The sequence below is a fragment of the Chelmon rostratus genome, chromosome 1, assembly GCF_017976325.1.
Source record: "Chelmon rostratus isolate fCheRos1 chromosome 1, fCheRos1.pri, whole genome shotgun sequence".
Lineage (NCBI taxonomy): Eukaryota > Metazoa > Chordata > Actinopteri > Chaetodontiformes > Chaetodontidae > Chelmon > Chelmon rostratus.
Window position 1 is genome coordinate 17,831,865 of NC_055658.1, and position 259,826 is coordinate 18,091,690.

General features: G+C 41.7%; 14 protein-coding genes and 1 long non-coding RNA gene across 21 annotated transcripts; 12 read left to right on the forward strand and 3 right to left on the reverse strand.

Moving 5' to 3' along the window:
* Nucleotides 1-8,547: 8,547 nt before the first annotated feature.
* si:dkey-234i14.2 (heterogeneous nuclear ribonucleoprotein C) lies at nt 8,548-44,910 on the forward strand. The gene is made up of 7 exons (XM_041966833.1): nt 8,548-8,650; nt 14,030-14,105; nt 36,824-36,874; nt 40,798-40,970; nt 41,789-41,902; nt 43,023-43,180; nt 43,654-44,910. The coding sequence occupies exons 1-7, from the start codon at nt 8,629-8,631 to the stop codon at nt 43,690-43,692; spliced, it is 633 nt and encodes a 210-aa protein (XP_041822767.1). The 5' UTR covers nt 8,548-8,628; the 3' UTR covers nt 43,693-44,910.
* Nucleotides 44,911-46,731: 1,821 nt separating this feature from the next.
* Nucleotides 46,732-48,542, forward strand: LOC121627783 (5-hydroxyisourate hydrolase-like). The gene is made up of 4 exons (XM_041966845.1): nt 46,732-46,943; nt 47,090-47,229; nt 48,093-48,228; nt 48,374-48,542. Exons 1-4 carry the CDS (start codon nt 46,890-46,892, stop codon nt 48,461-48,463), a joined length of 420 nt encoding a protein of 139 aa, XP_041822779.1. The 5' UTR covers nt 46,732-46,889; the 3' UTR covers nt 48,464-48,542.
* A 358-nt stretch (nt 48,543-48,900) lies between these two features.
* Nucleotides 48,901-52,521, forward strand: pdcd5 (programmed cell death 5). The gene is made up of 6 exons (XM_041942730.1): nt 48,901-49,089; nt 50,244-50,284; nt 50,945-51,006; nt 51,317-51,408; nt 51,502-51,567; nt 51,652-52,521. Exons 1-6 carry the CDS (start codon nt 49,024-49,026, stop codon nt 51,694-51,696), a joined length of 372 nt encoding a protein of 123 aa, XP_041798664.1. The 5' UTR covers nt 48,901-49,023; the 3' UTR covers nt 51,697-52,521.
* A 1,711-nt stretch (nt 52,522-54,232) lies between these two features.
* mvda (mevalonate (diphospho) decarboxylase a) lies at nt 54,233-59,436 on the forward strand. Its single transcript, XM_041963425.1, has 10 exons — nt 54,233-54,407; nt 54,668-54,738; nt 55,484-55,598; nt 55,708-55,854; nt 56,109-56,308; nt 56,526-56,600; nt 56,818-57,036; nt 57,569-57,684; nt 57,926-58,034; nt 58,498-59,436. The coding sequence occupies exons 1-10, from the start codon at nt 54,347-54,349 to the stop codon at nt 58,576-58,578; spliced, it is 1,194 nt and encodes a 397-aa protein (XP_041819359.1). The 5' UTR covers nt 54,233-54,346; the 3' UTR covers nt 58,579-59,436.
* Nucleotides 59,437-59,519: 83 nt separating this feature from the next.
* On the forward strand, nt 59,520-62,149 carry LOC121625415 (cytochrome b-245 light chain). The gene is made up of 6 exons (XM_041963519.1): nt 59,520-59,665; nt 59,990-60,059; nt 60,487-60,561; nt 60,723-60,806; nt 60,938-61,019; nt 61,279-62,149. The coding sequence occupies exons 1-6, from the start codon at nt 59,608-59,610 to the stop codon at nt 61,465-61,467; spliced, it is 558 nt and encodes a 185-aa protein (XP_041819453.1). The 5' UTR covers nt 59,520-59,607; the 3' UTR covers nt 61,468-62,149.
* A 1,566-nt stretch (nt 62,150-63,715) lies between these two features.
* On the forward strand, nt 63,716-85,280 carry tcf25 (transcription factor 25 (basic helix-loop-helix)). Its single transcript, XM_041942561.1, has 18 exons — nt 63,716-64,026; nt 65,074-65,220; nt 65,344-65,415; nt 65,736-65,848; nt 66,513-66,578; nt 66,688-66,770; nt 68,911-69,041; nt 69,283-69,382; nt 71,658-71,751; nt 71,893-71,985; nt 73,409-73,514; nt 73,607-73,766; nt 73,947-74,034; nt 75,205-75,363; nt 75,450-75,540; nt 76,245-76,324; nt 76,445-76,520; nt 83,344-85,280. Exons 1-18 carry the CDS (start codon nt 63,814-63,816, stop codon nt 83,509-83,511), a joined length of 2,040 nt encoding a protein of 679 aa, XP_041798495.1. The 5' UTR covers nt 63,716-63,813; the 3' UTR covers nt 83,512-85,280.
* Nucleotides 85,281-87,408: 2,128 nt separating this feature from the next.
* mc1r (melanocortin 1 receptor) lies at nt 87,409-88,386 on the forward strand. The gene has a single exon (XM_041933848.1). It carries the CDS (start codon nt 87,409-87,411, stop codon nt 88,384-88,386), a length of 978 nt encoding a protein of 325 aa, XP_041789782.1.
* Nucleotides 88,387-95,610: 7,224 nt separating this feature from the next.
* Nucleotides 95,611-107,080, forward strand: def8 (differentially expressed in FDCP 8 homolog). Of its 4 annotated transcripts, none has more exons than XM_041962472.1 (12): nt 95,611-95,738; nt 96,776-96,898; nt 99,268-99,362; nt 99,525-99,674; nt 101,031-101,172; nt 101,716-101,880; nt 102,219-102,346; nt 103,427-103,540; nt 103,934-104,014; nt 104,602-104,742; nt 104,985-105,094; nt 105,495-107,080. In XM_041962472.1, the coding sequence occupies exons 2-12, from the start codon at nt 96,790-96,792 to the stop codon at nt 105,580-105,582; spliced, it is 1,323 nt and encodes a 440-aa protein (XP_041818406.1). In that variant the 5' UTR covers nt 95,611-95,738; nt 96,776-96,789; the 3' UTR covers nt 105,583-107,080. The 4 variants fall into 4 exon arrangements, with proteins under 4 accessions (XP_041818406.1, XP_041818490.1, XP_041818662.1 ...); XM_041962556.1 differs by having other exon boundaries at nt 99,271-99,362; XM_041962728.1 differs by lacking the exons at nt 95,611-95,738; nt 96,776-96,898 and adding an exon at nt 96,913-98,101 and having other exon boundaries at nt 99,271-99,362.
* A 2,490-nt stretch (nt 107,081-109,570) lies between these two features.
* On the forward strand, nt 109,571-110,659 carry mt2 (metallothionein 2). The gene is made up of 3 exons (XM_041954077.1): nt 109,571-109,661; nt 109,774-109,839; nt 110,219-110,659. The coding sequence occupies exons 1-3, from the start codon at nt 109,637-109,639 to the stop codon at nt 110,308-110,310; spliced, it is 183 nt and encodes a 60-aa protein (XP_041810011.1). The 5' UTR covers nt 109,571-109,636; the 3' UTR covers nt 110,311-110,659.
* Nucleotides 110,660-112,438: 1,779 nt separating this feature from the next.
* On the forward strand, nt 112,439-122,382 carry LOC121618383 (AFG3-like protein 1). 2 transcript variants are annotated; one of them, XM_041953904.1, is made up of 17 exons: nt 112,439-112,632; nt 113,604-113,694; nt 113,818-113,877; nt 113,953-114,071; nt 114,372-114,521; nt 114,626-114,700; nt 115,388-115,512; nt 115,594-115,867; nt 116,059-116,196; nt 116,386-116,539; nt 116,635-116,742; nt 118,374-118,499; nt 118,657-118,767; nt 119,132-119,247; nt 119,396-119,596; nt 119,713-119,907; nt 120,318-122,382. In XM_041953904.1, exons 1-17 carry the CDS (start codon nt 112,516-112,518, stop codon nt 120,543-120,545), a joined length of 2,388 nt encoding a protein of 795 aa, XP_041809838.1. In that variant the 5' UTR covers nt 112,439-112,515; the 3' UTR covers nt 120,546-122,382. The 2 variants fall into 2 exon arrangements, with proteins under 2 accessions (XP_041809838.1, XP_041809918.1); XM_041953984.1 differs by having other exon boundaries at nt 113,607-113,694.
* A 624-nt stretch (nt 122,383-123,006) lies between these two features.
* dbndd1 (dysbindin domain containing 1) lies at nt 123,007-140,373 on the reverse strand. The gene is made up of 4 exons (XM_041941856.1): nt 140,236-140,373; nt 137,005-137,154; nt 132,049-132,183; nt 123,007-124,419 (listed from the first exon to the last, which is right to left on the reverse strand). Exons 1-4 carry the CDS (start codon nt 140,264-140,266, stop codon nt 124,265-124,267), a joined length of 471 nt encoding a protein of 156 aa, XP_041797790.1. The 5' UTR covers nt 140,267-140,373; the 3' UTR covers nt 123,007-124,264.
* Nucleotides 140,374-145,446: 5,073 nt separating this feature from the next.
* Nucleotides 145,447-153,778, forward strand: mthfsd (methenyltetrahydrofolate synthetase domain containing). 2 transcript variants are annotated; one of them, XM_041933300.1, is made up of 8 exons: nt 145,447-145,581; nt 145,719-145,822; nt 146,709-146,822; nt 147,308-147,421; nt 147,546-147,636; nt 149,426-149,538; nt 150,009-150,134; nt 151,739-153,778. In XM_041933300.1, the coding sequence occupies exons 1-8, from the start codon at nt 145,554-145,556 to the stop codon at nt 152,474-152,476; spliced, it is 1,428 nt and encodes a 475-aa protein (XP_041789234.1). In that variant the 5' UTR covers nt 145,447-145,553; the 3' UTR covers nt 152,477-153,778. The 2 variants fall into 2 exon arrangements, with proteins under 2 accessions (XP_041789234.1, XP_041789225.1); XM_041933291.1 differs by lacking the exon at nt 146,709-146,822 and adding an exon at nt 146,876-146,989.
* foxf1 (forkhead box F1) lies at nt 153,566-159,710 on the reverse strand. The gene is made up of 2 exons (XM_041933312.1): nt 158,419-159,710; nt 153,566-157,139 (listed from the first exon to the last, which is right to left on the reverse strand). Exons 1-2 carry the CDS (start codon nt 159,395-159,397, stop codon nt 156,976-156,978), a joined length of 1,143 nt encoding a protein of 380 aa, XP_041789246.1. The 5' UTR covers nt 159,398-159,710; the 3' UTR covers nt 153,566-156,975.
* Nucleotides 159,711-160,407: 697 nt separating this feature from the next.
* LOC121606770 lies at nt 160,408-211,281 on the forward strand. The gene is made up of 3 exons (XR_006006848.1): nt 160,408-160,614; nt 210,775-210,849; nt 210,948-211,281. It is a non-coding gene; the product is annotated as an uncharacterized LOC121606770 (long non-coding RNA).
* Nucleotides 211,282-255,311: 44,030 nt separating this feature from the next.
* Nucleotides 255,312-259,447, reverse strand: irf8 (interferon regulatory factor 8). 2 transcript variants are annotated; one of them, XM_041953039.1, is made up of 9 exons: nt 259,303-259,447; nt 258,950-259,160; nt 258,477-258,660; nt 258,150-258,250; nt 257,851-257,908; nt 257,402-257,449; nt 256,865-257,257; nt 256,592-256,707; nt 255,312-256,418 (listed from the first exon to the last, which is right to left on the reverse strand). In XM_041953039.1, the coding sequence occupies exons 2-9, from the start codon at nt 259,118-259,120 to the stop codon at nt 256,230-256,232; spliced, it is 1,260 nt and encodes a 419-aa protein (XP_041808973.1). In that variant the 5' UTR covers nt 259,121-259,160; nt 259,303-259,447; the 3' UTR covers nt 255,312-256,229. The 2 variants fall into 2 exon arrangements, with proteins under 2 accessions (XP_041808973.1, XP_041809042.1); XM_041953108.1 differs by having other exon boundaries at nt 258,950-259,120; nt 259,303-259,437.
* Nucleotides 259,448-259,826: the final 379 nt, after the last annotated feature.

Here is a 259,826-nt window from a genome sequence, read left to right on the forward strand (position 1 = left end):
AACAAGGCATGACTGACCTTCATCTGCCCTAAAAAACATACAGTTTTAGAGACCGATGAGATAAAATAACTATAATATTCAGTAATTATCTAGTTAAGTGTCAGCTGTAGGCCAGAGAAAATCACCAGAAGCTGAATGCTAAAATAGCCACTGAGTCTCTCATCTATTTATTCCTCTCTCTACAACATAAGTAGAATGGAGCGTAATCTGCCCTGCAGCTAACATCAGACCCAGTTCGTGCTTTGCAGAGTACCTCGGAGGATGAAATCAAAGAATCGGAATCAGAATCTGAATCGGCTTTACTGGCCAAGTATGTGTGCACATACAAGGAATTTGACTCCGGTTTAAATATTGCACTCAATGCACTTGCATAGGAAAACAAGACATACAGCTCAAAGACTGAACAATGAGTTAAGTAGTGCAAAAATACAGAATGAACAACATACAAGGAATGATGGGGCATAGACAACATATACAATGAAATTTACAATTCAAATTAAAAGGTGGAGGCAGACTTACTTATATTGTTTCTGTATTAAAGCAGCTATAATCAGTATTTCTGTATTAGAGATGTCATGTCAAAGGAACTCATTTCTCCTAGTGATGAATCAACAGACCATCATCACCATACTCTGCAATTTACCTCAGCTCAATTTATAGTTTCTTTTAGCACGATTGTTTTGGTTCAGTCTCCTCTTTTCCAGTTGAAGCATGCAGCTTTTTTTTTTTTTTTTTTTTTGAAAAACCTTTAAACCCCACTGTACACTACCTGCTCAGCACCAACAGCAGACCTGCAAAGTTAGTGACTAGCTGGTGAACAAAGTGGAGCGTTCAGCCGTTAAACTCCCTCAGGAGTTGGTAGAGAGTCAAGCAGATCTAAAAGTAGAGTGAATATTGGACTTACCTTTTCCAGGTGGAGAGAAACATGAATGATAATGTTGCTTCATGTCTGCTGGACTTGAAAACAGGGAACTGTCTGCTAACAGGTTCACGATATCAAATTGAATGCAGGTTTCAGTGAGCGGAAATCAAATGTAAATGAAATAGTCTTGATTTAAATAGAGGATGCTCTATCTATACAAATACTGTCATTCTTCTCAGCTGAATATGGTTGAATTGTCCACAGCAGATTATACTTTCAGATCTTGCCTTATGCAGTAAACATCAGAATCATTTACTTTTGCAATATAATGTACACATCATGGTTTATTCAGCTCCGCTTAGATTCAGGAGATGATTTACTGGTATATGACCACGACCATCTACGTGCTGCAGAAAATAGTGCTGCTGAACAAAAATATTTATTGTTATTGTTGCATTTAGAGAGGAAGGACAATTAGCCAGTGAAAATAACAGCAAATTTAACATATATGAGGGCAAATATCATGCAAACATGCCACCTAATGTTTTTTATTCACCTCATTTTTATGTTTCCTCTGTCGTGTTTTGCTGTTGGGGGGTTTTGTGTGTTTCTCTCTGCTCTGATTTCTGTCAAGCTCTCTGGCTGACGCAGAGATGTCTGGTTAGGTAAGAGGGGGGATTTTTTTTTCCGTCACAGCTGGGCAGACCGAGTGAACAAGGCTATCCCTGACGCAGAAAGATAGGGCGGTGGAGGATGATGAATGGGGCTGTTTGAGAATGCTACTCAGTTCAGCCACACTCTCCATTGTGTCTGTCTCAATGAACGAGGAAAGGAAAGAGACGCTGAAGCAAAGTGGAGTTTTTACACACTCACTATCTCTGGGCATAATTGAATCCTCCTTCTAATTGCTCATCAGAGACTGGCCAATAAAAGTTGGATCATCCTCTGAAGAGCCTGCTCTGTTCCTCATCGAGAGAGTTTTCTTTGCTCAATACATCACAATATTGGAAACGGCGTACAGTCCTTGTGTGTGTTCTGTATCCGAGAGATGCTCCAGGGAGAGACGGCCTCTTCCAAAGCTGAGATCAAGCTGGACAGAGGAGACGCTGTTATCTCACATTCAAATCACCAGCATTAAAACCAAACCCAAACAGTAAATTCTGCTTTTTACGATCGGTCAAAACAGAGAAAAAAGATTTGACTGCGAGGTTGTAGATTCAACTCTATTACATCCAGATTTTGAAACCTTGACATCTTTTAAAATAAAAATGAACCATAAGTTCCCACAGCAACGTATATCTTTGCACATACTGGGTGAAAAAGGATGCAGTGGTGCTAAAGAATGGTTTTTATTGAACAAGAGAGTCTGTTAAGTGTAATAGCTGAGGGCCGGCAGCAAAGCAGAGTGAATGAGCTGCCAGTTAAAGCCTTGTGAAATGTGTAGCTGGCCGCAGGCCTCTTATCATCAGCCTGGCCAAATCGCACTGCTCCCACGGTTACCGAATGCTCGAAAAAAGGGGAAAATCTCCCCACCTGGCCGTTGTCACACTGATGCAGCCCTTCTTGATTTATTCACCACTGATCACACATACAGGTATGCGCACACACACAAACAGACGCTGGTCCACACTCGCACAAAAACACAGGCAAACTGACTGCGACCCAGACTGTAGCTCTCTGTCCAATTGAGTTTGCAGGTCCATGAGCAGAACATAATGAGGTTTTCACCCTGAGACACTCCAGCTAGAGGGAGTGGCGGGTGAGGACGGCGTGAGGGGGAGTCAGTGGGTGTGACACAGAAAAGGGAAAGGAAAGAGAAAAGGCACTCAATGATAATGTATGAGCTGTCTGCAGTGCTCTATGGTGGGGGAAAAGAGTGCGGCGGTGCATTTAAAAAGAAGATTATCATGTCAAGATACAGTAATACCTCGCTGAACACTGATTTTCACTGCGTGTTTGTGCCCTGCTCTGTCTGTCTGGGTGTGAACGCTCAGAGTGGATAATCAGGAGAGGAGGGTGTGTGTGGGACACACTGGCTCTGTCACCCTCCACGTGTTTAAATAGCCGGCGTCTCCCTTGTCTTGTGCCAGTATGTCTTTGTCCTTTGGTCGATTCACCCGTGCCTGCCTTTGATCATCACCATAGTCACATTGTTCTTGCCAACGAAATCCTTTGTTCCTCTTCGTGAGTGTTTTTTGTTGAAACTTCTGTCGTCTAGTTTTTGCTGTTTTGTTTGTTGTTTAGTCATAGCTGAATCTCAGTCCTCTTTAAGAGTGTATTTTTGTTTGTTATATAGAGTTAGTGATTGTCTTCCTCCATGTTTTAGGAGTGAATTTTTGTTTCGATAGTTTTGCTAGTGAGTTTCTTGGTCCTTTTCATAGCCGTTTGTTCAGTACGTTTCGTTTTTTTATAGCCATTGTTCTTTTCTTATCCTCCTTGCGGAGCATTTTTTTGGTTACTTTGCTTTTCTCCTGATTTATTTTGCTAGTCTCTTTATAGTGTAATTTCATAGCCATTCTGTTACACTCTGCAAAGAGGTCTCTGGGTTGTGTTCAATAAACCTGTGTGATTTGCAATCTCTGCACCTGAGTCCTCCTTTGAGTCTTGGCCTGACAGGCTTCAAGGTGTTTCATATACTAAGCTGAGTTAAAACAGAACTAACCACTGAGTTTCCTCTCTTTCATACAGCTATACTGTCTCCTAGAATTTACATTTACATGCCTTGGTCATAAATACACAGTAAAATGTGGCAAAAGGTGGGTGAGCATTCCTATTTAATCCTAGTATTCCTGTTAAATGGTGTTTTGACCTATCATTGCGCTGCAGTGTCTATCTGGCTGTGCCATCATGCCTCTGACACAACTCTGTTGCCCTAATGTTCCTTTAAGCTGCCTTTAAATCCTGCACTCACCCATGCAAAGAGCAGATACTCAGTAGCTTGACGCAGTGTTATATCTACGTTCTCTCTTTAGACTGCAACAGCTCGCCCTGCTCACTTAAAGAGAAGCTTAACCTGGATTATATCGCTAAACCAATTTTACCAAATGAACATGGTGACATCCATGTTTCTTATACGATGTTAAGTATAAGAGTGCCGAAAAGTCTACAGGGGTCATCAGCATTGCACCCTCTCACAGTGCATCCCAGAATATATATTTTACTTCTTATTGCTTGCTCTCAATGGCACTTAAGCACTCCAGATGTATCACCCTAATGAAAGGCTTGTTTTACTCCCGGACAGAATGTGCCAAGGTAAAGCTGAACCTGAACATAAAGGCCGTGTTTGGTCCTCGCCTTCCCATTTACTGAGATTTTGGAGCAATGGCAACACATCAGAGTTGCTCCCAGCATGGATCTAATCCTGCCTGCCTTCAAACTTCCCTCCAGCTAAGTTTCTTCTTTTCAACACTTTCCCAACTCATCCACTGACCCCGCTTTGCCTGAGACGAGACTCAGGCAAAGCGGGGTCAGACTCATCTGGCAGCCTCTTCCTGCTTCTGAATCGCCTCTGCAAGCAGTTTCCTCCTACCAACTGCTGTTGCTTTGCCTCATGAAGGCTGCTCTATGCCAAATGTGAGACTGGGTTTCATGGACGTAGGACAATAGAAAAAAACAGACAGGAAAAAATATAGACGTAAGCATGTGTCTCTGTAATATTGAGCTGTTATTGTGAAACTATTAAATTTTGCATTTTACATATTGCCGTAACGTTGCTATCATGCATTTTGATGTGAGACTGGGCTGGCTATGCTCAGCAGAAATTCCCCATGTCCATGTTGTACCTGCTCTACAACATTCCTATGTCTAAGTGCTGCCTGAGCCTGTGAAACTGGGTCCCTTGGGTTCCTTTCCCTAACCTGCAGTGCTCTAAGTGCCTAAACAAAACCATAAAAACATTAATCATGCTTCAACTGCTACATTGCTGTTATATTGTAGGAAAAACAACCAGTTTGCAGAGTCATTTTTGTACATATGTATAAAATGATGAAAACAAGTGCGGCTTCAGTTCAGATTCTAACCAAAATGGAAACACAGACGGTATGAAGCTCTGGTGAAAGTTCAGTCAGGAGGACTATTCTTATGCTTCGGTCTGTCTCTTATTTCTCAAACCATCCTGCGTTCACTCCTCTCACACATGCCAATTGAGATATCAGTTGTTCTCATCAGCTGGTCACATCTATCCAACAGCACAGCGACACCTTCTTCATCTCGCTGCAGTCTTTTTAAATACGATTCTCTCTCAGCACTTAGTCCTTTCATTGTTGTGTGCACTCATCATGAGACATGTCTGTCTTTTGTTGTGATCAATGCTGTTGCTTAAATGCTGTTGAGAAAAAGAGAGAAAAAGAAGGTAGTGAGCGCTGTTAAACTAACTGTGCAGGGATGCATGTTCACTGCAGCAACATTAATAACCCACAGTGTATCATGCTGTGCAAAAATGTCATTGGTTTGTGTTCAGGTTGTATTGTTGAGCCAATGCCAGGAGCGTTCCTGAGGTCAGGACAGCTGATTGCAAAGGTTAAAAAATAACCAGAAGATAATATTTTGGAGGAATAAAAGAGTATTTCATTTTCTCCTTGGGTGAAAATAAATATTCAGGAATAATGTGAGTCAAACCCTCACAATAATTAGCATTAAAAAGCGAGTATGGTTAATAAAAAACAAAGCACATCAGAAAGGAACACACGCTTTTCTTTTCAGTCCTCAGTTATGGCTAAAAGAGTGTGCTCAGTTACTGTTCTGACTCTTGCATTTTCTCATTTTGTCTTTTTGTTTTGACCACAATGGATGTAAACTAATCAGTGTGAAATCAAACATCTTTTTGGTGTTTGTCGTCATAAAATATCCCTGTTCTTTTTACTTGTAGGTGTCTGAGGCTCATACTGAGCTCCACATTTTGACATCTTGTCTTCACATTTTCTCTACCACTGCTTTACATTTCAGTCTTTATGTGAAGTCAGCTGTGACTTGACTTTTAATCGCTCTGCAGCAGCAGTTAGAGGCTCCACTGTGATTGAGAACAAAGATGTAAGGATCGTAGTTATCTACTAGTTATCTAGTACTGATTTTTCAGGATGCACAACCGACAAACATAGCAACCTGTTTTCTACCCTTAAGTTTCCACACAGGGAAAATGTTCACATGTTTCTGGAGAGCCTACACACCAACTCTTTCTTTGTTTGTTTCAGTCGTTACGCGCTGACTGCTGAACCTCAGTCTGCCTCCTCGTCAGAGTCCATCAACAGGATACAGCCCACAGCCTATATGCTTTGCTATGTGGTTGATGTGTCAGCTGGATAAGCACCGCTTGAGTGCATCAGCTAAAATGAACCTCTTTCTGCAGACCTAAAGCCTAGTTTCAACATAAATGCATACATATATAGCAGGAACCCTTTTCCATACATGAAATTCTGTTAATTTCCAAAACATCTATTAAACTCTGATGTAAATCTATTCCGCAACTTTCCTCCTGTGTATCAGCTCTTGTTTTTTTCTCCTGCAGTCAGAGCTCTTTTATTTTTCCTTGTTATTTCCCTCCGTTGTTCTGTGTCCATATATGTTCTTTTCCCTGTACTTTTAAACTCATTCCAACCATTTCCTCAGCCCGCAGGCTAATTTTCTCGCTCTGTGCTTGCACCCTCCCCCTCAGCCCTTTCTGTTTAGGTGAGTCAGTCAGCTGGGCTGCATCAAGCCGGGTTCTGCTCCGCTACCTCTGTCTCTTCCTACTGTACCTCTCTCGGCCCCCTCACTTCTCTGCTCTTTCTCTTTTTAAGTCCTCTGATAGCTGACAGTGAACCCAGATGCACCACAGTCTAGAAAGTTATAAATAGTGAGTACATTTACAGCATGTGTGATGTGTCTGCTTGCACATATGTAGAAAACTGCAGCGCACATGCTCAGCCAGAGATATGCAAACAGCGGAAAACTGGTTGTGGTATGGCAAAATGATCACATTCCATATGAAGGAACATTTCCAAGTTTGCACTGTTTTGACAGGATTTAGATATATAAGCACAAATTCTCACCTCCTCACTCAGTCACAGCTCAGAAGAAAAGCTTACTGTCATTTTATTCGCATCCCTTGTTCCAGGCATTACACATTGTATCAAAGAGCAACGCCGACCAAATACATTTCTCACCAAATACATCTCATCTGAGAAGGCTGCACCCACACATGACAGTGGGAGTGCTGAGCTATAACCTGTGTTTGAGCAATATATTGCAATGTATTATTAACTTTCTTATGCAAACATGTTCTCACTATGCCAGTTTGGCTTTATATTCATCTGGGTTCAGATATGTTGTCATGGACTCACATGGTAGCTTAGTTTACATATACAAACATATATAAACATACAAAAAAAGCAATTGCTGAATGTATTTGTATACCAGCATTAACACAATGTATAGTGTATAATAAAACACACTACTCTTCATATTATATATTTCTACCTCAGTGTTATTGCACATTATAGACTGACAGCCCAGGGCAAATTTAGCTCCTTGTCACACTGCTGAGGGCACAGTTATCCAAGGGTTAACAGTTTAATAATGCAATTGTGCCTGGGTTAAGTGTAGTGTGAAAAGAGGTAATAATCATTTCAGAGTTGACTAAGATTAAAGTTTGGCTTACAGCCAGTCTTACCCTGTGTTGGTTGTTAAAGAAGCTAATTAAACCCACATGAAAGACTCTCCTCAGGAGCCAGAAAGATTAAACACCCTCAGGTGAATTCTCTTCAACTACCGCACCACATAAATGGGACAGCGATTAGGCGGCATGCACAGTTTGCAATATGCAATAGGTGATTCTGCTAGGTCTGTTTTCAGACGCTGCATTAATTTTAATCAAGATCTCGGTGATGGAAATAATGTTGTGATCATGAAGGTACCACTTGAGCTTCATTAAAAGCCTCAGTTTCTGTTTGCATGTGGCTCACCTGTTCAATATGGTTCAGGTTTAGTGAGAGTAAGTCACTGTTTGTCTGAGCATTTCCGACTTGTAAATGCTCATTAGTTCATGAAATATAAAGTGATGAGGCACAAATGTTGCACTCGTCGTTAATCCCTTTGCCTTCTGTCTTAAATTATCTCACTAGACACTGTGTGTGCTTCATTCTTCAACGTGTGTGTGCATGTTATTCACAGAATGCCTCTCTTTTAGACAATCATCAATAAATACAAAAATTATTCTCAAGAAACATGTCAGGTCTCTTTTTTCCTCTGAATAAGTAAGTGTGCATGTATCATGTAGTTTGTTTGGTTCCAGTGCATAGTCTATGACATAGTCTCTGTACGTTGTCCGCGTGAAGTGGAGCATGTGCACAGCTGCTTCTTCAGGTTCCTGCATGTGTATTAAGACACACACACACTTGCACACACTCCGGCAGCGTCCTCTTCGCCTGGCTGGAATCTGTAAGCCCTGAGCTCCAGCCAGGCTCCTGTTGCTGAGGGGAAGGCAGCTGCACACTCATCCAATCCTCCTGCCAGTTCTCCTGCAAATGGAACAGCCCACTGCACCCCTGTCCACCCCTGCCAAAGGAAAACATTTGGTACATCCCATCGGTGCTTCTCTAGCTGGTTTGTTACTGACTCAGTAGTATCACAGCAGTCAGCCAAACGGCAGCGTGAATACACACACATACACACACATACACGCACACACAGCAAGAGTGAGGACCGAAAAAAGAGTGAGTTGCAAGACAGAAGCAAAGAATCCTCGGCTAGCCTCTCTTCTCTCAGTCTCCTGGTCATTTGGCATCCCTGATATGACCCTGTTCAGCCCAAGATGTGAGTATACCAGGGTTTATCCCTGTGTGTGTGTGTGTGTGTGTGTGTGTGTGTGTTCATGCATGTGTTAGTGGATGTTTGCATGCAGCACTGGGTTTCTGAAAGACAATATTTTCCACTGTGCCTCTCAGCTCTTGCTCCTCCTCCCATCCTCTGCCTGTCCCTCTACAAGCTGTTCTGTTACAGACTCAGCTTACGTTGGCTAGTCTGAACACTTCATCCTGAATCCCAGCGTCTTCCTCACTTTCACATCTTTTTTTTTTTTGGTCTTTCTCTGTACCCACACAGTGATCCAGAAGCTGTTTTTGGCAGGATCTCGGGGTTGTTTGAGGTTATGACTTAGACATTGTGATGCATTAAGAGGTGTTTCTGACAACTTCATGTGCAGTTTCATATGATCGAAGCTCAGCTTGTCTCTCGCACTGGCAAGGTCAGCACTGGCAAGGTTTGTGGGACAGAGATATAAGAAGTCTTACTTATGCTGTACTCCTGCTCTCTGGTGAGGGACAAAATCATACATTTTGTTTTCTTTTTCTTCATCTGTAGAATGAATCTCTCTTGTGAACAATTCCCAATCAGCGCACTTTTACAGACATGCAGGCAGACTGGCTTCACCTCCCCACAACTTCCACACTAGTTCAGAAACAGCACTCTACTCATAAAGCTACATATCTGTTGGGAAAGTGGAGTTCAATACAGGCTGAAAGACTATGGCACTACTGCATCTCCTCTCGTAATACAAGAGCTTTCACTCTCCTCCCTTTTCACTGATGTAGTGCGTAAATCCAATCTGTCTTTATGGCACACACCAGCATCTTTCTGAACATGGCATCTATTCATATTAACCTTTCCTATCTGCTTCACTTTTCTCTCTGTTCGTGTTGTAATCCATGTTTAATGTTGACAGTAATGCATGTGATTACACCGCATTTAGCCCTGAGAATGGAAACTAAAGCTTCGTGGTTGCCGCTTGGCTCCAAGTCTGACCTGAGGTCAGTTGCAGTGAGGGAAATGGAAAAGATGCATGACAGAGCGCAGAGCCTGTCAGTTAGAGGAATATACGCTGCGCTGCACGTTTGACAAACTACCCCCTCTTCATATGCAGAGTGCCAGACTGCGGTTTGACTAACTTTGTGGCAAGTGAGGGCTAAAAATCTGTACGTGTATTAAATTGGAAACAAGCAGAGAAAGGGCACTTTAAAATGTTTTTAACATCAGCAAAATGCACAACAGGATGTAAACAGAGGGAGCAAACAGATGATCAATTTAATTGGAGGGAAACAACCATATTTGAAGACTGGAACAAACTCAGGTGAAGAAATTGTATTTATTTACTAAAAAATATGTCACTTTGCACTTGTCTCTTTCTGCTGCTTACAAACAGTAGCAAACAGTATTTTATCTTGACAACAACTTTGTTCTGAGCTAAGATGATCAAAAAGTTGTAGCTTTCAGCCTTGTCATTACCAATTAGATTGAAACACGTGGCAGAGAGGGAAATGTACAATACAGAAAAAGAAAGAAAAAATGAAAAAAAGAAAAATAATCTTTTTCACCAAGATATGAAATCGCTTCTTAAATCTGCCAAAGCCAGTTAAAGTGAAATCAATTTTTCAATCCCGGTTGTCCTACTTAAAATGATTGTTCCAGCGGCGTTAAGTCATAATTGCTTCATATTTGTGTCTTTTTGGGTGGAAGGTTTGAGAAAAGAAAGATGTGAAAAGAGGATTACAAAACATTGTGTTTTCGGAGACACCACTGAAAATATGTGTGTCCGTCGTCGGCTCGAGTGTTTGTGTTCTGTTTTGAAATTAGCTCTTTGAAACGTTGATTGAAAAAAAAAATGTATGGATGCTCTTCAGCCCATTGCGTGAAAAATTGAAGAATCAGGAAGAAAGAAAATGATGATAGAAGACAGAAGATTTAGGGATGTTTTTATCGGATCTGATCATGTTACGATTGCATCTCCCACACATGAGCGACTTCAAAGTGCACAGATTAGTAAATTAACATAAAGTAGTAAATTATATTTTCTTATGCGCATTTCTGTGTGAGCTGTTTTCATGGCAAGTTCTGTTGGCCTCTTTCCAAACAGCAAAAATGAAATTCTGGGGAAAAGAAATCTGTGAACGTGAAATGCATGCTGTGCACGAACCCCTCTGCAGAGGCCACGACTGCCTTAATGTTTCATTCTTGAGTTTTTACGGTTGCATACGTGAATCACCAGAAGCCCAGTTGTAATGCAAAAGAGAATTAATGGAATAGTTAACTGACCCTGGTAGAGAAGTTGTCTTTTCAGTGTAGGCAGGGGGGGAAAGTGCGTGTTCTGACGGAGCAGCTTTCCTGGAGCTGGTGGAGATTTCAAGGACACTTCAGCAGGCTGGATGCTGCCTGGCCGAGGTCTTCACAGACTGGCCAGTCGCTTGAAGCACTCACCTCTCTCCTGCCTCCTGTGGAGAATAATTTAGAATAAGAAAGGCTTATCCACATTGTTACTGTGTTGTTTTCCAGGTAGTGTGATTATGTCGGCTCTCACTTTGGCTCATTATGAAGTGACAGTCTGGCACTCAGCCTGACATCCGTGGATACAAAGCACATTGACAGACTGCAGACTGTGGCAGAGGATGAGCGTTTATACTTCATCATGGCTCATTGTGTTTGACCTTGGTGTGTCCTCTGGTGCCCTTAGCTCCTATTTTACAAACATACTGTCAGTTCAATTATTCTGCCTTTTGATTTATGTATAATCTATCTGTGCTGGTTTTTAGCTGGAGTCTCTCGGACTTGTCCCGGATTCAGCTTTACTAAGAGAATCATGACTCACCGTACAATGTTATTATGACACACCACCCATGATAATGATACTATCAGCATACAGGCAATTTTACGTTACGCAGTATAATATAATATTGTCTTTGATGCATCCAAACATCCGTGTCAGTGATGAGGAAAACAACAAACAACAAAACAAACAAAAAAAGTCTTTCAGAAATCAGGAATCAGTCGTCCATTTACGATGCTCGTGCTGTCGTTTTGTAGACAACAAAAATGAAACAATGTCTGAGTCAAAGCCTGAGTCGTTTCATCACATGTTAGGTAGACATACTATCAATCTGTTAATGATTCATTTATGTTGGAGTCAAATGTTTTTCTCTCCCTCATTTCAAATTTTCAACAGTCTAATAAAGAAAGATCAAAATAAATGTCGGTGCCACTTCACTTTAGCGCACCCTGCTGTATTTAACATTTTATATGAGTATATGAAAATTACATACAGATGTGTTTATGAATGTATCTGTCAGCAACTAAGTGGATGTTGGTGTATAAACAGATAATGGATGGCAATGAAAAACAGTTGTAATAATATAAAATATTACTTCATAGCATTAAGAAATGCTGCACTTTAGTGAACACTTAAAATGCCCTTTTATTTACATACAAATAGTGTATCATAAACCATTTATTCATTGTTTATTTAGAAATGATAGAGGGTTAAAGTAAAGTTTTTGGATAGCGCTAAGGGAAAAATGCAAAATCCCATCACAACAACCATCAGTCACCATTATCATAGCACTCATCATCGCCACAGTCAGCTCAATTACTGGGCATAATGTGGGTTATCACTGAAGACTTGTGTGTGTGGTATTTATATAGGCCTCTGTGTTTAAGTAGCCAAGTGGGGGGTGAAAAAGCAGAACAGTCCTGAATTGCAGTGAAGGAGCGAAGTTCAGCACAAACAGCAAATTATCACGAAATGTAAAAGCTGTAATCCATACATTTAACAAAAACATGTGTGTGTATGTTTGTGTAAGTCTGTGTGTGTGTGTGTGTCGTCTGCACTGGAGAAGCTAATTGTAGCGTATAGGATTTTGTTTACCAAATAGCAGCCTGATTACCTCCTGAGGTTTTGCTCCTGTGGAGCGAGACAACTGTGCTCAGCAGCATCCTCCACTCTCTTCCTGTGTAATGGCTCCTTCATGCAGTCAATCATGTATCATCATGTTGCTCATCAAATACATCATAAAACTCACTTTTGCTTCCTTCTGCCATAAAATTACTTCAGTTGCAATCTGTGAAGATGAAGAGCTGTCCGGTATGCTTTTATAGTTGCACACACAGCGTTTCACTCATGAGGTGTCAGTCTTTTTTCATCTTAGTGGAGGAAGATGTAGTTACTGTCACATGAAAATACCACCCTGGCATGTGAAACATATGGCCTATCCAGTAGAGGTGTGAAAGAGTTTACAGTAATAATTGTAATAGTATGATATCTCGTAAAATAAATTAATACATTTTCTGCTCTTAGAGGCTGCAGTACCTCCTGAAATACTTTCGAGTGTTTTACCCGAGTAAAATGAACGATTAATGTCACTGCATGTTTTGGCGTTATATCCAAAACCCATATTTATTATATTTTTGGAGAAAATGTGTTTGCTTGTTGTTTTTGGTCTGTATTCTTGTGTGCATGCGTGCATGTCCTCAGGCAGGCAATAGTTAAGGTGTCAGCAGCAGGGGCCAGTGCCTCACCAGCAGAAACACTGCTGGCTGCAGAGAAGCCTTCCAGCAGGTCACTGTTTGACTATAAACTGTCAGAAATTATCTTTGCGGTGGGAGGTAAAGGCGCACACACGTGTCTAAATTTCTTTCCACACATTCAAACCCATACTTAATTAATTGTAGCTTCCAGCCATTTGACAGTCACGCTGTGTGAGTGTATGTGCAGCTGGCCCAGTCACACTCCATTCACCACCCATCTGTCCATGTCAGACCAGCCTCCTCTCCTCTCCTCTGCTCTCCCCCTCTTTTTACTCCTTCACTTTTTTCCTCTCTTTTACACTCACCTTTGGTAAAACACTGCTGAGCCACAACCAACATGAGCAGCGAGCTGTCGGCGTATCCTGTAATCAAGATGGCTTGTGGTTAATTGGCCCATTGGACCATGTGCGTAAGAGGTGTTTGCAGGAGCGATATACAAAGACGCAGAGAGGGGCTTGGCTTTTGAGACACTTTAAAGCATCACCAGGCCTCTGATGTTCGCCTGCAGACGGGAGACAAAAATGGAGGTGAACAGCTGGCTCAGCGTGACAGAAGCAATCAACGGAAAGTGATAGATGTGTGTGAAAAACAGCCACTGTCAGTCTTACCCAGCCCTTTAGTCATTATCATGTCAAATGATGACAACAACTCCAGCAGTTGAGGTTAATTTCGCTCAATTTAAGAGCAAACTTGGGTGTGAGATAAACATGAGCAGACATTGTTTAGGGTGTACAGGTTAGTTAATCATCTGAACACTCTGTACTGCTTTGTACCCCTGCTGTGTTGTGTTTTGATGCTCTTTACTGTATCAGTACAAAATTAATTGGTTGCTCTTCCGTGCAGACATGAGCATGAGTGGAGAGTTGAAGTCCAGCCGCTCCAGGGCAGCCAGTAAGAGGGCCAGCAACACCACTTACGGGTGAGTTTCCCCCCCGGTCCACACACACAGACAGCACACACACACACACACACACACACACACACACACACACACACACACACACATACACACACACACACACTCAGAGATAATCATGTGCTCTATTATTTGCTGTAACCCTTTATCTGCAACTCAATAGCTGCACCTCAGCATTGCAATCAATGCAACATTATTTGTTATTAGCTTCATACCAGCCGTGTATGTAAGCTGCTATTGATTTTGGCCAGAGGTGCTGTCTCCATCAGTCAATGTTTTAATCTATCTGTTGATGTAGTGCACATATGTGATTGGAGCTGATAACTGTTTATTGCTGGTGGTTCAATATAGCACTGTGGAACTACATTAACGTTAACTGTCTGCTTAGATAGCTGGTGAAGGGAATGGAGGGCAGTAGGAGAGACGACAGTGTGTGGGCTTGTATAAATTCATTCATGGCTTCATTACTCTTACCTCCAACTCTCTCCTTGAACGGCATCTCTCGCTCTGGCTTCAGCTCTGTGGGCTTGAGCTCTTTTAATGAGAATAAACCACAGAAAGTGTTGTGTGAAATTTGAGTAGATTCTCATTTCGTAGCTCCTACCCCGCTGACTGTGACAGTGCATTTCCTCCTACATGTCCTCTAGAAGTCCAAATATTGTCCTTCATACAGCAATGGACAGAAAAGCAATAAACAAGGTGCTTCGAAAACATCACTTAATCAGAGAAGAGAAAGGGGATGTTATTATTACACAACTGTCAAGTGTAGTTATTGGGTTCCTGACAGATGCACAAAAAATAATAATGAATGGTTGTGACTAGCTGCACCGGTACAGGGATGCAAGGCACTCACATTAAAGCAACCGGAGTAAATATAATAAATAATATTGAAATACTTTACATCCACAATAGGACAAAATGTAATGTATAGGTGAGGAATATGAACAACAATAGGAAAATAATGTTAATTATTTTTTAATGCCAACTTGCTTGTCCTGCACCTAATTAGCAAATCTCATTATCATTCTTTCTTCTGCATAACTGGGACTCCACATATGCTCCCAGCTCCAGGATAAATACTGATATTTTTCCATTCCTGGCAGCTCCAGTTTCCATCCCTCTGTCAGTGTCATCACATCACACAGTAGTATGTAAAGGTACACAGTAAATATTTCGATATGGGGCATTATACATTATGTCCCCAGCGTGTCCTTCAAAACAGTTAATCCAACTTTCAGCCTGTGCTCCCTCCACCACTGCCTCTGACAGTCTCTGCCTAAACCTTACACCCCCAGACGTTATTTGCCCATTCCACCATGTTGTTATTCAACAGCGTGCGGCCATGCATTAATGAGGTTAGTCACGTAACACACGCACGCACACACAATGACTAACCGCATAAAACACACCTGAGGTATCAACCCTGATATAGCCTGGGCCCGCCTGATTTTTTACAGACATGACATGGACTTAAACGCACCAAGTTTTCTGTAGCTGTTTATGGAATAAATGGAGCTGAGAATAAGATCTGCAGCCATACTAGCAGCTCTGTGAGACTTTAATCAGACAGGCTAAATGCTAACATCAGCATGCTAACATGCCCACAATGACAACACCAACATGCTGATGTTAGGTATGTGTAATGTTGACCATGATCACTATCTTAGTTTAGCATGTTATCATGCTAACCTTTGCTAATTAGCACAAAACACCAAGTACAGCAGACGCAAATCCATTATATGTTGTGATGTTTCACAAGTGAAAATTCAGTCAGGGGGTTACCAGAGTCATCAGGATTCATTCTCTGGGCACCATCAATGTCTGTGTTCATAACTCTTATTGGAAGGCAGCATCTAAATATGTTTGCATAGCACTAGATTTCTAGGGAAAGTGAGAGAAATGAATTATGAGACGGTGCCAAGCCACATGATAATTTTCCAGAAACAGAAACTATGATACTACTTAAGTCACAAATGCAAATTATTGCGAGACAGCCACCAAATCTCCCTGTCCATTCTCCAATCGTTGTGCTCTGTGCTGCTGGCAGCATTTTGCCCCGTCTCCTCCCTCCTCCCACTGTTCTCACTGAGCTGTCCAACAAACACTACTGCCTGTGGCCTAGATTACAAACTTTCCAACTCATGTCTAAGAAGCGAAAGCTATGTAATCTGCTCATGCAAAACCAAAACCATTTCTGAATTCTAAAAAGTTGGATTATCAAGCTCAGAAATGTCATTTTCACCTTCTATCTACGGTTATTTTTATTTTACAAGCCTTAATCTAAGTCATTTCTCGTCTCATGATAGCGGATTTTTCCTCCTCTTCCTCTCCTCCCACTGCTACTCTCTAATACGTCTCCCCCCAGGCCATTTGCTCTAGAGCGACCCTGGCAACATAAGGGTTTTGTCATCATTTATCGTTCATGCCTTCTGACTGTCACAGGTCCCCTCTAGCTCGGGGAGCCCCAGCTGTGGCTGCAGGGATGAGGTAGAGGGAGGGCGAGCGTCTCCCAGCTCAGATGCTGCTGTTGCAGCCGTGGCCTCTGTGTGCTCCAGTGCACCGCTACAAATGCTCGCTGTACTGTGTGGCCTGTATAAGGAGGCTCAGGTGCCAGAGGAAGAGCCCCGGAGGTGCATGTGTGCGAATGTGTCTTGTGTAAATTTATCGCAGGACAAATTGCTGTATGTTTGTATGTATGTAGTAGTTTCAGACGCAAAACTTCTGAGGGCTTCTCTACAATCCTCGAACACTGATCCTTAGCTTGTGGCAGCGTCCTCTGTATGTTCAGGTCATTACAGTGCTCACTTTAATATCTGCTCCATTCGACATCTCAGTGAAAAGGATACTGGCCTGAGCACAGAGTGACTGAGCATCTGGTCCCCGGTGTAATCGTCTGCTTTCTCTGTGCGCTTCGTTCTTTTCACATTCTCTCATCTGTTTTAATTATCAGAAGGGCCAGTCATAGAGGGGTTTGAGTGAGGATGGAAATGATGCAGGCCATCTGTCACATGGGCTCAAGGAGTCTAACAGGGGCAGGACAGGTGGAGGTATCAGGGTATGAACTCTGAAGTTGCCAGCTGAGCAGTGGGTGACGATCTCCGACCTGTATCTGCTCCAGTTAAAGGATAATCTGATGGCAGATATTACAAAGATGAATAAGAGGGTGACAAGAAATGGGTCACATAAGTGGGCTACAGTAGCTACAAAGATCACCTTGGTTTGTCACAAGTTGGGTCGTTTTTTAAACCATTTGTATCGTTATGGTAACACTGTTCTCAGCATTTTAATTGCTGAGACCTGGGAATGTTTTAACATTATTAAAAAGGTGTGCTGGGCAAGAGAAAGAAAGAGATGATCATACAATCATACAGTTTAAAAAAAAACACGAGTAAGTAAGCTAATTAGAAGAGACGACAAAGGTGACGGGTAAAATCCAAACTGTCCGGGGCATGAACATCCATCAGGCTTTGCAGACTTCCTGTTTCAAGTTTGACCTCCCATCTTCTCCTCAGCTGTACATGGCTTACACCAGGCAAGATGATTGTTTGACAGCTTGGTTCTTACGCTTTTGATAAAAACTATGAAAATAAAGACAGATGTTTTGATAAACCATAATTATCCTTTAAGTTTTTTCGGAGGTATTATGGCAGTATTGGGAATAGATCTGTTAAGCTTTTTTTCCTGTGAGCGTATTTTTAGTCACACCTTCCTTCATCTCATTTGTTCCCATGCAACACTTGTCACAGATTTTGTCAGATTGTATACGTATGTGTATCTAGCCTGAGGCTCAGCTGGCTGACATCTGTAAAACCACCACAAGCAGCAAAGAAGCAAAGGGCAAGAGGAGGCAATCTGCAGTCAAGAAAGCAGCGTCAGAGCTCACCCACGTTCATGAACGACCTCTGTCTGATGACATGTTTCTGTGACATCACTCTCATTGTCACAACACAGCTGACTGCCATCTGTTATGACACCCACCCAGAGCTAAATCTGTACACACGACATCCTGATCATCTCTTTTAAAAAATGACAGTTTTTAACATTACTTAGACAGAAGGGGTTGTGTAATGCACAGGGGCCGCGGACTGGCAGGTAATAACTCATATTTATTTAATGTTAGTGGGGAAAAATAGCATGCTGTTGTTTGTAAAAACACATAAACATAAAACAGATGCATCAGTGCTTGATCTGCCCCCACCCACTCGCCAGTGTGGATGTTGGGTTATGATGTGAACTGTGCAGTGCAGATTGCTCCATGCAGGAGTGCAGTGTGAGCTCATGACTGGGGCTATGTGAATGGTGTGATAACCATTCTGCAGGCCACCACATTCATTTCCTCACTGGATATATAAAGTAGTTGTCCTGTGCTTTGCTGACTTGGCTAGAAATCATTGCAGCAAGTATTTCATCATTTTTGATATATATTCATTATTATAGGAAAACAAGGCAAAATACAGATAGACAAAATGCATTTATTGTATATTGAAAAGCGCCTTAGAGAATACTTCACTTCACAGTGATGAATTTCTCAGCCTTCAGTTTCTCCTCACAGATTCTTTGTTCTGCTTATGTCTGCACCTCGGTAAAATAAAGCTAAATGAAGTGTGGAGAGAGTTCTGGGCCTGCATGGCATTGTTTTCATTTAGAGCATCAGTGTTGCTCTGACCATGTCAGACACTATGTGGCCAATCAGGTCCAAGCTGTTCATATTCACATGTAAGACCCGGCTCGCTCCCAGCTCAGTACAGCAAGATTCTGGGTGAGGTGTCAAATAAATAACTATAAGTCTTTCTCTTATTCTCAATGTAAGCAGGAACTGTGGTCAATCAGTGTCATGTTAAACCTAATGGTCTGTGCCACGGATACCTTTAGCTTTGCAGATTATATGTTGTGAACGTGTGCAGCTAAAGACATACAAGCTCCTGTTCAAAATTTATGTAATCTGGTCTATTGTTGGCCAACAGTTGGCACTAAGGTCACAGGCACATCTATTTATTTTGTGTTTTGCTACATATACGCTCACTTCATGATCTTAACTATATAGTCAGCAGCACTAATATGCCATTCAGTTTTAATTGTAACATCAGAAACAGATCCAATCAGCATGTGCACTTTATGCAGCAACTGATCAAATGTCCGTCTGTGAGAAAGTAGGCAGGATTTAATCTGCTTTGGTTAAACTGTCTTTTTTATTCTTCACACAACCTTTTCCGCCTCTTTTTGAGATGGGACTGTCCGTCAGTGTTTGCCCTTATCCTCATTTGTATGATCATCACATCTCACCCCATGACGGCAGTCTTCTCACCCTGCCTTTGACTGTGGCCATTTGGAACAGCTATGAACACTTGCATCTAATTGTGTTTGAACAACACTTCGTACACACTATTTAGTCCTCACACACCTTCTCTGAGTGAGCCGGAGAGAGACCACCATTGGCAAGACAGCGTGTAGCCAAAGTGCCACTTTTTCAACCCACTAACTCTTCATCAACGCCGACTGTGCCTTCCCCTTCCACTTCAGCATCAATTTTTACAATGTAGCTGCCATTTTCATTTTTCTATCCAGCTTTCCCCCTCTGTCCTTTGTCGGCTTTCTCGCTGTATGGATGCACAGATGACGTGCTGTCTGCAGTCCATACCTAGGAGAGACGAGGGGGGCTGTACTGTAGGTAAAGGTCAGTGCAGTCAGAGGTGGATGTACTGCTGGGGAAAAGGTCACACTGTGCAGAGGAGGGAGGTGAGTGCATCTGCTGGTTTCAGAGACACTGCCAAAGCCTTTGAGCCAGCAGAGACCAACTGAAGATAGAAGACTGGGTAGATAGAGAGAGAGAGGGGGCCAGTGAGAAAGGTGGGAGAGAGTGATATGGTTTCTGTAGACATGATGTTCTGGAGAAAGGTCATGAGTCGGTGGTGGTGACAGCAATAGCTCAGGGCATGATAGCAAGAATGACCACGATCACATAACAGAGAGAGTAAAAATATTTTTCTAGCCATTTCAGTCTGTGCGTGCGTGTGTGTGTGTGTTGGTTTATATCCATATATTTTGTGGCTGTGTGCATTACCAAGCCAGATGAGTTATCTCTCCAGTCCTGCAGGCTTATCACTCTGCAGGGATTGGTCGCTCTGCTAATGAAGTCATCTCTATACTTACTGCTTACTCGACGCTGGGAGGAGAAAAGTAAGGCAAGCAGGTGGAAGAGGGAGAAAAGGAGGCATGAATACAGGTTGATGCAAAAAGATGAAAGGAATGCAGGGTGTGATACCGAGTAACAACAGCAAAGAGGACAAGTGTGAAACAACTGAAAGAGAGAGGATAGGATAGAAAAGAAAAATGCAGAGGGAGAAAGAAATAACAACAGTCAGGGAGAGTGAGGGGTGAAGAAAGCAAAGGAGGGAAAGCAAGTGAGCACTGCACTGCGTGTCATTGGCCCCCTGGCGTGAACAATCCATCTCAAATTGATCTTCCAGCTCGGCCCAGCAGGGCATTCTGAATCAATCTCAAATTGATCTCTGTGCCAGAGGTCGGGAAAACTAGCAGTGGAGCTTATCAGAAATATAGTGGTGCTGGGAGGATCTGACAGGGAAACTTATCACACTGCACAACAGGAAATGGGCTCAGAGCCCCCGGGGCAGCAAGAGGACGAGCCTGCTCCCCGTACACACACACACACACTCACAAGCACACACAGATTCAATGTCTCTGCATCTACCCAACACAACCATTCACTGACACATGCTCCCCAGTGTTCAGCACAGTAGCGAGAGGGAGCACTGTGCATAGACACATTACCAAACACACTCGCACAAGCTCACACACAGACGCACTGTGCAGGCATCAGTACACACCCAGAGGCTACGTCAAAAAATAAAAAGTTTGTCAGAGCACAATATGTCAATATATTTTAAGTTAGACAGGTGAGATTTGAGGCCTGGAGGTCTTAATGACTTATAACACATTTAATGTGTCCTCAGCATGGCTGTGTGAAAAGCCAGAGGAAGGACGATCAATACCGGCTTGCATTTAGTCGCTCAGTCAGCTTAGGGGAGCAACCTGCCTCTCTGGGCCCAGTAAAAAATAAAACCATATAAACAATTGCTCAGAAGTGACTTTCACCGCGCAGTGTCTCAGGAAACACTTCGAAAATCCAATCCAGCGGTGTAGGAACTCTTCACACACATGCCACAGCTTCCTCAGCACAATGAACGTCTGTGCTCAAAGTTATGAGCCAATGAAACATCAACTGGCTGCTGATATTTGATAACTCTTGGAGACTCCAGTACGATGTTATTACTGTCTAGTGGCCAGTATTCCCATTTATGTGTCTAAGGGATTGCGGACTTCGCAGCTCTTTTTCTCACTTTTCATCGCTGCTCGGGTCACCAGATCGAAGCTGACAGCAACTTTACAGAGCGCCACCTGAGACCGGAACACACAGAAAAGTAACTCAAAGTTCACTTTGATGACAGAGAGAGCTGCACAATGACACAGAGATAGGGCGAGGGGAGCAATACGGGCAATGAGAGACTGAGGGAGTGCAGTGAGAAAAAAAAAGCGAGGAGGGGAGGGGTGTCTTTGAGCATGTCAGCGTTTGGGAGGCAGCAGGAGAGCCTTTTCTGTGGCCTGGACTGGAAAAGCTCTCTGTCAGCACAGAGGGGTAATGGGGGTTAGCAGGGTGAATAGAGGGGTGAAGATGAGTGTACGAGTATATATAAAAAAAGTGTGTAGGTACAAGTGGCTGCATGCCCCAAGGAGCATTACAATATATCAGTGACCCCGGTGACCCTCAGGACTACAGTGAAATAACCAAGCATACGTACATTTATGCATGCACTCACAAAACCAAAAAATGGAAGCCACTCTCTAGAAACCTACATGTAAGCATTTAGTCAATTTAATATAAAAGGTTTCTTCCGTGGTGTCTCACAGGAGGGGGAAACCGGCAGCTCCCCAGGCTGGGCTGCCATGATACATTGCTGATTTAAAGACAGATCATTAAGTGGACACCCTGATGTGGCTTGGTCTTCCTCCGCCACAGTGCCCAGTGCATGAGCACCAACTAATGCTAATTAATGCTGCAGCAAAAACAAGCCAGACCTCTTTTTGACCTCTGGCCTCCATCAGGGACACACACACATGCACACACACACCTCAGAGCACCTCCCTGCAGCTTTACACTCCATTAATTCTTTCAGTCTAACTTGTGGTACCGACTAATGAATGCCCTTCAAGTGCAACACTCACATACACTCATGCATAGACCTTTTTCACAGCAGACATTTTGACTTCTTGTAGCAGGAAAAGCACAGGTGAAACAAATTCATTTAAAAAAAAAAAGAAAAGCTGGATATAGCCTTAGTCTGACATTTATCAGCCTATAGTCTGATAAATGTCCTCGGCTGGGTCTCAAGAATACAAGTTTGAAAAGGTGTGGATTCAGAAAGCAGTTTTACCAGACATCCATAATCTCTGCTGGAGGCTACATTAGCCACAGCTAGCATCAACACACATGAATCTCAGACTGAACTGTCAAGTTGCATTGTGCGTCAGACTTTGAGAAGGAAGTAGAATGCATGGAATCAAAAAAGATTATATGTCTGGTTCTGCTGCATTGATTATATACTTAAAACTATAGTGAGTCCAATAACATTATACTGTAGGAGTGCAATGCTAAGTGGGTGGAGTAATGGATAAAATAACCATACAAGAATATCTGTTTTTGATTAGTCTAGCAAATTGAACACAAATAAATTAAAGTACATCATCACATTGATGCAAAAATTGTAAAAATTCAATATTGACATCAATCAGTCCAGCTTATTAATTGCCCATAATGAACTCGTACAACTAGAGATAATAAAGAGAGAGATAGCATGATTCAAATGGAATGAAAAAAGATCTGACATTTGTGCTGACTCACTGTACATATCCCTGTATCGCTCAGCGCCAGTTCAGACGAGCCTTATTTAAAATGTGCCCTTATGCTGAAACCACCACCGTGTACACATTATCAGTACCTGTGAAGATATGTATTAATCACCATTTTCTGTCATATCCTCCTATGTGAGCATTTAGTTCTGCTGCATTACTCTTGCATCTCCTTAAACTTAATAATAATGGCTCATTAGCTGCAGTAGCAGCAGCCCAGTGATGTTAGTCGTACAAACACAGTGGCTCGAAGTCGTACACGTGTCATCCTTCCTTTAGCACGTCTCTGTCTCCTCACTTTTGATTTGTCTGTGGAAACAGCAGTGAGGCAGATACCGGGAGGCTGTTGACTTAGCATAGCCAATGTTAGCCGAGGTTAAAGTTTTGTCCAGTGAGGATCGCAGACTGCAGTCGGAGGTTGACTCAGTAAATGTCAGTCCTGTCGATCACAGTTAAAACCACAGACAGCTCTCATGAGGGCCTTTCTGAATGGCAGCTTATTATTCGCCTTATATATTCCCTAAATGTTCAGATCCTCTCTCGTTGTCCGAGGAGAGAACTGGATTTGTTTGCTGTGTGGCTGGATGACATAGTCTAACTAGACACAGCTACACACACACACACACACACACACACACAGAGAGAGAGAGAGAGAGAGAGAGAGAGAGAGAGAGAGAGAGAGAGCTTTGCTATCTTTGTGACAGCCTCTTGTCTTTTTTACTTTCCTTTTTTTGTAGCAGGCAAAGAAGTTAATTTTAGCTCGTTGTACCCATGCTGCTTTGCCCTTCATGCAGTTGAGCTGAAATTACTTTTAGCTTTTAATTCTTCAATAATTTCAGGACAACAGCATAGTTCAGGACACGGAAACGATGCAGGGGCTTGACAGAGTTGAAAAGGCTGGAAGGATTAATTACTGTTGGCAGCCCCGGGTAACCTTTTAACTTTGCGCTCTAAGTCGGTTTTGACGGGGATAGTCGCCCCTGTTAGAGGAAGTGTCTTGATATCTTCTCCTCATGCTCTTTATGGGTAATGGGTGGAGGGAAGGGGTCTCTGTGAGCGCCCTGGATGTCACTTGTCACCTTACTGCTGTGTAATGCTGCTAATTAGCACTAAATAGCCTGAACTCTGAAATTTCCAATTACTGCTCCCAGCGAGACCCTGAGCTTTTGATGAATGGCACCGAGCTAAAGTAGCTGGCCCTCCTGGAGAGAAGCCACACATATACGAAGAAGTACTCGCACTGCATCACTAACCCTCATTTCCAGCTACCTCTCACGCCTTCATGAGCTGCAACAGCCAACTTCAACTGGAAAAACCTTTTCCAAGTCAGTTTAACAAAAAAAAAGTGAAGTACCATTGTTTGCTCATTTTGTTATGTGTTGTGTGCAGATGGTCTCAAGTCATGCAGAAGAATTGGACTCATCCCCCTCCACAAACACTCTGCCTCCAGGAGGATTAGGCCACATTGTCGACTGTTGTTTCTACAGTACATGCACACCGAGCTAAACCCACACCTATCTACATATGCACATATTTACAGTGTGCGGACATATCTACTCCTACATACTCCTACATACTTTTCAGGTTGTCTGTCCATCCCGTTCTCATGACCACGATGGTGGTCAAAAGCCAGAAACATGTTTTTGGCCATAATGTAAGGATTCATACGCTAATCATGACAACATTTCACACAAATGAAAATGTTTTATTCCAAAAGGTCAAAGGTTAACTTCATTGTGAAAACCATAATGTTGTGCAAAAGCACTTTTGTGGCCTTATTCAACATCATAACTCAGTACTAGAAGGGGAGATCTGACCAGATTCCACATTTGGCCAGATACTGAATTGGTGACATCTTCAAACTGTGCTTATTGTATAGATCTCCTGTGCTGCCGGGTTGAAGATGTGTGTGAAACATCCACGTTTTACAGTTTTTGCAGCTTTGTAGCATTGTGTACCACCACAGGCTCATTGGTTCTGCTGATACTTCCCAGCTTCAGGTGATCGTTGTTGCACCATGTGATGAAGCTCTCTATGAGTCCTCTGTACTCCTCTGCAAAAATAGTCTATAAGTGAAGGCAGCAGGTTTCTCTCTGGAAATTATTCGCTGGAATCATGCATGTCAATATAGAGGTAACTTCAATGTTGCCAAATAAATCCATCTTATACCTTTTAATTAATTCCCCCAATGTCTTCACTGCATATATTATAAGAGTCTGGACAGACATGAATGTAAACTGCAACCTGACTGATTGGTAGAGGCAAATAACCACAAGGCAGCAATTCTAGTTATTTTTAGCCTTGCTTCGTATTTCTGTATCAGAGGCCAGCCAAAATCCAGAACCTGATCAGACTGGATTACATGTTTTTACTGAGGCAACAAAATATGTACAGTATTATTCATTTAGTCACATCCTGTCCTGCTAAATGAGGAATTTATTTAAAAGCTCTTCGGGCTTTTAATCACAGTAAACACCTGTAACACCGGCGTCTGATTTGAAAGGCAGATTATGTTAATCTTTTATTTAGACAGTCCGGAGTGCCTGTCCTGTCCATTCGTCCTCCTCCATGTTTCCTCGCACTCACTTCCTCTCCTTTTATGTCTTTAGTGTTGTGTGGAGATTCTGTTCACACATTTGAACCCCTTCAGCTGCTGAGAGATCAAAGCCCTGCTGTAATGGTGACATTAAGGTTTAATGGCAACAGAGCGTAATGACACCGTCTTCTGTCCCCTGTGGGAAAACATTTAAAAACACCGTCTCTTATGACTTAGCTGTGTCAAACAGACATTTTTCACACACCGAGCAACAATGAAACTGTCAGTTTCCCACCACTGTTTGCTAATAATGACGCTAAAAGCTCCAGCTGATTCATGAGACCTGCTCATTATTTCCAACTGTGTCATTCTTTGGCTGATTGGGTAGTCGAACAGTAACTGTACCATGCAGCACGGCGCGTCCCTGCCATGGCTGATCCTACTGTATCAGTCAGGAATGTCCCCACCCTGACAGCTGTAGGGGAATCTGACTCATTCCTCTCTCTGTCCCTGTCCTCCTTGTCTCTTTAACAAACGCTCCACCCATCCTTCCTCACTCTCCATCGTTTCTGCACTGCCTCCTCCTGCCAGTCAAGTTTACCTCTGATGAGTACACCTATGAGGGGACAAGAGGGATGCTTTCTGTTGGATAAAAGAAAAAAAAAATCTGTCTCCTACAGGACACTCTTTCCTGAGTCTGCTCTTCCCTGATGTGTGCCTGTTGTCTGATATGTTCTGCCTGTTATGCTCCAGCTCCAGTCCTGGCTCCTGTTCAATGCCTTATTGATGCAGCAGCACTCCGAAGCTCCTCTCTATCAATGCACTGCTCTTAAGCTGCTCTTTCTGATGGTGTGGCTGCCATCAACCCTAAAGGGCTGTCAGCCAGTCAGGGCTACTTAAACTAAAGTAAGGAAGGATGAGTGCAATCTGATACATAACTCTTATCTATGTAGCTGTATTGCTCAGACTGAATAAATTGCTCTCAGGCTATAATTTCACCTTGATGCAAGTAGGATATAAATTTATGAGCTCCTTGAGTTACCATTACTCTAGTGCCTCTCATGCTCTGTAGCTGTATATCACCACCCTGCAGCACATACTGTACATCCAAATGATGCAGACCACCCAGCCAAGCAGTAATGGATGTCAAGGAGCAGATTACACGGTGATTTTATTGATCGGCCGCTATCCTGCACACGTCATTGATTAAATCAGGGGAGCGTGTGATCGCTGCATGTATAGGCAGGTTCTCTGGAAATAAGAAAGATGTTAATTCTCCCCCCAGGACAAGTTGTAAAAGCTGCCATGTGTGCGAGCATGTCTGTGGTTAAGGGATGGAAATATGAATGCATTTATTTTATACTGTGATATTAATTATCATATTATGACAATTCATTGGAAGAATCTTTTACAGATAAAATAGCCAGATGGGAATTCCAAATGTCAGATCAATCAAGGAACTTCATTACAACATCTACATGAAGCAGTCTTGCTAATTTGCAATGTTGCTGTCAATGTGTGCAGGAACCAGAGATAGTGAATGTATAGTGTAGTTACCACAGTGTAGAAAAGTCTCTGACAGCTGCCACATTTGATTGACAGCACATGTGTAAAACTCCGACCAGAGAATTGGTATAGCTAATACGAAATATTTGTAGATGATTCTTTTCTGTTGCATACAAACACATGTGAATGCATATAAATAATAAACAGTTTGACTGTTATCATTATCTGCATGCACACATGCATTGAACGCAGGTAGGTGTATCTGAAGCATCCCTCATGTACACTGTATATAAAAAAACAAAGACTTGGAAAAGGGAGCTGTGAATGTGTGTAAAATGGAGAGAATAGCGGCGACAGTGATTAAATGAAAGGGAAAGAGGGAGTAGATTAGCTTAGAGTTGGTCCTTAGAGAGCGTCTGAGGTAGAGAACAAGCTGCCAGCACTCCCTTCACCCCCCCCACCCCCTCCCCCATCAAAGCTTCTCTGCTCTCATCTTGATCATACCCATCCTGAACATCCCCTGCTCTCTCTTTCTTCTCCTTCTCTCTCTGCCTCTCCTCTAATTGTCAGTCCATGAGCACAAATGTAGTTTTCTCATGTTTTTGGCATGGAAAGACGAAAAAAAGCTGCAGTTTTTACACACAGTAATCTCATTTCTCCTTGGCTGAATGCTGCTGTCAGTCTCTCTGTGTAGGTGTGGGTTGTATTCCAATGTGTTCTCCCTTGATTATTCTGCTTTGTTATGTCTTTTTGTCATATTTTATGATGACTCTGGACAGGGAGCCATGTTGGCTGGTAAACGCACCCTTTGTTTGCAGCTGAGTTTTCAGGTTCTCGTGAAGATACCTTATGTTGTCTTGACCACAGTTCATGGAAAATAGCTATTTCAGATTCAAGGAGTCTTTCAAATTACATGATAAAGTCTGCCTTTTGTTTTTTGCCATGTCCTCCAGAACGACATGAGGATGATGAGGTTGTCTCTCTTAGTTATTTTGTTAATTATTAATTTAACTGCGTAAAATGTCTAAAATTGTGCAATAGACTCTGAAGTAAACAACTGTCTGGAAGATAATGAATGAAACACTTCAGCAATTAAGTATAAAAAAAACAGGATTACATCATCATCAGATCACAGTTACAAAAAGAAAACCGTTTTATGGTTCTGGTTAAGCTTTGGTCAGGTTTAGGCACTCAAACAGAGAGTGGTTTAAATTGATTATTCATAGTTTCAGCGCCAGACCTTGATCTGAGTATTATTTGATTACTTTGGATCTGTGATTCTGTGGATTCTATTTGAGTATAAGAAAATGCATTGTGGACTATTTGCTCTGAGCTTTGGTGAGTCTTATTCATAATAAGTAATAACAAAATACCACAAATGCATAAAAATAAAAGATTGCGCCACCTCTCAAACTTTTTCCAGGATAATGTCTCATCCGTTTCCATACACACACTCTTCACTCAGCATAACAGCATATTTGTTAAAACTCACATTTAAAATACGACTATGAGTGAAACTGTCATGGCAGCTGCCACACGCCCCTGCTACTACAATGGCGGCGCACACCTCACATTAGCAGCTAACTGGCTAAACTTACACGGTCAGTACAGTCGTCAATAAACAGAATTAGAGTGTAAAATATTGTCCTACCCCAGTATACCTAAATAATATCACCAGTTTACCAGCAAAATGCAAACATCACTTTAGGGCACACAGCATTTCCTGCTTCCTCTTGTAAATTATCTGACCAGCTCACGCTCCATTTCCATGTGAACTCACCTGCAAATACACAGCATCCAGAGGAACACTGACACCTGCTGGCCATTTCCTGCTGCTACTGCCCAACAATGGCTGGCAATACTGAGCCCAAAGTTCTGACTTCAGTGAACACTTTCTTCCCATTAACACTTATGAACACATCAGAAACATAGAAGAACTGTTTTAACTTCCGTTACATCCAAGAAATTATTCTGTTACATATTGTGTCATATGGTTCATTTTAAACTCCACTGCTAGGTAATGAAAAGAGGAGTAATAATAATAATATAATGTTCTCCATGTGCCCTCTCTTTGTTAGAAGATGAGCTGCAGTGTTTTGCTGCAGCTCCTGGGCTGAGGCAAGCATATAGAGAATTACAGTAATCTAAGCGTGAAGACACAAAAGCATGGATTAATCTCTCAGCACTTTATAGCAGGGAATATGTCTCATCCTAAAATTATTTCTTAATAGGAGAAAGCATGACTGAACAAGTTCGTTAAAATGTGTGAAAAAAAATTCTGGCAGGAATTAAGGGATGTGAGAGCAAAGGAAAGGGTGCAATCCGTAAGGTCTGATGTTGATTCTGACTCTTGGAACACAACAATAAGAAACACTGTACCTATCATTTTACTTACTCAGTCAGTGCATGAGGAGGTTTTTACTCAAGGTGTGCTGCAAAAATTCATTCTGAGGCTTGTGCTGTCAATTGATGTAAATTATTTTGTGCACAATTTACAAGCACATTTTTATGCTGACGACACCATTTAATCTTGTGATTTTATTCAATTAGCCCTGTGTTTAGACTATTTTGACTGTTTAGACTATGTGATGCTGTCAGCCCAGTGTCCCTGTGGAGGATTTGCTCTGTGTGAAATGGCAGCAGCAAGTTTTGTGACCATGATCTTTTTTTTATTTTACTGCATGCTGCTTATATTCAGATATCGTCTCTTTTCATTTCAAATGATAAATGCAATACTCATACCTGCATTTTATATGACCAGGAAGTCAACTAACTGCTGCTTCAGGAACCCTGCAGAACTGATTTAGGAAAGACTTGTGAGCACAGAGAAATAATGTGAAAAGCCACATGAAAATTACCCCCCTGTTATTTCAAGACTCAATAATTTTCCAGTATGTACTTCCATCATTTTAAACTAAAGATGCATTATGAACTGTCCTAAATCTGTATTCTCAAAGGAGCCAAGACAGTCATGAAAGAGTCTGTCCTTCATCTAATTCTGAATGCAAATGTAAATCAATGACCATCACATTTTTGAAGGAGAGAGAGTGCATAATAGGTGTTGAAATGAAGTATCTGGAACTAATTCCCTCCTTTCCTGCAACGAGCATGCATTGCGAATCTTTCTACTACGCGTGACGAATAATATCAAATTGTTATTCCATTTCATTAATTCCAGGAAATTTCAGTATATTTCACACATTACTTCCTGAATTGTGTGACTACACTATGTCAGAGTGTGTGTACATCTAATTTCATGCAGTCATGAATGTGCAGGAACATAACAGACAACGTACAGATTAATTTGTCATTAGATACTGCAAAGGCAACAAATCATTTACCGGTACCTTCAGAAACGTTTAGAGAAAATGAAAAGGTGCTTGAGATTAATGCAGGTGTGACTCTTCATTTGAACCACATTTGAGCTGTTTTTTTTAATCTACTCATTGACTTGTTCAGGTTGGGCCTGAACTAGCTGCTGCTTTCTAGATCTGTGTGCTATACTGCAGTCATTGTGTTGTGTTGAGACCACATGATCGTCAGTGGCAATAGCAATGTACTTCAACTAAACAGTTATAAAAGATGTTTATGGCACCATCACTATACAGTAGATGTGCTGACTTTAAGGAGATGCTGCCATTGTTTGTGCTCCATCCATCCATCCATCCATTCTCTTCCGCTTATCCGGGGCCGGGTCGCGGGGGCAGCAGTCTAAGCAGGGAGGCCCAGACTTCCCTCTCCCCAGACACTTCCTCCAGCTCTTCCGGGGGGACCCCGAGGCGTTCCCAGGCCAGCCGAGTGACATAGTCCCTCCAGCGTGTCCTGGGTCTTCCCCGGGGCCTCTTCCCGGTGGGGCATGCCCGGAACACCCTCCCAGGAAGGCGTCCAGGAGGCATCCGTTGAAGATGCCCGAGCCACCTCAGCTGGCTCCTCTCGATGTGGAGGAGCAGTGGCTCTACTCTGAGCTCCTCCCGAGTGACAGAGCTCCTCACCCTATCTCTAAGGGAGCGCCCCGCCACCCTGCGGAGGAAACTCATTTCAGCCGCTTGTATCCGAGATCTCGTTCTTTCGGTCATGACCCAAAGTTCATGACCATAGGTGAGGGTAGGAACGTAGATTGACCGGTAAATCGAGAGCTTTGCCTTTCGGCTCAGCTCCTTCTTCACCACGACGGACCGGTACAACGACCGCATTACTGCTGCCGCCGCACCGATCCGCCTGTCAATCTCACGCTCCATCCTTCCCTCACTCGTGAACAAGACCCCAAGATACTTGAACTCCTCCACTTGAGGCAGGAGCTCTCTTCCAACCCAGAGGGGACAAGCCACCCTTTTCCGGTCGAGAACCATGGCCTCGGACTTGGAGGTGCTGATTCTCATCCCAGCCGCTTCACACTTGGCTGCAAACTGCCCCAACACATGCTGGAGGTCCTGGTTCGAAGAAGCCAACAGGACAACATCATCCGCAAAAAGCAGAGATGAGATCCTGTGGTCCCCAAACCAGATTCCCTCCGGCCCTTGGCTGCGCCTAGAAATTCTGTCCATAAAAATAATGAACAGAACCGGTGACAAAGGGCAGCCCTGCCGGAGTCCAACATGCACTGGGAACAAGTCTGACTTACTGCCGGCAATGCGAACCAAGCTCCTGCTCCGGTCATACAGAGACCGGACGGCCCGTAGCAAAGGGCCCCGGACTCCATACTCCCGAAGCACCTCCCACAGAATGCCACGAGGGACACGGTCGAATGCCTTCTCCAAGTCCACAAAACACATGTGGACTGGTTGGGCAAACTCCCATGAACCCTCGAGCACCCTGCGGAGGGTGTAGAGCTGGTCCAGTGTTCCACGGCCAGGACGAAAACCCATTGTTCCTCCTGAATCCGAGGTTCGACTATCGGCCGAATTCTCCTCTCCAGTACCCTGGAATAGACTTTACCAGGGAGGCTGAGGAGTGTGATCCCCCTGTAGTTGGAGCACACCCTCCGGTCCCCCTTTTTGAATAGAGGGACCACCACCCCGGTCTGCCAGTCCAGGGGCACTGTCCCCAACTGCCACGCGATGTTGCAAAGGCGTGTCAACCAAGACAGCCCGACAACATCCAGAGACTTGAGGTACTCAGGGCGGATCTCATCCACCCCCGGGGCCTTGCCACCGAGGAGCTTCCGAACTACCTCGGTGACCTCAGCCTGAGTGATGGATGAGCCAGCCTCTGGGTCCCCAGCCCCTGCTTCCTCTACGGAAGGCGTGGCAATGGGATTGAGGAGATCCTCAAAGTACTCTTTCCACCGCCCGACAATATCCCCAGTCGAGGTCAACAGCTCCCCACCTCCACTGTAAACAGTGTTGGCAGGGTACTGCTTCCCCCTTCTGAGGTGCCGGACGGTTTGCCAGAATATCTTTGTGGCCGACCGATAATCCTCCTCCATGGCCTCCCCGAACTTTTCCCATACCCGAGTTTTTGCTTCAACAACTGCCCGTGCCGCAGCACGCTTGGCCTGCCGGTACCTGTCAGCTGCCTCAGGAGTCCCACAAACCAACCAGGCTCGATAGGACTCCTTCTTCAGCTTGACGGCATCCCTTACTTCTGGTGTCCACCACCGGGTTCGGGGATTGCCGCCACGGCAGGCACCAGAGACCTTACGGCCACAGCTCCGAACAGCTGCGTCAACAATGGAGGTGGAGAACATGGTCCATTCGGACTCAATGTCTCCAACCTCCCTCGGGATTTGGTCAAAGCTCTCCCGGAGGTGCGAGTTGAAAACTCCTCTGACAGAGGGTTCCGCCAGACGTTCCCAACAGACCCTCACTACCCGTTTGGGCCTGCCAAGTCTGTCCAGCTTTCTCCTCTGCCAGCGGATCCAGCTCAACACCAGGTGGTGATCAGTTGACAGCTCAGCCCCTCTCTTCACCCGAGTGTCCAAGACATACGGCCGAAGGTCAGATGACACGACCACAAAGTCGATCATTGGCCTTCGGCCTAGAGTGTCCTGGTGCCATGTGCACTGATGGACACTCTTATGCTTGAACATGGTGTTCGTTATGGACAAACTGTGACTAGCACAGAAGTCCAATAACAGAACACCGCTCGGGTTCAGATCGGGTAGGCCGTTCCTCCCAATCACTCCCCTCCAGGTTACACTGTCGCTGCCCACGTGAGCGTTGAAGTCCCCCAGTAGAACGACAGAGTCCCCAGTCGGAGCACTTTCCAGCACCCCTCCCACAGACTCCAAGAAGGGTGGGTACTCTACACTGTTGTTCGGCCCGTAGGCCGAAACAACAGTGAGGCACCTGTCCCCAACCCGAAGTCGTAGGGCAGCAACCCTCTCGTTCACCGGGGAAAACTCCAACACATGGCGGCTAAGGTGGGGAGCTATAAGCAAGCCCACACCGGCCCGCCGCCTCTCACCGCGGGCAACTCCAGAGTAGAAGAGAGTCCAGCCTCTCTCAAGGAGTTGGGTTCCAGAACCCAGGCTGTGTGTGGAGGTGAGCCCGACTATCTCTAGCCGGTACCGCTCAACCTCCCGCACTAGCTCGGGCTCCTTCCCCCCCAGCGAGGTGACATTCCATGTCCCCATTGCCAGATTCTGAGTCCAGGGATTGGGCCGCCGGGGCCCCCGCCCACGACTGCTACCCAATTCCCACCGCATCGGCCCCTTCTGATCCCTCCTGCGGGTGATGGGCCTACTGGAGGGCGGGCCCACGTCGCTCCTTCGGGCTTTGCCCGGCCGGGCCCCGGGCGCTCGCCTGCGAGCCCCAACCCCAGGCCTGGCTCCAGGGTGGGGCCCCGGTAACGCCAATCCGGGCGACGTAATGGTCCTTGTTTTATTTGTTTTCATAGGGGCTGTGGAACCGCTCTTCGTCTGACCCATCACCTAGGACCTGTTTGCCTTGGGAGACCCTACCAGGGGCAATAAGCCCCAGACAACATAGCTCCTAGGATCATTTGAGTACTCAAACCCCTCCACCACAATAAGGTGGCGGTTCAAGGAGGGGTGTTTGTGCTATAATTTGTATATATTGTACTAACTTCACTGTACATTAATTGTTCAGTCTGACAACCAGACAAAGAACAGCTGACAGTGTTGTGAACTGGTTGTAAAGAAGTGCAGCACAAAAGACTACAGCAGTGATTATTTATTACCGAAGGCGTTGCCACAATCAACGAAACAAGAATCTCACATAAAATGTCACTTTGATTCATTGTCAGTGAGATTTAAATTGCATCTGTCAAGGCTCTAAGCCAATTGAACTACATCTCTAATAATTCATCACACGCGGGCGCACGCACACACACACACACACACACACACACACACGTTCACACCTTTGAGGTTCTTCCATTGATTCAGCTGCCATGAAAACTGATGGTTTTCGGCTTTCAGTGGGTGTTCAGTGTGCATGTTGGAGGAAATCTTTGGGACGCCTTGTTCACAAATAGTAACTTCTCTTAGCCTAATGCACACGCACACACACAAACACACACACAAACACACACACAGACACACACACAGGCATGCTGAGGCTGAGATGATTTATAGCCAGCCGTGTCTAATGGATTACTTTGGCACTTGAGAAATTATGAAAAGAAATTAATTAGCCTTTAGTGACCCTGCTGTCCATCTCTCTCTCTCTCTCTCTCTCTCTCTCTCTCACACACACACACACACACACACACACACACACACACACACACACACAGGCACTTGGCTGCTTACTTTGGATGTAATTACAGCAGAGTTGTGCTTACCTGTCACAGATGTATCGTCACTAAATCAAATTTGTTTCGTATCATTACTGCACCATGGTGACATTTTTGATGACCTGACCAGCATTACAGAATGAATAAGCAAATATTTATTATTAACATTCAGTGGTTGAACAACAACTAATTGATGTAAATGACCTATACTGTTTGCATATCAACATTTTTAATCAATTAAATTCATTCAAATCCTTCAGAAACTGTACAGTGTTCCATTTGGCATTAATTAGTAAATAATAGAGGACATATTGAAGCATGTACTCATCATTATAAACTGATCTTGTTTAAGTGGTTATAGTTTAAATTTAATTACTGTGGTATCAAAGTAAGAAAGTTCTTACTATTAAAGAGAGATAAATGACCAACAATGAACAAAAGAGTAAATAGATTTTAAATATTAAAAGTATTAAAAAGATATGCAGCATAAAACAACAACTGACAAGCCAACAGCCATAACAATAATTAAAAAAAGCTGAAGATTACAGAAAATCTGTACAAAAGCAAGTGATTTATCACATGATAATTACTCCGACTGCCACAGAGCCCTTTAAACACTACAGTGACAAAGGTAAACGGGTGAAAACCAGGGAGACAGAAACAAACAGAGAACAGCAGCTTAGTTCCCCTTCAGTGAGGATTTCAGTGAATAGCTGTTATTTTCTGTCTCTCCTCTGGCTGAATTCACTTGGAGAACAGAAAGCTCAGCTCAGTTGAGGAGTTATTGTTTCTCTTGTCCTCTGTCCTTGTGCCTCTCGTGTCCTTAACCTCCACCTAAAAGGAGGATTCTCCAGAATCCCTCCTTGCGTCTGTGTCCGAGGTGTTTCCACTGGTTCGACAGAACGGGCTACAACATCATGCAGGCCTCCTCCATCCCAAACAGGATAGCAGGAGGCAGCCTTTAAATTGGGTTGAAATCATGCTTTCCATTTCTGGCAAGTGTCCAGCACAGACATGAGCACTTGTTATGAATTATTTTGTGCTTTCCTGTCTCCTGAGCTTTGAAAACCAGCTGGTATGAGACAGAGACGAGAAACGCTGGAGGAGACGTGATTACAGTCCACTCCAAAATAAGTCCACACTTCAGATCCAGTGACCCACACACAGGCACAGACAGAGGTTTAGAGCCCTGTGATGGTTGTCTATGTGTATTTTTACACATGTGTCATTCTGACAGAGAAGTGTTGGGTTTAGTCCCCTGCTGTTTATCCTGACATACAAAAAAAAAATCTCTTCTTTGAGATGCCTCCCTGAGCGACACATAAGCAGATGGCAGGGACTGTGGGTGTGTTAGTTTCCCAAAATATGTCCTGAAAAATCACTTTTTTTAACCAGCACGTCGGCTGAACATGGGCTGCTGCTTGCATATGAATATATGGTTATATTGTCAGTAAATCAAAACTGATTGAGATAGGAGCGCAGAAAGGGAGGTCAGTTGAAGAAAAAGGAAGCCTGACAGATAAATAAAAAAATGACAAAGACAGATAGAGGGAGTGAGTCAGCGTGAGAGACAAAGAGAGACAGACACAGGGTGAGCAACATGGAGGGATTATTAGTGACTCTGTGTGGGGGATTAGAGACCTGCCTCACCTGCCTCTGCGCCCCCCCCCCCCCCCCCCCCCCCCCCCACACACACACACACACACACACACACACACACACACACACACACACACACAGCTCACACATGGAGGCGTTCAGCGAGTGGTACAGCTGGAACACGAGACATTTCTATGGATTTTCCACCTTGGATGCTGCAGCAGAACAAATCCTATGTCTTTTTCTGGCTGGCTGGAGATCATGAACGCAGACATTCTTTCCAGATGAAGTGATTGTACCATGCAACTCTGTTGAGACTCGCATTTACACACCGAGTCACCAACCACACTTGTTGTTTAAGTGAAATATGTGATCGCGCCAGCACAAGTGCATCATATAGTCTTGACAAATCCTTTACTAACCACCTCCTCTGTTTCCGTCTCTACCTCTCCTGCAGATCTGAGTTCGACCTGGACTATGACAGCTACCACGAGGACTACTATGACAGGTACTGTCAGAAAGCTACGCATGGCAGCTCACACACCTTACTGCTTGTCTCTGTGTCACGGTAGGCTAAAGGAAAAGAGGCCCAAGCGGACTCTTCATCCTTGCCGTCCCCGCTAGTCTCTGCTCCCTGTCGCTGTCTGCCACACAGCTGCCAGTCATCAGAGCCAGGAGCTCACACACAGACTCAAACTAAATCTCATATGAATATGAGATGTATCTTTGAGATATCTGTACTGAGCTCAGACTTGGTGTATCATCAACTTGAGTTGCATCCATAGAAAAGTTAAAGATGTTGCCTTGAATTAAGCATTTATGGGAAGATATAGCTCTAAATGATCACAGTATTGTAATATGACATGGGTTGATAGTTTTGTGTATCAATACAAATGTTCCAGTGACCACTTTCCATAGACTGTTCATTTCATATCAGTGTTCCTCATTAGTGTGGCAGCTAATGATGAGCTATTGGTGCATACAGGTGTTCTATCAGTATGTTTGCACCGTGTGCATCAGTGTGTTGACTGAAGGAAAACCTGAGTTGTTGCGCACTCCGTCGACCCAGAAAAGTGGCTCTGACCAAAACCGATCTCTCTTAGTCTCTGTGTAACGACTATAAATCTGCTTTTATTTCCTGCCGTCTCCACTTTTAATAAATGCAGGGCAAAAGAAACAACTAGTCCTGGAACAAAATGAAAAACAAAACCTTCACTGAAAGACTAACAAAGCTAAAACTCTTTACTTTTCGAGGCAGACATTAAAAATGACATGCTAACATGGCTGTCTCTGTTGTGAGAGCGACACAGGTTACAGGCCATTGTTCTCGCTTCCTACCAGCTTCCAGATCAGGCTGAGGACAACCATACATCCCGCTTATGTAACACCGCTTGAAAACACCGAAATAGAGCGCATCGTTTGAGACTCATGCTGAACTCTTAGCTTGCAGTGGGTGTTTACCGCTTCCGTGTTACTGCAGAACACACTCTTGTGCAGTGTACACTTAAGTGCGGCGGTTAGGAAGAGGAGGTAGTTTGTTAGACCGAGATCCACTCAGAGTGGCTGTGTTATTAGACCTCCACTGAAATTGCGCAGGGACCTTCCTACATCCCCCAGGCCTCACTCATAAACACTCCACTCAGCACATCTGAATAGAAGAAGGCGGTCACATTGTACACACACAAACGCACACACTCACTTGCAGAATATACATTCTGCAAGTGTGTGTGCTTTTCTCGCACATGTCGATGCTCTGCTGCTCTGAGTATTAACTGTCATCTGTATTTTTTTTTTTTCATTTGGTTTTCCTAACTCTGCATTTTTCTGTCTTTGCTCAGGGGGGAACACTCACCACGGATTTTCAATTTGTTTTTAACACAGTGCATGATTATTCCCCATGCTGCTGGGTAGCACTACTGACAGCTGTGTGTGTCTGCGTGCGAGTGTGTGTGTGTGTGTGGGAATGGAAATGCATGTGTGCATATTTATATGTGTAAGCACATGTGTTGCCTCACATGCCTCTGGGTGTGAGTGTGTGGGGGACTGTGTGTGTGTTTGTTGTTTGTGCACATCAATATGTGGGAAAGAGAGAAATGACTGTTTTGGTCCGCTGTCCTCTTGTGCGAACACGAAAGAAAAGTGTCTTTCAGCACACAGATAACAGCTCAAGCTGACAAAGCTGCTTTCCGTGTGGGGTCTAATCCATAGAGACAAACACTCCCTCTCACACACACTCACACACTTTTCTGTAATCCTCACTCGTCTGCAGTCATTCATTGTCTGAGCTACCATTCTCAGAGATGACACTTCAAAGCCGGTGTAACAACACATTGTCTATATGCCCCTGCAAACTGCTCTAAAGGACTTTAAACTCCCGTAAGTCTTTGGTCTCTGTGTCTCCACACACGGACAATGCTCAAAGCCTCTAATCTTACACACTTATGGTGGCCTAATACACTTCATATGTGACATTGTGATGTGCGTGTGTGCGTGTGCGTGTGCGTGTGTGTGTGTGTGTGTGTGTGTGTGTGTGTGTGTGGGAGGGGACTGCATGTGCTAAGAGCACAGTTTTTGCAGAAATATCAAGCACAGAGGCTTCATACAATATAACAGAATGGAAAAACAATGGAGAAAAATTTGCAGGAAGCCAGGCTGCATCTGACTGACTCACTAACAGCTCAATCAGTAAATCTACATCACCGTCTGACTCCAAGTCCTTGCAGCTGACAGCTTGCTCCCCCGTTGTTGGCTTGTGATATACAGCAGAGGAGCTTTTCAAAGCTTTTGGCTTTGCAGAAACCATTTAGGCTGTGCTCAGACTGTCCTCGATCCGGGTATACCCAGATTGTGACTAGATCCAGCTGAGATGAGTTGCCGTTATCACAGATCATAGTGTGTCTGCTAAATCAGAATGATCAAGAATTTGTAGTCTGCAGGTCTTTAAAAGGAGGAATTAATTCTTGAGAAAAGGCCATAAAATGTGTTCAACAGTCTGGAATTGAATTTGCACAGGCCTTAGATATGTTCTCCTCCCTGCTGTAAACATTCACAGTAGTTTTATCTTTTTAGTGTGTATGGATGCACACTCTCCGGAGATGTTATATCTATAAAGTACCAATGAGACTGGTGCAGCAGGAGGCCATTCATTCCTTTTTTGTGGCACTTCAGTCAGCACGATCAGCCCTAAAGCAACCACTGTCACCACTGCTAGCTGCAGTAGCTAGGAAGCTCATTGTCTCATTGCTATTAAAAGATCCTAAAATTTTATTTTTCTCAACCAAATCACTCACAATCTGCATTTATAGCATTAAATTAAGTAGAGACAGCAGTTTTGCTCGTAGGCGATTGGTTGGTTTTGATCCTATCGCTGTGTTTTACCTGGTCATCGGATCAGTGGCTGTTGAGGTCAAATGTGAAGCTAAATCACTTTCCTCCTCCATCACATCACCTCTATTTCTATTGAAACCCCCACAAACGCACAGTGTCATTTCCGTAAGCACCATAGAGTTTAGCTGTGATACACCCCCTGTCACCAGCACTGCTAGCCTGGCGGAGAGCTATTGATTGGCCCTGACAGAACCAATTACATTCAGTGACAGATAGAGACATGGAGCTGTCCAGAGGGAGGAGGCAATGCCAGTTCAGCGAGAGAAAGAGAGATTGAAAGTAAAAGACAAAAGAACTTTGAATATAAATATCCATGTTTTTCTATGAGATGCTTGCACAGATGCTTTTTTTTCTCACTGTCACGTCTTTCCTTAGTATCTCTTTTTTTTCCGGCTTGTCTCACCCCCTTGTTTGAGTTATGGCTGGGTTTGAAATTCTCCGATATCAGTGCTAATACAATATCTGAGTTTCAAAGCTGACAGGAAAAACTAAGTTTTATATTTTAAGAAATATAAACTTGTTTTTTCTACAATACCCTTTTATTTAACTAAAGCCAAAGATCTCAAATGTTAAATGCTGTTGAAAAACAAGCAGCCATGCCTGAACAAATTAGTCTAAAATTGGCAAAATTTTGACTGAAATCAGAAACTGCTCTACCTAAGAGAAGTAAACGTGACTGGTTTTAATTGCTTGACAGTTCTTGATGCAGTTCATCTGTGCTACAGTTGCATTTTCGTTGGTACAAAAAAAAGGTATTGAGGTACGATACTGACCCTAGATTGAGTGTTGCACTGTGCCTTGCATCATCAAGGAACAGAGGCTGTGGACAACTCAAACTATCTGCTGTCCATCTATATGCTCACTTCAGTCAATATATGACAACATTACCCTGTTTCTAACTTCATCCTCATGTGAGCAGGCTCGCTTTTATCATGATTTCAAACACTTACAATAAAATCACAGAGCACCTTCCCACGCTTACAACAAACTGGGTGCACAAACTTGTGATGTTTTCAAATTTGTATTTACTGTTTTTTTTCTTAGGGTGTATGACTACCAGCGTGTGCCAGCATCCCTGTCTCCCCTGCCTCCCCTGGGACCCAGTCTGGCCAAGCGATCCCGTTCCTCCTCCTACTCCACCGGGCACAGACGCAGCCGAGACAGAACCCACTCCAAAAGCTCCAGAGCCCACTCCACTAGTTCATCCACAGCCAAGTGTGAGTAATATGAATGGACTAAGTCACCAGAAAGGGTTGATTTACACTGTTTGCCTCTCTGTAAAAACGCTAAATATAAAGCTGCGATCGTCATATCTTTTGCCTCTCATCATTTTCGTATAAGGTAGTCACAGACAAACACAGACTCTTTGTGGTTTACTGAAGTCACAGCAAGCACTTTTTAGGTGTTGAAGTTCAACAGTCAACAGTTTTAACCTCTTTTTCTCTGTTGCTCCTGCTTTGATGAGACAAGTAATGCAGTGGGAACATTAGCTATAGTCAAACAGCTGCAAGACACCTAAATCTGAGCCTGAGTGGCAAGTCAGAAACGCAAATAAATTCAGCACATGCTGCTCAGTTTCTTCATACACCAAAGACATCAAAGATAATACCAGATAGCATTTACTATAAAATGCTGGAAATAATTTACTTTGCATGCATTTTTTTTCTTTTATTCAAAAAGTAATAGGCAGACATTTTGAGAAATACTCCGGTTTGCTTGATACTGCTTTCATATCTAGACCAAATCATATATAATCATAATCATGTTTTAATTAGTGACCTTTAGCGGCGCTGGTAGGTGGATTTTGTCATCTTTAGACAGAGGCAGGCTGCTTCCCCTTGTTTCCAGACTTTGTGCTAAGCTAAGCTAACCACCTGCTGGGGGTGGTGGTGTCAACTGCCTCACCTAACTCTCTGCAAGAAAGAGTTTCCCTGTATTTCCAACTACTCCTTTAAAGCTCTCCCTAAAGAAATGTTCAGGTTGTGTAATTTCCGAATGTTCATTACGTTCAGTCTCTCTCTGTCTCTCCCTGCAGTGGGCATGGAGGAGTTGCAGGTGATTAAAAAGGAGCTGACTCTGATAAAGACACAGATCGATGGGCTGCTTGACAGTCTTGACAGGATGGACACACAGCGGAATGACCACAAAGGTGAGACACTCATTCACAAAGACAGTGGAGGCAGGTAGGTGTGAGATGGAAAGATAGATAATCTATTCGCCCATCAAGAACATTTTAAGGCGGACTCCGGCGATATGCCACTTTCTGATTTCTGCTTGATTAGCTCCACCAGTCACAACCCCAATCCAAATGATTTAGGATCTGTGCTGCAGGGAAACTGGGGGATGGGAATGCACTGCACCACCAGAGCCACTCCCATCTTACCTGACAAATCAATAATTTCCCTCCAGTTGGGATGTTTTTAAAAAGTTGAATCAGGGCCGATCGTAACTGGAGAGCGGATGTCCTGATTTATGGTTGTGGGCAAATTATGGAACATGCTGAACAAACAGTGTGGTTGAAGTAACTGACTGATGAAGCTTCAGAAAGCAGGCGAATATGAGGCACCGAGAACGAGGCAGGAAGAGCTGCTGCTGCCCTCATGTGGACATTCAAACACAACACAGTTTCTGCGCGTCCCAACAAGAGCAACAGCCCAGGCAATGAACAGGACAAAGCTTTACTTATTAGCCTTCCGAAGGAAATTGGTTTTACTGCAGTCTTAATTAAACTGATTGTAAACTGAAACACTTCACACCACTCATCACCCTCCTCTGAGCACTAAACTCTCAGCCGCTGTTACACTAGAATGTTCTTGTAAAAAAAAAACAAAGACTTTCACCTTAAACCTCGGAGCCATTATCAAAACATGAGGCTGAATATACAAATAGACAGTGTGCTTAAAGGAGAGTGTGTCCTGTGGCTACTGCAGTTTAGCTGTGCTACTTTCACCAAAGTGTGTGCGCATGCGTGTGTTCGATCTATTTAGAATGACCTTGGGCAATTGATAGCTCTCATCTTCAAATTAGTTCGTCTCCGTCTCCACTTGTCCCTCACTATCCAGCTCTGCTGTCTCTCGCCTTCCTCTCGCTATCGCCTGTCCGTCATCCTGTCTCTCCCACTCCTGTTTTCTGCCCGTCTTCCACAACAAAATGTGCAGACGTTTTTTTATCTTCGACCCACAGTAAACAGTTTTTTCTTCACACTCCTGTCCACAACAGTTTTCCCAGAACTCCATGTGTGTGTGCATGTGTTCGCTCCTGTGTTGTAGGATCCCCCCTGAGAGAGGACAGTCCAGCTGGCTCACCGTACGCTCTGTCTGCCAGCAGCCCCGAGCACTGCCTCTCCTCCCTCTCTCCTCCCAGCTCCCGCCATCGAATCCACAGGGAGAGCCCTGACCTGAGGGAGCCTGAGGATGACCACCACACGGTAAACGCACCTGAAGTCTGTGTGCACCTGTTCAGGAATGACTAAAATGAGCATCACTTGCTTTTCAATACAGCGTCATGCTAGTTTCTGGAGATACTGCTGGGACCCTTGACAAAGAATGATGCTGCACTTTTTGTTTATTTGTCTTAAGCAGCGGTTCTTCATCTGTCAGGGCCCCATTTTGTGGATCAAAACTCAAGTTGTCTCAAGTTAAAACAATAACACACAGGAAGGCAATGACAGAAACTGTATTTACAATAGCATTAAGAAAAAAATGTGTCTGCTTTAAAATGAGACAGACAAGATAACCAGATGTTTCAGTTTTGTGAGCCGACATAAAACTACTCCTGAGACTCCACTACTGTGAAATCAATTTATACTTGCGCAATAAAATTTCACTTAGTCATTCTGAGCTTGCGGTTTAATGAAATGTCTCTTTGTTTTGTCTGTCACTGTCTGTCCGTCTGTCACAGATGAGCAACCACAGCTCTGACCCTGAGGAGGAAATATGAGGGATGAAAATGAGAAGACGTAGACGACGTGAAGTGCCAAACATGGAGGAAGAGAACAACAACCACCAAGCCAACTCATATCAGAGGCTCAACTTCCCTCCAGCAGGATGTACATATCAGATAACACAATACATTTAATTGTATCACAGCAGCTCTGCTCGATTTCTGTGACCATTCCTTCAAGTAAAACAGAAACACGGACACAGGTGACGTGCACAAACCAAGTGCGTGCACATCTGATTGAGAAGAGTTTTATTATGTTGGACTGAGGGAGTGAGAGGGATCTTATCCACACAGTAATTACAAAGGACACCCGGAAGCACAGTGGTAAATTAAACTTATTATAATCCTGCCTACTCAGTGGGTTTGCATGAACACCAATGTTCCACTATTAATCCAAAAGAGACAATAGAGCTCTCTGATTAAAACATGATGGAAGCAGCTTGCCAGTTTATCTTTTTCAAATTAGAAGCCTTCCACAGAAACAGGCAGCATATGTCAGTGTCAGACTGTACAAATAGTAATAATTTATGTGTAGCTGGAGGTGCCCCAATGTTTCCACTGCTTCACCAGTTTCTCCCAAGAAAAAACATGAAATGATACAACAATTAAAGGAAATTTGGATTTTTGTTTATGAAGGACCTTTAATTAGATAATTTACAAACAGTATAGAACCAGGAACATTAATGAAGCCATAAACCCTGCAAAAGCCTACTTAATTATTAACATTTTCAAAATGAGGATATAACTAGAATGTTGTGCATGAACTGTGAAATGGAAAATCCCCTCTGCGGATCTCAAAGCATTTTCAAAGCTAAAGAAATCTGTACACTCTCTAATTTGCCCTCAAGAGGGCTATTTGTTGACGCTCATCTCACTTTTTTCTCTTTACTGTATACTTCTAAGATATCAGAAATTTGCTATTCAAAGTGAATCACAGTAGTCCTTCAGAGACCGAATAGTCGCAGTGATTCAGGAGAGAAACTGCTCCAAAGTATCAGTGCGCTGCTTCTCTGGGTGTGACTCTCTGAAAGACATGTTATAAGGGTGACCCTGTTATGTTCCATTGTGTTATCTCTACTTCAAATGTATGAGAGGAATGTTCAACTCTCTTCCACCATGCATTTGGCACTGTGAGGCGTGCAAAGGCCCAGGTCAGGGTGTAATATTGTGTATTACTGTAAACTTTACTGTAATTGTTGAACTGTCTGATTTTAATCTTGCTGTAGGACTTCTCATATGTTTTTTAAAGAAAACAACAATGTTATTATAATTCTTATGGTGTTACATGTTTTTGTTTGCATTCTTAAGATAAACCAAGTGGAAATGCTCATTGTCACAGTAGTAAAAGTATTTTCATATTGAGTATAAATACAGTACATGAGAGTGTGTTTTTATTCTGGAAGACGAAGATAGACGCATCATATGATCACACTGAATCTGCAGCATCTCTTTTCCTCAGTGCATTGGACCAAAGGTCAGTCTGACCCTCAGGCACATTTTGCACAGTATTATCCACACTGTGTGCCTGTTAAGAAGGAAACCACAAGCATAGGCCGGACAGACTGCAGCAGCTTCCACCCAACATGGCAGCCAGATCAAGAGACACATTTTCTGCAGTTATTTAAAGACAAAGATTTTAGAACAATCCTTCCAATCTGCTACTCTTGTCATCGGCACACAGCTTGACTCAATACACTGAAACCTGTGTCAAATCACATGGAAATGTAGTTTGGAATAATTAATGTTAATTTTTTAGTTTAGTTTATTAATTGATGAAAAACTGCTCTAACCTGAGCAAGTTCCGTTTTTACCACAGAAGTGTCCTGTAGATCATATTACAGACTTTTCTGACAGTTGTATCAGAACAGAAAAACCTGAAAATGAAGTTTAGTATTAAGCAGAGGAGGGGAACCTGCCATTCCAATTTTTATGACATCCTTTGAGGGTCGTACTGATTCTCTTCAGCAAGGCATCTAATGTCAGACAGTAATGGTGGTGATGATGATGATGATGTACTCGCAGCTGGTTTTCTAGGTTTTGGCCAGTTAGTCTGAGTCATTGTAAGAGTCAGTTAAACAAGAGCTGCTCTCAGTGGCGAGTCACTGCTTTGCAACTCAACATGTTACAGCAGGCTTTTGTTCTTACATGGAAGGAAAATGCAGTGTTTCCTCTTTCCAGTTGCACTTGCCACAGCTTTAATTCACTTCAAATGATTTCACATTTGAAAGCAGAGAGCTGAGAAGCTGCTGGAGCCTGAGGTTCAGCTCTGAGAGATACAAATCACACAGACACTTGCTATCACTGAGTTTCCACGACAGGTTTTCTCTTCATCTCTATTAATTATTCCAGAGAAATTGACACTTCGGAATTGGGCGTATGTGGCCAGCAAGCCCAGGTAATGTGTCATGGCCCAGATTTACTCTCATCAATTACAATGTGAGTGATTAATAAGCAAGGAGGACAACTATCTAAATTGAAGTAGTTCGGCTAGGACATTCTCAGCCAGTAAAGTATGATCAAAAACAGAAGATCCATTTCTGTTATGCTCAAAGATTTTAATGTTTTTCCTCATGATTTGATTGGTGCTGCACATTAAGCTACTTTGAATCAAAAGCCAGACTGTGCTTTATTCCACAGTTTGGTACATTGTAATTGCAGCAAATTACAGCAGTGAATTAAAGGAAGAAACGTGAAAGAGACTGTTGTAACCATCACCATGTTTAATTTGTTTACTGAGCTGTTCTTGTCGTCAACATTAAGTTCGGAAAGAGCCATTGAACATTACACTGAACACTTGAATTTCATTAAAATCAGAGTTTGTCAGGGTGAGAGGAAGCATCACAGCACCCGAGTGACAGTGGACTCATTTGTGGAATTCAAGCAGGAAGTTGTGGGTTGTGTATTTAGGATCCATTAACCCAGCTGTAGAACATACCAGTGCAAGAAAATAAGCAAGACTTCCTTTTAACATCCAGTTCCACTAAGTTCAAAGTTTGGCAAGAAGAGCTCTTGCACAACCAGTTTTCTGTTGACAAAAAGATAAGCGCATGTGTACTGACTGTCATACTGAATAAGCGAGCATGAAGAACTGCACAAAGACGATTTGACAAAGTCCTGATGCCTTTAAATAAACCATAAAATTGCATTTGCTGGGTAAACTGCTGACCCAGTGTGGATTTTGTTCATCAGTGCACATGAGTGCGTACAGGCTGCAGCAACTCAAGGCTCATATTTTGCCTGAAAATAAGGTAAGCACAAAACCTTTAAAACACATGTGCTAGAATTGAAGGTTTTTGATTAAACAGTTTTAATGTTAAGTGATGTAGCATTATATTCAATGTGACTGCTTCAGTATCACATTATCAGTTTATAGTTTTCCATCCTTATTTTGTAGATCACGGACATGGCAGGCTCACCTAGTCCTCTGACCACCCATGTGTTGAATACTGCAGCGGGCATCCCTGGCTCGAACATGGGCCTTGGTCTCTATCGACAAGACCCCTCCTCTAATGCCTGGAGTCTGATAACTACTGGGTAAAAACCTGGGGACAGATAGGAGTCTGCAGGCACATCCCTGTGACAGACTTAGGCAAAGTTGGAAAGATAATCACAGATTCCAAGATCGAAAGCGAAACATTGTTAAAACACAAAAGACGCCTCTTTCAAACCATAGTAAAACAGGCAGCTGATGACAAACAATCTAATTTTAACTTACGTTTTGTAAGATAAAGTGCAGTGGCACCAAATTCATGTCAAGCACCAGGAGACCCCTGAAACACGAAGCCACCTACTTTGTACTTTGTGCTTAATTTAGAATTAGTAATTTGATTAATTTATAATTAATTTAGAAAATAAGAGTTTAGTTTTACCAACAGGAGACTACTGATGTGACACTGGTCTGTATCACTTTTTGGTTTTGCTCTTTGCACACTCACAGTTGGCTGCACACAGGGGCCAGTGTGATTAGGGAGGGAGGAAGGCGGCTCGTTGTCATTAAAAAATACTTTGTATCTCTACCTTACTAAGGTTTGAAAGAGTTGTCATTTGTTTTTTAACAGCATTTTGCTCATGACTTATTTATTGATGTATTTTTATTGGAATCTGTGAGTATCTTTTCAAAGAGGGCAGGTGCTGAGCCGAAAGGGAACAAATCATGACAAAAACTAATAAAAAAATGAACAGGTCACACACTGCAGGCCTCCAATGGCCACTTACTTATTGCATCAAGGTGCTCAATTGCTCTTCACCAGACAAAAATACCTGAGGACAACAGCAATATGTAAAATACCACAAACACAGTCACAGAGCATGATCTCAGGAAAATCTCAAATACGAGCCCATTAATGTCTAATGTGCATATTTGGTTGTTGATGTTTAATTATATTTTGTCTCAATAGGACCACTAATGATGATGGACGTTGTCCAGGACTCATCACAAAACAAATGTTTACATCTGGTGTTTATAAACTTCGTTTTGAGACGGCTCAGTACTGGGAGAGTCTGGGAGAGGCCTGCTTTTACCCGCATGTCGAGGTGAGGAAGTGTTAGGAGTACTGCTGCTTTACTTGCTTGTGGCCTTAACATGTTCTTGAAACCACATCAGTGATTAACCTGTCATGCTGCTAACATTCAGTGTTAGTATCTGTTGATTTCTTTAATGTTTGTTCTTTTGTTGCAGATTGTCTTCACTATAATTGACCCTGGCCAGAAGTATCACATCCCTCTGCTCCTGAGTCGTTTCTCTTATAGCACCTACAGAGGGAGTTAGAGGATATTCATCTCGGTACCAGCTTCTTTTTTCTCCCTTTGGAAATAAATATTAAACAGAAATCAAAAGTTGTTTATTGTCGTTCTTTATCGTTTATTAAATATGCTTGTGTAGCACCACAGTAGCACTCACATTTTGTATAAATACTATTCAATAAATTCTATTACATGCACTCTGGTCTCAAAAAGAAGACCCCACAATATAGTTCCTGTGACATTTGTGGCCATCCCTATCCGCATTATGATTAATTGTAGAGTTATATGTGAGCTATAGAGCTGGGCAATATGAGAAATTATATAGCTGAAATATTATGAACATTTATTTTATATATTTCGACAAATTCACATATGTTCTGTCCAGTAAGAGTACGCTCTCAACATCTTCCTGTCATGTCGTTCTTGCCCTGTGCTCGATTGCTATACCCTTTCGGATCGTTTTTTTCGTTGTTGATTACTCTCCCCTGAGCTAGGTAGGGCCTTGTTTGATGGTAGTTTGGAGTGCGTTATATTCCGTTGCCTCATCCTTTTTTCATTAGTAGAATTGTATCACTTTCGTAAACCATGGCAGACGATGAATTGGAGGCAATTCGGCGGCGAAGAATGGCAGAACTACAGGCAAAGCAAGGGGTAAGAACAGAACATGATCCGGGAAGCGTGTTTGCGACCGCCTTATAAGGAGATGCTGAGTCCAGTATCCTGCTAGCTAGTGTAGCTAAACCAGCCACCACAGCTCAACTAAAGTGTCACTCAGGGGATACACATGGTTCAACTGTGAGAGTCACGCTTAATACAAATGCACAGCGATTCACTCAGTGGATAGTGAGATAAATCACAGTGCTGATCAAAATCATGTCACTAGCACTGTTAGCTTAGTGTCGACTAGACAGCGCACGCCCCTTTGATAATGGCATTTTAGCTGAGTAAAATTGAACATTGAGCTTTTGTAGTATGTAGATATATATATATATATACACACGTATGTAGTGTATATGTAAAACGTGTACACATTTTTGTGCTGCACACACACACACACACACACACACACACACACACACTATACATATATATGTATGCCTGTATGTATAAAATACATGGTGTTAGTGCAATCTGCCGACCTTTATCAAGATGGAGACAGACATTCAGTGTCTGACTTATGAAATATTAGAAAATGGGAACAAACCATGTGTTTTCAGGTAGCAGACAAGATAGAAGGTATCCTAGACACCCAGATAAATCGCACCATAAAAGGACAATACTTGTAAGGTGCAAATATAAATGTATTAAAAGGTTAAGGTCAAGATTAAGATATCACTTATACATCAGTATTGGCATTAAGATATAGACAATAACGAACTTTCAGATGTGAAGTGGGTGGATGTTGGTGACATTATTATTTTTTAACTGTCAGACCTGGTCCTGATGATGATTAAAGTCTCACATGAGCATCGTGACTTGGTGCCGAGATACTGGCGCACTGTAGATCCTGCTCCTTCATCAAATTTCAAGAGACCTGTAGCTGAACATTTTATTCTAGTTTGAAACATGATTGAAACTTTGCTAAAGAAAACTCAGATTTCATTAAATAATCAAACTGAACTTTTATCAACATAATCATAGAATCATTTTTGACAGTTATTAAGCTAGTCAGTGAGGCAATTACCAAAGTAATGGAATGGTGGCTGGTATGAAATTCTGTTCCTAATTAGGTTAAACATCTTCCACTTAATTGAATGCAGAAACACAGCCTATATGTGATGGTGCTGTCTCACATATTTTTTCAGGGTGCTTCAAATAATCAGCAAGCAGAGGAGGCCAAACAAAGGTAAGATGTGATCATTCATTTAAAAACATACAAGTATAGTGATTAGGTTTTACTGACATACAGCACAGCTCCTTTGTTAATAAAAAAAATGAACTTTAAATGATATAATGTCTGCACACTGAATTATCTACAAATGATTGTGAGATTATACTATTATTATGTGTTAGGCAACATCAGCCTTGGTTTAACAATTACTTTACATCGTAAATACATAGTCATTTATATAAATAAATAATCGTGCACCAGCAACTTGGTAGAAAATCTTCAGAATGAGCAGGAATTAAAATTCACCTTTTAAGCAACAATTTGGTCAGAAATTAAAATATCAGTGTAAAAAAATCAGCTGCAACAAATGAGAACAAAATGTAAATATTAAGTCATAAGTTTGTGCAAACAGCTTGATAAATTAATTGGCAATTCACATAAGTAGTATGAACATAGAACTGAATTGACTCGATCGGCCCCACTGCAAAGATACTCGATCCAGCTATTTGAGTCAGGATTGGACCAATATCAGTGTTAGATTGGTGCATCCCTTCTGATAGCTTGACAGTTTAATATATGTATTTTTCTGATTTCCTTCTGCTCCTCTCAGTCCTAGATCCTGCAGCAATGTAACAGTAGCAGGTAGTACTGACATGATAGTGTTTTTATTCACAGAGAAACGGAGATGAGAAACTCTATATTGGCTCAAGTTCTTGACCAGTCTGCCCGTGCCAGATGTAAGTGTGCTCTCAGATTCAGTGTTTAGCCTGTTGCATGAGATCCCTTTGGAAATTAATCATGCTCTTGTGGAATTGAAATATACTATTTAAAATACCTATTTGTTTGACATATATAAAATTCTGTTGAAACTCTGATGAAAGTTTCATACAGGACTGATCTAGAAAGTGTAAGGCTTCTCCCTCTGAGTTTTGAAAAAGTGTCCAGTGCTCCTTTGAACCACACCATGTGAAGAATAGGTTGTGATGTGTACATAGAAACACCCCTCACATGTGAATACAAGGTGGTAAAATAATTTCTTTCTTTCAGTGAGCAGTCTTGCTCTGGTGAAGCCAGAGAAGGCCAATGCAGTTCAAAACTATCTCATTCAAATGGCTCAATTTGGAAAGTTATCAGGAAAGGTAAGAAAAATTACCCCTGGTGCTCATAGCAGTAACAGTATTGATGTTCTTCCACATGGCAGCGGCGTAATGAATGGATTGTCTCTTTGTTAGATTTCTGAGTCGGGTTTGATCGAGATTCTAAAAAGTCAGCAAACAGAAAAGAAGACAACTGTCACAGTAAGTTCACCTGACGTGTCACCTATGTCGGATTATTATTGCTCACCTTTCCATCTTACATCATTTGTGCTCTGTACCTGTCAGTTCAACAGACAGAGGGTGATGGACTCAGATGATGAGGATGATTAGAAACTTTAAACCGGAGCCCTGGAATGAGCCAAGACGTCGGGAGAGGATATGCTTTACTGGGACTCTGATAGCATCTTTGACTAGCCAAATCCTGGGATGCCACACACTAGCTTCTGTGTGTCTCTGGAAACTACATACCAAGAGGGAAGAAGAACAAAGTAGAGTTGATTCTGTGGCATAAGTGGCAGGGAGTAAAATACACACAGTGTCAAATAAGGTGTTGTTCTGCTACGAATGTGCACTGCTTCTGTTGTACCCCTGACTGCTCATGGCACTGTTTGACTCCTCTCTTCTTTCTCAGTCATTATTCTGTTTTCTTTGTTTTCACCATTGGTTAACTTCAATTCTTCAAACACAAGAAGCTAGATGAAATGCTACTGGTACATTTTATCTAGACTGTTGTGTGAATACAGTACATTATTGTCTGTTCAGGGCCAGCATACCATTAGGCTTGGATGTTGCACTTGCATACTTTCTTTTTGCTGACATGTATCTGAAAGGTTTACATTAAAATAAAAAAAGCCTTAAATTCAAATATTCTAGTGAAATCTTTCTAAAAGTATCTTCTGAAAAGTTTTTCCTATTTCAAGTTTTTACACAAAGTATGTTCAGTTGGGTCAGGGCGCACAACTGCCGCAGTAGTGACTATGCTCAACGCCGGAACAGGAGGCTTTGCAGCGTCATCACACAGTATCCTCACCACCATACAAAGAGTTGACTGAAGAGTTTATGTTACTTAATTGATCATTCACATTTTTCTGAACAAGCAATCTCATATTTTGGATTGTATTTTAGAAACAAGTTAACAGATTCCCAAATGTATCTAACTACATGTGTAATAAAAAGCATGAAGGAGAAGCATCATTTTATTTTTTATGCCTCTGCACTGGCGACAGCCGTGACCAGAGGCGTGTTTTCACGTAATCCGTTCACATGTATGTATGTCTCATTAATGAGCTCAAGATTACAGGAATACCTTTAGGGAATTTTATTTATATTTGTCACAGTAACCTCTGAAAACATGTTTTGGGCCATAACTCAAGAATTCATATGCTAATTCCGACAACATTTCATACAAATGTCTCAACGCCATTACTCAGGAACAGAAGGGGAGGTTGTGAGCATAATTTCACATGTGTCACTGAATTGGATGACACTAATCTCGGGTGTCCACCTTGAAACTGTGGTGATTGTATGGATCTTCTGTTGAAGATGTGTGTGAAACAATGTGAAGCTTCTTTGCATCAACATCCATTCATTGAAGCACTGTAGTCCACCACAGGCTCATTGGTTCTGCTGGTATTGTGCTTCAGGTGATTGTTGTTGCACAATGTGATGAAGCTCTCTATCAGTCCTCTGTACTCCTCTGGAAAAATAGTCATTAAGTGTGGACAGCATGTTTCTCACTGGAATTATACATGTTAATATAGAGATAACCTCCACTGTACCAAAAAGTAGACTTAACGCCTTTTATTTGACTCCAAAGTCTTCCCTACATATATGAGTCAGGACAGACATGGATATAAACTGCGACTTGACTGGTTGGTGGAGGCATACAACTGTGAGATGGTAAATATTAGTTATTTACAAGAAATGCTCTGTGTCAAGTCAATAACATAGCTGGCTTTGCTTCCACAATCAACAAATATTAACAAACTACAGTCAAATAACCAAAGGAAATACTTTAACAGTTGTTGCCTCGAATCAGTTAGCTGCAATTAGCGGGGCTTTACAGTCTGCATTCATTTTTACAATCACAAGACTTTAGTCATACTTTTATTAACATTTATTATGTAAACCTTATCATTGCTTTTCACTTTTCTGTCACTGCATCACCAAGTGGAGGAATAGGAGTAGCTGGCTAAAACAGTTACTTAGTTACCTAAGTATTCACCACGACATGCACTTAAAGTATCAAAAACAGACTATTTATGCAGGCAGAGTGGCCCCTGTCATTGTTAAACTGTTGTATTATTACTACGAAGACATTAAGCAGCATTTTAATGTTAGAGGGTCATCAAATGTGGTTTGTATAATAAGTATAGCTGTCAAATAAATGCAGTAGAGTAAAAAGTGCAATGTGCCATTGGAATAGCAATAAGTAGTCTAAAATGGGCATACTCAAGTATAATTGCCTCAAAATTGTACTGATGTGCAGTACTTAAGCACCTGCTTTCGAACACTATCACAATGACCACGATTCTATTCGTACTTATCTTACTGCAGCTTTCGATACAAAGTTACATTATTTACAATCTTTATCTGCACTTTTTTTTCTAAATTTCACAATCATTTACACTCCCCGCGATATTGTACAGATTTCATAATCAATATGAATTTCGTTTACATTGATGTGGGATGGTCTCTGTCCTTGCCCCATTTTCGCACGACCGTGGTCAGATGATCTCTCATTGGCTATTCGGATTGCTTAACCAAAGCGTCTCGGCTCTGATTGGTGGCGGGGTTAGCCACATGTTCAATACAGCCAATCGAGAAAGAGCTCGAGGAAACGCTACCAAAGGCTGAGTAGTGCTAGCTAAACTGTGAGCATTGAACTCAAGAAGAGCCTAGCACATCATATTTCAGATCATCCCGGTAATTTCATCAATACAAACATTGGTTTCCGAGTACAGCAAAGTCTGAGGGTAGTATGGAGAAGCCAAACATAGTTACATGCACCGCTCCTGTGAACATAGCTGTCATTAAATACTGTAAGTATCACCTCGACTTATGTTTAGCCGTGTGGAAGTTAACGTGACTAAGTTGACGTTACGTTTGTAGTTTTGCACTGAAAGGAAGCTAAATCCTGTCTAATCGCCAGTCCATGTGTTTCTTGTATGGTGCCATGTATGTCGTGTCTGACTACCAGATATTAAATGGGTCTATTTGCTATCGAGCATATTCATACTGTTTCACTGTATCGACCTGCTAATACCTCAGTTATGCACTGTGTATTTAAACTTCCTTTCAGGGGGCAAGAGAAATGAAGAATTAATTCTACCCATTAACTCATCTTTGAGCGTCACGTTGCACCAAGACCAGGTATTTAAGTAAACTGCATTTTCATCAGTCTGACTGTGAATGTTGTGTCTGTAGGAAAACAGTCAGCTTTCTCAACGTGCTTTTCAAATTGTTGTTGCTCCTGTCCAGAGCTGCTGTAGTGGGCTACAGCTGTGTTTTCCTGCCATCATATAAAGAGTCCATAAATAAAAGTGTGGAAAGAAGCTAATTCAGCCTCGCTTGTCATGGCGTGTTTGTGTTGGTTGTTTCAGTTTGGACGGTCATGGCCTTGAAATGTTTTATTTTCCCTTGTGCTATTCCATGCATTGTGAACACAGTTAGCAAACCATGTACAAATGAGTTACATGTAGGCCAGAGTTGCACTTTGCGCAGGAAGTCTGTCAATTAAGTGAACTTGTGATCCTAGAACCATTTTGCATCTTAGAAATACAACGCAATACAATAGGTGTCTGCTTTTGCCTAGTGGCCCACCATTAAGTATCAGTTTTGGCCTTCCAAGGGAATAAGCCTCGGCACCCGTCATGAGAAGTGATTCTTTTAAAAATGCAATAGAAAAATTGCGAATACATCCATTACAAATACGTGATTGTAATTGTAGAAAATATTGATCTTGCCATTAAATTGTGCCTGGATAATGGGTAGCATAAATGGTGACATATATGATGTGCAGATATGTTGAGGCTGAAGTTTTCAAATCTGGCATTATATTCATGATAAGATAGCTTCAGTTTGATACAGATCTGTCTTCTCTTCCTCTCTTGTGAAGCTGAAAACAACCACAACAGTTTCAACCAGCAGATCATTTCAGGAAGATCGAATATGGCTCAATGGCAAAGAGGAGGACATAACTCATCCAAGACTGCAGTCCTGTCTGAGAGAGAGTGAGTCATGTGTGCTTTAGTTTTCCTCTTGCAAAGAACAGAAAGTGCAAAAAACTGGGAGAGAATGGAAGCAACTATGTCATTTATTTTTTCTGTGTTCTGTATTCAGTTCGACGATTAGCAAGGAAGAGACGAAATGACGGGGACCTCGCTTTGGATTCGACTAGTTTGTCTCACAAAGTCCACATCTGCTCTGTTAACAACTTCCCCACCGCTGCCGGTCTTGCCTCCTCAGCTGCTGGATTCGCTTGTCTAGGTGTGTGTGTGTGTGTGTGTGTTTGTGTGAGCGAGCTCTGTTTCAGAGCATGACTGAAATTACTCTAATGACAGTAGAGTTCTAATTTATTGAAAGCTCAACAGCTTCTTTTTAAGCATAGAATCCAAACTGCAGACAATGTTAAATTGCCTCACACATTCTTCAAAATGCCACTTCTGTCTCATATTTGATACATCTCCTTTGTATCCTTTGTTTCCTCTCGTCTTACTCCTTATTTCAACCCTGTGTTGCAGTTTACACTCTGGCCCGGGTGTTCGGTGTGGAGGGGGAGTTGTCCAGCATTGCTCGGCAGGGCTCAGGCAGTGCATGCCGGAGTATGTATGGAGGGTTCGTTCAGTGGATCATGGGACAGAACGACGATGGCAAGGACAGTCTGGCCCAGCAGGTGGAGCCAGAGACTCACTGGCCTGAGCTCAGAATCCTTGTGCTTGTGGTATGTCAGTTTGTCTTTGAGAGAGTGAAAGAATGGTGTGAGTGTGTCATGTCTTGCCACATTTGTGCTCTGTTGTAAAGGTCACATACTTAATTTCTTACCTCTGTAAATGACAATTTGTGTAACATGTAGAGGAAGCAGCGTGACACAAAATGCACACTAAACTGGCAATACTAAATAAACACCTATCAAGTTTGATTAATACATTTTGTCACAGGCCAGTGCAGAGAGGAAGCCAGTGGGCAGCACCTCTGGGATGCAAACCAGTGTACAAACAAGCCGTCTGTTAAAGGTACTTTGTTCAAACTTGCATTATTGAGTGCACTATCTGTGTACTATTGGATTACTCTCATTACCACTGGACATTATGTTATTTTAGACAGCATTTAAAGTTAATTTATTACTCACAAGCGGGTCTGTGCTTGTCTTTTGTGTGTGTGTGTGTGTGTGTGTGTGTGTGTGTGTGTGTGTGTATGTGTGCGTGTGCGTGCGTGTGCGTGTGTATGCAGCACAGGGCTGAGTCTGTCGTCCCAGGACGGATGATAGAGATGATTGAAGCAATCCGAAGAAAGGACTTTGCTGCATTTGCTGAACTAACCATGAAGGACAGCAACCAGTTCCATGCCACCTGCCTTGACACTTACCCTCCGATCTTCTACCTCAACAGTGTGTCTCAACAGGTTATCAATTTGGTGCATCGGTATAACAGACACTACAGGGAGACAAGGGTGAGCAACTTTACACTTCTGTTTCTGAGAAAGTGCAGAAAAACATCTGTGTAGCAGTAGGACTGAACAGTTAACCTGAAATATTATCCAGATTACAGGAGCTGCGATTGTTTTATAAAGGTAAAGTGTGTCATAACATACCATTGTAAATGAAGGACTGTGGTGCTACAGAGATGTCCCATGCTTGTTTGGTACAGACCCCTGCAAAAGTCACAGTAAAATGAATGGAAACATGGTGTCTTTGAAAATAAAGTAAAATGTCTTGGACAGTTGTTGGCAATAACATCAGTAATTCAGAACATTACTTGTATTTTATGGAGCTAAAACATGTAAACTGAAAACGTGCTTTAGAAGTTCTTCACATCAGTTGTGTCTCTCTTCTTGTGTGTTAGACATTTGCCTCAGTTCATGCATCTGAATTTCTGAGATAGCGTAATGAAGATGTGAAACTCGTGGGGTGGTTTTCCAATCGGGGAACCAAAAAACTTTCCCTCTTTTACATGACAGTCACAGTCTGTTTGTTTCTGTGTAGGTCACGTACACGTTTGATGCAGGACCCAACGCAGTGATCTTCACTCTACAGCAGCATGTTCCTGAGTTTGTTAGGGTGGTTCAACATTTCTTCCCCCCAGAGACCAACGGAGGACAGTGAGTGACAGTTATCAGACTTTTTAGCTTTAATGTGTAGTCTTCTGCAAAGTATTGCCTATATACAAGCTAAATAATTTATCTAAAAATATTATTTCTCTACAATACATACATACAACACACAATGACAGATAGGTGTTTTGTTTTGTTTTGTTTTTTTGCTTTAAACAGTGTGGTTTACTAAGGTGTTTGTTTCAGCCTCTTTGAAATGAGTCATTGAATATTTCTTCCCTCTCTGCAGGTTCATTAAGGGTCTTCCAGTCAACAGTGCGACTCTTTCTGAGGAACTGAAACAGGCTATTGGTCTAGAGTCCATACCAAAGGGAATAAGCTATATAATTAGTACCAAGGTATACACACACACACACACACACACACACAAACACACACATATAATTACTCTGTAGCTCTGTCCTTTTATCAGTTTAAACAGCAACTGAAAATCAGTATTATATGTCTTGGTGTGTCTGTCTTGAGGCTGCACAATATACAGTAGAACGTTGTGATATATAAATTATCCGATGGCAGGTCAAGTGTACATTTCCACATTTCCTTTTATGTAACATTGTGTTGCACTACTTCTACTAATTGTGGCGCAAGTTGTGATATACAGTAGTTCCCCTGCTTTACTGATTAGAGAGTTAATCCAGTCTTTGACTTATTAAAAAGCATTGTTTATTTAGCTTCAGTTTTATTAGAACAAGCTTTTAAATCAGACGCACTTTTAGATGTTAACACAGACGCTCTTACAGAGGATGAGTCTGTTCTTTGGTGTAGGTCAGCAACGTGCCCTTTTCTTGTTTTGTCTTCAAGGCTGGACCAGGACCTCGTGTTGTAGAGGATCCCGCTCAGCATCTGCTTGGATCTGATGGCTTGCCCAAGAAAACCATGTGATGCCCCGCAGCCCTGAGCGGATGAAGTTCCACCACTGAGCAATAATAAAGCCAAGATGAAGCAGAGATGAAAATAGCATTAATCATATGTGACTACGTTTCTACAAATCACATCAACAACAGGCACCTTCCTCACCACCATGGATGCTTACATGTCTTCCTTTACTTATCAAATATTACTGGCGTGTCTCTTATCTCTTTATCACTCATGATTCTTGTATGTTCTTGTATAGCTCTCTACAAGTCTCAGTATCTGCAGGTAGATACTGTTTTAGAGGTATTTGAACAGTTAGGTTTGCTCAAGAGTACTGCCAGCATGCTGTGGAGCAGTGCACTGAAACATAAATACAGTACACCTCTGCAGCTGACCTTGTGCTCTATGACCTATGGGAGCTTGACCTATGAGACTTTGAATTAAAATATGTATCCATGAATTTAAGGAGGAAGGAGTTAAGAATTATGGTCACTTGAATGTTTTCATTTTCATCTTGTGAAAGCATCATTTCAGACCTGCAGTACATACTTTATTTATGTCAGTTTTATCCTGTGACAGTAAATAAAATGTATATTTTAGTCAGTATAATTGTTTCTTGTTTTGACTTTTGCCTTTTCCAGGCTTGAGTTTGCTTCTGTGTGTTTATAACATGCAGCATAGCAAGCACAAAAAATGTGCTGTAACAAATCACCCGTAGCTATAAAAAACATTAAACAAAGCAAAAAAAAAATCAGGTCAGGTTATCGAGTTTGGTTCGTAGACTTCATACAGACTGACGAACAACAATTACCAAGAATTGCTGAAGAACCTGTTTTACAGTGCCTGTCATGTGCGTTTGATTGGTCTGCCCCTCCGCTCCCATTGTGTCGTGCACTTACCGGAAATGACGACAGATTAAGCCCCGCCTCGGACCTGCTCATCGACACACCTCGCGCTTCGTAAATATATTTGTTTCCTTGTAGAAACCATCCACAGGTGTGAGTCGCAGTCTGGAGAGTCGCAGCCTTCTGCACAGGGCTTGTTTAGGTGAACGCGATGGGGAAAATAGAGTGGGCGATGTGGGCCAACGAGCAGGCTCTGGCCTCGGGACTCAGTGAGTGTACAAACTTTTTCTAAAGGGACTATTCAGTGAGTTTCATTAATTGATCACACTTGAATGAATGATTGACAGACACGAGCAGGTTAATTCAGCTAATTTTTTTTCTGAGGAAATTATGTACTTATTCATTTTATTACAACATTAACTGTAAATTATTTCAATGAACTGCCTGCTTTAATGAGAAACACATCAAGAATAATCAGTAAGTAAGAAGCTGAATTTCAGAGTCAAGTCTAAGGCATCATGGGCCTATCTCTTTGAGCACAGTCATAAAAGGTACTTTGTTAAAGTTTTAAATTTTCCTCTTCCTCATTTCAGTTCTCCTCACTGGGGGCATTGTGGGGGTGGCGGGGCAGTTCAGAGGCTGGCAGTTTGCTGCTTATGCAGTGTATCCTTTATACTTTGCAGAAACCAAAGCAACAAGAAGTTACCCGTAAGCTTTCTCTTTCTGAAAATGTTCAATATCCAGTGATCCAGAGTCCCTCTTTGAAGATATATTACCATGACTATGACATTGAAGCCACTACCTGTATTTACATTTGGCAAGTTATCATTTAAATCTTCTATTCTGTATTAAGGCTTCAACCAATATAAAAGTCTCAAAGATGGTAGTAAGTAGTTTTTTGTTTTTCATCTGTGCATTCTTACCTTATTGCACATATATTCCCCTTTATATAAGAAACAATCAGTCCAGCCATTATTTTTACCTACTTAACCCGCTCATTGTTACAGATGTTTTGCTTTGAATGTCCTTTCGTAGTTGTTATGTGATTTAGTGAACCTTGTAAGATGAAACAGCCTTAACAGAAAACCAGTGCTGCTGGGGTGTTTGTGTGTCTGCTTGAGTATCCCAGAAGCAAGAGGTCTAAGGGCACCAGTGTGGAGAGATCGTAAGTCATGTCATTTTTTCATATATATATATATATATATATATATATATATATATATAAACACTCACACACATACTTTAATGAACAGGTTCTGTGATCTGGTTTTGTGATGATTGCCAGTGAGGCTTGTCACTCACTTCCATCTCCTGCTGTTCCCTCAGGGGCCAGTACTGCTTCACTGTGTGTGTAAAAGCCTTCGGGCCGCTGACAAGGAACTACTATTTCAGAGCGTTTTTACATGCTGCGTGAGTTCAATACACCATATGGTTCACTTTCCTTTGCTAGACAGCATTCCTCTCATTCACAGTCAGACTTCTCAGCGACATACTTGCCATTATTGTCTTTTGTGCTCTAAATCCCTCTTTGTCATTCATAGAATCTGTGTACCTGGAGGTTTTATGCTTGCTACTGTCCTTGGATGTGTCTGCCTCGGTATTGCCAGCCTCATCTACCTTGTGGTAAGTTGGTAGCACATTAATCTCAAGTACAGCAGGTAAAATCCTGTCAACTTTGATAAGGTTGTTCAATGAAGCAGGAACTGGTCAGTTCAAGGAAACAAGAAAATGGTGACAAGGAAGAGATTGTTTCATTACTGGAACCTCTGTTGAGACATGGCCCTGAAGTTACGAAATCTGGCCAGACGGGGGTGTGGCTTGACAATCTCACACTTGCCTACCAATACTTACTTGTTTTCTTTGCCATCTTCTTGCTTTCTAGGCAGCTATCCGAGGTGAGCATTGGGAACCTATTCTTCCAGTGAAGGAGTTCCGAAAGCCAGTGGCAGACAGCATCAAGAATCCTCCTCAGAATCCACCACCAAGACCTCCTGCAGATATGCGCAGGAAACAGGCAGACCTGGAGAGAGCAGCCTATGACAACCCCTTCTCTGTCACTGCCAACGAGTAACCGGTCCAGTGCCCCATCCTCTGTGTGCCCTCCACCATCTGCCTGAGATCCCAGTTCAATTAAATCCATCAAAACCAGTGACAGTGGGGCGGCACCAGATTCTGTGATTCTGGACAAGTGAATAATTTAATAATGCTTGTGACTGGACTACATGTCGGGTTCGCACTTTCTTACCTCAACCCACAGAGAAATATCTTGAAAACAGAGAAAAAATGTTTCGTAGCAAGAACTGGAAGGAGGCAGGGTAAAGTGAGTGTCAAATTCCACTTATGAACAAAAAAACATGCCAGAGGGGTTTCATGTAAATGCTATAGCTGCTAAGTGGAAATCACATATAGATATTGTCAAGTCAAAAGGCTGTGGGTGATGTTGGTATTTTTACTGCTGTTAGAAATGTAAAGGTGTTAAAAAATGTAAAACCAGTACTTGTCTTCTGCGCTGACTGCCATATGTTTTCAGCTGTGTTGCATTCACTGTATTGTGTTGCCATGCATAGATATTACCATATATTTTGTTGTACTTACACTCTGTGTATCTCTTTAAGTCAACTGATCAAAATACTGTAGGACTACATAGCACAGTTTGCCAGGATTAAATTGACATATTGGCACATATGTATGTGGCTGATATCCATTGTTCTGTACTTTGATGTCTTGTAAATAAATCCCTTGTTCCCCCTCAATCATTATCTGTTTTGGGTTTGTACTTTCGCATGGCTCATTTTACAAGCTTCCTCTGCAAAATTATTTTAAGTGATGACATTTGCTACTTCCTTCTTTCGCAAACACACTAAATTTCAAGACATCAGAATTTCCCTTTCTCCCCTCCAGTGTTTCTTTTCTCACCCTGTCGTTTTGCAGTCCTTTGTTCGCTTAAGATAGAAAAAAAAAAACTAGCACATCTGACTGAAGAGCTGATTGTCAGACAAGTTCTCCAAGTTGGTGTCATTTCTTTTGTCATCTTTAGGGCAATCAATCGTTTGCAAATATTCTTCTGTCATGTGTCAAGCTTTTCTTTTTGTTGTTAAGCAGAGGTCTGTGTGAAAACAGAGGTATAGTGGTACTTCCTCATTTTACTTTGTGGGGCATGTGAGACACATTCATACAAAATACAATTATTAAATGAATACATGGTAAAGTAAAACGTAATCTACTGAATACTCGTAAGTTAAATTCCTGCAGTGTCTTTGTTTTTCAACAATAATATTGAAAGATTTCATTCAGGCGACCTTACTCAGGTTAATACTGCCACCTCCTGCAGAACGAGAGAACCACAAATTGGATTTGGAGCATTGTCTGTTGCATTAACTTTTTATGCAAGTGAGGCAAAACAAATCAATTTCTACAGCACATTCATACATTGAGGCTGTTTCAAAGAACTTAAACGTTTAACTATAATATAATTGAAAAATAATAGAGTCCAATAAGATTTTCCTCAGTCTACAATACCAAAGTGCATCACAGAAATAATATATTTACAATTACTTAAAAATATTAAAGAAAATATGTAGAAACATATAAACAAATATATATCCAAATAACTTGGACACAACTACCTATTCGTTGTAATTGGAATGTAAAAGGAATTTATTACATTCTCAGAGCTTAAAGAAAGGAGCTGTTGATATTGTACCCCTTGGCAGAATAGCACTGAGAAGCAAAAGCAAAGAGAGAATTGAGGAGGAAACCATGGAAAAGTGGAAAAAATAGACAGTAGACATTTAGACAATTTTGGTTAAAATGTCTCAAATCTGTGTGTCATGGTGTCAGAGAGATATGGTTAAATCAACTAGGCTCTGTAAACCTGCAGTACCAAGACCATGGGACTGGTCACAGGACAATATACGAAACTTAATTGGCATTGTGTATTTCCTACAATGCATATTACATGTCACACTCTTTCAATACTGAACTTACAATACTCTTTAGAGTACAATACAGACATAATTTAGTTGTTTCATGTACCACTTGCTTTCCCCTGCTCTGATTTTGCATATTGTCTATTTTATTGTCATTCTGATAATTTAATATTTGGCTCCAGGAAAAATAGTTAAAAATTAGACATTTGGCAAACATTGGCACACCAACACTGAAGGCGATCAGTGTTATTTTCAACCGTGTTAAAAAAAAAATGCTCCCTAGAAGGAAGAATGGTCATTGAGTCAATTCTTCATCTGTCCTGTGGAGGGCAGTGACACACTCTGAGACGTCGACACAAATGCAAGAAGAAGACTAACAACCCAATAGAATTGACCCTCATTGCATTGGTTTGTTGTGTCTGTCAGCCAACAAAAAAAATATTTTAATAGCTGATACTGAAGTGTATGTGCCCCACAAGCAGTGGACAATGTCTACTCGGGCTCTGCGAAGGCTCCGAGGGAAACAGCGCGGCCAGGAGGCCTTGGACGTCGGGGATCTAACTTTGGGTGACAGCTCGGAGGAGCAGGCTGCGGGTGAAGAAGAGCAGCTGGACGTTTCACCCCCGTCCACCAGGAAAGGCAACAGCCGAAAGGCAAAGAAAAACAAGGCTCAGAAAAACTTCAGCAACATTTACGAATTGGTAAGGTGGCGGTATAATTCCCCCACTTGTATATTACTTTTAACACAACGTTTGTATGTGTTTCTTCCTTGTAATTGTACTGTTACAGCTCTCTCTCTTGATAAGCCTTGCTAACACAGGCTAGCCGTGTGACGTTAGCTCATTTCTCAGCTTATTTCACTAAACTCAGGTACATTATGTTTTAGGGTAAAGTTAGCTAACAATGTGTCTATCGCATTGGAACATCTCTGGGAAGCAGTCTACATGATCAGCCTTAAGAAAACACTGATAAAGGTCCAGTGTACTCCACAACAGGCACGCTTACTAGCCTTTAAATTGTACTCTTAAAATGACACAAAATGGAGACATGTAGATAAATATTAGACATGATGCAATTTATCCCTCCAGCTTTTTTTTTTTTTTTTTTTTTGAGGTCAAGACAGTTTTTCACGAGTTATTGTTCAAGTGTTGTACAGATGTTGATGTGGATGTTAAAAACTAATCAAGCCAGGTTGATTGAGGATTTGTACAGGCCTTGCCTTGCATAAAGATGGTATCAGGAAGGCAGTAATTCGTGAATGTAAATTGTATGGAAGACTTGTGATAAAAAATTTGAGAAGAGAAAAATGAAACTGATCTGATCAGTCATGACATGAGATTTGCCTTGTGTCATGAAGCAGAAGATCAGTGTAAAGCAAGACATCATCTCAACCAGTTAAAAGGAAGATTTAGTCAGAGGTCAGATTAATAAAGACCTTAAATCTTATTCATGGCACAAACGATCCGCAAGCTCGAGCTCGGCTTCATATTGTTGGTTTACAACATTCACTTTGTACATACTTTTTCTTGTTATCGCAAACTCACACCTCTTGTCCGTGAGTAGTGGATAGAGTTGAATTATTGGAAACATGACGTGATTTCAGGTAATATATGTTGTCGGAATATGTAATTATCTTTATGTTGGACTAAGTGTTTTTGCAATGTTCCATCAAGATATGCTTGTGTTTTGTTTTTGTTTTTCACTGCTTTACCAAACACAGTTTCTTGCCAATTTTACTTTGTCACTAGATAGGTGATGCAGACAACGAGGCAGAGAAAATCTCACCTGATGAAGAGACAGAGAAACCAGATGGAAATAAAACAAGCGCAGAGGAAAAGAATGATAACAGAGATATTGAGAAACCAGAACAAAAGCAAGAGGAGGCATCTACAAAGGTACTATATATAAAGCAACATTAGAACAGAGTCTTTCTGTGATCCTTTGATTTGACCTACTCTGCTGTCTGAATGTGCATCTTTAAACTGTTAAACATGTTAAACTGTAACCTCTCTTAACAGTCTTTGACTGGAGACAGAGTTAGAAAGAAGAAGAAGAAGAAGAAGACTAAAGTGACATCAGAAGATGGACAGGTAAATGTCTTGAGAAGGCATTTTGTATCAGCTCTGACAACAGTTGTAAAACTATAATATAATAAATGATACTCCACAGAATAGTCTAAGAATTAATGATCAATATTTATTAGTCATATTTTTTTCATTAATTATATATATTGCAATTAATTTGGCTGATAATTTCAGTGTCTTGAAATCATTATTCATTACCAGAAACTACACACACAATATATTAAACTGTAGCTCTTTTTGGCAGATGAACAACAATCAAATGTTGTCTCACTTACGCCACAGATTTTTCAGTATTTCTTTCTCTTCTTTTTTCAAACAACATTCAGGATGATAACATTGATTTATTGCTGGAGAACCTGGAGCAATCCAGTGGTCTAAGTTTGCAAAATGAGGATTGTGGAGGCTTCGACAGAAGAACTCTGCTACATGTGGAGCACAGGTGAGGAGACCCAACGTCACTCATGTTTACAAAATGAATAGATTCAGAAAAGATATTCACTTTTGTGGCTGTGATTCCAAATTCCCAACACATGGTGGCGCTTGGCTCATACAAGATAGGCTATTAGACAGCTGTGCATATCAGGGGGCAAACAACTAAAGTTGTCAAAAAATGTTGCAAATCTGACTGTGCAGCCAGTGATGCCGGACCAGACCATTTCAATTAGGGTAACTGTCAAAGGCAAAGCATGTGATTTCATGTGGGCTGCTGTTTTTAGTGATGCCCCCACACTAATACAGAGAAAGCAGTTTGCTCACCTGTTGGTGAGACAGATGGCCCCATTTAAATTTGCAAACTCTATATATAATATGCTCCCCATAAACAACAACTAAGATATGTATTATTCATATAACCTCCAATCCTAGTCTGTTTGGTATGTATGTATGGTTACCAAACAGCTTGTCAACATTACCTCTTGAAAATCACAGGAAAATAATTATCAGGTTATCATCAATTATGCCTTGTTTATTTATTTATCATTTGTGTTGTTCAGTCTATATCTAAATTTAACAGCCACTATGTTTCCCTATGAATGTATTTCTCTCAGCTGGCCCACATGTAGCCAGTCATGAGTTGAAGGGCTTTTTCTGTGTCAATTCATTAGGAATCTCAACCCAGAGACGGAGCTGAAAAGATATTTTGGTGCTCGAGCTGTTCAAGGGGATCAAAGGTAAAAAGAAGAAAAAAATGTTTGTGAGATAGTTTGAATTTAAATGGTCTGTGCTCTCTGTATGTACACAGTATATTCTTCGTGCTTATGTTTTTTTTTTTTTTGACAGACCTCGTCAGAGAAACAGACAGTTTCACCGCAGCAGCTGGATGACCAATCCTAAGGAGAGCTGGCCTCGCTTTAGCCGCCCAGGTAGGCTTTTCCTTACACTCACCTGAATTATAGCTTCTACCCAGTGTTGGAAAGTAACTAAGTGCACATTCAAGATGCTTGTACTTTGAGTATTTCTATTGTATGCAGCTTTACACTACATTTTCTGACAGCTTTAGTTACTAGTTACTTTTCAATTTGATTGCAATTTTTCATACCCTTCCTGCTCAGTGAAAACCGTCTAACTCCAGATTTGATGATTTTTGGATTTGAATTTTTCTGATATATTAAACAACTGTGTTCCCTTATGAATTGAGAAGATTGCCCTAATTCTTAGGATAAATAAATGACCCTCACTCCTGATCGGATGTGTCTTGGGTGATTCGATCACAGTCACATTGTCTTAGTTTTTTTTTTTTTTTTTTTTCCTCGGATGACAAAGGCATGAACCGCCGTACTCTACCCCTGATTGACCCTAACCAGTCTCACTCCTCAACATAATCCATCTTTAACATTCTTAAAGCCAGTTTTAATGACTGCCCTTTATTGATGTTATAGCGCAAAATAGTGGAATAGTACAGTTAAAAATATATCCAATATGAATTAATTGACCCCATTTGATATTTTAAATAAAAATGAAACCATTGTGGTCTTCATGGTGGCCTATTGGTCTAAAGATTCATGTACAAAAACACACACAAAATGATTGTAGTCACAGCAATTCCTCTTATCTCTTTTATCTGTCACTTTACAGGCCACTTTCCATCTCACTCTGAAATTTTATTGGCATATTTAGTTATATTAATTTATCATATTGGAGTTAGACAGTCACATAAACAGCTTTTAGCACTTTTAGATGGTTCTGCACCTTAGAGTCAGAAACACGACTTATCAATGGTGAAGCCTTGACCTACCTCAGTTGAAATATATATTCTTATATTTAGCCACAATAAAATCATGTGAATGTTGCTGTTATACTGACGTCATCAGAAAGACTGCTTCATTGTGTTCACACTGAAAGTCACCATTGATATATTGTGTAATCTCTCCATTCACGCAGTGGGTTGGATTTAATTTTTCTTACAAACCTAACAAGCTGTTAAGGTGACAAACCCAAACAAAAACAGATACTCGGGGGACACTCACCCAGCTTGTCTGTTAGATGCATGAGGCATCACTTGGCTTTATTTTCGTTGGCCAACTGTTGTTTTGAGTCCCAAACTGAGTATGTTGGCTTCCTGGGTATAGATAAGGACTCATTCATCGGTAGCTGAACTGTGGGTTTTGTATTGAGCATCGAGTGTCTCTGTGGCGGAGGTGTGAGAGCGTTTTCTAGTTAATAATTTAGTTCGCATTATTGAGTTTCGTAATCACCCCATAAAAATTTGAATGTCATTTTATTTATTATGAATTTTATTTTATTTTTAAATTCTGGCCCTTGGACAAATGTAATGGAGAACCCCTTCATGACCTCGTGAATAGGCTACAATACTAACTTTTTGGATCAGGCATGTCATCACTGAGATGTTTGATCACTCGCTGAGACTGTAAAATATTTTTGCTGACAAGAAATATAAATCTTGTGTCCATGTTGGATCGGTCTAGGCTCTGTGTCCACTGTGGGCTTCTGTGAATAACATCTTCATGGTTAGATTAGATTAGATAAAATGGTAAAATGGTTGTTATTCACATTTCATATGATGGGCAATGTGATGTGCAAGTCAGTGTTCGACGTAACATATTTTCCCCCACCGTTTCACTTGGCCAGTACATCAGAGTTTTACTGGAGCCTTGTATGTTTTCACTGGCCCGGTAACCAAAAAATGAAAATGACACTTTTTTTTCCCCATAATACAATAATTTGTTTGAAAACATTTCAGTGAATATTGATAGATAAAATGGTCATAAGCAGACCATTCACTGACTGGTCAATCGGTTTTCTCTGCATAAACTTTTACTGGACACAGGCCAGTCAGACCCTGCAAGTTACAACTAGAGCTATTAGTATTGCGATTATACCTTTCATGCTTATGAGACATATCTTACACTATAATAATTCATCTACTCTTACTTGTTCACTTTTATTGATCTGAATTAAATATATCTTCACCATGTAACATCCCATTGTGTCTTTGTTTATCTGTTCTTGTTCTTAACTCTGATTTGCTTGACATCTCCACAGGAATCTCAATGACCTTACTGCAGTCAAAGGATGGCATTAAGTACTTCACCTTTGAGCACGGCCGGGACTACCAACAAGTACAGTTCAAGTTCCTGGATGCTGTCGAGTCCATGGATCCCAGTAATATTGTGGTAAAAACAAAACAAAAAAAGTTCATTCAGTTTGATAATGATGATGTAATAATATTTCAAGTCAGACACCTTTAGTATTGATGTTACCAGGGATGCAAAATTATTAGAATTTGAATTATCAGTCATCACTCCTGGAAATACTTTGTTCATTTGAGAAAACATGTCTTGAATTGTAATCCAACTTTTCTAAGCATTTTCTGTATTTTGACTTTATGTCTGTGTCCGTCTTTTTTGTCTCCAGGCCCTGTTACAGCTTAATCCCTACCACATTGATTCCTTGCTGCAGCTCTCTGATGTCTGCCGCATTCAGGAGGATCAGGAGATGGCCAGGGACCTCATTGGTGAGGATCAAGAACTCCTTCCATAAGTTACAACAATTCTAAGCCAAAGACGTGACTGTAAATGTGTTTAGGGCTCATCCATGACCCACTTACCTAATCAGTATTTTTTGAGTCACACCCAGTGATCCACTATATTGTACCGGAAGGACCAGTGTGTAGGATTTAGTGGCATCTAGCAGTGAGGTTGAAAATGGAAACATAGCAATGGAACATGGCAAACTCTGTGGAAGAGGACCCGCTCCCTCTGTAGATATAAAGAGCTCGTTCAAAGGTAACAAAACACAACAATTCTTACTTTGATGTGATGATGACACACTAATGAAAACATGCTTCTGCCATATTCTGCCAATAGATCCACCAAAGATAAGATAAGATAAGACTTTATTAATCCCCAGCCCGGGAAATTCGGGTGTTACAGGCAGCAGGCAATAGCAGTTGGAAAAATAAATAGCAACAGAATAGAGAAATACAAAATACAAAATAAAAGTTGACTATATATGTACATTTTATACAAAGGACTATATAAAAGGAAAAATGTTTAAAAAATATATATATTGCCACAAAGAACTGTAGGAAATATTGCCATAAAAATATACTCCCAAAAAATCTATAGAAGATCACAGTTTTTACACGAATTGTACATGGGTAGAAATACCACATGGTGGGTACGGATAAAGTGCGTACAGCATCTCCGCTAGGATGAGTACTCAATAACAGTGAAAAAAAGTAATATTACACAAAGTAATTTGTGTATGATAAATTACACAACAGTGCAAAAACAGTCTGAATATGGACCCAGTACTACATGGCTACAGGCTGGAGTTGAACACTCTGACAGCTGTTGGGATGAAGGACCTGTGGTAGCATTCCTTCTTGCAGAGTGGATGCAGCAGCCGGTTGCTGAAGGAGCTGCTGAGGGCCCCCACTGTGACATGCAGGGGGTGGGAGGGGTTGTCACTGATAGATGTCAGCTTGGCTAACATCCTCCTCTCACCTACAGCCGCATTGGTGTCCAGAGGGCAGTCCAGGACAGAGCCAGCTCTCATGACCAGTTTGTTGAGACTGTTTCTGTCCCTCTCAGAGCTTCCACAGCCCCCAGACTGACGCGTAAAAGACTGCAGATGCAACCGCAGAGTCATAAGTGGACCTTTAAGAGCAACTAATTAACATAGCTTAAAGGCATACTGACCAGTATGTATGACAATGATTTCTTCCTATATCTTTAGATTGATAATAGATATTAAACCTGGAAGTTACTGGTCTGAGCAGCACTTAATTTGCTCCCAACAGAGATGTGGCTCAGATCTCTTTTATTAAGTGCATGAAAAATAATTCCCTTTGCCCTACATTCTTAAGCATGTTTATGTTACAAAGTCAACATGATTTGTCGTTCCTACAACATATCGATATTTTATTTAACTACATGGCATCATACTAAATATCAGGCACGTACAACAATCTTTTATTCAAAATGTTGTTTGAATTATTTCTTTTTAGCTTGTAATACCCCAATAGCATCCGAATTCCTCTTGTAATAATGATCTCAGATATTGGTTATATTGGTTTAATATTAACAGAAAAGTAAATTAAAATAAGGACATTTATTATTTTAAAGGAATTCAGTGGACATTGAATTTCATATCAATATCAAGCGCATCCAATGTGGACTGTGGACAATGTGGTGTGTTGTCTAGAGTGTATAGCTTTACTTGTTAGGATGACTCAAGATACTGATATAAGATGCAAAAGGTGCTCTAGTGGAATCGCTGGTGATTCCTAATTTTTATCAGATTATCAAGATAAGTAATTGTTGTTGTTTTACTGCTCAGTTTTATTGTGCTTTTGTAAACTTTTAAGTCAACAAAACAGCCATTGGTAAACAGTCAAAATTCTTGCTCCAGTCAAAGCCCAATACTAGATTTATTATCACATGCCCTCTCCTCAACTGGATAGCAAAGTTTGTGTAAAAGATCAGAGGGATGGTTTACCAAAGAGCATTTGTCTTATTCCCTGGAAAGTAAAATAGCATGGCATCAGTTGAACTTTTACGTAAGAGAGAGAAGTAAGAGTGGTTTCCAGCCCTGGACATTTTGATGCGAAGCTCGGCTGATCAGCTCATTATCTGTAAGAAAAACATAACTGACACAACCCAGCACCTTCAGCATATTTATAGCTGTGTTTAGGATTGCTTTCTGTCCGTTGTGACATACCCAGTTTGCGGATGCCTCTGTGAAAATGGAATGAAATAATAAAATTTTGTTTTTGTTTTTTCCAGAGAGGGCCTTGTACAGCTTTGAGTGTGCTTTTCACCCTTTATTCAGTCTGACCTCAGGTACCAGCAGACTTGATTATATGAGACCAGAGAACAGGTTGGTTGTTTTTTTCTTTTTTTCTTGTTTTTGCTTTTATTAGACCCCTTGCCTTTGTTAGGCATCAGTGGGATCCTATATCATCATTTGTAAATAACGCATGTTTGAAGAACTCAGCAGTTCAATGATCTCTGTTTGTAGGGCTTTTTATCTGGCTCTTTATAAGCACATGATGTTCCTGGAGAAGAGAGGATGCCCACGGACGGCTTTGGAATACTGCAAACTGATCCTGAGGTACGAAGGGAAAAGCTCGAGCACTGGGAAAGACTATAGAGTGAAAGGGAAACACACTCCGCCATTTAAAGTTGACCAATAACATAGCTTTTCCCTCCGTTACTGTCATTACAGCCTTACTCTCTTTATGAATAACTTATCCACTCTGTTCCTGTTATCTAAGACCCGCAAGAAGGAAAGTAGCAGTTTGAACGCTATTCTTTATTATACATCACACTGAAAAGTATTGCATTTGATCACATGGCTTGCTAGCTAAACAAAAAGAACTCTTATTTCCCTGAATAAAGTAACCACCAACAGCAGTCATCAGACTTGGAAGATATTCATCAAAGAATATTAACTTAACTATTAGGTTTGTATTCTGCCAGTGGTAAACCTGTTCAGTCACAGGGGGAAGTCCAAACCTAATATTTTGTCATGGTTATATCACCTTTTATGCCATGCAGAGTGATGACGTACCTGTAAAAGTTATTTATGAGGTGGAAAATAACCAAACGTGATCCAGGCAAGTCATATGTGCTATTTTATTGATAACGAGTGTTATCAATAAAATAGTGTTGTGTTTTTCAATGCTTCCCTTTAGTTTCTTAAAATATAACCGTGACATAGTAAAATACAGGCTATTATGAGATGACGAGTTTGACGAAGACATGATAAAATTAGTTAAATTTGTAATAACATCCAAAAACAATCAATGTAAGTGCTAAAACCCCATTACATAACATAAAACCTCCTGTATCATGCTCATACCAAGACCTCTTACATAACGCTTGATGCATGCACATGGCTGCCACCAGTCTGCCATAAGTCAAGATTTACAGCTTACCCATGTAATGGTCAATTCCTTATCTATGATTTTCATCAAACTCTGGCTTCCTGACTTTATGACAGCTACTGTATGTTCTGGTCCTTCTGCAAAGCAGCAGTGTGGGAATAAAAGCTGACGGCTGTCTCCCTCCAACCAGCAGTGATTAAATCACTGCTGGCTTAAAATGCCAGCATGATGGATATCTCTTTGAACTCACATATATGACATGATTAACACTGTCAATCCGCTGTTTTTGAGAAAAGAAATAATTATATTTTTTATTCCTTTGTTTTTCGAACGATATTTGGCATCATCCTCATGCATGCTCAGATATCACTAAATGCAATGGGCCTGGTTTGTGCTATATTGTGTCTTATTCATTTCACATAAAAGTGGGAACATTTGACTAAATGTCAGCTATAACCGTCAGTGCCTTTGATGGGCAGAACAGTGTTTCCCACAGGTTGAGAGTTTGTTTTTAATGTCCCCCCCTGTGTGATGATCGGATGAGACTTTTAATTGTACTTGGGTTCAGATATTTGGTTGGTCTCTTGTTTTGATCTAGTGCTTGTAATAATCATTTGCTTGTTGTCTTGTTTGCCACTGTTTTATCAGTTTGGACCCAGACTCTGACCCACTTTGCATGCTGCTGCTCATTGATTTCCTGATGCTGCGTTCCAGAGAGTACCAACCTCTCCTTCAGTTATATCAGGACTGGGAGGTAAAGTATGCTTTCATGTGCAAATGTGTGTGTGTTTTAGTGTGCCAGTGTTCATTTTTTGTCTGATGCAGAAATGTTTTTTTGCATTTCAGGAGCACAGAAATCTGTCCCAGCTGCCAAACTTTGCATTCTCCACTGCACTTTGCCATTTTCATCTCAGTCAACAGGAAGATATGGATCCTGAAGAAAGTGACAAACAACGACACAAAGCTGACCTGATGCTGCAGAACGCTCTCATCATGTTCCCTGGAGGTTAGACTCTCAGAAATGAACCGCTACCAGCAAATTAATATTTAAACATGCTTGCCCCTCAGTCACTTGTTCACACTGTTTATGGCATGACTATAGAAGGGATTAATTTCCATTTGCATCAAAGAAGTTGTAAATGTGTATTTTCACATAATTATGTTGCTGTAAATATGTTTTCTGCAGTTTTGATGCCTCTATTGGATCTGTGTACTGTTCAGCCAGATGCAGCAGTCACTGCGCATGCCTTCTTTGGCCCAAGGAGTCAGATAGGGTAATGTATGCTCCCTGTTTGGGTTGGGCAATATGGCAGTCTGTGCTGTGCAACGATAGAAATGTGTCAGCCGGTAGAGATTTGGCAATACCGTTTCTCACCCCAGGAGCTGTGGCTTAAGCTGTTTTTAGACAGTGTCATTCACAGTGTGTGCGCTGCTACCCTGCTACACAGCGTCACTGCTTCGCACTCTTTTCTGCTTGTCTGTATATTGCTTTCCATTCTTTTGTTGACATTGTGAATATGTCCAAATACAAGCAGTATTGATATCCATGTGAAACAGCCATCATTACTATTTAGTCCTCCTCCTGCATGTTCTACCCATGTGCCACCCCTCACCTAAACCTAAACAGTATTTCCAGTAGGTGAGAATGCATCTGACATGGACAAATGTACTACATGTGTGAAAGGACGACTCTGGACAATGTCCAGACCTGATTCTGTGGACATTGTTCAGAGATCATTTGAGAAAACAGCTTTAGTGTCCCTGCTATATATTTGGGGTAGGCAATGTAATGTAGCAATCCAGCTGCCTCGCAAGCTCACGTGACTTGGGCAGCAGGACTGCTTACTACGTTCTCACTTGACCTGAGAGCAACAGTTGGATGATACTATCATCTGTTACCAATGAACCTGTTTACCTGTGAATTGTTCCAAACAGGTGTTTTTGGAGCATTTCACAACTTTCCCAGTCTTTTGTTGCTCCTCTCCCAACTTGCTTGGAATGTGTTGCTGCATCAAATTCAGAATAACCCTGTACAGCTCACTGTTGCAAAATTACAACATAAGTTTTAGCTATACTAACAAAAAAATCTGCATTTTTTTTAATAAAGACCACTAAGCAGGTCCTATTGTTTAACCCTGCACTGCTATTGGATGGTAAATGTGTTAATAGGTCCGGCCATCAGGCCATTAACTCACACATCTTTGGGGGTATTTGGGCCTTACAGGGCTAAGCATATATTTACAAAAATCAATGAAGTGATGAGTTCAAACATTAAATATATTGAGTATATAACATGTCAGAAAGGGTTAGCAATTTATCACATTCTCTTTTTACTGTGTTTAACACAACGTCCAAACTTTTTTGGCTTTGGGGTTGTATTTTATATTACTGCTGTGACTCTCTTTGCCCTAACTTTAATAACACATCCTGCCTTGTGCCTCTAGGCAGCCCCCAGCCCTGACTGAACTGACTGCACTGTATGTGGGGAGAACTTGCAGCATGTGGAGAGAGGCAGCAGTAATGCTGTGGTTGGAAGAGTCTGTGAAAGAGGCGCTGCGTCGAGTTGATGCCAAAGACCCAGTGGTAGAGGACTGCCAAAACAAGTAAGATCTCAATTAGCTGCTCTGCTGCCCATATTTCTGTGCAATTATGCTCCACACGTAAATATATCTTCATCACTGTGTTTCAGGAGAAAACAGAGGTACCAGAGTGCTCCAAGGAACATTCATCGTCATGTCCTCCTCTCTGAGATCAAAGAAGCCACCTCGAGTCTGCCTCTAGTGAGAAACGACCAACAGCCACATTTTAACACATTTCACTGTATCTGCAATATGTCTTCAATCCACTCACCAACAGACACTAGAGGTCTAACAGCCATCAGTAGGATCAAAATTTTGGTCCCAAATAGAGAGTGTATATGTTAGAACTCAGATTTCTATATGTTAGAACTCAGTTTTAATATATACACTGTGATGCACATATTGTGCAATCACAGATTTAGTCCTCCAGAAGTGTAAGCACATGTGGTTTGTCTGTTTTTTGCATATTTATACCAAAAACACCACTGTGCTCCACCTAACACAGGTCACCAGGCCTGGATCAGCCTCCAAAACTGTGATTAGAAACACAGCCTTGTGGCCGGCCTTGCCTTTTTACTGTTAAGGATTGAGGCCAGACATCCCTTTTAATGTGATTATCTTGTGGGATTCTGGTGGGAATATGCTACCAGTATGCAACCAATACTGAATCACAGACCTTCAGACAATCATATGATCTGTGTCATACAGAAGATCCCCACAGAGCCTTCAACACGGGTGTTGTTTATGATTGTTGGGACAACGAAGTTGATGAAACTTGGTAACTTGATTCCACATCTGGCTTCATAAATAGAATGCTGATGACCTCTGGAGTACTCATGTATCTCTGAGTGCCTGCATCCCCGAGCAAGTGAGTCTAATCTTGTTTATTTGTTTGATGCCCTCAGGAGGTGACCAGTCAGCCTGTGATGGGCTTTGACCCTCTGCCTCCTCTGGACTCAGTGATATCATATACCCGACCAGAGAGGTAATGGAGGACCCATACACCTGTGCTTATGAAATTCCATTGTACAGGCTTTATGTCATCAATTTGCTTTTACATTTTAATGAGATTTCTGTATGTGTATGTGTTTGTGTCTGCTTATAGGCAGCATGTTGGTGCGTCCAATGAGAGTACATTGTCGCTGTTTTTCCGATCATTGCTGCCAAACTTCAACCTCCAGGTGAGTTGCATGGATCTAGCAGAGTTGTTTTCAGGAAAGACAGACATCACAAAGGTCTTCCATGAATAAAACAAAAATCTAGCTGTTACAAATATTCAAAGGGCAAATGCAGCCTAAATAAGTGATTGTTTTTTTTTATCATGCTGTACACCTCAGTCATATTTTTTGTGAATTTAGAGCAAGTCCCTCCTCAGCCTGGAGGGCAAACTGTCATAATGTCATCTGTAGAAAAGACAAAACCTGGTATAAACCTGAATAATGGAAAAAACCTGCTAGAACCTAACAAAGGACCCATGGTGTGAATGTTCGGAAACCATGTGATTAATTGCTGTGAGTCCTACATTCAAATCAAACTCATTTGTCTGTGACACATGGTGTGAGCTCATAAAGTCTGTGAATTAAATCCTATGAGCTAACCTGCTCCTGATCAGAAACGATCCTCTTGCTCTGATTTTTCCTGCAAGTCATCAGTTTTTAGTAAGTTTGCTGTCAAAAATCGTTGAAGGAGCTTGTAAATGTACTTGCAATGTAAATTGTGTTTAAGATTGTGTTTGCTATTGAACAGTTACTAGATACAGCAGTTTCATAGCCGGACGCTCCAGGGCTGTTCAAAACATCTGAGCTGGTAGAAGATCTGGGAAACCATGTTAACTGCATCCTTGACTGATGGAATATTTCCTCCAAAGAGTCATGGGTAGCCTAAGGGGGTGACAGCTGAAGAATAAAGAAAGCATATGACCTTATTACAGTTAATCCTGTCTCCCATTTTCCCGTGTGTCACTGAAGAACAACAAAACAGTAACAACATTCATGAAGTTGTTAGTGGCCTTGGCTTTGCAGTTTCTTTCCTAATAGTCAAGACTGATGCCTGTCTTTGAACTCTCCATTTTTCTGCTCATACTTAATCATTAATAACTCGTTCCAACTCATATGACTGACCTGAATTGTGCAATCCAAAGCCGATACACTGTGCAGCGAGTCTCACAGCCTATATTTCAGTTGGGAATGTTTTTTTGAAAATGAAATTGAGTGAAAAGACACAGACATCAGAGGCTGTTGCTTCCGATGTCTACCCTCATACACTCGTGAATCTCAGGAAATTGTACAGTGCTTTGTGTTTGAGACTGCACATTTGAAAGGAATAAGTTGATTGTTTGAAAGGGCTTTTGTCAAACAAGTGGAAGTTACTCTGAAGCTACCTCTCTATTTTTTATTTTTAATATGAGAAATTCACGCAATTAACCAAATTAAGAATTAAAATTGAAAATATTTAAAATGTTAGCAATATATTGGTCATTGTAAACTGGGGATAGTTTTACATATATTAAACTGCCAGGACATCCTTAGTCCATATTGTCCTCAGCAACAAATGAGTGTTTACGCTTTTTGCTCATTTACTTCTTACCCTTGTTCCCTCAGAATGGACTTCAAATTTACAGAAAAAACATATGGCAACACACACAGAACAGGATAGTGAGATGTAGAATTATCATTTCCAGCCCTCTAATCTAACTCACTAAACAGCTCTGCAGTTAAGGTATGAGGACTTCAGGGACACCCAAACACACACTTTATTTTTTTAATACTTTTTTTCATTCATTTTTTATTAACAAGATCAAAAACAAAGGAAAAAAAACAAAAAAAACCAAGAAACACTCTGGATTGTTCTGTATACGCTACTTGATCTCTTAACAATCTCTTAACAGTCAACATTTCAGTCCTCATTCTGTCGTTGGCCAATAAACAGTCCATTTCTTCCATTTCTCTTGGCATTGTTGTTCCTGGGATCTTATCCTGTGAGTCAACAGTTCCATGTCATATATTTCTCCAACAATTTTCAGCCATTCATTCTGTGTTGGTGGGTCTGGCTTGTACCATGGCTTTGTGATGGCTTTTTTACAAGCTCCTAACAAAATTTTCAGAAGGTACCTTTCTTCTCTCAACACAACATTTCCTGTCAAATTGCCAAAATACAGCATTTTGCATGACTGAGGTATATTATAGCCCAGAATTCTGACAATAACCAAATGAACACTCTCCCAAAACTGAACCATCATAGGACAGAGCCAAAAGACATGTGAGTGATGTACATTCACTGCTCCACATTGCCTCCAACATGGCTGTGTCACAGCCAAAAATTTACTCTTTATTTTGGGGGTAACAAAGAATCTTACTAAATTTTTCCAACAGTATTCTCTCCAAACATGATGAAGTTGTAGACTGTTGTATTCTACAGATATGCAACCATTCTTCTACACTGATATTAATTTCCAGTTCTCTTTCCCATTTTTGTTTCCTCTTCTATCTATTAGATGTTGATATAGAGTAGATATTACCCTATATTTCTTTAAATTGTAGGTACCTATTACAGTTCTAATTATTCAATTTTTGTCCACATTTACTTCATGTTTTACTTTTCTTTCATAAAAATCCCTTAATTGTAAATATCTAAAGAGCTCCTGGTTGCTAAGTGTGTATTTTTGTTTCATCTCCTGAAAACTCATAAATTCACCATCTTTTATCACTGTACACAATGCTGTTATTCCAAGTGGTATCCACTGTTTGAACCTCTGGTCAAGAGTGTTCGGAATAAAATGTCTGTCATATGCCACCCATTGAAGCAATCCAAGTTCATCCCGCAATCTATTTATGTGCCAAGGGTTCTATAAAAATTGCAGACGGTGTTGGAGAAAGACAACAACCCTTCCAGCTTGACCGTTCTAATGTTATACTTTCAGTAAGACTGCCATTTATCTTTATCTTTGCAGTTGGCATTTGATAAAGTGTTTTAATACACTGAATGGCCTTCTTGTTCAATCCAAATTTCTCCAGTGTCTGTTACAGAAATGCCCAGTTGACACTATCAAATGCCTTTTCGGCATCAAGGCTTACTAAGGCTGCACTGATATCATTCTGCCTAATATGTTCAATGATATCGAGGGTTCTCCTTATGTTATCTTTGGTTTGACATCCCTTAATGAAGCCTGTCTGATCCTCATCTATGATATCTTTCAAAAATTGTTCATATCTTTTTGCAATGATAGAGGTGTATATTTTATAGCAAACACACATTTTTTATCTGATCTTTGCATATTTGCCAGTTTCAGCCACATAATATATGTGGACAGATGCAATCTGACTTTAGCATCAATAGTGCTGCCAGTCCTGAGTAGGTAATCACTGTTTAAGTGATGGGGAACTGAAAAGCAATGTAAATCTCTATTATGTTATAGCAAATGGTGACTGAGGAAGATGTGTTCAGGAGCTGCTGATTTCGTCATGTATTATTACATAATTCTTTACAAATGAAGACAGCATGCACCACTTGCCACACAGAGCCTGGTAATCATAAAGCAGTGCAGGAGTGTGAGAAACGAGAGTTTCAGGCTTGTATCAGAGAAGTCAAGGCTCCATCCATCCGTCCCTTTTCTTTCGCTTATCCGGGGCCGGGTCGCGGGGGCAGCAGTCTAAGCAGGGATGCCCAGACTTCCCTCTCCCCAGACGTTCCCAGGCCAGCCGAGCGACATAGTCCCTCCAGCGTGTCCTGGGTCTTCCCTAGGGCCTCTTCCCGGTGGGGCATGCCCTCCCAGGAAGGCATCCAGGAGGCATCCGATAAGATGCCCGAGCCACCTCAGCTGGCTCCCCTTGACGTGGAGGAGCAGCGGCTCCACTCTGATCGTCCTCCTGAGTGATAGAGCTCCTCACCCTATCTCTAAGGGAGCGCCCCGCCACCCTGCAAAGGAAACTCATTTCAGCCGCTTGTATCCGAGATCTCGTTCTTTAGGTCATGACCCAAAGTTCATGACCATAGGTGAGGGTAGGAATGTAGATTGACTGGTAAATCGAGAGCTTTGCCTTTCGGCTTAGCTCCTTCTTCACCACAACGGACGGGTACAACGACCGCATTACTGCTGCTGCTGCACCGATCCACCTTTCAATCTCACGCTAAATCTTTCCCTCACTCATGAACAAGACCCCAAGATACTTGAACTCCTCCACTTGAGGCAGGAGCTCTCTTCCAACCCAGAGGGGGCAAGCCACCCTTTTCTGGTCGTGAACCATGGCCTCAGACTTGGAGGTGCTGATTCTCATCCCAGCCTCTTCGCACTCGGCTGCAAACCACCCCAACACATGCTGGAGGTCCTGGTTTGAAGAAGCCAACAGGACAACATCATCCGCAAAAAGCAGAGATGATCCTGTGCTCCCAAAACCAGACTCCCTCCGGCCCTTGGCTGCACCTAGAAATTCTGCCCATAAAAATAATGAACAGAACCGGTGACAAAGGGCAGCCCTGCCGGAGTCCAACATGCACTGGGAACAGGTTTGACTTACTGCCAGCAATGTGAACCAAGCTTCTGCTCCGGTCATACAGAGACCGGACAGCCCGTAGTAGAGAGCCCCGGACTCCATACTCCCGAAGCACCTCCCACAGAATGCCACGAGGGACACGGTCGAATGCCTTCTCCAAGTCCACAAAACACTGGACTTGTTGGGCAAACTCCCAGGAACTCTCAAGCACCCTGCGGAGTGTGTAGAGCTGGTTCAGTGTGGTCCAGGGGCACTGTCCCCAGCTGCCACGCTCTGTTGCAGAGGCGTGTCAGCCAAGACAGCCCTACAACATCCAGAGACTTGAGGTACTCAGGGCGGATCTCATCTGGTGACCTGCCACCGAGGAGATCCGAACTACCTCGGTGACCTCAGCCTGAGTGATGGATGAGCCAACCTCTGGGTCCCCAGGCCCTGCTTCCTCTACGGAAGGCGTGGCAATGGGCTTGAGGAGATCCTCAAAGTATTCTTTCCACCGCCTGACAATATCCCCAGTCGAAGTCAACAGCTCCCCGCCTCCACTGTAAACAGTATTGGCAGGGTACTGCTTACCCTTTCTGAGGCGCCAGACAGTTTCCCAGAATCTCTTTGTGGCTGGCCGATAATCCTCCTCCATGGCCTCCCCGAACTTTTCCCATACCCGAGTTTTTGATTCCACAACTGATCCAGACAAGCAGTAGGTTTGGCCTGCCGGTACCGCTCAACCTCCCGCACTAGCTCGGGCCGCTTCCCTCCCAGTGAGATGACATTCCATGTCCCCATTGCCAGATTCAGAGTCCAGGGATTGGGCCGTTGGGGCCCTGCCCACAACTGCCACCCAAATCTCACTGCTTCAGCCCCTTCTGATCCCTCCTGCAGGTGATGGGCCCACTGGGCCTACTGGAGGGTGGGCCCACGCCGCTCCTTCGGGCCATGCCCGGCCGGGCCCCGTGGGCAAATGCCCGGCTACCAGGTGCTCGCCTGCGAGCCCCAATTCCAGGCCTGGCTCCAGGGTGGGGCCCCGGTAACGCCAGTCTGGGCGACTTAGTGGTCCTTGTTTTGTTGTCTTTCATCATGGGCTATGGAACCACTCTTAGTCTGACCCATCACCTAGGACCTGTTTGCCTTGGGAGACCCCACCAGGGGCAATAAGCCCCAGACAACATAGCTCCTAGGATCATTCGAGTACTCAAACCCTTCCACCACAATAAGGTGGCGGTACAAGGAGGGGTAAGTCAAAGCTTGTCAAAGGCTAATGCGGAAAGATCCATCTTTAGCTTTTCTGTTAAAAATATTTTGTGAAATGCTTCCCTGACATCTATAGGCAGTGTGTTCCAGAGCTACAAAAAAATTAGAATAATTTGGAAGTTTCCTGTAATAACATTCATAACTGTATAATGTTCATAGTAATGTTTAGTGATGTGAACCATTGCCTTGTTTTACATATCATATCTTTATATTCTATATATATTTTACATTCGATTTTTTTAGAATATATTGTTTTATGTGTTATATTGTTTTGCTTAGAGTGTTTATGTATCCTATCTTTATTTTTTCCATGAATCTTTAATTTTACGACGAGTATCCAACTGAGAGTGCAATATTTAAGTGAATTTGGGCTAAATGTATAAAATATCTGGCATATTCTTGCACAGTGTGTGTGCCCAGGTGATCATAAATGTGACACGAAGACTGCATGTGCTTATTTCTCTTTATTTTTATGCCGACTCTTTAATGTTTGCAGTTACATTATTGGTATTTTAGTCTGCTGCCAATGTGCAGAACAAGCCAACTAGATACATGTAGCAAGTTTACCCACACCCACACAGCTTGTGGGTCAAAAATATACATGCTTGATGTTAACAGAAGGGCCCAAGGCATGTTTCCATCAGGATAGTTCCATCCATCCTGATCATGTTATCCACTTATGAAGAGGAAGAGATTCGATATTGATAAAAGAAATATAGTTAAGACCTGGAAAATTATGCTGCCAAGTCTTTCTTTGCTGTTGAAATAGAGTCACATATCTGAAAACAACATAATGTTGTGTTATATGACACGAGCCTAGATTACCCTGGTTGAGCGTGCATTGTGTTTCTAAAAAATAAAAGTACTCTGTGTCAATTATCTGTGTTTGCTTATGCACCCATCAAATGGGATCAGTAACACTAATAATAGTGACAATAATAATAATAATAATAATAATAAACATAATTTATACAGGACTTTTCAAAACAAAGTTACAAAGTGCTTACATTACTGAACTAGGATTAAAGCATTTCAAGGCTGCAGTAAGGCAAAAACAATTATACAATTAAAATCATACAAAATAAAACAGAAATACCCAACAATAAGATAAAAACAAGCAAGGTGAGACTGTTGAACTATTGATAACTATTGCAGGTTTTTCTTAAATACATTTAACAAATTATAAAGTATATAAGAAAATGATCAGATCAAGGACTCTAGCCAAATACCAGATCTTTGTATATAAACTAACCTGTCGTTTCTTGTTAAGGGTGGACTGAGGCAGGAGGACGACATGGAAGTGGCTCGAGCCGGTCAGGAGCTGAACCAGGAAGTGAATCGTCTCATGGTTGCAATGAGGGACATGCTGGCAAACATCAGGTTTCAAGAGCCGCCGAGAGAGGACAACCCCTACAGAGACGAGGAGGAATGGGACTGAGAGAGGAGGGAGGCAGAGGTGGAATTTTAAGTGTGACAAAGAAGAGGAATCAAAGATACTTAATAAATTTAATGACATTAAGAAAAATGACAATATTTAATGGTGTTTATAATACTTAAAAAGAGATGGAGTGGGACAGCTGAATAGTTTTTTTTTTTAATTGTCACAGTTTTAGAATACTGAAATGAAAGAAGGAGATTTGCCTTAGTGGCATTGATTTAAAAAAAAAAAGTACTCTGGGCCAATCCAGACAGTCGTTAACATGGAGAACTTTATTCCAGAGTCACAACACAGATTGGTTAGTTGAGTCTACCATGTCTGTAAAGTTGACGGTGTTATTTATAATACTTTCCAACATCTCCAGTTGCAGCACTAACACATAACGGGTGCTTTCTTCATTCTTCGTCCTCTGGTTTGAGAGAGTGATTTAGGCCATCAGCTCTCGTCTCGTCAAAATGCATTAAACTTTGATCCAGACAAGCAGTTTTAATCTAGTTAATCTGTTTTTGCGAAGGGAATATTAAGATCTTTTGTTGGGATTATGTGTTGGAGCTATTCAGATCGTCTCACCCCTCCATTTAGATTTTCAGGCATTTTTATTTCAAAGAAACAGACTTTTGTTCAGTTTTGACCAACTGCTGAGATACACCAGCCAACTGGTCAGAGGAACTTGTGTTGAGTTTTTCAGTGACGCATTTTTGAAGAAGCGCTGTCATCATAATCATCTTGAACAGAGTTTACTCTGATGTATAAAATATGAAATAAAAGCATAAATTAGGAAAGATTGTTTATACATTGCAGCTGCGTTTATGTACTCCTCAGACCTCTGTGCTTTCCTACCACCATATGCTAAAAAGTTGCGAAATATGGCAAGGGACTCTGAAAAGGGAGGGAACTGACATATAAGGCATATGAATTCATTTAAGTTGAAAAACAATACCACTAACTGCATCACAGTGGTTTAACAAAGTTGCTTCAAATTCAGTCATTTCTGATGGGAAAAATAATCCCCTGTCCAGTGAGATCCTGTTGGGGCTGATATTTTGTTTCTCTTGTGACCTGTTGTGGATACATTCATTCGTTAAGTTCCTGCTAATTTTCACCAATTACTGAATCGGAACACATCACTTTGCTGGGAATCTGCTCCTCATTCTTATCAACAACTAAATAAGTTGGTTATATGGTTATTCTTCTGACGTGTCACTTTTTCATTGGAAAACTGCTGTTTAAGAATCCAATCACACGTGTTTTTTTTCTTTTGTGTAGGTCTTATCATTACTGCAGTGTGTCTGCTGTTTTCCTGCTCTGATGTGCTGATTTATGTACTCCACCCAATAAAACAGCACAGACAGATGGCCTGAATTTTTCCAGTAGTCTGCTGCGGTGCATCAATTTATATTCAGTGCAGGAATATGCCAGATATTTTATACATTTAGCCTAAATTCACTTAAATATTACACTCTCAGTTGGATACTCATGACCTCACTCTGATACTCTTTCACTGCACTTAAAATCTGTTGTTTGTCATAATTAGATGCTGAGATGTTTCAGTCTGACAGTCTGCAAAGGTCTTGCATGGTTTCCGTCTGGCAGAAGGAAGAATCTGTCTCATGATGTTCTTATTTTCCCCTCCTGTCAAACCTCTTACACGAAACGAAGTCACATAAGCAGACCAGTTGCAGCTCTTGTTTGTGTTAGGGAGCTGTTTTCTGTCTCTCTTTGCTCTATGGTTGCAATTAGCATTCCAGATTGCCATTAAAGATATATTGAACCTGAAGGCCTTTCTGTCACAGACAACAGAACAAATCCTCCTCTATACTGTAGATACTATAGCTGTCTATATACTAACTCTGTTTCTAAATGACATGCATGAAAACACAGCGTGACCGCACTACATGGTCAACTGATGTCATTGTTCGTAGTTCACCTGGAGCTATGGCTGAGGCGGTCAGAACTTTTCATGTGATCCATCACCAGTGTGGAAAGGCTTTTATATCAGTGGCTGAGAAGGAGCGGTGTGCGAGGCTAAGAGGCTGGCTCATGTAACTCCGATGTTGCTGCCTCTGCTGCACAGGCAATTCACCAGTACTGTGTAATTAATGGATATTACATTAACAATAAAATCAGTCACGTAATTATCCTCAGTGCTCCAAACAAGACAGCAAAGATTTATTTTGAGCTTGCTATCCTCTGTCAAAATGCACTGTGATAAAAGGGCTTGAAGTCAAACAAGTGCAAATGTGTGTAGGGCTTCAGATAATGATAAGGTGCGCTATTGATTCATTTTCAGATTATTTCCTTGATTAATCTATCAATCATCTGGTCTGGTAGGAGTTCACACAAAAAGCAAATGCAGCAAATCCTCACATCTGAGACCAGAGAATGTTTGGTCTTTCTGCTAGATAAGAATACTTTACTGGTGAATCGATTATGAAACTAGTTGTCGATCAACTGTCATTTGCTAATTGATCAATCACTCTAGGCCTAAATGTGTGTTTTTCAGAAAAACACGAAGTGCACCACTGTCCTGTAATGTCAGGTCATCACACTGAGCTTGTCTTCAGAGGGAGCTACACGACTACAGGTGTGAACCTCTTTTTAGCAGCAGAACTGTAGTGTGACGCTGTCCCGTGATGCTCTTTGTTTTTACATGCCCACTGACTCTTCAAATTAAAAAAAACCCTGACTGGACTACAACCACAGACAAAATCTGTAATTCTAAAAGTCTCTCCAGTTGGCGCAGGCCAAAAAGAGCAGTGAGCGTGATGGAGAACACATGAGCAAAAATGAGCTAAATATGATCAGTGTATTTCACAGTGGCTTCAGCTGAGTCATTTTCCACAGAACAAGGACTGTGGATTGTGTCACCCATTACTCTTTGTGAAGGGATCTCTCTGCAGCCAGTGTAGACAGGAGTCACAGTTAAAGCAGCCTCATCAATGCACATATGGGCATGAGAGAATTGTTTCAAGGAACCTCTTATCTTGAAACAGTGATTTAACATCTAGACTGGATTGCAGATTCTAACTGCAGATGCGGGGCCTCAAAAGTGGTTTTAAACTTCACGCACAGGTCAAAGTTTACAGTGCATCTAAGGTCTAAGGAGGGAGGTGACATTGTTGCGCATTTTGCGCACAGGTGTTTTTTGAGAAGGCCGAATCAATTTCTGGCATTATTCGTAAAATAAAGGGACAGTCATGAAGATTATAAACGTTATAAAGTGTATTCGCAAACGTTTGAATGGGGTGAAAGATTAAGTTCTAGGCTAAACAATACTTTCCTTCCCACCCACCCAAAACTTCGCTGTCAGACGCTGGAGATCGAGCCCAGCCCGGCTGACGTTAGCGTGAGAGGAGGAGTGGCCTGAAATCATCCAGAGCCCTCCATCACTTTAGAGAAATGTTCAAGCAAGTCACATTCTCCAACTCCAGAGGTGCCGAAGACACTTGGCCCTCACCATGCTGGCCAGAGCAGCCTGAAGTGACACTGGGTTTTTGCGGAGGGGTGAGACAGGAGCCCTGTGAGAGTGAAGCGGGGCGTGAACTGTGAGCGCGATGTTTTGATGGAGAAGGACATTTTATGGATCTCCGTGCTGGACAAGTTGCATCCATAGGCAAGAAGACGACTGCTGCGGTGCGTTCATCTGACTGTTATCCCCCAGCAAGTGTTAATTTAATGGCTGAAATCAATAGTAGTAACAATTCAGTAAACTGTTGTTAGGGGGGCTTCGGATGTTTGACAGTCTTTGGATATGCTGATGGGTTCTGAAGAACTGCGCGGACGAGTTGCTTAATTTTAGTTGCTTGATTTTAGTTTTTTTTTTTTTTTTTTTTTTTTTTTTACTTTTTCCCATTTTTTAAGACGACCAGTAAACCAGGTACTCTTCAAAGGTAAGACATGGAAATGAGCAACAGGTCCCTGCACAACCCCTCCATCCTTCACACGGAGTTCAACCCATTCAGTGACTTTATGGACGAGAATGAAACAAACCTCACCATCGGAGAGCGAAACTCTTCGGGCTGCGTGCAGATCCGCATCCCCCAGGAGCTCTTCCTGGCTCTGGGGCTCATCAGCCTGGTGGAGAACATCTTGGTGGTTCTGGCCATCATCAAGAACCGCAACCTGCACTCGCCCATGTATTACTTCATCTGCTGCTTGGCCGTGTCCGACATGCTGGTCAGTGTAAGCAACGTGGTGGAGACCATCTTCATGCTTCTCAACGACCACGGCCTGATGGACGTGCACCCCCGCATGCTGCGCCACCTGGACAACGTCATCGACGTGATGATCTGCAGCTCAGTGGTGTCCTCGCTCTCCTTTCTGTGCACCATCGCCGCGGATCGCTACATCACCATCTTTTACGCGCTGCGTTACCACAGCATAATGACCACGCAGCGCGCAGTCACCATCATCGCGGTGGTGTGGCTGGCCAGCATCACCTCCAGCATCCTATTTATCGTGTACCACACCGACAACGCCGTCATCGTGTGCCTAGTCACCTTCTTCTGCACCACCCTGGTGTTCAACGCCGTGCTGTACCTGCACATGTTCCTCCTGGCGCACGTGCATTCCCGGCGCATCATGGCTTTCCACAAAAGCAGGCGTCAGTCCACAAGCATGAAGGGAGCGATCACCCTCACCATCCTGCTCGGGGTGTTCATTTTATGCTGGGGTCCCTTCTTCCTCCACCTCATCCTCATCCTCACCTGCCCCACCAGCCCCTTCTGCAACTGTTTCTTCCGAAACTTTAACCTTTTCCTCATCCTCATCATCTGTAACTCGCTCATCGATCCGCTCATCTACGCCTACCGGAGCCAGGAGCTGCGTAAAACCCTGCAGGAGCTGGTCCTGTGTTCCTGGTGCTTCGGCGTGTGACACAACGTGCATTTAGGATGGCAGCGAGAGCATCAGATTATCTACAATGTCGCCTACCTTTTCTTCCTGAACCGACATTGCATCAGAAACTGTAGTAAGATCACATCTGACTGAACAGGCAGGTGATGCCCATGTGCCCATCTGTACATGACAACAGCTGTATGTCTGATCATTGTTTTTGTACATCTCACCGTGGATCTTACGATCATTTCCACGCATGGCTTCAGTTTTATTTATTGTTGCGCTGTGCCATCCACAGGTTCCTGCACCACGACACATCAGAACTAAGAGAGATCATAAACAGGAGAGTCTGTAGGTTAGTGGACTGTATTGTAGTGAGCATTTTATTTTTGTTAAACCACGTACCAAATCTTAAGTCTTTTCCACTGCAAATCAAAAGTGCCTCTTTTTGTTGGTCCGAAATGTGTGATCTGGCTTAATTCCCCTTTTTAAGAAATCAAGAGAATTAACAAAAAATCTGCACTGGAGCAAAATGTTCTGAATTATTATGAGTTTCTGCCTTCATTAAATTAAACCTGAATGTTGGCTGCACTTTGTCCACGTTAGACACACAGTCAGTGAGATATAACTTCGGCCTGGTGAGGCTGCTTATGAAAGGGGTATTTCGCTTTGAGTTGACCCTGAACAAATGTCTCCGCATTCAAGTCGAAGTTAGCTGTTTTTCTCCCAAAGTTTGAAGTCAACTAAACTCAGCGCTCGACAGAAGAAGCTTTGTCGTGCAGCGCTTCAAAGATGCTGTGTGGTGATGGAGAGCAGTCATGGCCACGTGAGCTCTGCTGCTGGGTGATTTTCATGTGCGCGCCCCGGGACTTCACCCCCCCGCGTTATCTTAACGGAGTCCATTTCTTGCTGTTTTAAAATAATTGTCATATTTGCGCATCGCATCATCTAAAAAAAAAGCATTAATTCTGATATGTCTAATATGTTTACTTCGGCTAACAAAGACAGCTATTTATTTCATTTAGCAATGAATGAATTTGTTCCAGCGTGTTGCAAGAAATAAATTAAATATAGGCCGAGAATAAAGAGAGAGAGAGAGAGAGAGAGACAAGCATTGAAATGAAAGTCCCATGAAGCCTCGTAGAAACGCTTGTTGCAGTCTGTTTGTTGGCGTTGCATGTAATTGCTCCACCCAAAAATAAATGTCCGGATGACTGGAGAGAAAAAAAGCGGGTGGGCTATCCTCACATGAACGGCCTCGTTTGGCGGCAGGCCCTGATGCCCAGGGCGGAGCAGGGTTTATGAACGACAGCAGATCCAAGTTATCTGTGGGAGTTTGTGGGCTTCTCTTAAGTGTGGAAGCGCATTGGAGCCTGATTTCAGTTTTGTAGGCTATAGTTTTAATGAGCAAGACATTAATGACTGCATGATTTCTATCATTTTGTTTTTTTCTATTTATCTTATGCTATCCTATTCTCTATTGATCCTGGGGATTTGTTGTAAATAGGACCTACATTTTAGACTCTATCTGACAGTTTTTCCTTTAGAAAAACTGAAATGCAGTTGTATGTCTTTATTTGAGCCATGAAGTGTAGTTCTTTCCTCCCAATATATGGTGCTTCGGTATAAATGCTTTAGCATAGTTGTTTCCAAAGGGGAAAAGACTCACACATCCCAATGTCAGACTGTCTGCCCAGATAAAAATTATGAAACTTCACTGGTTTGATGATGGCTACCATATAGATTTGAAATGTGCATGTTAATACTGACAATAATGTAGACTGCTGTATACTGTAGTACTTGAATAATCCTTGCCAGAGTATTTGCTGCTGCTGTAATAGACAATTTATACAGTCCCAACTGTTATCACTGAATTCAGTCCTCAATATTTTTCTGTGTAATTTTTCTATTGATTTAGAATTGTAACTGGCTTTACTTTTTCTTTTATGTTTTGTAGTATCTCTAATATGTTTGTTTGTTTTTTTGTTTCAGGACTTTATTATCTGTATTGTCTTCTTTTTGGTGTGGGAGTTGTTACAGAGGATTGTGAATGATCAGAATGACTGTCTGGTATCTAATATATAAATCTTTAAAAATAACATCTATTAAAAGGTAATTAGACTCAGTGCTTTGTTGTATCTCCTAAGCTGGTTTAACACATTGTAAATGCTGTGGGTATAAAAACTGTAGCATGCATCCCATGTTAACTTGAAACTGACTAAAACAGTTGTACAGTTATTTTATAAAAGCAATGTGTGTTATATTTACTCCTTGAAATTGTTTACATGTTATCTATTTGTCTCAAATAAAGAGGCCAAAACAAAAGAGCTTGTGGTAAATGAATAATCTTCATTCATGTGTGTGCTAAAAAGGTCTGAGTGCAGTTTCTCTATGAAATGGCTGTGCTCATAGCACCTCCGTCAAACAATGGCTGCTGTTCTCAATTCATGCCACCTGCAGGTATCTCTACAGTATCTGATGCAGGCCAGCAGAGGATATTTTAAACCAGGGGTGAGAAACCTCTGGCCTCCGGCCTGTATACAGCCTGTGAGAGCATTTGATCCGGGCCACAAGGTATTTCCTAAAAACAAAAAAAATTCTGTCGATAGCAGTTATTTTTTCCAGCGCAAAAATAAAATAACATAAATAGCTGACTAACATATCCTTTCAGTGGTCCCTGAAGGCAACATGCATGTAGCAGTTGATGCCAGTTCAATGCATCATGGAGATGAAAGTAGATGCGGAGTGTTGTTCTTTCCAAGAAAAAGTGGACAAACGATTATTTTTTTGTTGAAGTAAAAGGCAAGCCATTGTGCTGAGGTTAGTTTGATTGCATGTACTCAGTGATAAAAAAAAGGCTCATGTTGAGCATCATCATAGTTTGAAACATGCCAACCTGGATGAGCTGCGAGGACAAAGTCTGATAAAGTTGGAGTTTGGCTACAACACAAAATCATTGAGGAGCAAAGCAATGACCTGCTAGCAGTTCTCGTGCAAAGACTTAGTTCTGCTCAAGACTGACTGACCCAAACCTGAAAAACCAGCTGTGATCATCATCATCATCATCATCATCATCATCATCATCATCACTACCATCTGACACCAGACACCTCGCCAAGAGAAGCAGTCCCGGCTATCGCAGAAGTTAGAGTGATATATGTGTTCAGTAATTTAGTATGACGAATGAGGAAAAGGTTCCCTACCCCTGGTGGAAGACAGAAAACATCAATTGTAACGACATGTCCTTGAACTTTTGAACATATTTACATGCAACATTAATGCTTTTTCTCTCCTTCATAGAAAAAAAATGTGCAATACAACATTTGCTCTCAGCAGACAAAAGGGCCATTGATAAATTAACACAACAGAGACGTTTTTGAAATGCTCCATTTTTAAACTCATGATCAAGTTCAGCTACTGTGCTGTAGGCCTAAATAACATCATTGAAGGACAGGGGATTTCCAGCAAGTATAAATCCAATCCTCATCCTATCCTCAAGGAAGAAATTATAAACTTAATTGTTTTAAACAGTTCCATTAATTAGTAGGTTCATTATAGTTCAGCGTGTGGGAATCATTCAGAAAAATAAGAGAGGCAGGAGTGCAAAAGAATCTAATAAAACTGTCTTTAAAATGCATATATATCTATAGATATTTATATAGATATCTGTATGTACAGAATTCTATATCTACAGATTTCTATCTATCTATCTATCTATCTATCTATCTATCTATCTATCTATCTATCTATCTATCTTTTAAATTCTTGCTAATTTCTTTTGATCTTTTTCTCACTCTAAGATATTATTTTGTTTTTTTGAGCAATTTTATTGGTATTTTTATAGTAATAAAACAGTTCTATCATTTGTATCTTTTTAACCTTTTAGCATAGATTTTTATGTTTCAGAAGATTACGAAGGGCATAAAAAAATTATTGAATTTTACTTAATGAAGAACCCTTCAGTGTAATAATTGGCGATCTACGTCTAAAACTAATTTAGCCACCCTGACCACATAATATTTTCTAAATGGCATAACCCAAGATGTCTCATTGAGGAAAAAATAATTATTGTAGTCTGCGCTCGTTATGTTCACATGTCACTGAATGACACATTTATTTAGATTTGCTATTAAATACCTGTCACACAGCAGTAGGAAGACTAAAACGTTAACTGCATAGTTTTGCTTCTTTAAAACAATTACACATAGGGGATGAGCGGGGGACAAGGAACATCATAGGAAGCAGTTTATGGACCACTGATGAGCAGAATGGTCTTCACCAATCCATTACGTGGGTTTTATAATAATACTCAATAGCGATTATTAGCTCATCTCATCTAGTAACAGCCTGCTCAATGATTAATTCCAAGAGCAGAGATCAACAGTGATACGTTAAATTAAATAAGAAACCATTGCTAGTAATAAGTGTACATGTATTTCAGAAAGATGTGCATTTTTGAAGGGGATAATAATAAGATGAAGAACAATAACAAAATGACAAGTGCAGTGGTTTGTATTAATATTAAGTTCCTCGCATAAATTTAAACACTTGCTTTACGATAAATATTTGATTTAAAAATGTAAATGATGTAGTCCATGTGCTTGAGAGTTGTGCTGATTTTGTTTGGAACTAAGGGGAAGATCAAACCTGACTGAACCTGAATAAAATGAATTTACAAATACATTAAATGCCAAATAAATGTAGAAATTAATCTATAAATATTAAATCAATTTATTTCATTATTTTTCTGTTAATGTAAGTTATTCATTATTTCTAATAACTGACTTTACATTTTCTTCCCACACTGACTATTTTTAGTTCAATATTTAATAAAAAAAAAATCCCAATAAGTCCAGGCTGGTCCTCCATACTTATCATTCACACACCTGATGTCAGAGGTAGTTAGAAGCAGCGACCTGTTAACACACTGTGAAAGTCACTGTGAAAGTCCTGATGTGCTTGTCTCCAGAGCATGATGGTATCAATCTCAGTGCAAACACTCGTTGACAACATCCTTCGCCAGTGTGTTCCAGACTTGTGACGCCATCATAAAAATACTCAAAAGACGATCATTGTATGTTGCATGGACAATAATACAGTGAAATCCTTTAGAAACACTCTCAAAGATTCTCCATCATTGTCAGTGAAGCAAATTGTGTCATAGATAAGGAAGCAGACATAAACATGACATAGACATGCCACTTTGCTGCAATTATCCCTAAATACCCGAAAGGATGACCAAAGTGTGACTGTATTATTTGCAAAAAGCACCATGTTTGTAGTTAGGGTTAGAGTTATGACTTCTTCCTTCATTTAGCTGCACAAAGCCGCTCTGTTCACAGCAAAGAAAAAGCCATCCAAACAACAAACACACTCAAGCTATAATTATTCAAAGATATCCATATGACCAGAAACCAAGGCTCTGACCCTCAGGGGTGGACACAAATAAAATATATTCTAAAAAAATAAGATTTGATACAAATACCAAAAAAGAAAACAAAAACATAGAAATGTAGACTGTGAAGTAATTAGAAATACTGAACACTGAAATGAGAAAATAAAATTGAATTGTTTTTATGATGCAGATTCTGATGAGGCTGCTGCCGTCTTACTCTATCTTGACTTCTCTACAGGCAACAAGTTGCTTACTTTGTTCCCCTCTGACCTACTTTTAATCTTCATTAGTCATGACTGCCTCTTCATCTGTGTACAGCATGTTGCCTTAAAGGTTGCCCTTCAGCAGAGGACATTCCTCTTGAATTGCTTGGCTTTGAATTGAACCACTGATCTAAACATTGACTGCTCTGGTTTGAAGAGAAGCCTCTCAATGCACTGTACATGTATGACACAGTGAGCCACATGACCACAACTTCCAGAAACAGCCAAACTGTTGTAAATTATGAATTGTGATGTTTGTCACTTTTTTTTAAATAAGCATTGACACAATTGCTGTAAACTGAACACCGTGATAGGAATTTTTATTTTACTCCATGTTATTTTTGTTTTTCTCCACTGAAATGCTGCTGTGTTAGGGGAGGTAAGGCCATTGATACCAGGTCAACCCACAGCTCTGCAACCGCTGTTCCATAAACATCTAAGTCATAGATACCAGAACTAGTACAAATACATACACTGTCACTTTGTTGTCACTTTTCATTTTATGTCAAGTAATCATCGCATGACAGACTGTAACTTTTGCATTGAGTCAATGTTCTATCTTACAAACAGTTTAGTTTGTGACATCAGCCTCATTTATGCAACAGATGTTGTTTCCTAACAGCTATCTGCTTGAGAGCTTGAAGAGGGAAATACGCCTTCAGGGTATATCTCTCCTTTTATAGGACATCCTTTCTCTGTTTGATCACCTTGTGGAAGTTCAATATTGTCACTCTACTATCATGCTAAATAGTTTCGGACAATGAGAGGAACAGAATATATGCTTTGTAGTGCTTGAAGTACCTTAAATTAAACAGTAGTAATCAATTGATTAATCTTGTACTTCCTGGTAATATGTGCTCATGTTTTCATATTGAAGCTAAGTAGTGTGGTTGTCCCTGCTTTAATACCAGGAAACTCCACAACTGATGAGGTCCAGTTGGCTTGGAAGTGCCTGCAGAGGGGATGAATGCTTCCTTACCTTGACTTATTTCAGGCAGACAAAAAGCTACTTACATAAGTGCAACACTAAGAGCATTTGTGGATGAGTATACCAACTATATTCGTCCTATTTGTAAGACAAGAAGTCCAAAAAAATCATCTGCTCCTTAATGGATTTCCTTGTACACCATGCCTGAAAACGCCATAAAAACTTGTGAATACACTGATGGTTTGATCTGAAATACTGAAACAAACACGGTTAAATGTGGATAGATGTTCTGGGAACACGCTGCAATGAAAGAGTAGTCTACAGTAGCCTATCCTAAGCGGGTTGTCAGTTTTTACATCCCTGGGGAAGTTATTGGAAAGCGACCTCATATTTCATCGAAATGCAAAGAGACCGAACGTAAGGTAAGTTTATTTTCAAAGTAAAAGCATTAAACGTTACTTACCTGTTAGCTAACGTAGCTTAAAATGCCATGTTTACCACATTTAGACAAGAGACGGAGGCATTATGATTTATTTGATTAGCTCATAAGTACAAATAAGTAAACCCCCTCTTATTAAGTACGCAATGCTACCACATGAGAGTAATGAAAGATTTTATTTAGAAAATCCTAGCCGGAAAAGTCAACACTTTACAATGGTTGACTTGACGTAGTTTGCCTTGTGATGTTGCTGATAACCGAGACAAAACAACTCGGGGGGAACTGTTGAAATTAACCACAGCCGTAGACCAGCAAATTTACTTTACGGCTGCCGATTCCTTGATGTTAAGTACGGTCAACAATGGGGTAAGCGTCCGGTCCGAGCGACCTGTTAACTTAGCTAACATCAGCATCAAAACAGATGATTGGTTTGTCTCCAAGGCTAGTTAGCTAGCTGACGCTAGCTGGCTGTTGACATCTGTGTCTTGTTGTCGACATGCCCCTTTTTTTAGATTCGTACCATAGCTGTAATTACATTCAGTATGTGACATGTTTAGCAGTAATATTCAAAGCAAAACAGCTTATCGAAGTGGCCGCTTTGTAAAGGAGGACTGTCAACAGTAGCCCTGATTGGTTACGAATGGTGAGGTGAGACTTCAGCCTGTGTTTATAACGTTTCCCAGGCTTTGCAGGGTTTTCTTGCTTGGTCCCATGAACTAAACACCATGATTATTTTTAACCGATACACATCCTTAAAACACCACCATAATCTTTCATAAATCAGTTGTTTTTATTTGATGTACCTCAGCCTGTTAAGCACTCATGAAAAGCTGAAGATGAGGGTTCCTGCTAAGATTTAGCTGCTTCAGATCTATTGCAGACCACTTGTCATTGATAACTGGAGAAACCTCCATTCCTGTTTGTGGTTATGAAAACAGTCCATGTTTTTGGCCAAGAGCTGTGGATCAGTTTCTGAACGTCTTGACAGCACAGTCCATTATTCAGTTTGACCATCTGTAGAAAAAGAGAGGGGTCATTGTGAAAATCAGTTTACTAGTCAAAGGGAATATAAATCAGCCTGTGAAAACAGTAGCATATTGTATTATGTGGCTTTGAAGTAGCTTCGTACTGTCTGAGAAAATAACAGTGATGATGGAGGCAAAGATTTAAGTTTTAAGTCTTTATTATAACCAGCTTGAAACGTGTGTTTACTGGTTTGCAGCAGCTCAATTGGGAACTGGGAACTGAATGGGAACGCACTGCACATAAAGCAGCAATCATGCAGACACATTATCTGGCTTCCATTAAAAGAAAGCCATGATCCTCCTTCCTGCTTGTATTGGTAAACTCACAAAGGATTCGAAATTAACCAGTACGACTGTAATGTCGTTTGTCTTCCGTAGATGTAGCCGATGAAATGGAGTATGATGAGAGACTTGCACTTTTCCGCCAAACCCGCCTCAATCCCTTTGATCGCGGAGAGGAAGAAGATGGACCTCCAGGAGGCAAGACGCCGCAGCAGCACGGTAAAGTTTGGCCAAAGTCCTTCACAGGATAATCCAGGAGGTGTAGAATATGACCTTACTTCAAGGTCACTTTCACACCTGGAGTTCAGTTCAAGTCTGCTTAATGTGCTTTGTATTATATTATTATATTATTGCTAACCAGGACGCAAACGTGAAGTCATCAACTCGAAATGCCAAAATACATAGAATGTAGGACTCAATCACAATACAACGCTGGTTCACCCGTTTCACTTCCTGATGTATTAGGAAAAATCCTGCATATTTAATGATGATGTGTGTAAGTGTAGCTGATAAAATAGGGAAGATGAGGAATTGGTGCCTTTCAGCTCTTATCTTGATGATACAAATTTTGACCATGGCTTGGAAGTGTGTCTCGCTTGCCTTGGGAGACATCCTGCCATTGTGTCAGTATTCTGTTACAGTCTGAAAAGTTGCCAGTTAAGATTGGATTTTATTAGCCTAGGTTTTTATTTAAGTGCCTGTGGTCTGTCATTAGGAGGATGAAATACTCAACTTTATTTGAGTTGTTTGCTGTAAGAACATTCGGATAAAGTACGATATTTTATTGATCTATGGGTGGAAAGGGGGTGTACAAATCTGCCAAATATATAGATTTCCTTGACATTTCCCTTGCTTAACAGATTGGTGCTGCAGAGGGAGGTGTTTTCTGAGATCGTGGTTTCTGCTTTTCTAAGAGTCAATTACATGCTGATGAGGTGTGTTTTCTCCCTTCACAGTGCCAAACACAGTGAGGCTGCTAGGTGCTTAGATCATGTCGCTTTGGCTCCCTCACTTAATGGGGCATTGACTCTCTCATGAAATAAATTTTGGCAAATTATTTCCCTCAAATATTTACACATTTTCATCGAGCCAGGAACAGATCCTCATACACAAAGAAGAAGCACACTGCACTGTTGGTTACTGTCAGTAACTCTAAGCGTAAGGAAAAGGAAGTTGGAAACTATGTCTGAGCCAGAGGAAACGAAAAGCCTAAGTGTAAGCAGTACTTTAGTAACACTTCCTGTATTTTAGGATTTGGGAATTAAAGACATTTTTGTTCAATTACATTGACTTTGAGAGACACACTGCTGGCTGAGCCGATTTCACTGCTCTCATCCGTGTTTTTCTTCTTCACTGTCCCCTCACCGTCTGGCACTGACAAGCTGAACCCACTCAAGATGTTTTGTTTTGACGTGTATGCAGGTAACAACTACATTTGTCTGCACATTTTCAGCAAGATGGAGAGTAAGTTGTTGTTTGATACGCAGCTTTTTGACAGACTTGACCGATTTGGGTTGACCATGTACTGTGTATTGCATTACCAGGTTTGATTTGATCTTTTTTCCTTAAAATATTTCTCATATAAACAAACACAACCTAAAAAAAATTTACCAGAAATGATACCTCAGATTGAATAGGTAGTGGATGCAGACAGTTGTCCTTCTCAGGAGCTGGTGGAGTGAAGAGGATGAAAACTGGACTTACTTATTGCATGAACAGAAACATGTCTGTAGATGAATGCTAATATTGCTCCCTGCCTGATGGATATGATAAAAGGCTTTAGTTTGCTAACAAGTTTGCTGTAACAACATTATGAGTGGATAAGTCATATGTTGTGTTTCAGCTTGTTCCGCTGCCCAGTATGTTGTAACCACTCTACAACCACTCTGTGCATCTCCTGAAAACATGGCAGTGTCTCCCTGCAAATAATATTTTCATCGTATTGGAATTATGGAAACATTAACCCTTGGTCTTACAGATACTTGTGAAAAAACAAAAACACTTACTGTACTATCATCACAGTTAGGCCAATGGTGAAAGTCATGTGATTAATGAGAATCAGAATCACTTCACATTTGCTAGACCAATGCACACTGCCCACATACGGTCATACTCTACATGCACTGTACCACAGATGAAACAATAGTTGATAGTAGCAGCAATAGTTGTTCATATACAGAACATGAAGAATGTTAGCACTGTGGTTTAATTGATTCAGAGGCACACCATGTAAGTAATTATGAAAAGATTGATTGAAAACTCGTAGCTGTGAAAGTGATTATCACTCCAAAGTTCATTCAGCTTTGTTAGCAGCAGTTTTTTAATGACACAGTCTGAGTATGTATTGTCAGCTGACTTGGTTACACATTACCAGAACTGATAAGATGCCGCCTGTGATTCCTGCAGTTGTCCACTTTGGTTTTTGTCCTTCTAGACCTCTTGAATAGTGGCTCATAGTGTAGGTTTTGTCCTGAGAGGCCAGAGTCATGTGTGTGAAATTAGCATGCATGACTGAGTGCACTTACCAGACCACAGTGGGCATGCTGACAAGAAGACCAGCGCTTTAAGCCACACTGCTCTCTTTTCAGAAGCAAGGCCTGAGTTGTTCTCTGGGACCAGAATCCACAGTTCAGATCGAACCATGGACCTCGGTCTAGCTGAGGACCACTTCTCAAGGCCTATGGTAAGCAAAGCTTTGTTCATGCTGTCCGCCTCAACTCCAAATAATTTTTCAGGCACAATGAAACAGTTTCATATCGTAAAACTGAGAGTGCTTACTTGCAGAACTTCCTATTCTATTTACTGTATGTGGAGACATGCTTTTGCTCTTGTTCACCTTTTACAGGGTTCGTTTGTGGCGTCCGACATTGAACAGCTGAAGCTGGCCATAGAGGAGTGTAAGAAGCTGATCTTGGAGCTGCCAGAACACTCGGAGAGACAGAAGGACACTGTGGTGAAACTTATCCACCTTCGTCTCAAACTGCAGGAGCTTAAGGTTGGAACTAAGGAGCGAATGGAAAAGTGCAGAAAATTCTGTCATAGTTGTTGGTGCTTGTTCAGTGGGACAGTCAGGAAAACTTCAGGGGAATTCATAATTGACTAATTTGACTTGCATGCTTTTGATTTTGTAGAAATTGTACACAAATGTTTGCAGATAGAAATGTACCATGCAAAGCTAGTTAGTGTATTTCTGGAAAGGCATTTCCTTGAACTATGCTGCGCTCAAGTGTATTTGGAAAATATACAATTTAGGGTACAATATTGTGTACTCTGTACTCTGGGAAACTTGTCATCTAATGAAAGTTGAACAAACATGTTTTGTTGTTGATGCTTCAGGGAGCATCACATGGCAAGAACACAAGAGCTATGGAAACACATGAAATAAGAAAAAAGTGCAAATACTGCATACTTTTTATTTATTTTATTGAATTTGTGTGAGAGTAAAGATTTTTAGCAATCAATTTTCAATCAAATCAAAGTCTCTCCAGTGTATAGGAACAGGTGGAAAGAAAGGTTTGTCTAACATGATCTTTCTTAGTTCCATATTTTGTTTTAATTCATTAAGCTTAAGGTTGCAAACATAATTTTTTAGTTACTTTTTTCCAGATGTGAAAACAGGTGAAAAAAAAACAGTTTTGGCAGGTAAAAAAGGGTTTAACATTATCTTTTTATAATTATATTAATAGTAACAACAACAACAACAAAAACAATAATAATACCTAATAACACCTAATAATAATAGTAAAAGTAAGCTAGAAAATTGATAAAAAATAAAAATAAAGACAATGCATAAAACCACAGAATAAAATGATAAAATATAGGCGAAAATAGATTACATAGAATGCATGAAGTCAGGTAAAATACAACAATTTAAAAGAAATGCAGCAGTGCATCAGCACAAGGCAAAGTATTTTTTCATAAGAGTTTGTTCTTGTAATACTCTTTTTGGCCAGAAGAGGCTGAAGTGCACCCTACATTGGAGAAGTTTGGAAGGCTTTCCTCACAAGTGGTTAACATTGTAAAAAGGTCTGGTTTACTCCAAACCATGTCTTTTCCTAAACCTTACCAAGTAGTTTTGATGCCTAACTTTAGTACGCAGTTTTGTTTCCTTACCATGTGTATTCTATTATTATTAGAATAATAATAGTAATTAATCCGCCTCTGAGGGCTTCTGTCGATCACAGTGTTGGCAAAATACACATGGTATATAATAGAATAGAATATCTCGCTATACAGAAATAAGTACTGTGTACATAATTTGTGTTAATGAATGTCTTTTACAACCCAACATGAACTATGTTACCTCTCTGTTGCTGGTCTTGATTTTTCTTTCTATTTTGTCCCTTGATAGGACCCTGAAGAGGATGAGCCTAATCTGAGAATCCTACTGGAGCACCGCTTTTCCAAGGAAAAGAGCAAAAGTGTGAAACAGACCTGTGACAAGTGTAGCACTATCATCTGGGGCCTTATCCAGACTTGGTATACCTGTACAGGTGAGACACACTATACAATGTGTCTGATATAGCCCTGTGGAGATATATTAGGATGTTTTAAGGGCCCACAGATTGTTCAAAATTCAGACCTCCAAACATGATCATACTAAGTCTATCTGAATATCCTTTTGTGTGCTCCTTAAGCTCCGTGCACAGGCTCACAATATGGAACCTCCTCAAAGATTCATGTGCAATCCAGCTGTCTTACTTGCCCTCTTAAAAGTCCACATGCATATCGTTGTTTAAATATGTGCTTCTGTCTGAGCCAATCAGAGATCGGAAAGTCATTTTTACTAGCAGTCCTAATGATAAAATTGCTAGCTTAACTTTGTTTTATTTTGTTTCCTTCAGTTGCATTAAATATGTTTAGATTTTCTATTTTATATTGTCATGTTTCCATTGAATTTTCTCAGAATTTGTTTCCTGAATGGTAGAGTCAGTGGGAGCAGCTCACTACAGCATAACCCATTGGATATAGGTATAATGCCACTGTACAAAAAACAAAAGTTGTCATGCCATGTGATTATCCCTTTCTTGTTTCAGGTTGCTATTATCGTTGCCATAGTAAGTGTATGAACATGATCACCAAGCCCTGTGTCAGGTCAAAGGTCAGCCACCAGTCAGAATATGAGCTCAGCATCTGCCCGGAGATAGGACTAGACCGGCAAGACTACCGCTGTGCAGAATGTCGCACTCCTATTTCACTGAGTGAGTAAAAATTTACTGTGTTAGTTTATGTTTGGCAAGTTGAAGTAGAGAAACAGAGGATTTAAAGGCAACATGTTGGATGATTGGAACTCATTGAAGTGATGTGCACACTGTTGTGAATAAGGTTTTTATACAGTTATCACAAAATAGCTGTTTAAAAAGTATTGAGCTATAGAAATAGCACATATGTGACATGGAACATTATTTTCAGGACACCTTTATTCTTGCCTACATATCTAAAAACTGTATATTTAATCAGGGTGTTGAATATATTTAAGCACATCTTGCTTTGCTTTGTTTGATAGTTTTGATTGCCTTGTGCCACCTTTATCTTGTAGGGGGTGTGCCAAGTGAAGCCAGGCAGTGTGACTACACAGGCCAGTATTACTGTAGCACATGCCACTGGAATGACACAGCCATCGTCCCAGCTCGTGTCATCCACAACTGGGAGTTTGAACCACGCAAGGTACCATGAACAGCCACAGCACAAAGACATCCCTTCATCTTTAATGTATCAATCTATGAGACTTCCTGTTAATTTATACTCCTTGAAAACAGGAGATGAGTGTATGATTTTTGTTTACTTAACATGTGTTAAAGCAGCATTTGAGTAATTTCATGAGACATGCTTTCATATTGTTTGTTTCTGTTGAAAGTGACTCAAATCTGCAACTGTACTCTCATAAATGTTAGTGCTAAACATCAGAATTGGACAGAATTAAATTACAGAAGCATCAAATAAACTTAAGCGGGCACTCCACCAATTTTACATGTCAAAGTAAATTTGTTAGACACGAAGACTGCTTCTGTTCAATTTTTGCAGCTCAAAAGAGGAGCCAAATATAGGACATCAGGCAGGCTGGTAGATAAAACAAAAGGCGAGCTTTAATAAACACAAAGCTGATTCCAGTTAACAAAACAAGGGAGCAGGTTGAGGCATATCCAAGAGCTCAGGAGAAATACAAAAACTGAACTAAGAACAGACTGGGATGGCACGAGGAACACAGGCAAGAATAGCGATGAGAGACACAGGCTAAAAAGGCAGAACTGGGAAACAGACGCAGACCTGACAGCTGAAAGAGGGAAAACACACCGACTAAATATACATTACAATCCACAACACACAATACACAAGGAAGTGATTAAGTGATGAAACAGGAGACACAGAAAACAGGTGGGAAAAAAGACACAGGCAGGAAGTAAAAGAAAGCCTGTCACATGAGGAGAATGAACTTTCAAAATAAAACAGGAATCCGACTAAGCAAACCGCAGGACCATGACAGCGACACAGCCTGTGAAATGTGGCTCATGGAGAAAAAATTATCAAGGGGCTTCAGCTTGAACACTGATGTTTTAACATCAGTGTTATTAAATTACATTCAGTTCAACCCAGGTCAAGACGAGGGTTGTGAATCAGGGTCACTGCTGGCACTGACCTATTCAGGCTGTCTGTCATTGCAGGCTCATCTGCTGTCATCGTGTTTGTATGAAAGCGGCACGAGTGTGTTCAACTGCAGTCTGTGTTCTGACAGTGTGTCATTTTCAGGTTTGCCGCTCCTCCATGCGCTACCTGGCCCTGATGATGTCACGACCTGTGCTGAAGCTCAAAGAAATCAACCCGCTGCTATTCAACTTTGTGGAGGAGCTGGTCGAGATCAGGGTGGGTGGCTGCACTTTCTTGGAGGCACTCGTAACGACCATGCAGGAAATTGTTCAGTTTGAAATGAGGATAAAACAAAGTTCACAGCTCCGATAATCAATGACTGCCGTGTGCTCAGTTTTAGCTGGAAATTCTAATAAGATAATTTAACCGTGACACCTTTGTTTTAGTTACTGTTGTTTGGTCACGCATTGCATCATGGGACTTTGACAGCATGCTTTGTGTCGGGTGCTATTACACTGAAAATGAAAGTTTTTATATGGAGTACTGCTAGCACATGCAATGTGATGAGATCTCAACTGTGACTAAGCAGTAAGTGAGACTGACAGCAGTGTGTGTGTGTGCATGCTTGCGTGTGTGCGTGCTTGCGCGTGTGTGTGCTTTCCTTCACAGAAACTCCGTCAAGATATTCTGTTGATGAAACCATATTTTATTACCTGTAAAGAGGCCATGGAGGCTCGGCTATTACTACAGGTCAGCATCTGGTTACTATATCTATTCATCGGAAACTGACCAGGAAGTAATATGTAACAACAGCACCACCATGTGGTGAAAGTGGAGAGTTTGTGCTGCATCAGGAAAGGTTCCTGTTGCAAAATTGGGACAATGTGACAATTGGTCAAGTAAACTTGACTGTTCTTGAAACAGGTTCTATATCAGCTCAGATGCTTTGTAGAATTTGTCCATCTTGTTTTTTCGAGTTCAGTGTCTCTGTATGTCATTTGTACAACAGTTCAGTGCAGCAGTTGTTGACATGAAATTATTTATCCTCAGGCTCCAACAATGTACAAAAATGTAATGACACACGTAAAAAGGAAATCATTTGGCAACTTCGCAGCATATGCATTGATATTTTTGAAAATGTTAAAAAGCTTTTCCAACTCAAGAAAATATGGTATAACACAAAAGTTTTGAGAAAAAAACAAACATATTTTTGTGATTGTTGGCTAGTATGATGTCATGAAATTCTTGATATATTAACGCTCAGTAAGGTTGGGTCTTGCGGTTTGCTTCATGACGCTATAACACACATTGTTTTGTTTTGCTTCTCTTTTTTCCAGCTACAAGATCGGCAGCACTTTGTGGAGAACGATGACATGTACTCACTACAGGATTTGATTGACATCTCCAGTGGCAGACTCAGCTGCTCCCTCACAGAGATCCACACCACATTTGCTAAGCACATCAAACTAGACTGTGAGGTGAGCTCATACATAAAGCACAAAGAACAATACAAATCACTTCTCTTTGTTCGTGAGCTTATTGGCTCTGTATGCATCACACATATCCTAATATTGTAGTATGTACTATCATGCAATAGATGCTAACTGGAAATTACATTACCTGCTAAGGGAGTAGAAAACATATAACCTTACTGAAACCCTGGCTTTTTGTCCCATTTTGTGTGTGCGTGGGCGCTGTGCTTGTGTGCATGTATGTGTAGCGTTGTCAGGCCAAAGGATTTGTGTGTGAGCTGTGTAAGGAAGGAGACATCCTTTTCCCTTTTGACAGTCACACCTCAGTCTGCCACGAGTGCTCTGCCGTCTTCCACAGGTCAGTCACCACCGGCAGGTCAGACTAAAAAATACAGCTAATTTTGTGAGTGTTCAGAATTGATTGCGCTTCATGTATTAGGTAAAACACTTGTGAAGAAAAATAGAGCTTTGCAGTGACAGCTGCTAACTATTAAAGCTTAAGCGGTGAAAAATGTGTTTTCTCCTCCTTTTGAGTAGAGCTGTTAGAAACCCCAAACATGTCTAGTTATTGGGCTAATCTAGCAAAAGATCACCATTAACATACCTTCAAATTGCAGACAGAGAAATAAAAAATCAGTGAGTTTGTCCCACTCAGCCGACTGTAGGTAGCAAAAAAGTACAACTAAACTACACCTTTTATCATTAATACAATATGTTATGTAACAGAAAATGCTGCTGTTTGTTATGTGTCCCTTCAGAGATTGTTACTATGACAACTCCACAACATGTCCACGGTGTGCCCGGATGACTGAGCGCAAGCAGGACGATGATGTGAAAGATGCGTAACTGTGGAGAGGACCACCTGATGTTACTGGATGTTGCACTTTGCCTAATGTGGCGCTCTGCTCGATCAAAAGTCCGATAGAAGACTTGCTTTTCATCTTTGTCCGTGTTTTGTTTTGTGCATATGTTTATACTGGAGTGTCTTTATCTTCCTGTGCACTACATAATGAGCAGGGTGCTTTGAAAAAAAACATCTGGAAATGTATATATGTATACACACACACACACACAGAGACACACAACCTTTTTAATCCATAATCAAGTTGGATGTACTGAACACTGTGTATGTCTGTTTGTGTGAGTGATTTGTGTTAGTGTGTGTGCGCTTGTATAAATGTACAAAATAAATGCCCTATAGAGGAAAGCCACCTTACCAGCAGGTGGTTATGCATGCAGGAGTTGTATTTTAACTTGTTCCAAGCCTCGACTGCATTAACCTATACTGCCAGCTTTTCTGAATACTTAACTTTAAGGTTGCCATATATGAAAATTGGTTTTGAATTTTACGGATTGTAACTCCAGCATCCAAAGGCAAAATCACCAAAATTATATTAACCACAAATTTGCCTTTCAGTTTCTAGTTGTATGTTTTCATTTTAAAAACAAAAACCAGTAAACATGCTCAAAGGTTAAAGGAGTGACGTCATTACTAAGCATCAGTTGATTTGGCCACATAAGTTAGTACGTTGCATAGTGTTTAATTAGTTGACAATAAAAAGCATGTGATCATAACATCACTATACCCCCCCCCCCTTTTTTTTTTTTTTTTACACACATTCCATCATCTGTTCCACCACTATTTATCTCACATGTACTGGCCCTAAAGCAGGTCATAGTCCACTCATTTTACATGCCTGTTTTTCTACCACTGTCAATTAGCCACCCTGGATACTGGGAAAAAAAAGATATGGCTTGCAATTTTTTGTCAAGAAAATTTGTGTATGTACAATCATTAAAACCATGATTTCAAATATACATATATTGGCAAAAAGCTATATATCGAAGGATGCATTTCCTGTACATTTATTGTAAGGAGAATTGTTTACCTGAAAAAAAAAGGAATATGGGAGTTAAATGTACTTTCCTTTTATTCATAACTCTGAACTCGTAGTCAGTTTAATTTGTGTTTAATCTGTTTCAGTCTAGTGCAGCGTGTAGCAAATACATGTAAACTCATGAACATTGTGTGCCTAAGATTGTCAGGTTACATACAGCTGTTATCCAAACATTTTAATACACTTACTGTCATGTTAATGGTTTCAGTCTTCAAGTAATTCTAGCAGATTTTGTCCAGAGATTACAAAGATGTTACATGACATCTTTTGTAATGTATAAATGTTGACCTAAAGTATTTGTTTTAAAATAATGAGTTTTGGCTGTGTTATCTTTCAGCATGATGTACTGTATTTTTTTTTCCAAACTAATAGAGATACAGGGTGTAAAAGTCATGCCCTGTTGGAAAACATGTTGGAGTCGTGCATGAATAAAGTGATGAAATGTATTAAAATGTGGTGTTGTGTTCAAATTGAGTTCAACTCTCACCTATTCTCGGATAAATATGACATGCCGGGCCCCAGTGGCAAGGCTATGCCCTTTTCTAACTGAAAGCAATATAATAATAATGACAAAAATTAATATCTGATCAGGCTCAGTAATGGCATACACTTGCTCTGTCTTAGGGGCTTCCAAACCCCCTGACCTCTTGGGCCTCTGCCTGGTAATCCATCCATTGGCTCATGCTATTACTCTCAAACAATGGCATGTTTACACCTGTGTTAGTTATCATGAATAAAACTGCATGACAAATTGTTTTTAAACACACACACACAGACAAATATGTATGTGACTTAACAATTTTACATACTGCTGTTTTTCTTAAAACAATAGATCAGATTTTGCCGATTGTATGTCAAGACTAATACCTGCATGCAACTATAGCTGCCATAAATGTAGTGGGGTAAAAAGTTGCCTACAATATTTATAGGGCTGCAAGTAATGATTATTTTTATTACTGATTAATATGCTGATGATTTTCTTGATAAATCACTTAATCAGGGTCTATAAAATCAAAATGTCAGAAAACATTGGTGGAAAACAAACAAGATGATATCTTCAGATGTCTGATTGTATCTAACCAACAGATAAAACCCCAAAGATCTTCAGTTTACAATGTTAGAAAACGCAGGGAACTATCAAATATTCACATTTAAGGAGCTAGAATACGACCATTTTGGCATTTTGTCTTTAGAAATGACTCAAAACCATCAATTGATTATAAAAATGTATCAATTATTATTCATTTTCTATCAGTCGACTAATTGAATCATTGACTAATCATTGCAGCAATACTATAACATTTCTCTGAAGCGTAATGGAAGTATAAAGTGGCAGAAAATGAAATAGTCAAGTGAAGTAAAAGTACTTCAAAACTGTACAATGCTTTACTAAATGCAGTCGTGTGTTGTGGTAACATTGTGGATCGGTCACGCCTACTTGGTGCTACAATGGGAAGCTAATGCAAGTGTACTGGAGCCTCAATTAAAAAAAAAAAAACCCCGTTGTCACATGCGCTCGACTCGTGAATCTGATATTTCCTACAGCACACGGTACTTAAATGCAGCATATTACAATGGCCTGTTTACTTTGGTGTGCTCACGAGCGCTGGACGAAGCGGCCGGGTGCAAAGCAGCGGGAGGGAGCGCAGAGATGACGACACACAGTTGGTACCGTGTGCAGACACAAGACACTGACACTCGATGGGAATGTGTGATGGGAACAAAAACTTGTCCCTGAGCTGAAACTACACTGAACCTCATCAGAACACTGACCTTTTTATTATCGAGACAAAATAATAAAACTGACGTCAGTATTAATATATCTTTACTGAGCCCTTGCAGAAATCACGGTGGATTAAAAATAAAAAGATTCAATATCAACTGGTATACTGTAAGCTATATATTTACAGGATTTTGTATTTTGAAATAAGGTTTCCGGAAATTTAGAAACCCTTCAGAATAAAAAGAGATATTTATAACTGTTGAATGAGAAAAAGTAAGTAATGTAATTCAGTACTGAATTGTTACACTAGTTAGAGCACAGACAAATGAGTGGTGGCCTTTGTAATGTAAAAATAGCCCTCTATTATATCCTGCTGCACGTAATACACAGCCAATGAGATAGACACAGCAGTGGACAGATTATCAATTGCGCAACTCATCTTTCTGACTTGACCTTCTGATTCTGATTAATTAAGCAGAAGTTGTTCTGTGTAAATTATGTGAAAATAATGCTACCAAACTCTAAAAAGAAAACAAGCAAGATTTGCACAGCTTCTGATTTTTACATGGCCAATTTCTTATTATGTGGATATTTTTTTCTTGGACACCATTTGTTAGTCTGATCTTTCATTAAGTGAGTAAATACCTAGTTCCGCTATTTTGAATATTATGCCCCACAGACCCCTTTTATTTCGTAAATCCGTGCGCAAACTGAGCGCATGACTCATGTCTGTGCTCACCGCAATTTGTGGTCACGGATTTCCACAATAAAAGGGGTAAATGTTTTACCATATAACCCCTCACTGACCTCACACATGTAAAAAGAAAACTATTATTCTAATGGGAGACATCGGTGGCATTTAGAGTCCCTGTATAATTGAAAAAAGAAATAATGCAGGCTATTAGTGAACTGTCTTAACCAGTGTTCTCTCTTCTGTCATATATAAAGTTAATTAATCCGGGGTTTATAGTCCCCAGAGAAACGAATGGGCTCCAGGGGTGTCAACGTTATTTTCAAACTGCATTTTATTTGACCTTCGTGTGGGAATCTCTCTGTTCCCACTCCTGGATGGCTAAGCAATAAGTCGTGTGCACAAACCTCTTTGTAATCATCTACTAACTGCCTGTGATCATCGTGACATGGCGCATTTTGCACCCGGTGCTGTTGTCCCCAGGACTCTATAAAACAGCCGCCCCTCCGCTGTCAACCACAACACGGACGCTACTGAATTTGTGGACGCAGAGTCTTCTCCCGAAGAAACCTCGACATCAACAGAAAAATGGACCCTTGTGACTGCTCCAAGAGTGAGTGCTGTCCCTTATGTCTGCTCTGCATTCATATCAGACTTGTCGTGTTTTGTAAGAGCATTTGCGGAGAATATGAATCTGACATGGCAGATTTTTTTTTGTTTTCTAGGTGGATCCTGCAAATGCGGAGGATCCTGCACCTGCACGAACTGCTCCTGCACCACCTGCAAGAAAAGTAAGTCAGATAACATCCTTACATTGATAAGTCATGTCTTAACCACCACCCCCAAATACATTAATAGTTTTATATTTCCTCAGCATTCTGTTACTGTTACTGTTCTGTTACTTCTTAAACATAGTAACTTTATTTATGCTTCTCGTGCGTATCTGAAATCACGTGAAGCATAGGCGGGTACCCAGGTGGCTCAAATTGACTTAGTAAGCTGCAACATAAAGGTGTACATAACAACCCACTCCACCATGTTTTGACCATGTTTTGCTTCAAAAGATGCTCTGACTTAAAAAGTTTTGTCCTGGAAAGGCTGGCATCAGCTGTCGTTCTTTGTAGGTTACAGATTATCTGACTGCTGCTGTGTCACTGTTATTTCCTGCAGGCTGCTGCTCGTGCTGCCCATCCGGCTGCAGCAAGTGCGCCTCTGGCTGCGTGTGCAAAGGGAAGACATGCGACACCAGCTGCTGTCAATGAAGCCAACATCCCAACATCAGCCAGCCGTCTACTGCCCACGTGATGGCGCCAGCGTGAACCGTTTTGAATCTACTGCAGTTGCATATGTCGAGAATGAGTTTCTTTCTTTCTTTTTGTATTCAATATTAAATGTTTACTTAAAACTTAACGTTTTCTTCAAGGGTGTAGATTTTGTTTCAACATGGGGGGTTTGACCCCAGCAATTTGAGCATCAAACTCTAAATCCCTGCAATCTCGGTTTTGTTTTGTTTGTGCGTGTTTTCTGTATCAATTTATGGTGGGAATGCCTTTTCATAAAAATGAGTTCTAAATAGAATATTAGCCATTTTATATTTTCAATATTCTCCTGCACAAACTTAGCTCATTAACTTATCCCTGTTAAATCATCACACACAGGCATGATAGAAATAACTTTTTAATATGCATGTAGCACCTAGTCAGTGACATTATTCTGGTAGAGGGGGAACAAAAGCTCTGGCTGGTATTTCTTTAAAGCAATCCCAGTAATCTGGGCAGCACTAACCCTGGATGCAGTGACGTGCCTTGCCTTGTTTTGGTGAAATAATTTTGCATGTGGGAGTCAAGCCCTGGCACTAAAATGCCTGAAACGCTCCAAAAACATTCACAACCAAGCAGGCCTGCCTGCACAATCTGACTCATCAAAATATACCACTTTCAGCATACATTACTCACTCAGAGGTTGTTTCTTGTAGCGATGGGGACTTGGAAAACTATAGCATTCAGATCGTGGAAGAGGAGAGAAAGCTAGCTGAAATTGCCAATGGCAGGCTCACACCAACGGCCTGCTTCTGTGAGGCAGACTCGTTGCCATTGGAAACCCCATAGGGCCCGCTGGAGCCGGTTTGTGTGATTTGTGCTATGCACTCATACTACAAATTTATCACAATTTTCAAGATTGTAAGATTTTATGCCATTGAATCAGGCTTTCACCATTAGAATGGATGTGATCACATCTGCATGTGTAAACCTGGATTGGAAATAGGAATGCCCTGTCTGATATGACCTGTTATTGGCTAAAGTCTCCCTTCACAGGCTAGACATTCTAAAGTTTGAAAACAACCAGAGGAGGTGCAAAACTGTGGTTTTCTCTCAGACCACTTGAATTACATATGCCAAAAGGTTATGGACCTTTTGCCCAGTGACACCAAAAATGACTGTCTACTCTAGCTTTAATTTATAAACCCCTGCACTTTAATGGCTCATGTTTTTCAGCACAATTTCTACTCACATTCAAACTTTCTGCACATTCAAAACAAATCCAACACATCTGTATTTTTGGAATGATTTTTAGAAATCATGTCCTGTACATCTCAGCTATGTTACTGAAGCTGACTGAAAACAAGAATACAGCACACACACTTCGTACAGGCATAGACTCTGTGAAAGAAAAGGGAAAGGTCATAAAGGACAAAAACATAAGAATATATGAGATAAGAAGGTATTACATATTAAAACATATGAGATGAGATGAAAACATATAAGAAAATATTACAATAAAAAGAGAATAAGATAAAAAGGTATTATTGTTGTTATCAAAAAGGGAGCCATTCATAGATTTCCAAATAGTAAGAAGTATTTCAAAATCAGTTTTGCTGGGAGATGAGTTCTAGTAGGAGTGATGTGTTCAAGCCTTTTGGTTTTAGTTATTTCTCTGGCTGGCTGGAGTTCATGTAAAACTGCCAATCATGATGTAACATGATGCAAAGTACAGTGTGGCCTATGTAATACCGACATATTATAACCCAGATTTAAATCAAATAATTATATAGCCTAATGTTTGTTGTACAAAATAAACAGGTAATAGAAAGTTGAAAAAACACCATAAAAAGGAACTCTAGTCGCAAACATATTACTGTACAGAATAAACCCAGTGAACTCACCAGTGACATGCGGTGGTGTCATACAAAAAACAAAAACACAGGCTCCAAAAAAAACCCCAAAAACAAACAAGCAATAAAGCTGAATTAAATTTCCAGGCTGGTGGCCCAATTTTATTTAGGATTTAAATCTGAATTGAGAGAGGAACTGAACTCGAGGCACAAACGTTCCACATCTGAAATCTCACGGTGCTCTTGCGTAACCGTCATCTCGCGAGATTACGTGTGGTTGTTGGCATCGGCTGCACTGAACTTCTTGATGTCTCGAGGACCAGTTCGGTGAAGCCCAGAGACAGAATCGGACGCGATGGGGCTGCTCACCGCGAGTGTCGGCCCTCTTCGGAACCGGATCCGGGTTCGGACGTGGAGCCGAGACTTGGCCACTATTTCAGCCACTTTTCGCAGCAGCGGCGCAGCGGCGTCGGTACGGTGACGTTGTTTGTGTTCCTCCTGTTGTTTGTTTTCTTCTCTTATTCTGCAGCCTCGCTCCGGTCCTCTCTGAAAACATGGACGCAGACTTGATGTGTTATAACAGCCCCTCGCAGGTGTGTTTGGTAACTGTGCTGCAGGAGTTGGAGCCTGCCTGCCTGTCTGTTGTTGAGGTCTGTGGTGGGAAAGAACACAGTGTTCCAGTGCAGCCAGCAGACCCCCTCCTCTAAACCTCTAAACAAACAAACTGCACCACTGTTTGTTTACCTCTGCTCTGTTGTTGGTGCTCCCATGAGATGTCCCTTCATTATGAGAAGTTTAGAAGTGAATTTCCTCACTTTCCTGCTCTTTTGTGAGGAGGGGGCGTGTCTCGACCACTCTGGTTCATTCTTATTCATTCATTCAGGTGTGTGTACTTTTTAAAACAGGTGAAAGCATGCAAATAAGTTCCTGAGAAGAAATAAAAGTCGCATGTGTGTGGTTAGCTTTGTTGAATGGGGACTTGCACTACCACTTTGAAACCATTAAGAATAATTTAATTTATATATTGTTGAAGCACAAGTGAGAGACATGTAAGTAAACACCATGTGAGATTTATAGGAGCTGTTCAGTATAAGTGGAAGTGGGTTATCTGGACCAGTGTTGTAATGACTTCATGAAATTAGGTTAACTGGGACACAGTCCAGTATAGCAGGTCATAGTGAGATTGTAGTAATCCTGTACAAAATGTTGTTTGAGGTTGTTCTTGTGTTAACATGAAAGCCTGTCTGTGTGACTGAGTCTTAACAGCTGCAGGTACAGTGGGACTGTGGCTTATCATGTTTCATTCTGTGTTGCCTGTCTACCATTTTGCATTCGGGGAACGTCTATGACATGCAACATGCCCGCTGTGTGTATTTCTTTTCCACAGGTCTTTCTGTGTCTTTTCTGTGCTAACATATTCATCAAACAGTATGTTTATTTCAGAAGAGGTCACTGATCCAAAGGAGATGTGGAGGATTGTATCAGCACAGTTTCCCACTTGCTCGGTCACTGAGCTCAAACAAACCACCAAGAGGTACGTTACATTATGCAGCGCAGCTGAATGAGCACGCAAATGGACCTAATTCTTTCTGCCGTCAGTGAGAGCCATTTGCACTTAATTCTCGTGTTCTGTGTGTTTACTGTTGAATCGTTTTAGGTTTTGAAAAGTTTTTTCCAAAGAGCGAAGAAAGCGCAGGCGTCGACAAATCAGCCGAAGGTGAGGAAGCAGCATTTGTACGTCCTCTGTTCTCAGCTCTTCGGCAGGCTGTGACTGATGTTCTGTTGATTTCAGATGAAAATACCAAAGAGCAAGAATCTCTTGTAAGAGAAGGGCGAGATAACGATGATAATGAGGATGAACGACAAAGAGGGCGAAAAAAGGAAGAATCACACTGGTGGACACGCTTTCAGGTGCATTATCAGTTCAGTTCAGGTTGTTAAAATTGTGCCATCTGAGATATTGAAAAGTAAAATCTAAACCCCATTCTACTTCTTTTACTCATTAGTGCAAGTTAAAGGTGAATTCTCCTGGTCTATATTCAGGTCTATAACACTCTTATAATATTATTCTTATAGATCAATACAAAAATGTCTGTTTATGTTTTGTATTTATGTTAAAGTCATACACTGCTGTTGAGAGGGTGCTCATAGCTGCAGGGTGAGAAGAGCGGTGTCCTTTCCTACCTCTCACAACGTTCCTTTGTCTAACAGGAGGACTTTCCCTGGGATGAAAAAGCAGTTTGGAACTTTGCGATTGGTGCAGCAGGCATGACCTCGGCTTTTTTATACTTTTACTTCCGAGAGACGGGGGCTCAGATCTCCTGGAAGGACTTTGTGCATCACTACTTGAACAGAGGCTTGGTAAGAGGCAGAGCGTGCTGCAGTTCATGCACATCATCTGCATATGGAGGTCCTTTTATGTGCACTTTTGTTTTTACAAAATGGTTTCTGTGCTCTCTCCACAGGTGGGTCACCTGGAGGTTGTCAATAAGCAATATGTCAAAGTAATTCCTGCCCACGGAGTGAACTCATCAGAAGTGGTTAGTTGCACGAAGATGTCGTCATGTCCTCTGGTTTTTGTATACTGTAAATCACTCTGACAGTCAGTCCTAGTTTAATCATGGTTTATTTTTGCCGTCATGGGCTCACCGAACACCTGTTTGCCAGCTTACGTTGGGCACTGATCATCATGAAAATGAATAAGTGTATGTATCTCTCTCTCAAACACACACTTATAAGTTTATAAGCTTATACTATTGATTCAGTGAGCCTCTGTCACTTTGCTAAACAGAGACCACTCTGACCACAAAATGATGGTTAACCTTGAAATGCAGTTTAAGAGTAACACAAGCAGAGAAGAGTCATACATTTGGCAAAATAATCTTAACTAAACACCCTTAACTTGGTTTCTCCTGAACTTTGAGTCGCAACTGATAATTGATCAAAATCAGTCCAAATCATTTGCTAGTAAGAATCAACTTTCCTGCTCAAGAGCTCGCTAATATCAGCCACCATGAGCTACTGATCCCACTGGAGCAAGTAAGACTGCAGCAGCAACCCCCCCCCCCCAAGTGCACTGAAATGAATGATGGTGGGATTTATTGCATAATTTCATCTGTAAGAGGGCAAACCGATCTCTTCCTTGTTATTTCTTTAAAAAGTTACAGTCTTGCTTTGAAGTTTAAAGAATGCGAGCATATATTCTGCATGTTTTCTGTATGTTTCAGAGCTATTTGTGGTTCAACATTGGCAGTGTTGACTCGTTCGAGCACAACCTGGAGATGGCGCAGCAAGAAATGGGTCTGGACTCCACGGAGAAAGTTCCTGTATTCTACAGCAGTGAAAGTGATGGGTGAGACTTTCATCTGATAAGCACCTCATTTGTTCATTTTTTTTTTTGGATTTGTTCGTTCATGTTTCTCTCTCCCCACAGGACACTCCTTTTGAGCGTCCTCCCAACCTTACTGCTGGTTGGCTTCTTCCTCTTTGCCACACGGCAGGGACCATTGGCAGGAGGTCGTGGAGGTAGAGGGAGAGTAAACCCCTTTAGCATGAGTGAATCCAAAGCCAAGATAGTAAAAGACAACATCAGCGTTCGGTTTAAGGACGTTGCAGGCTGTGAGGAGGCCAAACTGGAGATTTTGGAGTTTGTTAACTTCTTGAAGAACCCGCGGCAGTACCAGGACCTCGGAGCCAAGATACCAAAGGTGTGCCATACTGTATATCAGAGAGGATCGTAAAGGTTAGGGGGCGTGAGAGTGTCAATTTCAATTAATTCAATTAATTATATCCTCCAAGGAAGCGCATGGGCAAAGTTTATAAGTGTAAAATTTCTCCACCTGGTGAAGCATTTGCTGAGTCATTCATAAAAATTGTTACATACCACCTTTGTTTTCAGGGCGCAGTGTTATCGGGTCCTCCCGGAACCGGCAAGACGTTGCTAGCCAAAGCCACTGCTGGAGAGGCCAACGTCCCCTTCATCACCGTCAGCGGCTCAGAGTTCCAGGAAATGTTTGTCGGCGTGGGCCCAGCGAGGGTCAGTACTGGGCTAAATATCTCCTGACTCTGCCAAGAGCCTGGAAGCTGAATGATGGGTCACATAGAGTTCATGCTCATCTGTAAACTCAGTAATTCCTTGAATTATATGTTGCTCTCTGTGCTTGAATGATAACGATGTAGGAAATTATGCTAAACTGGGATTTCTCTTTGCTCTGTCCTATATTAGATGAGGGATATGTTTGCCACAGCTCGGAAAAATGCCCCCTGCATACTTTTCATCGATGAGATCGACGCAGTGGGCAAGAAGAGAGGCCGAGGGAACTTTGGCAACCAGAGCGAGCAGGAAAACACCCTCAACCAGCTGCTCGTGGAAATGGATGGTGTGCATTTATGTCATCTCCTCCCGTGTTCAAGCCTTTCTCCTGGTGCAATACTTAACGAGACCTTTGTGTGCTGTTTATCTTTGTCATCGCAGGGTTCAACAGTAGCACCAATGTGGTCGTTCTAGCTGGCACCAATCGACCTGATATCCTGGACCCCGCTTTGATGAGGCCTGGACGCTTTGATAGACATATTTACATAGGTAAGGTAAACACTTGTCTTTTCCTTCATCATTAGATGGTTTCCTTTAACAGCTGGTCTCTTGTCCCTGCAGTAGATCGCTTGATCACTTACTGCAAGAGAAGAGTTTTGATTTACACTTTTCCCCTGAAATCCTCCCAAATACCCAGACTTTTCCTTTTTCTGTGATGTAGTTTTTGTTCCTTTGGACTTCTCAGTTTCCTCTAGATTTAGACACAAACCTGGAGTTTTTATTCTTTAAATTCAGTGGCACTAATGTGCATGCAGGCCCAGATTTAACCATGTTAGTATTTTTGGTCTGCTTCAGGTGAGGTGCTAAACTTGACCTCACTGACACCCATGCATCGTACTTACTGTTTGATTTCCATCCTAATTAGCTTCAAGCCTATTAGATTTGCTTCTGTTGTGTTTTTTGCACCTGTTCACATGTTATGTCATTAAAGGCGTGTGTTGTGTACTGTTCGCTTTCATCATTGTGGTTAAAATGGTTGATCTTTTTCTGCCTGCTAAGATCTAATTTGCTTTACGCCAGCAGTGCTAGACAATAGTGGGCAGGGCAGTTTTCTGTCTGACAAAGAAAACTGGGTCAAAATGAGAGAGCTGGCTTTCTATAAAAGCAGGATTAGATCACTGGAGGCCAATTTGAGGGATGGGACCCAACGATCCTCTCTGTTTCTCTGTTGCCTTTCCTTTAGTCTTGGTCAGATAAAGTTGCAGTCACATTACTGATAAATGTTTGATCAGTATTTACTTGAATAACTTTTCCACAGCTACTGGGGCAATACACACTTTTTACATATTTTTTATATATGTATATTTTTTTCTACATATTTTATTTTTGTTTTATATAGTCAAATTCCATTTTGCTTGTATATGTACATATATAGTTTACTTTTTATTTTGTATTTTGTTTTTTTTCTATTCTATTTTCTATTCTATTTCTATTTTTCTTCCCACTGCTTTAACATGCTGCTGTAATGCCCAAATTTCCCCGGCTGCGGATAAATAAAGTTTTATCTTATCTTACATCATCATGTCGCTCATATTTAAACAAAAATAAGTGAGTTTAGCCTGCATATGAATAATGCATTGTGTTAAGGTCTTCTTTGTAGCCCACAAGTTTAAGAGTTGCTTAAAGACTCAGACTCTAATGGGTCCTTCTGTGTTGTTCTCAGTCTTTAGTTTAAGAACAGACCTCTGCCATTGACCTCATGGCTTTTGTTGCTGTCACAGGATTTGTCTGTCAGTGTTGCGCGTAACTTCCAGTTTGATGCACAGGATTTGATGCCCGGCTCTACAAAATAAATTCTGACACCAACATTTCTAATTTGACTTGTGACTCTCTCTTGTGCTGCTGTGGTTTGACTCGAAGTAATCCAGAGTGCACAAAAGTCCTTTGTGTTGGCTGTTTACCAGCTATCATCTTGAAAATCAACTGCACGACATGAACACCTGTAATGCAGGTGTTGAGTAATGAGCAGTGAGCCTCTGTATCAATAAGATGTGTGATGTGTGATGATGTTACTTCTGCAGCAACAGTCATTTTAATCTTATTTTGCTCACTGCTTATCATTCTTTTTAAAAGAGCATGTACTGAAACATAAAATTCATGATGTTTTCTTTTTTCTTTAGGCCCACCAGATATTAAAGGCAGGGCGTCCATCTTTAAGGTGCATTTAAGACCTCTGAAGTTGGACTCCAGTATAGAAGTACAGGCTTTGGCCAAGAAGCTAGCTGCACTAACCCCAGGTTTTACTGGTAAGAACAAGAGCTGTATGCACACATGCAAACATGAGCATGTTTGCATGTGTGCATACAGCTCAGTTGCCCTAAAAGGATCATACAGCCTGTCGTCAGTGTCTGTTGCTGTGTTTCTCTTCACCCCACAGTCTAACTTGGTTGTTGTGTGTCTCAGGGGCTGATATCGCTAATGTGTGTAATGAGGCCGCTCTGATAGCTGCACGTCACCTCAACCAACATATCAGTGCGAAGCACTTCGAGCAGGCAGTCGAGAGAGTTATTGGAGGTAAGTTAACAACCGCATTCATGCATTTGATATTATGACAATACTGACGGATTGATGGATTTGAATTTTACACCTTAATAAAGTTAGTTAGCAGTAAAATCAATGGTCAGATTAATTTCTGTAATATGTTGCTCAGTTATATACTGTTCAAATCGCATCCTAATGTATCTCATTGAGACTTCCCTGTAAGGATTTGATTCCACTGTGATTTCATGCATTGCGTCTTTGACTCATGCACCAACCCAGAGACTCCATCCTCTCAACTCTATCTCCTGTATGCTTGAAGGGAACATCAACCCGATATCCGATTGCTTGTACAAAACACGCACAGTGCACTTTGGTGAGACATGCTCCTTGCTTTCAGGCCTGGAGAAAAAGTCTCAGGTACTGCAGCTTCCAGAGAAAACTACTGTGGCCTATCACGAGGCTGGACATGCTGTGGTGGGCTGGTTCCTAGAACATGCAGACCCCCTACTTAAGGTTGTCAGATCACTTTGTACCTCTATCTGCCTGATTTCCTTTGCAGCCCTTTTCATCATTTTTATTTGTTTTTTCCTTCTACAATCACATAAAGATGTCACCAAATGATTACATCGATAATTGGACTGATTGTGGTGTTCTCCCGCAGGTGTCCATTGTTCCCAGAGGGAAAGGTTTGGGTTATGCGCAGTATCTGCCTAAGGAACAGTACCTGTTCACCCAGGAACAGCTCACTGACAGAATGTGCATGATGCTGGGAGGTCGAGTGGCTGAGCAAGTTTTCTTCCATCGCATCACCACTGGGGCGGAGGATGACCTCAGGAAAGTCACACAGTCTGCCTACGCACAGGTAATCCCACATTTCACACAACCAGAAGTCACTCAGAAAAACTATATGAAGCAGCTTTGAATTGAAGCAACACAGTTTGACATTTGACTCACAGTTCTCACTTCTCCATGTTTTAGGTTGTCCAGTTTGGAATGAACGAGGCAGTGGGTCAGCTGTCCTTTGACCTCCCTCAGCAGGGTGACGTAGTAACGGAGAAACCCTTCAGTGAACCTACGGCCCAGCTGATCGATCAGGAGGTGCGCTTGCTCATAGACGCTGCCTTCCAGCGAACACTACAGATCGTCACAGATAAGAAAGAAATGGTGGAGAAGGTGAGAACGATCATCGCTCCCTAATGATTAGAAAGAGGAAACGGGTGGAGAGAAGTCAAAATGAAGAGACTCGTACTCCAAAGCAGATGAATGAACAGTGTGATGCAGCAACTGGAGCTTATTTGTGGTTTGCTTAAATTAGCATTTTTAAACACCAGTTGAAAGGATTGTGAGGGGGACGCTAACCTCAAGCACATTAATTTAAATAGCTAACTGTGATGAGTAAATACTACTCAAAGATGTGACTACTATTACCACTTTTGCGCCACAGCCTGTTTTGTGTTTTGAGTGCAAAAGCAGTTCTTGAAGTCTGCGATCAGTAAAAACCACTTGCGTATTTACTGATGATGCCGTTAGCCATCATCATTAAAATACTTAAAATCCTCACTATTGTTGGTCACGTGTTGCAGGTGGCAAACCGGCTTCTAGAAAAGGAGGTTCTAGACAAGGCCGACATGGTGGAGCTGCTTGGAACTCGTCCCTTTCAGGAGAAGTCATCGTACGAGGAGTTTGTTGACGGGCTCGGGGACTTTGAGGAGGACACATCTCTACCTGCAGGCCTGAGGCACTGGAACAAGAAACAAGAGGATGAAAAACACCCGGAGAATAGGCAAAACAAATCAGCCTTTTACCTGTAGGTGGACATGCAGCCTTAAGGCAGATATTCCAATGGATTCAGGTGAATACTTCTCAAGTGCAGCACCATCTGGTCAAGACTGCAGCCTGACAGGGCTCTGGAAAATATCCTCTCACAGACAGCTGCAAAGGGTGAGGGAGGGTGATGTCTTGCACTGGTTTTACAGGATTATGCAGTTTCTTATTGTAGCTTTTATATTCCAGCCGAAATTAAAAAAAAAAAACCCTCATCATTTTAATGTTACCGTAGTTTAAAGTCAGTAAGATAAGACTTCACAGGGGTTGCCTTTTACACTCCTCCTCCCAGACGGATGGAGTCCCACAGTGCATTGACACTGACAAACACACCACAGAGTAATAGTAATAATAATGATGATAATAATAATAATAATCTAAAAGTTGTTGAGCTTAAGTTAAAAGAACCAAAATCAAATGAGATTTGCTTTTGAATTATTATGTGACAGGTACATTAGTTGTGGTGTGTTTTGGTTGGTTTACACACTGTGCTGGTATCTTGACGGTATCATATGAATCAAATGTTACCCTAAGGCTCGTCACCTTCATACAGCCTCACTCAGTTTCAGCATGAAGATGCTGATTCTTTAGTCTGTGGTCGAATTTTAGGAATGCTTCCGGTCTCAGCCACCACTTCATTATGTGAATAGATAAATATTTAAAGTGTGTTTTCCCTGAGTGGGAAACCCGCTTTCTTCTTCTACTTTTTAAAATCTTGACATTCAAATGACGACATTTTTATATTTCAGGGACATTGTGTCTTAACTTAAATACATTAGTCTCATTATAGTCTTCCAACAGACTTCAACCCTTCTCCACTTGGTTTTCAGTAATGTATCCGTAAAGGCAGCTGATAAAACTCAGTGTTTGTACATACCATTCGTACACATATCAAATGTTACAGGTTCACATGTACTGTAGGTTGTTTTCTTCGCAGTAATACGAGTCAGCTTTGATGAAGAAGTCCATTACTTAAAGCTCATGGTTACGTCTGAGCTGCTGACAACCCGACTGAGTAAGAACCAAATATAAGCTAACAGAGAGCACACACTGCTGACACGTTTGCTCTAAAATACATTTTAAACTCACTCACATACACACTACCTCACAGCCTCTGCATTCATAACTGCCTTCTAACTTAACATTAACCTCTGAGCAAATCTCAAACTCACAATTCTCCCACTATTCACACTGCATATGCAAGTTGTTCTGTCCTGTTATTAATCAGAAGAAGTGACTTCCAGGCTTATGCTTTCTGTGCTCTACTCTAGTTCATGTGTTGATTACTTGGCTTCTCCAACATTTATTGACCTGACAGCAAATTGCTGTCATTCAGAAAATCATCCTTTCCGTCAGTTACGGCTTATGTGTGAGCTGAGCAAGCTAAGCTAGACAAGTATTCATGTAGCGTCTCATCTCATGTATTTGAGAACCTGCCCGAGAAGGGTTGGTGGTGTACTGTAATCCTAATGTGAATAGTGTCTTAAGCCAGCAACTCCTGAGCTGAACCAGCAGGTTTAATATAAAGATTTACTTGAACTAACGCATTGCAGTGTAAGCAGTGTGGGCCCTTTTTAAGATTTTCAGCCTGGAGCATTTTTGTCCAGAATTGAATCCAGATTAAAAAAAGTGATGAGCAGCTGTATATTAGGATATTGTGCGTCTTGTGCCTGCTTGACACAGTTCTTGTTTTTGCTTGATGAATATTTCTTTTTACATGTCAGTGAGGATTATTGATTTTACATCGAGATGTCAACACAAATGAAACATCTAAAATGTGAGGCTGTTGTGACTCACACCAATATTAAACATTTTTATACCAAACTGGTCTGATTTATTTGTCTTTTAACAGTGTGAGTCCTATCTCTGTTTTAATAACATTTTAATTCCAGCATTAGCGTAGTGTATGCAGCATGTGTGTGGTGCTGTCAAGTAAGTAAGTGATTTGTTTGAACAGCTGATTTTGATGATTTATAAGTTGAATTTGCAAAGCATTTAGTTGGAGATCTAAGCGATATATGCATTATACTCATAAAAAAATAATTATATCATGTTAAAGTTCAAATAAATGAGAGTTAGATGTGCAAAAGTAAATAGAACCCTGGTGTGATCAAACCAGAAATATTTTAAGGACATTTCATATGTCAGTTGGAGGTTGAGCGACCAACAGTATCAAGAGATAGATGGACCACCCCGGTTTTGATACTGCACCAATGCTTTTTGTACCCGGTGGACCACAGATCTGTCTACAGTGGTAAAGAATACCATGATGCTTTAAGCATATGTGCTCCCCATACAGTGCAGAATGAGGCCTCTTTTCTGAGGTGTACTTAATAAATGTCCACGTAAAACTCATTTGACTCCAGACTTTTATTAATTCTTCTATCATCCATCGTGATCCGTCGTGTCACAGCATTCAGAATTATTGGCACTACTGGTATAGACGAGCCAAACAGATAAATAAATCAAGTAATCAGCTATAACTTGTGTAAAAAGATGTTAAATCCATCTTTTAACATATGATTACAAAAATGTTGGCACTTTGTTGTATTTTTGGCATTCATGCTAAGCTTATTGAAGTCCACCTGACTATGATGCAATTCCCCCTTCATTTGTAACTGCTTCAAATGTTCCCCATCAAGTTAATACATCTCTTTTGATGGAGTTTGACTGCCAGCTCTTAAGGACCGACTCTAATCACCTTAGCAGCAGCAATTCTGGCAGCCATCATTTTGAAATGACAATCAGAAACAAATAAAAAAGAATAATGATAAATTTGACTATGGAAAAATGTGTTGCATAGCTTGCTACTTGGTCTGTTTATCTTTCATGTCATCTGCACTGCATGCCAATAATTCTGGGGGGCACTGTAAATACAATTCAGTGAGAGAAGTGCAAAATTTTCATTTAGGCTATTATAACAACACCACACATTCTTCATTAAAATGGAGAAGGTGTGATGGATATAAAGAGCGTGGCCTGAATCCACTTCACTGATCAAGTCACCTTAATCGCAGGCAACAGAAGAAAAAAACAAACAAACAACCCTGTTCAAGCCAACACATTAAGTAACAGCCTCAGCGTGTTGTTTTATTTCAAACAGCTTTCTGAACACATTTATGAGTCAAATCACATCCTGGTAATTCAATGTGAATCCCAGTGTTTGAGCTTCACAGGGAAGTTCTGGCCATACGCTGTGGACACAATTTAGAAAGCAAATCTGGCTGTCCAGGCTGTTCCCCACCCTGAGAGGCTGCAAGGATGGAGGTGCTGTTATTACCTTGTGACCTCATACCCTGTCTGCCAGTCAGAAACAAAGCTTAAAATCGTGTGAGAGACCATTAAAAACTCCTTGCCTGAAAAACACAATGATTGTGTGAGTGTATCTGTGTGTGTGTGTGTGTGTGTGTGTGTGTGTGTGTGTGTGTGTGTGTGTGTGTGAGAGAGAGAGAGAGAGAGAGAGAGGGAGAGAGAAGGAGAGTGTGTGTGTATTGCACATCTCATCATCTTTAGTTAGAGCACAGAGCACATTGTCCAGAGTTCAGCCTGGACTCGTCTGTTCAGCACCATGAAACGTTTCAGTATGTGAGTGCACAGTGGCAGATGGGGGGGCCTCTTGGTCCGCGTTGTGTTCCCGCTCTGGCTTCGTCTGCCTGCCTCCTCTGGGTCTCCTCTCTCTGCGATCCGGCTGTTTCACATCCACATATCATGGCTGCTTCGGTCTCTCCAGCTTCATTAAGGGCTCTGGGGTGTCCGAGTCACTGTGGTGCTTTCTCTCTCGAGGAGGCTCGACTTTGCTGCAGCGCGTCCATGAGGGGGAGCGCATGTACCCGCCTCTGGGCAGCACAGGCTGGTGGGAACCTGGGGACCAAACACACAACGACTTGTTGCTAACAGGAGCCAAAGTCTTGGCAAATATAAATACAGATGCATATAATCACTCTGTTAGCCTGTCATGCTTCACACAGCTTGACCCTGAAAATATCTTATTCTTACTGACATCAGCATACATAACTCTACACCTTCTAAAAGCAGCCCTCCAGAGCTCAGCTTTTAAAATGCAAGAGACAGCTACTGCTTGCCTTCCCCCTGGCCGTTAAAAGCCTTTCGTCTACGTAGCATGCCTGCACACACACATGCATACCAGCCACTTTCAGACAGGCCACAGGTCACACTGCTAACATTTTTCTTATAGAATAGAATCAAAGTGAGATAATGACCAGCTAAAATAAGGGCAAGAAGCTGTTTTTATCTCAAATTTGAGGAATCTAAAAAGATCCAACAGTATTTCTCACACATAAATGCTACTTTATCTCTGTTTAAACTAGTAAATCTGTAAATATTATCAATAATCTCTCTGCTGGAACAACTTGGCTGTCTCATACCAACTGTTTGTATTTTTAGTATTAGCACACAAAGAATGTATTCCACAGTTCCACTTTACACCACTTGGTGGCGATGTTCAACCTACCACGAGGACAACAAAGCAACAGACAGAATGACTGATGGAGAGCTGGCAACTTGCGCTGCCTGACGCTGCCCATATCAGTCCATTGTTAGGTCTCTTAGGTGAAGGTCGTACTCAGTACCTGGCTTATATATCTCCCTGAAGCCACATCCATTTCCTGACCATCATTAGAGACTGACAGACAAAGAGAGGGAGAAAGTGGGAGGCGGAAAAGACATATTGATCTCAGGAGATTGATGGCGTCTCCACTGGATTTTAATGAGAAGGACAACAACCTCCTCAGCAGCATGAAGGAGTCTGCTGCAGCAAGCGCCAGGAACACCTGCTGATGACTGCCTGTTGTTTTTCCACAGTTATTTAAATGTGTGTCTGCAACACTCTGCGTGTGTGTGTGTGTGTGTGTGTGTGTGTGTGTGTGTCATGTTTTCATTCTTTGTGTGTATTGTTCAGATTTCTGTTCACCTGTTTTTGCCCTGATGTCTACTTAAAATACTGGAAGGAAAATAACTGAAACACACACACAATGAGGAATGTTTGCACACCTGAGAGGTAAAATAATTATACACCTCCCTGAAACATGCAGATTTTCCTTTTTTCCCCTCCTCTCTATCACTCTCTCGCTGTCACAGACACAGAGTACCCTGAGCGATGAGGTACTGTACTGTATTCCCTCTGTGTTGCTGGCTCACAGCCATTAGATTCTTCAGTCAGCATGTTGCCGCACTTGATGTTTCGGAAACATTTGACTCTCTTGAGGGAAACCTGTAAAGGTGCAGGCAAAACAACTTTTGTGGAACACAAAATCTGTGTTTCTATGTGCACACGTACGGTTTGGGACAATGCCATTCTCTTTCAGCCCTTTTGGGAAACAACACTCTTTTTGTTTGTGCTTGCTGACAGCCCAATCAGTGTTTGTGAACTGGGGCAAGTATTTCACTAATATGTAGAAAATAAATTGTAATGTCAGGAACAGCCTGGAGCGACCCCGAAGGCAGTGAGCTGAACTGGAGTCTGACCTTTTACTTTCAAAGGAGCTTCCATAGAGGTTCTGAAAAATGTGGTCTCATGCTCCTGAAGGAAAGACAGAAAGCTGCACTGCCTCTCTGTGCACTACAGCTTCACTCATGCTTCACTTCTGGCTTCATCTCAACCAATGACATCACTGCAGGTACATTTGACAGCAGATTGGACACAAAGATTGAACAAGGCACACCTTAATTTACTGATTAGGGTGTGTCCCTCTGTATTTTTGCTTGTGTCTCTCGTGTTTCCAGTGAGATCTTTCTGTCCTCCACTGCAAACATAAACTGTCAGAGATGGGACTCTCTTGGGAAACAGTGTCTTACTGCGGGATCTGAGAATAATACATAAACAACCTATGAATGAGCAATGAACTTCCCTTTTTGCTCTATTTTCTAAATCAAATACCTGCTCTAAAAACAACTCATATGACTTGAATGTGAAAAAAAATCAACCAGACAGAAACACAATAGGTCACAGTCTGCCATGTCATCAGTTAAAACCCTGTTACTGCCCCAACCACAGAGAATAGGAGGCCAAAGTTATGCCTGTGGTAGTTTTTTAGGGATGTGGGTAAACTTTATGGTTCATCAAGCTCATTTGAGTGTGAAACAAAGAGCAAACATACTGGACAGAGTCAGCCTTTTGTTCTGGGCCTCTCGAGCCGCTCTGGAAAGAGAATCTTGATGAAGCACTAATTGCAGTATGATTTTGGCTCTCGTGAAGTATGACTGATCACTAATCTGGGCTGCACCGTCCACGAAATAAGCTTTAAGCTGCCAAATAGCTGAAAGTGAAAAAGAGGAACATGGGAATCGGAAAAAGGAAACATGGGAAAGAAAGACAGCAGCGTAAACAAAACAAACAAGATAGGAGCATCTATAAATCATGTACCAGTGTAGTTACTCAGATTATGATAACTATTTAAACAGCTTTGAAGGCCTGCTTGTTTCCAACAGGGAACAGTGAATTATTCAGAAACCTACATTTAGCATGAACTCGCTCACCCAGCTTCACCCTCTCTTCTCCTCTTCTGCCTCAACTCCTACATGCCAACCACACACACTCAGCAGTTTCCCATAGTGTCTAATGCTCACACAGCACAGCACAGCTCAATACCACCACATCTGCAATGCAAACTTTGACAGAAATTAATTAGATTCAAGCCCTCCTCTTCATCCTCCACCCTGAACTCACTGATGACATTCATGGGCCAACAAACCTACTCACTGTCATTACACTGCCTTCATCACAATTCAGTTTGCAAAATGTTGCTGTTATAGTTTTAACGAGGTTGTTCAAGACTTGTCAAAAACCATCTTGCGTGAGAGTGTGGGGCTGAGTAATGAAGGAGGTTTGATGAAGATGAAACAGAACAGCTGGTCCGAACAGATGAGATTTGTGCAATAAGTCGCTGTTTGGATAAATCCTTTCTCTCTCTCTCTCTCTCACACACACACACACTCACTCACACACACACACACACACACACACACACACACAACTGTCATTGTCTGCACAGCACCACATCTGCATGCAACAACAGGACATCTTTGTAAATTTTGCTGTTTTAGATGTTTTAAACACTATTGCACGATTAAAAAACATTCATTTTTATAATGAGAATGGCAAAAACTCTGTATGATAGAAAACAAATGAGCAAATCAAGCACTGGTACTGGCATCTCCCGCACAATCTTAGTGCCTGCATCTATCTGGGATGGTTATCCTTCCTCTGTACAAGGCGTATCTGAGGCAGACATGGAGAGAGAGACTGGGAATGAAGGATAAAGGTAAGCTAAGAGACAGAGGGTGACGATAAGCATTGTGTCTGTGGTGAGCGTAAGACAAAAACAGCTCACAGCCAGAAGAAGTGAGAGTTGATGCGAGACGCTGCATCTTATGCCAAAAGGTTTAAGACTTTCAACAGGGAAGAAATGTTTGCTGTGATGTCAGACGGCTGATCTATTTTTATTCGTGACTGACGCGGGTAAAAATACAAGAGTGAATGACACACACTGCTCACCGTGAGGTTGTCATCTGCATTAATCAACAATAAAAACAACATCAATCACCGGAGTGTGTCATCTGAGAGCGCAAACATTTAATCAATGTTGGGATTTGCTTTTTCTCACAGATCTGAGGCCGTGTAAATCAAATCATTTCACATCATAACAATGGTACACAGCTGTACGTCCTGACAGCAGGGCTTCATCTTGATTAGCAGAAAGCAGCGCAGCGGATGTGAGGCCTTGGACTGGAGGCCTCTTGGCTGTTGCATCTCCTGCACCTGGCTACTGACAAGCAGCTGTGGCCTGTTACTAACACGAAGCTGAGGAAACTTGGTGTGGTGGTGTTCGGAGAGGACAGCTGAAGAGGGCGGACAAGTTAAAACTGTTTAGTCTGCTCGGCTGTGGGAGCACAGGAGGTGAATATATGTATGTCCTCTACTTGAAGCTTAAGTTTGGCTGTGAAAATAAGTCAGATTCTTTGTATTGGTCTACATGGTTTTAATCATGGTTGAGCGAATCTGAAAGTTTACAAGTTTGCATTTGTAATTTAATGATCATCATTAGTCAACTGAAGTGAAGTGAAGTGAAAGAAATCATAGCAGAGTGAAAACTAATGATGCATCCAGTCTGAAAGAACTTGAATCAAATTAGTGTTGGATTAATTGTGTCACCACATTTTCATCAATCATCGATTCAGAAATAAAACTTGAATTACTGCCTCACAGATGCCTCCACCGACCACTCAAGTTGCAGTATACATCCATGTCTGCCCAGACTCATGTAGTATATCAAGTGAAGACTTGGAAGGAATTTAATAAAAGGCATTAGGTATCTTCATTGCTGTAAAGAAGCTACGAATTGCAAAATGTGGAAGCTCACACACATCTTCAACCCGGCAGCACAAAAGATCTACACAGTCAGCACAGTTTGAAGGTGGACACCTGAGATTAGTGTCTCATTAGTGTAATTCAGTTTCTGATCAAATGTGAAATATGGTTATGGTTTCCAGAACATTATGATGTCACAGTGAAGTTGACCTTTGACCTTTTGGATATAATATGTCATCACTTCATCATTTATCCTATGAGACATTTGTGTGAAATTTTGTCATAATTAGTGTGTGAATTCTTGAGTTATGAGCAAATGTATATTTGTGAGGTCACAGTGTCCTTTGACCTTTGATGACCAAATTCTAATCAGTTCATTGTTGAGTCCAAGTGGACGTTTGCACCAAATTTGAAGAAATTCCCTCAAGGTGTACCTGAGTTTGTAGAGTATGTTCAGAACGGATCCGACAGACAACCCAAAAAGTTAGTGACTAACTGGTGAACGTAGTGGAGCGTTTAACAGTGAAACAGCCAGATATCTCCATCAGGAGCTGGTAGAAACAGAGCTAATAGAAGGAATATTGAATTTACATTTGACCAGAATCAGGACTCCAGATGAACGCTAATGTTGCTCTACCTGGATGTGTTAATGAGCAAATGTTTGCTAACAAGTTCACCATATCAACTCAAGGTGATGATGCAGTATGTCAATGTCGTGTTAGCTTGTTTCTGCTGCCCCCATGTGGCCGAAGGAATCTGCAATTGCAGGTTTAAATAAATCTTTTGCTACCATCCAGCGTAGCTCAGTTGGTATAGTAACTCCATAATGGTGATCACCTGGGAAACCACAAACCTTTTGTGCACAACAGTTTTAGCATTAGCAGTGGGGGAAAATAAAGTGCGCCTTAAGGATCCGGACTGTTTAGGACAAACTGGAATACCGTTTCAAGTTTCTGTGAAGTGTTTGACATGAGCACAGAGCACTCTACAAGGTTTTACCACAAAGCAAAGAAACTTGTTTTTTCTTGCACATGGGCCTCTGCTCTGAGTGCTGTATAACATCCTTAATTTAAATAATTGGTTGCGGTGCTGCAGACAGCAGCTTATAGCACAGATGGCACACTGGGACCATAACTCACCGTTAACAAGCTGTGCCATGATATGGAACATTAGTAATAAACAGAAAAGACGAGGAAGAGAGGGATGTTGTTGAGGAAGGAGATGCTATAATAATAACTTTAAGAAGGAATTAGCCGTGGCTGACAGCAGCATGTAATTACTAAGTAAAACATACACAAAAACAGAATGCAGTGATTTCTAAATAAACTGTGCATACTGACCATAGCCTGACAAACTGTTCCTGAGTCCTTTATACAATCATGAGTTCACAAAGTGGTGAACCTCGCTCCATCCTTGCTTGTGAACGACTGAGCCTTTCCAGGATGCTCCTTTCATACCCCATCATGATACTATCACCTGTCAGCAATCAACCTGTTTACCTGTGGAATGTTCCAAACAGGTATTTTTGGAGCGTTCCACAACTTTCCCAGTCATTTGTTGCTCCTGTCCCAACTTGTTTAAACACGTGTTGACAGTTGAAACATTAAATATATTGTCTTTGTACTGTTTTTAATTAAGTATATGTCAAAATGGATTAGCAAGTTATCACATTCTGTTTTATGTTTTACAAAGTGTCCAGCTTTTTTTGGAATCATGCTTGAAGAAAATGAAGGAAAGATTTATAAAGTTTTAAGATGACTGTCTCTCCACTAGAGTGAGGAGCATGTCTGACCATGCTACACGTGTTTTGCCCATCTGTTTTGTGTTTCAGTGGATTCAAACAATCCAGAGTTAAGATCTCTGCATACCCATGAGGTCACTGTCACCACGTCACCAGAATGATGAACATCTGTTTTAAGCCAAACAAAGCACGAGAACTGGTCACATCCATGACAGTACCATCATCTGAAGTTGGGCATTTTTATCAAGAAATTGAGATATATGAAGAGTCATTGCACAGACCATCCAATATTTGGAAGGCATTGTCTAAACTGTGTCAGTGGCCCTTTGAATCTTGAGCTGGCACGAAATCCTGTGTGCATGCTGAGAAGCAGGAGTGCTGGAGGAGGAGAGAGTTCACTTTCTGCATGCAGGATGAGGCTCGCAGGTCATAAATAAAACATGGGAAAGATTTTGTGCTTCCTTTTGTGGATGTGTTTGTCTTTATCCTGTACCTGCTGCTGTGACACACATGCAGGGTGAACTCTCTCTCCTCTTTAATATACATATGTACATGAGGCCCATCCTTGCTTTTAATTAATTTGGCTCTTATGTGACTGGTGTGATGCAGTCCCAGCTCAGCACAGCATTGTTCCCTTTCATTCCTGCTGTCCAGAATGAAAGAATCCCTAGTTGTGATTCTTAATGTCATTATTTGATTGAATCAAAATAAAACTGCTTCCTGTGACGATCAGTCAGAGTGAGACGATTTTAAAAAAAGGTAGCTCTTTTCAGTTTAAAGGCAGTTTATCCATCATACTGGGAAATCTGTTTTTGATGAGTCCCTGAAGGAGTCACGTCACATTGCTAATCTTTATGGCTCAGCTGGCTTTTTAGGACCCTGCTGGGTCATAATGATGTGAAACTCTCCTCAAGATGTGAATATTCTAAAGGACTGCAGGGAGAAAATTTAATTTGGGAAATACTTCCCTCAACAATCAGATTTTATGTCTAACACACTGACGCAACTAAGCTTTCTTAAATAAAGCTGGTGGGCAAAAGGGTGCGATAAAGATATCTTGATAGTGCAGAAAGAATTTATGTTAACACTTGCATAAATTAAAATCTGTACATGGCTCATGGCTCAGCAGATCTGTCTGCACACCTTAACAACAACACACTTGAAATGTAAATGCATGTATCAGTCTATTGCTTGCATTAAATACAGATGTACACATTGTTTGCATCTTTGGGACTTATAGCCGGAACTCACTGTATTGGTCAAAATTCAGCGAGGATGTGCAATGATACATAACTGTTTTCTGCACAAACCTTAAGTAGATCCAGGTGTTGTCTTTGCAATGAAAGCCATTCCCCTTCCTTTTCCTTTTGTTATTCTTCCTTATTGTGAGTATGTATGCATATCAATTTTTAGCAGGCCTTACCTGCTGGGGACTCGTGGTTCTCCTCATCAGAGTCAGCAAAAACCTCAGCCAGTTCCTGGTCAGACATGTCAGTCAGCTCAGTCAGATCCAGGAGGTCAAAGTGCACCTCCAAAGAAGACACACTGCTGAGTGGTTCTACGAGGCACAAAGAGAAAACAGGGGAAGTTGAGGGATTCAAATGATCCGCTTGTTAGTGTTGACAGCGCAGAAGAAAAGCAGCTTTTTAAAGTGAAGGGGGGGGAAGTGGCACTGCATATATTCTGAACACAAAGCCCATCATGTACAGTAATGCCGCTCTCGAATCTCCACATAATCAGATCAATAGCTGGCTCTTGCAGTACTATTGTAAAATCGATTCCTACAAAGAGATTTTCACGCTTTTATCCTCTTTCATCTGTGCATCTCTTGTAAAGTTAATCCTTCTCTACTCCAGAAATATTTCAGGCACAGCAGATTTTTGATTTTGCCTCTGAGCTCGACACAGCAGTCATAGACTCGGTGTCAGTGTGATACCTGTGTGTTAACACAGGCAGTCGCTCAAGAATGGAAACAAGAAGTAAGTTCAGTGGAAATGAAAATAGCCAGTTCTTTAACACACTCTGATCTCCATCTTTCTCCTGGGTGTGCTGCACCTGTTCATTTCTGCACAAGCCTCTGATTCCTCGACAGGCAGGAGTCACTGCTGCTGCACACCACAGGGTCATATTCACATGTGGTGTGCAGCGACGTGCCAGGCTCAGCATTCCAATCAGGCTGCTCCTGAAGTTTAAGTTTTAATGTATGTAGAGTTAGATTCATTCAAAGACTCTGTCATACAAACATAAAGCCTACAACATCTGCATATCTCAGCATCAACTGATCTAGGAACCAACTCTGTGTAGCAGAGGTGAACTAATCTGCCATTATAGTGGGAAAGATGTTTGGAGGCCGCACTGAGGCAGATGGAGGTGTGCTTGTATTTCCTTATGAATCAGTGGATGCCTGCCTGCCAAGCAACGTCAAGTCCGAATGAAACACTTCACTAGGTGTTTGTAGGCGTGACTGTGCGGAGAAAACGATGGGTTAAGTGACAGGTTGAAAGCTGTTATCACCCCACGTCTTTGCCTGCTGTTTTCCAAGCTGTTTAAGACAATGATTCAGGCTGAAGAAGCAGAGCCCACTCTCCTGCTGCTCTTTGCGTGCCGCTGTGTTTAATTCCCTGCATCGCCTTCCTGATATAGCACGTATTGATTCAAAAGAAGACTGATCGTCATGCTGAAGCAGTGGCCAGCCATTGTGCCATGTTTCAAATATATTAAAAATGCTCGACACCAGAAATGCCAGGAGACACCTGGAATGAGGAAGAAGTGACTGTGAGAGAATACAAATAAGGAACAAGCAGCGAAAATGTTGAGACTTTGGAGTTTGGAGTCCCGATGGAGCATCTTTAACTAAAGGCTGTCAAACACAAAGACCCACCTCACTTGTCCTCTACTTCACCCCAAACCTTCTGCTCTACTCCAGATGCACAGTCCCGTTTTACTGTCGTGCTCATAACCAGCGCTGGGTCACATGTCGGCCATGACCCAGGTACATGCATGAATATTTACAAAGCCGACAACGACCATGTGTCCAGCATATAAATGCTCCACAGGAAATAATATTAGAAATCTAATGTCTACAGAAAGAGAGGAACAAGGACAGGGAACAACAGATGAGGGAATAAAACAAAAAGAGAAGGATATAAATACATTAGGAGTGGAGGGGGTAGTGACATTTTAATCCTTTAAGACTTTAAATCTTTAAAAAAGTACTTTAATTGGCACAGTGATCACATGTGGGATCCCTCAGGGCTCCACCGTAGTATTTGTTCATCTACATGTTCCAAATTGCAAATGTATGTTCATTTCAATCCTGATCTTACTTGTTTAATCCCACATTAAAACCCAAACTCACACCCTGCTGATCTGCTGTAGCTACAAGAATCTTGATCTGACTGTACTCAAAGGTTTCACTCATCTATCCCTGTGTCAGTCACAGTCAGACTGACCTGTTCATGTGGTTAAAAATCCAGCAGTTCACCACTGTCTGCCTGTCACAGGTCACCATTTAATACAGAATGATGTCAAGACTTTTATTGATCACAATTAAGGCTTAGTTCTGACATCCTGATACGTTGATAAATCAACAATCACAGTCAGAACTGTCTGACATCCAAAGCTTTTTTTCTCTGTCTTCTGTCTGACAATGTTTGGTTATATTCAGTGGAGAAACACTTCACATCTCATCACTTCCGATTGCTTTTTGACCGCGTTTGTGAATATATTCTACTTTTCCCTCAGGCTCGAAGGTGCTTACCGCTATCAGTCTTTTTTGACCCCCTTTTAAGGCAGAGCAAGGAAACTGTGAGACAGGGAGGCTGGAAATTGCGGAGGAGGAGATGAAGAGAAAGGAGGGAGAGGTAGGATGATGGGAGAAGAGGGAGAGATGAAGCAAAGTAAGTAAGGTAAAAGAAGAAGAGGAGAAGGGAGGAGAGTGGAAGTGGATGAAGAGGGAGGAAGGAGGGCTTTATGTAAGACAAAACACTCCCTGCATTATTTGCAGCCATTATTTTCAATTGGTTACAAGGTTATTCCCATTCTGCTGCGCTTGTTTTTGAACCACCTCTCCCCCATCTCTTTTTTCCTCTCCCACACCCTTTCTCCTTGAATAATTGATCAGTACGTTTTCTCTCGCAGGCAGACACACTGAAATAACTGCCTCCATCTCAAAAGCCAATCAGGGAGGCTTTGAGATGCCAGTGGGAAGGATTGACAATAGAGAACTCATGCTGAGACGGATGGATGATGTAAAAGACCAATACCTCTCTTTAAACAGAGCAAGCCTCCTTCTGATCTGTTTTGCCTCCTTCTTGACATATTTGTATTTTTCCAGCGTGCCCATAATGTCACACTTCATATTCCTGCCTTTGTTGTTAATGTGTGTGAAATAAAGGTCCCTTCAATTTGCTGAAAAGTAACATGATCTTTTCTTTAATTTGAAAATATCCCAGCAAGAAAAATAAATGCTTGCATGCAGTTATTTTGATGTTCCATAAAAAGCTTTTGCCCTCCCTTTTTTTTCCTTCTCTCTGCATGTAGAATGGTACAGATAGATTGAAGTGAAAGAACAAAGAATATGGAGGATGGGTGAGAGGGAGGAGTTCACATTTGGGAGAGGGGATAAGACAGCAGAGGGGATGCGCCTTGCATGCTGGATCTGTGTAATCCCCTTCCCTCTCTACCAGCTCATCAGGGCTCTGAGGTCATCAGTTCAGCCCGAGCAGCTTGTAATGATGCCTGGGCTCTGACGGAGCGAAGACGGTTGAGAAAAAGCTTGTGTATTTAGATGATATATCACATAAAACTAAACAATGTGTTCTGTTGAAAGTGTTGTTTTCCTCACCAAGACAGAGCACACAGGCACTCGTCTATGCACCACGTGATAGTAAATGAAAGCTATTTTCTGTTGCATTGTTTGCTAATCAGTGGCTGACAGGTAAATAAGCTGTCATCTTTTCTAACTGTGAGAACACACACGCGCAGCAAAGTGCAGAGCTCTTCTCCAGCACATCACGCTTTATTCACCACCCTGATGAAGGCAAATTAGCAGTAAAATAAGCTCCCTCTTTTCTCCCCTTTGACTCCTGGTTTCTGCAATTAAAGATCAACACAAACAGATGAACACCATCATGACTAAACAGCAGTCGTCATGAATTTTTAATCTTCAGTTCTTGCACATTAACCCAATCGCACAATAGGCATATCCGCACTGCAGATTTGTATGTGCTTGTACTGTACAATTACTGTATTGTATTGGTGCATCCATTCCACCTGCACTGCATGTTGGTCTTTTTCAGCGATTCAGTTGCCACAAACCAAATGACAACTTGCTGCTTTCTGGGATACTAAGCTGTTTATCTTTTTAAGGTAGGCTGTTTGCTCCGGGCCTAAAAATAAATGTTGCAGACAACTCAGGAACAACTGTGGTCCCCTTTGAGAAAAAAACAGAAAACTGCAGCATTAGGAGGGAATTTATTTTCTGTGCCATCCAGGATGAGGCTGCAACGTGGCTCTGTGGACAAACCTGCATGAATTATCTCCATGAAGTTCAAAGAGCAGGTGCATTTTTGAATCTGATCTCTAACAGAGGTGAGAGCTGATGTTGTGTAATAACAGGGATGATTATTTTGATGAAATGTTTTCTTAGGGTATTTGTAAATATTTGGAGCAGCAGTGATCTTTCTTTCCCTTTGCCTCATAGCCAAATACTATTAGCTGACCTGCCAGGTGGTGCAGCCAGAGGGTCACATTAAATCACAGAGACACAGACATTAGCCTCTGGGTGAGCTGGCTCGCTGAAAAAGTGTTGAGTTAGTGAAGCAGATAAAGGCTGCCTTGTCACCCATGTAGCCCCGGCAGCCCTCTGTGGTTCTGTGCCCTGGGATCTGAGTCTGGCACGTACAGGGAAGCCTCTGTATGAGGCTGATTCACAATGAGTCCTTTCAACCACGGCTAAGCTGCAGTGGTCTTTCCGAATGTGGGACCAGAATACCTCGAATAGGCAGTGATCATTCAGTGAGTTTACAATCAACCTGGACTCCCAGGGATGAGGATGCACATAGTCCAGAATTGCATGTGTGTAACTAATGCTTTAGTGCTCCACAGGCCAATGAGATTCATTATGTGTTACTATATTACACTTGGATGGATCCAGCAGTGACTGTCACTGATAAGACACAGCATATCCTCTCGCCTCCTTACTTAACATTCCTCATCTCCTTCTTCGTTGGAGACACTTGCTATTGATCAGTTATCCTGCCGAAGGCATTTTCCTCCCGTAATTACCCTGCAACACCTCTTAACCACTAATGAATATTCATCACCGTTTTACATTCTTAATATCACCCTGTCTTCACACCTGCCCCCGGGTACTCACGTCTCTTCTCAGTGATGTGCAGCAGGCTTGCAGTGTGCCCAGACAGGCCACCCTCCTCCTCCTCCCCCCCTGCTGGGTGCTGGAACAACTCCTTGGATAGGTCACCTGAGCTGGAGGGCTTCAGCAACTTCTGGATGTCTTTATTGGGCTCTATCGGCACACGCAGACACGGAAACAGAGTGAGAGGGAGCAAAGAGAGTAAAAAAAGGTGGAGATATTGATCATAGATTTTTAATAAAAGGTCTATTTCTAATACAGAGCAATTTAAGGCTTCAGAAATGAATGCGGAAAATCAATAATGAAGTGGAAGAAATCACTGAAGAGATCCCAAGAACTGAAAGAAGTCAAAATCAGTGGTATGAATTCCCACTCAATTACCAAACTGAAACGTGGCACGAATCCCCTGTCTCACCCCATACGCTATATACATGTACGGTCTTAAAGGTTTAAACTTGTGAGTCTGCGAAAGCAGATCGGTTGACTCTAATCCCACAGTTGTTACATTACTGCCGTTTAAATTTTTCGATAAAGGAAGCACGCTCTCAGAGCCTCTCAAACATCCAGTCAAAACAGACAAACACGTTCACACAGGCTGTTAACAGAGTCTGAAAATAGAGGGCACTTAAAATAGCATCCCTTTAAATGCAGGAGTACGCACACTCTGTTCACCTGTTTCGCACAGCTGAAAACACAGTGACGTATGTGATGAGGCTGACTCAGGTCAGGACAGGAGTTCAGAAGTGCTGCACTTTTAACAGCACAAAATTATAATCACAACTTAAACTCCACTTTCAAACTGCAAGAGGCTGAAATTCCTCTGAGTGATATGATGATTACGTTATTCTGTTGCTACAAATCAAGCATGTTGGATAAAATCAATAGATTTATCAGTGAAGTAAACTGAATTAAAACAATTTTAACAGAAAAAAACTCTCATCTGTGTGTAGGGAGCAACATGATGTCAGTATGGCTTTTTATATGATAACATGCAGAGTTGATGTGGGAGGACAACAGCTTCCTGGTGGGCCTCACCAGATGGCTGCTTAGACCAATTCTATTCGCAGTACGTTCCTAGACAGTCGAATTTCTTATTTCAGATGAAAAGTATGTCACAGCCGAGGCTGAGCCAAGAAAACGCGGCATTCTGATTTCACCCTGAGTGTGAAATCAGAATGCCGCGTGTTCACTGCTCTGCTATTGATTGATTTCCCTGGCGAGGAGCCACACAAACTGTAGAAGACGGTAGCATTACCTCTGCTGTTACAATGAAATGTTTGTTCAATATTTAGACTATCTAGCAGCAGCTTTGGTTTCCATTTCCATCGTCTTCTTCAGCAAACACTCGCTGTAGAAATAATGTTGGATTACTGTTCCTGAACTTTCTACCATCACTTTGAAGCAGTTTATCATCCATTAACCCATTCAACGAAGCTCTAGTTTTATTTATCACAGTTCACATCAGCTTTTTTCCCACAGATATGTCATCATAAGGGCCATTTGGGTTGCAGTGCATTCATAAAAACACATTTACCATGTTTGTAATGAGCTTTTTTTGCTCTACAAGAAAATGAATCTATCACGATCACCTGTGTAGCTACATTGGTCCCTGCTGTTCTAACTATACAGTCTCCCCGTGTTTTGTGTGCTCATACATGGATGCCCAAATGTTTAGCATTTTGGTGGAAGATGGGTTTTGCTCTGAGTCAGGATGTTAATCGGTGACAGAAAAAAAGAGCTCTGAAGAAAGTCGCTGTATTATCCGCATGTAAGGGATGACACGTTTACACAGATGGCCTGATCTAGCCGCCACCTGCCGAACCGGCTGTGAAGAGACCAGAGTAAATAGCGAGAATATAAGTTAGTGCTGCTGGAACACAGTCACTTATCAAAAATGTGGTCTTTTCAGGCGGTGGCTGACCCTGTCTGGAGCTGCCAGCCGTGACTGTCTGTGAATCAGCCAACCCGAGACAGACAGGCAGACAGATGGAGAGAAAAAGAGAGAGGGAGCATGAGAATGATGTAATGTACGTTTGCCAAAAGTTGAATCAAACTCAGTGTCTCGGTTCAATAAATCAATGCTCATTTGTAGTGCAGGCAGGAGGAATTATCACCCCAACACCCTTTTTTGCCAGGTCATTTCGCCCGCTGATTGCTTTCTATCTGCTCTAATCGAAAGGAATGCTTCATTTTACAGTACAAAAGCATTTTCTACAGAAATGCCTCTAAAAATAGGTGACTAGGTGCTGGGCACATGAAGTTAAGAAAATGTTGAGTTTACAGTTTATAGTGCTCTTGATGCATTTCTAGCAACGTTAATTCTAATTAACGTTGCTAGTGTGTCTACACAAACGCTGTTATCCAGAGGTCACACTTTGTGACTCTGTCTTGTAATACATCATAATGATGATGTTCACTCTGATTCAGTCGCATCATAATGAGCAAATAATATCCCAGTTTGTCACGGGCAGGTATTTTCTGGCTGTCAGCATTAAGTGTAGTGCTCATCTCCCATGAATGCACCCTGCGGGACCAGAGGCAACTAATGTAATATACTGACAAATAAACCAGCCTATCAGATGCAAATCCTTCAATTTATCAAAGCTAATGTTAGCCAGTCCCACATGGGCATGTCATTTCAGGCTTCGACACCTTGAAATACTTCTACACTGTGGATAAGCATGGTCCAATGATCAGCCCTTTGAATGTTTAGATGGTACAGTGCAATAGTGGCATTGTCCAGTGCAATCACACAGTGCAGGCTTCTCTGGATGGCCTTCACACAAAAGCCATATGTGTCCACTATTGTACTCCAATTTGTATTTCACCAGCCCAGCTTTTGTGTGGTTGACCTGCAGTGTGTGGATATAAAAAGACCTGCACTGCCAGGCACTAGATTCAACGTGAAGCTTTAACATAGAAATGAACCTTCCACTGGATCTTAGATGCTAAATCCTCCCAACTGGATCCTAGGTGAGGAAAATGATCAACGACAGAGGTGCCGGTGCCCTGCTATATTTAAACCACTCAGAGACTAACTCAATGAGAAAAATGTAGTGACCACCATTCAGAAAGTGTCCATTCTCAGCACACTGAACATGCCGTTTTAAGAGGGACACTTGCTATTCAGAGCACAAGTCATTCAAAAGACAAAGCCTCTCTGCAACAACCCCACTTGTGTAACGTGACAAAAAGCTGAGGCACAGAGGAAAGAAAGAAGAGAAAATGTCTTACCTGGGCTCCCTGCCCCTCCCTGTGCCTCCATGCAGCTCAGCCGAGAGTGTCCTGCTGTTCACCACACCAGCATCGGAGACAAACAGGGAGGGAAGAAGGGAGAGGCGAGGGGAGAGTGTGTCTGTGTGTGTGTGCATATGAGAGAGGGAGTAGGGTGGGATGGGCAGACACAGCGAGAACGCAGCTCTCCAAACACTCTGCTCCTCCTTCTTTTTTTGTCCTCCCTTGCACTAGATTTCCCAAACAGGTGATGTGGGTTTCTCCTCTCGCACGGCCCACCTGCCCCGCTCTGCCATCAGAGCCGTGTTGGTGCTGCACTGCCTCACAGAGCGAGTCCACCACAGAGAGGGAGCTCTGGGAACAGCGACATCACTGCATATGTCTGAGCCACTTGGTTTAGTAAACGCAGCATTGTGAGGCTTGGCTTGGTATGTACAGAATACAGAGAGAGAGAGAGAGAGGGAGAGAGAGAGAGAGAGAGAGAGAGAGAGAGGGAGAGAGAGAGAGAGAGAGAGAGAGAGAGAGAGAGAGAGAGAGAGCCAGGATGAAAGAGGGAGAGAGAGGGAGGGAGGGTTTGAGCTGGCAGCCTGCCCAGACTCAGAGAGAGAATGGGGTGTCAGGGAGGTTTATGGATCACTGGAGGGGGGCACTGGGCATGAATGAGTATCCCCGTGTGCACGTGCATGAATGTGGCATTACAATTTGAGGATATACTTGATGTTATACCTGATGATGGGTCAGTTCATGTCAAATAAACACAGCTCAGGCAAGGCAGGTGATTAAGAATATATATCAGAGTTTAAAGACATTTCAGCATTCCATTCTGAACAGTTATGAAAAACAACAAATACACTCATTGTGGTATTACTTGTTTGTGATAGTAATCTGGATCCTGTACCCTCTGGAAATGTAGGAAATGGTGCTTCTTTCTGCTGAGGGGAATCTGTTGGTAGAGCTCGCCCTCTAGTGGTGGGATCTGACTCCTTCAGGTATTCATGTTGACTCAGAAAACTACCAGAGAGCACCACCTGTACTATAATCAACAGTGCAGGCTCAAACCATCCACCTATGTCTGCCATTAGAGTCTATGATAAGATGCAAAATACATGCTACTAATTAAATTCAGCAGTCTTTAAATCATGTGAGGGGAAACTAGCTCTGTTGCTTGTGTACAACGAAAATACAGATACCAGTCAAACAGACATGCCCTGTCAAGGTTTGTATTTTTTTTGTTAATCTGCATTACTGGAATTGCTTTTATTGGGAAAAGGGTAGCTCCGAAGCCTGTCTAGCAACTAAATTAAAAGCAATATAAATTGTTAATGTCTTAACAGAAAAAAAGGCCAAACAAGTTATCCAGGGCCCCTCAACAAGCCCACACAGACAAAGCTATGCATGTGGATCATAATGACAGATTAAAATTAAAAATATTCCAACATTTTCAGTTGAACTTTGCTGTTATCAGAGCCTCCAAACTGGCAGGACGGATGTCTCAGCTGAACATTGTGCAGTAACAGACCCGTGTGGTCGGTTAGAAACTGTGTCGGAGACTTTGTGAAAAGTTACTTCTGTGAAAGTATTTTGAGGACGCAGCTGTTGAACTTGTTTACTCCTGTGTACCTCACAATGGGCTGGGCCAAATGTTTGTTTATGCTCTGTTGCACAGAAGTGGAATGTGAAAGAACTTTTCCACAATGACAACATCTTCATGTGCAGTTTGGTATAAATATCCATGATGGAGGACGAGTCATGCTGACTTTGGCAATCCTCTTCCCTCTATAGTTCCAGCATTATGTTAATATTTGTAGTTTCAACTAAAATGCCTTAGCCTCGGCTGTACTTTGTGTTTATTGCTAATTTGCAAATGTTAGCCAACATGCTAAAATAAGCCGGTGATCATGGTAAAAATTAGACCTGCTTAAAATCAGCATGATGTCAACATTGTGGTCCACTCTCAGTCTTGTTGCTGTAAATGTTTTTTTCAATTAAAGTATGAAGGTATGTATCATTACTATCACGTTATATTACACTTTAAATTTACAAGCTGCAAATTAAAGTGTTATTTTATGTCAAATTAAGGATATTGCCCATGGGGCAACGCTACATTTCCATTTAATGAAATCACAGCCCCAAAAGCAACATTTGTCCCTCATACATTGTCCTTCACATTTTAGGACTGAATTGTGGACCTCTACTTGGCCTTTTTCACAGAAGACAATTTGACATGTCACAGTAGGAAAAGCACTGGTGCAAAAAATAAAATGAATGATGGCTGAATTCCATTTAGCTGCTTCAGTTTCAGGGTCCTGGTGTTGTGCATGCAGCCTCACTGTCACTGTGTTTCCCTGTTACGTACCTAAATGAAATTTAGTTAATGGAATTTCTGGGCTTTTTGACATTTTGTCTTTTTAATACTATAAACCATTTTTCTTTGGTTTGTTTTTAAAATCTGAATAAAAGTTATGTTCTCACATGTTATTGGAAGTGCTAGATTGTATGTTGTGAATCTATTTCATCCATTTAAATACAGACAGTTATGTATGAAAGTGTTATTGTTACAATGGTCCTTATAAGCTCACTAGTATAATGGTTTCCCTCCCTCATGTCTTTCCTTCTGATAGCTCCTTGTATAGAAGAGGGCTCAGGGGCAGAGGAGGACTCTCTTCATTTTCTCACTACCGGGGGTAGACTGTCAAACACTTCTTGCTCTCTTCACTGGGATATTTCAGACCATCTGCAACTACTTCAAAACCACCACAAACACAACCAGCCACTAGAATTTCACTGCAAAGTCCTGGAAATATGACTCAAGTACCACGGGGAGATATGAAGAGGTTTAATGTGGTGAGTTCAGGGAGGTAAAGTACACTGTGTAGAGACTGCTTTCTCTCATGGGACTTTGGGAATGCAGTTTTCAGATTATACACACATCATGATGTAAATATTGATAAGTGATCATCTGTAGACTGCCTGAAAAATTCAGGTGAAGGTGGAGATCAAGGAGGTTTCAGTCTAGGTTGAAGGTACTGTACACAGGTGATGGGTGGGTGGACATTATATCTTAATAATAAATCTGTGCAGTTCAGCAAGTATGAGCAGCACATGGCACCTAAAAGCACGCAGGTGGTGCTCAGAAATGTTTTTCTGCTGTGTTCATATCTTGATGACCCTGATAAACAGAGAATATCTCAAATTTAAATAAAAACTGGGCAAACAAATAACATAACAGTGTTTCAACAGAGACGCCATGCAGCTGTTGCAGCCTTTGTGCTCCTCCATTCTCCGTCAGTTTCATTTGTCTAACTGGCATCTTTAAACAAACCGACCACACAAGCAAAGTACTGAACACATCTGGTGAAGGAATTTTTAATTGTAGTTTCTAAATGCAATAAATTAGTATTTACATACCGATCGTTGAAGGTGTGTCCTTGGAAGTGTGTACCTCAACATCTAAATATCTAAAATAACAACATCTAATAAATAGAATATTATTTATAATGACAACAAGAGCAGCTGTAAGAAGCATAAAAACCTAAAGATGGACTCAAATTTTGGCTTCCGCCACACTGAAAAGACTGAAGAATAATATCTTAGAATACACGGCCAATACAAAGACATGCAGTAAATGGGGGTCCAGATTTGAGAAGCACCACTTCTTAATTAAATTTTCAGCCACAAGCGTCGCTCCCCACATCCCAGTCCTGCTTCCCCTCATCGTTACATCAGATCTCTTGTCACTACATCCTGCAGATTCTCTCTTCATCTGCATTCACACGAAGCATCTTCACTTCACTGTGTGTACATCAGATTTTTCTGCACACACATTTACCAATATAATTAGTAATTGTTTTCTTTCCTGCCTCCTGCAAGACCACAAAGTCACCTCCCAAACATAAAAAAACCTAATGTCATTCAAGACCACCAGCTGCCATGCAAGGCCCACATCGAACCATCATCTTGCTGGTTTGTATTCCACAACAGATGCTAAAATAGATCCTTTCCTCACCTCACAGGACGCTGCCCCATACTGCCACCTCTTACTGCTATAATCATCTTCCTTCTGGACTCCTGCAAACCCATTTAGCTGGGCACCTCAAGTATTTGCATCAGTCACTGAGGAATGCTTCATCCCACCCTGTCTTCAGTGTTCCCCTGTCACCCCCTATAATCCCATCACCAGCTGCTTGGAGTTGCCTGATTTAAATGCAAAACCTTGCACATACTACATGCCTGCATAATCTAGGTTTCAAACCAGTTTTGACCAGCACAGTACCAGCAATTACTGTTTCAATAGTTTCAAAGGGCTATCATAAGTTGCTTTCAGCTTTGGGAAATAAAATCACTGATTGTGCTGGAAATTACATACAAAACAGGTGCTTGAGCACCACTAGAAAATGTATTCAACTCCTTTATTTAAGTAGTAATGTTAAAACATACTGCAAATAAAGATCACAAGTCCTGCAGTCGCAACTGTACTTTTAAAGTTTGACTGTGCTTTCAGCAAAATAATCTAAAGTGAGATAACGGAGTGAGATTTTATTCCGTATAAGTTTCTTCTTGGTAACTTCAGCAAGGAACTCAAAAAAAGACCCAGTAGATAAGAAGTTCCCCTTAAATCTACTTAATTTTATTTTGCTTTATTTTCTCTTGTTTTTATTGTTTTATCACACGTGTTATTTTTATTTGTGTTTATGTAAAGTACTCTGTGTTGCATTTTATGGACGAATTGTGCAAAATAAATACATTTTATTACTGTTATTATTATCATTATTATGTATTCTTTGCACATCTGGGAAGGTCTAAAGCAAAAAAAAAAACCATATTTTATGAGTAGATGCTTGAATATGTTTACGCTACAAGGAGGCCTCAATTCAATCTTAACTTTTAATCTAATTTTCTTCTTTTTAAAGTCACAAGATGTGTCTCTTTATATAGCCATGTCTGTCTTTTATCGTCTTTTTCTGTCCAATCTAAGGTACTTTGGATCAACAAATAAACTTGTTTATTATCTGTTAGAAAACGGAAGAGTAGTAAAAAAAAGAAAGAAAGAACGAAAGAAAAATAAAATACTCACATAATGTGCAGCTATTTTCGAGCTGTGCTGTAACGCAGTATGTTACAGCTTATCAACTGCAGCCTTTTACAGTTTACCGCTTCCGGTTAGTCGTTTGGTTCAGATTGACCTTCCTGCGCCACCGTAGCAATGATAAACACTGACAAGCAGCTGTTCCTACAGTATTACGTTACAGAGCTCACGTGTAGGCTTTGACTGCGTGTAGTTTCACCGAGAAAAGATCATTTATTTCACTAGAAACACAATGGAGCCTGCTATAGTCATAAAACCCGGTAGGTTAAATGTTCGTCACTCTTGTTCTGTCGTTAAAAATGAGCGTCGATGCTCGCCAGTGTGGAGCGGTGGTAAACATCTCGCTGCCTCGACTCGTTTCACTTTGTCATGAAGTCTTCCCTTGTTTTCTGTGCAGGAGCGTCGAAGTGGGACATTCGTCAGAAAGTTTGGGACTACATCGAGGAGAAGAACCTGGCCAACTTCCCGAGGCCTGTTCACAACAGAATCCCAAACTTCAAGGTAGGTTAAAGCCATGCAGGACCAACACCGTGTGTGTGTGTGTGTGTGTGTGTGTGTGATCCAACTGAAATAAACTGCCATGTCCACTGTTATATATACTTTGTCGACATGGTTATGGAGGTCTGTTGCTTAGGCTCCATCAGTTATCCGCTTTTTCATTCATTTGAGTTTTATCTCCTCACTCTTGCTCGTTAAGTGCTTTTGCATGAGGGCCACGTGCACACAGGCCAATGGCAACGCTGAGAGTGTGTTACAAATATGAGAACAAACAGGATCATGAAACAGACTAATTATTTTAAGGCCAGCTACAAAACTATCTCTCATTTATTAATGGTGCAGTTTGTGGAGGGCACGGTTGGTAGTTTAAAATCAGCAGAAGAAGTCTGGTGATCTGCTTTGATATTCTGCCTTTCCATAAAGCAAAGCATGCAGGCTGTCTTACAGAGCTTGGTTTTTCTCATTCAAACAAATATATAATTTCTAGAGCAAAGTAATCTCTTCCTGTCTGGGTATGTAAATTACTATAGTAAACACTGACAGTCTCTACTAACTGATAGAGGAAGGTAAATCATTGCTTCAATACTGACACCAGGGTGTCAGATTTACACAGCAAGCTGACTGAATGGACATTCTCAAATTTTAAATGAGGGCTGTAACTAATGATCATTTTCACTGTTAATTAATCGATTAGTTGTTTGGTCTATAAAATGTCAGAAAATTGAGTTTCCAGTGTTTCCCAAAACCCAAGATGAAGTCCTCAAACGTCTTATTCTGTTCACAACTCAACTTTCTTAAAAAATGAATCATTGCAGCTCTATTTTGAATGATTACCGGCTGTCCTGTCCTGTGCATCTTGCGTCTCTTTTGCTGTGTACTCACTGGCCAGGGTGCGGTTCAAGCATGCAACAGGCTTGCAGACCTGCAGGAGTTCAAGTCCAGCCAGACAGTCAAAGTAAACCCAGACAGACCCCAGCAGCAGGCACGCTTTGTCACTCTTGAAGTAAGTTGACTTGTTGGAAAAAGCCCTTATGCCCCCCCTCTCCTCTCAACCAGGGTGCTTTCACAGCCTGTGGCAGGGTGTCTGAGCTGCAGGTGTTCACACACACAGCTGAGGTGAAGGTGGATCCTGATAAACCTCTGGAGGGTGCCCGCCTGGCAGTGCTACAGGTAGCACTGCACTGTGGAGAAAAACACCAAGAAGAGAGCCTCAGGCTGTATCACAGGAATATATTTACTGTTTAATCTGTTTAAATAATGTGCATATAGCAGTTTAAATTAGAAACAGTGATAGAAATTCTGAATTTTTCAGCAAGCATTACACATCCTCTATTAGACTCAATAAGCTGCTTAATAAGGTTATAAGTTTCTGTATTCAGTCCTTACTTTAAGCACATCATTGCTTTACTGCTGAATTTGAATGTACATAATATTAACTAATTATAACCATAAAAGTCTGGTGGATAATGTTTGGGGTTATGTTTGCAGGCGCGGAAAACTTTATTGGTCCCAACTCCTCGTCTTCGCACCGGCCTTTTCAATAATATTACTCCTCCCCAAGGGGCCAGCAAAGAACAGCTACGCATATGTTCCTCCTCGCAGGTTCGGACTTGCTGATTGTTCTCTTGACTTTAATGATCATTTTCACCCAGGATTCCATTATGATTCATATTTAACCTATTCTTATGTTTTCTTCCCTCGCTGTCTTCTGAACCTCCTCCTTCAGGGTGTGAAAGACTTCAGCGTGCCCGTCGGCCTGGATGCGAAGGTGAAGGTAGACCTGGTGGTGGTCGGCTCTGTGGCGGTGTCAGAGAAAGGTAACTGTTAGTTGGCACTTTCACCTAGTTAAATACTGGGGGCCTAAAGATACTGCACATTTGCTCCACTAAGAGATGATCAGTTAGTATAAAGATATGCCTAATAATAATGTACAGTATCTGTTTATTTATGGAGCTCAATGGTGTTTTATAAATATGGTAGATTAACATTGAACTGTATAGTGGATAAATGTTTTTAATACTATTTCTAAAATACTTGCACGACAAGTAAAACCAGACCCCCCAGCCATTCTTTTTTTAATTGATCTGAGTCAATGAGTGGTCTCTCATCAGCTCACTTACCTTCTTAAGTTCTGTCTCATGTTTGCTAAGAAGTGTATATAATGCTGTGGAAGGGAATGACGTACCTAATGTTAAAATGCTGCTCGCTGACCTTGTAAACATGCTGGAGGTGGAGAGGGTTAGATGACTGATTCAACATCTGGAGGGAAAATTTACCAAGCCTCATTTTAAACACTGTTCCCTTTAGGGCCTCTGGGTTCTTGTTTGTCGGGATGAGAGGGTGGGATAATCATTTTACAATTTAACCAGGTTTTGAGACATTGTATATATATATATATATGTGTGTGTGTGTGTGTGTGTGTGTGTGTGTGTGTGCGCGTGTGTGCGCGTGTGTGTCAGAGAGAGTGCATCTACTGTCCCTCTCTGTTGGCTTGTTTGTTTCAGTCTCTTGTCTGAAACAAAATTCAGTTTGTTTTAATTATAGGTTCAGTTATGTCCCCTTGTTAGAAAATACTTCTTGTTATTTCAAAGTTATTTTTTTCTGTTTCTTTATTATTGCAAAGCAAAAAAACAAAAAAACAGTGTGCGTATCTTATTTGTAATAGTTGGCAACTGCACCACACACCTCAATAAGATATCTTAAACAAAAAAGACCAATTTCACTGTACGGACAATAAAATACAGTATATCACATAAACAGCAGTTGAAGCGTGTGTGTGGCCTGAGTTGTTGCTGATTTAGAGAACTTCGAAATTATTTATTTCAGTTTAAGTACTAATGACTGGTAAGACTCTGTATGAGCAGCAAAACCAGCGTCGTTCTACCCTGTTTTTATGTGTTGTGCAGTGTAATGAACATCAGACTCTGCTGCAGCAGTACTTTGAAGATTACAAGTTATATCTTACAGGGGTGGTTAATTACACTGTGGAACATGACAGGAGACTGAAAGGACATGTCATGTGACAAAAGTCATATTAAATATTGTGTTGTGATGTGTTTCGAGCCCTCTGAGGCACCAGGACATCCTGTCAGAGAGATCTGAAGAGGAACAGAAATGAGAATGGGGGCAGATGAGCATAATCAGATCCATTTCGCTCCTTGTTCCGTGTTCTGCCCTCCATGTAAATTGTCCCATCACTCACAATGCATTTTGACCCTCGTTTCAAAGTGCCGGAGATAACCGATGCGGTGCTGCGGTGTAACAGACATGTTTACCAGAATGCATACATTTCCAAATGGCTCTAAGTGTGCAGGGCCACATGGTTCTCATAAAGCCTTTGTTGCACAGGGCTCGTCCATGTCCCCGTCAGTCTACATTTAATTAGCTTGTTTTTATGAATTGAAAACATTACTACAGCCGCCCTCAACATGCATGTACATGTATAATAATTCAGTACGGTTTTTAGATTAAAACCTCTGCTTCAGAGTGTTTTTACAAAAAGCTGAATGTGATGCAGATGCTGGATCTGTGAGATAGTTTAAGCAAGGAAGCATAAAGCAAAACCTGCCTTTAAAGATATTCTTTTGGTCCTGTGTTCTCCTGTAGGCTTTCGGATTGGGAAAGGAGAGGGCTATGCTGACATGGAGTATGGCATGATGGCCTCAATGGGAGCTGTGGATGAGTCCACTGTGGTGGTTACTGTTGTCCATGACTGCCAGGTTAGTTATTCCATCATCATCTTATTTTCTTCATGGAACTTTCTTTTATCTTGTCCAGCGCAGGTGAAATTATTGTTTAATAAAAGTTATTTGCACTTTGAGTCACTTTATCAAGTAAAAACCTGTTGAACACCATAGAATTGTCACTTGTCAAGTGCTGCTTGCTACATCCACAGCAGAGAGATAAATTTATCCTTTTATCTCTTTTTAGTATTTTTTCAATTCATCAGTTTACCGTGTAGTGTGTAAAATGTCATAAATAATGGCGAATGCCTGACAAGAAATCCAAACTTCAACTTGCGCTTGTGTGGGTACGCACATATTTTAGAAGTAATTTTAACTTGACAATTTGTTTGAAGCACATAATTTTCCTCTCTCTTAAAATTGTAAAAAACAAACAAAAAAACCCCCCACATGATTAATGAATAACGTGTTATTTGGGTGCTAATTGGGGTATTTGTTGCTTTCAGGTGGTGGATATTCCAGAGGAGTTAATAGAAAGTCATGACCTGACGGTGGACTACATCCTCACACCCACCAGAGTTATTCAAACTAAATGCCAGCTCCCCAAACCACAAGGAATCATCTGGACTAAGGTAAACTGAAAGGACTTGCCTTTGCTGTATGTAGTCTTACAGTAAGTCCAACACAGAGCGAGAGAGTGCCAGACTTTTATTTCTGGTGATTCTATGTGATTTTACAAATATTGTATTGAAAAACATCCAAGGTGCCCTCTAGAGCCAGTGTTTGATTTGTCCACTCTGGGCCACTGTAGAAACATGGCGGGGCAACATGGCGGAGGACCTCTCCCTCTGTAGTATAAAAAGCTCATTCTAAGGTAACAAAAACACAACGATTCTTATTTTCAGGTGATTGTACTCTAATGAAAACATGCTTATGAGTATCATATTCCATATTCTGCCAACAGACCCCCCTAAATCTTACACACTGGTCTTTTAAGATGTTGTATAAATGTAATGAGAAACATGGAGGCAAGGGGGTCTCCTTCAGACTGAGTAAATAAGCATTTTACATACATAATATGATTCAACTTGTTTAATCCGTTGTTGAGATAAAGGGTGACGTAAAAATAAAACCATCTTTACAGATTCAAAACCTTTAAAAACACATACAAATAAATTGTCTTGTCTGTGGGACATTATGCATAAAGTTTAGTGTAACAAGCACAATTTTTGTTAAACACTTTGTTTAACAAAAACTTATGCTTCTTGTACACCTAATCTGACTACAGATCTTCATGACTCTTTCAGTGGAACAGATATTAGCTCACTGTATTGTACGGAGAGGCTCTGTCCAGAGTCCCAAACAAAATCCTGAGCCTCTCTGCCCAGAAACACTGCCCTCTGGTGGACATGTAATGACACCACACTTCACCAGAGGACTCTACTATTCATGCTGCTTCTCAGTATAGTTAATTTCTCTGTGCTATAATAATTCTCTCTTCTACGACACATAACTCCCAGGTGTAAACAGCTGCAAAACTGGAAAACACTGGGGCCCAAGAAAACAAAGTAATTCTCTGTGTGTGTATAATTTTAAAAACACACTTTATCTTCTGTATATATTAGAATGTGAATCTGGACCTTAAACTGCTTCTGATTTACTGACACCAGCAGAGAGATGTGTTGTGTTTTTCCACCTGATAATTTGTCTTTAATTAGACGTGATAGGGACATTATTCTTAGCATGTGCAGGGTCTGAGTGTAACCTCTGGGTTCCTTAAGACATGCTTGTAAGTAAACAGGACCCAGTGACCTCACTGGCAGGAAGGGCATGTCTGATCATCAAAGGCTCCTCTGCCCAGCCAGCTTGGCTCTGCAGGGGCAGGGGAACGACGGGTCAAACAGGCCAGTGTAAAAACAATAGCCCCGTATATCCTTTACAGGACTGGTCAGCATCAAAGGCTGCCAAGACACTTAAAGGCCCAACAAATCAAGAGAGCAGTCTTTATTTTTAACTGCTTGGGAAGTGAAATGTCCTGCTGCTATAAAGATAGTTATTGCTATAGCATGGGCTGTGAGCAGGATGGAATAACACTAATTAATTTGTCAGCTTTCGCTTTGTTGTGACTTGAATTCATTGGTAGGTACGGGCATTGGCTCAGAGCAGGGCTCTTTGCTGTGTGTGAGCGTCCCTTCCCTTTGAGCCTTACTGAGCCTGTCCAGTTTTGTGTCTTCAGCTGGACACAGAAAAGCTGGAGAGGATCCCCATCCTGAAGAAGCTGCGTGCTCAGGAGGAGCAGGCTGGAAAGGATGTAACACTGGGGGCCGCGCCTGTTGCAGCAGAGCCCGGTGTGCAGACTGCTCAGCCCAGAAGACAAACCAGACAGAGGCCAAGACAGAGCACGCAGCAGGGTCCCGAGGGAGAATCCAGACAGGATAGAAGAGCGCAGTCAGAACAGGAAGCCAGACAGCGCCCAGCTAGAGTGAGGAAAGAAAGAAGAGGAGATGTAGGTGGAGGTAAAGAGGGAGAAATCAATGAGAGAGGAAAGGGAAGAAGAGGAGGGAATGTGAAGGAGAAGGGCCCAGAGGAGGGTGGAAGTGAAGTCATGTCTCAGCGTAAGCTCCCTCTGAGTGTGACCACAGTGTACCTGGGCGGTATCCCTGCTGGCCTGCGAGTCAGTGAGCTGAAAACTGCCCTCAGAGAGAGGGAGGCCGCCCCGCTCAGGCTCACCTGGCAGGGAGCTCAACACAGGGCCTTCCTGGACTACAGCGACCCACAGACTGCAGAGCAGGCCCTGGCGGCTCTGCAGGATCTCAGCCTGAATGGTCACAGTCTGCAGGCTGAGCTGGCCAAGAGCCAGCGGGGAGGCAAGAGGTCCGGACAGTCCAATAGGAGGCCGAGACCACCAGCGGCTCCGAAAACTAAAACAGTACCAGATACTAAGAGTGACAGCAATGAAATGACTGAGCAGTAACAGCAGCAGGCAAAACGCTACATGACGTGAAACGCCTTAAGATAGATAGATCTATCATATCATACATGACGTGAAACGCCTTAAGAAGGTTTAGTTAGTTTGTTTTTTTTAATATTTCTGGATTTATAGGTTGACCTCAATTACTAATAAGCTTAACAGAATATTTGAAATATGCAATGGCTGAACTTCAGCATCATAAAGCATTGCACTAGAACAGTGATTTAAACACTTCACAGAACTTAACCAGTTATCTGTGTGCCTTGTTTCTTCACACACACCTCCTGGTCTGTGTGTCCCTACAGCCTTCTTTCCTTGAAGGTGGTTTTTGGGGTAATTCAGTATTTTGTTAGAATAAGTGTTGAGTGAATTTTACAAGTAGAGTACATTTTATTTCCAGCCGTCAGTATTATCTCCTCCAACAAGATCACGTTTTCAAACCTGTTTGTCTGCCTGTTGGTTAATTCCGAAACACTGAACTAAGGCCATGGGCCAAAGAAGAACAGGTTCGTTTTTGTTGCAGATAGCGCCACCATGTGGCCATTTAATCAATTCATGAAATCCTGAGGACTCCTGAGCCATGAAGCCTTAGAAGAAAAATGATCAATTCCTTGGTCTAACATTTACATATTCACACTAATGTTCGACCACACAGATTTTCCACCATTTGAATGTTTTATGTAAAACATATTTTTTGCTATTTCGACAAATTTGATCCAATCTTCACAAAACTTGTTATGTTTGACTGACTCTAAAAACCTGATTCTTTTTATTCCATTGCCATCTTGTGAGATAGATGTGGCCCATTTGACATCAACTGCCATAAATCTGGAGCATATTGTGCAGTTTCAACCTAATTTAGAGCACATGCAAACATATTAGCAAGTTGTTTGGCCACATTGATTACAGACTCTGTACACGCTACAGTAATATAATATATTAAATGTGACCCTGGATTTAAGTATTTTCTAAACATCAGTGTCATTGCCTATCTGTGTATTTTGACTTACTTATTCTAAACATCTAAACCTATTTTATTAAAAAAAAAAAAAACAGACGCAGAGGCTTGTGCAGCCTTGTTGGAGCTGTACTTTTTGCTTTTTGCTTGCTTAGGTTTTTTCAGAATGTTTTGCTTATAGACATTGTACATTTCAACAGTGATATTTGTATGTTTTATTAATAAAAGTGACATATTCATTGTATTCTGTGTGGTCAGGTAAGGAAGATACGCTGCAATGCCTGAATGAAGTGTTGTAGTGCTGATGCATCTGTTTGGAACACATAATAACTTTCTCTACTAAAGCGTTTGACTGCACTCCCGGCTTACTGTCTTTTGTTTTTAAACAAAATTGTGAGGTATCCTAAGTATTTGAGGGATGTTGCATCTTCACATTGTCTTGCAGCATTTCAGAAATGACACTGAATGCGCTTTTGGGAGATGATTTTGCAAACTTTGAAAAAACTACATTGCTATAGTCCAGTTGTAACAAAGCCTGTACCTCAAACTCTCCGTTTAAATAACACGGCTTGTTCTTCTGAAGAGTAATTAAACCTAAACATGACATCCCAGACCACTGATTGGATTTTGACAAAACTCAGGGGGCTGATGCATCTCACACTAATGCAAAACAAATAATTTCATGGTCAATGTTGTAAAACTTAAAATTGTTGTAACTGTCACAGCAGTGATTTTGAGCGAACTATGGATTATGCAGCCACATAGTGTTTATTTGATGGGTAACGCGTCATTTAGGGTGAAAATCTATTGCTGCCTTGTTCTGGGAATCTGTCTACAATAGTGCTGGTTTGGTTTCAACAAAAGATGAACCCAAAGTGAAAGCGAGTCGCACTGCACTCATCCAGATTTAAGCACCCAGTAACCTGCACCCTGTGCCTGTGATGTTAGGTTTCTGCGTCTCTGGTAACTGATTGCTCTCCTGTCAGTCTGCAGCACCACACAAGTGTCCTGTTTTCACTGAAGTCTCGATAGTGTTGAGACACAAGCACACAGCGTGTCTGTCTGCACAGAGCAGGCCTCTGGCTTTTTATGGAGCTGTCATCCAGGCCTGGTAAGGTAACAGCTGTGAAGTCCCATCTCACTCCCTCAGCTCCGCCAGAGCGCTGAAGCTCAGCAAATGTCATCAGTTTGTTAATGCGCTGCTCCTCTGCTGCTGAGCCTTCTCATCCCTGTGCTCCATGGCATGCTCATTTTACTGGGGTTCAGTCAGTGGTCATGTTATGAGATTTCAAAGTCGTAAAACAGTGTGCTTACGGCCTGAAGTACACGTGTGTGTGCAAACACGCCTCAACAGCATTAGCTACAAAATAAAATGAACACATCTTAAGACATCTTGAATTACCATTGGGTTACTTTAACTTTCAAGAGGTGTGCAGTGTGTGGAAATAGACCATTGACCTCCATGTTTTTTTATGTTAAGAGCACCTGGTATTTTTTTCAACATCACAGACTAAACTAAATAAAAATTATTTCATATCTTTAGTAGCTGGTAAAACAAAATATTCAGAATTTTGCAACTGCTGTAATAAACAAGTAACAAGGAATGCAGTGAAGAGCATTTAGGAAAATTCACTCATGTGCCTTTTGTAATATAGCCAGTGGCTGTGGTATTTCCATGGTGTGAGAGGACATTCATTTATTCAATAGTGGTGCAGGTTTCACTGGATCTTACTGCCGTGCCTCTGTAATACATTTTTAGGTTGATTTTTCCGAAATATATAAGAAAGGAAGAGTGTTTTTAAGAGAAGAAACAAATCTTTTCTCAACAATTTATGTCAAACCCAATGATCTTTTTTTGTGTTATTTTGGGATTTTTATTTTCTTAAAGCCCAGTCTTTGTCAAAAACTTTTTGCATTTTGAACCCTTGAGCTATTCAGCAGAAACATCCTTTGGACTAAATGTATCTGAAGAGGACAGCTGTAAATGTACCAGAGCTGCAGGTTTTCACCCTGTAACTCAACACAGATCAGTTCCCCGCTTCATTTCTTGCGCCTTAATTGCACACGCTCACGCTCACGCTCTAACACAGAGGGCATCATTTGGGTGACGTTTAAAACCATTTACTTAAAATCTATAATCAATTAATTAATGGTTTTCGGGGAAATCGGATTTATTAATTTAATGTCAGTTTACACAAACAGGCCTGACCTGCTCCTGCCAGGTGAAAACAGACAAGACGCCACTGTGATATTTCTATAATATTTTATGCAGCGCTACTGTGGTACTAGTGTGGACCTTACATGCAGATTGTGTTTTAAGATTTTGGCTTCAGTATCACCAAATATTTTGCAGGTTAATCCCAGGTGAGGTCAGTTTACCCTTCTTATTAGTTTTATTGATGAATGAATTGCAAGCATATACATTTATGTGAGAATCCTGTTTAACTATTAGAATATTGCCTCACCCTTTATGCATTTTTTCCTTCCTGATTTTGGGCTGATTGTGTAATAATGCTGGCAGAGTTAAGATTTACAGAGAAATCTGTTTGCAGTGCCCCCCCTCAAAAAAGCCCCATGAATTCTGGGTGCATAAAGAAATCGAAATTAGCCTTGTTTTTTGTGGATTTGGACTTAAACAGTCCAACAGATATATTTTATTTCTTACAAAGGATTTGTTGTAATATAGCCTAAAGATCAGCCCTCATTGATGGACCCTTGCTAATTTTCCTAGCAATATACAAGTATACAGTGCTGAAAGTAAAGGTCTACATATATCTAACACAAACGACATAACAGTGCTTACAATATATCCTCAATTTTCATTTTAAAACAAATATCAAGCGTCCTGACAAATATTGCCAATAAAGCATATACCTCCTTGGCCAATTCGCCTGAAATTAAAATATGTAGGCCTACTGAATAAATAAAAGGTTGCGCTTATAGGCTATTCAAAAAGTGCCTTCATTTTTACACAGTATGGACACATATATGCGATGTCCATAGTTGTTCATTTCGAAATTCAACGTTGGTATGAAAGTCCAAAAAGAAAAGAGAAAAGAGCGTCAGTCTAATTTGTCAAAGGAAAGAAAAAGTAGAGGTTTAGACGGAGAAAATGGACGTGTGCATTTTTACATTGGCCTACGTTAACAAGAAGAATAAACATGAACAAAGATGAGGAGTGGTAGTCATCCGCTCTGCAGGACTAAGTACCAAACAGCAGCAGGGTTTCATACAGCCAGTCTTTACCCCGCCGTTCGATGTTGATGGCATGAAAAAGGTTTTATTATTATATATTATTATTACGTGGTTGCTTTGTGATTGGCCTGTCTCCGCGTCTCTGTCGCTGATGTGTCACGCGGCACAGATAAGTAGTCCGCTCTAATAGAAGCAGTGAGCTGTCTCCGGGGCCAAGCCGGGCCGGGCCGGGCCGGGCCGCTCTGCTCTGTCTCTCAGTGGTTTTTTACTCGTTTGTTCTCGTTTCACTCTGCTGCGTGGCTCAAGTCTGCGACACCGTCCTCTGCCCTGCACGTTGTCCGCGGACGCATCACATGACGCACGGCTTGATGTCCTGGTAGGCGACCTGTTGGTGGTGGTAGTACGAGCTGCTGCTCGGTGAGTGCATCGCCGAGGACGTCATGGCGTTGAACGAGAAGACGAACTCCTTTCGGTCGCACATGCTCGGAGACTGGGAATGGTACCGAGGAATACCTGCGGAAAAAGGTGTTTCACAGGTTAAACCAATGACGAGCTGTAATGTCACAAGGTTTGACCGTTTCTAAGAATGGGGTTAAAGCTCTGAAAAAACATCTAAAATAGAAAAATCATCATTTATATAAATACTTTCTGCAGGTTGTAACTGTTAACTGTCAATTATCCATGATAGACGTTTCCTCTTAGAGCAGCCATAACCTTGACTTTGATTTTCAGGATCCATTCGCAATAAAAGGCGTTTTAACATTTAATACTAATACTAATAATAATAATAATGGTAAATTGTTAAAATAAACGAGTGTCTATCCTGATACTTGTGTTTTTCCACACCTGCTCTGCTATGTTTTTTTTGTTTTTTTGTTTTTTTTTTTTTTGAGAAAGGAGGCCCTACAGCCGAACATTCTCTCGAAAATCAATAATTATATTATTATATTTGAGGAGCAATCCTGCATGCCTAATTAATTTGATCTGTGCAGGCCGGATATCGAGCTTCTCTCTGTTTCTCTTCACTGGCATACAAGTGTGTATTCCTCCAAGACCCGCAGTCCATTTAGCAAGCACGATTAAGATTGTCAAAAGAGGGAGGCGGGCTTGCAGGGCTAATTGACAGTGGCCCTCTTGCACGCCAGTCCCGGAGGACTCGGGGCCTGGGGCGAGGCAGGCTGACCCTCACCGCGCTTGTTTTTCTTGTCCGGAGATTGGCACGGCTCTAAGATGTCCCGGCAGACTGTCCCTGCCCTCTCGTGCCTCTCTCTCTCTTTCTTTATAACCATTTCCAGAGACAAAACCCGTGCGCGTTCGAACGCCCCTGCGCGCTTGATTTTATTTTGGAGTAATGCGCTCTGTTTAATTGGGAGCACTACAGTGACGAAGCGTAATTTTCGTAGGAGAAAATACATGGTTTCATTTAGTTGCACCATATTGCACATGTTGCACTTAAAGCATTTGCTTTCTTCTTCCGCTTTGCAGCTAAGATAGAGATAAGCTGGTGTTTAGAGACAGGAAAATAATTACAGAGATAATTAAACAAGGTTATGTGAGGCCGTGTGTGTTTCCATTAGGCCCACGTTTGGGGAAACTGTTGTTTTAATCTGTGAAGCAGCAGGCTTGACCGTAGAAAATATTATTTTGACACGCCAGTAATTAAATGCTTTGGTAGCCTGCTTATTAAATATCCCTGCATCATATTTCTTCCTGTGATTTCACCTTTTCCACATGTTTTCTGCAGTGTTTTGAAGGAGATCAGTTAAAGGTGAAATGGTACCACTGATCTTACCTTGTAAATCTGTAGTACTGTGGCCGTTCTGGTGCAGGTACGACTGGTCTAGTGAATGTGTGGGCAAGCTCGGCTGCAGTGGGTTTGCCCCTGGATTACAGGGGGACAGAGGCTGCTGCTTTATGTAGGAGGCCCCGTTATTCAGCGAGGCCGAGGGGGCCGGGGCCCACGCCGAGGCTGAGCTCGAGTAGACCGGGTGAGGCTCCATGACTCCTCCGCTGGTGAGCAGTGGAGAGGCGGAATTGTCGTGGTGGGGATAATCACTCCCAGTGGATCCTGTACAACTTCCCATGTAGGAATGTCCACTGTTGGTCGACAGGTGTGACATGGTGTGCCCGGACAGACCCATTCCCTCCATGTTACCTGCCAAGTGTCCATTCATCATCCCAATCCCGCTGTCCAGAGGCAAGCTGTTGGGCGTACAGGATAGGCCCCCGCCGCTCCCCTGGAAGTTGTAGGACTCGGGGATGTGGTTGAATCCCAGGCCGTTCATCATGCTGTACATGGGCTTCAGCGCCTGGCACTTGCGCCTAAAACCCCTGGGTCTCCTTCTGAAGGAGCCTTCCTCGAACATAAACTCACTAGCCGGGTCGATAGTCCAGTAATGGCCCTTCCCTGGCCGGCCGAGGCCCTTGGGCAGCTTAATGAAGCATTCGTTCAGGGACAAGTTGTGACGCACGGAGTTCTTCCATCCCTGGTATGAGCCCCTGAAAAACGGGAAACGGCTCTGCAGGAACTGGTAGATTTCACTGAGCGTCAGGCGCTTGGTTGGCGAGCTCTGGATAGCCATGACTATTAGGGCTATGTATGAATACGGGGGTTTCTCTGGTCTGCGGATCCCTGCGTTCGTCTTTTTGGTTTTCGTAGTGGAGGAGGCGGTTTCCATCACCGCCGTCTGTCCGTGCGGCTTCTCCGGAGCCGACATCGGGCTGCTCTGAGCAGGAGTCTGCGCTGGGGGCTGCTGGACCTCTGCCGTCATTAGTTAAATTTAGTCTTCGAGATGACGAACGAAAATGGTTGATGTCCACCTTTCCACCGACAAACACTGCAAAAACTGGATACTAATTCGCTGACATAAAGAGGTAAAAAAAAGAAAAGAAAAAAAGTCAAACTGTCGGCAAACTTAACGCACGAGCCAAAGGCGAGAGCGTCTTCTTGACTCTGACTTGTTCCCGCTGATTCAGTCCTACAGCAGTCTGAAGCCGAACCGCCTTGTTCGAAATGGGATAAGGAGCAGAACAGGAGCCGCTTTCCACTTCAGTTGGTGTGTTGTCGTGCGTCCGAGGAGCTCACTTTTTACTTATCTGTTGCCATCAGCGCATTGGAAGCTGGATGTCTTGGCCATCCTAATGTTGGGACCCGCCCAGTTCCCTCCTACTCTAGTGGTGGGCTGCAGTGCACATCTGTGTGCGTTCACTTTTCAGGGAAATGTTTTTCCCCTTTCCTTACATTGAAATAGGGAATTTATCTCCAATATAGCCTGTAGTAAACTATAGAATATTTTATGATAGAATTGAACGATGCGGCTCGGGCTGGCTGATAATATATTACACGATCACATAGTGATAGTAACTCGACTGGTTTGGGCCTTTAGATGCAGACTTGCATTGCCTTGTTGTCTAATATGACTTAATTTTATTTTTATTCTTATTTGAACACTGAATACTGGGATATAAACTGTGTAGATTCACAAACTTGCTGTACAAGCAGCGTCTCTCCATTTCAGGCCAGTTGATGCACCAACACGGCAAATGGGTCACGTCTCCATACTTATTAAACTTGTGAAATATTTTATAAAACATTTTTAGTGCATGAAAAGCGTTTACCAGAGAGCATGCCCCTCATATTCAAAACCACCCTCCCGATTTCTGTAAAAGATAGACAGGAACATGGGCAGGATGTTTATACAGCAAAATGTAAACATTTTCCGTGGCCTTCTTTAAATAAAAAATCAAGCAAAAGCCCCGTTTAGATCAGCTAATACTCAATCTGATGCGATATGCCCGTCTGTTCGCAGCGTAGATGTTGGACGTTTTCATACATGAATATTGTTTGTGTAATGCAGTCATAATATTTACGCAGGGACGCAGGAGGAGTGAGGTGGAAGCTCTGCGGCACTGTGTGCACAGAAACTCGGACGGGGACTTGAGATCGACTCCTGCAGGCAGTTTACCCTCGAATGATCCAGGAATTAAGGTAAAGTGAATCGATCACTTTTCAGTCAGAATATCACCTTCAGATCCGTGGCCGCTTTAATTTGGTGCCACGATAGTGAACATGGAAAGCTTGGTTTGTTTTATATGTCATCATATCGTGTAGGATAACCAGAAAAGGAAATTATGCCACAAGCTCTACAGAATGTTTTTGCTTTAACTGAGTTGTAATTCACTCAGAGGGAGACGCGCACCAGTCTGTTTGTTTGTGTTTCCAAAGTCGAAAAGCTTAATTTTGCTTCGTTTTACTGCCTTTTATACAGCTGTGAGTGAGAGCTACTGAAAGACGATCAGTCCATAACCTAAAACTGTTGACAGTAGGTTGCTTATTGTTCCCTGGAGATCTCGATAGCTGCAGTCTGCAGCCTTTTGCCTCTCCGTGGGTTCAGTTAGTTGAGCTTGTTGTGCCTTAATGTTTCGAGTGGATGCTTACGACTGTTGCTTTTGACACAATGGAAAATAACACCGGAGAAAATAGTGGAAGAATATTTTTGCTCTGTGCGTAAAACTAGACAGTGTTTGGAGACTTTGTTGCCTGTGCGTAAAGGTCACCAATAGCTTCGGTAATATTTTTTTTCCGTAAAATAATGTGGCAGCATGCTGAGAAGTCTATTTTGAAGAAACATATTTGAAATCAATTTCGATTTATAACTGAAATATGAAATAGTTTATTGATGTTTACCGGAACTGTTCATCCCCCAAAACACGCGATGCCTTTTTTTGTCCCAGGCAGTTTGGCACATGGAAAGCGAGAACACAATTCATTGTCAAATTTTCATTGTCAGCCCGAAGGTGACAGACGTGCCACTGTTAGTTTTTGCTGTTGCAGAGGAGATTTAAGCCCATGGATAAATGAATGTAAGTATTGTTTTAACCGGTGCCTGCTCGGCCTCTCGCCTGGAGTGAGGGCCACACATTTATCAGCGTAGGGGACCACCCAGCGCGCACCGGGGGCAGGCGCGCTCCCGTCCTCTCTCTGCCCACTGCATTTAATTACCGCTGATGACTTCATTCCATTAGCCACCCCCCACCCCCCATATGCTCATTCGCCCCATGTCATGTTATTCTTTCTTTGTTATATGTAGGCCTTCATACATATATATTTCTTTTATTTTTTCATGTCCATTCAAAGCCAGTGTCCGTGCGTAAATGTTTACGCAAACCATCAGTATTAAATGGTGATGCGCTACTCCCCACTGCATTCTTCTTTCACGAGTAAAAAGCCCCAAATCAGTTATTTTTTATTACCTACTATGGAAGTTTTAATGTTCAGCAGTGATAAGACAACGATCGATCAGAAATAACAAGTTTCCTCATAATAAAATAATGCACTTCATCAAGATCATCAAAAATTTTGATGTTTTCAATATATCCAGAATTTAAGAATATTTTTTCCCCTTCAGAGGAAGCAGCTGCTTATAAAAGCGTCGGTGGCAGATTACGGTCGTCATTACTGAGGCTTGAGTCCCGAGGTCAGAGCTTCCCTGTTACTCCATCGCAGACGAAGTCATGCACTTTTCCATGACGTCCCATCATGAAATATTTGACAGCGCTGCATCCTCAGGAATGCTCGGCCACTTAGGTGGAGGTACACCGCAGAGTGCACAGTCCTGACAGGCTTTCCGGACCGTCTACCGTTATTTACTGCACTGAAACCAATTCTGGACCCCTTTAAATTCGTGTTGTTCATATAAATGGTTTCTTATTCTTCCTCAGTCAACTTCAGCTCTTGTACAATGCCACACTACACCAATAGGGAAGAAAGATATAGTTTAGGCCTTTTTCTCACACAACCTGAATTTAGTGTCAGACAGAATACTTTAATATTTACAGTGCAATCAGTTTAGTCTTGCAACGTTGTTCTGAGGATTAGTTTCATCACTGCAGATTAAAATCTTGATATTTCAGGCTGTGTTATCTCACACACTACAAGGCTACACTGTGCTCCATCATCTGAGCAAGTCACGACATGGTTAAGTTCAAAATTATTGCTTATTCATACCAATTAGGCAAATTCACCCGGCGGATTATAGGTCCAACAGCTGCAGCGGTCAGCGGTATAATTTGATTTGGCCTCACAGAAACAGATGAGGTCCGAATCAAAGTGACTCAGAGAAAGTTTAAGTTTAAATGTATGCATTATACTTTCTTTACAAACGATCGTCTTTGAGAAATAAGCCAGTTTCTGCCCTCGGTGGTGAAAGAGGGCCGCAGAGGGTCACCGAGAGGCCGCGGGGACTTTGTTTGGAGGACAGTGCGACAGAGTGATCGATCAGCTGGCCGTAAATTCACCCGCCTTGAACTTGGATCAGGTTTAGAAGCAGAAATGACATATTTGTATCGCACAGTCTGTTATAGTAGAGCAAACAACTTGCCTAAATTAATTGGTTAAGTTCTTGATACTGCACGCGTGTGGTGTATTTAAAAACATCCATATAATGTGGAGAGAAAATGTTAAATTTTTGTATGAATATTATTTAGAATCGTTTAATAGTTAAATACATTTTAAAAATCTCATAATGGTTAAAAAGTCGAAATTTATTAACACAGCGGATTTTCCAAGTTCCCAAATGGTTCATAATAGCCTGTTAGTCAGAGGGCCTACACCTGGTTTGGAGCTTAAAAGCAGAATATTTATTTATTTATTTGATAATAACGTGAAGATTTTTCTGATTTTGTTTTCCCGTCTTATGTAGGACTAAATGTGCGAAGGACAAACATCTAAATAATGCAACATACAAGTGAGAAGCTGATGAGTTTTACGCAGAAATACTGAAGATAAGAAGAAGTGTGTTTTTTTTTGTTTTTTTTTTAAAGCTGTGGTGCTGGTTTGTCTCGTCTTTACATTACAGTAACTCTGAAATAAAAATAGTTGTTATGCTTATCTTATTATTTTACATTTTTAGGAGAACATTAATTGTGTAATTTCTAGGATGAATCTATTAATCTTAAATGAGATGATTTTAATTACACGCATGTAGTGGCATTTTAAGATGCGTCCTAATTGGCTTTCCGGCTCCTTGTCTCCGCAGTGTCGCCTGTAGTTCACTCGGCTTTGTCGTTTTAATTGAAAACAGTGTAATGTCGAGGTGGGCACCCCCTCATCACTTTCCCTGCGCTGTAGGTGGCCGTGTATATTTTCGTTTAAGTGGTGTTTATGTGAACGAGAAAGGACGGGATTGCTAGCAGACCGCTGATTGCGCGCATTGGGTCTCTACATGGATTTGAAGTGTATTTGATGGGCACCACCCTCTCCAGTAATCAGCTGCAGCAGAAGCGCGCTCGATGACTTTTTAATTTTCTTGGCCAGATAGCTGCTGCGCGCCCTGCCGCCTATGAAGGCGCAAAGGAAAGTAGTCCCTCGGCGCGTCGTCCCTTACTGACTTGGTTGACTAATTAATTGTTTGCGGTGATGTTGCTTTTCACAGCAATTTCACAGCGATGCCCAGGCCCGCTGTAGAAACAGGCCTACAGAGACTTATTAAAAACCTCCGCCCTGCGGAAGTGTCCTTGAGCGTGACATCGAGCCTAAACGGGTCGGCATCGTGGGGAACCTGCTGTCCCAGTGGAGTCAACTTATATTTCCAGGCCGTGCGTCGTCTTGCAGGTGTTACAGGCTACTGGGAATTGCGAGGCGGTTACTAACCTGATGCCAGGCACATTTAGTTCAGTGCTCTGACGTTTGATCGCGTTTCATTTGTTTAGAAAGTCTCACACGTGATTCGAGCAGAGGACAGTCATAGATTCGCGTCTGGAATGGCACATATAGAAACTTGATTCAATCAGGTTTAATAACGCACTTTATAATACAGGACGGCTGATTGCAACCAGCCATAATGATATACGTTCAAGAAGAATTAGATTTTTCATGATCATTTTTTCTTAAATATATTTGAACTTGTTACACACCTTACATTTACCACACGTGTCACTATGTTCTCTTTAATAAGCCTTTTCTTTGCAGTACGTGTACATGTACAAATTTGAAACGACATTATTGTTAGTATATTAACGAACACACACACACACACACACACACACACACACACACACACACACACACACACACACACACACACACACACACACACACACACCTGTCTGCGCGGCTGCACACCTGCAGAAACAGCTACGCGATTATGAATCGCAGACTACGGCTCTAACTGATAAATTCATATAACCGAGTGGTCGATTAATTTTGGATATTTGAATAGGCTAAAAGCATGTATTGCACTTTGAACTTAAATATGAGTAATTTTAATTGAATGTTTGGGGGGTATAAAGTGTAAAATTCGTTACTATAAACCTCATTATCATCTTCACAGCAGAAATAATGAAGGTTTCAGTAGAGTGATCTAAGCTTTAGGCCATGAGGTCTTTTGACGTTAGTGTCGTGGATAATATTTCATTCTTTGTTAAGAGCAGATAAGCAGCTCAGTGTCTCGGTTGCAGTCGTTAATGTGAGAACCTCAGCCTCCCCGCGGCTCATGTCTTCCCGCAGCAGTCCCTGGTGTGCCATATTGTCAAATTTCAGATAGCCCACTCACATCGTCACATTTCCTTATTTCAGTCCGTCACGTGTCGACGCAGATTTGGTTGTGTTTTCTTGTGACAGCTCGAAAAGACAACGTGCCTTTCAGACAATGAAAAAAAAGAATAAAGACATATGTAAAATTCTTTCTGGTTTATTTTGTGATCAGAGGCAGTACCACATAATTTGACATGAAGGACAGCAGTGGGGAGGATTTGGCAGGTCCAGAGGTTTTACAAATTCCAAACTGTCCAAATGTGGTTAGCACTTGCAGGGAAAATGTTCCATAATTTTAAATACCTGTTCGTAGCAAGTCGGCCAGCTGTTTTCTGTGTGAAACAGGACAAGACTCCCGAAGCCTAAAGAAAACAATGTAAAGACAACGAACATAAGAGCATATTTTACTCCCTTCAAGCTTGGACTTCAAGGTTAAAGTATGAAGAAAAGTATGTGACTGTGGTTTCAGTGTGGGCTGTTGTACAGTATTTCTGTTTATTCATCTTCAATTGATACAGACAAAACACAAGATTAGGAGATAGATTAGAAATTATTTATTTAAGTTTTACAATAAAATGGGGATTTTTAGGATATTTCTAAAAATACAAGATATACATGGATAGCAGTCCAACTTAAAAATGAATTATAGTCCCTGGTGCTTGGTTATCAAAGTGAATCCACGTTACTGACAGCAGGTCGTTTTGGATAGATGCTGAAGGACAGAATTTGTCATCCCATAAATGTTTAGGTTTTCTGGGTTCCACCGGTGTGTTTGTGTGTGGTCTTTAAAGCTGTTTGAAATACTGGATGGTTTAATTTGAAAGTGAAGAAGAAGTTTCATTCAAATTTAATATTGAATATTTAGCTTTTGGATTGCTGAATAATTGCATGACTGATGTTTTAAGAGTCATTTATCTGTACTTTCTACAATATCTTATGTCTCCAAGGCAGCTGATTTTACAATTCCCTGAAAACATGTCAACCAAATAAATCCTGTTTTAAAAAATGCAGATATCAATTATTATAGTCAATCTAGTTCTATTTTTTATTTTTAATGCATGTTGAGTTAAATCAGTACTGACATACTGAAAATCAATATGCAAATTAACAGAAAAAATTGTGCACTGATGTCCAGTTGTTTATTCCCAGAAGTAGTCCAGTGAAAACGCATTAAAAGTTTTCCTCTCGGCGCTCCCCTCTGCTCTACTGAGGCCTTTCGAGCAAGGCTCGGTCCCACACAGTGAGTGGGAGCCTGTTTGGTGCCCCACCCTGCAGCCCTGCACACCTCCCAGGGCCGGTCCATCATGGTCTGTCTGATGCAGGGAGAGACATCAATAATAAGAGCTGAAGCAGAAACCACAGTGGAGAACACAAAAGAGAGAGGGAGGGCAGACGCAGGCCACAACCGGCTCTGCTGCAGGTTAGCTCCTTTGATGCTTGCCATGATGGCAGTTTGATGGGTGCACATGGGGTGACATGGGTTTATACGTATGTGTTTACATGCGCGTTTACATAATATCTATGATGTTTACGCACAGCCCACCAACTCTTTTTTTCTTTGCTCTGAAGGGGGATTTTCCTGTGGCAAACTGCTTCGGAAAAAGCAATTAAGAATTCCCAAACAGTACACCACAATGGGAGATATCATTTGTGCAATGTGTGTTCCATGTCTCTCGCAGTTTTTGTCTGGAATGGGCTGGCTATTTTTAATCTGCGCACAACCGAACCCACCTACAGACAAACCACAAATTGAATGAAGGGGAGGGGGTGAGTGGGCATGGTAATTGCCTATTGTGGAGCTCAAACTCCTCTGTTCTGCCATAAACAGCTTTGGTAGTTCACAACTTGATACCCAGCGCTCCAGCCAGATTGAAATTATAGCATATCCTCATTGTCTGTGGGAACCCATAGCCAAGCAGTGGTTGGAATCAGTCAGGAATGCTTTGGGATGGTAACTGGATTCGGTTGTAATGCCCGGCTCTCCACAGCGGAACACTAGGGTGGGAAAAAGGCCGAGAGCATTTCCTGAGTGGAGGGGGGTCCCAGCGAAGCATCACACGCATGGGCATCATGTGACAGTGATCCTGCCAGGTTTTAGCCTGTGATCCCAAGTGAGGAGAGGAGTACAGCGGTGGGGGAGGGGGAGTGGGTGCAGTGGGCAGTGCCAGGGAGAGGCTAATGCTGTACAAATGCTGTGGCCGTCCTAATGCAACCTGTGAAGGAAGGGCAAAGTGAAGCATTACTGGCGTAGCGCAAATCTGTTTATTTCACAAAATCTAAATTTGAGTAGCTGGCCATGCAACAAAAGATGTCAAAAATCATTTATGCTGCTTCATTTTCTGTGCACGATTTTCTTTCTTGTGTCAGTTGTTCCCTGCATATGTTTAAGTTTAGCCCCTCACAAAATATACAAATTATAAAATCTGCGGAGCTAATAAGGTGAAAATAGAGGAAATAAAATGGGACATTTTAACATCTGGAAAAGTCCTGCTTACACTGGGTTATAGTACACGCTTTTTCTTTAAAGGTAGAGGTTGTGTATGTAAAGGGAGGAAGCCCAGATGAAAAAAAAAGTTGGTCTGAAGTGTCTATGATTAAAAAAAAAAAAAAAAAAGACCGTTATTGACACAAAGCTCTATCCGCTAATTTGTGTTGTCTTTTAATATAAGACTGGCCCAATTTCCCCATCTAACATCAAGTTACACAAGGTGCCAGACTTCAGTGTCAGATCATGAGGTAAAAGTAACACAGGATGACCCTCGCTGAGTGAGTGTCAAACTGAAACCCTCTGTTTTTTTAGCTTGAAGCCTGTTTGTGAAATTTTGGCAAATCTGCATCATGAGAAGTCCTGCTGAAGGTTTCTGTGAATGTTAAATGGGTGTTTATCCTCGATGGACACTGTATAGAGCGATTCAGCTGATTGTAGCAGAGCGTGTGTGATGTCTGCATTGTTCAGTTTGACTGAGGTATGACCGTGAGAGGAATGGTTGTGATGCTTGTGGCAAATTGTTTCAATCGGGTGACAGTGAAAATAAATATCACTGCAAAAATTAGTATGTGCATTATCCGCTACTGTTTGCATTCATTAACATTCCTGATTAAAAACATATTTTAGTGTCATTTGAAGGGAGAACTCCAGCAGATATTATTGTGAAGGACACTGTTTTGTCTCTTTGTAACAGTAGTTGTAGGAGGAATCTGGTGCCGCTGTCTTCCACCTGTCTGTCTCTGTATTTCTGTGCACATGTGTGCATGCCCATGGCAGCATCATGTGCACACACTGATTAAAATATTGGCAACTCTGTCTCCCCCTTACCTCATGGGGGCCCGTAATGGCTGTCAATGGCTGCATCTGTTACTGTATCAGTGAATGTGAGAATGTTGTAATATTTGTGCGTGTGTCCAGACGGGCGCTGGCAGCCAGACGTTGCTCCCTTTGGCTTCTGTAAATGTTGTGACGATCTTGGGAGGAATCTTAGCCTCCAGTTGTCAAAGGGCTTTTTATTTCCACCTGCTACCGGCCTCTTTCCGCTGGTCTGCTCTATAACAATGGCACTGGGAAAGCTGCGGAGTGCAAAGTGATTGATGTTGGACTGTATTTGGCCCTTCTTCAGATTGGGGCCTGACAGGAAGTGGCTATCCCTCCCTTCCACCCCGACTACCCTGCAGTAACTCCAGGGCTCAAGAGGGCAAAGTGCTGATCAGGACTTTCTAAGACGTCCCATTTTCACAAAGTGCCAATCTGCCCGAAAGACAAGTTGGCAGGCGCATGTAAACACAGTTTCATGACTTATAATTGCCACTAGAAGAAACCGAATTCATTTACGCCACACAATTGAACCCAACTTCATCCCCTCCATCTTGTCTCCAACATCACTCTCTTCTTGTCCTGTCTGGGCTGAAAAGACACACAGGCTCATCACAACTGCATTCTTTCCATTTTGCTGAAGAGCACCATGGCAGAGAAGGTAATCTATCACCCAAATTGCCCATCCGTCTCTCTCTCCCTGTGTCTCACTATTTCTCTTTCTCCTTCCTCCAGGCTGGAGTGGGCAGGCGTGCGGCTTTGGCCACAGGAAGCTGTGAATTCTTTGGAGAATGGAAGATGTCTTACGTGGAGACATACTGCCCCCCTTGCCCCCCCCCCCCCAACCCACCCCACCCACTCGCCACCCCAAAATGACACCTGACCCCTTCATGTGTTTATATCAGACCATGGAAGTGAGAAATAGTGATGAGTCACTCTGGCTGCGTGTTTACACTCCGGAGTCACGCAAGGAAGGAAATCAGCCACGGTCTGCTAAAAGTGGCGAGGTGAGAGAGAATAGCTACAGTCCCCTGGAGCTGCAGTGATTTACCTCTCAGAGCCAGAATTTATTTCACGCCATCACTGCTGCGAAGACCTTCGACCAACAGAAAGCAGCAACATTAGCGGAGCAGTAGCCAAAACAAGAGGTAAAAACAGACACAATAAGCAGGACAATTCATCAAGAGAACACAAGTAAACTGAATTTTAGAAAGTCTCAGAAACGCTGCGTTGATAACATCCAGTTGCTTTCTTATCAAGGCACATAAAACACACATGCTGGTGTCGTGGAATGAAAACCTGCATTGGGCCACATTACACAGCTGAGAAAGCCCGTTTTCAGCCTGATGACTACACAATTTACTGTGTCATTCATCAGAAATGGGAGTTACAAGGTTTTCACCCAGCAGCAATGACATGCATTGAGGATATGACAATCAGTTATTAGTTAAGCACTGATGGAGCTCAACAAAAATATTCCATATTTCAGATTTTTCTAAATTATCATTAATTAGCTATATTGATATCAAGATAAAAACTGGAATAATAATTTACTTGAATAATGTTAAATTTTAACGTAACACAACTGAAACGTCTGGAAAAATGGAATCAAATAATTAAATTTGCATTTTTTTTAATCTTTCATGTAACTTCAAAGCCAGTTCGTTATTTTGTCTGACATTGTGTCTATTACAGGCATATCCCAAGCTTTTTAGAACAACGTTGGTATAATTATCGTACCAGTGCAGGTATAATATAATTATGACAGTTTGTATTTATTTAAGTGACAAGTAGATTTTAGGAAAGCGAGTTAGCAAGTGTCACTTCTAATGACTCCAGTGAAGTCTGTGTTTGTGAGCGAGATTTAGAAAAACTACAACAAATACGTTCAGGTATGTCGAGATCCCAAAATCACAAGTAATTTTGATGAGTGGGAAGTTGGATTTTGAGGTGAGATCATATTAAAGAGGTGGACATGGTGCTTAGGTCTTTTCACTCGTCCCAAAGACTGTCTCAGCATTAGGTTTGCAGCATCGTCATCATTCACGTCATACGACAGCATGTGCATCTGTATTAATTGGCAGTAACTGATATGCTGTAAACACACAATACTATAATGTGTTTGCTCGTGTGTTTATGATAGATGTGACTGAATCAACCCCACTGGACACGTATTGCATTGTGCTCTGCAGGACTTTATGTTCAATGTGCTGTGAGGTGTGTTTACTGTGGCTAAGACCAGCGTTTCAAACATAGTGTCATTGTCGTCCTCTACTCGGAGTGACTTCAGATTTCAGATTGCACAACTGTTGTTTTCTAGAGACGGCTGTAGTTACTGCAGTTGCGCTCTGTAAATAAAAGTGACACTTTATTTCTTTCCATCATTACGCTGGTGCAAGTAACTTCATTGCTGACCTTAGCGAGTATCCTGTTACACACCCCCATGCACACCGCCACAATGAGAGAGTCAGCGGCTCTTATTTTGGCTGATCTCTCCTGAATTGTAAGTCCTGTCAGGGGCTTTGATTGATAGTTGTGTTTATCACCATATTATTAAGTAATCAGGCTCACCACAGCTGGGCCTGAAGCTCCTTGATTCCAGCTAAAGCGCACGGCTTCATGCTAATTAAAGGTTTGGCGAAAGTGTTTATTTTTGTGAATTTTTAAAATATAGTTGTCTGTGTTTTTATGAGAGTGCGCTGATTGTTGCAGTTGTATCCTCTCTGGAACATTTAGTACCAGCCTTTAGTGTTCTGTCTTCATCAGAAAGATCACGGTTATTCAGAAGGACAGCGGAGATAAAAGCATGCTGCATAAATTGCATGTAGACTGCAAAAACTTTGCTTTCCAATACATGAAAATGTACTGTTTTACATTACTGTGAAACCTGCAAAATAAGGTACATGCAGTACAGTGTCTCTGTATATAACAGGAGAGGGTCAATCAGTCTATGCTCTGTGCATCAGCAGAGGTTTCCTCTCGCTTCGTTAATAGAGCCTGCTGCAGGCTGCGTTTGTGTATTCCTGAGGTAAACACAGTCATGGCAAAGTGGACATGCTGCTGAGTGTGTCCTGACTGGAGACAGAGAGCACTGTGGCACTGTACTGACGGAGACACTGGCAGCTCTCTAGAGGTAGGGTTAATGTGATGAATGGCTATTTGGTAATGGGCCATGTATTAGGGTGAAATAGCTCTTTTAAAAGCCCGAGCTCGAGCTGTTGCTATGGGCAATTTGATTCAGGAATCAATCAGGTGGCAGATGTTTCATGTTGGATCACTCTCTCTTTCTACCAAATGCAGGAAGAATTGCTTGAATGACTTCACGTTGCATTGAAATGGAAATTCATGCAGTGAAAAACATCAGTGAAGCCATATTGTTTAAATAAAAGTCTCGTAAGTACCAATTGTAAGTACTGTATATATGAAGGGATTGATCCTTAAACAAGGTGAAAAATGTTTTTTCTTTAGTACAGTGAGGACAGTATGAGAGAGCCTGTAGTCCACCAGACTGTATCCACTTCAAACCGCCCCAGTGTGAGCCAGTGAGGATCATACAGCTCAGTCAATACCTGCTCATTTCTACACATTGTATAGATCATCGCAGACAAATTAGGTTTCCAGTGACAAATACCTTCATTTATGTATCCTGTACATTGAGATAAAAGAATTTCTGCAAAGTAAAACATACAATGTGGAAAGTTTTTCATATCCCTTACAAATATATGGAGGTTTGTCACTGTGATTATGAGGATGTTTTGTGCAATAATTGTTCCCAGATTCCATACTACTAAAATGGTGTTCCTTGTATTTACTCATACTTTTATGTTGCATAATTTATGTATTTTTGTCTTTTGAAATGCTTTAATTTTTGTCCTTGTTCATAATGTATTTTACATTGTTGTTGTGTGATGTTTTATGTTCTGTTCTGCTGCTACAGTGTATAATGTTAATATTGGAATTAATGTTTGTTTTTAATTTTCAGTACAATAATAAATTTTAATTTAATGCAACATGAAATTGCTTGTTCATATTTCTTCTGGTCTCATGGTGAACTTGCTTTGCTTTTCTACATGCAACAAGTTTGTTAAAGTCTCATCTAATCAAATCTAAAAATCACTAATCAACATGTGAAGACACAAACACACAAAAGTAAAGAAAAATCTGTCAACAGCGGCTTTTATTTTGAATACAGAGGTGAAACGATGCTAAACAAGCACACTAAAAATACATGCAAGAGACGAGGCAAAGGACAGAATATAAAGTCTCTATTTTAATGACATTCTTCATACAAATTCTTTTACGTGTGAAACCACTTTGTTAGAGTTGAATTTAGCCTGAAAGTCTCACTCGTTGCCAAATTCAAGCAAAGAACCACTTAAGGACCTCATGATGGATTCCCTGTTTTTCTGTGGTGGTGTTGAGACTCATATGATAAACACAGCCAGGATAAATCAGCAATATTGAAGCTGTTGGTGGTCTTGTTGTTTACTTCACTGTTACACGATTTCTCAGACAACCAAAGGGTTATGGATCAGAGTTCGTGCTGCCTACGCATCTAAATAAGAAGCCACAGCTACTCAAAGATGATGATCAATAATGAGCTGAGTCTGATCTATGATGGTCTTCAACGCTGGAGCCCAGCTATCACTGTGATTTCTGCTTGGTTAAAAGCTGATTCACGTTGGTTTATTCGTTTGTCTGAAGAGGTCATGTGAACCAGAGGAGCACGAGCATGCTTTAAAAAAAATCCTCCATCTGAAAAAGAAAGAAGTGTAGCTGATCATTGTGTTTAACCTGCTGTCTCCTGCGGCTGGATTTGGACATTTTATTGGTTTTGCAGCACAGAAAATCTGAATCAAGCAAGTGTGTTTTTGGTTAGTGGATCAGCTCCATCACATAATGTTTGAGCAAGAGCAAAAATATCTGTCATTAACACAGCAGCCTCTGAAGCATTTATCTCTTCTGGATAGAAGTGGATTTTACTTCCTGCTTATTATCACTTATTTAACAGACAGTGACAGATCCTCCAGAGGTGAACTTTCAGCAGATCCCCGGAGGCCATAATTAACTCTCGGCTAACCAAAGACAGTAATATGCAGTTTCTCCGTGTCCTTATCACAGGTGTTGGTAAGGACAGACAGATGGACAGACAGACAGCCACATGGTTCCACTTTGACATCCGCTAATTCCAGGGAATCAATCCTAAATGACACCTATGGGATACACAGTGGATTTCCCTCTGATGCAGATTGGTAGTGGTTTGCAGATGAAAGACAGTAAAATAAATAAAGCTGTGGCGAGCAGGCAGAGCTCCTCTGTCCGCACAGTACAACCATAATGGGATACATACTGACATTAGGGGAGAAGTGGAGGCCTGCTCCTGTTTTCACCGCTGTTGCCATTGAAACGCTGATGAACTACTGCTGCTCGTTCTGAATATCTGTGTTGACGTTTGTTGTGAAAAATATTCAGATTTTTTTTTTCCAATGGCTAATAGAACGTGACCTCACAAGTGGAATAATGGTGATTAGCAGAAAGCAGCTCTGTTCCTTGTCAGCCGCTGGCCCGCTGCTGCTGATACTGTTTTAATCCTAAAACAGGTCATTTAATCAAACTCAGCAGTATCAAATGGCTTTTTAACCTCCTCCAATCAATCTTTTCATCAGCTGCTGTGTCTGCGGTCAGCCCGGAGTAAGAATAGTAATGGTAAGACAATACTGGCTTGTCTCATCCTGGCTGGGCTCATGCATGATCCTCCTACAAGTTACACTGACCTCCTTTTCCCCGCTGTGCCAATTCAACTTTGCATTGTGCAACATTGCAACTTTAGAGGGAAGCTCTTCCAGTTATCTTCTACATCTTCTTCGGCTGGCTTTAAGTCCAACGACACTCAAAAATGTGCTTATTGATACATCACTTGGATGTTTTTTGACCTTCGCTGTGCAGAATGATGAATGTGCAGAAGTTGACACGAGGAAGCAGTTTATAAATTCATCTGTTGTCTCTGTGTTCACCTGAAATTGTATGTGTGTGCACGATAGTTTGGAAGCTAATGTCTGTCCAATATGTAGCTTATACAATTGTGATGTGAAAGCTTGAAGCCTCCAGTGTGCAGGGGCTTTCCAGTGAAGTAGGAGACATCAGATTTTTAGACTAAATGAGGGAGCAGATGTGATTTTAAGGATTTTCAACTAGGTAATTAAACATTTAAACATCAGACAGAATATTATTAGACTCATTCATCATTATTCCAGGCAGAGAATTCTTATATGTCTTAACACATGTCTAGAAGGGATGTTTGAAATAAAAAAAGTGACTCTTTACTTTTTAAAAGGTAAAAGGGGTTAAACAAGTGGCCCACTTATCAGCTCACCTTAATTGATGCCTGTTTAGAGGCGCACAAATGCACTTAAAACAGGGGCATTATCAAGGTTTTGTCACTGGTGCCACTGAGGTGATTTATTCAGATTTTGGTCGACTCCCGTCTGATGCACTTCAACAAATCACAGCCTGAGGTCTGGCTAACCCCTCACCACACTCATCTGTCTCCCTCTCTGACCCCCACACAGCTCACTCTGACCGGGTGCAGCGCCCAACACAGATATCACCCAGGGCCATTTTTACAGCTCAGCTGACCAGGAGTCAAGCCACACGGCCCTCAAGATTCCCAGCAACTGCACTAGAAAGCACAGTCAATTTGAGGGTCACATTTTGGACAAATAATGCAAAATAAACAAGTAAACTTAGATATACAATGTGATGTGAGGCTGTGCTAAAACTGTAGCCTACACAGAACATACTTGTAGTTATGCATTGCCCTTCATAAAAATGTGGCTTTCAAGCAGATTCATCTCCTCATATGCAACTAATACGTGTTTGTGGAGTAGAGCTGTGAGTTTTTGTAGTGATTAAGCGGCCTGTGACCACCAGCAGTGCCGTGTGACCCGGGGGCTCGGGGTGATAAGACCTCCATAACTCTACTTTATCCCCCTGCTCATTATCAACCTCAGTCCCAGATCTGCCCTGAGCCCTGAGGCTGCAGCAGGGCAGGCTGCTCTCTACCTCCCCAGGCCTTCTGCAGATTACTGGGGAGACACACAGGCTCGGTTTAACTAACCCCAAACACTTGACAGCTCCTCTCTGTGGGAGACGAGGTTAAACATTTTGTAGTACTCAACCCCAAAAGAAGAAGAGTTATTTTGGTATGGACACATATTTGGCAAATTTATTAGGGTACTGAAATGACACATTTATATCATTCGCTGATTCTTAAAGTGGCTTTAACTTAACATTCATGTCTGCTTCTGTAGCATGGAGTATCAGAGGGTTTATATCTAACATCTGTCCTGATGTGGTAAGCCCTGCCCATCTATTCTCCTCAGACACCCAAATTATGTATTAGTTTTCTTCATATCCAAGAGGGCGACATGAACAAATCCTCAAATCAATCCAGCCGTCATTTATTTCTAATTCTGACAGTTTGAATATTTTCAGAGCCACAGGTTTGGACTGACGCCTGACCAGCGGGGCTACTGAGGCTGTCAGGATCTGAGCCCGGCTGTTGCCCTCCCCAAATATGGCTTTTTGGAAGGAAACATATTGCAGTCAGTAGCTGAGGCCAAATGTATGTGTTAATACATGAATATGAGTTTTTTTTTTTTAAACCTCATGCTGTTATTCCTGGCCTCCAATCTGCTGCGTGGCCACGCATTTTTCATCACGTCCTAAGAGCGGCAAAGCACTGGACGGTTTTCATTTGTTTAGCTTTCATGCCCCTGTAAGAGGCTTCTTATGAAGTGAGCCGCTGGCCCATCAGTGGCACATGATTGATGTCCCTCACATTAACCAAAGAATCATTATGTGGTGCTCTGCAGAACAAAATAATGGAAATGTCTTTTGATTGCGATGCACTGCTGTTTGTGTGTTCCTTTGAGTTGCATACACGTTGCATCCTAAAGTATATGGTGTTTTGTGCTTGAATTTCTCTTTACTTTTCAAAGTAACTGATTATATAATTTTGTTCTCTCCAAGTGCTGCGTGTCTGTTTTTGTCTGCGTGAGCACTTCCTTCAGCCGTCCAGCTGCTTGTTTATACATATGTGAAGGGGCGTTCGTGTGCGTATGTATTTGTGTGTGCGCTTGCATCCGTGTTGTATGTGTGGTGTGAAGGGTATGACGATGATAGACATCACAGAGGCTAATGAGGTCACTTGCATATGCTCGGAAAACTAAACCAACATTTATGAATCTGATAACAGCGAGACTGTAATCTGATTATGTTGAAAAAATGAAATGATTTGTTATGTCGTGGAACATGTTCTTTTATGATATTTATTTCCTGCAAAATTATTGCAACAATAAATGTGGATTCCGGCTGTATTAGTCAACAATGAGTGACTCATACAACAGAAGTTTCTTGTTGAGACAAACTGAAGCTAATTCAGCAGTGGCCCTCGAAAGAGTACTGTCACACTTATTTCTTCTGTAATTGTGCATGTTGTCGTGTAGTGTTTAACATGACAATTGTAAAAAAATAAAAGTGAAAGTAGTTGACTTGTCAGTCATTAAAGAGATGTTGCAAACTGTAAAACCAGATGTTGCGAAGGGTTTTTAAAAGCATTTGGAGGAAAAAAGACAAAATGTTATTTGGACAGGCTTGCTGTAAAATCATAAGACTAAATTTGGGCTGTATTTACCTTGGACCAACTTGAAATGTCAGAGTCGTGCCACAAGAATATGAAAAACGATGTTTTCACCTATGATTTTTTGAACAGGCTCACTGCTGTTAATGACACAGTTGCTCGGTCTCATGATGCGGTTATATTACAGTTTATGAGGAGACAGTGTCAGTCTATCTGTCAGGCAGAGACGTGTGTAATTGGAGGAGGCTTACTAGAAAGAGCTTGGCAGGCTCTGCAGAGCAAGGCAAAACCCTGGACAATATTCCTGCTTCATGCCTTAAAATCAATAACCCAGACCCCGGTGGTGAACGCACGCGAGACAGACCCCACACAGCGGCAAGCTTTTTCCCCGTCCACTCCTCCCCCCTACACCCCTCAATCTTCCTTTCCTCCACATTAGGCCACAAACTCAGCTCTGTGTGTCCAGTGTTGGGTAGAACACTCTCCATATCCCTCTCTTCTCATTTACTGCTCTCTTCAACAAGCTGGGTCACAGAACACTAGTGAAGGATACTGGGAAATAGCTCTAAAATGATTCATCATCTGGCTGACCTTTACCACATGCATGCATTTTTGTGCCTGCGAGTGTATGTGTAAGAGAGAGAGAGAGAGGAGGGAGGAGTGGGTGGGGAGGTCGGGGAGGTGGAGGCGTGCAAATTTCTTGTTTTAATTTCTCAATTGGCTCTTAACCAGGGGTCAAAGGTTGGCTTAGCACAACAGCTTTGACAAGATAAGCACCTGTTTCTGCGCTGGTAGAGGCCAGAGTTATCCTATTACCCTCAATATGTAAACCTCTCGAAGGACCTGTACACACATGCGTAAATACTGACGTAAATATGGGAAAACACCAGCGCTGCTCTCTCAGGGACAACACTAACACTGTCAACACCTTCCACCCCCGTAACTTCAGAGACATCCAGTATTACCTGACTACAAACTCCTCATCAAGAGCTTTGTTTTGAGCTGCGTTTGATGCTTTGTTTACCTCGTTAGTAGCAAATCTGTAATTGAATGCTTCAGGATGCTCATTACGCTTCACAAGTTAAGAGAAGATGCTTTGTATAAAAGGTGCTGGCACGGACGTCTCTGTGGGCACGTAGTCCCAGTGGGTTGGCATTGCCATATTTTTAGACAGTAAATAGGCACAAAGAAACCACCTTTTTCTGCCACATTTTAGCACCCATAATTTGGCCCACCCCTTGTTTATACTTCCTGGGGCCTGCCTGATCTTTTTGTTTTCCTGCTGGTGAATGACGAGGGGGTCACCCATAACCGGACAGACACATAGAGGCTTAAAAACAGAGGTTTCATCCTAACACCTCGATTCCAAAGATGTTGTGACGCTGTGTGAAACATAAGTAAAACACTATATGATGACTTGCTAATTCTTTTTTTGACATATGCTCAATTAAAAACAGTACAAAGACAATATATTTAATGATTTACCTCATCAACTTCATTGATTTTTGTGAATATATGCTTATGCCTGGTGCACACAACAAGATTTTCAAATCTTAACTGATTCTAAAGAATCTAGAAAACGGTCCGTGGTCTCCCATGGACCAAGCAGATTTGACTGATTTTTTATATTCTAATCATGAACGCACACACCAGAAGATTTAATGAAGATGCAGGACCAGACACTTGCTGTGTAAACTAAACAATCTCAGAGCGATGATTGCAGGGACTTAACTTATTAACGTGATCAAATGTTGACTTCGGATAAAACAAACACGGAGGCGGACTGTCGTTGTCAGCTTGTTGCATTTGTGTGTGCTGTGTTTTGAACTGTGGATGAAGACATGGCTGAGAAGACAACATTATTTATACAATTTGCTGCATGAGCTGGAGATGAGCAGCAACAACCGGTTGGTGATGCTCGCTCTCATTGGCAGGTTCCTGCTCGATATTCTTTTGCTGTTCCTTTCAAACTACAAGATTCATTTCACAATTCGAAACTGGGGAGACTCAGACCCAGTTGGTAACATTAAGCTTGAGTCTGTAAACCCCTCACACTGCAGGTTCATTTGGGTAGATAATCTGTTCAGACCAGCCTCAAACTGGGACTTTCCCAGCAACTGTCAGGAGGGGCGAATTTGACCCAAAATCTGCCCAGTTATCCTCTAATGTGGGGTCAGCATTATTTTGAATTTGATGCAGCAACACATTTCAAACAAGTTGGGACAGGAGCAACAACAGACTGGGAAAGATGTTGCAACCTCCTAAAACACCTGTTTGGAACATTCCACAGGTAAACAGGTTGATTGGTAACAGGTGATAGTATCATGATTGGGTATGAAAGGAGCATCCTGGCAAAGGCTCAGTCATTCACAAGCAAGGATGGAGCGAGGTTCACCACTTTGTGAACACATGATTGTATAAAGGATGTTACTAAATGGGCTCAGGAACACACAGTTCATCAGCCACAGCCCAATGTTTTAGAGTTGGAGCTGCACTTTTTCAGTGTATTTTCTCCATTGCCTCTGTATTAATCCATCAAAGCGAGGCAGGAATAGCATCATTAACTTAATGATGGAGCTCATCAGACAGTTCTGGCTGGCTCTGAAGTCTCAGTAGACCAGGGCTGGCTTGTGGTGGCATGCTAAGTTTTCACACTTGTGAGGTGAGGCTGGCCCAAACTCCCAGACCCAGAGACAGAGTGAGGTACCGTCTGTCGGGGTGTTGAGCTCTGCCTCTCCTTCACTCTATACAGGATTTTCCTTTTCTCTAAGTCAGATTGCTGCTTTGATAGAAACCAAAATGAAATCTGAGCTCGGAGTTATTGTCATCTGTGTTGTAAACATAAAAAGAGTTTCCGCATGTGTTTGTTTTCCTTTTCATTTCCATTTTTGACTCACGTTCTCTAATAATTCTGACTGTGCTGCGCGCTCCTGCAGAGACTGTGTGTAAGTGGCTACCGAGCCGATGGGCACTGTGTGTGGTACCCGGCCAGAGCCCGACTGTGTGTGTCTGACAGGCAGCACTGTTAATCCATACATGAGTAAGGGGTCATGTTCCTTTGGAGCGTGTGTGTTTTTCATGCTGGTGGGGGGTGAGGGGGGGGTATGCACTGTACTTGCCATTGTGTGTTTGTGTGCGTGTAAGTGTCTCCCCTCACCATTCGTTGTTAATTAGGTATGGTGATGTGAGTATGTTGCAGGCTCACATGATCAAACGCAGCGGGTTGAATGTGAAACCGTACAGGGACCAGAGGAAACAGTCACGAAAGCCGTCTTGGCAGTCAGAATGTGTCTGTGTGTGTGTGTGTGTGTGCGCGCACCGTCGCCCCGAGCCTAGCTGGAATGCTCTCTGGATGCTGTGGCCTTTCACTAAGCCTGGGCTTTCTGCTGTATTAATCACCCTCCGCAAGGTTTGATTTCTTGGCCTTGAGCGCTGAGTCTGAGGCCTTGACACTCGACTCTGCTTCTCGCGTCGTCTGTGAACGTCGAGTCGGCATGGTTTCCCACAGCATGCGCTTTCACATGTGTGCAAATGCATGAGAAGGGAACTAGAGAGATTTGACATGTGTATGGTCGAGGGAGAGCGGCGTAGAGGAGGGGCTGGTTACACGCATCTGTGCGTGACAGCTAAAACTGGCAGACCTGATAAGAAGGGTCGGTCCAAATGAATGGGGGTCAGCGCTGGAGTGGTGCAGTAGGGATCCAGTGTGGGTAGGCGAGGCAGTCAGGGGGACAGGGGTCCCAGAGGTCACAGAATCACACAGACAGGGTGTGTAGCCTTACATTGTTCTGAGGCAGCCCGGCCGTATGAATGACGGTGTGTCACCATGAACACACTTTCTCACAATTGTCTGTAAGAATGTGTGTGCTCATGAATTTTATGCTCATGTACTGTATGCTGCAGCGTAAGTGTCACAGGCTCGGACTGACACAAAATATATGTGGATGTTTAATTTAGACAGAAAGGCACGTGCGGAACTGTCAGGTGATGTCATTTAACTTAAATTAAACTTAAAATAAACGACAAGGAAGTAGAATAGTACTTCATTCCTTATCCTTTGTCATCCATCTATCTAACAGGATCAGTATTCTCCTTCTTCATATTGTAATTTTACTCTTCTTATTTCTGGGCAGCCCTCCTCTGTTGCTGTATCAGAGTTTTCTTCCTTTCTTCTCCACATTGAGGGTTTTTTTTACAGACGTTTTCCTTATCCGAACTGAGGGTCTAAGGATGGAGGATGTGCGTGATTTAGTGCATGACTTTGGGCCGCACACAAAAAATTGACTTGATATCTCAAGAGGCTGCAGTGACCTGGGAGTGGGTGAACTGTCACACCACCATTATATCTTCTCTGGTTGGTGGATAACCAATCATGTGAATAATGTCACTTAATGACACATTTATTTTTTTTGCTAATTTCCTCTCACATTGGGCAACACGAAGAAAGCAACAAGTTGTTTGTTCCACTTTTACTGACAGTACCCAAGTTCAAATACTATCAATAGAAATATTCCAGCCACAATCTAGACAAGATTGTCCGCTTAACTTACTGTTAAAGAACTGTATTTTTCCTCAGGATCACACTTCCATGAAACGTCCAGTGCGTGGCATCCAGCACTGAGGTTGCAGATTGCAACAAACTGAACACCCCTCACTTTACCCTCTTCTACGGTGGCTGTGAAAAACGTGAAAGGCGCTCTCTACTGCCAGTTTTTGGTTTGTTCATTCTAGGCTACTGTAGAAACATGGCTGTCCAACATGGCAGACTCCGTGGGAGAGAACCTGCTCTCTCTGTAGATATAAAGAGCTCATTATAAGGTAACCAAAACACAGTCATTCTTATTTTCAGGTGACTATACACTAATAACAACATAACTATGAATATTATATTCAATTTCTGCCAATAAATACCCTAAAAGCTGCAGCTGTTCTGTTTTGTTCATAAAATTTGTGAACCCTGACTGTGTTAGTTTAACCTTTCTCAAATCTTTCTGCTGAATCTTCCACTTTAGGTGAAAAATCTTGAGGAAATAAAGCTCATCTGTTCAACTAGCTAACGATATTTCAGGGAATTGTAAATGGAGGGGCGTCGTATTCTTTCGTACGTAAGGGGCAAAATAGGCGGTGTGGAAATACCTCGAAACCAGATGTAATTCTGTAATTCTCCAGCTCTTATTTGTGTGTGTGAGTGCATGTGTGTTATGTGAGCTTTGGGTTGGCAGTGCCACTTTAATGACTGAGAGCGGCCCAGTCTTAAGCCCGGGCTTCTTTGCCATTAAAGCCCTGTCTCTCTCACACAGAGCCCTTGCTCGAGCGCTCTTGTTACTGGAGGGAATCTGTCAGTGTGACGCAGCACTAGTTTGTCTTGGCGGCCTCTCCACTGCTATGGGATACAGATGTTAACGGTCTGTGTGTGTTTCCCAATTAAAGCATTAATCCAAATCAACCCAAATGATCGCACACGGCGTAACGACAACCAGGGAGGCCCCTCTTGCTCTTTTTCTACTTCTCTTTCCTGCTCTCCAGCTCTGTCCTCCCTTTCTTTCTTCTTAAATGTCCATCTTTTCTCACCCTGTGGCCTCTTTAATTGTCTCCATCACCTCTTCAGTTCATCAGTGTAATCCACCTCTCTCCTCCCTCCTCCCTCTCCTGCCGTGATTACTCACCCTGCATTCCTTCAGCATGCATCAAAGCAGCCAATGCTAAATGTGGAAAAAGTGAATGTGGAGAGGAGGAAGACAATAGCGCAATGAGGCTCCGCTCTGTCGACCATTTCATTTTTCCACTATTTTCTAAGATTCTAATGTGTTTATGTTCCTCTCTCTGCAGCAGCTATATGGTATACTGTATATTACACGACTATAGGAGGCTTGTAATTTAAGACAATGACAGATTTCAAGCTTCTCAATGAGCCTTTAATTCAGAGGGATATCGCGACTTTTAAGGGCATTTCAAACTCTAACGTAACGTATGGGTGCAAACGCATACACACACCAACCATCCACCCACCCACCCACGCACTGATGTGCACTCTCACACATGTTTAGGTCCCAAACATCCTGCTGCAGCTTACACTAACTCATCATGTGTACAAACAAATGTCTTGAGGAGGCAGGACGTGCTTCGGAGAATAACACCCACCTGCGCAGGTCAAACAGTTCAAAAGTTAGTGGCCTCACAGATATGTTTGCACACCAAACACTTGCACATTCATGACCCAGTGCTTGTTGAAAACCCTTTTGCTTTCACCTGAAGCACGCACACACACACGCACACACACACGGACACACACTGGCACATGCAGCACACACTATACTCCCACTTCAAACATGTTTCTGAATGTATTTACAGAGCCAAGCAAGCTTAACAATGGCCAGATATAGAGAAATTCTGAGTAAACAGTCAAAATATGACTGCAGGCAGGGAAGGGATGAGCTCCATCTGGAGAAGCTGATGCCAGATATGTGTGTGTATCTTTGTGTGTGTGTGTGTGTATGTGTGCATGCTCTTGTACAATGGCAGTCCTGAAGATGAAGATGTCAATGTCTTTGTGTATGTGTGTGCATTGCTGGCCGTCTGCATGTGTGTGTTCCCCTGTCCTCCCAAACCAAACACAGTTAACAGTAGCCTGCTGTCATAACACCCTGCCATTCTACAATGGAGGCCGCTGTTCATTCTAAACAGGCAGAGAGGAGAAGAGAGAGAGAAATGGTGGAGAAACTAGGCGAGACGACGAAGCTGAGGGTGCAGCAGCAGCGTGGCGAGAGGCACAATGAGAGACTGACTGAGGAGAGGTAGAGAAAATGGAGGAGTGGGATACTGACCAGGCTTATTGTATTGTGAGCAGGAGGCAGGTTAGTGAACGGTGCCAACAGGAAGTTCAACACATGACAGAAGCTGAGAAAACCTTCAGTACACTCACTGAGGTATTAAAGCATCGATGTGTGCGTCTGTGTATGTGTGCTTGCGTATTTGCTTCTGATCAAGTGACTGTGTATCCATGTCTGTGTCTTTATAGTGTGTTTGTGCGTGTGTCCCCACATTGTGAGGACATAAATCTGTTTACACTGTCACATTGTGACAGTGTAAACAGATTTGCTTGCCCTTCTTATGGGGACAAAACGTCCCCATAGTGGAAATCATTAAATTTTAGGGTGAAGACTGTGTGTGTGTGTGCTACATAGTGAGTTTTTAACCTACAGAGTGATGACAAGACAACAAACCCAAAACGAGACAACCTCACCACGGTGTGACACAGAGTGAGGACAGTTTGGAAAGCAAGGACATTTTGGACGATGTTCACAACTTCAAAGGACTGTTTGAAGGAAAAGACTTAGTTTTAAGGGTTATGTTAGATTCAGGTTTAGGTTAGGGTTAAGGTTAGGCATTTAGTTGTGATGCTTAAAGTTAAGGTTAAAGGTAAGCAGCTGGAGATTTATATCAACAGTATCATGGAGGAGGGATGGAGGTACAAGTATGTGTGAATGTGTCTGTCTGTGTGTCAACTGGTCATCTACATACGTTGATCACTGTTCTCAGAAAAATATCTAATATATTCACATAAATCAAAGTCAATTAAAGTTGTAATAGGCCTAAATTATCAGATTTTTCCTGTAAAATTTACTTAGCTGTCTAACAAGCATTTTTGTGACTTGTTTTGTTTTAGATTTAACAACAGAATAAATGCATGTATTGCATGTATTTGAAAGTCTTCCGTTTTATAACACAAAAACAAGTCTCCATGTGAATTTGCGTGTGAACACTGGACACAAAAATACTCGGCAGCAAAGTAACTCTAAATTGGTCTCTGATGGTGGTGAATTTCAAAATTTCCTTTGAGGCCGACTCACAATAACATGCAGCCTAAACAGTGAAAATGGAGGAACACACACAGACTCACACACACAGGCTTTCAGTTGGGGGGTCCAGTGTAAACAACAATGACATGATTTTATTTTCCTCTTTTCCAGTGTGCATTAAAACAACTTTCACGCTTGCACTTTCTTTCTGTTTCTCCGCTTTTCAGCAAGTAAGCGCAGGAGGATGTAAGAAGGCTTGTTTCACTGTGAAATGTCCTCTGTATAAATTGTTAGCGCACGCTCTAATAAGAGACAACAGACATTAATTCAGATATCGGCAACTTTTTTATAGGAATAGAAATGGCCTTTCTTTTAAACTTCTCAATTTCCCACTACCTGTTTTTTTTTCCATCCTTTTATCGACCACGTTTATATAAAACATATAAAACATCTTAACTAATGAGCACAGATGCAGAAGACAGTTCAAAATTATGTGTCCATTAATATTCTTTTTCTGAGCCCATTAAAAAATTATGTAAATCATCACAAGAGATCTGTGGCAAATTTTGTCCAGTTTTTCCACAAAATGATTTATCTCACTTAAAGTAGCTGCAACCACGGCACTGAGTGGAAAATTATAAATTAGAGATGAAAATTAGGATGGAAATTTTTAAACAAAAATAAAATCATCTTTATATCTTGGTTCAGCTTTTCACTTTTTGAACCAACCTTTATTGATTTTAAATCAGAGACGAAGAGTTTTTTTTTTCCCAAAATAACTACTGCTAAGCTCTCAGTCCACAAAGCCTTTAATTCTCTGAATCCATATAAACCTTAAATTAAATCTGTTAAAATTACAGAACTACTGTAAAGAAAAACACTGGGATTTTTACTAGATTACTACACCAACTAAATCCACTGAAATTACAGAACAACTATGGACAACGTTTCATTTCATTTCATTACATTATTTGGTGAATAATATTTTTAGGAGAATTTCATTTTTAAACATTTTTCTGAGTTTATCAAACTGACCATTATACCTGACTACATCCCATTTCATAACTTCATATGTGCCTTTTAGAAACTGTGTGGGGTAGCTTGACTCTTTTGTTGCTCATCCTCTCTTACCCCATCACTGTGGTGCTCTGCTGAATTACAGGGTGAGAACGCCACCTAATAACAGGCTACACCATGAGCTCTACTCCAGACCCATTTTGTGGATGCATACCTGATACCTTAACTCATTCTATCATTGTCATCTAAGACCCATGGCTCTAATTAACTGTAAATATAGGTGATTTTTTTTCTCCTCCGAATTATGCACATGGTGCTCTCTCATTTGAATTGACTTTGAATTGAAATCGAAACACATTGTGAAAGGTGCATAGATATGAACAGAAAAACCATCTCAAATTATTAAAGTGTAATATTGATTAAAGTGCAACCTGCTCCGTAAACAGGGTTATGGATCCCAGAAGAAGGATTTCTCTCTCTCTCTCTCTCTCTCTCTCTGGTCAGGCTGAACTTGGCAGTAGTGTCGGCGGACATTTTTCTCTGTCAGGCCGCAGGAGTCAGTACAGCAGAGCCAGCTGCCGAGGCTCACAGCCTGGCCTCTAATTAAAACAGTGGAAAATGAGATAACTCCACAGATCCATCATGGCCGCCGTTGGCTGTCAGAGCGCTCGGGGGCTGCCACCCACCGTATGTTTACACCAGGGCCACTCGGCCTCTCTGCTCTCAGGGTGTTTTTAGAGTCCCGGCCTGATTTCTCTAATGGGCCGAGAGGTTTTTTTAGCCTCCTTCCACCCTTGCTTGCTGCGAACCTCTCTCCTCTCCCACCCCTCCTTCAAATGTTCCTGATGGGGTTGACAGAGGCTTGGAGTGGCAGGATACCCCCTCCATCCCCTCCTCCCATATTTCCCACCCACTCTGCCTCGTTAGCCCTTCATTTATTAGGCCTTAATGGAAGCTGGGAGTGCTGTGATGTCATGCACTGGTGCACAGAGAGGACAGCTTTTCTCTGTTTTTTTTTCTTTTACCTCATCCTTTAGCTGTGCCTCAGATTCTTCATTCATGTCCAAAAATTTCCCATTTCTCCCGTGTCTGCTTACAGCATCCTTCTTGCTTAAGTCAGGTGTTCAACAAAGACTTTGCACAGAAGGGAGCAAGGTCGTGCAGAGGGTGTGAGCGAGGGCATGGAGGTGTACAGCACGCCATGGTCAGCAATTTATTTATGGCCAGACACCTGGAACGTGCCAGTGCTGCCTGACTATTTTGTGTTATTTTGACAGCTGCCATTTAAAAGAGAATAAAACTGCCGCTGTGATTAGAGTCAGAGGCAAAAGCTGTCTTCATTCTTGCTGAATAATGGCAGAGTGTTAGCAGATCTCCTTCAGCCTCTCATGCCAACCTCGCTAATGATCCTAAGGCCTCTTCCACAACTTTTGCCAACACGCCGCAGAGGAATCCAACTACCAGCTCTGTTTCCTTTCCACAGGCAGAAAACAGCAGCCATTTACACTGGAAGGAATGTGGAGGTAGAGTTGAAGGACTTGTCACAGCTGGAGACATGTTAGCAGCCTGTTAGCAGCTTTAAAATGCCAATTGTTGGAAAATAATCCACGAATTAGCTTTTCTAATGCTGTCTTGACAGCAGAAATGTTTTCTCTGCTGAGATTTTAATGCTTTAATAGTTAGTCTAATAGAATGCCCCATATATTTGATGACAGTCATCTCCAAAATACATAGATTACGTGGTACCTGATGTGTTGCTTTTTATGGCATACAGCCTTTGTTAGTTGTAAAATAATATATATGAGCCATCCATCTAAAATCTCTATATATAATATAAATGTTAGATGGTAGTGTGTCACTCCATCTTTCAGGTTAAATATCATTGCACAACACCCCACTGATCAAGCTGCTCTGCTAAGGTGATGACGAGGACCATAATGTAATACTTTGTCCTGTAACTGGATCTGTTTTTGTTTCATTTCAGAGGCGTGTGCACCCATCTTGGTCAGCACTATGTGCCTCATTTAGAAATCAAGCAGGGATCATTACAACACCACCGTTGCTTTCTTTCTCTCTGTCAGTAGTAGCGCTCACATTTTCAGACGTCAACAGATGTCAAATTACTCCACAATTAGCCCAATGGGCCTCCTTGCACAACTGCATTGTGTGCCTTTGCTAAGAGAGGGCTTGGTACATTGGGCTTTTGATTTCTAACATGACAAGTCATCCATCACGCTGAACCCTCTCTCCTCACTCCTCTCTTTCTTCAGCTCTCTCTCTCTCCACCAAAGGCTTTCTCCTTGCTCCCTCTCTCTTCCCCTGACCTCCCTCTACACTTACTTGCTCTTTTTCTGCCCCCCTGACTCTTTGTCCCCTCCCTCCTGTCACTCTCAGTCAGGATGAAAAAAGGTCAGTGTGAGAGTCGGCTGAGAGAAAGAACAGGAGAGTAAACAGGGGAGAGAGATCAAGAGCGTTTTACACCCGGTATAAATATTTGCAGAAATGTGGTTGAAACACGTGGAACACACATGAAGGAACAGAGAGATGGGAGAACATTGCTGCAGCCGGATTTCTGAACGCATGCACATGAGACCCACATGCACATATACACAAACCTACAACAAAGTCTTTCTTAAATCTTTCTGTATTGATGGCATTCAGGCTCACAGAGTGGTGCAGTGAGTGGAGGGACCACCCTTCAACCAAAGGGCTTCTGGTGCAGACCCTCATGTCAGCAATAATCTGCCCCACTGTCGTGTCCTTGGGCACATTAATGAATCCTGCCCGCTCCAGCTGACCATGTGCTACATATAAAAAACATCCCATGTGCATATCACTTCAGCTCCAATGATTATTACTTTAAGAGGCAGAATATAATCCTAGCAGGGCTTGTGTGAAGTCACACTGTACAGTGTGACCTGCAGACATGTTGAAGAGGTTTAACTCACTTGCTGTCGTCGACTCCCTGTCAAACTGGTGTCAGCTGACTGGATGCTGATCTTGAGTCGCACACAGCTGGTCTCAGTCTCAACACCTCCCCCTGTAATTACTGATAAACATACAAACGCCCAGTGATGCCACTGAGCGATAGATGGACAGGTGAGGAGACCCTGTCACAGAGAGTGTGATAGCTTATATGAAGCAGCCTGGTGTTGACAGGGAGATAAGCCTCTATCTGTGAGATGATATATAACATGGCAGAGTAGCAAAATCGACCCGATCTCCCATGCTAAAGGTAGTGACAAAGAGTGAGATGAAAAGGTGAAGAGGTTAACTTTAAATGGCACCGAAAGGTTCATAAAAGTTATAAACAGGCTGAACTAGTAATTTCCCACGTGTGTTTGGGAATCAGAGGAATGAAAGAGAGTGCAAGAGTGTAAGAGTGTAAATTAATCATGAAGTTGATTGAGGTTGGATCTTCAAAAATCCACAATGATAAAAACAGAAAGGATTACAATTAACAGCAGGAAAGACCATAATGGCAAAGCTTTGTGTGTGTGTGTGTGGAAGGACATTTAAGTGATGCAGAGGATCAAGATAATTGAGATTTGGCTCGTTGGACGTCTGTGTGTAATCCTGCTGTATTGCTCTCTGCAGCTGCACTGCTGCAGAGAGCAGAACATCGGCGCTGCCTTAAAAGGAGGGAAACATCCTGCAGACACAGAGACACAGGCGTGACAGGAGAGGGTGGCTCTCCGTGCTGTCCTCCCTGCACCATTCACCACAGTCACATTCTCCCAGCGCTCAGTCCCACCTCTGTTTCCATCTCTCTGACTCTCTGCTTCAAAGGCAGACTCACGCACAACTCCCTCTGTTCTGTGTCTTGTTTGAAAGAAAGCATGCAGCGAGAAGTAAAGTCTCACGTCTACATATATCTACAGAGGGAGTGGGTCCTCGTCCACAGAGCCCACCATGTTGTGCTGCCATGTTTCTACAGAAGCCCAGAACAGACAAACCAAATCTGGCTCAAGAGAGGGCCTTTCCTGTTGTTTGCGTTTTTTAGTGGCCACCTGTAGGTTTTCCTACACGCTTGGAAGCACAGGGTGAGGTGAGGGGTGTTAAATTGGTTGCAATCTGCAACCTCACCTCTAGATGCCACTAAATCCTACACACTGGGAATTATGTCAAGTATTTGTTTGATATGCATTATCTCTGTTCCTGATTATTTCATCTGCTTGTTTCTCAGGTTTATACACCTGAGAAAGCATTTGTCAAGAACGGTACATATTGTAATCCATTTTCTCTCAATTCCACAGTTGTGCTGCTTTGCCACATGACATTTTATAATACCAGCTTTGTGGTTTGGTTTAATTTTTAACATTTCACTGTTTCCTACCTCCTCCAATGACATGCTCCTGAGCTGCAGCTTCCAGTGAAGGCTGACAGATAGAGTTCTACAGGGTGTGAGCATCAAAGGTGAAATCAAATTAATCTGTTTTCAGATTTCAGTTTTCTTAATGAAACGTGTATGCTATGTGATACATTTAACATTGAAGAGATAATTTCTGAGTTTGCATCTGGCGAGAAAAATACTTGAAATGAAAAATAAACAACAAATGAAATTTAAACAGATGAATTAAAATGTTTGATTGTGCAGCCTATTAAACCTCTATATCTTTTTATTTATTTTTTTATTTTATTGCGATTGTGTCCATAATCTGCAATGAAGAAATTTAGGTTGCATCTGTATATTTGATAATGCCAATATAGTCATTAATATATTCATTTTCTGGACTCTACTGGATAGCAGTATATCATCAATAACAAGTTTTGATGCTTAATCTGTGATAACAACTAAATTGAAGTACATCAAAATGTTCAACGCAGTGGTCCGACCATATCACAATTAGCCTTCCATACAGTAGACTGCTCATTCTATGGTAACAAAAACACAAAGATTACTAGTGAAACCATAACTATAAACCTTAGATTCCATTTCTGCCAACAGAGCCCACTAAATCCTACACACTGCACTGTTAACTTACTGAAACTTTGAGCCACTACATCCCATCATTCATTATCTCTGTGCTAGGAGGGTTAAAAGGCCATCAGCAGCCTGTGCCTCCTCCCAATGTAACCTCCAGGCCACTTGTCTGAGGCTTCAAATGCCCTCTGCAGCACAGGGTAATTGAGTAGTGAGCAGATAAGGAAACCAGCCGGGCTGATCTGCTGGTATGAGCGGGGAGGGGAACAGGGGGTCCCAGGAGCATTAGGGTCATTTGGCTGCTCTCTCTGGATTGGCACAGGAATGTCAGAAGCAACAAGAAACATTTTATAGACCGACTTACTATAAAGAAGGGTGATTCTAATAAAATGAAGTGAAAATACAAAGAAAGTTCACTTGACTACTAAGATCTGCTTTCCAGTTGACCTGGAGTGGAGTGTTAAATAAAGCATTTATTTGAGGTTTTTTTTTGCAGTTGTACGCTACCCCAAAAAACTTTACACGTTTACTAATTGAATTACTTTTACATCCAGAGGGTTTCAAAATTAGTTCAGCATTTTGCTAAATACACTTTTTCACTTTCACACATGAGAACATTGATACCACTTTTGTGCTTGTATGCTTAATATGAAGCTACAGCCAGCAGCCAGTTAGCTTAGCTTAGCACAAAGACTGGAAACAGGGGGAAACAGCTAGCCTGGCTCTGTCCAAAAGAAACAAAATGCACCTGCACTTTGTTTTTTGTATGAATTGGGCTTAAACAAACAAGAATGTGTTAATTGGTGAGCTTCACAGTTACTGGAATGCATATTTTATTCCCTTTGCACCTTGTTTTAAGTTAAGCGAAGCTTAGCAGCAGCTTGCAGTAGCTTCATATTCATCAGACGGATATGAGAGTGGTTTCAATCTACCCAACTATCTCTCAGCAAGAGAGTGAACAGTTGTATTTCCCATACTTTAAACAAATAAATCTAAACATTTCTGTAAAGTCATGATCAAATCAGGCAAATCAGTCAGATAACATTTAATCTTGTCCTGGTCGTACTATGAAATGATCTGTAACATACTTCTCCCTCCCTCTCTGTGTCTGTTTCATTCATCTTTGCGTTCTGTGCTGCTCTCTGTCAGTGCTGCCGCTGAGTGCTACATGGTGCTGGGCTCAGATGTTGCTGTCATTTCCAGCTGCTCGCTCTATCAGCTGTCATCACTTCAACAAGACCACCACCGCCAATTAATTCTCTGCGATCCATCCCCGCGCTACTATTCAAGATCTGCAGCTCTGTGTTTTTGTGTATTCTATTCTTAGGAGCTACATCAGTGGCGCTCAAGGCTGTGACGTCACCTCGGACGCAGCTGTTTTTATTCTTATGTCCTCCTTGCACCCACACTCTGGCGCTGGCAGAGTGCTGAGTAATAGCTTAATGCCGAGAAACTTTCATTGCTGTTTTTACTTGTTAAGAAGTAAATTATCTGCATTTTCTACTTCCTGCTATTGTAGAATCCTTTGAGTTCTTTGAGTTGTCTTTCTCACATATTTGTGCAAAGGCACCTTCTTCAAGCTATTTTCTATCTAGCCTGAACATGTCAGATTTTTAATGATTCAAATAGTGACGTGACGTGACATGACGCAAAATGACAATTCAGCCAATTCAGAACTTTCAGGCTAACTTTTCTCCAGTATCACAAGCACAATATCAGCAAGCCAAAACTCCCATGTAAGTGATAAGCCAGCACAGACTGGTAATACAGAATAATGAGTTTGAGGTGTGTTCAGGATTATGTTGTGCTGCAGTCACAGAGTGAGATTAGGAGGAGGGGGGTAATGAACCCTGGGGTCCTGTGCTGGCCCAGTAATGGCCCAGTTTTATCATCCTACGACTTCCTGTAGCCTCCTCTCCTGGGAAGGCCTGCTGGAGCTCTGCTGGAAGCCCTCTGATAAAAACCCTGGCTAATGTTCACATGCTGCTGGGAACAAGAGAGAGAGAGAGAGAGAGAGAGAGGAAGAGGGCAGAAACAGTGACGGGGGTGAAGAGAAAAAGCGAGAGAGGACAAAATTTAGGAGTCATAGAAACAGAGAGAAACAATCTGCCATGCTGTGGTTACACCTCTCAACATGCTCAAAATGACGTGATAAAATGCAGTGGGGGGTCGTGGTGGTCAGCCCATGAGAACACACTCTCTCAGAGACATGTGTCACATGTGGGTAGCTGCAAGACAGTGGAAAAGTGACCAGAGTGTAAGAGTGAGCAGATGAGGGGAGGGACGACTGTTATTTTGGTGTTTTTGGCCCCAGATGAGAGTAATTCCAGTCAGAGGATAGGCATGCTGGACACCAGGCATGAAAAACCATGGGAGCAAGACGCAGGAAGAAGAGTGATGATGATCACACAGCCTCAGATGATCCCTGGGTACCATGCTGGCTTCCTGTGTTGGGAAACTGACTAAGCTAGCTATTTTGAAATGGGTAAAGAGTGAAGGAAAGGTTGTACCTTACCCTAAAGGGTAATGAGGTGAGGAAAGTATCAGTGGTAATCAAGCTGAAAGAACTGAAAACTCTCTGGAGATCTCAGCAAAGGAAAAAGAAAGCAAAAAGACACTGAAGATAAACTGATAAGGACACACAGAGCTTTGTATGTTAGTGTGTGTGTGCATGTGCGTATGTGTGTTATAAGTGACCTTACGCTGACAGAGGTTGAGAAAGTCACCAGTATGTCACAGCACATTAGTAAATCTTATAGCAGATTTTGAGTTTGTGGATGTCTAAGTGACATTTTCTCACATGTCTGAGGAGTATCTGCTTTACTTTAAGATGAACTGCTGTCATGCAATCCATCTCATTCTTTTACAGCAATACTGCAACTGAAAGTTATCACATTCGCATAACTCTGCGCCCGGCCTTTAATAAATCAGGCCTCAGTGGCCTGTTTCTGCCCACTCACATTAATCTGGAGCAGATTCCGGACGCTGCCATGAGACAACGTCATTAAAACTACAAGCTCATCTGAAAGCAGGCTTTTTCAGGCACAGGCAAGCTGACTGTTTTTGTATTAGTTCCACGATGAGCTGTTGTGTTGTTTTGTGCTTCTTATATAAATGTAGTTATTTCACTAACAAAACCCTTCTGGCCAAAACCCTTCTGTTAAAACCCACTGAATACAGTCTAAATACTTTATCCTCAGGCATTAAAGCACAATCAGTAATAAGTTACTGGCTCTTGTTTACCTGAAATCCACTGATGCCAGCTACACACGTCTTTCTAGCTTTTTAAACAGATATTTCTTGGGAATGTTCCCTGAATTACCCACCATGTGGCTGCATTTGCTCTGGTTTGTCCAAACTTGACTTAACTATTCTTATAAGATTCAGTTAACTATGACATGCAGTCTCCACCATGCACGCTTGGGATTTGTCAAGCCTGATGTACATAAAGGACACTCGGGTTAGCTTGTGTTATGCAAGCATTTGTTGTTTCTGTCATTGTTCTTTCTGAATACAAAAACAACATAGCGGGGTTGTCTGACTGTATTTGAACCTAAATCCATATTTCGCCCAAGAATAACATTTGAGCAACGGGTCACTGTGACTAAAGCAATCACAGTGCTATCAAATCTTACCTGAGCCATAGCTGATGAATGCTAGCACATTTTTCTAAAAAAGGACAAGCTGCTCTTTAAGTTTTGAGGAGAGAGTCTGAGCAGAAAACAAGAGAATAAGTCTGATGACAGAAACTGTCCATGGGAAGATACATTGAAGCTAGTGAGAGGCTAGCATGAAAAAGGGGGATGTATCTAGCTCTGTTTCATCATGTAGAATAATATTTCATTCCAGGAGATAAAAGGGCTTCTTGATGTGGGACACAGGAAGCGTGGTCTCTCCACAGTGCCGTCTGGGTGGGGCCGACGCACAATGTTGAATGAATTCCATTAGGGCCTAAATTACCTTTAATAATAAAACAACAGGCAATTACTGGGGCGCCATTAGCATGGTATTGAGGTGTTTGCTCGTGCGTGTGGCGCGGGCCTAACATATGGTTCGGCTCACGGCAAGCCCACCGTTATAAAGCTAACATTGTCATGACTGATGTATGGTGGTGCGGTAGTTGGCTCTGAAAGATCCATTTGTCTTCTCAATTAAAGCTGAGAGGGGGAAGAGAGGAACGGGATATGGGGGCAGGGAGGTTAGGGGGCTACCCCCTGTGCGGTCCGCACTTAGGAACATGTGGTGGGGGCGAAGCTGTGTGTATTTGTGTGTTTGCAAGAGAGAGAGAGAGTGAACAAGTGTGTGTCGGACAGTTGGATGCAGGCCAGATGAAGCCTGGGAGTTGTTTTGGCAGCTCCTTTTCACCTAAATGCCCCTACCCTCCCACTTTACTCCCTTCTCCCATATCTTTTCCTCGCCGTATTCCCCACCCCTCTCCATTTTGCCATGCAGCCAGGAATCTCTTCCTCGGGGCAGAGGCCACTTTAATGTGGGAAGCCTAGCAAGGGCAATCAGAGACCCAGACTCTCCTACGCCATACACGCACACACACACACACACACGTAAACTTGCACTTAAACATAGACACACACTCTGAGTAGTCCCTTATCTGACTTGACGACATGGCATGCATGTTCTCTATTTCCCGCCGTGATCTAACACTGTCTCACCATCAAGGACTACAACCTAGATAAGACCAAATGAGGGAGAAGGGGGAAGAGGGGAGCTATTATTTCGTACTTTAAAACTCCACAGATCGTTTTTTTATCCATAAGGGTATAGCTTTCAACAACTAGTTAAATAATTATACTATCTACAAAGACGTTCTTTGATGCTTGTCAGCCTGTCCGGTTCATACATGATGTTTTTCATCTTCTTTTATCTGACAAATTAACTTAAGTGCAGCACCACTTAACTATTTTCTCCTTCTGAGTGTGTATTAATTGGGGTAGCTGATGAGTCGGTTGCTGTGGCTTTCTGTCTGAGCTGGGAAACTCAATTTATTCCCCACCACCGCCGATTCTTTCACCTTCCCACAAATGTTATTAGTGTCACGATGGTTTGGCAAATGCAGCGACAGAATCAAAACACTGAAATCATGACTCATACAGTATCTGTGTGTAAATCTTGAAGTTTATTGACTTGCAGAATGCTGTGAGCTTCTCTGTATCACAGTGTCACGTAGTGTGAAAGGCAACGCAAAATTACCACAAATGCTAATTTCCACTTTGTGATAGAAGCTGATTTTTAATGTCTCGCTTTGGCTGCCGGACTGCAAATGCAATTCATTTCTCCTACTATAAGTTACACATAAGATTAATAATGAAAACTGAGAAAAACCATCAGACTCCCTTATATAACAAGGTTAATTGCTGCCACAAGGGACTGTACAGAAAACACTCACCCAAACCAAATCTCTGTCTGTCTGTCATTCAGGGCCTGAGGTGGTCTGCACTAAACAACCTCTGAGACTAAACAACTCTTTGTAATGTCTCGCTTGTTATGTGAAGTAGCCTTTCATTAGCATCACAGCTAAAAAAAAAAAAAGCATAAATGGTCTTCCATATATATCTTTTATGCGTAAAAGCTGAGTTTTATGTAGAACAAAATGCACAAACTCAGATTTCTGTGAACGTCCATTGTGACTCAGACACTGAAATCACTATAACTGAATATGTGTGAATGTGTGAGCCAGGGAACCTGTCAGGCCAGTAGTGGAAGTATTTGAATACCCTACATAAGTAAAAGTATAAGTAAATATAATATTGCACAGTAGAAATACTCCAATAAAAATCCTGCCTTCAACATATTCTTTGCATAAAAATACATAAGTATTGTCAACAGAGTTTACTTTAAGTATAAAAAGTAAAAAAAAAAATGTGTGTATAATGACTACTTACAAAGTGTTGATTATCTCTTTAGCAGCACTTAAATATTATTTAATTTTGACATTCTCACATACAGAAATGGATCATGAACTTGTACTTAAGACTACTTGAGTTACTTTCCATCACTGCTGGAGACACACACCTCTTGGTTAGCGTGTGGAACACATACAACTCTATTAACAAAGCTATGCATGCATAGAAAAAGCAAAAAGACTTAAAAAAAAATGGAATACCTCTGATCCAAAATCAGAATTTCCCCTTTTTAACGTCAGCACTAAATACTTAAAGCAGAAGGATTTAATTGGTGACTGTATTCCAGAGGCAGCTTCAACTATGAGCACACACGCTGGCTGTGCTAATGCTACTGAGAAATCATAATAAAGGCAGTATTGTTCTGAAATGTCTTATCCTGTCCAACAGCCCCTAATTGGCCCTTCTCATTATCCTGCCTCAGTGGTCCACTGTTGGTGGTATGCAGTGAAATGGTATCGCACTTCTAAGGGGCACAGGGGAAGTGCACTATGTGCTCAGTGTGTGATGCTTTTTAATTCAAGGTCTCATCCAATTCCCTGTTGCTGCTTGTGCTGGAACATCTGGAGCAGGCGTTAGCCCTCCGTCTGTGTGTCTAATAGCTGCTGGCAGGCCTGAGAGTGCAGACCCAAACAAAGCTCATTGGTTGCCTCTGAGGCCATGCTCCTCCTAGCAGGCTCGGTGATCTCTTATGGAACTGAAGGTATACCTGTTACAGTAGGCAGCACCTTCACCTTATTTCAACTCACGCTGCTGCCAAAGAGCTGACACTCCTCAGCTGGCTGCCGGTGTTGAATGAAAATAGGGGAGCATGCAATGAAGAAGGATGGAGTGCTTTTCTATCGCAGAGTAAATCGACACATGACACTGCACTAACAGGAACGCCGTGTGGGTTGACGTGGCTTTTCGAGCTAACCTCCTCTGACGAGACGCTGGCCGCATTTCCCTTTGTATTTATTGTGAAAATGTATAATAACTTAAGCGAGCGGTTTACGGCGGAAATGGTTTGAGCGTGGCCCTCTCGTGTGAAACTGAATCCTCTGCTGCATTATGGAAATGTGAGGCTCGGGGGCGACTGCAAAGCAAACTGAGGCGGCTCTAATAGTGTGGTGCACTCTAATGAAATCAGCAACCCCAGGCCTCAGGAATGAGATCCATGCACGGCTTTTCATTCCCTACATCCTCACCCAAGCCGTCTTTTCAATTGGGCGTTCCAGCGCTGGTTTTAAGAAGAAGAGGCCTCATGTCCCATCTGGCTAAAAGGATGGCAGACTATCTCGGAATCAGCAGCACTTTAGTATGTCGGAGGCGCTGTGTTTCCTGCCCGGGTCATATTGAGAACAGAGAGGGAAGAGATGTATAATGCACTGAATCATAGGCTACTGTAGTTTTGCACTAAACACACAGGCTGGGCTGGAGAAACAGACAATGCCAAGTGTCGTAATTTGAACTTTATATGGCTCGTCTGATGAGAAGTGGGACAGAATGACAGAAAAAAGAGGTTGTCTCTGGTCATACGGTTGTCTCTGTCTTTCTTTTCTGTCTCACCGCAGTGGCAACAGTCTTTAAATATGGGCTATCATCTTTAAGGCGGCAGTGTCAAAATACACGTTGCTTCATCTGCACTGTGTTTTAATAATATCACGTTTATATTAACAGTTAGTCTAAGCAAATTCTTGAATTGCAGTGTGAATCTGCAACTTTTTTAGAGGAAATTTCAGAATGTCACAAAAACAAATTTAAAAACGAAAACACTGAAAGAAGAAATCAGCATTTCGTCCTCTCAATAATTCTCCCTTTAATTTAAGTGACTGACTGATGTTTCAAGGTATGAGTGGCTTAAATGAGGAGCCCGACCCTGGTAGAGAGGTGAATTTGCGATGTAAGAGACACCCACGCAGCCCCACAGACGGAGGAACCCTTAGGAAGTTCTGGGTTAATTAGATTTGTCCTACAACGCAGCGCAGCCCTTTCCACTTCAAATATTTATGGATCACACGTCAGGAAAACAGACATTTGAGACCTCTCTGAGAGCTGGCTAACATGAATTCTCCTCATACTGTGCTGCTCCCCCAACCGCTTACACACACACACAATAGAGGCAGAGACACACACAACACAAACAGAAGACGAGAATTAAAGTACTTGAACACTCACTCACTCGCATAAGCATTAATCCACTTTCTGCCCGTAATGAGCGCACAGGAATTTGGGTAAATTTAGATTTAATGGCTGTGATTCATAATTCATCTGACTCTTGAGTGCTTTTGCATGTGAAGAAACAACTGATTTGGAAACTCTGAAATGTTATCTGTTTACCTTGATGCTGAAGTGACGCGCGGCACACATCCTTGCCTTGGTTTTACTTCCAACATCGTTTTATCACCCCATAATTTCTGATCATGACGTCAATGTGTGTGTTTGTTTGTATGCTTTCTTATGCATGTTTGCGCCCACGCGTGCTTGTGTCTTTTCTTAAGGGAAACTGTGTGAGTAACAAATAAAGGTTGGGGAGCGCAGTTTTTGTTTCAGCACATGAAATATGTGCCGTTAAAAGCTGCTTATACAGAAATTCAGGAGAAAAGTCTGTCATAGCTTTGTGTGTGTGCGTGTATGTGCGTGTGTGTGTGTGTGTGTGTGTGTGTGTGTGTGTGTGTGTGTGTGGAGAAGTTGATTTGTGAATGACAGTGCAGTGTGATAAGAACTCCCTGTCGACTGCTCTGCTTCATGATGGGTCACAGAAGACTCACGATTCTCTGTGACCCCATCCGACACTTCAGGGACACTCTCTGGTTACTGTTTCCCCAGACTTCTGCCTTAACCCCAGCCAATACAGACACGCACACACTCACACTTACACACACACGCACATTCATAGCCTTAAATAGCCCTGTCAGACCGATGCTGGATGCTCTCTACAAGGAGAGACCAAAAGAGACACGGAGGAACGACGCAAAAAGAGAGTTAAGGGAAAAAGGGACCAAAAAGACGAAGAAGAAACAGAAAGAGAAACAAAGAGAGTGAGAAGTGAGAAAAAGAAAGAGGCCAGGACTCAAAGAGAAAGAGAGTGAGAGAGACAGGGCTGTCTTGAGAGCCTGTTTGCAGCCTGAGAACAGGCCTGTCCAACTATCTCTCTTTGTCCTTTACAGCTCTACAAGGCCTGGGAGACGTTTTATAGTAGCAATCACTCAGATCCCTTCGGCTTTTATTCCATCTCTGGATGCCTCAGGATTGTATTCCATTGCTGTTTCTATATATAGATGAAGGAACAAGCTTGGACTCATGAGAAACACCAGCAATTAATGAATTCCTTTCTAAAAATTAAGCACTGAAATATCTATACATATATACATTTATATATGTAAGACAAACCGAGTGAAAACAGTGAAGAATCTACTGGATGAAGTCCTCTCACTAGGTGAAGGTGTTTCCACACTCTGGTGACACTGACCTTGTAAGTTGTCTAAATGCTCGTCTCTGTTTGATATTGAGTGACACAACAGTTCTTTTGTGCCACAGTGAGATCTGATGTCGACTAGAGTGTTATGCTGCTATTTGATCCAGAGAATGAATGTTGTTTCTGTCCCAGAGGGCGGCTGCTTTTCACTGAGCCTGCTGTGTCTGCTCAGGACCACACAGCCATGGAGCCTGGGACCCCAAATCATTAGCTATAAGGGGTCTGTGAGACTCTACTTCATGCGCTCCACCCCACCCCCCTCTGCTCTCTTCACAGACCCCAATCATGTGCTGCCAGCTGACCGACAGATGCATCAATTATCAGCATTTAGTGCAGCAGATATGTGAAAATATGTGAAAGGGCAACAGGCACCCCAAAGTGTCTCTGAATGATGACCCGGTCAATGTGTGTGTGTGTGTGTGTGTGTGTGTGTTTGTGTGTTTGTGTGTGTGTGTGTGTGTGAGAGTGTGTGTGTGTGTGCGTGTGTGTGTGTGTGTGTGTGTGTGAGAGAGTGTGTGTGTGTGCGTGTGTGTGTGTGTGTGTGTGTGTCAGAGAGATGCTCCAGATTCTCTAATTTGAGCACATTTTCTAAATTTCATTCTTCCTTAGATTTTAATAGATTTTCAGATATTTCTATGTCATTTCTAACACATTTTTCAGTACTTCTCCCGATTAATCAGACTTTTTAATGCTATGCTGCAATTTTGCGCTCAAAATAGCTTTTGTCAACAAGCAACTTATCAGCTGCTGCCAGTGCCAAATGCAAACGCATTCTGTGCACATCACTGACGTCATTCAAAAGAATGGTAAAAAGATGTTTATTTCTTTATGAAGTAGTTTCATCGGAAATAACAGAGCAGTAATTATGATTTTCTTTTACAGTGAAGTATCTGTTTTCAGATCATAACCCACAGCCCCTTGAAGCATGTTAACGCCACCTAGAGGGGTCTAATAGTAAACCGTACACTGGCTCACTCCAGTCACTCAGCTGCACACTCACTCTAATTATGTGCCATTGATTAGTGAACATTTAAATAGGTCTTCAGTATTTTGAAGCCTCTCTTGTCTTCCTTATTTGTCCAACATTGTCTGCCATAGAGTTGAATGCGAACTATTTACTTTGCCTTGGACAAGAGATCAATGCCAGGTTAATGTGATGTAATTAAACAGCCCAAGAAATTAAACTGGGCTCTAAGTGGCCATTTCTCATCGATGATGAAAACGTGAAGCCCCTGATGTGAGGTAATGGCTATAAAAAAATCTGTTCAGTTTCAATAAGCAGAAAACATGTTCTTATTTGTTTTTAAAGAAAACATTAAACATCCATGGGTTTAATTGTCAGGCTATTTCTCTCTGCAAAATTAACAGTAAGGTCAAATCCTGGCCTGGACCTGCAGAGGAAAATAAACAAACTGTAATCTGAGGTGTGATTGTCTTTCATCTGATATGGAGACATATCAAATATGAAGGAAAAAAATTCTTAAGGGTCTGAATGTCTTCAGAAGAAATTCTGAAAAAATGCTTGACCTGCTGTGAAAATTTTAAATAGATTTTTCCTGCATGCTGAGACAAATTATTTCATCATTTATCATCATTTATTTCAAAATTACAACCTGCTTATAGCTACACCTGACAGAGTCACCGATGGCAAATACAGTGATATTCTGTGGTCACATCACTGTGATTAATAATTTGATACAGGGCTGCATCCTTCATTTGACCAATGTCAGTCCTGGCTGCTCACTGATGTCTTTTTTATTACAGGACTGATGGTAATTTTCTTTTCTACTTTTGTGACAAATAAATAAATACATGTAGGTTCAGACAGACAAGCAAGGGCCTGGTAGTTTATTCACTTCTTAGACGGAGCTGAAAAACAGACGGTGCACAGGTGCTATTTTAAGAGCAGACTTAAATGTTTCATGCGTAATGTGCTGCTTATAACCCGTGCAAAGCGTCGTCGGTACTGGACATGTTAGACAGCAATAATAACAGAAAAAAGAAGCCATCATCTGGAAAGCAGTGAGAGTTGGACGGAGTTCCACATGTCAAAGCCAGACGTAGAGTGCACTTTGAGTCCATCTGTCCAACTGTCTGACAAACCTAAACCATAACTCCTATATGTTACACTGAGAATAATGACGTGTTTTAAAGAGGACTGCTGCTATTTTTCAAATGACTGTTCAATAAATATGCCACACAATAAACAAGACATTACAACAACAGCTATTAAAAAAGTACAGAATATTTTTGTGTTCAAATTCAAATTAAGAAAAAATAATCTGTTTATTAATATATATGTCCTATATATATTGTCGGTGTACAAGATTCCAGTAGAAAATAACAATACTAATAATAACAACAACAATGATAACAATAATACTAATACCAATAATACTAATATAAATAATATATTGCAAAAAATATAAATAATAATTTTATTTGTCATGATGTTAAGGATCTTACAACTTTTTTTCTTAACTATTGTCCAAAGTTTACCTTTAAAAAAGTGTATTCAATTCCAGTAGTATTCATAAATAATAATATCATCATTTTGGATTGTGGGATTTTTCAGAGGTCATCTGCACACACAGGGTTTGTCACTGATATGCACGGCCTTTGCATGTGACGCAGCATTTGGCAGCAGCCAAGACAGGAAGTGTGTGTTGCATTTGAGGACCAAATGGCCACGATTGAAAAATTAAATGAGTCACCTCTCTCTCTCTCAAGCCTTCCTGTGCTGCTGCTCTACTCCCTCAGCAAAGTTTCCTCGCCAGTCGGTCCTCCTTTTCCGAGGAGGAACCCGCGAGACAAGCTTGGGATTGTCGGGGGTCAAAAGGAAGTGGCCTACGTGCGTGTCTCATTAAGGACCAATTCAGAGAGCTGAGGACTTCTCCTGTCTGATCAAACAATAGAGCAACCAGAGCCAAAGTCTTTCAACTTTCTATCAGGCTCAGTGTCACCACTGAAAACAAGCTTTATTAATGTCCTGTTCTCTCAAGCATTTGGGCCAAGGTTCCTGCAAGTTTCAATTATTGTATTAAATATAATAAAGACATTAAATACAACAATGATTCTCTGTCATTTTTGCCCTGCCATATAAGATTTTGACATTATAGCTAAAAAAAACCCTTTCATTTTGGCATTTGAAAATTTCCTGGAGAAGCCATAAAATGTTATTCAGTTAATATATAATAATAAAAAATATGATAATCATGAAATAAACAGTGAACTTATTGGCATTGTAATTACTGTCTTAGGCTTATTACAAAAATGATATGTTTTTCACTCATATCATGACTTAAAAGCTTTAAGATTTAACTACTCAATTAGAAAGTAATTGTGCTTTGTCTGTTTTATCATCGCCATCATTATTATCTTCATTAATTCCAAAAATACAATTAAATTATCTTGCTTACTGTGTCTCCCTAGCAGTAAAGTTGTTGTCTTCTTCATCTAATTTTACTGTTTGCAGAGGCAAATCGTCTTGCCCAATCATTTTTATAGGATTGCTTGTCAGTGAGGGCCGTCTTACTTGAAAACGTGTGTGAGAATCTCGTCTCAGCCTGCGAACAGGGCGCGACCCCACGTGTCCCCCAGCGGGGACCCAGACGCTCTTGTAGGGCAGGAAGGACAGAGTCTGTGTTATTCTTCCCCTGTACCTGTCAGCCATATTTCACTGCTCCGTGACCTTCACCATCTCCCTACTCTGCAGGCAAGTGTCCAGCTCCTCCTGAAACTCTCTCCACTCCTCAGTACCCCCCAGACTCCCCACAACCCCGACCTAACCTCACCATCGCAGCGTTAAATCATCTCTCTGCCTCAAGACTGCGTTTTCTACCTTTATAGACTGCTGCCAATCCGTTTCCTCAAACATGCATCCATGACCTCCAATCAGAGCCATTTCTCACCCCAGTGACCCCAGTCTCCTGTCCAGACAGTGAACCATACTCATGTCCTTGTCAAGCTTGACCCCCAGACACAAAACTGTCAAACTGCTAAGGTCAAAAACACCAAATAGCTAACGTCAGCATCAACTTCAGACTTGAGTCAGACTTAGTCAAGGAGTCCTTCCTTTTACTCAAAAAGACCTTGAATCTATATGTCTGCTCAGCAGTGCATCCGAGACAATACGGCAATGCTGCTGGTTGTTCCTCCTACATTAACATGCACAATGCACGCACACACATCTTACTGACAAACATGTGGCCTGCATATTTCATTAGCCTCGTACTCATTTCTCAACTGCCCACTTTTACAGCCAGAAAAACTTTTAGCAGGCGGTTTGCCCACCCTGTGTTCAGGATTTATCAAGGCTTGCAGGGCCCTGCGCTAGAGGGAAGAATGCAGCTCGTACCATTATGAGATAAAGGCCAGATGAGGAGGGATCACAGCCCAAGCTACCTGTCATTCGTTATCATAAATGTGGTATTAAATGCGGAGATAAGCGATGAAAGAAGAGGGAGGCAGGGTGCTGAGGATTACTGATACACAGGAGGGTGTGTGTTGTAAGCAGGCAAATGGTGCAGTCCAGCCCCGCTGTGCCTGATCCCTCTGACAGCTGCACTAGATCCTTGGTAGAGGTGAGCTTGGACTCGCTGCCGAACTCAGAGTACATCATGTCTTTCCAGTGGAAATGCTGACCTTGTGTTTCAGTGTGTGTGTGTGTGTGTGTGCGTGTGTGTGTATGCGTGTGCGCACATGTGTGTGTGCATTGTAAGGTGATGCGAGGCAGGCGGCATGACTGGTGGCATTGGGGAGTAATTGTGATTGAGAGCATTACTCCCCACTCCACCCTCTGTCAGACACACACACACACACACACACACATTCACAGGCTCTCCCATGGGTCATTCTGACACTATCCAGATAAAGAAAGAGACTGATGGCTATGTGGACTTGTAAAGAGAGAGAAAAGGGGAGAAAGTGTGTGTGTGTGTGTGTGTGTGTGTGTGTGTGCATGAGAGAGAGAGAGAGTGTTTATGTGGTATATATTTATTTTTGTTTAGCCTTTGCGTGTTAATGTGTTTGCCAAAATACTAATTGTGTGTGTGTGTGTGAGAGAGAGAGAGAGAGAGAAAGAGAGAGAGATGCATCAGTTATGAGAGAGATATTATTTCTGTGTTTTTGCTTTTAATTGAAGTTTCAGGGGAAGTAAAATAAAAAAGAAAAACATGATAATTAATTAATTACTTGTAAGACTTTATGTCTGGACATGTATGTGTGTTGTTTTAAAGCAACACACAAGCACCATTTCTGTTCTTGTTATCCTCTGATAGGGAGTCTCATTTTTCTTGAAATACCATTCCAGTGAATTCACAATATACACATGCCACATCCAAATGCACTCATCTATCGCAAACTATCAAAAAGGATACTATGATGTAATATGCCACATGATAAGTTGTAAATGTAAAGATCAATAATGTATAAAACAATAGATTATGTCCCACAAAACTGTTTTCCCTTTTGGGGCATTTTGTAAAGCAAATAACTAAACAAAAAATAAATCTTGTTGACAATTGCTTATTTGACTATTGTTGTATCAACATGATGTGATTTCCCAGCTAACGTACATGTTATTTTCCCCCAGAAGAGAGTTCGTGCCTCCAACATGGAGGCGGAAAGACTCTCCAAAATGCACTTTAAGATTTGGCAGTGGAACAGCAGCGTACTTATGAATCTCTTCCTGTTTGTGTTTACTCTCTCTAACAGCTCTGCTCTATAGGATTATTGTCTCTCAAGCCTCTGGCTCAGACCTGCCAGTATCTCCCACATATTGTTAAGGTTCATCCAGACACTCAGAAGGTCCCAGGCCAACTCTGTGCCAGTCTGTTGTTCCTCCATGTTGCTCCACCCTGACCTGCAGCATGCTTTTGCCCACAGGGGAACCCTGCCGATGGGGCGTGTGCTTGCGTGCGTAGGCCCCTGAGCCCTGGCCCTTGTGTGGTCTGGCTGTATGTGTATGTGTGTGGTCTTCCCGGCCCCCTGCTCATCTGTCCGAGGCCTGCTAACGGCCTGCCCAGTGACCACGGCTGTTTACTTTACTTCTGTCTGCACCAACTGAACTCTGATCGCCCGCTTCCTCCAGCTGGGCCAAATCAGGCCCCAGCTCCGACTCTCAGCAGCCCATGGAGAGGCCCCAGAGTCTGGGACAAGACAGGACATTGGGTCCTGGTGGATTAAGACACCTTCAGACCCACCCCCATGTCCTGACTCTGCCTTCCTCTCTTCTCCTGTTCCCAACTGCTGGGTGACTGGTAGCCATACCCAGGCTTATGGTTGCTGCAAGGCAAGGCTGCCTGTAATTATGCTGTCAGAGGCCTGTCCTCATTGGCCAGGATAATTGGTCTCTCTGTAACAGTCACTATCAGAAACAGCTCAGTCTCTCTCATCAGTGGAAACAGACAGACTGGCAACTCACTCAGATGCAGACAGTCAGACGTTGGAGGTTACCAATTGCTTTTTCCAAAGCCAAGCTCGAGTTGGCATCATTGAGGCTAGCTGTTCTGACAGCTACCCTCAAAGATTTTCTATTATTTTAAGACATGTTCATTGACATATCAAAATGTTAGGATTCTACTTGGAGCTTAGATCTGGTGCTAACAATGATGTCTGCACTACGTCTGCTGTATTAACCTTTCAAAGTTTCTCTGATCCCGGCTTTGTATTTATTCATTTACCTATTCACAGTGCAGGTCAAGGAGTTAAGCGCCCAAGTGTGCCACTACGCACAGGGCATATGATCCTACATAAATCCACTGAGTAATGAGGCGGAGATGGCGCTATACCTGCTTGCTCCCTCCCCTCCTCCTCGGCCCCCGCCTGGGGTAATTCCTCTTATTAAGGATGGCTTGGTGTTGAGTGTGTGTGTATGTGTGTTAGACCATAGGTCCTGGTTTTGGTGTGGGGGAATCAAGGGGAAACAAGGGAATCAGGGGGAGGCTGGTAGTGTTTAAGGCCTGTGTTTGGCCAGGGAAGCCAGGAGAGGCCCTCTGGGGTCACCCTCTACCGCTTTACAAATTGAGGGCTGTGCCGGCAGGCGCCAGGGCAGAGCCGAATGAGCGAGCCTACTGACCTGTGACCCTGGCCCAGCCCTCGTGCAGGAGCCCCTGTAACCCAGGAGAGGGGATGGCTGACCTCTGGGGGTCACATTCCTCTTCTTCCTCCTCCAAGGCTGCAGGGGATTCTTGGGTCTCCCAGCACCCATCCTGCACAAATTAGATTTAAAGCAGACCAGTCCAAAAATAAACAGCTGGTTTATGCTTGAATTTGTCCTGAAGACCATGATGTTGAATAAAATGATGAGCTGATGGGGTGACATGGAGAGGAGCAGGAACGTCTGGTTTTGAATTTTGTTTGAAAAAAAAAAGCATCAGACCTTTTAAAGAACTTTGATATGTTTTTTCATGAATGTAAAAACATCATTAAAGTCTCAAAATAGAGTACAATAATGCAATAGTGCAACAGAACATGAATAATCACTGAGCTATAAAAGGCCTGCGTCAAAAGTTAGAAGCCAGCGTTGTTACCTACTCTGATGTTTTTCAGATAATTTCTGAAATGTTCTCACCATGGGACAAAAAAAGAGAAAATCTCAATTTTTTAAGTAACAAATTGCTGTGAATGTGACCAACCCTGGTTTTCGTTTCACCTCTAAAGCCCACCATTTCTCAATCCGCCTCTCTGCATCTTGCCTTCATTCCTTGTCTGTCTGTATACAATGTGTGTAACCGGACCGCCAGTTTTCCATGTAAGGCTGAGGTACATCTGTCTGTAATGTAACGTTTCCTAACATTTCATATTGTGTGGGTAAATCCTGACAGCTTGGATCCTGTAAAAACAGATCAGTGCCCCCTAAGCCCTCTACCCCCGCTGACCCCAACCTCTTTCTGCCAGCCTGTGGAAAGCACCTCTGGCTGCTTCTGTTGTGGGTGTCACCGGGCTCCTCTCTGGGCTCCGTGTAAACAGCCTCCTGCCTCTGTAGCGCACTCTGCGCTTTGCTCTCTGACCATCGCTGCTTAATAGTAATTGCTTCAGGAAGTGTGATCACCATGGTTCAAGGACTACCTAATTCTATCAGAGGGCAAGAAAGAGGGTTTCAGGGCCAGGGGAAAGAGTGGGGCTGGGTTAAAGGGAGGGAGCAAAAGAAATAAGAGGATGAATGGAGGAGTACAGTTTGTGATTGAAAACGTGTAGCCATGTTGTGGGACTTTGAAGGCTTGTCACAGTCCATTAAGCACAAAAGCCATTCATATTCGCGTCAGAGGAAATCAACATGCGGTGCAATGGGAACAATTAAAATTCCACATTGCTTTTGAATATAAATGACTGATGCTTTTATCACAGGCTTGGATTTATAGAGAGCATCAGGGAGCAGTCATAACTTCCACTGCAGAGCTGGATGAATCACTCCATTTAGTGTTATTAAGCCTCCATATGGTCACCAAGGGGCCTTTCACTGCTCCTCTGGTTTGTAGGAGTGTATTTAGACTACAAAAACTACAGTAAATGCCAACTAGCGAGGAAGATTCCAGATTAAGATCGCCTGTTAACAGGTGAAACTGAATATGAAATACCGTACTGTTTCATGGTAAAGGAGCATATATTTGGGTAAAATGTGTTTGTGTGTGTGTGTGGCTGGTGGGGCACACTGCTCCTGACACCCACGAGATGAAGAGGCCAAGGGGTGCTGAGAATTTCCTCCACAGGTCTCTGAGCATGTCCACATGCATGGCTAAACCTCACCACTGGAAACACATCCTGCCCCATCACGTCACCCTCTGGCCGGAGTTCTCCTGGGCCACAGTTTCCCATGGCTGACAGCGACACAGACAGCCCGAGGTGTCAGACCACAACCCTCGGCTGGCATTCCTCATGGTCAAACCCAGACCCTACATCTGATCTTTCACATTTATTCCTCTTTAGGTGTGTGTGTGTCAGGCATCTGTGTGACTTGTCTATATGCCTGTGTGTGCATACCAAGTGTGCGTGAGTGTGCAAAGACAAATCTCTCGCCAGAAAGGCTCCCACAAGAGCCTCCTCCAAAAGGCCTGGTGACATATATAGAATAGCAGGAAGAGGGGACATCCGAGTGAGGCTGCTGGAATTTTGCCATTACATGCGACTTTGGATGCTCACGCTCTCCCACATCTGTCACCAAAGGACAGAGCAGAAGAAAAAAGAAAAGAAAGGTAGTGGAAAACAATCTGTTCTGTGAGATCAAGTGATTCGTACTTTTTTCTGCTGCTGAGGTCAGGAGACGCCAGGTGCGTGTGTATGTGTGAAAACAGAGAGGGCTGGGTAGGAGTCTAAAAAAAACATAATCGGGGTGATATGAAACATTGTGCATGCATTCTGTGAATTTGTACCAACTCACATCTGATACCTGTGATAGTGTTTCCAGCTCTGAAGCTGAGTAGACAGACAGAAAGTCATAAAGAGAGCAACCACTCCAGCACGCTCTGTGTAGTGAACTGTGAGTGGCCTGCTGGTAGGTAGACCATAGGAGTCCGCTCTGCTCCATATCTGTTTACTGCCCCCTAACACCGTAGTGAGGCTCTTCTCTTCACACAAACCTGCAATTATATAACACATTTATGCCCACATATACATTTTCCGTCATTTTTGAAGTGCGAAGGCCCTTTATAAGTACGTTATCTAAATATAGCATACGTTTGTTGGGTACCCTGGTTATGCAATCAGTGAAAAATAGTACCACCTCCACTTGTGCCTGTAATAGCTTGCGTTGTCCTCTAATACCCCATGTTGGGTACAGGGGTGCACATGCCTCAGCTCTGTGTTAGTGCTAATGGCGCTGATGGTGGTCAAGTCCAGATGTGGGGCCTAGTCCTCTAGTCTTGTAGACTAAACCTGTGGAGAGAAGAGCTCTAGACCTCCATAGGCTCAGCTCTCCAACGCAGGGCTGCGGCCCACATGTGCACCATCCAGCCTGGGCGGCCACTCTGTGTTACACACTCCATTTGCAACAAAAATTTGTCAATAAGCCTGGTATGTTGCGACAGGGAGAGATGAGGATCCACAGGCTTAATGGTGCCTCTGGTGGAGTACCTTATGTATGGATTAGACATAGTACTTCAGGCAAGGTAACACCAGTGTTTTCTTAAATTTTATGAGTGTGTTGTACTTAACTCGGTATTCTGTTGACTTGACTAATGTAATTTTAATCTCATTTTTGTTTGTATGAAAGAGTTACTAGACTTCAGTAGACTTACTTGAGGAAGCAGGAGTTTTTCTGAATCTCTGCTTTATAGGTCTCAAGGTTCAAACTAAATATAGACTTTTATTTGTCAGCTACAATTTTAACTTTTTTCTGGTACTTGACATCTGCAGTGATAAGTTGAGCAGACTAATATTATATCTTATATAAATCTCTGGCCTCTTAACGATTGCACATAAAGTATTTGTGTGAATGTATACTGTGTGACTTGCAAGTTTTATGTGTTATTACTTTTTGTCAATGTTCCTGTCTCCCTGTCTTCCTGTGGTTCTTCTTCAGTAAATGCTTCTCCTTTTTTCCCCTCCCTGTTAGACCCATGATGTTGCAATGATGTGGACTGCTGTCCTGTGATGTCTTTCTTTCTCAGAAATGATGGCAGTACAGCTGGTACGTACACCTTATTTTGGTTGTTACTCAGCAAACACAAAAGCTTTTTGAATGGAAAATTTTCCGTTTATCTTTGCAAACTTCCTTTGTGCCTGCAGAATCAAACAGGTTGCTTTTTGGGGTACTGTCAGTCTCGTCCAAATGGCTCTGCACCTTTAACCATCCCGCACTGGTATCATACTGGAAGGAAACATCACTATGGATGACACTGCCACCCTCAGGCGTTTGGCCTTTTAGTTTAAGGAGTATAATCTAGATATCTCTTCCTTAAAAGACGAAGGAACAGCTCCAACATCATTCAGCCCTCTTTGCTTTATTTTGAATAACCTAACTTAAAGTGTTTAGCCGGTGAAAGTTTGATTGATTATTGGTATTGGTGAACACTGTGCCATGGATTCATTTATGGATGGATTTATTTTAAAGGTATTAGGTTGCAGGTTTCAAAGTAAGTTTATTTTCATCACACAGTGTAGACTGGTCCCACAAACAACAGCCTCTGAAATAGCCTGAATGGCATCTTGTTTAAATAAAAATTGACCTTGCTGACTCATTTTTATTGTTGTTGTGCTTACTTAAATTTTCTAAAGGAATCAGTTTCTTATTCCAGCGAGTAAACAGAACAGGTTAGTTAAGTCCCACTATCTTAGCTTCTTCAAGTTGCCAAGACAGAACAAGTTAAATATTAGATTAGTTAAGACTTTATTGATCTCACGATAGAGAAATTCACTAATTATGTTTACTTTTCAAATTAAGTAAGTACAATTAAGTACACTTAACAAGAAGGTCTTACGTAAACTTACCTTAAAGCAAACATAAGTTTACTTATCTTTTTTCAAGGCAACCTGTTTCCTAAGATACTGCACACAAATAACTGATGAGATTTCTTCAGATAATTTTGGAGCACAAGAAGAGAAGCTGCAGGTGACACAAGGCAATTTAACAAAATCATTTAAGTAAGACCTCAATAAACATGCACTATGTGACTTAGTTAGCTTCATCAATTTGTTAAATTAACTAAATTATTGGCTTTATGTCATAATTTAGACATACATACATACAGAAATACAGAAAGGTCACAAATAAAAGGCAAGTGTCTTCTCTACGGTGTTGAGCCGCCATCTGCCACCAGAACAGTTTCAGTTGAAATATAATTCTTCCAATAGATATTTCCTCATTTGGTGTTTTGATGATGGTGGTGGAGATCATATGATCATTTTCATGCTCATCAAACCAGTCAGTGACCCCTCGAAGAGACCACTCCCAGCAGGATAGATGCTGGTGGCCCAGCATAACAGGGCCACCAGACCCCCTCTCTGTAGGGGTCCAGCATTCAGGTGTATACCGTTCTCTTTGTGTTCACCACACACACATTCGCCCGGTTGTTGAGAATATGGTGAAGGATGACTCTGCCCAGTTAAGATGGTTTCTGCAACACTGAAATCTCAAATGCGTGTTTATCTTTGTAATAATTTTTTTTTGCACTGCAACTCCACTATCCCTCTCTGTGTGATTGTTGACAGACTGTTCTTGGTGACAGTCTGATCACCTGAGGAACTGCTTTTCCTTCCATGTCACTAATGCACAAGCATCTCCGTCATCAAATGTGCGCTGTCGACCACAGGTTGCGACCCTATTTACTGATGTCTTTCCCATAGACCTACATGCTGATGTTACTTTAGTCACTGTTCCTATTGAAACACAAAGCCAACTGAGCTCCTGCCATCCGTGGCCCAACAATGAATGCTCTTCATTCAAACCAGAATCAACTGGGCCTGATTGGATGTTAATCGATTAAATGTACCATGCAGTGCACACATATGGAAGTATCTGCATTCATTGTTTCTCCACTTGTTCATTCAGCTTTTTTCTTTAGTTTGTTATCCATCAGAAGGTATCTGTAATGTAAATGTTGTGACTGTTGCATAGTGTCAGATAAATCTCCAAACCTGCACCTGTTTACTGCAACTTCCTGGTGTTTGTTGTATTGTTCCATAATCGCAAATCCCATCATCCCATCTATTTTCTAAAGCACTTCCCGTTCGGTGTCATGGGGCTATCCCAACCTGACGACAAAAAATGCTGGCAAATACTACAAACAATTGTGCGGCTCTTGGGTTTTTTCCTGTCCATCTAATTAAGCCTCATGTTCTGACAGATAGTTTGCAGGAACGTAATCTGATTATTTCTGAGTGAAGGCGGCTGCCATTGCCTTAGGTGATCATGGTAGGAACACCATCGAGGAACAAGTCTGGATGTTTAGATTACTTCTGTCACACAAGAAATGTTTAGTGTAGTCATCTAACCTCCATAAAGTGTGTACTCCTTATTCCAAGCTAACATGAATGAAACGGAGCACTGATCAAAATGCCTGTAGCTGACAGTGACCTTACAGGAAAGCTGTGCTCAGAGCTAAATGTAGAGGATTTAGTGGTAGGACAGTTTGCACAGCTTCGATAGCGTCTTAAATTGTCCTAAGAGATTTGTTATGGCAGAATCAGCAGCTATCATCCCTCTGGACTTAAACATTTCCTTCCTCTTCACAATTTGTTCCTATCGCTAACTTCCTGCTCGGCCTCTGCCTTCAAGCCAGCCAGCCCTGAGAGAGATACATGATATCATATCTCAATTATGACTGTGCAATTTAGATTATTATGCTACGCAAGACAAATCTGTCTCCAGGGGGACAGCTCCATGTCAAATATTCACATTGAGGTCAGAAACTCCTCTAAATTGATGTGTATTGTGCAAGTAAAAGACATGCCTGGTCAAGATGAAATGGAAAGTGACCATCTTGCAGTTTCCAGTCAGCACATTGCCATTGAGTCAGAGGTGGGGATGGGGCAGTGAAATCACCCCTAGTGTAAATACACATCCACACTCCGCCATTGTACCGCCTCTGCGTCCTCATCACCCACGCAGTGTGGTAAAAGTCCTTCCTGTTACCTCCCCATCCTTCCATCAGCCCTGCCATTGTACTGTAACCCTACTGTCTCTCCTTCTTTCCTGTCCTTGGCTTTTGGGTTTTTTGGACACTGTTAACTATACATGAGGCATTTATGTCTTTGGCTGGTGTTCAGAGTCGGGGGCTCAGTCTGCACTTGGAGAAAGCCGCTGTTGTATTGCTGCCCTTCGCCCTCTGGGGTTATAGGATTGTATCTGTGCGCTGCGGCTGCCTTTACAGCTGAGAGGCAGCCAGTGGATTTCAGGGAGGTCTGTCAGTAAAGCAGGTAGAGAGCAGGCTTCTCCTCTGATCTGCCTCCCACTGGGGAGAATTGTGTTGCCTCAGTAGCACTCCGGACATTTGACGTTAGAGAAATATTTTCATAACTGATTGTCTGTGTGTATCGGCATGCTGTGTGTGTGCGTGAGACAGAGAGAGAGGGAAGGTGGAGAGAGGGAGCACCAGGGTGACATGTTCTCCGAATTGCCATGGAAAAAATGTAGCTGCTCGATAACCCCCACCCTGCACCTCTCCTGTGCTTCTCTCCCTCATCTAGAGTATTTGTATTTAATACCAGAGATATAGGGAGCAGGACTGGAATGCACCGAGCTCTGGTTTCTGAGTGAAAGGCGTTGTAACACTTTTGACACTAATCACAGAGTTCACATATTGGTTTGATTTCTGCAGATCGGGCTCTAATGGCCAAACACTCTCAGGGCTAATCAATGTGTGAGTAGACAGGGCAGGTCTGGGCCTCACAACCACGCAGGTCACCAAATGTGTGCGTGTGTGCAATGCATGTGTGTGTTTTCTTGGGTAGAAAAGTGAGGGGACGCACTGAAACTGATTTGTTGATCCTAGTTTACTACCTCTCTTCCTGTGTGCTTGATCTTCGTGTGAGAAGTGAGGCAGGAGGAGCTGGTAATGTGCTGTGGATCAGGCCTGTTGTCTGACAGAGACACTGCTGGATGTACTGGGTGCTAATGGGCTGGGATTGAAGAGACTCCAGCTGGCTCCACAGGAGAAGTGAGACCACTACAGTGCCTCCCATAGAGTAAAGGTCACAGGTTCAGTCTGAGATTCTCTGCGTAGAGCATAAAACAAAGTCCTCACAATTCAAGAAAAAGTGCACATACATGTAAATAAAGAGAAAAAACAAGACCCACAGGGACTGAGGGAGAAACAAAAACAGGAAAAACGTGAATATTCAATCCTGTTTAGAAGACAACCAAAGTACATTTGCTAAGGCACTGTGCTTTACTTAAGTACTTCAATTTTATGCTACTTGAGGCTTCTCTTCCACTGTGGGACAGCTACAGTTATTAGTTCCTTAAAAGTGCAATGTTTCACATACTGATTACCTTAAGACATATTGTAATATGGTATATACTTAAATTAGCTCTGTCCTGCTACAACATCAAAATACTGCTTACATGTTACATTAATAATGACATTGCACTGGTACAATATTTAAACTTTTACTTTTGATACTTTAAGTATATTTTGATGATAATACTTCTGTGCTTTTACTTTGAATGTGGAACTTGTGATGGAGTATTTTTACATTGCGGTATTGCTACTTTTACTGAAGTAAAGGATCTGCATTCTTCTTCCACCACTGCCAGTAATATATATCTCCAAAACCAGCCTCACTTCAGCCGTCATCATCCTGTCCTTCTCCAGTAAAACCAGACCCTGTCCTGAAAACCAAGACCTGGTCTGTTGTGGTTGAGGCTTGGACAGTGTGGTTGCCAGATTGTGGGCTTATTACACAGGAGGGTAAGCAAACAATTCAGAGAATGTCATATGGTAAGTCTGATGGGAAACATACAGCACAGCAGCACAGATCAACTTGACAGGCAGGAACAAGAAGCATAAATTAAGACTTTGGTTCCAAAATTCTATTAAATCCTCAACTTTTATCAACACCATCAATACCAGTTTGTCTGCAATTCAGCAGACCAACTCTACTACTGTTATTTATCATTTTGGCAAATTTCTATTTGATATTTGTCTGCAGCAATCATACTGTGATTACCACAGTTTAGGCGCTTGATATAGGAATGGAAATTCAATGTCAAGGTTTAAAAAAAAAAGTTAAGTATTGCAGATATGGGAGGAGGCCGGATTGTGTAAGCTGAAATGAAAGCAGCAGCAGGCCTGCTGTGTGGCCTGACTGCACTGAGAAAGTTCAAACAGATAATACGTCTTTCTCTTTTGACTGATGAGCACACACACACACAAACACACACACACATGCACACACACACACACACACACACACACAAACACACACACACACACACACACACACAAATGCACACACACACACAAACACACCCAACGTTCTCGTGGCATGCTGGCTGTGTTTATCTCAGCCCAGGCATTGGGCAATAAAGCATGGTTGTTTTCAGCGCCCAGACCAGACGTGTACTCCTGTTTGCCCAACAAACATCGGCACAGGCTGGGTAGAAATGCTAGACTGAGGGCCCCCTCCACTGGAGAGCCTAGAGAGCCTTGGCTGATGGGCTTAAGTGTGACAGCATGTGTTTACTTATTACAAAGCTGACTGTATCTTATGTGACAGTGAGGATGATCCATTATGGCTGAGTCCAGGTCCCACAGAGATAAATACTGGGATGGCCAAGTTCCATGAAAGCGGTTTAAAATGTTTCGGTGCACAAATCAGTTTGCAGTGGAGAGAGCATACTGTACTGAAATGTGTCCCCCTGCTTGTCTGCGTGTGGCTGCAGGACTATGCAGGAGTGTGTTCAGTGAAAAACTGCATTTCATCTTTTCTAAAGCGTACCCTTGGCAATCTGCAGTGTCCATGTTAGTGATAAATCACTCTGAGGTGGCCTGATGCAGGGAAACAATGAACTTGTTGGAGGGAACAATTTAGCACTGACAGAATCATTAGTTCAGCCTTGTTTTTTATTATGTCAAATGATGAGTGATTTTTTCTTATTATTACCCACCTGCTATTCAGTGTAAACTTGTCTAACTTGCAGTCTTTTCCAAATGAACTGTCTTTACTGACAACCGTTTTGGAACGTGTTCCTGAGCCCATGTAGTATCTTTTATATAATCATGTGTTCACAAAGTGGTGAACCTCACTCCATCCTTGCTTGTGAACCACTGAGCCTTTCCAGGATGCTCCTTTCATACCCAATCACGATACTTTCACCTGTCACCAATCAACCTGTTTACCTGTGGAATGTTCCAAACAGGTGTTTATGGAGCATTCCACAGCTTTCCCAGTCTTTTGTTGCTCCTGTCTCAACTTGTTTGAAACATATTGCTGGCATCAAGAATATGTTTCCAAAAATCAATAAAGTGGATGAGGTAAAACTTTAGATATATTGTCTTTGTGCTGTTTTCAGTTGAGTATATGTCAAAAAGGATTAGCAAATTACCACAAGCTGCTTTATTTATGTTTTACACAGAGTGCAACTGTTTTGGAATCAGGCTTATACAGTTAAATAAGAGTAGCTGAATAAATCAGTTACTAGTGACTGTTTAAGGGAAAATCAACAGAAAACGGCTAACTAGAAGGCAGACTGAATAATGAAGCATTAACTAAATGGACTTAATGAATAGCAGGCTGTTGGGATGAGCTCTCCTGCATTCCTTTTTGGCTTTCTTACAGAAGACACAATAATGAATGCTTTTGCGTGGGCGCAGTGTGTACTACGTCAGCAAGTGTCTGTGTGGCACTCTGCGAGCATGTATGTGTCCCCACACATACAGCAGACGGTTTGCGTGCACGTGCGCTTGGTCGTATGTGTGCAGTCGTTTTGGAGCGCTGTTTATGTTAAGCTGTGATTAACACCGTCCAGGTGCTCTTGCTGGCCGGGCCGCTGTTTCAAACACTCACACATTTTCCCTCTGGCTGGGTCCAGTCATCCATATTGAGAGAGCTGGAGGGGCCAACATGCTGAACTGCTGACCACCATTTATTCTAGGACTGTCTCATAAACGATGTTTCTCTGTGAGGAGAAAGAGCGCATGCGTGACAGCAGAGGAGACGTGGGTGGGGAGGGAAGATGAATTCCACAGTGACGCTGGGTGTAAGTTAGTGGTCGAGGATGGAGGGCGGAGGAGAAGGAGGCAGGCAGTGGAGGGGAAAGGGAGAGATGGGGTGGGGAGGAAGGAAGAAAGGTGTATGCTGAGGTGTGATGGTCTGCTTCAGCGGGAGCGACTTGAAGACGCATGCCCCAGCCGATGTTCAAACAGCTTTCAGACAGTGTTGAGCATTTCATTAACCCTATCTCCACCGGTCTAGACAGGAAGGCCAGGCCCAGGCCGCACACAACCACTGCCCTGTGAGGGGAGCTGGTCAGAGGGCTGGATCCACATTCACCGGCTCCCAAGAGGAGCAGAGCCTGTTTATTTAGCGCCGTTAGTGTACAGAGCTGTGTGTATCCACAGGCTGTTCTTTAAAATGGTCAGTGAAGTTTTCAGATGCACAGGACATGTCTCTGTTTCCACACTGCGCCCTGTACTGACTACTGAATTCAAAACCAAGAAAATGTCAGGAGGTGAGGAGAAACAGGGAGTCAGGAGGAGGTCAGCAGAAGGCCAGTGTGCAAAACACAGCAGAAATAAAGCATGGAAAGTTATTATTGTTCATTCGTGAACTGGAAGGTACTGGATGGAGATATGGGGGGTGGGACGTCACTGTCAGATAGAAGAGTTGGCAGTACAGCCCCAGTGGAAAACCTGTTATAACTGATTTGTGAAAAACATTGCGTAACTGTTGGCAGTGCTCAGAACAGTGGTGTAATCACTGGCATTTAACAGCGATGTCTCACTCCTGCTCTGGATCAGCATAATTATGCACCTGTGTTTTAGACATTTTACTGGACATCAAACAGCTCTAAGTAATCCCTCAGGATTTAGGGATCTTTTGTGATACGATTTCAGAGTCAGTTATGTTGTAATGTGAAACTAAATGATTTAACTGTATCAGTGTGATCAGTGTTATTGCTTTAAATACATAATACATAATTTCTTACCTCTCTTTGTTCAGCTTTGATGTTCTTGTTTTTAGCTGTTTGTCTGTTTCTGTCTTTCCTGTAACTTGTGTCTGGAACTGTGTGCAACACTGAGAGCAATTTAAAACCAGAGTCACATTCCTTTTATGTGTACACATAGTTGGCCAACAAAGCTGATTCTGTTCCTGATAACAGAATATCTTCAGATTGTTTTAAGTGTTTATTACTGTATTTGTCAACAATTGTAACTCCTTATATGAAACTATAACGGGCATAATAAATGGTTAATAAATGCTTGATAACACTGTATAGCTTAGCTTTACATATAGGTTTAAAACTGTAAAAGTGTCTACAGCTCATAAAGACCATGTTAGATATATTTGCAACTATTAACATTATGTTTTAATGCATTTATTAGATGATTATACAACATGGATGCTTGACTGGCCAAGATGTAGTTGTAGACCAACATTTTACGCTTGAAAATGTTATTATATCTGCATGCTTGCTACTCCATTACAGTGAGTTCTAAACCTTCTTGATTATATTCTTATAAATGCCAAGTGTCACCAAATCAACTACTGTGGCAAGAAGCATTAAACATTAATAGATGTAATGACAGTATTGAATATAAATAAGGAAAAATCAATGTTGTCAGGAAACAGACACAGAACAGAATTTCCATCACTCTAATTCTACTTATTAGCATTAAATATGTATATGGCTAGTATACAGGTTGACCCGGGCTGAGCCAGGTAAACTCGACCGCATAGCTGAAAGTTAAGTATCTCAATATATTGATCATAACAGGAGAAGTGTGTAGAAACTTTTACCCACAGATTGACTCTAAAAGCACTGGACTGAAAAAGCCAAACAGTGGTAGAGACTTCCTCTTGTAAAATAAATATGATGTCAAACAGATGCAGGTTATTAGTGCTGTGTGTGTGTGTGTGTGTGTGTGTGTGTGTGTGTGTGTGTGTGTGTGTGTGTGTGTGTGTGTGTGTGTGTGTGTGTTTTAATTGCTGGGCAGGAAGATTGGATCTGATTTCAGGTGGAGATATTCTCAGAGATGAGTTGCTGTCTCATACACCGTGAGTAAACTGTGATGAAATGCCACATTGTTTGAATTCAGCCTCTCAACCCAAATGACAATATTATGTTTTCACCACATTCAGTCCTCAGTAAAATATATTGTCAGCATTTTTTTTTAAATGCTGTAAGAATTTTAGCAATTTTTAGAATGTTTTAGAATGTTCCCTCACATTTTGAGGAAACTGTAACGGCCCCTTCACTGACATCCCCACACTCCCATCTCATGCTCTGAATTAGCCAACCTGTGTACAGCACACCCATCACTCCACTGCTCTGACAGTGAGAGAAAAGCGTGCACTTTTGATTAAACTACCACAGCCGTGTGTTTACTTCTAGTTAAGTAGAGGTCACAAGCATTTTTTTTTCATTCCCCCCTCCCCAATAAATCTCTTTCCGGCCAGGGGAGAAGAGGCTTAGGGCAGAGGGACAGAGAGACCCCATGCTCGGTGGTCCTCTGCAGCCAGCGCTCGGGAGAGCAGGAGCTAGAAAAATAAACTCTCCCTTCTGGCACTGAGGGTGGGCGATGCCACTCTGCGACAGGGGACGGCAGGCTCTGGTGAGTGTTACTGAACTGTCACTACCCCCCACCCCACCACCACCCCCATCGAGCGCCCCCATCACTCCCCATCAACGTCCCTCTGGATGGGCTGGGTAAGCAGGACAAGGGGGTGGGGCCAGAGCATTCCCTGCATTCCCAGCCAGCAGTGATGCGGCTGGTACACGCACAAGTTCACGCTCGTACACACGTGCAAATGCACAAACATGCTCCCAAACACACACGCACACACACGCAGGCATACATGCACACACTCAAGCTGCTGCAATAGTGCAGGCCACCAGGCCACACGTCACTCTTGTCAGATTGAACAAGACACAGAGCTAATCCAAACCAGCTCCAGGCTTCACTTCACACACACACACACACACACACACACACACTGAGACATACACATGTACACACACGCGTACACACATTCACACACACACATGCACAGGCAAACACGTACATACAAACAGGAATAGTCAAACTGCTGCACAAGGTTTTTATCCTTCGCAAGTACACAAACAAAACCATGTAGTGTCTTTGTGCGTGTGTGTGTGTGTGTGTGAGAGAGAGAGAGAGAGAGAGAGAGAGAGAGAGAGAGACCAGCTGCTTAATGTTTAACTGGAGCAGCTCTTAGTGGACTTGGCGTGCCCTGACAAAATCCATTTTGTGATGGAGCTGTGATTACAATGATAGGCCTGGAATTATGATGTTGGCTCTTCCAGGCCTCGGTTCGTTCACAGCTGGAGAGTGCACCATGCTCTGTGCACTCATCCTCTCTCTCTCTCTCTCTCTCTCTCTCTCTCTCTCTCTCTCTCTCTCTCTCTTTTGTTTTCTCACCTCATTTCAGAGAGTGCAGGGCATAGAGTTGTCATGACGTTTGTGTCTATGAGAAATATGTCAAGGTTTAGTTACTCTGAGGCTTTGTTGAGGATTTTATAGATAGAAATAGTCTTTCTCTGTGTAATAAACGGTAAAACAACCATCTGGAGTCGCTTTCTAATTTTCTCCTCATTGTCTGATGAAACCTCATCTTATTAGCAGTGATCAGCGAGATGAAGTTGACCTTCTGAACTGCACTCACACTGAACACAAACCAAATGTGCATTTAGCACAAAGCTCCCCCAGCATAAATTGGACTCATTTGAGATATTCAGAGAAATCAAACCCCATCGTGCAGAGATGCTGAGATACTTTTTTCCATTCCTCTCTATTCATCCAATTCAGATCTAATCTCCTCAGTCTCCTCTCACAGTTGGTTCAGAATGGTAAATGCATGATGGCAGGGCACACTAACACTCGCACTCACTCTCTCTTTCTCTCTCTTTCACACACACACACACAGACACAGACACACACACACACACACAGAGCTGAGAGACACGTTGGTTTGAAGCTGCAGAGGTCCTGAAGAATGCTGCAGTTTATATGGCTGTGGTTCACTTAACCATGCTGGTACTCTAAACACTCCTGTGTGTGTGGCACTCCTATTGTGCCTGCATCTGTCCTTTTCAGTACATTTCACTTTCTTCTTCTGGACTATATGTGTTGCCGGATTACCACGTCATCAGGACGGGAGAGTTGGTTATCAGGACTTAGTCCACACATGTACACATACACCTACTACAACACAAACACACACACCTCTCTCCCCTCTCTGTCTGGGATCTGGGTGTTCCACAGCACAACCCTCTCTCCGCTTGCTCCGGCCTTCCCCTGCACACTAAATGTTATCCTTTGGGCTCCTAATTGCCTGTAATTTGCTCGATGAAAGAATCCCCAGCTTGTCTGGATCAGTGACGCGCGGTAACCTGAGAGCCCCTGAGGGGGAGGCAGGGGAGGAAGAGTGGAGGAAGGAGGGAGGACAGAAGAAGCCAGGGGAAGTAGGCGGATTAAGACGGCAGGACGTGAAGGTGAGGAGGAAGAGATAGAGGAGAGGATGGAAATCAAAAAGTGAGGCTGGACAAACATGGGCAGCTGCACACCCAGGTAAACTGTATGTAAGCTGTTCTGAAGGGAGGATTCAGATCAGCTGATTGTCATCTTATCTCTCTCTGTTTGTATAATTAAAAACACTCTGTAAAGGGATGGTTCCCACAAATTTAAAGGGACATTTCTCACTTTCCTCGAGTGTTAAATAAGTTAGTGAAGTTATAGTTAATTATAGTCAGGTTAAGACTATAAGTTGTAGTTTATGTGCACAGGTTCATGAGATATCAGTGAGAATTTCATGTGTGGTGCTCATATTTCTAAAAAGGCTAAAGAGTGTCCTCATTAGCCTGCTGGATAATCCACAGAACACATTTCAAAGGGGCAATTTCTGTAGTAGAAAGTTGTTCCACATTTCCAGATTTCTTCTCTGACAGATTTTATGAATCTTTAAGTGTTTAATGCTTTTAGTTCTATTGATCCTAGAAATTTCACAGAGTTGATCAGTTACAGTCAAAGCTGTTATTAGCAGCTCCATTTTTAGTTGAATGCTTATCTTGTTTTTTTTTTTTTTTTATCTGAGTGTGGAAACAGAAAGCATCCCTGACCCATGGAAGCCAGCCTATGTCCTACCTTTGCATAATGGGGGTCAGTCAAACGAGCTGAATAGCTATCAATCGATCTCCAAACTTTCATGTCGAGCTGTTAGAAAAACTGGCAGATGACAGCTTTTCTTTCAATTTCAGTACTGTGGAGCCAATTTTAATTGATCTTAGATTACTATTAAACCCAGATGAAACAAAATGCATGTTGTTGTCAAGAAAACAGTCCCACTGAAATGAATATAACTCCTCTTAACTGGAGTCCAGTTGTTGCTGGCTGGACTCAAGCCGTGCTTTTTAAAAACATATCAATGAATTGATTAATTGAAGGGAAAACTGACACCATTTTTATAGAAACAAGCCAATTGTCCATTCAAACTTTTTATCTGTTATGAACTATTGTGAGTGAGCGTTTTAATTTATTTTACTTATTTGTTGTTTTTATTCTTCTTTGTTAAGCGCCTTGTGCTCCTTTTGGATGTTGGAAGGCGCTATAGAAATAACGTTTGATTGATTGATTGAACGTATCCATGAAGAAGATGTCATGGAAAAGCGCACAGATTCCCAAATGACTTGGAGGACAGAGGACATTGACCCATTTGAGCTGGTTAACTCCAGTCATAGGTGCACACACATACTCGCACACAGGCACACAGGCTTTTCTGATCAGAGTATAGTGTGGTCTCATGGACAGGATGTGAGGTCTTGATTGTTTACTTTAATTTCCTGTGGTGAGGGATGATGAGTGCCTGCCTGCCTGCCTGCCTGCCAGGTCGGCTCTCCTGGCTCTCCCAGCCAGTTCAACATGTCTCCTTCCCCATTTACCAGAGAAGGCAGCTACAAAGCCAGACATGCATGTTTCCCAATAGGTCATCCACAAGAGAGGGTTTGTCACCAAACATGGTTCCTGAAACCCCCCTCCTGCCTCCCTACTGGCTCGACCCTAGCCCGCTGGCTCCCCCACCTTCACATGTCTCCGTGCTGCTGCTGCTGCTGCTGCTGTGCACAAGGTAAACTGCTGGGCCATGGCTCCGTTTAAGCATACAGTTGATTGCTACGAGATTACACTGCTCCCTTTCAGCTGGGGTCAACGTCCTCATGTTTGACAGTTGGAATCACAAGCAAATTGTGTCATTTCCTACTTGTTGTAGCTCTCAGTATGCATGTGTGCGTGCATGTGTGTGTGTGGCTGCCTGATCTCCTTAGTCAGCCAACGGTTTGCAGGCTATTATATGACCTGTGTATCTGAGGTTTACTACAAGGGCAACTATTCTACTTTTCAAGAAACTGTAGCCTTACCTTCCCCCTCCTTTTTCTGGACTCTAGTGACTCATCATATTTGCATCGTTCAGCAAGTTCTTTAGCTCGCCTTTCGATGCTCTCTTGTCATCGTTGCTGTGTCTTCCCCTAAATGTCAGTGCAGTAGTCTTAGGTTGTTTCTGTGGCCAGTGCCAGTGGCATTTTGGCCCATTGTAGAGTAGAGCTGGTTTACAGTTTACATCTGCCTGTTTGCCTGTCCTCTATACTCCTCCTAACCGAGACCACCCAGAAGAATGGTGGAGTGGTACTAGCCTCTCTCTCTTTCCATTGCTTTCTCTGTCTCTCTGCATTTGTGCCTCTCGTTCCTTTGGTTTATTTGTCACTCTCTCATTTCTGGACTGGAGAAGTGGCTTCAGCTTCCTTCTCTGTTTCTTAAAATCAAGCGACGCTCATTGGTATAAATGTTAATGCAATGTAACAATGTTCTCGAGACAAATGTACATATTACTGAATTTTCAAGAGAACAAGAAGTAGATAAATAACATATCATGAAAAGACAAATATTCTAAGTGGTATAATTCTATAGACGTATTAAGTATAGATGAAAACAGTAGAACAAAAGAGCAATTTCATGGCTTTTCTTGTATATTCTGAAGGCAAGAGATCCCTACCAAAATGTTTACCCTCATTTGTCTGACAGGGGATTTCTGGACATACGATACTGTCTGTAAGAATAGTTCTCTTAATTTAGTATAATTGGTGCATTCAGTGAGGAAGTGAATCAACAGTAAAACACAGCCTGTCTTCTCCTGACGTACAGGTTTTGTCTTTGTCATTCCCGAGTCTGTACATCGTCAAGGTTTTCCATCAGATTTTTTTCTCGACTATAGTGAGCCGGATGTTATTACATGGGTGTATTTTATAACAGATTTGTGCTCACTTCATTTTGCTCTTTTAATTCTTTTCGAATTCAGTTTGCTGGTATGACATTTAAATATATCTCTACTGCCAAAACATATAAAGGAAAATAAAGCAACGGTGTGTTTATTACAATCTGGTCATATACGGCAAGAGGAGACAGACTGAACACATGTCTTTTGTACCCCGATTCCAGCTTTTCCAGTGTGAGGATTTGCATCTTTTCTTGATCATATGTGATAGTAATCTTAAGAAAATGTGGATCTGGGTAGCCGATTGGACAAAACAAGACATTTGTAGACATCATGTTGGGCTCTGGAACGGGCCATTTTCTCTATTTTCGTATGCTTTATTGACAAAATGATTAATCGATCAATTGAGAAAATAACAGGCAGATATATTGAGATGTAAATAATTGTTACCTGCAGCCCTATACAATATAGTAATTACTATGTGTTACATATTGCACATATAGACTCCCTCTCACACATGCGCAAGCAACAGACAAATGCAAACACATTTATCCTTCCCTTACTTCTTTCTCTCTCTTTTATATGTTTACTTATCTTCTTATTCTCACACACAAATACTTCCACGTGAGCTCTGTCTCCCTCCCACCACCTATCTCACCCTCTCTCACCCTCTCTCTCTCTCTCTCTCTGAGTGTAGGTTGTTTAATAGCAGACTGAGAGTGGCTGGGAGAGTAGTGTCTTTTGGCTGAAGCATGAGCTCTGTCCCCGCACAAGCTCGCTGTTTACACACTGGGGTCATGGACTCTGTAGCTGCAGATACCTCTCATATCTCTTGGTCGTGTCCTGTTCCCTGGGGATGGACCATAATAGCCCGTCTCCGCACTGCCATGGCAACCCCATGCATGGCAAGAAAAGAATGACTCATCACTTGACTGCGGGGAAATGATTTTTCTTTTCCAATGAAGCTTGCTTCACTTTTCAGTGCATGGCATATGCCATGACTGACAGACTTCAGGTTTTACTGAGAATAACAGTACGCACACCACACATTGAAAATACTGATGCAGGTTGTTGGTTTCTGCTTCTGTCACGTGTCTCAGCTTTTCATGGGATTGGTTAAATGCTCACAGTCGCAATTTCTTTTTACTTTGGTTTAATTTTCCTCTCAATTGTAAATACAAACACTCAAACGGGAAACCTAACGCAGGCAGACACATGGATTAGTTTTACAGAGTGGACGAGTGTTGCAGATCAGAGCTGATGAGAGGCCAGCGCTGTTGAGTGCAGTGCCAGGGGAAACAAAGAGTTGTTGTGTTTGGACTGGACTTCCATGTCTGACTGCGATAGGGCCGGATGGGTGAGTGGAAGTGCAGGCGGTCTAATTGGACACCAACTGGAATGGCACACGATTAGACTGCTGGCCTTGTGATGTAATTTTGGCTCAGCTAATGCTGTTTCATTAAACACCAGCATCTGCAAAATGCATATGAAATCAGTGCTCCATCTCAGCATCAGTCAGTCCTGTGCTGCAGGCACTGATTTCACTGATGCTAAACTTTTACTAAAAAAGATCTAATGCATGAGTGCAGGCTTGTTATATTTATGCATTTGGTTTCATTGGAGAATGCAGAAAGAATTTTTTGTCCAATATGCCAGCTTTAAAAATATTGCTACCTGAAATTCATCAATTAAAATTTGAACAAAACTTGACCAGATGATTCTGCTCTGAAAACATGAACTGTTTCATGAGCAAATATTGACCACATAGTTCCCTGTAATGACGGTCACTTTCATGTCAGCTGTCAAAGTACAAGAATTATTTGAACTTTTTTCTCTTTGTTTTATTACTGAATATCTTTATCTACACACGAACATGTCTGTACAATTTAATACAAACACAAAGTCTTACTCGTGTTTTTACACTGCTTAATTGTACATTTCATTTTTATCCAAACCTAAAAAGTCAGTGTGAACAGTCATTATCATGTAAACCTTGAAAAGTTCCAAGTCTAAATTCTCTCTTTAAAGTGCATTCATTTATTTGTGGTGCACATTTTGTTTCTAAAATGTTTTTCAAGAAATTTAAAGTCACTGTTGACAAATGATCTTTCTCACCTTTCAGGAGAAAAGATCTTACATTATTCACAGACTAAACTCTTTCTGGTGTTTCTGGTAAGATAAAATCAACATTAATTTAATCCTCATGTGATACATTTTGTTTGGCCACCTTTTTTAGCCACAAGTCTTGATCATTTGACTGCGGGGAAAGCGTAGATGGGACAGAGGAAGAGAGATGAGAGGGGTTTCTGAAAGCCCTCTGCCTGTTAGCACGTCACAGCCAATCTAATCAGCCTCCCAGGACAAAAGAGGGGTACAGAGGAGTTCCCTAATTGCTCCTTTGTTCTGTATCTCCAACCACTCAGCAGCGCTAACTGGCCCCAGTCTCAGCCCGCAAGCTCTCCTGTGCTTTGACTAACTGAGTGCACACACGCATATGCCCACACAGTAGATGTTTACTTGTAATCATGGCATTCAGTTACAATAATTTATTTCCTCGTGTACATGACATGGAAAATACAAATCATTGTAGACCAGGAAGCTTGGAGCCAAGTTCGGTTTTGCTGTTATAGAGTTACAAATGTGCACTTTAGCTGACACTGTTATACAGAGCAGCCAGAGTGAGAGAGAGTGAGCAGGTTGAATATCTACCCTGACCATTTTTGTAAAAATAAAAAATGCCAGTCTAGTGACCAGTGTCAGGGTCAGTAGATGTAGTCGTGAAGAGCTGATTGAACTTGATGCAGTAGAACCTGGCAGGACAGCAGCTTCGGCACTGAGGAGGCACTGATGCGGCCACCAGGCATCTGGGCAGGAAAACTGTCACAAAACCACCACTTAATGCAACCTCAATGTCAACCTCTGCGCCAAAGGACTTCCATTTTTTCATCTTGCTCTCTTAGTTACTGAATAAGTGTGTTTACAGGCACTTTTAATATTTGTATCATCACCGGATTAAAGCAGCACTCCAAACATTGTAACTGTCATGTAAACACCTTATCTTAGTGTAATTAAGCTTGCAATCAGAGTATATGTAACCCAATAAGCAAAGCAGTGTGCCATCCATCCACAATTTTTATTTTTTGTATTTTGGTTGTGCGCTTGTGCCAGAGAAATGTTGCGAAGCAGCATACATGCATATACAGTACATCTGTATGGCAATGGGAAGTTAAAAAAAAAGAAAAAAGAAAAAAGGTTTAAATGTTAGAAATAATAAATCAAAGAATAAAATAACATTAGATATATATGGTATTTTTTATTAGTATTGTAATCCTTATAATCAGGATATTATTAATTTTATTATTACTACTACTATTATTCTTGTTGTCGCTGCTGTTGCTGTTTTTGCAGTAATTCTCGTTGTTTCTAAAAATACAACTTATTTTATTCCAAATTTCAGCTTGTGGAATTAAAACATGCACAAAAACATATAATGTAAAATGCGAAATACTACATTAACGGCTATAAATGTTACCTATAAGTTCCCGTTCATCCCTTGAATATTTTCTATTGAATAATGTTAGTAGTTACTGCAAAGTGTTTCATTTATCTGATTAATTACAGTAATCAAATTATAGTGTGTATATAAAACATACTCACTCAGTCTACTGTTATGCACTTATAGAAACACACACACACACACACACACACACACACGCACAGGCCAGGCCTGGAGTCACTGGGTCACAGGGTTAACACAAGCCAATTACCAAAACAGTTAAGGAGGGGACAGGAAACACAATATTTACCACATGACTGCCAGAGTGATGTACTACACACAGAAACATGTCATTTATGCCTCGCTCTTTGACTTTGCCCTTAGGTTTCACTGTAGTGAACAAATTCTGCAGTGGGAATGTTTTGAGGCGAGCCTGAACAACAATGAATGACTTTAGAGGATGGACAGATAAATAGATGGTTCTGCTTTAAATTTGAATAATATTGTTTCTTTTAAAAGTGCAGTCTAGGATACAGAAAGTATATTGAATATAAATTTGAACTGATGTAAAAAACTGCTAGTCCGACACAAACTGTTCTCTCCAAAACGTGTCTTATTCCCACCAAAATGTATTTTAGTACATGCTGTATCTAATGTCATAGAGGGTTTGGTCACACAAGCACATGATTCACTTTTGGCATGGAGTCAGACTGATATCACAAGATCCGTTTTTGTATGCAAGGAGACAATGTTCATGCTACGCTTTGATGTTTTGACAAGGCTGATAACTATAAATGTCCATGTATCAGACATGTTTATATTAGGAATGTTTGGTATGACCCTGGCGTGTGGCTGTGGGACACTGCGGGGGGTCTCACTGTTTCCTGTTTATCACATCTTCCACGTGAATGTCAAACAGTTTACCTAACAAGGTACTGTCTCTCTGTCTTCTCTCTGTCACACACATGCATGCACACACACACATAGCATGCACCGCCATACACACAACATGCACTCACTGAAACACCTGAAAACTCGTGCAAGCACACATAAATGCAATGTATGTGCAGATGGCTCGCTCTCTCTCTCTCTCTCTCTCTCTCTCTCACACGCACACACACACACACACACACAGTCAGTGGGTTTAAGTGAGGCAGGAAGTGAATAGTTGAAAATCATTTTACATAAGTGGTAACTGGTGTCATCATGAGGCCAGGACTTTTTTTTAAATTGTACATAAAACCATCTCAATCATGCTATATTTCACTTCACATATATGTAAGTATGCATGAAGTGTGCCAGTCTCTGTCGTGTATTAAACAATATGAAATATAAAATCCTAAGAAAAAAACAAGAGCAAACACACTTACTTTACTTCCACCTGTATATAATACATTCTTATCATAAGAATTTTAAGCAGAAGTAACAATAGTTATAGTATTGGGAGCAGTGTTTGTTGCAGTAGAGTAACGAGGATCAGTTTACATTCACACTGATTCCATATTGCTTTTCATTATGAGAAACAAGTTTGTGTCGCCATCTGTTAATATTTACCATTTTTTACTTAATAAAAAAATTAGTAAGTGTGATTTACACTGTAAATGTCAAGTCAAAGGTGATGGATCATTTAATTTCCAAAATCATTTTCGTACTTATTTCCATCACATATCACATTTTTGCACAAGATCTCTGGTTTCTGGCTTATGGTTGAAATTTCAAAGACTGAAATGTCTAGAGTCAAGATAATAACATGAGAAACTTTAATGATGGAGACATTTCCTACTAAGACTACAATAAAAATAACAAGTAGTAATTTGTCTTGACTGGCAAAACAGTTTTAGTCTTCAGCGTCAAATAAAACAACATTATATATTTGATGTCTTACATATATAATATATTTAGAATTTATATATTTTTGCTGGACTACAACAAAATCAAAAAGACAGGACAGAGCTGAATGAGCTCATTTTTTTTCCCTCTAACTGCCAGTAAAAACAATATCACTGAGAAGCCTTTTCAGGAACAACTCTGGTCTTCCTGTCTTAGTTGCAGGGCTTTCTCCAGACTTAACTGTCTTGTAAACCATGCAAAAGTTACACAAAGTAACATGAGAGTCTGCATGTCGAGAGAGAGAGAGAGAGAGAGAGGAGGAAAGAGGCGGATTGAACGAAAGTATGCATGTGAAAGGCTGGAGGAGGTGATGGTAATTTGCAAGCTCAGTTTTAGAGCTTTAGAGGATCTGCCATCTATCTGATATCCACCATGGCTCTAAAACCCTCAGTGGGTGGCTGCATGTGTGCGTCTGTGTGTGTGTGTGTGTGTGTGTTTGCGTGTCTCTGACTATGTGCTTTCGTCTGAATAAGCGATTGAATAAGGAAGTTAGAACATCATAAACCCGGTGTTTTAGAGGTGTTTTTTTTTTTATTTTACTCTGTTTGCAATGCATCTTAATAATAAAACCTTATATAACAAGATATTCTTCTTCCTGCAGAACAAATCACATTGTGATTACAGTGATTCAATACTGCTGGCATTACAACAAAATGCATTCATTTAATTGATATTTATTTATTTTGAATCCCTAGACTAAGACAGATAAGCATCATTTCACACAATAGGTAAGATAGTTAATAATAAGCCTATTGCAACATCCCTGTTCATGTCACATAAAATGAAAAAGTTGAAAATATTTTTCAAAATACAGGTGAATGGCAAATTTCAGTTATGTGCAAAAAGCTCTTAAAATTAACATCCAAACGACTAAACAGCAACATGTCTGTCCAGAGATGATGCACTGCCTGCTTTGAATAATCTACACATTTTCATTTGAGCTGTTTATTAATAACTTAATATTTAATTAACAATAATTTTATACCAAAAGTAAAAAAAAAACTGTGTACTAACTGTGTTGAAGAACATGCTGCCAAAACCTTTTATTGTTTTTTTCAGTGCTATGACCATAGCAAACTCCATTTACCTCTATTGACTCTTTGTGATTAGAAACCACTGAGGATGAGCCAAAGAATTATATTTGTGTGCTTGATTTTAGTGACCCTTTACTGGTAGTAGTGGTAGCCATACCACAGCTAATGCTTCTTCCCCGGGTGAGGCTGGTCCAGGCCTGGGGCAGAGAGAGATGGAGATGGAGGGGCCAGACATTTAAACAGATAATGCACCCATAGATTAGGAACCAAAAGGAGTCCAGTGAGACCCCAGACTGAGCCCAGTCATACTAATCAAGCACAGAGACAGACAGGACACGTATCCACTGGTAGACTTGGGAGGAAAAGCACACACACAGCATTTCTATTTACTGATTTTTTCCCCTATACTATTTTTCCCATCATGGAGGATAAATGCAAGAATGATGATTGTTCTGTTTGGATAGTGCACTGCATGTGTGTATGTGTGTGTATGTGTGTGTGTGTGTGTGTGTGTGTTTGCGTTCCTGTAAAAGAGACAGAGGAAAGGAGTGAATGAGACAGCAGATGAATGTATGTGTGTGGGTGGTCTCGTGAAACGCGAGCGCACGGCCGTGAAGGTTCTACACTGCGAGTGGAAGTGAACTGTTAAAGGCCGCAGGAGCAGCCTGAATGAAATCACAATACGGCCAAATGAAAAAAACTACACAGAGAGGGGAAAACAGTGTCCCGCCGAGACATGCTGAGGGGCCGTGGATGGGCCCGGCTGCTCCCCTCGACAAAGCAACTCTTTCACAAGGGGAAACATACATGGGTCGGCCGTTAAGCCTAATAAAGTTTCAATAGATTTAAATAGTTGGACAACCAAAGCCAGGTCGGAGTGGTGTGAGGCAGACGGCCTGGTTATGCCCAGGTCTAGGCGAACGTTTGACAAAACATGATGTGGTGCTCCCCCACTCTTCCCACTCCAAGAAAGCCAGCAACAACAAGCCAAGTTCAAAAATAAGAGCAGTTTTATTTGCTTCAGAGGGAGAAATAACGAACAAAAACACTCTAGGTAGCCCTAACTTACCTAACGAAAAGGAAAGGGAAATAAATGACAACAGATAAACCTACCTCCTATAAATGAGGAAACAGGAGAAACTGGGTTAAAACAAAAGGCTTCTCTCTCCTACTACTGCTCACCTTTGCTACTTACGGAATTTAACAGAATTTGACATTCACCATGATTCTCACTGAACACGCTACAACAGGATTGTATGATGCTGCCGATCACCTGGCATTTCCTGGTGGTGGAAAGGCTGGAGAGGAGGAAAAGTGCAGTCCGCGGGCTGTTCAAATAGGTCAGGGGATCTGCCCCTTGACCAATCAGGCGAGGCAATTAGAACACACACACACACACACACACACACACACACACCTAGGAGAGAGAGGAAACTGCAACAAACAGACAAAACTAAAACATGAACCACAGGGTCATAAAAGGCCTTGAGTCATAAGAGCCTGCTGCTGCCTTAGCTGCGCTGCCTGCAGCCTCCTGAATTCACACTCACATGAGCAATGCTGGGAATAAATGACTCAGAGAAGAGGAGGGAAATCCATGACAGAAGCTGCTCAGTTGTAATTCAAAGTAAGCAGGTTGAGCACCGGCCCTCTATATGAGAACGCTCACCTCTGATTCTCACTTTCTGTACATTGATGTCAAAGGGTGGACCTGAGATGAAAATAGCTCTGTCTTTATCTATCAAAGCATTTCAGTCTCTGTGAGAGACACAGGCAGACAAACTCACTCTACCTCTACTTCTCTCTCCCCCCAGTCTCTCTCTCACAGTCTCCTCCGCTCTCTCTGACAGGCTTCACTCTCTCAGTCTGTCTGTCTCTGTGGATTTCCTGTGGCCTCAGGGCTCCTCTATGGCCACCTCTCACACACACATACATGAACGCACACAAAAACACACACACACGCACCCACATTCACACACACACACACACACACACACACACACACACACACACAATCAGATCAGTGTCTCTGGGGCCGCGATGATAGCGATCTCCAGCCTGGTCCACCACTTCCCTCTGGGGTCAGAATGGAATAGATGCTGCCAATAACAGGGATGTTAGTGTGTGTATTTATGTCTGTCTGTCTGTGTGTGTGTGTGTGTGTCATGTCATCATGTCAGTCACTCTGTGTATAATGTATGCTTACATGTGTCCCTCTGAAAGTTTATCTACATTAGACCTACGTTTCTTTCAGCAAAGGTTTTTATGCACCTCAGAGACAAATGAAGAGAAAGAAAAAAGACTGAGAGAGAGACAGAGAGAGGCTTTGCCCTGTGAATGGAGGACAAGGAGGGTAGAAGCTCTTGTAGCTGCAGGGCTTCAGCCTCTGCAATGGCTTCCAGATGGTCCTCATTTGCCCTACACTGCTCCAATACATGGACCACTGTCCTCCACCAAGGATGTCCATACACACTCACTGATGAGACATACGGAATACCCTACAAAACACAAAAACATGTAAAGCATGCAGGCAAAACAGGAAGACAGAAAATGAGCAGCAATAAAAACTGATATTGGAATTTGATGTGCCCTGAGAGGGAAAATTCAGCAGTGGAAGAAGTAATCAGGTCATTTATTTAAATAAAGTAGTGACAACACAACGTGAAAATGCTGCTGACCAATAAATCAGCTGATATCTGCAGATGATTTGAGATGGTATAATCTGGAGAAATATGGATAGTCCAGACCGTGGCCTGGCTTTCTCACTATAGGCCTATGACAGGGTTGACAGGGGTTTCTTATTCTACAAGTTTTTCACGCATATCACTACAAAATTAACTAAACCAAAAAAGAGGCCTGGGCCGTGTGTTGAATCATTAATATGGCTGGGGAAAAGCCTCTCTTTAATCAAATTAAATTATACTTTGCCAAAGATAGTGAAGGACTCAACATTTAGACTGGTATCATTGCTCATTTTCACTTTCACAACTGTCAAAATGTAGTTTGCCTTCTCCCCCATCCCTCAGTCCTGTTGTTTAGCCTTCTGGCTCGCAAGCTGGTCGTGACCTTTGATAGATGGTCAGTGCAGCTGAGGCAGAGAGGACCCAGGAAGTGAACTTGGAGAGACTTCGGGATTCCTCTGGGAGTCTTGCAGAGATATGTTAAGGGAGGCATGAAAATCCGACATTTGGCCATTACTCCTCTCTCTCTCTCTTACCCTCTAGTTGTATCAGTGTGTGTAGGTGGTTACAGGTTATATGTACTTAGGCTGCTGCTGCTGCTGATGGATCTTTCACAGAGGCTGAACACTTTGGAAAGCAGGTTATTGCTGCACAGTCTGAGCAGACCTGCTATGTGACGTCAGCATTGTCTCCGCTCTGTGTGTGTGTGTGTGTGTATGGAGATATAGGGGATGGGGAAGTTAAAAAAAAAAGTTCTAAGAAACTTTTTGGCTTCCTTCTAAAGTCCAGTTTGTAAGATTTAGTGGCATCTAGTGGTGAGGTTGCAGATTGAATACCCTTCACCTCACCCTCCTCTACAGTGGCGTAAAAAAAGAAGAAGAATAAAAACGCAAAAGAGAGCCAGCTGTGCGTTCTGGGCTACTGTAGCAACATGGCGGACTTAGTGGAAGAGGACCCGCTCCTTTCGAACATATTAAAAGTTTGTTTTAAGGTAACGAAAACACAGTGATTCTTATTTTCAGATTATGCACTATTGAAAACATAACTAAGAATATTACATTCCAGTACTGCCAATAGATAATGCCCCCCAAATCCTACACACTGGTCCTTTAATGATCTCAAATATCAAGTTCAATATTGGCTCAAAAATCAGTCAGGAGTAAAAACACTACAAAATTTCTATGCAAGTACGGGTAATAAGTAGCAAATAACATTCAATTGTAAAAGTCTAATGTACATGTACTGAAGGATAGTTTAATTTATTGCAATGTGTCATATTTTATTACCTCATCGTATGTTGTTTTTTATGCAAAATCTATAATGTGCAAAGTAGCAATTGGTGTGAATTAGTGTGAAATGAATAGTGAGGTAAAATGTACCATGAAGAATCAGTAGTATATTAATACACAAAGTATAAGGTAACATTAAACCCACAAACTTTACAGAGTATGTTTTTGAGTAGTTATTTGTGTGTGTGACTGTGTTTGACACACACACACACACACAGATGAACATGGTGTGGTGTGTGGCAGAGGGTTCTTCCCACGCGCTGCTGTAGCTGCACAAAGGGTCAGTGTTCAGGGCCCTTCAGTGTGGCGATGCATGACACAGCGGTGTGAAGGTGCCTGTAAAACCCACAGAAACAGGTAAGGGTCAAAGACAACAGCATACATGGAGGGTCAGCCTGTGCTTTCTCACTGTGTCTGTGCTGAGTGTTTGCTGTGTGTTTGTGTAGGGCGGAGGTGTGTGTGAGTGTCCATACCTCTGTATTTTTGGAAACCATATGGTATGAAACAGCATGTTCACTCACACACATGGCACAGCAATTCATGGAGGGCTGTCAGTGAGTGTGAGCATCCACTAGCCCCCCTCCAAACCACCACTGTACACACAAGCACACACACATTATATGCACGAACACACAGTTTTCTGCAACCACACACTCACACACACACACACACACACACAGGCATGCATGTACTATCTTTGAGCACATATGGTACCGGTTTTAACCCTCTCTTTCCACTGTCCAGAACCAGAAGTTATCATCAACCAGTGATGGATTCATCTGTAAACTCAGGATATATCATTAGCAATAGTTAACAGCCTCACAGTGTTTACATCATTGATACACAGCTCTTGAGGATTGTCAAACAAGCCGTGTGTGTAAATACGTCTTCCAGGTGGAACTATTGATCACCAAGAGGTGTGCTCCTCCAGCTAGATCGATTGATACCTTCATTAACCAATTGGATTTGGCCCTAACCACAATACGAAGCCTGTGTTTGTTATTGTGTGAAAAAAATGAGTCCAGTGGGGATAAAGCTGGCCATACTGATAAAAGGACAGGGGGGATGGTGACAGAGGGGAAAATAAAGAGAGGCAGGAGAGAGGGAAAGTGGTGTTGTGAGGAGGAAAGTTGAATGATGTCGAATGTAAGGTGAAGGGTTCACCTCAGACTGAAAGAGAGGATGAAAAAAGATGACTGAGCACACGTCCGTGCATGTGAATGTAAGTGCCTCCGAGTGCTGGTTGTGTGTTGACCCACTATACATTAGACAGTGTATGTATGTGCTGGCAGGCTGGCGTAACATCTGGTTCCCATGAGGGCCTGTCCAGGCTGAGAGCAGCCAAGTACAGCACAGAAGGTATTAGAGGTAATTTACTTATTAGAGAAAAAAGACTCAATCTCAGGAGCTGTAATTGTAAATGGAGATGGGGCTTATCTGAAGGACTATCAGTATCCCTGCAGGGGGAATACAAGCAGGCAAGCAGTGGCAGTTTAACACACACACACACAAGTGCATCATCCCCACAAACACACACGCAGGCATGCAAACACAAGCGCACATAACAACACACCCACACAACATGATCCGACGTTATTCTATTAGATTATTTTTACTCGTTCTTATAAATTGCATTATCTGAACCGCTAACCTTCTGTGTCAGTGCAACAACAACACAGCTGATAAATGAATAGACTCTTCTAACAGAAGTCATGACTTCACTGTTCTGCTGTGAGACTGACTGACTACAGGCCTGTGGATTCAGATATGCAGTATGAGACGTGCAGAGGGACACCCATCCCAAAATTTTATATCATACAGTATAAAATAATTTTCTCTATTTTTAAGGTCACACATTATTTTGTCATGGAGGAAACACTTGCATTATTTAGCTGATTTAGCGTTACGATAATTATGGTGCATTAAACATAAATGTCTGCAAGTTAAATGAAGTCCTGCATTTCTCATAATATAAAAAAAATATATTGCTGTTGTAATTCCAATTATTTAAACTTAAAAAACTGATTTAAAACATGAAGATGTCTGTTTCAACAAATACATTTTTTAGCTGTGAAATTCTAATAGCCAGGTTTAGATAATAGGAATGATGACAATACAATTTATTTCTAAAGTGCCTTTCAAAACCAGAGTTACAAGGTGGTTCACAAAATACAATATCATCCAGTGTAGGTGCAAAGCTAGAAAATCACAGAGAAATACAACAAAACATTCATAAAGAAAAGAGCAGCAAATACACACAGCTTACTCAGAAACAGTTGCAAAACAACTAACAAACAGCACAAACACTACAAAACAATGTGCAGCCACTGACTGAGTGCAAGGTACAAAGGTAATCCATTCGCGGCCATAGGAATTATTGTGATTATGCAGATCTCGTCTTTTGATGACATTAATGGTGTTTTTAAGAAGACTATCATGCCACTTCCTTAGCACAATCCCAAAATACAGAGGACCTTTTACTGACCGGTCTCCTTCTTGCTTTGCTACACAGACACACCAGAATAAAGCCTTTTTTCCTGTCTGTGGTGTTAGCATTGGTTTCTTGGCCAAGCTGGTTCTGCTGTTGCACAATATGTGAGTCCAGGCAGGAGACCCAAATAGTAACTTAGCGAGGTTTCTTTAGTGTTTGGATGACACCACTGCAATAAAAACCAGCAATTATTTTCCTAACCATTTCAAATGTGCGTCACACTTGACCCGAGCTGGGTGGAAATAAACCAGAAGCTGGGCCTGAACACTGGAAGGGTGACATGGAGGAGGGAGGAAAAGTAGACAGGTCTTTTGGTGATTTACCCCAGGCGGTCTGATAATGTACTGTACCAACTCTACGTGGTGGCAGGAGGCTGTGTGTCAGGACACTTGTCCAATAATCTTATCATCATCTGTATCAGCGAATGCCTTTACTCCATGACACTTTTTGTTTCCTCAGTCCAGACAGGCTTTTTTCTTTTTTTGTGCGTGTTGCTGCTGAATGCTGTCATGGTGAAGTTATTTCGCTCGGGGGCACCGGGAGATGAAATCAGTGTTTAGGGATACTGTCACTGTTAACATCTCTGAAAAATGGCTGCTTCTATCTGTTTGTAAATCGGATGACGCTTTTGTGGCTAGTTAGTCATCGTTAGCGTGCGTCTGCAGCTAACTGGAGACATTTTTACCTTTCTGCGAATGCCTTACTATTAACTGGGGGTTCGGTAATGGAATAGTACTTGAAATGAAAACAAAAAAGACCTGAGAAATACATCGTTGAAACCCTATCAAATCTTAATCTCTGTGGGCCTCCACTGAGTGGTTGACCTACCCTGATAGTTGTCTTCCTATGATCTATAGCTCTGGTGTACTCCCCCAGAAAAGAAGCCTTCTCCTGGATTCGGCCTCACACACTGACAGGGCATCTGCCCCAGTCTTGACTCAGCTGAAACTGGATAGTCCAAAAACCACTGAACCAAACGACGCATTGACCTGTGACCTTTGTGGATTGCAAAATCAGACACATCGTGTTCGCCCACCTTCAGACCAATGCATTCGCATTGCGCACACCGTCTGCTCTGTATCTTCCAGCTCCCACATATCGAGGTGATGAGGAGAATAGCATACCCGCGGTGTTCGACATGTCAGCATGGATTTGTGCGCAATATTAAGCAATCATGCTCGGCAAGTGCACTGAAATGAACAGAACCTGTGTGAGCGACTCGTTCAGATGGGCACTTATCGGTTACATTTATCTCCTGAACACACTTGCGATTGTCTGTGTGTGGTGCAGTGAGAGTTAAGCCTGTATGTGCCTCACCCTACCATCCACCACACCCTCAATTCACCTTTGCTCTTTGGAGATGAGCCACAGCGTGGTCAGCAGTGTAAGCGAGCAAGATCTGTTGTGATATGTTTGTGTGTTTGGGATGGGAGGGAGGTTGTTGGATTAGGGAAGAGTGTTTTTGGCACCTAATCCACTGATTGATGGAAGAAATTGGGTGGGCCGGAGCTCACTGAAAGGAGGAGTGTGTGGGTGACGTCTGCCCTCAAGTGTCTGCCGCCTGATCGATCCTTGCTCTGTGTTTGCCAGAGAAGTCCTACTTCTGATAAAAGACACACACAGATACACTCACAGGTTAAATTCCATGCATGAGACAGTGTCCATAAGCCGGTTTAAATATCTATATTTACTGGTCAAGGCTTGAGAGTGTGTGTCACTGAATGTCAGTGTGTGCCAGACTGCTGAAGCCTCACTGCTGAGTTTATGAGGGGGAGCTCTGCCTGTTCTGTGTCTCTGTGTCAGGGTGACTTTACCACAGTGATCTGGCTCCTTTCTCCCTCTGCACTGCTCCAAAATGTTTTTGTCTTACTTATTTATTCTCCACCATGGAAGTGAGTTTTGGAAAACCTTCAACAAATGTAAAATTAAATTCTCTCTTACTTCCTTTTTCCCTCTTTACAGTCACTCACATTATCTAACTCACATTGTGCTCTCTGCAGTGCTTGAACCGGCTCTTAATGGATAAAGTGTAGTGATATGAAGAGTTAATGTACCCACATTTTAGCTCATTTGCACGTCCACTTGTGATTATGCCTGTAGATAAGCATGCATTCTAACTTTTGGAGTTCAAGACATATATACTGTATATGTTTATAGTGTTTCTGATCTATCCCTTCATCTCTTGATCCATCCGTCTGTCCATGTCTGGGTCCAGAGAGATGCTCTAACCACCACTGTCTGTGTGGCCTCCTTTGTTGTAATGCTGGGCTGCTGTTCCCTTTCCAGAGAAACCACGGTGTGTCATAGCCACAGAAATAGATCTGTGTTTACATCACCTTAAACCCAGCCCAGCGCTTGTTTTGAAAGATGTTCTGTGGTGAACTCTGTGGAAAAATGTTTCTTTTTCTTTGGCCTGGAAAAAAAATCATCAGGTATACGAATAATATCCACTACGGTTGAATTAACAAGGATTTCACATCCTGAAGACGAGTCCTAATTTTTGACAGCTTTGAAATAATATGTTTCAAATGTCTCTACTCTGTATTTAGATATTAATTTCTGAAGAAGCATTTCCTGATTTCACATTATGGCCAGAGTTTAGTTGAAGGGGTACACTGATGAGCCTTTTCAAGTCTGCTCAAGTGGGGTGCCGTGGAAATGATCGTTCCTTTGGTTTTATAGTGTTGTGCAGGACTCCCCCTACAGGACACAGAGTGCACTGCAAACTAGAAATGCCAGCATTGTCACTAGAAATCATAAGAAACAGTCATTTGCCACTGGAACAGTTAATGTATTAAAATAAAATTTACTTATCCAAAGTTATGACAGGCCGCATGATATTGATGATACCAACTGCTATTTCAGTTATCAAAACAACACACATGCAAAAGTGGTGAAATAATCAGCAGCATAAGTTTCATACGCCCACTGTGATAAATTATGAGAATTAGGCCACCGAACTACAGCATGTTGTACAGACACACAAGAGGAAGCCTTTATCCTGCTTTACCCTCTTCAAATAAATGACAAACAAAAACAGAAACCCTACTTAAAAAAAAACACTCTCTTAAACTGAGGTACAGTACGGTAAGTCTCCCTCGTCATATCAAAATTAGGCTTTTCTCGGATTTTCTCTTAAAGATGAGTACAACAGCTGCATCTGCTAACTATGGCTATAGCTATCTGCAAATGGATGTTGATTTCTCACTTTTAAAACTACAAATATAAAGATATATTTCTGCTAAAAAAGGACATAAAGAAATGCACAGTATGTTTTATATCAACGACTATCTCTGCTAGTTACTACCTACTATGACTAACTCTGCTCGGTGCTGCCGTGGCTCATGTTGTTGCGTGTGTAAATGACGATAGGTCTGAGTGTTGTCTACTTCTTGATGAGTGGCTGATAAGACCGCAGGGGTCAAATCTGAGTGGTCATCGCCTCTCCACTCTCAGAGCGAGCCATAAATCACATGACAGTGTCTGGGTGCTGTCAGGCCTGGCTGCTGCCCACCAGGGTTAAACCAACAGAGGCTTGAGAGGGGAGGTGGGCAGACAGAGGGAGGCCTGGGTAAATGCTGCTTTGTCTTCTTCACTTGACAGCAATACAACTGTGTCTGCGCTTGGGAGTGAAGACACAAAAGAAACACTATGACATTACTGACTATTGACATTCACGGCTGCAGAGTTTTAATTTTAATTTTATTTACAGGTTTTGTTCTGCAGATTTACATGATTGTCATTCTTCTGTTATCCTCACATCTTCTTGCTGTATTAACACAGCTTGCCATAACATAGGTGACTTTCTTCCCATGCAGTGACTTATTTTCACTCTCCATCTGCTGCTCTGTCTTTCCCTTCCTCTCCGTCCCTCCATTCTTCCCTTAAGAGCCAAGTGGAGGCTGGAGTAGTGGAGCTAAAGATAGAGCTCCTCAGAGCCTTCATCTGTCATTCTGTGACAGTATTGTAATCAGGGCTAGAAGCTCCTGCCTACAGGCCGGACCCACCGAGGGGCTTGAGCAATCCTGAGCGTGGTGGACAGCTGCCAACCCACGGGAGACGTGCGAGTAAACACAGCATAAACCTCATACTCAATCTAATTCCAGAGAATGGAGGACAAATTTATACAACACTGCTAAGAACTGTTGAATAACTCAATTAATTGGCTTTGACTTGGACTCCACTGGTGCCACTAAAGAGAGGATGCAGGCTGTGTGGCTATCAGTGCGTCAACACGAAACAACAAATCATCTAGTGATAACGGGAAATTCACAACTCAATGAAACAAAATGTTTTTTTCCACTGACTCCATTAAAGAATTCATGTTTTAAGCAAAAAAACAGACCATTATTTTAAGTTGTAGAAGACACCCCACAGTTTCCAAAGACACCAAATATGTTGAGCATTTTGGAATTTTGTATAAACTGATGCACTAGATAACTCAAATGAAATGGTGTAGCCATAAAGAACGTGGAGTCTTGGGTTTGAAAGACTTCTCTCAGTGTAAATATCAAATAACTTTAAAAATAGCTGGACCAAGCTGATACTCAGTATACAGTATGTGACCCTGTTAAACAAAACGGTCCATTTTATTTGAAGCAATGTAAAGGAGAACTTTCAGGAAATCAAACTTTACCAAAGTAGAGGTATACAGTATGCTATGTCCACCTGGGAGAAATCCTTCATCTTGACATTTTTCTGTGCTCCTCTGGGGGTCAGCGTCACTGCTCTGAGTAATACATGTAGACACAATATGACTTTGGTTTGTTTATATCCAAGTATTCTGGATTGCATGGAAGTAGATGTATAGTGGAAACAGTCAGAGTGAAACTTTACCATCTTAACCAATGATGGGATTTCCTAACGAGAACCAAGCGTTGTCTCCCACAGTGAGTGGGATCAGTAATGGATGACACTGGATGATTCAGCAAAGTAGGAAGTGTGCAAAGACTACGTTTGTGATCCCTCACATAAATAAATACCTGTTACAGTCATGTACCGTAACCATCGCGTCTTCTTTGTTTTTGCTTGTTTGTTTGGTGATGTTTTCTAATGATGAATCTGTATCTGGCGTGCTCATGCAAAGATGGAGGGAGGTAGCAAGAAAGAGAGGGAGACATGGGGAGAGAGGTGGAGTTTTGCAGGATGTTATCAACATCCTGTCTGTGTGACCTGGCGCTAATGCTCATGTAAGACAGCAATCTGCTGGCTCTGGTAATCCCTCTGAGACACATACACACACACACAAGGAGAAAGAATGTTGTCATATTATCTTTAATTTAGTGTCAAGTTGTAAATTTCTATGAAAGTAACATTAAGACTACTGGAACTAAAAAAAAAAAAATAGAAAAACAAACCCTGCATGTTTTCATGTTAATCATAGTGGTGTCTACCGTGCAGAGTGTTTGGTTTACTGAGCCTTCTTTCTCCTTCACCACAACATAATGAGGTTAATGTAATTTTGAAACAATGTCCTCATACTTAGCCTCTTTAATAAATTAAATTTGTCCAAAATGTTGGTTTATGACAAAAATCAGCGTTTTTTAGTGCTAATTATCAAATGTTAGCTTGCTTATATGCTAAACTAAGATGGTGAACACGGTAAGCAGTAGGCTACATGCTAATCATTGAGCAAGAAGCACAAAAAAATTCAAAACAATTTCAGATTAAAAAAAATACATCCATGGCTAATGATCGTTGAGAAACTATTTGTAGCAAACCAAACCTTTAACAACATAACTTTTGAAATGCAGTGTCACTGCCTACAGTTATTTTTTCTGCATAACATGAGAAACAGGAACAAAACACTTCTTATTCCAAGTAAAGTCCTCCACCCTCCACTCACTTGCACTGAATAAGAGGTGTAAATAACCCTGAGGATCACTACTCCCCAGCCCAACAGATGGATGCTCTCACAGTGCAAAGGGTTAGCAGAGTGATAAAAAAAAACAGTGCAAGAAGGAAAAAAAAAAACATCATGCAAGTATGCATGCAGCCAGAGATAGAAGTCATTTCCTGAGAAAGCGAGAGAGAGAGAGGAGGCGAACAAAGTGCAGCTCCGGCTCTCCCAGGAAGTCTCTGAATGTGGGAAAGGTGGGAGTCAAAGGCAGGTTGGGTTTAAGGGTTAGAAGTAGGGTCATGGTTAGAGTGTGTACGAGCCCAGAGCTGACTAATGATGGATGGACAGAGCAGAAAATGGAAGGTGGAGGGGTTGGGCTGGGGGTGGGAGGGAGTCTTCTTCCTGGTTTTTAAGCAAACATTAACAATCACCACTTTTTCTACCAACAGAGATGGAAAGACACAAACAGCATCAATAAAAGGGCAGAATTTGCTCTTTTGAAACCACACATACGTGAGGTTTTCACACCAAATATAATAACAAGCACTTCACCACAATTGACTGGTTAAGGCCCAGTAAATATCCATTGATGGCAATGTGCAGACCAAACATTTTCTGGGCTCAGACGTAGGCTGAATTCCACGGTTTCCAGGTATCACCAGCAGGCATCAGCTTGCTCAGAGCTCATCATCTCAAACTGCTTTTATTGCAGGAAATTGCCTGTGGAATGAGCACCAATCTGTCTCCCTTCGACACATCTGTAATGGGGAAGCCCGATGACGCAGGCGGAGGTCAAAAATTAAAGTAGGGAGTTGGTTGAGCTAGTGTGTGTGCGTGCTCATCTTCTGCAGTCCCTGTGAGAACCAGTTGAGTTTTAGACGTTCGAAGTAAAGTGAATTTTTCCAATACGAGGCTTATAACTTCTTAAAAGGGCTAGTCCAGAGTTTATGTTTAATTTTGAGATAGGATTAGTGGTCACATCTAGCATAGAATGATGACTTTGTTTAAGGTTAAGGTTAAAATCAATAGACAATAACCTTTGCCCTAAGTTTTTGTGTGTGTGCATGTGTGTGTTTGTATTTGTGTATGTCATGTATGTGCGTGTGGTCCTGCTGAAGTGATAGATGTGTGGAGAGGGAGGAGCGTGAGGCGGGGGCAGTAAACAGTGAGACATGCATGTAGGAGGTCTGGGTGCAGACTAAAGCCAGAGCTGTCAGGATCCCAGACAGAGATACAGATAGATCCCATCCCTCCACACACTGCCACTTGGTCTACACAGTGCCATAAACCTTCCAACCTATCAGCCAAGCTTAATGACCATCAGACCAATAGATGATGAGTTCACTGTGGCGATGGGGTCATGAGTAGGCCCCCGAAAAACAAGTCACACACCAGAATACATCAAATCCAAGCCTTGTTTGTGTTCACTGATTGCCAGTATTTTAAGTTATACATATCGAGATCACAGCAATGCTGCGACCTTTGCCTTCTGCCTAACAGGACACACAATCGTGGCACTGGGTAAGTCTTTTGTTACTTGAAGTAGACCACTTAATCATAGGCAAAAGGTTTTATTCCTTCTAATTTTTGTGAATTTTGCCAGATTAGATAGAGCCTGAGAGATTGAGGCTGCTTGAAGTGCATAATTGCTACCTCAAGGAAAAATATACTGTAATGAAAAAGCCATCAAAAATTGTGGACATAAACCTCGACAAAGATAAAAGAAAAAAAAAACACATAATAAAGCATAAAAGATGAAAGAAAGCAATAATTGAATCACATCTCATAGCTGTCTTCTCTTTAGTATACAATTTAAGTGTTTTTTTTACTTACTTTTATTTATTTTACATACAGCACCATACATTTACATACACTAAATACATATCAGTGTTTATGTCATCTATCATAGCAGGCTTCAGCAGAATTCTGATTATTTCAGTCTAATGCTAAAGATATTAATCTCATATGGGACCCTAATACTCTAATGTGGATTTAAGGACTATGAGATTGTATTTTGTTTTGTTTTTTTTGTTTTTTTTGCTTTTTCCACCTCAGTGAAAAATGTACATTTTCATAGGTTTACTGCTCGTGTATGGTAGCAATTACACTAAATGCATGTGATTACAATTGTGCTAGAATTGATTACACCTCTTGATGAGGAATTGGTGTGTGTGTGTATGTATATATATGTATATATATATGTATATGTGTATGTATGTGTGCGTGTATATATATATATATATATATATATATATATATATATACACTCATACAGACACAAAAACACACAACACATTATTTGTTTGTTGCATCATCGGGGAATATAGTTTTTGTTCTTTGAATTTTAAAAATTCAGTCCGCCAGTGTGACTCTAGTTTTTTTTCCCAGGGGTGGTGCACTCTGAGGCCTTCTTACTGCAGGGTGGGGGTGCCACTCTGTAAGTGTGTGTACGAAGGTGGAAGTAACCCCTCTTCTGACCTTCTTTGCGCCCAGGGGTCACACATTGTTCAGGAGGATGCAGACACCAGGCTGATGGATGACCGTTCAGACTGTTTCCCTGGGTTCGTATGTACTCGGGAAATCGTAATTCACCCCCTGGGAGAGGCTGAAGGCGGACCAGGTCCCTTCTTCTGCTCCACACTCATTCTCTCCTGGATCCAGGATGCAATGAAGAGGCTGAGAGCTTTAAAGAGAGGTGGAGTAAACCTTCAGCCACAGCTGTCCCCTCTCCAAACTGTACAGAGTTGTGTTGGGCTGAGGACTGAGGCCGTACCGTGCAACCAAAAATACAGCATGTTTTTTTCCTCGAGCTACATTGCATACACACTTACGCACTCATGCACATTTCCATGCATTCTTTGTCATCCGAGGCTGTGATGACAGGATGATACACTCATGGCTTATTGCTTGAATTTGAATATGATTGTGTCTGAGTGTGAGCTGGGAAACTTCTTCAATCTTCTACAATTTCTATGGTTTGGTCAATTTTGTGAGTGCTGTCATTGGCCTTTGATCCCTTAACCCTTTTCAAGGTTCAATGTGAAGTCAGTTTTACCATTTCGATGTGTGAGTTCACACCGTATCTTTGCACTGTTTTGCAATATCAGAACATAAGTGAAAACCTCTTTCCACGTGAGACACAAGAAAAAAGCCCCTCTCTTATGGAAACATGCTGGTTCAAACCACAAAAGGTACTCTCACATCCCCAAACTTTGAAGGAACTCTCTCAATTTCATGCCCAAAATAACACTGAAAAACAACTTTAACTATGTTTCTCACACAGCCATGAAGAGGACAACTTGAAACCAGTACTCAGCTCTAAAAATCAACAAAAAAAAGCGGCATCTTTATTTTTTACGAGATGTTGTCCATTAGTTTCCTCGACTTTACTACATCATGACATCATATAGGTCACTCCAGCTACCTAATGGGGCCAGTGACCAAGACTGATGATGGCTCAGTGTGCGCCATCACCACCCGCGCTCTCTGCCAAGTATTCAATTAGGGTCAGTGAGTAATTGGGTGTAGATGACGTAGAGATCATCGCTAGGCTCAATGTGGAAAATCTTGGAAACGTGTGTATGTGTGTGTGTGTGTGTAGCAGAGTGAGAGAATTTCGTCTGTCATGTCGTGAGTGACTTAGCAATAAAAATAGTTTCTAAACAGGCCACATAAACACTGAAGCAGACATCCCTGGAGCTGTCCAGGGCTTCCCCACCATCTGCTCGTGTGGCTCATTAATTAAATTACTTCACAGAAAAGGACAAGAGAGCACATTAAAGGTGTCCAGCAGTTCTTAACTGCAACAACCTCACATTACATTGCCTAGTATCAAAACTATTCTGATATTTCACTCCCAAAATTCTTTTGGAGGGAATTTTTACACTCAAAAAAGAAATCCTTCAAAAAGATAAAACCAGTGACTTTAATGCTGAACTATAGTGAGTTTCTGTATCAGCGTGCAGTGGCTTTATGGGATGACTGGTCTCCAGATAAGATCAGACTTCAGTATCCTCCGCAGGACCACAGCCTTAGTTAATGTGTGTGCCTCCCGGCTGACTTTCCCTTAATAAGCTCCACTGAGACTCTTAAGCTTCTTTTGAAAGCAACAGTCTCTGGCCTTATCCATTTTTTCCTGTTTGCTTTCCCTTTATGCTCAGCTGTAATTGTTGAAATAACAGCAAACATGACTGACAGAAAAGAGTGCGGCTGTCAAATTGAACAAACACAACATTAGCTTCTCTGACAATACAACCACGCTGAAGCTGTGAGAAATAGACATGGTGCAGACAATGCAACATTTAAAACAGAAATGTGTGCAACATGTTCTGCAGGACAATCACAAGAAACTATCTGTCAGAACAAATAAACAATTTGCCCAGAAAGTCCACAGATATGATCTGCTTGTCCTGAAGGAATCACTTTGGAAAATGAGGGAATGGAACTGACTGTATCGTGCATCAAGATGAGCAACACTGCCAAATAGAGCCAAAACCTGTTTGTTATCAGTGGCACAAATGCAGCATTTGGGGAAACAAGCAAAAACAAATATTAATAAATGTTTTGGGAAATCTAAAATACAGTTTCTATTTCTGTCACTTCAACTTATAATATGAACAGTCTGAATACCACAGATTTGAACAGATCCAGCAGAAAAGAAAAAGTTACAACAGTAAAAACAAAACTCAAAATCTTAACCAAGTTGTTCAAACAAAAACATGAAACAGTGCTAAAGCTGGAAAGACTGAGCATAATAAGAGAAAACTACTAAACCTTTATTTAGATAATTAAAAAAATATATGTTTCAGCACTTTTTTTATTTGATTTTCTACATGAATAAAGGCTGTTTTGTGTACATTCATGTGATTTAAATGTATAAAATTCACATCTTAGCACTCCATTTTCACCTTATTTATCTACATTTTAAATATAAAGAAATATATAAATATATGCAAAAGAAATGGACTGTAGTGTTAATAAGTTTGGTTTATGTTGCCACTAGATGGCAATATATAACTGTAGCAGCTCAGAGTAGTTTGCTCAAGATGTTGCCTTTCATTCTAAATCTTCATGCTAAAATCTTTTAGCAAAAACAAAACAATAAAAAGAAAATTAGAAATGATATTTCCAACTATCTTCTATCTTCCAACAAAAAGCCATTTCCTCTTTTTCACAAGTTTCACTATTTTCTTCACTTGCTTTTGAGCACTCTTATGACATGAACCTTACTTTTTTTGCCCTAAGTTACATAAGCAGGATTTTCCCTAGTGCACTTTCTATTGGTGTGAACTGTAAAACTGTATAAACCATGATGGTTAAACCAACCATCGAAGATGTGCTTCAGTGGTCCTCGGGGCTGCTCCCTTTTCTCTCCCTCTATGGGACACAGCAGAGGACAGTACATGCAAATCTCATGCTAAAAATACATTTGAACCTCTCACCGGGTTGCTGTTTTTAAACATGCAAATTGTTCACCATTTCTCTTGTCTGTCAGATTTTGTTTCCTTCCAAAAATCCAAGCCAAAATACATTTTTATCAGTGCGTCATGTTCCTCATCATGGAATCAGTAAAGCTAGGATGACACACTACACCTACCACAGTTTCCAAGTGACTCTGAAATCAGCTAATGGGACTGTGTAAATGCATATTAGCACTGCACTACCAGGTAATTCCACCTCAGTCATGTGATAGTGTTGTTTGGATTCTGGTATTTCAAAGGGGGAAGTATGTACTGTCACTGTACTTTCTATTAAGGCATGTGGTAGACAGACGCTTGGCCCACAGGCTCCTTCAGCTGTACTGGAACCATTTTAGAGCAACTTTAAATAATCTCCATCCCAGCAACACCTGCTGCCTAGCCAGCGTGTGGCTTCTTACTCGGAAAGAGGTTGCGTAATCGATGTAACTTATAAAGTTGGTCTAACGATAGATAGTTGGAACAAGGCTCAAAACCACAAAGATCCTGTTCCATGATCAATAACAGATCGACATGTAAGCAACCACATACCACATAAAAAATGCATAAAGTATACATAAATTATTAAGGCAGTGTACAAAAAACAGTCTGTTGAGTGCTTTGCCCTTAAATATTCCTGTCTGCCTTTTTTAAAAGCTATGATGTATTTATTTACACAGAATGTACTGAGTACACAGTCATAAAAAACTGGGAATATCTGTTGAGATGGCAGAAAATCTGTTTCTCAGGTATCTACTTGTTACCTCATAACTATCACCTTTCTGGCAACCCACATCCCGTCACTTCTGTGCTTTGCATGTGCACACACACACACACATATAGTGAGCACTGAGCCGTGAGCTACATGTCAATACAGCTCTCACACTCCCCTGGCACTGGTTCCCCAGGGACTGTCACCCCCACCCTGGTCTTCCCCTCCACCTTGCCATCCATCACCTTCTTTTTCTACTGATAAGTTTTGTTTTGCTTGAATATGAAACAGAAGTACACCATGATAGGAACATGGTGATCAGTATTTCTGTGAACTGCACTGAAGGTGAAATAAACCATCTCATGCGGGGATGTATTAAAAGCACCAACAAACATTTCTTAAAACTTAATGTCATTCTCATCATAAATGGGTGGATTACCTGCCCTTCGCATTTTATTCCCACAACTCGAAGTTGACAAAAAGCTTGAATTGTCTAAATCTTTGACCCAGATGGCCTGTGTGCTGACTGTTCCTCTTTTCAGTGGAGAAGTTGTGTGTGGACCATCTTCCTGGGCTCCTTCCTGTGTTTCTTGTCCGGAGACAGATCAGGCGGTCAGGGATCACTCTTGTCAAAGAGTGCAGCAACCCGGACAGAGACTGACGCAATTCTCAGCTGTCACTTATATACAATGTGTGCAGGCTCCGTCTGTGAAATGGCTTTTAATCCAGACCTGTAGTCACTTTAGATTTTTTACACTAACTTTATGATGTGTAGTTTACCCCCACAACCCAGAATCCAAAAAAGGTAGTCATCCTTTGTTGACAATATATTCAATTAAAACTGTACAAAGACAATATATTTTTTGTAAATACTTCTTCTGAATTTGATGCAGCAACATGTTTCACAGTTGGGACAGGGGCAACAAAAGACTGGGAAAGTTGTGGAATGCTCCAAAAACACCTGTTTGGAACATTCCACAGGTAAACAGGTTCATTGGTATTATATATTATTATTGGTATTCACTGGAATTGGGGTCTACTTTGCACTTGATACATTTTAACTGTTGATATAAATCCCTGAGAGATCAGTCCCATGTGAGTCACTCATGAAAATTTTCTCACAACAATAGCAACAAAGATTGTTGAAAATACTGACTGATATTGATGCTGTAATATTTTCAAATTTACAGCAGGTTACATTAAACCGTTTTCCCGTAAGCCAGCATACTTCCTTATATTCACTTTTACAAGTCAAAGCTTTCTTGCCACATCACACAATTTCCAATTTTTGCACATTTCTTCAAAACTGTCTCGTCTACTTCAGTATGGATGTTGACTTAGAAGATTTACAGTCCCCATACATTTTTTCTGACCGTCTTTACAGCTCTTCATCTGACGAGATTCACCCTGAAGAAGATCTCTGTAGGTGTGAGGCTGTAGGGAGCTTTGTTTTGAACCACACGAACTGATACTGATTAGAGGATGTGATCCTTGATCAGTGGCCACCGTGTGGCGTGCGTGTGTGTGTGTGTGTGTGCGTGTGTGAGAGAGTGTGTGTGTGTGGTTACGTGGCTCCCTGCGTCCCAGGATGTGGGCTCTCCGTCCACCTGTCTCTCTCCACTGGCTGCGTCCTCAGTGCTTTCCCAGTTCCTCTATGGATGTCTATTCTCATCTCACAAACCCTGATTCTAAACCAGCTTTCTCCCCAGAGACACCGTCAACGCCTTCAACACCACTGCTTGCATAACATAACCTGTTCATGGCAAATCACAGCTTCCCATCAGAGCTTTCTTTGCATACATTTCGTCTCACTCACCTGGCACAGTGTGAGTTAAAGAGGTTTTTTAGACTAACAAAAAGTTTCTAAAATAACCACAAATAACAAAAAGTGTTTTTTCTTTATTATTATTATTTTAAATTAGAATGTGCCATTGTTCATGTTAAACTGAAGCTGATGAAGAAGTGGAAAACAACAGCAGCTTAATCAAAAGGTCAGTGCTGAGCCTGCAGCCAAACCAAGGGACTCTGCTTAAAAGGACTGAGGAGTCAGCAATACAGACGATTCCGGAAAGAACTGAAATAGACAAAGTAATTCATTTAATGTGTGAGGAAAAGCTTTCAATTTCAAGTTATTCCTCTTTTTTTGCTTGATTTCTTTGAAGCGCTGCTTTTCACAAACAGGCACTGCTTCCTGTACTGTACCACTGTACAGCACAGTAGACTGGAATGTTATGCAGCAGATGACCATGGTTACGTATGGTGGAAGCATCAGTTCTGTTTGTCACTCGGCTCTAATGATTTGTTGTGGGAAGCCACAGAGATGTTGCAATCCAAAGACAACCACAATGCAGACACTGGAAATGTGAGCAGAAAAGAGGCTCCGTTAGCAGAAATGCACACAACCATGTGCCTCCTTCTCCCCCGACTGCACCCCACCAAAGAGCTGGGAAACAAATCCAATTTTTTCCTTAAAAAAACTTTCTTTTTTAAGTGCAACTTTCAAAATTCAGAAGTGAGAGTAGGCCTGCTTTGTGAAAAGCTTCCTCCGCCACAGTCCTTCTTGTGTCGGGTGAGATTTTACAGCGTCTTCACCCTGTTTGACCAGGAGACCTGGAACTATGAGCTACTCAGTTTTTCACATAAAATTCGAACCCACGCAGAAACTAGCTTAAAAAGATGAGAATGTCTCCAGTGGAATGTCATGTTGTAGAGGTTTATAGCCTCACAAAGTAGAAATACACAAGTGACGTAGCGGCAGAGTTTCAGAGTAGAGGCTACTGCTATGTTACACGACTGTACAGCTCTGACTCTCTGTAAAGATCTCTAAAGATCCTTCTGTTATGTCTGATGAGATGTGTAGCTGAAGCATTAGCAAACACATTTGTCACAAGTATCAGGCACGTTCACATTACATTTACAGGAACAGGTTGATATTTTGGAACACACAATCACTTTCTTGCCAAGAGTTGGATGGAAAGATTGATGCAAAAAATGGAGTTCCCATTTAGCTTAGCTAAGCAAAAAGACTGAAAACAGGGGGAGCAGCTGGCTCGGCTCTGTCCAAAAATCACAAAATCCGCCTACCAACAACTCTCAATCACACGTCATGTCTCCTTTGATTAATCTGCACGCAAAGTGTCAAAACGACAGTTCGCTTCAGAGCTGCTGGTGGCTGGGTTTTAGCTGTTTCCCCCTGTTTCAGGTCTTTATGCTAAGCTAAACCAACATGCTGCTTTATATTTAGCATACAAATGAGAATTGTTCTCATTCAACTCTGGGCATTTAAGCAAACAGTGATTTCCCCTAAATATATTTCACAACTTTTTTTGGGGCTGTAACACTTCAGTAAACAACACAAATGCTCAAATCGAGCAAACAGAAAATAAAAAGTAGAACACAATAAAACTGTAAGATAATAAGAAGCATACAATAATAAATAAAAGGATTCAGTTTCACAATTAAATAATCGTTAGTTCCCTGATGAAATTGTGGAGAAAACCTTAATGAATCAATAGAGTTTTGATTGTGTGTTTTACCTGTGTTCCTGCTGCTAAAATAATCCTAAATCACATGTTCCAGGATATTTGACATTGTACACAGATACTGTACTTTGTTATATACACAATAATCATATCCCTGATTACATGTGTGCCATAAATATATTGTGTTAATCCAGTCTCAGACATGCTATGGTGGGGAGGGGGGTTGGTGTCAGTTTCCTGTGTCAGTTTTTGAAGTAAGTTCCTGTTCTGTAGAACTTAGACAGAACTCCCCCGTGTAGATAACCACACACACACACACACACACACACACACAGAGTTTTCCACCTGTGTTTTCATTCAGTCAACCATTAATTAAATATTCTAATTTAAGTGAAAGGGTTTTATCCCAAGATGTCATATGAGGAGCACATGACTTCTTTCACCGTGTGATGTGTGAGTCATTACAGCCAACTTTTTTCTTTTATAAAAAAAAAAAACACTGATTGACTGAGCAACCCAACCCTGTTTATATACTATTATTTTATTGTTTGAGTGGTATCATTTGCAGTTAAGGGACTTTCTTCTTTCAATTTCTTTGCTATTTCATGTTTAGTTTTGTATTTGTACATATTTACACTTTTTGCTTTGTTGTTTGTTTATTTATATGGTTTATTCAACCTTTAACTGTTCAGGCAACTTTTACTGAGATCTCTTCAGTGTACATCTGGCAGCATTTACAATAACCATTAGAAATCTATGTCCTTTGTATTGGAGAACTGAAAATGTGCCTTTGCATTGTGTGTGTGTGTGTTCGTCTACAGTATGTAATGCTTAAATCCCAGCACGTTGAACGCACTTCCCTGCCAATATTACCACTATGTAACCAGTTTTGACATGCGAGATGACCAACTGTGTGAGGCATAGGAGAAGAAGAAGGGATGTCGTTGTCTCATTGTGAATAATCGAATCATTTGCGTTCAGTTGGTCACCTCGTTTCCTGTCCTTTCTCTGTTACTCATCGGGGAGAGGGAGGGGGTTTGTCCAAGAGTTTCCCTGCCCTCAGGAGTCTAGATCCTTCTTTTAGTTTCATACAATGTTTTACTTTCATCTTTCCTCTGTAATAATCAGTATGTGTTCATCGTAAATGGCAGTCTCAGTAGTGGAAGTGATCCCTCTGAAGTACGTTGTTGTTCTAACTGAAGTGACAAAAGAACTCTTTAATGAGGACTTTCCTGAATTGAGAAAAAGAATCGTCATTGTCCCAGATAATATGCCATTTTAAGTTCATACTTTAACGGACCTGTCTGTAGAAATTGCAGATGCATGTGAAATTTGTTTTAACATCTTCAACCGCACAGACATTTGAATTTTGTGCAGCCAAGCATTGTTCAAACCACAATAGCTATTTTTCTCATTCTAATCAAGGTCCTGAATATCTATCAAGATTCTTAATCAATTGGACCAAAGTGTGAGGAAATGCGGAGGAAATTGTGCATAAGGCATCTGGATGTTTCTATTTGGTGTCAGGGCCATTATAACATTATAGTAGCTTCGAATGTTTTATCCATCAAGCGTGATATAAGGTCACTGAAGCATTGAAACAAGCAGGCAGAAAATATACTGCATACACTGTGAAGACTTACTTGTTTTTAAATTTTCCTCCCACCTGTCATGGATCAACAGTTTGCATTTATTTCAGGGTTTTATAACCGAGTTGTTGAGACTTGCATGCGGTAGGTAATCCACCACAAACATCAGGAGTACATTTGTTGTTGTCAGAGGTACTGTATGTTATCCTTGTGTGATTGTGCAGGTACATGTAAGTGCAGAGCCAAGGTGACAGTTCTACACATTGATTTTAATACTGTTCAGATAAATTAAACAAATGAAATGCCTAGATAGATCGTATGCTTTGGAAACTTGTTGAGAGCAATTTCAGCGAAGTGTAATTTGTGGTTCATGAGCAAAAATATGGACCCATGGGTCTAACCTGTGCCCATTAGCCCATTTTAGCAGGTGCCATACATTTTATATTGGTCATTTTTTGAAATAATTCAACAATCAACATTAAATAAAAGAACAATATGATTATATGAAGACAAGCACATGTGTAGTTCTGTAAAAAAAAAAGTTTTACTAGAAATGCAGTTTATAAAAATGATGGAATAAAGTAAAACAATCTGATAGTAAAACCTATCTGGTATATAATGCCACATTGCATCTACTATTACATGCAATTCGTATCAACTCCTATAAAAAATATTTACTCTAAAAAATATCAAAATATCTAACAAAATATCAATTTGATCTGTTTATCCAAACGGTCAAAACATAAGGAAGCAACTCAAAAGCAAAAACAATAAAAGCTCTGATACACATCAAAATTCAGTTTTGAGAACTAAGTTGCTGTCATACTGCAATGAGGCTTTGAGACTTTAAAGATATATATATATATATATGTCCTTAAGGCTTTGCAACGCTGAGTTATGTGTATAATATGAAAATGACAGTGCCAGATGATAACACTCTCTGGCAATAACAAAGAAGAGGTTAGACACAGAGTTTGCACTGTATGTATACAAAAATGAAAATTACTGATAAACAAAATATTAGGGACATCCCAATACTGAGCTGCAGCTTCAAAGTTCTAGTTAAACAGTCAAAATTAATTGTGATACTGTCCCTAATATGTTGTACATTCAGTGTGGTACAAACTGAGAAGCTCCGGACGGGTGTGTCACTGCTCACAGTTACTTCAGGCAGTGATAGGCATGTTGTCCCTGTAGCAAGCTGGTCTCTGGGGGCCGCTGTAGCTGCACAAGTCCTGGTAGATGCGGGCCATCTGGTCAGTGGCCACATTATCAGACATCTCCAGGTTTGGGTAGGGCTGGGAGCGCCGCATGTTCACTGCCTCCAGCAGGTGCTGACAGTTCACCACAGTGATCTGCCACAAGGAGAAGAGACAGAAAGATGTGTTTTTATTAGTGATGAGTATTTTTGTGTTACCAAGAGTCCAGTTCCTAGTCGTTGTTTTTTTTATTATTCTAATTAGATTCATGTTTCTCAGTCAGACGATCAGTTTGAGTGCGACACATGTTATGACTTGAGTGGTCTTACCTGCACAATGATCAGTTTGGCCTTGGCATTGCTGAGATCGTGGAGCTCCTCTCCAAAACACAGAGTCACTGTGGGATCAGGAGCAGGGAACTGACCATCCTGGTACAGCTGTAGAGCTGGAACACGCAAAGCAAGTGAAAAGGTGTTTAGACGATCTTTGTAAGTTATCGATCCTCCTTTATGGTGTGGCTTGCTTTAAGCATTAGGAAATGTATGTGTCTTTCATCGATTTGAAATCTGCTTTCAAACGACTAAATAAACACGGGTGCTCACCTTGAAGAAACCTTCCTGTGTCAAAAATCTTGACTACAGCATCCCTCGCAAGTTTACAAGGAATGGGGCTGTATTGTGAGCCCACTTCTCCCAGCCCGCTCCAGAAGACACGGCTCTGGCACAGCCTTTTGATGAAGATGCCCTCTTGGTTGGCACGGACCAGTACGCCTCTCTCCAGGTGGCCCAGGAGCTTGCGTGTGACATGGCGCTGGCGGTCGTGCTCGATGAGCTCAGCAGGCGGGAAATGAACACTCTGCATGGTCTCTGAACTGTATAGGGCACCACGGCCCAGTTGCAGTTGTGGGGCGATTCGGCAGCCTTCAGAATTATTTACCACTGTGCTGTTGATCAGCTTTCCTCCATAGAAGAAAGTGATCATCATTTGGGAGAAGGCTGGAGAGGAGAACACGTAGTAAGCTTTGCAAATGAAAAAGAATAAGTGCAAATCTCACACAATGCATATACCCTGCACTCCATTATTACTGTTAATAACTATAGGTGTGATGTGACACATTCATGGATAACCTAAATGAATACCTGAGCTGAGGGTGCCTGATGGCAATGGGTCCTGATGCAGTGGGAAAGCTGTGAATTGCAGGAGGAAGAAATGGGTTAAGGCCCTTTTTAAGAAACTGGACACGACAAGAGCGTCATGTCATTCTTTTGCTGCATCATCAGAAATAGCATTTCTCTAGCACGAACTCACAAAGAAATAATCAACTTAGTCAGCACCGTTCAACAGGATGTTAGTCAATTCTTCCATTGCAGAATTCAACAGACCAGCAAATAACCTCCATTTAGCAGCCACAGTACCAGGGACATGCTGATGAGCTTTCCACTGTGGTTATTTTCAAAGACCCAGAAGCTCATATCACACAGTCTTACTTGAGAGATGAGACAAAAGGCAGAGATATGCCTGGACAGACTTGCAGCCACAACACTCACTAATTGTTATAATATAAACTGGGTAGAGAAGGTCATCTTACCATTGATGCTGCCCTGGGACCAGTACTCTGGACTGGCCTGGATGCTACAGCCTTCCTCCTGTAAAAAGACAACAATGTAAAAAGCTGCTGTCGACAAAGCGCCTTTGTACACTTCATAGTCATGAAGATCAAGTGGGAGTGTGTTAGAGGAGATAGCACAGTGTGGTAATCGGAAAGAAAAGTGACACAGAAGCTGAGTGGCAGCAAAGGCAAAGCACATCTACAAAAAGATGTGATGGGGAGAAAGAGAGGTGAGAAATATGTTTTAATCAGCGGTTTAAAGTGAGAGGTGGTCTCACCTCTTTAATGAGCTCATCTAGTTCTGCAGGGCTGCAGTCCATGTCAGTGATATCACCAGAACTGGTGGTAGTTGCCATGGCCATCACTGAGCTTTTGCCATCTGAGGGTGGAAGAAGAAGACATTATGGATCTGTTCATGGTACAAACTTAGTGGTTTCCAGCCAAACTGCATTTTCCTTATTCATAGTTGTTGCACGAACAATTCAGATATCTGTTATGGGCCATCAGTGTTGGCTTTCAGGACCTCAGTTGTTTTGCTAGAAGTGGGATAATAGACACACATGTTGCTTTAAATTAACACATAAACCACAAGAACAGAAACTCACTCTTCTGTTCTCCCTCCGGTACAATGCGGTAGACTTTATAGGGCTCAGAGATGTCCAGCTGTGACCTTTCAGTCACCTCCTCAAAGTCAGGGCTTTTATTCAGGGCACAGCGGAGTCTGGTCTTCCATGTTGCAGGCTCAGCCTTGTCCCCCTCCTTGAACTTGCCTTTAAACACAGCCCAGGCCTGTGGAGGAAAAAATATATTAAAGATGGTTCTGTATTGGATGAAAGTTGTACTCTTCAAGACGGAAGATAAAACTTTTTCCTCTCCCTGAAAGAAAGAAAGAAAGAAAGAAAGAAAGAAAGAAAGAAAGAAAGAAAGAAAGAAAGAAAGAAAGAAAAATATTAGAAGTTGAATTTTACTAATACTGGTTTGTTTGGCTATAGCTTTACAGTATTTACTTTACGCGCTGCGCTGCGTAAAACCATTCACAGTCATCTATCAGTGCGACGACTCGAGAGCGCTGTCTAACCTTAAAAATGGATGCGTCTACTTCTTGGTTGTAATCCTGTTTCCCTGCGTGTTTCCACGGAATACGGAACAAAGCGTGGCTGTCATCCTCCCACTGCAGGCCAGGGTACTGCGCGCTCTGGATCTGCTCCATCAGCCACTGCTTCAGTCTCCGACCTCCCGTGTTTGACATCTTGATGGAGAAAGTCTGTTTAGGGATTGTTGACTTGTACCTAAATGAAGAGGATGTAATTCAGAAAATTATATAAAGTATTACTAAAGTGTGTCCAAGATATAATAGTATTGTTTTCTTAAATCAGAGCAGTGATATTCTCCAACTTTCACTGTTTAGAATAAAACGTTCATCGCACTTACGGTTTGATGTGCCGCTCTCGGCCCTGTGCGTGATATCCTCAGATGTTGACAGACGGCTCACTGTCAGCTTTAGTGAAGTGGCTCAGCTTCTCACCGACACATGTCCATCGAGTTTATTGTGCTCCGTGTTAAGAATGAAAAAGCAGCGACATGATATGACAGCGCCGGCTCCCTCTGACCAATGAGCGCGTTGAAGCCCCGGTAGTCCGGCCCATTGCGGAAATACTGTTCTTCTAACTGTGGGCATTTACAAGAAATGGTCTGTTGTCAAGCTGCTGCCCACGCCAAAAGAGACGCAGACGTGGAGCGCTGAATAAACCCGGAGAGTCACAAGTTACCTTGTGCTGCGGGGGATTTCTGCGCTCCAGACCAAGGTGATATGTCCCACCCACGCCCACTCACTAGTGCTGAGAAACATCAGAAAGACGTTTTGCAGGTACAGTAGTCTGCTATTCAGGTGGTGAAGTATGTTGATTCCACTTCAGCAAGTCCTCTGGGAGACATGTCTTGTTAATAATGTTAAA

Excerpts from the sequence above, each read along its gene's own strand:
- si:dkey-234i14.2 (XM_041966833.1), top strand. The coding sequence starts at position 8,629 with ATGACCCTGTTCAGCCCAAGAT. Across the intron at positions 14,106-36,823 it reads GCCAGCAACACCACTTACGG|ATCTGAGTTCGACCTGGACT; the intron begins GTGAGTTTCCCC and ends CCTCTCCTGCAG. Across the intron at positions 36,875-40,797 it reads CACGAGGACTACTATGACAG|GGTGTATGACTACCAGCGTG; the intron begins GTACTGTCAGAA and ends TTTTTTTCTTAG.
- LOC121627783 (XM_041966845.1), top strand. The coding sequence starts at position 46,890 with ATGAGTGCGTACAGGCTGCAGCAACTCAAGGCTCATATTTTGCCTGAA. Across the intron at positions 46,944-47,089 it reads ATATTTTGCCTGAAAATAAG|ATCACGGACATGGCAGGCTC; the intron begins GTAAGCACAAAA and ends CTTATTTTGTAG. Across the intron at positions 47,230-48,092 it reads TGGAGTCTGATAACTACTGG|GACCACTAATGATGATGGAC; the intron begins GTAAAAACCTGG and ends TTGTCTCAATAG.
- pdcd5 (XM_041942730.1), top strand. The coding sequence starts at position 49,024 with ATGGCAGACGATGAATTGGAGGCAATTCGGCGGCGAAGAATGGCAGAA. Across the intron at positions 51,409-51,501 it reads TTGGAAAGTTATCAGGAAAG|ATTTCTGAGTCGGGTTTGAT; the intron begins GTAAGAAAAATT and ends TCTCTTTGTTAG. Across the intron at positions 51,568-51,651 it reads AAAAGAAGACAACTGTCACA|TTCAACAGACAGAGGGTGAT; the intron begins GTAAGTTCACCT and ends TGTACCTGTCAG.
- mvda (XM_041963425.1), top strand. The coding sequence starts at position 54,347 with ATGGAGAAGCCAAACATAGTTACATGCACCGCTCCTGTGAACATAGCT. Across the intron at positions 54,739-55,483 it reads TCACGTTGCACCAAGACCAG|CTGAAAACAACCACAACAGT; the intron begins GTATTTAAGTAA and ends TCTCTTGTGAAG. Across the intron at positions 57,685-57,925 it reads CCAGAGACCAACGGAGGACA|GTTCATTAAGGGTCTTCCAG; the intron begins GTGAGTGACAGT and ends CCCTCTCTGCAG.
- LOC121625415 (XM_041963519.1), top strand. The coding sequence starts at position 59,608 with ATGGGGAAAATAGAGTGGGCGATGTGGGCCAACGAGCAGGCTCTGGCC. Across the intron at positions 60,807-60,937 it reads AGAGCGTTTTTACATGCTGC|AATCTGTGTACCTGGAGGTT; the intron begins GTGAGTTCAATA and ends TGTCATTCATAG. Across the intron at positions 61,020-61,278 it reads CCAGCCTCATCTACCTTGTG|GCAGCTATCCGAGGTGAGCA; the intron begins GTAAGTTGGTAG and ends CTTGCTTTCTAG.
- tcf25 (XM_041942561.1), top strand. The coding sequence starts at position 63,814 with ATGTCTACTCGGGCTCTGCGAAGGCTCCGAGGGAAACAGCGCGGCCAG. Across the intron at positions 65,416-65,735 it reads TGACATCAGAAGATGGACAG|GATGATAACATTGATTTATT; the intron begins GTAAATGTCTTG and ends AACAACATTCAG. Across the intron at positions 75,364-75,449 it reads GTAGAGGACTGCCAAAACAA|GAGAAAACAGAGGTACCAGA; the intron begins GTAAGATCTCAA and ends ACTGTGTTTCAG.
- mc1r (XM_041933848.1), top strand. The coding sequence starts at position 87,409 with ATGGAAATGAGCAACAGGTCCCTGCACAACCCCTCCATCCTTCACACG.
- def8 (XM_041962472.1), top strand. The coding sequence starts at position 96,790 with ATGGAGTATGATGAGAGACTTGCACTTTTCCGCCAAACCCGCCTCAAT. Across the intron at positions 104,015-104,601 it reads AGGCTCGGCTATTACTACAG|CTACAAGATCGGCAGCACTT; the intron begins GTCAGCATCTGG and ends TCTTTTTTCCAG. Across the intron at positions 104,743-104,984 it reads ACATCAAACTAGACTGTGAG|CGTTGTCAGGCCAAAGGATT; the intron begins GTGAGCTCATAC and ends ATGTATGTGTAG.
- mt2 (XM_041954077.1), top strand. The coding sequence starts at position 109,637 with ATGGACCCTTGTGACTGCTCCAAGA. Across the intron at positions 109,662-109,773 it reads CCCTTGTGACTGCTCCAAGA|GTGGATCCTGCAAATGCGGA; the intron begins GTGAGTGCTGTC and ends TTTGTTTTCTAG. Across the intron at positions 109,840-110,218 it reads CTGCACCACCTGCAAGAAAA|GCTGCTGCTCGTGCTGCCCA; the intron begins GTAAGTCAGATA and ends TATTTCCTGCAG.
- LOC121618383 (XM_041953904.1), top strand. The coding sequence starts at position 112,516 with ATGGGGCTGCTCACCGCGAGTGTCGGCCCTCTTCGGAACCGGATCCGG. Across the intron at positions 116,743-118,373 it reads TGATAGACATATTTACATAG|GCCCACCAGATATTAAAGGC; the intron begins GTAAGGTAAACA and ends TTTTTTCTTTAG. Across the intron at positions 118,500-118,656 it reads ACTAACCCCAGGTTTTACTG|GGGCTGATATCGCTAATGTG; the intron begins GTAAGAACAAGA and ends TGTGTGTCTCAG.
- dbndd1 (XM_041941856.1), bottom strand. The coding sequence starts at position 140,266 with ATGGAGGCACAGGGAGGGGCAGGGAGCCCAG. Across the intron at positions 132,184-137,004 it reads GCACATCACTGAGAAGAGAC|AACCACTCAGCAGTGTGTCT; the intron begins GTGAGTACCCGG and ends TGTGCCTCGTAG. Across the intron at positions 124,420-132,048 it reads GAACCACGAGTCCCCAGCAG|GTTCCCACCAGCCTGTGCTG; the intron begins GTAAGGCCTGCT and ends TTTGGTCCCCAG.
- mthfsd (XM_041933300.1), top strand. The coding sequence starts at position 145,554 with ATGGAGCCTGCTATAGTCATAAAACCCG. Across the intron at positions 145,582-145,718 it reads TGCTATAGTCATAAAACCCG|GAGCGTCGAAGTGGGACATT; the intron begins GTAGGTTAAATG and ends TTTTCTGTGCAG. Across the intron at positions 145,823-146,708 it reads ACAGAATCCCAAACTTCAAG|GGTGCGGTTCAAGCATGCAA; the intron begins GTAGGTTAAAGC and ends CTCACTGGCCAG.
- foxf1 (XM_041933312.1), bottom strand. The coding sequence starts at position 159,397 with ATGACGGCAGAGGTCCAGCAGCCCCCAGCGCAGACTCCTGCTCAGAGC. Across the intron at positions 157,140-158,418 it reads CAGTACTACAGATTTACAAG|GTATTCCTCGGTACCATTCC; the intron begins GTAAGATCAGTG and ends CTTTTTCCGCAG.
- irf8 (XM_041953039.1), bottom strand. The coding sequence starts at position 259,120 with ATGTCAAACACGGGAGGTCGGAGACTGAAGCAGTGGCTGATGGAGCAG. Across the intron at positions 258,661-258,949 it reads TAGACGCATCCATTTTTAAG|GCCTGGGCTGTGTTTAAAGG; the intron begins GTTAGACAGCGC and ends TTTCCTCCACAG. Across the intron at positions 256,419-256,591 it reads CCAAACTGATCATTGTGCAG|ATCACTGTGGTGAACTGTCA; the intron begins GTAAGACCACTC and ends TCCTTGTGGCAG.